The following is a 238045-nucleotide window of genomic DNA, read 5'->3' on the forward strand; positions in this document are numbered from 1 at the left end:
CGGCAGGCAAATTTGCAACCTGCGTTTGCAACCTGCAGCGCCACGTCTGCGCATGTGCATGATGCGATTTAGTGCTTCTGCGCATGCGTGAGCGCCGAAACCTGGAAGTAACCCATTCCGGTACTTCAGGGTTTGGCGCGTCCATAACCTGAAAACATGCAATCCACAGTAATTGCAACCCGAGGTATGGCAAATATTTAAAAGTCAACTTAGCCCTGGTTTATCACCTCTCACGACAAAATATTACACTGCTGAAGTGGAAAGAAAGAGCTTTTAGGAAATATTAAACCTTGAGAGGACCATGGTTGAATCAAATGCTTTTAAAAAAAATATTATTATTAGATCACACAGAACTTCCTTTTTTCAATTCCTACAGATTAAAAACACAACCAATAGTGCACCATTTGCTGAGAGACCGTGCGGATTTTGAACTAATAATACCTACTGAACAATTGAAGGTCATAATTAGGTGCTTGTCCAAATACTTATTACCACCCAAACTATAATAAATAAATACCAGCTAAAATGGGGATGAGACCCCGAGAGAAATATAATTTGACACTTGGAAATGGACCTGCAAAAATATCCTCAAATTTATATTATGCATAAAGCTTTTATAAGTTACTATGTGGGGTAACGAACATGAGTTTGACCAAACTGTGGGAGGCAGTGGAAGACAGGAGTGCCTGGCGTCCTCTGGTCCATGGGGTCACGAAGAGTCGGGCACGACTAAACGACTAAACAACAACAATGTGGGGTAATATCTGACACCAGCAAAACTGCATGCAATGTATACAGCCATTACAGATTTTCCAGTTCTGTACAGAGACACAAAACACACACACACACACACACACACACACACACACACTCTTCATATATATATATATGAAATAAAGAATGTCAGGTCACAGTAGCAATATGAATAATCTATCAATCCTTATTGAAACATATATACAATGGTGCCTTGGGTTAAGTAAGAACTTAATTCGTTCCGGAGGTCCGTTCTTAACCTGAAACTGTTCTTAACCTGAGGTGCGCTTTTGCTAATGGGGCCTCCTGCCGCTGCCTTGCCACCAGCGCATGATTTCCGTTCTCATCCTGAGGTAAAGTTCTCAACCCAAAATACTACTTCCGGGTTAGCGGAGTTTGTAACCTGAAGTGTTTGTAACCCGAGGTGTTTGTAACCCGAGGTACCACTGTATTTATATAAGCAATCCATATGTCCAAATAGAAATCGAGATGAGTTTACTGATTATAACAAACCAATAGTTTGAATTTGATCTTAATAGAAATAAAAAATTATAATCACATATGCAGTTCTAATGTTGCCTTGAATGTTTCCCCCCCTGGGTTTTCTAATATGAACACTTTGTTGTCAGCATATAATTTTCTTTCTTTCTCAGAGTCAATAATTTAAATGGTTTTTTTTTTAATATCCCTGAATTTATTTCCACATGTTTTCAAAGGATATATTGCCCAAACTTTCATTCGAATGGCTTCCTACACTCTGTTACTGATTAAGTGTATAAAAATATCTCTAGGTAACTTTTTTCTTTTAAAAAAAGTCAAAATTAATTCTAAAAGCCGCTTCTATCACAATAACACATTCATGAACAACTTCCAAATAATCTTTCAAAATTTCCTTTTGTGGGTTGCCATGTCCTCTTTTTTTCAGGACACATCCTCTTTTTCATGTGGATATGTATCCTACTAGATCTTACCATTTAACTTCTTCCTGAATATTCCTTAAAATTATATTTTCTGAATTACATTTTTCTGTCATCCTTATGTTAATGCTGCTTACAGCTTTTAGCTGTAACTTTTGTTGCTCTTTCTGTTTTAATTCCTCAATAGCCTCACAATACTTTTGAACTTTATTTAAATAAATTTTTTAGAGTTTGCTAATTGTTTAATATTCTCACTCAAGCCTTCAGTTTTCCCAATCCACCCTCACTAATTACTACCCTTCTATTCCTCAACTGCTTTTTATTGCAGCTAAATTCTGTTGCTTTGGTTATGCATAGTGATTCCACATAAGCATGGATTTGCTATGTGGTAACTTGTGAAAGGACCTTTTCCACCAAGGCGCCCTGACTGTGCAATTGTCACCCTCTTGAGATTTGGTTAATACCAGCACTGTGAGTTTGGGGCTTCAAATTCTTTAAAACTGAAAGGAGCCAAAGCTGTTGCACAGCTCTGCTGTAGAAATTTGTTATTTGTCTTTGTGACATATGTTATCTTTGTATAATATATTGCATAAAACAATTGTTGGTCTGTGTTATGGTGGCCTCGGGTGATTATCCTACATGCATACCGTGTTTCTCATATTATAAGACATGTCTTATATTTATTTTTTCCTCAAAAAAACACACTATGGCTTATTTTCAAGGGATGTCTTATTTTTTTCCTCCTCCTCCTGCCGCGACCGGCATTGCTGCTGCGCCTATCACTATGTCTTATTTTTGGGGTATGGCTTATATTCCTTGAATGCTTAAAAATCCTGCTATGGCTTATTTTATGGGTATGTCTTAAAATATGAGAAACAGGGTATAAACCACTGTTTGTATACATATGGAAAGCCCTGATTCTGTAGCTTTGTTTACATCAACCAATCACATAGGAAATCCCATCTCTGATTACATGTTCATATAAGGAGGACACGATGCCTCTCTGACAAAATTCTGAGCTGAACGTTCCGGCAAAGCATTCACATCTGTTAATGGATGTTTGTGTTTGCCCAGAATGTTCTCTTCCCTGCAAAAGGAAAGGGGGAGGGGGGAGCTACGAAGGAGCTGCCACATCAAGAGTGCTCTGAGTGTTAAAGCCTTGTGCACAGATGAGGTTAGGTTCTACACATCCCAATCTAAGGATATCCATAAGCCATGATGAATCAGTGGCCAACGCAGTCCACTTGTGCAGGTAGAGGCTGCCCAAACAAAGATTGTGTAGGTAGCCAGTTTCCAAGAAAATGGCTCTTCTCCACACTCTGCTTCGTTCTGCAGTTCGTTGCATGCCGCATGACTGCCTTCTTTTCTCCAAGAGCCAGCGGCAAAGTGGAATACACATGCTGAGCACATGGATATCAGGGGAGTCGTTTCCTTGGCAACAGAAACCATGTGACAGGAACACATGGAGACCAAGAAAGTTGTCGCTTAGCAACAATAATCAGATAAAAGATCTCTGAAGTTCTCTGCTCACTCACTTGTTTCTGTTTCTGTTGCTGCTTTAAAAAAAACACATTTCAATAGGAAACCCCTATTATCCTCTGTAAGAGAGAGGGATATATTCAGCCATCTAACCCAATAGCACACTAGCATATTGCCGCCTGTAGAAATGGAGCAAAATTGAAATAGCAAGGTTCTCCAGGAATCACGTAATGCTTAACACAGTGGAGTCCAGAAGGAGATCCTTGTTGTGGGTTTTGCAACAGTCACATAGTTCCTACAGCAGAATATTATAGCAAAGTTTAAATAATATTTGGTTGAATTAATATTTTGAATACTGTATTTTGCAGTACTGTATTCAAAGATGCTCCTATGTCTACAGTATATAGTGACTCCAGAGGCAAAGAGACCCAACTTAGCTATGCTTATTAATCCCAGTGGGTCCTCTCTGAGTAAAACGTAGTAGCTGAATACCACCCGATGTCAGGAATGGCATACTTGATAGACTTTATAGGAATATATAGGATGACAGAGTCAAATAGGATAATCCAAATAACTGTGCCTCCATTCTAAAATATATTTTGGATTAATAAATATGGAAGATGTTTTAATGTTTCACTGGATCTATATTTCCATATTGGAGCCATCATGAAGAAGAAGAAGAAGAAGAAGAAGAAGAAGAAGAAGAAGAAGAAGAAGAAGAAGAAGAAGAAGAAGAAGAAGAAGAAGATTTAGGCTGCTGCATACATATTTAAATCACCCTTCCCTCCTCTGAAGAATCCTGGGAGTTGTAGTTCACCTCTGAGCTACACTTCCCAGAACCCTTAACAAACTACAGCTTCCAATGCATGTACCAAAACACAGCAATTCTTTTTAAATTTGCACTTCTCTGAATTTTGTAATGCAGTTCTCCAGCGAAATAATGTGTGCAAAAAAATGCTTTTACTGCCATAACATGTGCACAAAAATGCATATATTAGAAAAATAAACAGTAAATTGCAAGAACTCAGGCCAGAAGAAAAATGGATTTCAAATATATCTTCACAAGGTTTTATTTGTGTGATGAAGAGTTCAAATAGGAATCAATCCCAGTATAGTAGGCAAATAAAAATAAATTCCAGTAAAAATCAGGACAAGGCCCTGTTTCAACAATTCTTCGTCAGCAAAGATTCACAGGTCAGAGTGTACCAAGTCTGTTTGCCTGGGAAAGACCCTGATGTTGGGAAAGATGGAGGGCACAAGGAGAAGGGGATGACAGAGGACGAGATGGTTGGACAATGTTCTCGAAGCTACTAACATGAGTCTGACCAAACTGTGTGAGGCAGTGGAATACAGGAGTGCCTGGCCCATGGGGTCATGGGGTCATGAGTCGGATACGACTAAACAACAAAGTTGTGGGGAAGAAAGTGAGAGGGGAGTCATTCAGGTCTCTGTGCCAGCTTCAACGAGAGTGTTTTAGCCTCTGTGACCACTAATATCACATCATATTACCTCAGGACCAACCACTGAGGCAGCACAGGCTCTGAACTAACTTCCACCCATCCCTGCTCCATCCAATTTTCCCCCTTGCACAGCTAGTGGTCAACAGATAGTGGATACCTGCTAGTGAAGCAGTAGTGCTAAGCCAGCAGAGCTTCCCTGCAACAGCGTAACTTTGTCCTTGCCCGTGTACAGGGTCATCGGAGAGATCCTGACTTAGCCTCCTGGATGTAATTGGAGATAGAATTACTCTGTAAGAACTTTTTGGATTAGCTTTTGGATTAGCTGTTCTTGATATATCTTAATTGTTCAGAAACAGTGGGAAGGAGAATACAAATTCCAGCTCTGAGGTCAAAAGAGGGAAGCGCTGAGGTCAGTGTAAGTACCTGCCCTTTTGGTGGCAGAGGTGTAGTGGGAAAACAGGAATGCTCTGGAGCCACAAGATCCATGTTTTCCCAGCACTTCCCTCTTTTGTCGCTCCCACTGTTGGAGCCCTGACATCAGCAAGGCAAGGACCGCAGAGGTTTATGCAGCAGTGTGGAACATCTTCGTGGTGTTGACTCTTCCCTTTCCAAGGGCAGACCTCTCTATCTATCTATCTATCTATCTATCTATCTATCTATCTATCTATCTATCTATCATCTATCTCTATCTCTCTCTATCTCCCTCCCTCCCTCCCTCCCTCCCTCTTTCTGTCCCCAGAGCGGGATTACTCCAGCATCCTATGGCCTTTAAGATGCCCTCCCATGGAACACAGGATTACAACCTAAGGCCCTTTCTTCCACAATGAATATATTTTGGTGCTTCTGCACACTTTGGAGTTCCTCCAGTCCTCTTGATCCTTCCTCCGTGTTGTGTATGTGGGGGGGGGAGGGTGTCTCACAGCCTGAACCCGGATGGGAGGGGTACAAATATATTATTATTATTATTATTATTATTATTATTATTATTATTATTATTATCAGAAATAGAAATAGAACATCAGAAACAGAGTGCCTGGGTTCAGAGGCAGCACCCCTCTGAATAGCTAATGCTTGGATTGCATTGCACAGGATTGTCATCACCTTCCTGGGGGCATCTATCTGGAAACAAAATGCTAGTCAAGATGCTCCTTGGTCTGATGCAGCATGGTTTTAAATATTACACTTTCTGGAATTAATATATCCAGCAGTCGGGGAATTATACCTTTTTTTAAAAAAAATATTGGCAGGGCTGTTCATATTTTTTTTTTGTACATTGCAATGAGTCTTAAGATTGCAATGTAAAACAACATATTGTACTTCAGTCACCTGTAGCATACAAAAGAAAGAAAGAAAGAAAGAAAGAAAGAAAGAAAGAAAGAAAGAAAGAAAGAAAGAAAGAAAGGTGTTTGCAGCCATGTGTCCACTACAGGAACCACTAAAGGACTAAGTCACTGAAGTCATGAATCACCCTTGGCTAATAATGGTTAAAAACCAAGATCATGGCCACTGTCCCATCAAAAAAAACAAGATCATGGCCACTGGTCCCATCACCTCCTGGGAAACAGAAGGGGAAGAAATGGAGGCAGTGAGAGATTTTACTTTCTTGGGCTCCTTGATCACTGCAGATGGTGACAGCAGTCACGAAATTAAAAGACGCCTGCTTCTTAGTAGAAAAGCAATGACAAACCTAGACAGAAACTTAAAAAGCAGAGACATCACCTTGCCGACAAAGGTCCGTATAGTTAAAGCTACGGTTTTCCCAGTAGTGATGTATGGAAGTGAGAGCTAGACCATAAAGAAGGCGGATCGCCGAAGAATTGATGCTTTTGAATTATGGTGCTGGAGGAGACTCTTGAGAGTCCCATGGACTGCTAGAAGATCAAACCTATCCATTCTTAAGGAAATCAGCCCTGAGTGCTCCCTGGAAGGACAGATCGTGAAGCTGAGGCTCCAATACTTTGGCCACCTCATGAGAAGAGAAGACTCCCTGGAAAAGACCCTGATGTTGGGAAATATGGAGGGCACTAGGAGAAGGGGACAACAGAGGACGAGATGGTTGGACAGTGTTCTCGAAGCTACGAACATGAGTCTGACCAAACTGCGGGAGGCAGTGCAAGACAGGAGTGCCTGGCGTGCTATGGTCCATGGGGTCACGAAGAGTCGGACATGACTAAACGACTAAACAACAACAACAACAACAACAACAATGGTTAAATATGAGTAATGAACTACTTATACCAGGGGTAGTCAATGTGATGTCCTCCTGACCTAGGGACATGTGTAGCGTTGTGGTCTAAACCACTGAGCCTCTTGGGCTTGCCAATCAGAAGGTCGGTGGTTCAAATCCATGTGATGGTGGTGAGCTTCCATTGCTCTGTCCCAGCTCCTGCCAGCCTAGGAGTTCGAAAGCACGCCAGTGCAAGTAGATAAATAGGTACCGCTGCGGTGGGAAGTAAACAGTGTCTCCGCGCACTCTGGCACTTGTCATGGTGTCCTGTTGCACCAGAAGTGGTTTAGTCATGCTGGCCACATGACCCAGAGAGCTGTCTGTGGACAAAAAGCCAGTTCCCTCGGCCTGAAAAGTGAGATGACCGCCGCAACCCCATAGTTGCCTTTGACTGGACTTACCATAAACGTCCAGAGGTCCTTTACCTTTACCTTTTACCTCCTGACGTTATTGCATTACAACTCTCATCAGTCCCAGCCAGCATGACCAATTGTCCGGAATGACAACAAAATCTGGAGCGTGCCAAGCTGACTACCCCTCACCTCTACAGTATAACTTAAGCTCAGTTTCAAATGGACAGTTATTGACAGTAATAATTTAGAAATTATGTCAGGTCCCATATGAAACCTCTATTTGGACAACTGTGAAGTTGAACTGGGAGCCATCCCCCTTTAACATGTTGCTGATCCACAAACGTTAGGCCAACAAGCAGTTGTAAATTTTTATGGTTTTAACCAAAAGTAACACAATGGCTACCTTTTTCCATTGGTAGAACCACTGCAGAGAAAAACCTGTTAACTTTCATGACCGAGGATTATTTCCCTAACATTACGAAACTATGGCATTCATTTTCTCTCTTTAAAGTGTTCACTACATATGTGGTCCTGATTCATTATTATTACCTAATAAAATATTATGTGACTTGCTTTCATGTTTTTCCCCCCAATTACACATTGAAATTGTTACCACTATGACCTTGCAGCTGCTGGATTTTCTAAAATTAGCCGTAATGATGCATTTCTCTGCGATAATTAATTATCTAAACTGAGGAAATTGAGTAGTAGAACTGGTGCACATGCTGCTAATTATCCTTTATTATGTCATTTTTCTATGCAAATAAAGAAATATTATGATAGCTTTAAATATGGTTTTTATTAGCTAATGTTCTTGTTAATGTAGCAAAGAGTCTTTCCTCAATTTAATAGCAAAACATTGGCTGCAGCAATCTTATTTATGCATTAATAAATGATGATTAATCCAAATTAAGTTTGTTTTGTACAACTGAAAATATATAACCAAGATTGGGCACTTTCCTAACATGAAAGATGAAGATAATTAATACATGGGCCATGACAAAGATGGATTTCTCTCTTTGCTCTGCTTCCCCCCCCCCCCCCCGGCTCTGCCTGTGAAGAACCATGGAAAGGGTAAGTGACTCTGTGTCAGGACTGAAGGACCTTTTGTCCTGCAGATGTTAAACTCCCACTCCCATTATCAGTCCCCCTTGTCCATGCTGACTGGAGCTGATGAGAGGTCCAGCAACATCTGGAGGGCCAAAGGTTCCCCAGGCCTGCGCAGTGTGGATGGTATGCAATGCTGGCCTTTCTGCTGATGGAAGGCAGTGTCTGGCAGTGAACTGGCAGGAGAAGGGGAGGAGGAAGAAGGCAAGCTGGGGATGCAGAAGGAGAGGAGGAGGAGGAAGAGGAAGAGGAGGAGGAGGAGGAGGAGGAGGAGGAGTTTGGATTTGATATCCCGCTTTATCACTACCCTAAGGAGTCTCAAAGTGGCTAACAATCTCATTTCCCTTCCTGTCCCACAACAAACACTCTGTGAGGTGAGTGAGGCTGAGAGACTTCAGAGAAGTGTGACTAGCTCAAGGTCACCCAGCAGCTGCATGTGGAGGAGCGGGGATGCGAACCCAGTTCACCAGATTATGAGTCTACCGCTCTTAACCACTACACCACACTCATGGTATACTCACGGGGCGATGGAGATGATTGTGAGGGGATGGAGGTCAGTGGACAGGAACCAGAGCAGCAGGACCCCTCACCAGAACCAGAAGGTCTCAACGCTGTGGAATGCCCTCCCTTCCTGTGCAGCACCAGCACTGAATGTTTTTAGATGTCCCGAGTAGGGATGGAAGATGGTCCAGGACCTCCATACACACTGCCCAGGCTTGCAGCCTGGAGAGGTCACTTCGGTGCTGTTAATGCAGCGATCTGACTTCACCCCCGGAGGCGCACTCCATTGTCTCTTGAGCCAGATGGATGCCAATAGTTTGTCTTCTGCCAAAAACTTTGTTGCTCATTTTGCTGTCCACTAGGACAAAATTTGTTAACTTACATAATTTATTTAATTAATTACATAAGTTATGTCAGCATCATGTTATTCCACCCCACTCAGTTCAGTGCAAAGGAAATGTCATAGAAATGGAGGCAAAAAAAAACACATAATCACTAGTGGACTGAAAGTATCACTAGTGGACTGAAAGTAACAGTGAATACTGATCATACTTGCTAGATTTTTCCCCCCATACAGGATGTGGGACAAATAAGCAAATATTGTATCAACAATTTCTGTTCCTGTTTGTTTCTGTCAGTATTCTCTGGCACCTCTAATTCCAAGTAAGGATCTGTCTTTTTAGAAAGATCTCTGGCTTAGGCTTGGCTTTGGTTATTTACCTTTTTACCTTTGCTGCTGCACTAAGCTTATGATTTCCCCCACATTTAAAAGGCCTGCTTTTGTTATACAGGTGTTTTCTTTATTTTGCTGTTTTGTGCCTTTGCCAGGGTCCTGGGGCTTTGTTGCTACCCAAGAAAGCCAGGCACTGGTGTCAGCCTGGTATTGCCTAATGCGGACAATCAATAAGTAGGCTGCATGCTATTTTCTGCATGGAGGTGCTTCTCATACAGGAATTTTGTAATCTTTAAGATGCACTTCCCCCAACCCCTGCACATACAGTGTTGTTTGGCTGAGAGCTGGAACTGTTCCAAGATGGCTAGTTTCTCACTGCTGCATTCCCACTGTATGTGTGGTCCTGCTTTCCCTGTGGGAGATGTTGCTAGGCTGAATTAATGCTTTGCAAAGCTCACCGAGCTGTAGCTTTCAAAAGAGATGTGATTATTAGTTGTCTCTTTCAAAGAACTGTGGCTTGCAGGCAGGCAGGCGGGTGTGTGTGAAGAGGAGAAAACCCAAATCCTTGCAGAAAAACCTTTCCTTGCAGATGCAGCAACTGATGGCAGGTTCACCCAGTCTTCTCCCCTCTTGCAATGCATGAAAACTCAACCTTGGGTAAACAGTATTGGTGAAGCGACTCTTCTTCTCTCAAAAGGTCCAACTGCTTGGCTCTTAGAGCTCTTCAGTGTGAGCTGCTGCTTGGGCAACTGCCAACCTCGGAGAAACCCACAGCCTCTTCCCCTGACTCTCACAGATTCAGAGTCAGACTCCGACAGCAAACAGGATAGCATCAAGGCATGCAACAGACATAGACACAATGAAAGCAATGCCATAGAGACTATTTTACCCGTTTCTACATGTAGGCATATTTCCTGAACAAATGGGAAGGTGAATGACTCAGCAAGTCACATACAGTACTCAACCTCACTGCTGTTGCTATGGTAACCCAGTGCACCTGGCAGCCTTATCTCAGAACATTCAAGGGTGTGTGGTGCTCCTCAAGACATGAGCCCAAGCACTATGTAATCTAACTCATTCTTCACAACCCACCAACAACTGGTAAAGGTAAAGGTACCCCTGACCATTAGGTCCAGTCGTGACTGACTCTGGGGTTGCGGCGCTCGGCCGAGGGAGCCGGCGTACAGCTTCCAGGTCATGTGGCCAGCATGACTAAGCCGCTTCTGGCGAACCAGAGCAGCACACAGAAATGCTGTTTACCTTCCCGCTGTAGCGGTACCTATGGTATTTATCTACTTGCACTTTGATGTGCTTTTGAACTGCTAGGTTGGCAGAAGCAGGGACCGAGCAACGGGAGCTCACCCCGCCACGGGGATTAGAACCGCCGACCTTCCTGATCAGCAAGCCCTAGGCTCTGTGGTTTAACCCACACCGCCACCCGCGTCCCTTCCAACAATGGGTACAATTCAATAAAAGCTTTAACTTTGCCTTCAATATAGTTTCTTTGGTAGTAGGATCCCTGTAAATCCCTTCCTTCTACTTCATTTCAGCCAGCCCCAGGATGAGGCTTGGACTAAGAGGGTGGTACAAAGATGCTTCTGCTACCAGGGCAGAGGGGCTCTGACACATGCCATTCTCTGCCTTCTTGTCTCCACTGAGCAGGCCTCTGAGGCTGAGCTCACAAGTGGAATAGTCACTGCTGCTGTGGTGAAGGAGGCTATCATCTGGTGGAAGGAAATGAGCAAAGAGTCAGTCAGTCCCAGTGTGCTAATAGTCAGCAGGGCTGATGGGCATCCTTGTGGAGCTTTGCCTAAGTTCCCACAGTGGAGGTCTCATTCCCCCATCGCGGTTCTTCTCTGCTGGTTCAGTGACTTCTCTACCATTTCCAAGGGCTACTCAGTAAAATGATATCAGGGATAGCGTTGCACCTTCATTATGGCATAAGCTTTTGTAGGCAGGATCCTGCTTTCTCTGATGGATAGCTGTAACGAAGTATGCTCTGGTATGAGGCTGAGGAATTCTATAGATGTGTAGTGTAATTTGTTCAGCAAGGCTAAGTGTGTCAGTTGCTGTAATATTGCTTACGCATGTGAAGAATTCATCTTTTCAGCCCTCAAAGCGCTCTGCCAACACAAATCCACTTCATTTGAATGGACCTTCTGTCGGCAGAACATCCTGCGGATTGTTGGCTTACAATGTGTCCCATTAACAATGAGGCTAACTTGCTTGATATTAGCTATTTAGTTTGCCATGAAGAATAATATTATCCATGTCTGCAATTCATATTTAATAGCTGGACTAAAATTGCTCTTGCTCAGTAATTCAATTTCTTATAATTAAGTAGTAGTTCAATTACTCAGTATAAATAATAGTAATCCAGCTACTCAGGGCTCATTCATATTAACATAGTTCTCCCTGATGGGGAAAATTGCATTGGGAAACCCCCGCTTCAATATTAAGCATTTTTTGTGGGGTACATTTTTTTATTATTGAAATAAGGGATACATAGTTTTAATAATACCACAAGAAAAGTGAACCTGTGCTAAAAATTTGACAGACTCTGTTTTGCAGGCCAAACTAGGTGATCTGTGACATGTGCAATTGCATCTCATGTTTGCTTTTATGTTTGTTTTAAAGCAACCGGGGTGATCAGAATCCAGACTGTGGCATGTGAGGAAAGGATTTAATTCTTTTTGTCCATACTATCGCCTCAACCTTCCTCCACCACCCACATATTATATTCTCCTTTGGAGGAAAGCTATTGACTGCTGCTAATTCATTTCTAAAACTGAACTGTACTAGGAAGCCTTAAAGGGTTTATATGATGCCTCGCAAGCACCTGCTGGAATTGAGAAAGACCCTGCAATGATCAGGTCTGTTTTGACCGTGATTATTCAAGAAAGAGATTTTGGGCACCTGGTGGATTGCTCAATGAAAATGTCAACTCAGTGCTCAGGAGCAATGAAAGGGGTTTATTTTATGTAGGGGATTATTAGGAAAGTGATTGGAACATAAAATGGCTGTTATCTTAATGCCGTTCTATAATCTGTGGCGTAGCTACGTTTGGAATACTGAGTGGAAGTTCCTGTCGCACCATCTCAAAAAGGTGCTGGAAAAGGAGCAAGCAAAATGATCAGGGGAGATAGAGCACAGAGCATTGGTGGGGGTGGTGGGGAGAGACACACCTGTACCATTAACCATGTTTCTGATGCGTTTTCAGAAGATCATTCTCTTTAGCAAGTGTCTTCATGAAACACTCTATTTATTCAGTGTCTCACGGCCACCTTCTCTTACAGCTCACCTAAACAGTCTTCCAAGAAGCACCAGTGGAAATCCCTTGAGATAGATTGGCTGCTTCTTTTTAAAATGTGCATTGGGAACATAACCAGTGGTGCAGCTGTCTTTGTGTGTTTGTTTGGCCCTTTCCATGGCAGCATTTGACCCTCTTTTGTCTACAGCACAGCACTTTCCCTCCAAGGAAAGAAATTTTCTGAGGCTGTTGAGTTTTTTAGATTAGAAAATAGACTAGCAAGGAAAAAGCTCATAATACTGTATTCAGAATGGTTAAGAAAGCAGACTGAAGGGGAAAAAACCCACCAAGAATGTAAGGATAGCAGAACTTAGGCATCTAAGGAAGAAGCATGGCTTTGACATAGGCGGTGATGTATTGGGAAGCTCAGCACAGTTTCGCTCTAAACACTGTGGCTGGAGGGCACTCTTTTATAACCCTGTTAATGTTTTTAATCAATGAGTTAATTAGCCAAAGAAATTCTATCCTGGCTATAATATTGTAAAAAAGAGAGGAAAATATCAATTTAAATACTGCTTAAAGAGAGTGTTAGGCTGCAATCTTAAACCCCACTTAGATGGGAGTAAGCTCCACTGAATTCAATAAGACTTGCTTCTGAATAGACATGGTTAGGATTTCAACATTATATGCTATAACATGGGTAGGCAAACTAAGGTTTGTGGGCCGGATCCGGCCCAGTCGCCTTCTTAATCCGGCCCGCGGACGGTCCGGGAATCAGTGTGTTTTTACTTGAGTAGAATGTGTGCTTTTATTTAAAATGCATCTCTGGTTTATTTGTGGGGCATATGAATTCGTTCTTCTTCTTCTTTCAAAATGTTGTCCTGCCCCCTACAAGGTATGAGGGACAGTGGACCAGCCCCCTGCTGAAAAAGTTTGCTGACCCCTGTGCTATAATATATAGCCCATCCACTCCTATTTTAGCAATGCGTCCCCCCCCCCAAATCAAAACACTTTCAATATACACTTCCAGCACCAAACAACTTAAATATTTATTCAAATTGGCACACCTGCCTTTAGAAGAAATTGCTGTGGATTCTGTCGTATTATGGAATTTTGCCCTCTCTTCCTTCTTTTTTGCTTTCTCTCCTTTTTTGTTTTTGTTTTTGTTTTGGGTGGCAGGGGTTGTGTGGAATCAAATTTGATAGCTATGCTTACAAATAAATCTGGGAGCAGGCATGGTCCTCCCCAGGGCATCAAGCATCGTTTCCTCTGAGCTGCCTCTAAGCACCGAGATGATACATCTCAAAAACGATGTTCTCCTCCTCCTCCTCCTCCTCCTTCCTTGGGGAAGTTGTTGGATGGAGGAGATTAGGCAATGGACAGAGCAGCACTAAGGTGTTATGCAGGCAAGCTGCATGCATAAAATACTTACTTGGCAAGAAGAGAGATTCTTGGCTTTATCAGGCAGGCCTTGTGTAGAAACAAGAAAGGAACACAGCACATGCAGGGAGGCAGATATGCTGAGATAGCTGGACCTCCAGTGAATCGGCTTGTCTACAATAGTGACGCCTGCTTCTATAAATAGCATTTAAAAAGCAGAGCAACAAAATGCTCTCTCTCTCTCTCTCTCTCTCTCTCTCTCTCTCTCTCTCTCTGGAGTGCAGATATCAGAAAAAGAATTCCCACTCGCCTTGACTAAATATGCTACAGTTACCAGGGACTGATTTTGGGAAGTCTTTCCCCACAATATATACGCACTCTCACATTTACACACTCCCCTCCATTTTAGGGTTGGGAGTAGTAATGGCAAAGGAAGGCCAGCACTCAGAAGTGTGCTATTATTTCTACTATTCTGTTCCAAACACACTATACAAAAGGAACATTGGTTATTTCCGTGCTGGGGAACCTTAAGGCGGGACGTGGACCTCTCTTTCTGGCTCTTGGGGTCCCACCTGGGCCATACCTTTCTCCGGCCATGCCTCCTATCCCTAGGGCACACCCCTCAACAGCTCAGGTCTGTTGTGCCCTTGAGTGATTTTGCCTAGATGGAACGTGCCCTTGAAGAGTGAAAATGAGGGGGGAAATGATGAAAGGGCAGTGCCTCTTGCTTGCCTGCATGGAGAGGGAGGTGGGGTAGGTAAAAACCTATTGACTTTTGCATGGCTACAGTATAGCATCCTGTACAAAGGGTATAGATACACCTGTTGTTCCAACCACTTTTGCCTGTGTCCCTACCTGCCAATGGCATGCAGCCTCTGCAAGGTTGCCCATGAAGATATGCAGCCTTTGGGTTGAATATGCTCCCTTCCACCGCACCGTTTGTCATATGTTAACAGCTTTATGGGGGTACTACATATGAAGTATCAGAAACAACCAAACATTTGGGGATAAGCTACAATGGAAAAAACTGACAACCTATCCAAGGTTGAAAGAAAGATGCCAGACATCAGATTTATTAATAAATATATAGATAGAAATAATGCATAATGTTGTGAGTTGGGAAGGCTTAGGTGGGTTGTTAAGGTAACAAGGGAAGCGGCTCTTTGCCAGAGAGCAAATGGGGCCGGGCCCGTCTCCCTCAGCTGGTAGTTGAGGGGGGGTGGAAGGCCAGAGGAATGTATGTGTTACCTAGAAGCAGGCAGAAGCCAGACAGAGAGGCTGTAGCAATGGGAGAAGACCTCCCAGGGTGTTAATGTTATGAGCTCCTCCATCGTAGGCTCAGGGTGTATATGTGTGTAAATGCTCTAGTTATCTCCCGCTTGGACTACTGCAATGCACTCTATGTGGGGCTACCTTTGAAGGTGACCCGGAAACTACAACTAATCCAGAATGCGGCAGCTAGACTGGTGACTGGAAGCGGCTGCCAAGACCATATAACACCGGTCCTGAAAGACCTACATTGGCTCCCAGTACGTTTCCAAGCACAATTCAAAGTGTTGGTGCTGACCTTTAAAGCCCTAAACGGCTCAGCCCAGTATACCTGAAGGAGTGACTCCGTCCCCATCATCCAGCCAAGAGCCTTCTGGCGGTTCTCTCACTGCGAGCAGCAAAGCTACAGGGAACCAGGCAGAGGGCTTTCTCAGTAGTGGCAACCGCCCTGTGGAACGCCCTCCCATCAGATGTCAAAGAGATAAATAACTACCTGACATTTAGACGACATCTGAAGGCAGCCCTGTTCAGGGAAGTTTTTAATGTGTGACATTTTAATGTATTTGAAATCTTTGTTGGAAGCTGCCCAGAGTGACTGGGGAAACCCAGCCAGATGGGTGGGGTACAAATAACAAATTGTTGTTGTTGTTGTTGTTGTTGTTGTTGTTGTTGTTTTGTCTGTATATCCTAAAAACACCACAGTTTCTGCTGACCCTCATTTCGAGGAAAACAAGCCCTGGGCAAGCTCCTGGAACCCCTGGAACCCCTTGCACCGCACAGAGATTGGGGTAGTGTGCAACAATACAATTACGTACCAAGAATGCTTTATTTTCAATTATGCATTATTGCTTAAATTTAATATGAGGAAATTCAGTGGAGATTAGATGCAGTCTTTGTACACTATAAATCTGAATATTATTCAATGACCTGTGACTCCAAGGATGTTGGAGAATTCCAATGAAAACAGGAATGGGAGTGGAAATTGCCAGTGTTTGTTTATTTGTTCCTTGTCTAGAACAGAAATCAATCCTGAGAATATGGTTGGTATTTGCTGCAGTTGTTCCTTTTAGTCTGCAAATGCTATGCAATTGGTTATTTCACACACACACACTACAAATTTGCGTTGCCTTACTGAAATGACACTGAAGTGTCGGCGACACCAGTACCAAAATATAAAGCTTCATTGCAATATTGAGTATTGGCATTATGCAGTATTGAGCATTGCCAGTGGACAGCACCAAACTTTGTGATTTATTTTTTTTAAAAAAAGAAGTGTACATTTTAGAAAATTAAGGGTAACCTGAAAAGAGAGCCAAACCCTCTATGGACAATGCTTCAGTAGCTTCCATCACCCTATTCTTCCTTAAGAAAAGAAGCACACGGTAGTATTTAATACTTCTCAACTGACAGCGGGTCAAACCACTAAGGACTGCCGCTAAAGAACATTGTTTTTAAGATGATTGGAACTGGTTTGAGCGAAACTAGGGGAAGGGTGGACCTTACTGCTGCCTTCTCTTCTCTCTCTTCCTTGTTTCTGCAGTTTATTGCTAGATGTCATTTTGGTTTGGCTTTTTTTAAAAAAATTTATTTTTATTAAAGGTTTTCTCAGTTTACAAAGACATGGGCAGTGTCTCTCATAGCATTTTTACAGATCAGTTTCCATTGTTGAGACATTGGGGAGGAAAAGGGGGAGAGCGGTAGATAAGGGGAGGGGGTGGGGGTAGTGTGACAATGTTTCTAGTTTACTTAAAGTGTGTTGGGGGGTTGTCAGCATCGGTTGTGCAGGTTCTTTGTTGTGCATTTGTTCTCCTTTGATGGTGAGAGTTGTTGGGGTTGGCCTAGGATATAGTTTTCTTTTGTGGTTGGCTGTGGTGGTCTGTTTTATGTGAGTAGGGTGGGCGGGTCAGGTTAGCCATATTGATTTGTATGCTGTTGGTGGATTTCTGTCGTTGTCTTGTTGCGCTGTGTATGTGATAAAGGGGAACCATACTGGGGTGAAGCCGTCTTCTTCTATTTGACCCCGTGTCAATTTCAACTTATTGGTTAATTTTTCTAATAGGGCTATTTCCCATACCGTCTGGTACCATTGGTCCATGTTTACTTCTGCCAGGTCTTTCCAGTGTCTGGTTATGGTGTTTCTGGTAGCTGAGAGTAAGTGGGTTATGAGTTCTTTGTGATGTAGGTGGGCATTATTGTCCTGGAAGATGTATTTTGGTTTGGCTTTGAAACATTTTATTATGTTATATGAACATGTGAAGCTGCCTTATACTAAAGCTTTGTACACACCAGGGTATACTATGCATATGTGTGCCACAGAGATCCAGTTTTCCCATGTGCGCTTTTGTGCCCTTCCATCCACTAGAGGGCAGACTTTGGCAATATGGCACCTGGACAAAATTCGACACGCCCCCTCTCCCCAAAATCTTACTTTCACAATAATTCATTTTAGTACAGTTGCTTTTTTATGTATCTTCTCAGTAGGTACGTGTGTGTGTGTGTGTGTGTGTGTGTGTTTAACTCTTCTTGTTGTTGTTTTGTGTTAACAGCCCTCACAAATGAGTAGTGCTTTATGGGGTCATTTTATAACAACTGTTGTTAATTTTTTTAGATAATAAAATATGGGGTTGGCTTAGGGGCACATCTTCTCAGTAGGTACCTGTGTTTGTTTGTTTGTTTGTGTGTGTGTGTGTGTGTGTGTGTGTGTGTGTGTGTGTTTAACTCTTCTTGTTGTTGCTTTGTGTTAACAGCCCTCACAAATGAGTAGTGTTTTATGGGGTCATTTTATAACAACTGTTGTTAATTTTTTTTAGATAATAAAATATGGGGTTGGCTTAGGGGTGCATCTCATGTTGTTTGCCCCAGGCTCCAGGATACCTAATTCCGTTCCTGCTTGTTTATTCCTCATATTTTCTTATTTCCTTTTGTGTGCAATCTCAAAGGTCATGAAGTGGGTGGAGAAAGGCAGTTGTTCCACTCCACCCAAAGCCCTGCGACTGGCCCTCAGATGCTTCCCTCCCAAGGACCATAGGAGAGTACCGGTAGGTCTAATTATCCCTCTGTCTTTTTCTTTTGGTCTGAACCAAAGCCTTGACCTAATGTAATAACTCAGGTCCCACATGTTCATCTTTCAGCCTAATTTGCATGTGTACCATTCACTCATATTCATATACATAAATCATTTTTAAGAAATGAATATTTTCAAGTATCCAGAAATATCCCTTGGCATAGGCTTTAATTGCCCCCTTATCTTTGTTTTCTCTGGAAACAATACAAAAACATGAAAAATCTCTAACTTGAATATGGAAATTAAACAATTCCCCACAGGCTGGGGAAGCTCCTAAATAGTTTTTTCCTTTAAACCCAAAATATTCAGCAACCAATTTATAATCCAGATGGCTAGCAAGGAAGCTTTTGCTTCAGCACCTGCTGCTCCAAAGCAGGTTTGTTGTTTATCCAATCAGACCCATCACCAGGTTGATACAGTATCTGGGCAGCCAATTAGATGCAAATGACCAAACAGCAGGCCTTCTTGCTCCAGCACCTGCTTCTCTTGTTTAGGTGCAGGCATCTTCAATCAATTGCATTGCCAGGTGCATATTCCAGCAGCAGTGAGGTCATGTCTTTATCACAAGCAACACCTTGTGACTGGCATAAATGTCCCAGATCTTCCCAGGTAATCAACCTTGAGGTTGAACCAGACTATCACTGCCATCACCAGAACCCTTCCTTATGACCAGGTGTTATGGGAAATTGGAATAGTCTCAACAATCTACTAGCTTCCTACAAGCCTAGGCATAGGCATGCACTTCCTTAAAGGCAAGTGCTTTTCTCTATCAGTAATCTAGTCTTACCAAACCCACAAGAGCCTGTCCCCAGAGCAGCATTTAGGCAACTCCCTCTCAAAGATGCAGGCATAGCAATCAAGTTCTCCCTTTTTTTAAGGGAAATTCCCTTATGAGAAAAGGGAAAACTTTACAGCTATGGATGCAGGTGCAGCAAACTCCAAGGGGCCATTGGCTCAAATTTTGGGTCTTCAACAGAAGCCTATTTATTAAGAGAAACAGAGTGTCATTGAACCAAAATAGAAATGATCTTAGCACTGGGTCCAACTTTAGATTCAATATGGAATCCAGCGTATATTAACCTACTGGGGTTCTTTTTGGAAATTAGGCCATCAGTCTTACTCTGTTTTCATCAGATCTTCTTGGCAGTAGATGGGACCAAAGAGGAGAGCGATGATACAAGACCACACTAGAGAACAGAAAGGCCATGATGCTTAGATGAAGTTCACCGGTAGCAAGAAGGCCTTTTGTGCTCTTTCCTGCCCAGATGGATCCAGTTGCCATCCTGGGTGGGTAGAGTGTCCAGGTCTCAAAGGTTCTTCAGTAAGAAGGCTGCCATTTACCTTTCCACCGGACAGAAGCACACAGATTCCAGGAACCTCTGACAGGCCTTACATTTCAAACAGTGTCATATTCTCCGGTTATATGATTCCCACCCCCCTCATGTGACTTTGGGATCGAGGAAGGGGTAATAAATGAAATATACAAACTCTTACTCATTCAGTGTTCTCTCCTTTGCTCTCTACCCCTTTCCTTTTTTTGCTCAAAATTCTTTGTTCGCTGTCCCTGCATAGTTTTCAACTGGGTCTTCATCTCACCCCACAAGTAAGAAAATGAATTATGCCGCTGTCTCACACAAGGAAGTTTCCTTTCTTCATAAGCAAGTCAGCCCAGGTAGAAGGTGAACAAGTTTGTAATTTAGATTTCGGCAACAAACAGGTGCTAATTGATACCCTCGTGACTTTGGTTTTGTCCTTTTTAGCAGTAATTGCTTAATGAATTCTTGGTGTGTAAAGGTGCCTGCCGTTTTCTAACAAAGGAACATCTGGGCTCTGAGATCAGCAGAGAATAAAAAGGGGAGTTTAAGTTTTCTTGCCCCTCCCCCTCTTTTCCACCAAATTCCTCCCTGGCAGGGAAGATTGGGCTGTATCACGCAGCTGCTATTGCCTACTCAAGGCAAACATTGAAGTGTACATATGGCTTTGTGCTTCGAAGATGGCTACAGAAGCTAGAATCTCCTATCTAACAAGTGCTAACGTTAGTTACCAGCCTGGTTGCTGTTAATGTTAAAAAGTTTAAATTAAATTATGGTCCAGCAATAATTTCTAGAGGCAGGCAGACAATACAGATTATACTAGAAATGACCTGAAGGCGTACAATGAGTCTTACTCAAATGGTGATATTGCTAAAATTGGCTATCCCTAAAAATTTGAAATGCTCAATACTGATTTTGTTAATAGCAGCAAAGGTTGTACAGGCACGTAGGTGGAGAAATCTTCAAGTACTATTTATAGGAGAGTGGATGTTGAAGCCTTTGGAGTTGGCTGAACTAGACAATTGACAGATGATATACAGAAGAAATTGCAGTTTTCCGAATGTTAAGCTTACAGAGAAATATGGACATGCTTTGTCAATTACTGAAGGTGTGTCTCCACCCGCATCGTTCAGCCCGGACACTGAGGTCCAGTGCCGAAGGCCTTCTGGTGGTTTCCTCACTGCAAGAAGTGAAGCTACAGGGAACCAGGCAGAGGGTCTTCTCGGTAGTGGCGCCCGCCCTGTGGAACGCCCTCCCATCAGATGTCAAGGAACTATCTGACTTTTATAAGACATCTGAAGGCAGTCCTGTTTAGGGAAGTTTTTAATGTTTGATGTTTTATCGTGTTTTTAATATTCTGTTGGGAGCCACCCAGAGTGTCTGGGGAAACCCAGCCAGATGGGCAGGGTATAAATATGTTGTTGTTGTTGTTGTTGTTGTTGTTAGAGTGTAAATTGTGGGACTGTAAGCAAGGCTTGAAAGGAACTTTTTTTGTAAATAATAGTTTGTTTCACATTTTGCAATTCCTTAATGGAAATGTAATTTAAAAATTACAATTCTCTTCTGAAGAAAGGGTGTTAGTAGCCCCCCTCCCCCAATCATAACACAAAAATATACAAGTATGAAGCACCAGGCTGCTTTACAGATGCATTTCCTACCCAATACAAGTTTTTTAAAGACAATCCTATCACATGTGGCAGAAACAGATATGACTAACCAGGAAAGCGATCTTGGGGTCATGGCGGATAGTTCAATGGAAACATCAAACCAATGCATAGCTGCTGTGAAAAAGATTAATCCCATGCTAGGGAGTATTAGGAAAGAGATTGAAAATGTGTTGTGAGGCCTTGTACATAATCTGCGGTAAGGTCACATTTCTACTATTCTGGTTACTTCATATCAGAGAGGATTTTGTAGAGTTGGGAAAATGCTCAAGGTTATGGGGCACCTTCCATAACAAGGAAAGTTATACTGTGTGGGAATTTCTAGCTTAGGAAAAATTAAGGGTGTGGGGGACGCATGCTGGAGATTTATACAATTACACACAGTGTAGGCTGGTCCATTCAGGCATTTGCCTGCCTTCCTGCTTTCAGCCAAGCCCAGAGGATGGCATTGCTTATCGATTTCTTCCTCCTTAATCTCAGTGTTTCCCTTGCAGGATGGAGGATGGGAGCAAAACTAGAATTGGTTGCCTCTACTTGTCACTGGCTCTGGCTCCACTTACTGCTTTGACTCTCTGCTTTCCACCTTGCCTGTCGTAATGGGCAGCAGCCACTGCTGATTTTGCATGGTGTAGTAGAGAAAGAGGACAGAGAAAATTCTTAAACTAAGAGTTGGGGTCCATGGAATTAAGCTGACTGGTCTTACTTTGCCTTATTAAGCTTCCGAGTCTTACTGTGTTGCTAAAGGAATCTTCCTGTGATTTGGCCCATTTAGTTTGTTCCCATTTAGTACATTTTCAGTACAATCCTATGCATATTTGCTCAGAATCAAATCCCACTGTATTCAGTTAATTATACTCCCAATAAAGGATCTCAGCCTTAGCCCGAGTCCTAACCAGGAACAGACCTACCATTAGGCAGAGTAAGCAGACCCAGGCCTGGTGCTCCTATCCTTGGAGCATGGTACCAATTTGCCCACCATGCATAAATCTCTTGTGCTTATGCTTCTTGCTGCAGCCAGAATGTCAGTGGCTTCCCACTGGAAATCTGACTCACCTCCTTCCCAAGAGGAGTGGCTAGTGAAAGTGTGGGACATTGCATTATCAGAACACCTGACACAAACAGAGTCCTTAATGGTTCATCAAAAATAATTCACTTTTATTTGACTTGGTATAAGTTTTTCTCCTATGTTAGCTCGCCTGCATAGCCCAGTAAACCCCCTGCTCTACAAATAAATATTATTTCTTACACTCACCATTCTTACTGCATTTTGTATGTGCTTATGTCAATAACTGTTCTGTATGAAAAATGAGAATACTTTTTAAAATAATAAAAATAAGCAGAGTAAGCTGCTGCCTTTGTGGCAGATGGGGTGGTTATATTAGCTCCTTGTCCATTCCCCTCTCTTAGAGGACCAATCTATGTGAGCTAGGTGAGCTACTGTGCATTTAAGCTTTCAGGTGCATTGAAGGAAATGGCACCATCACCAGTGCTGAAGATGTAAAATTAGAGTGCTAGTCTGGTAAACTATATGGAGGGAGCCCATCTGACCTCAGGCAGAAACAGGTACAGTGGTAAGTACCTCGGGTTACAAACGCTTCAGGTTACAGACTCCGCTAACCCAGAAATAACCCAGAAATACCTCGGGTTAAGAACTTTGCTTTAGGATGAGAACAGAAACCGTGCAGCGGCAGCAGGAGGCCCCATTAGTTAAAGTGGTACCTCAGGTTAAGAACAGGTTCAGGTTAAGAACAGACTTCCGGAACGAATTAAGTTCTTAACCAGAGGTACCCCTGTATTCGGCTGTCTCTGGTCCCAGCTAGCAACCTCCATGGGAAGTGAATTCTGTCATGAATTTCTGGCAGCCAGGATTTGACAGAGAAGTTTTTTGAATGGGCGGTGCCTGACCTTTATTTGCCAGTGGTGGCAACCTGAACTCCCTCTTTGGCTGACTTAGAGGATATTTAAATGGTTGCCACAACAAAGTTTAGAAATTCTTTCTTATGGGTGAAGCAAGATGGCATATCCATATCCAGCTTCCTCGAAAGCCACAGCAGTTCCTGAATGCATGGTATGCAGCCATGAGGGACACAAATAAGGCCATAAAATCAGGCAGAGATGCATATTTGTGAGGAGAGCTTTAGACATCTGTACTGACTTTAGAGATGTGTACGTTGAATACTAATTTGATCCCTCCAGTCCCCAAAGCTCTTTCCCAAACGATCACTGCATTTCTTATTTCCCTGTAGCCCAAGGCTAAATGATGAATACAGTATTAACTGGTGGTCTAGGATTGGGGTGGGGAGGCTGTTGTCAACCCACAATATAATAAATCAGTTTTCAAATCCTCCGGAATAGATGAAAGGTAGTGCTGTTATTCTAAAGCTGAAATCAAATAGGGCTGTGTTCTCTGCTTTGACACATTTATTTGCTTGCTTGTTTGTAAGATGCCATCTTGTGGCACATGCTTTTTAGTTGTATTCTAAATTGATGTTTAAATCTCCAAGGTGACTAAAGTCTGAGTATAGACAGTGATGTTGCAAACCTTATTTGAGGCTCCAAAATATGTGTGGTCAGCTTGCTGGCTTCATTGCCACAAGCAGGGCCATCTTAAGCATGTCCAGAGCTGTAGTGCAAAGATCCCTCCGGTGCGCCCCCCCCCCCGTTTCCAGAGTTGTTGACCATTTTTAGGAAAGGTTCCCCAGAGTTGTCAACATTTTTTAAGGGAGGGAACACCAACAGCGCCGGAGGAAGCCTATTGGGACGGGACGGCGCTGCCAGCGATGCACCAGGCTTTGTGGGGCTAGAGGAGAGGAAGAGGGCAGTGGCTGGAGGGCGGCTCCTCTGGCGGGGAAGAGGCAGAGGCTGGATGCAGCACCTCCCAGCTCAGCTGACCGCTTCGTGGCACGGTGGCCACGGCAGGCAGAGGCTCTGGGTGCGGTGCTGCTTCGGCGTGGCATGGCGGAGGCAGGCGAGGGTGGCAAGTGGGCCGGGGCAGCTGGCCCCGTGGAGATCTGCGGTGCCTGATGCCTGGCTCGAAGACAAAAACGGCTAGCAGGAGGGGCGCCGTTGGGCGAGCGAGCACACTGAGCAAGCGGGCCTGCGCCGAGTGAGTGAGGGCACGTGCGCTGCTCCCTCCAAATGTTGGCTTGGTTTTTCCCCCTTTTAGCCTTCTGGCATGCCACAGAATTCAGCGCTTGCAGGCTAAAAGGAAGAAAACCAGGCTGACGCTCGCGTACACACCCTCGCTCACTCAGCGCGCTCGTTCGGTGTTCCCCGGACTCTGGCCTGGTGCCCTCCAGAACTTGGCGCCCCAGCGCCCTGCACCACTAGCGTCTATGGGTAAGACAGCCCTTCCACACGTGGAAGAGATCTACAGCATTCCATTGTGGAAAGACTTAAGAGGAGCCCCATGGGCCTGTTTATAGTAGTCAGTTTTCAGTCTCGCTTTCTTCCTCAGTGCTGTGCTTTTGCCTGCTCCTCGGCTTTGTAGGTCAAAGATAAAACTAACCCAAGGCAGTGGATGGATTGGGTGATATGGACGACCTGCACTATATTGCACTGGTCTTTAGAGCAGGACTGTCTCATATGTTGGACTTAGTTCACAGCACACTTGTCAAAGGAAACCGACTGCCACTGGTCCATACTTAGCTGCTTCTGCAGAAAGAAAGTGTTCCAGGACTTAGAAATCATTAGAAATTTTGAAATGTTTGCCTGAACTATAGTTGCCTTACCAGGTGTCTAAAACATCAAGTCTCAAGTGTTAAAAGAACCAATATTCACCTCAAAGGAAGTGAAACTAGCAGTTTATTCATGAGAACTGAAAGATCAATAAAACTATGTTAATATTTTTATCCTTTATAACTGTCAGCAGAAGTTTGTCTACCAAGAGGCTTGTCAAAATAATTATTATCATCATTTAATGTTTGTTAAAGCATCTAAAATATACCCAAAGCTTAAATTAAAACGTCCTACACACAGGCCCCCCCAGTCTACATAATTCAGAAGGAATGGATAATCAATATTCTCTTCAGAATTTAACATTCTGCTGAAAAATAATACGGCTGTCCTGTTATGTATTTCTGGCTGTGTGAACAAATATACTGTACATTCCAAATGTAAAGTGAGACATTATGGGTTTCCCCAGAATTGAATATGGGGAGAAAAAGCTGCCTTTTCATTTTAGAAAATGTCAGCTTTTAAACAGAACAGCCTTTTAAAACAAATATTATGCCTATTCAATGCTCTTTAGAATGTAATATCTTTACCTTACACAGGGTGATGCTTCCAAGGAAGCACACAAGTTCTGCCTGTCCAAGGAGGTTTGGGGTTCGTGTTTCTTGGACAGCAGACTCTACAATGTTTCATGGAAATTTTATTTTGCAACTGATGGGATTTTTGAAAAAAACAGCTGAGTGTGTGTGCTGTTCATTGGGGGAGGGGGCATTTTACACATTGCCAAAAAAGACAAAAGGCATTGCCTCCACCCAAAAAAGACTAAAGAGGACACAGATGTCTGTCTGTCTGTCTGTCTGTCTGTCTGTCTTCTATCATCTCTCTCTCTCTCTCTCTCTCTCTCTCTCTCTCTCTCTCTCTCTCTCTCTCTCTCTCTCTCTCTCATGTGAATGAAGATTTAGACATAATTGGTATAATTTAAATTGAGATATGTTTCCCCATAGTGAGAAAAATTGTGACCAAGTGAATGGCCCGCTGTCATGGTGCTGTTAATGCACATCTCCAGCGCCGCTGCTCTTCCTTTATAGGAGCTTTATTTTCAAACTGGACAGACCAAATAACCTTTCAAATGGAGGACTCCTTCAGAGGACTGCAATTTGTCCTAACTGTTGAAAGGGGCTGCTTGGTTGGCATTGACCTGTGACAAGTTTTTTTCAGTGGTGGTTGCCTGGCTTTGGAATATTCTCCTTACTGAGGTGTACCTGTCTTCATCATTATGAACTTTCAGGAGGAATTTGAAAACATTCCTCTTTACCCAGGCCTTTGGTGGCTGAAAAACCCTGTTCCTGGCAACCACAAGATAATTGGAAAGAAGTATGTTTTTATTGTGATTTAGAATGTTTTAATCAGTTTTGGAATGTTGTTGCTTTGGTGTTTTTTTTTTGTTTTGCTTTTAAATGGTTTATGTGTTTGCTGCCCTGGACTCCTTGAGGAATAAGGGAGGGATAGAAATTCAACAAATAATAAAGCTGTGGGGGCGGAATCACCACAAATATATCCAAGCTCTTGAGTACACCTTAATTACTCTTCTGATCCTGGCTACAAATTTACCTGAGTTTTGTTGCATCATGTTTTAAACATTTTATTTATTGATTTTGGCCATTTATATACCACTTAATTATAATGATTGCTAAGCTGTGTACAGCAAGCAAGAATATTTTTTGGTTCTCTGCCATAAAATAAGGAATACTTCAAATTGTAACAAATTTTAAAAGGCATAATTTACTGGACTCATACATGGGGACCATGCATATTTATTTCAGTGGCACTTATAGAGGCAGAAAATGCAGTGAGTAGCAAAGTGAGAGCAGCAAAGTTCACCAAAGTTAAGGAAAAGGTTGCTCCTGTCCTGCACTAGAGTCTTCCAATATTGGTGATGCATTTGCTTTTCCAGCTGGAAGGGGAATTAAAATGGAGGTGTCACACAACATGTAATATAGCACAATATGATCTAACAAATTATCATATAGTGAGGTAGCACTATGTAGCTATAGGAAAATGGAAAGAAAAAGAGGAGCCAATAATTAAAGCCCCTTGACAGAAACGTAAAAAGACTGTTCAAAGGCCGAATAGCAGGCTATTTACTAAGCTCACTGTTGCATTTAGCAGGAAGCACTAAAAGGGACAGAACTGGCAAGTTGTTGTTGTTGGTTAGTCTTTTAGTCGTGTCTGACTCTTCGTGACCCCATGGACCAGAGGACGACCCCATGGACCAGAGGACACCAGGCACTCCTGTCTTCCACTGCCTCCCACCGTTTGGTCAGACTCATGTTGGTGGCTTCAAGAACACTGTCCAACCATCTTGTCCTCTGTTGTCCCCTTCTCCTAGTGCCCTCAATCTTTCCCAGCATCAGAGTCTTTTCCAGGAAATCTTCTCTTCTCATGAGGTGGCCAAAGTATTGGAGCCTCAGCTTTAGGATCTGACTTTCCAGTGAGCACATATGGCTGATTTCCTTCAGAATGGATAGGTTTGATCTTCTTGCAGTCCATGGGACTCTCAAGAATATCCTCCAGCATCATAATTCAAAGGCATCAATTCTTCAACGATCAGCCTTTTTTATGGTCAAGCTCTCACTTCCATACATCACTACTGGGAAAACCGTAGCTTTAACTATATGGAACTTTGGCAGCAATATGATGTCTCTGCTTTTTAAGATGCCGTCTTGGTTCGTCATTGCTTTTCTCCCAAGAAGCAGGCGTCTTTTAATTTCATGACTGCTGTCACCATCTGCAGTGATCATGGAACCTAAGAAAGTAAACTGGCAAATAGGTAACTTTAATTAAAGGCACAGAAGCCCTGAAAAGCCGCAATAGCATGTTGCATGTCCTTACTGGACAGGCTTGTGCTGAAATTGCATTAAAAACTTTCCATGTGAGTGCAACACAAAAACCATTGCAATGCAACTATTTGTTATCAACCATGTCATCTGGATTCTCTGTAAAATCTAGTGAAGAAAGGATGCAATGCAGAGAAAATTTGAATTGGAAACTCAACCTAGAAAAGGAAGGGACAGCATAAGGATTTTTTTTTTGCTCTTGTAGGTTTATTTTTTGGTCATCTTCTCAATTCTATGATCAACATAGCAAATTATTTGCTCAACATAGCAAAGAATTAACCAAAGGGGAAAAAAGAACTTTGGAAAAATAGAGACATAACAAAAGTGTCTCAAAATAAACAACATGCCAAAGTCTATCACAAATGGGATTTATTCATTTTTCAAAGTAAAGAGATACAAATAATCTGTACTTTGGTTTGGTTTATATGCTGCCCCATCTTGTTGTGCTGATGCATAATTGAGAGTGGTGTCATTAGAACATCTACAACATTTGCCATGTCCATGACTGCTGATGAGCGATGTTTTCCATGGTGACTATGTCCCATATTCAAAGTACACATAGAATAAATGTTTGTTTAGTTTTCCCACATACTAGCTATGACTCATTTTCCTGCAGTTATCATGAATTATCTATTCCTTGTGTTTCACACATTACTTACAAGTTGCAAGTTTATATACAGGTATTAACTATATTAAAAAGCATAGATGCAATTAGACAGCTCTGTAACTTCCTGGATCTCTTTTGGATTTTGAAGTGTCGGGTCTTATGATAATTGTGCAAAAGAGATCATTACAGTGGATACAGATTTTTTTCGTCTCTTCACAAGCAGCTGCAGCTGTTCAGAAATTCCCTGTTTTGTTCAACTTCACAACTACCGTAATAACAGCAGGAAAAGTGGGAGGCTAACCTGTGGGTCTCTAGATGTGGTTGTACTATGACTCTAATCATTCCTGACTATTGGCCATGCTAGCTAGAGCTGATAAGATTTGGAGTTTAAAAAGTTTAGACTGCCATCTTGATTCAAAATGTCATCTAGTTGTATCTAAACATAGACAAAAACTTTATTCTTGATATTGAGAATCACTATGCAAAATTTGGTTAGGTTATCTTTAGAGGTGTCCAAACACATTGATGTACCAAGATTTATGGTAGATTCTGGAAAATACTGAGGCTCAGACTTTGACAATCTCTAGACACTTTACTTGGTTTATGGGGGCAGCTGTCAAATATGGCTTTATATTTCATTCCCTTGGGATGGAACACAGAGCTCAAGCATCATTTTGGTGGGCCCCAGTACAAACTTGTAATGCAGGCCCCTGTCCTATCCTACACTTACAATCTCATGAGTAATGAAAGAAATATTTTTATTTTCATCTGAAAACCACATTTCCATTGTTTCTGAAATTACTACATGGCCCACTCTTGGACTTTTCTACCTACCATCCACCTGAAAAAAACCTAATCATTCACTATTTTTGTTTCATATAATATTTGGCTTGAAGAAGAATTCTATAAAGATTTCTATTTTGTAACTTTGTTGTTGTTGTTCCTTATAAAAGTATTATCCTGTTGATGTTATCTTTATTTTATAAAAAATATTTGTGTACTGTTACTTATTTATTTTTTTAAAAAAATCAAAGCTGTTTACAACCATTATAGGACCACAATAAAAATACATTAAAAATTAAAACAGATCGCCAACTATTACAGAAATATTTGCAGCAAACATTCAAAGGCTAATACAGAATTCACCTCCTAATTTGCTAGTTGAAGAACACCCTACTCAACTAGATCAATGACATGAAAGGCTTGGTTTCAGGTTGAAGTCCCATGAGCTTTGCCAGCTTGGGGGACAACCAGCAATGTTCCCAACAGATGATCTCAGTGACTGAGCTGGAATATAAGGGTCCAGGTAGTCCCTGGACCTGTTATTCAGGGCTTTGTAAATTAATACAAGAACCTTCAACCTAGCTCAGTAGTAGATGGGCAGCCAGTGCAGATTTTTTTTTTTTTTACAATCGTGTCACATGTTAGTGGCAATGTGCTTCCATCAGCAGTCTGTTGCATTTTGCTTTTAGACTAATGTAAGAACATTACTGCACACATTTGATAAATAAACCAGTTAACTCAAATCTTTTACTGTATTTTTCCGGTCTTATTCATTGTAAAAGCATGTATAATTTCCCCAAATTCTCTTCCAAGTTGACACTCAACAGACAAAATAGCTAGGTGGCTTAACTGTTCTTGCCCATAGTATAAAGGGATGCAGTTTTTGTCAAATGCTAGTTTACTGAAACATTATTCAGATTCTGCCAGAGTCAATGGCAGTGTGCAAAAAATCCACAGGGCTACGGACACTTCGTTAAAAAAATCAGTAGCAGTTGTATTTTTTGTAAATCTCATATAATAAAGATACTGGGAAGGGGTAGAGGGTGGATCTCAAGCTTTTCCAAAAGTAGGCATATCTATATCTATAGCTGTATCTCAGATGCAGCATTTCATAAGGAAAATTCTCCCAAAGATCTGAACAATACTTGTGAAGCAGACATTTAGACATTTCTTCTAGTTACTCAGACGCTAGTGTCACAGATGTCAGAAGGGAACAGAATGTAAAACAAATGTTACTGGTTTTTTTTTGATCTACAGTTTCACCTCATTTCCCATTTATCAGCACACGGACAGCAGCAGTTGGATTTCATCCACTGGAATTTTTTAGTACTTAAATGAAAGATCTAGCATGGTGCCTTTTGTAAAGCTGACTTCCAAAATTATGTCGTCTTCTTTATATGACCATGATATTATTTCTTCCAGTGATCTTCCAATAATGGAACCAGTTACCATTTTTGATGGGATCTCTAAAACCAGAAAGAGTAAACGATATAGGCCAGGTAAACAATACTGTAGCTTGGAAGCACAGGGTTTCTTTAACGTGCAAACAATATATGAAACGCTCCTTACCGTGTTTCTCCAAAAATAAGACACCATCTTATATTTATTTTTCCTAAAAAAAAAAAACACACTATGGCTTATTTTCAGGAGGTGTCTTATTTTTTTCCTCCTCCTCCTCCTCCTACCGCAGCCGGCATTGCTGCTGCACCTATCACTATGTCTTATTTTCGGGGTATGGCTTATATTCCTTGAATGCTTAAAAATCCTGCTATGGCTTATTTTATGGGTATGTCTTAAAATATGAGAAACAGGGTATTTGATCCCAGGTATGATTGTGCATTGCAACTGATAAAAGATGCAAGGTGCCATATGTTAAAAAAATAAATAAGTAAAATTCATATTATAAAATGAATGTGTAGGAGATAGTGAAGGAAGGAATTAGATGTTTGGTATGAGAACAGTTGCAGGAGAAAGTATTTTGTTACTCAGTTCATCATTTATTTCGGAAATTTGAGTACAATGTCTAGAGAAATAAGGAAGATGACATGCTTGGTAAATCTGTCCAGAACAAGAGCTGTGAGAAAGTAAAGGAAATAAGTGTGATAATATGAAGAGAGATTTAGAAGAACTATAACAGGCAAATGGAAGTACAGAACAGAATGTGTTTAGAAATAAGTAGTGCAGTGTACCTTCTTGATGACAACAGTTGTAAACGGAGGGAAAAGGAATCTATTGCAATATACCAATTCCTCAGCTTACCTCATAGAAGTAACTGAGAAAATGGAAGAATGAAGATGTAAACTAATGGAAGAATGAAGATGTAACACGGAACTATAACTTTTTTGTCAAATGTCTGCAAACTTTAGTATTTTGAGATTTCCTTACTACAATTTCTATCAGTGTGTTGTTGTTTAGTCGTTTAGTTGTGTCTGACTCTTCGTGACCCCATGGACCAGAGCACACCAGGCTCTCCTGTCTTCCACTGCCTCCCGCAGCTTGGTCAAATCTATCAGTGTAGCAGACGTATTTATTTCCCATGTGGGTAACAGCATGCTGCAGTGACTTTTGAAAAGTTGCAGCTTTGTTTGGTACTTTGGTCTATCCTTAATTTGATTGAGGACTGATTTATATGACCAAATGGACATATCCAGAATGTTGGTTGAACGGATCTGTGCAGAAGGACCAGCTTGACTAGCTAAGTGGGCAACTCCCTAGTTAGCATGGGTATGAATGCTAGGATCTTCTACTCCCAGCTGGTAGTGGTACTCCAGTTGGTGGACTTACACAGTTGTTGCATTTTTAAAAAAATATAATTTGTATTTAATTTTGCAGCAAGAAATCAACTTCTCACCTACAATGCCATTTTTTTGTGTGTGTATCCAGTAAACATATGCATACGGGGAAGGGCTCTAGCTTAGTGGTAGGGCTTCTGCCTTGCATACAGCTCCCTGGTTCAATCCCCAGTATCTTCAGTAAAAAAACCCGTCCGAAACCCTGAGGAGCCACTTCATCAGAGTAGAATATACTGATCTAGATGGACCAATGTTCTGACTCGGTGTAAGGCAGTTTCCTATACTGTATTGAACCTTTCACTGTCTTTATTGTTGTTGTTTAGTCATGTCCGACTCTTCGTGACCCCATGGACCAGAGCACGCCAGGCACTCCTGTCTTGTACTGCCTCCCGCAGTTTGGTCAAACTCATGTTCGTAGCTTTGAGAACACCCCTGTGACGGGGTGAGCTCCCGTTTTTCGGTCCCAGCTCCTGCCAACCTAGCAGTTCGAAAGCACGTCAAAGTGCAAGTAGATAAATAGGTACTGCTACAGCAGGAAGGTAAACGGCATTTCCGTGTGCTGCTCTGGTTCGCCAGAAGCGGCTTTGTCATGCTGGCCACATGACCTGGAAGCTGTACGCCGGTTCACTCGGCCAATAATGCAAGATGAGCGCTGCAACCCCAGAGTCGGTCACGACTGGACCTAATGGTCAGGGGTCCCTTTACCTTTACCTATATAGGCTATATGTTTGGTATATCTCTATCAGAACTGCAGCAAACCATTCCTTGTACAGCTGGGTCATCAAAAATAGGCAGTAGCACCTGAAGCAAGTATCAGAAATTGAACCAGAAACTTAGTTCATGCAAAACCTGGGCCCTAGCACCTATTTTAGCATATGGCGAAGCACTTGGTGTGATTGCTTTGTGCCATGCCCCCCATCTGCTAAGTCCATCCACTTTTGCTATGCCACAACAAAGCTGCACTGAGCTGTCCCTGTGGTAAATGTGGGTGAATTTGGGCACTAGGCACATTGTGAAGTAATTCCATGACTGAATAGGCATACAGATGTTTGGCAAGGATCTACCCTGCTCATGCTGTATCAGCTTGTTCATATTTTCCAAAGAGTGACACCCTACTCACCAGCCTACATATGGGGGAAAGAAAATACCATAACTGGCAGAAGGCAAGAGGTCTTATTTCAATGTTTCTTTTCCAGGAATTAGTATCTTCCATAGGTGCACTATTCAACCAGCGTATCAACTGCCCACATTAGCCTGGAACCAATAAAATAACATTAAAACCAGTTAGCAAAAGAAAGGTCTTCAGAATGTGTTTGACTAACTCCCACTGCAGGCATTACTCAACAGATTTTTTTTTGAGGGGGAGGAGAGGAAAGCTACGCTAAGGAATAGCTCGTCTAGATTGGCGCTACCCCACATCTCTTAGAACAAGGAAAGTTGGCATCCTCCCCCTCCCCCAGTACTATGCCCATTTCTCCTTCCCACACGCGAAAAAAAAGACCTGCATCGTCCTGCTCGGAGGTTGCACATTCCACCTCCATACACTGTGCTTTAAATGCAGGAAATCGCACATCCGGGACATGAAAAGCGAGCAAAGACGTGGAATGCAAAGGGGGAGAGGTTCTCCCCCGCTTCTTCTCCTCCCTCCCTTCTTCTCCTCCGCTTTTAATGCTGGCTGAAGTAAGTAAAAAACCCCTTGATTGGAGGATTCGGGAGTGGGGGGCGAAATCCTTCTCTTCTCTGCTAGCCTTTGGAAAGTTGCAGCTACAGTTGCGTTGGGCAACAGAGCTGGAGAGCTGGAAGGGGGCGGGAGGCAGGGCAGAGAAGGACCGGGGCTGCAGATCCGGGAGGCAAAAGGAATTGCGGGGAGGGTGCGGGGGGGGGGGAATGCTCGGTCCCTGCCATAGCCAATCCCGGCAGCGATCACATCAATGCAAATAGGAGCACAATGGAGCTAGCAATAAGCGCGCTGCAGCCAAGCTTGGAGCGGGCTGCGCTTGGCTGACGGGCCGCCTCTCCAATGGCAGGCGCCGGGGGGCTGCGGGTGGCCAGTGGCTGTAGCGCGGGGGCGTGCCGGGGCCAGGCTAGGCTGTCCTTGCAGGGTGTCTGGGCTAAACTTCACCAAATAATAGCTGTTTGTATTTTGGCTGCTGCAGGAGCCATTTTAGGTAAGTTGGGCTCTGAACTTTTTATTGCCGCGCCGTGCGCGAGTGAGGGGTGCGCGGGGTGCGCAAGGCAGCCCGGGGCCAGCCTATGAATGAACTCTGCGCTCGCCGGGCAGGGCAGGAGGCAGGGGCCAAGGAGCCGGCGGCTGGTCAGGCGGCCCGGGCTCGGCCGGCGGGAGGGAGGGGGGGGTCTTGCCAAGCGCTTAGTTTCTCCTCTCAGACACTGTCATGGCGTTGGCGAGGCTCTGTCCTTGGGAAGCAGAGCTGGGCGCCGGGGGAGGGGGTGCTGCGTGTGATGGTGCCCTTGCGCAGAGTTGCAAGGAGGGAGCGGAGGCGGGGGAGGATGCCCATGTGGAGCCGAGCAGGGATGCCCCGCAGGTTCCCCTTGCAGCGCAAGCCTTCCCCCTTAAAGCGCAAGGCTCGGGAAGGAGAGCAAGCGGGGGATGGGGGATGGAGGGAAGATGATCTGCAGCTCCTCCCTCTCCCCCTATGTGCTGTGGGCTATGGCTGTGGCTGCCGCCGCTGACCCTCTCACCCCCAGAAGTTCTCTGCGCCTGCCCACTGTTTTGCATGGGTGGCGGTCGCGAGGATGCGCCGTCCAACCCCAGCTGCGACTCCCCTTGGGTCTAGTCCCACGCACTGCAGTTTGCTTTCGCTCTCTCTCCCCCCGCCAGCCCTCCCTCCGAGGCGCTCACGCACAGAAACGCGCAAACACACACACACACGCACAGTCCAGCCCACCTGCCTCTTTTGCAGATCCATCCACAATACGGCCATGAGTCATGTGCATTCCTGCAACCATGACCAAGTTTGGTGCAATTCCGGGGCTAGGGAGAGATTAGCATCGAAGGAGAGTTGGAAACTCAATCCATCTCTCTCTGCTACTCCTTTCATTGTTTTGCGTCCGTGTTGCCTCCTTCTGAATTATGCCGCCGGGAGGTAGTGATGTTTTGTAGAGGGTTTTTAAATATTAGCAGATTAAGAAGCAAATTGGGAGGCCCTGAATTCCCAGGGTGAAAGAGCAACTCCCCATCTTGTTTGATTTTGTGACCGCCACAGCGCTTTTGAGCTATGAGACGTTTTCGGTAAGCATTCCAGAGTTTACAAAAATGGTACACAGCAAGCCTGCATGGCTGTGTGTTTGTGTGTGTGTGTCTTGGAGGAGGAGACTTGGAACCTGCAAACTGTGTGTACTGTCCCTGTGGACTAGTGACTTAAAAAGTACATGTAGTACAGGGTGATGCATACTGAAATGGGACTTATCATTGAGAGAAGTGTTTTCCAATAACCTGCGATTCCACATGGAGTATGAAGTTTACATACTAAAGAATGGTTATAGACCTGGTCTACCAGTACTTGGTAAGAAACACTGCAGATAAGAAGCATCTCTGCTGTGGTATACTGGCGTTCTTTACAAGCTGTGATTTTGATGACGTTTTTGTACTTCCCCCCACTATTGTAGCAAAATGTCAATTCATTGCCAGTCTCCTAACACTGCAACCAGCAAAACAACTCATTAATTTCAAATCTGGAATATCATCACCCACGGCTTCTTGACCTAGGGCAAGCAAGGGCATCTTCTAACCCTGAAGTGGATTAGAAAACACAAATGAAATCTGCTAATGAAAGCAATTAATGAGCAAGGCTTTCTGTGCTGTAAAAGCGGCAACTATCGTTGCTGCCAGCTGATCCATTCCTTCTCTTTTGCTGTGTGCAGAGCAGACACAGATCTTTTGTGACTTTGCAGTGGTAGTCGCAATAGAAGAGGCATGGCAAGTCACATTAGACTCACTTCTCATTCACTCTGTTGTCGCTGTCTCCCTGTGAACTTGTAGTCTCATTACGCAGCCTTAATCCTCATCATTTTGATCACTTCTTTGGGGAATTCTTTATGTCTTGTACCAGCGACGTTTTACTGGTAATCGGAATGGATTTCTTCGTATTGATCAATAAGCTTCTCGGTCTAAATGCTATAAGAAGTCAAAGGGAAACCCACACACTCTCAAACAGAATGTTAAAAAAAGGGGGGGGGGAAATAGATCATACATTGTTGCTGGCTGGTGATACCATTTTTTATAATATACCAAGTGTTTTCTCTGTATTGACTTGACTTTATGATAATTGGTCAAAACTTTTAATAAAGTTAGGAACGTCTGAGACTGGTGAGGCATTTGATATTTGTGATGCTACTCTTGACAGCAGAGTTAGATGATCTGAGAGCCAGTCTAGTGTCAATGTGATTGATGGACTGGATCAGTCACAGCCTCTCAGCTTTGGCTACATCACACCATGGTTGTAAAGATGAAATGTGGGGAATGTATGTTGTTCTGAGCTCCCTGGAGGAAATATGAAATAAATGTGTAATAAATGAAAACCGTAAGTAAGTAAGTATTTGCTAGCCTGCATAGATTCTTCAAATTTATTATTTTGATCCCTAGACTTAGGCATATTTCTCACTGTGGTTGTGAACCCATGTCTTGACAAAGCTAGAACTGGGAGACCCTTTGACACCAGCTTTTCTATGTGGAGATAGGGTTTTTGTTGTTGTTGTTGGTAGTGTTCGAAATTGGCCAGTTGCCTGGCGCATTTTGCACCTGGCTTTTGACCACCTGCGACCAAGTGAAGATCCCTGGGTTGCAGGATGGCACCTGACACCTCCACCATCTGGAGGTGCATGCCTGGGGATCTTGTTGGCCGTGGTATGAACCATTTAGTGATGAGCAGCCCCTCACCCATCTAAAGTGGTATAGCTCAGACACAGATTTACCACATCTAGTGAGAACTAGATTTTAGCTGAGCCAAAAACATGTTCTTAGGATGAAGAATCATGGCCTGCTTCTCCATTGTATCCTTGTTACTGCAATGCTTTGGTAGCATTGCAGGGATGTTATCCTGATGCTGCAAGGGAAATGTGCAGGATGGTTGTGTCAGTGATACAGTGCTTCTTGACTTAACTTGAAAAAGAGGTCCCTCTTTTTTTTAAAAAAAGTAGTGTGTACTTGTCGACTGCTGTTAGTCTGGAACACCATATTTTAGTAAAATCATTGTCCTGTTATTGTTTTCTTTGAAATAAGTCCCACCTCGTTCAGTTGAGTTTACTCATAGTATGTAAGTGATGCATAGAATTGCAGCTGTCATTTACTGCAAGGTGTTGCCTGTGTCTTTTAATAATACATGTATTATCCTGCTGTCATTTTGTAGAAAGTTCCAAGGTGGAACAGTGGTACTGCTAAGTTGTTTTGAGCAGTCCTAATGAGAAATTTCAGTAATATTGTTCAAAGCTGCACCCTAGTATTGGGAGAGGCTGAGATGCCGTGTCTCTTGGGACCAAACAGGAATTGAACAACCTGTTCCTTGTATTCCCTGGTGAGAGATTGTCTCTGCTTTCCCTGGTGGGACCTTTGATGAAATCACTGAATCTCTTTGGGATGTTTCCTCTCTGATGTCTTGAAAGCACGGGGCTCTGAGACCTTGCTACAAAACTTAATTTATTTGTATTTGTCCATCATCCCACTTGCTGAATATTTTCCTTGGAAAGTAAAATTACTTTCATACTCATCCTTCATTAGCAAAGATACATGAATTTTAGTTTTTATTTTGTAAATTTGTTTTTTGTGCATTCCAGTTTAATTAATACACAACCGGTATCATTAAAAATGTGCATCTCTTCATTTTCTTTAGCATTTGCAAAACTTGGTGGTAGAAAGGAGAGCCAAATGCATGAAGAGAAATCATTAATAAAATGATAGAGGAGATTAGAGGCAATAGACTTTCATTCAAAGAGGCAGATCTGGAAATAGGTTTGAGCTTTTGTAGGTACAGTAATGGGAGATTTTGTCAGGATAGGTTGAAATCTCTTGTTGAAAGCTGCATAAGGTGTGCATCTACAATTGCCTTTTTCTTTTGTGTTTGTGTGTGTGTGTGTGTGTGTGTGTGTAAGTTAGCATTCCTCAGGTTGTTGTTGTTGTTGTTGTTTAGTCATTTAGTCGTGTCCGACTCTTCGTGACCCCATGGACCATAGCACGCCAGGCACTCCTGTCTTGCACTGCCTCCCGCAGTTTGGTCAAACTCATGTTCGTAGCTTCGAGAACACTGTCCAACCATCTTGTCCTCTGTCGTCCCCTTCTCCTAGTGCCCTCAATCTTTCCCAACATCAGGGTCTTTTCGAAGGATTCTTCTCTTCTCATGAGGTGGCCAAAGTATTGGAGCCTCAGCTTCATGATAATCTGGCTGTGCAGACTGCTGATTGGCTCACCATTGTGACAATCATGTCAATTGCAGAGTTACTCCCCTACCTAATCCCTTTAAGAGTAGTTCTAAGGGTGTTTTTTTAAAGGATTTTTTTCTTTAAAAATAAGGCGCCAAATAAACGTTTCATCAAATAAACATACTGTACGCTTGGGAGAAAGAAATTATCAAGCAAAAAAACTTATCTGAAGGAGAAGCAGCAGCAAAAATGTTGCTGGATTTGGAGCCAGGTACTACAGCAAAAAAAATAAAGATGCACTGGTTTCTGGGTATGCTAGTCACACCAATAAATATCGAGTGGTAATTCTTTTCCTGGGCAGTATTACTTGAAGCTACAAGTAGTAAGATAACATGTTTTAATTCTTCCCCACTAAGCAAAAAATAAATAAATCTTTTGTCTGGACAATGGATTGCTCAGTTGGTCATAGTACAGTGGTACCTCGAGTTACAGACGCTTCAGGTTACAGACTCCGCTAACCCAGAAATAGTACCTCGGGTTAAGAACTTTGCTTCATGATGAGAACAGAAATCGTGCTCTAGCTGCGTGGCGGCAGCAGGAGGCCCCATTAGCTAAAGTGGTACCTCAGGTTAAGAACAGTTTCAGGTTAAGAACGCACCTCCAAAACGAATTAAGTTCTTAACCTGAGGTACCACTGTATAGTGCAGATAATGCCAAGATTGCAGGTTCAATCCCCATATGGGACAGCTGCATATTCCTACATTGCAGGGGGTTGGAGTTCATGATCCTAGGGGTCCCTTCCAACTCCACGATTCTATGATTTTGGAGAGCTCCTGGTGGCTAGGATAGGATGCGGTGATGAGCTGGATGGTTTGGTAGCTTCTTAGGGAACAATTCAAACATATTCACTTTCCTCCCTGCCACCAATATCACACAGGAAATGTTTTACCACCTGGTTCTGCAAGGTCTCCCTTTAGAATTCAGGCCAATGGTGTAGCATGGGGGTGAGGGCACAGGAGCGGTTGCCCCGGGCTCAAAATTTCAACACCCAATGCTGCCTCAACACAGCTGCGTGCTTCCCCGTCACTGGGCTTTGTTGAAAACAGCTTCTTCTGTCAACCAGGAAGGGACCTTTCCAGACTGCGGCTGCGATTTCCTGGGTGACGCAGATACCTTTAGAGCGGCAGTTGAATGCGCATGCATACGGTACTATGTTTCTTTGATGTTTTTTATATTTTGTTGGGAGCTGCCCAGAGTGGCTGGGGCAGATGGGTGTTATATAAATAATAACCTTTGTTGTAGTAGATGTATTACCTATTGAATAATAACCTTTGTTGTAGTAGATGTATTACCTATTGGAAGGGTTTTTTTGCTTGTACAGAACTGCACGGGAAGAATTTATTCCCAGTGGACCAATCAAAGGCTTGGAACAGAAGTATTGTGGGTTCATAGAATCATAGAATCATAGAGTTGGAAGAGATCACAAGGGCCATCCAGTCCAACCCCCTGCCAAGCAGGGTTCATTGGCTAGGTCAGCTGAAAAGGGACTCTTCTGTACTGTACTCAGTCTTTGGGTTCTACTCAGTTGTACTCAGAGTAGACCTGTTAAAATTAAAGGACCTGAATTAGTCATGCCCATTAATTTCATCACATCTGCTCTGACTATGACTAATAACTGGCTACTATCTTCTGGAATTCTCTTCTTAGAAATATCTATCAGACCACTTCTTTGCTTTCATTCTGCTGCTAGGCCTGGGACAATGTTGCTATAAAAAAGATTTTTCCTGGCTATCTTGATGCAATTTGTTTTTGTCTTTTCAGTTTCATTTGTACCGGTATTTCAATTGTTATGGATTGCTTCTATTTACATTTTTGCTGTATGTGAAATTTGCTGCTTTGTGAACTTATTTTAGTGGAACAGAGAACAATAAATTTATTAAAATAATGATATGATATAGACAGGTGCCAGTTTGTGATGTGATCTGCCCATCCTGTGAACAGTTACTAGGGCCCTATTAAACATAGTTGAATTTTGAGCAAAGATGCATAGTGTTGTTGTTGTTTAGTCGTTTAGTCGTGCCCAACTCTTTGTGACCCTATGGACCATAGCACTCCTGTCTACCACTGCCTCCAGCAGTTTGGTCAAACTGATGTTTGTAGCTTCGAGATGCATAGTATTATACTATAAATCTCAGCTCTGGTGCACGTATGAATTGCTGATGTCTAAAAAGAATAAAAATGTGTTTCAGAAAATCAAAACTGAGAGGGTGAGATTGATTTAGTGTTTCTCTTGTTTACATTCAAACATCCTGAAATGTGTGCTATTTCTTCTTCAACTATTTGTATCAAAGCGAAAGAAAATCACCAATAGTTGCTTTCTGAGAGCCACTTCAAAGGTGTTAGTCTTCCTTCACATATCATAGTACTAACATGATGATGATGATGATGATAATAATAATAATAATAATAATGACACTTTAAAGTGTTCAGACACTTCATATACATTCATTCTCTACTGGCTATTGACTGAAACACACACACACACACTCAATCATGTATGTGAGTGCTAAGTATATGGGGAAAAGGAGGAAAACCATACGTTGGGTGCGTGTGATGTTTGCAGACGCAATTTGGTGTACATGCCCTAAGAGGCACCATTCAGTTGTGGCTTTCCAGCGCATCTATGCACAGCAAGAACAGATGAATATGTACGGCTTGCAAGTTCCCCCCTATTCGTTTATTTTCATAATTTACATCCCAGCCATCTGTCAAAAGTACTTTATGTGCCATACACAAAAATGATACAGCAGTAAACATTAAACTAAAATAATCAAGCCGGATATTATAGAAGTGTGTGGTTCAAGAAAATACTTCCATGTAAGATGAAAGTCGCATTTTTAAAAGGTGCAGAAGAATGTGACTGACTGCTTTTAGGGCTTTGTGGTAAATATTAACCAGTGTGGCTTCATAAATTGAGCAAACATTTTTACAATGTGTTTTTGTTTCCCCATCATGCAATGTGCAACTAAGCTTTGCATGGTTTAGTGGGGTGCAGCTGTATGGTGGTACCTCGGGTTACAAACACTTCAGTTTGCATACTCCGCTAACCTGGAAGTAGTACCTCGGGTTGAGAACTTTGCCCCAGGATGAGAACAGAAATCACGTGGAGGCAGCAGGAGGCCTCATTAGCTGTGGTACCTCAGGTTACGAATGGTTTCAGGTTAAGAACGGACCTTCAGAACGAATTAAGTTCTTAACCAGAGGTACCACTGTACTCTATTTCATCATGCTGTGGATCAGAATACAGAAAGTACTGTGACAATGGTCATTGAATGTTTGTGTTGGAAACAGTTTCCTCTCTCATCTGTATTCTGCAAATTTTCTTTCACTCTCTCCTATTATTAGGCATTCTTGCTGCACGTAGCTGATGATGATGACTAGCTCTTTCCCAGATTGCACTGTACTGACTGAAGAGCCCAAGTCGAATGCTGGCTGGAATAATAGACTTGAATCTGATTTCATATTTTTCCTTGACCACTAAGTTGGTGGCCTTGGGCCAGTCCCAGACTTCCTCTCAGGGCTGATATTAGGAAAGAATGAGATAACGCCATGTACCCTGAGCTGTTAGGAGGAGGGATGGAATACAAATGTGATAAATGAAGTCTGACTCTGGTGTAAGCCATTTATTAAAAGGCTGCCTTTATGCTTCCTCTGTTTGCTCTAGGCCGTACTAGTTCTCTAGCTGATTTTTCTACTACGTTAGCAATTGCACTATCATGTGGATACTCACAGGAAAAATAGCTACTGCTCAGCTCCTCCTTTTCGTACCTCCTCTTTCCGTACCTAGACTCATGGTTTGTCTCACTCCATGCATAACCAAAAAGGTGAACCTTTTACATGCTACGTTGCTTTACTTTTATAACAAAGACCTGAGTTTCCTGCTTCAGTACAGTGGTACCTCAGGTTACAGACGCTTCAGGTTACAGACTCCGCTAACCCAGAAATAGTACCTCGGGTTAAGAACTTTGCTTTAGGATGAGAACAGAAATTGTGCGGCGGCAGCGGGAGGCCCCGTTAGTTAAAGTGGTACCTCAGGTTAAGAACAGTTTCAGGTTAAGAACGGACCTCCGGAACGAATTAAGTTCTTAACCTGAGGTACCACTGTATTGTTAGTTTTTTATAATTTTGATTTGTCAAAAGGCAGGCCAGTAATATTTCTGACAGTGTTTTCCCTTTATGTCTTCAGAGGCATTGTAAAGATTTACAGGTGGATTATGCAAAGCAATTCCCCCCCCCTTTGGCCAGTTCTCATTTTATGAGGAAGGTTGCTTGAAAATGTGAACTTCTTTTTAAGAACAGCTGCAGAAACCATAAGCTTGAGGCACCTGTGCCTTGTACGACCTCTGAGACACAAACTACCGTGTTTCCCCCTTTTTAAGACGTAGTCATTAAGTAAGCCAGGGCAGCAATTTTAAGCATTTGAGAAATGTAAGACATACCCCGAAAATAAGACATGCCTTCCAGCTTGGGGCCTGGAACCGGCTGCTGCAGCACGGAGCACCCAGGCACCGGCGAAGCAAGGAAGCAGAGCGGGGAGGTGCAGATCAGCTGTAGCACGGGAATCAACTGTTCCTGGCTCAGCTGTAGCGCGCGCCTAGGAGGAACTTCAGCGCTGAGGAGGGAAAATGGCGTTTAAAAACGCTGTTTGAAGTGATTTCAGCCTGCCGCCCCCCACCCGGAACCGGCTGCTGCAGCGCAGAGCACTCAGCAGCGCGGATGGAGCGCCCAGCAGCTCCGGGCGGCGGGGCGGCAGGCCTCCTTGGCAGGGCTAGGAAGAGACGAGGCCGCTGGCTTGGGTGCTCCTGACCCCAGCCGCTTCGGTTTTCGCGGATTCAGCACTACTGGTACGGTAGCAACGCCGGCGGCAGCAGGAGGAGGAAGCAGCCTGTCAGGTCGGCGCCCAGCAGCGCTGCACAGAGCGCCCCGAGCCTCCGGGAGCGTTGCTGCTAGAGCGTTGCTCCTGGAGGCTCAGGGCGCCCCGCGAGCCCCTGAGGCGGCTGCCGGCTCCCGCTCTGCCCCACAGAGTCCCAAGTCAATGGGCCCTGACTAGAAGCAACAGGAGCGCTGGCTCCCTGCTTCGGCCAAAAGGCTTGGTCTCGCCACCGCCTCCTTCTCTGGCCATGCCGCAAGCTTCCCTTTTCGTAAACGTGCAACCAGGTGAAACCCGAGAGCAGCGCTGAGGCAGTTTCAATAAGTGGAGTGGGCGGGCCACGGCGGGGGGTGGGGGGCAAAACTTTTGCTTGAAAGGCGGCTCCAGGCATCCGAGAGGCAGGCCTTGGTTTGGAGAACGAATCCGGGGCTGCGCAAGAGCAATCGGCCGACAGATCCACTAACGGTTCGCTCTTGTGTCCCTCCCCACTTGCCGTCCCATTTTGGGTTGCCAAGGCAACTAACAACAAACACCATGCTTTTCTCTTGGTTCTCTCAGGCGAGTTGAGAAAAAGGGGCGAGAAGTGGGGTTTTGTTTTGTTATCGCTCCCGCCGCTTCCTCTCCCGCTCCTCACAGTCAAATAGGCTTCTGGGCTTCGCTGCCGCCGCCAAGTACACAAGCAGCTTGCCCCCTTTGCCATTTTAAAAACGTGTTTCCTTTCAGTTACCCTTGCGCCTTGCTTTGTTGCTTATGGTTGAAAATGCCACGTGGCTCGGGGCTGCTGGGCAGGCCGCCTCCTCCTCCTCCCGGAGGTGCCCAACAGCGCCGCGCAGAGCGCCCCGAGCCTCCGGGAGCCAGCAGCAGCAATGCAGCAGGAGGAGGCAGGTGCCCAGAACCATGCGGTACTTATGGTAATAAACATTTTTAGACACCCCCCGAAAATAAGCCATAGGCTTATTTTCTTGAGTAAAATTAATATAAGACGGTGTCTTAAAATGTGGGAAACACGGTACGTGTGATGGCAGTATTTGCTGAAACTTGGGTCTGCCTCTGTTGTGTGGAGTGGGGAGCTCTGCTTTTTATTTAAAGCAAATGGGGCATACTGGTGAGGGGAATAAACCCCTATCATGTTACATGAAGATATGTAATTATTAAGTATCTATCTGACAGTTTACACTCAGAGGTCTGCAACTATTTTTTGAGAAAAAAGTGAGGTCATCATTTGATGACACCCCCCCACACACCTCCAGACTGGCCTGCCATAGAATCCCCTTTCTGTTTACTCCTTTTAGCCTTAGTAGGATTTCTATACAACTAACTATGTCAGTCCTAGATGTCCCTAAATGCCAGTGGGTTTAAATCTGCAAAGAGAAAAAGCATTATAACACAAATGAAAGTCAATTAACCCTTGGTATTCTCATTTTCTTATCATTCTCCCACCTGTGCCTTGTATATTTTAAGCAAGAGCTTTGGGAGTTCTGATACATTTTCTCTTTTGTGTGTTGTTAATACTGCTATTCTTTCATTGTTTTTAGACCATTTTTGTATCTTTTAATGTATATTGTAAATTGCCCTTTTAGTGCTGTAAACTGCCCTGTGATCTTTGGATGAAGGACAGTTTAACAACAACAACAACAACAGTAACACTACTCAAAGCCAAGCTCTAGTACTAGAAGGCATCTTACCTGTGAAACAGGTTGTAAATGTTGGAGGGGAGAGACTTTGTGTGGGTAATGGTGGCAGCTACTTAGTTTGAAACTTAGGGTATAGGCTTTATTTTTAAATCCTCTAAATAAGAGTTGCTTTATGTGCGTGCCTATGTGTGATAAGAGAATATAGGGCTTGTGTTTCTAAGGAAAGTGAATTTGTTTTGTTGTATATTCGGGGGAATTGGGTAAAAATAAAGAATTCTCTGAGGTTTTCTTCAATGGCCTGGCCTGTTTCTATTTACACTGGCCACATAGTTCCTGGTACCCAGCAAGGACTCAACCAGAGCAAGGCCAAGACACAGTGGTGCTTGGGGCAGAAAATCCAAATGCTAATGATCATGTATGCTTTCCTCTGGGATGCAGGTGGCCCTGTGGGTTAAACCACAGAGCTTAGGGCTTGCTGGTCAGAAGGTCGGCGGTTCGAATCCCCGAGACAGGGTGAGCTCCTGTTGCTCCTGCCAACCTTACAGTTTGAAAGCACGTCCAAGTACAAGTAGATAAATAGGTATCGCTCCGGCGGGAAGGTAAACGGCGTTTCCGTGTGCTTCTCTGATTCACCAGAAGCGGCTTAGTCATGGTGGCCACATGACCCGGAAGCTGTACGCCTGCTCCCTCGGCCAGTAAAGCGAGATGAGCGCCGCAACCCCAGAGTCAGGGGTCCATTTACCCTTTACTTTTATGCTTTCCTCTACTGTCAGAGGCAGTCTGCTTCTGAGTTCTAGCACCTGGAAACTGCAGGAGAGGAGTTGTGCTCAGTTCCTCCTTGTGAGCTTCCCTCAGGCATCTGTTTGGCCACTATGAGAACAGGATGCTGGACTACATGGTCCACTAGCCTTTCCAGCAGGCTCTTCTTATCTTCTTACCACAGGATACAATCCGTCAGAACGGCTTCTCTGCAGCTACTTCCTGTGTAATGATCAGGAGTTGTGCAACAGCTCAGTAACGCTCCTGTGCCATTCCTATTTATTTCATTGGAGCTTGCACATGAGAAAATTCCTGGTGGGTTGCGGCCATGGCAATGAGATCTGTCTCCCTCTCTTTTATCTGAGGCGCCTGTCTCATTTTTCCTCTTGATAAAGGCTATCTCTATCCTGCACTGGTGCATCGGGAAGGGGACATAGTTCTCTTAATGCTAGATCTTAAGAGCCCCTGGGCAATTGCAGATGGATGATATAAGATGGTTAGTACTGTACTATGGTAGGTCTAATGTTTCTAGTAGTTAATGCAAAGGTGGGAGATTGCACTGTCAGTCTTTGTGCGGCCACAGCAACAGGGATGTATATAGTTGGGCTGTGCATTTGTTGTTTTGACCTTTAGCGCACCTTCTTACAGTTTTTATGGAAAATAGTTCAATTAATTTAAATCATAGGAGAAAATGTATTTGTAGGCAGACGACTTTAAATCCGCTGATTTTTCAACTCAAGTAGCAATTACAGCAGGGGTCCCCAAACTTACCCGGCTTCGGCTCGGTTCCTCCGGCGTTGATTGCGCAGCCGGCCGGAGGGCGGGGAAATGCGCTCCCATACGTGCGTGCACTTGCTTTTTCCAGCACGGCACTGGAAATGGCTTCTGCGCATGTGCAGACGTCATTTTTGGCGCACTTCCGGGGTGGCGCGGCACCAGAAATAGCTTGTGCACGTGCATATGGGAGCGTGTTCCACTGCCCTCCGGCCTGCGCATGCGCACAAGCTATTTCTGGTGCCGCACTGCCCCGGAGATGGGCAACCGCACCGCGGCACGCCAGTAAGAGCGGGCGGCGGCAGAGGTCGTTGGGGGCTGCACAATTGGCTCGCGTGGGCCGCATCCGGCCCCTGGGCCGTAGTTTGGGGACCCCTGAATTACAGCCACATGGAGCAGTTTGAGGGGAGATAAGAGCCTGTGAAAGGGAAGGGAGGGCAACGGGCCAGTCTGAACACCACAAGTCTATATGCATGTCTTCTAAGGAATAAGCAGGCACCCCCCCCCCCTCCAATTGAACAGTTCTATTTTGTGCTTTTGGTCTGTAACGGTAATGTTATAGTAACAGTGCCTGTGTGGGTGTGGTATTTGAGGCAGAGATTTTCAAAGAACTGAAACACTCCTTTTACGGGCTATAAGCCTCATTTGGGAAACGTATGGCTGACTTGCAGATTCTGTGCTACATATCTCTGGAATCCTGTGAAGGCCAGCTCCTCTTTGGGAAACAAGGTGTTTCTAGTCCTCATTGTGATGGAGAAAGCTTGGAATTGTGGTTGCTGTGTTGTAAAGGCAAAATGACCTGGAAACATCTTTGTGTGCAGATTTTAAAAAATGTGGCTACAATAGCAGCAGTGCCTTGCTCGAGGAGTGTGCTCCCTGTGGAAGTTCAGTCGGTGCCAACATTGTACAGTATAGATTTAGGAGCCAGCTGAAAGCTTGCTTTTTTGCACAAGGTTTTGTATGATCAGTGTGTTTCAGAGTTCTATTTTGAATTAACAAATTAATACAACATTATTATATAGAAAATAACAAACAGAAGGTTATTTAGATATTATGTTTTTGTGCAGTTGCACCATTAGGGTCTTCAATGCATTCTCTTGGACCATTATGCTCTGCTTATTCAACTTGTTTTCACAGGCAAAAAGACTGTTAACAACATTGGAGAACCTATGATCTAATGCAGGGATGTTGAGGATGCCCTCAACAGATTGCCTAAGGGAATGTAGCCCTTGGCTGAAAAGAGGCTCCCTACTCTTAATGGCCCTGTGGGTGAGCCTAGGGCTTGCCGGTCAGAAGGTCGACGGTTCAAATCCCTGCGGCAGGGTGAGCTCCTGTTGAGTTCGGCATTTCTCCTGCATGCGAAGACAATCAAGTGCTGACCCACCACTGTCCACCTGCTTCAATGGGTGCTTGGGGCTCAGAGGACTGTGATATCTAAGCCTCTCAGAACATAAAGGGCACAGTCCAGGAGAATGATCTCCTGTGCTTTCCTCTTTGAAGTGAATGGGAGATATGCAAGAGCAACAGAGCTCGCATAGGAGACCTTCTTGTTGAATTATGCCCATGATTTTGCAGTGCACCTGAAAGGTGAATAAAATATTGAATAATTCTTTTAAAAGACATGAATGGTAGTTTTAAATGAAGAAAAATGATAGTGCTTTTAAAAAATCTACTTGAAATTAACGTTATTTCAACCCGTGTTAAACCTTAAGCTTAGTGCAATTTATTATGTCACTTGAATAAAGTTTAGAAATATGCTGACTCAATGAGGCCTCATCAAACTTTAATGACTTTTTATATGCAGGCTGTTTCCCCTCCTTCTTATACGATGCTCAGGCGGTAGTAAGGAACATCTTTAATGAGATTTCAAGGTGAATCTTTATAAATATAGATCAGGTTGTCATATATTGAAGGATTGTGGTTTTAAAGCAAACACTTAATAACGTGCTTGATTTTTCACACTTCCGTGAGTTGTGCTAAATTCAGTAGAATGCCTTGCAAGGTGTAAAGTGTGCGTTTACAGCAGAATGGGTCCTGCATCCTCAGACTTGGAAAATACACATGCCTGATCCTACATGCATGACCTTGAACTTGGAGGAGTGTCGTATTTCATGCTGCCTCATAGGTTTTGTCAGATGGTGCTTGAGGTTTGGAGGCAGCCTTGATTTTGAGGGCCTTTAGCGGGTGGCCCTGTAGGTTAAACCACTGTGCCGCTTGGGCTTGCCGATCGAAAGGTCAGAGATTCGAATCCCCATGACAGGATGAGCTCCCATTGTTCGGTCCCAGCTCCTGCCAACCTGGTTCAAAAGCATGCAGTGCAAGTAGATAAATAGGTACCACTTCGGCGGGAAGGTAAACAGCGTTTCCGTGCGCTGCTCTGGTTTCGCCAGAAGCGGCTTAGTCATGCTGGCCACATGACCTGGAAAAACTGTCTGCGGAAGCAGACGAATGCCGGCTCCCTTGGCCTGTAAAGCGAGATGAGCGTCGCAACCCCAGAGTTGTTCGTGACTGTCAGGGGTCCCTTTACCTTTACCTTTAGGTAAAAATAGCCTTCCTACTTTGCAGCGTAGGAGTACATTGCTGATTTATTTTTATTTTTCATTTGCTAAATAACTTGATTGTTACTCTTTTTTAAAAAGATGGTGTTGGTGGTGATGAAGTATGTATAACTCACGAATAGGATTAAGGGATACTTTTGCCTGAGGGATTGTACACTTGGAATTTCAACACTCAACAGTTGCTTGAGGTCGAGAAATTGATAACAGCTGGTTTTGGAGGAAATCAGGGCTGCTGCTGGCAAAGGAATTGGGCGTGATAACATATTGACCACCTAGTAGTGCAGCAAGAGCATAAGAAAAGCCCAATCAGACCAAAGGCTTCTCCAGTCCACTCACAGCTAGATTTATTTATTTATTATTCGTACCATTTATTGACCATTGTCCCATAAAATACCTGTACCTTGAAGCAATAGATGCTTATGGGAAACTCAAAAGCGGGACTTGAGGCAGCAGCCCTACCCCACTCATGTTCTGCCAGCACATAGCCAACGATGGCCCTGTAAGCCACAATAATGAAATGGAACCTCCAAATTTAGAGGCAATCTTATATGATTCCAATAACTATAGTTGGGCAATACCATTACTGTATTAGAACTAACCCAAATGTCACAAAATAGCAAGCAAGCTCTCAAATTCCTCACAATTCTTCCTCAGGCTTTCTGTCCCTATGGATTCCTCTCAGCCCCTTTTAAGGGCATCTAGCTAATCACTCCTAGCTTTTTCAGACCTGCTACTAGTTACTATGGTCCCCAAATACTACCGTAGTTTCTTTAGTTTTAGGTTGAATTTGTTGCAACAATAGGGGTTGATGATTCTCTGTAGAGCTTCCTTGGAGTGCACTGTTAAAACCAAGAGTAATGTCTGCATGCTGAATTATTATACACAGTACACTGTTTGCAGGCTACAGCACCTTATGCAGAGGGCTGGTCAGTAAACTCAGTTCTCAACTGCATTAACTGAGTTCTGGTAGCGGCGGTAGTGCTGTAGTCCATTCCTCTCTTTATTCATGTGTGTCCTCATGGAGCTGAATATTCAGTCTGGCCTTTTTTTTTCTCTTGAGTTTGCCATCCCAATGCTAAATGCCAGTGGGACTTGTCTGCCTGTCTGCAACAAGTTTAGTGAATTTCCAAAGCTATGGATTACGGATTCATCAGTCTCAGACACATTTAAAGTTACAGTGGTGCCTCGCTTAACGAATGCCCTGCTTAACGAAATTTCCGCTTAACGAAAGGTTTTTTCTAGCGGAGCTTGCCTCGCTAGACGAATGCGCTTTATGAAAAATTTGTCTAGCGAATCGCGGTTTCCCATAGGAATGCATTGAAATTCAATTAATGCGTTCCTATGGGCAAAAAAAAAAAATTCAAAAAAATTCAATGCATTCCTATGGGATTCGCTAGACGAATTTTTCGTTATAAGAAAAGACCTGTGGAACGAATTAAATTCGTCTAGCGAGGCACCACTGTACTTTACAGAATGTGGTTGGCCTGTTTGGACTGCTTCCCATAAAACAGCCTCCTCTTTATCCCATAGTTTTGTATAAATTAGTTTTAGTATAAATTATTTGTTGATGGAACTAACTTTTAAGTAAGAGGAAATAAAACTCCTCTGCCCCTCCAGGAAAAAAAAATATCTTGGCGATCAGTGCAGAAACAGTACATTGGTTGCTGTTCAAAGAAATACGTTGATTACTTAAAAGCATTAGAAGTGTAATAAACATATATTCTGTTAGGTCCCTTCTTGAATTAAAGTATACATTATTGAGCTTTAAATGGCTGTGCTCAAACAAGAAGTCTGCTCTAAGTCAGTCTTTGCCAGTCTGGTGCCCTCCAGCTGTTTTGGACTTCAACTCCTCTCGGCTTCAGCCAGCACGCCCAAGTTGTCATCCCAAACAGCTGGAGGCTACTAGGTTAGTGAACGCTGCCAGAAACCCTGGTTACCATGAATGAGCAGCTAGTGCAGTCGGCTGAATTGTTCACACTGTGTTCCTTCGCTACTGCCTGGGGGTTTGCACAGAAAATGTCATTGTGAACAAACCAAAGCTATAGCCTTAGCTATAAAAGGAAAACTGTCTTCACATTATTGTGCAGGTGTAGAAGGCATCACTATGTTTAACAGCGAAACTCAGGAACTGAACGTGTGTAATTTTAAATAGAGTGCATACCGACTTAAGGATCAGCAGGAAATTGGATTTTATGGCTATGTTTTATACATACAATGTTCAGAGTTACTATAAACCAACATATATCCATTATGATAGGGCACCAGGTGCTATGATTGTAACCAAAATATTAAACTATTCTATTTGTGAATCGGTATACAACTCAATATATTGCATATTATATCCTTTACTTTTGCATACTTAAAAATGTACTACGCATTTTTTTAAAAAAAGAAAAGCTTTTTAATGATTTAAGCAAGAACCTATACTTCAGTGGCATACAAGAATAAAGAAAAGCAATGCAATTAAATAAAAACGAAAATTGAAATACACACACAAATGCAAATGTGGGTCATTTCATTCACAGTTCCTATTGTGTGGACAGGGGTAGTTGTGTGTGTGTGTGTGTGTGTGTGTGTGTGTGTGTGTGTATAAAGATACTGTCCTTGAGGTCTTATGATAGTCCCACTTAAAGCTGAAAAGTTACAAAGTTACTAAGAATTCCAAATAGCAGCATGTTGTTGTTGTTTAGTCGTTTAGTCGTGTCCGACTCTTCGTGACCCCATGGACCATAGCACGCCAGGCACTTCCGCAGTTTGGTCAAACTCATGTTCGTAGCTTCGAGAACACTGTCCATCCATCTTGTCCTCTGTTGTCCCCTTCTCCTAGTGCCCTCAATCTTTCCTAACATCAGGGTCTTTTCCAAGGATTCTTCTCTTCTCATGAGGTGGCCAAAGTATTGGAGCCTCAGCTTCACGATCTGTCCTTCCAGGGAGCACTCAGGGCTGATTTCCTTAAGAATGGATAGGTTTGATCTTCTAGCAGTCCATGCGACTCTCAAGAGTCTCCTCCAGCACCATAGTAGACACGTCAACATTTTTACCATCATTAATGTATAAAATATTTCTTGCCACATTGTTGAAAGTTAATTTGTTTTTGTTTGTCCTCTACTGTGCCTTAATTTTTGAGTTAATTTATCTGCAGCAGCATGGGCCACATTTGACTGTACCATAAATGCTTATTTAGTCTCTCTAAATATTTCAATTTTCTTGCAATAACCATCCTGGCAGCTGACAATAAATATAGAATCAATTCTTTATCCAAATCGTCTTCATTTGGCCCATCACATATCCCCAGTAATGCTGGCAAAGTGTCTGGTTACAATTCTTGTTTTGTTATTAAAATAATTTCTAAGAACACCATTGCCCAAAAAGCTGCCACTGGGGGACACACCATAAGTGAAAGTATAAACCTTTACCCCCCCCCCTTTTTATGGCCAGCAGCATTTTGGAGACAGATTGGTTCACAATTCTGAACCTTCGGTGCAGTTTTCAGGACCAGAACAAAACAAAAATGTTCATGTGAGATTCTTGTTCTCATGTAGTCTGCCATGTATGCACTTGAGGCTTAAGAAAACCCCCACAGGGAAGATAAACATGTTTCATGGCTCTATAGACATTGGCTCTGAGCATGAGATGCTTGTACACGTTACATGCAAATCTCTCTTTCTGTCTCAGAGGGGTAGTGAGTGTCTGAATTATTCTGATCAGCCAGGTCTTAGTAAAGATGTAAAGATACCAGTTTTTAGGGAGATTATTTATGGAATACAGTAATTGGACTTGCCATTAAGAGCACTTAAATTTGTGGTCTATGGGAAATTTTCTGGTGCTTTATTTTTCCATAGAAAAATGTCTTTTTCATAAGTTTATTAGTAGCAACCAATAGATGCCAATGGCAAATATAATAAAAGGCAAGTTTGGCAGCTTCCAAAATTATAATTACCGGTAATGTTTTTCTAAGGTGATTATCCCTAGCAAGTAGGTAAGTCAGAACATCATCCACAGTTTTGGGGGGTACTAACACTTATTAACATTTCAGCAGTTTTTAGTGCTCCCCCCCAATGCAAACAATGCAATGAAAATACAGCGTACATGCTGTTGTCTTTGAATTTTTGCATTCCAAAAGACTTTATTCTTAACAGAGCATTGGAACCGCATTAAATGCACTGTTAATTTCCTCCCTTAAATATCTCAGGCCAAATTGTATTGTATTGGGACAAAAAATTGGGGCATTTTTAAAGCATGGTTTACTAAACACATGTAATAAACATGGTAAATTTGATCACTCTCTAGGGCATCAGAAATTTTCAGTGCAAATTAGCCAGATTTGTACGGGAGGGGGGGAATGTCTTGGATTTTATTTTACAGCTCAAAATTTTCTAGAAAACCCACATTGCTATCCATGGACCACTGCACAAGCGCTTCATTCAGGTGATCCACAGAAAGGTTGTAGAGCAGTGAGCATATTGGCACTTTTATAGAATCAAATAATTGTAGAGATGGAAGGGACCACAAGGGTAATCTAGTTTAACCCCTGCAATACAGGATTTTGCCCTACACAAATACTTTCCCCTCCCGATAACAGAGATCTCCTGCACATAGTTTTGCTCACAAAACAGGCATATCCATTGCATCCAAAGTGAAAAACTGTATTAAAATATGAATCACGTGTGTTCTTCGATTTGTGGAACAAAAAAAAGTTTATTAAGTGGCCTGGGGAATTGGTGGTTTTAGAGGAAAGAAGTTATCTGGTAGCTGCAAACTCACTTGTGCTTCTCATTGAAATGAAGGACTATTGTCCATATGGCAAATAGCCCGAGAAGCAATCCTCCTGTTTTGACCCTTGAAGAAAACTTAGATAATTTTCATAACAAAAATTGTTCTGCTAAATTTACAGAGAATTGAATGAGTGAGAAATTTTGAATGGTCTATATTTTCTGAATGAGGACAGAATGTGTGGCGGAGGTGGTGAAATTTTTTAAAAATATGGCAGAACCAATTAATCATTTATGTCAAGTGATTAAATTCAATACTCTGTAAAAAATACTTTTAAAACTGAATAACAAAAGTTGTGGCCATTGGTTTGCAAGTTCCTTTAAAAAGAGTTTCCTCTGTTACTTTGATCTACTTGTTTCATGAGCTCCTGCTGGTTTAGATATTGTACTTGGTATGGCATTGAAATGCTATTTTACAACCTTGATGGATTGATTATGCTTGCTTTGAAATCAGTAACTGTAAGTGTACCCTACTGATCACTTTAGATCTTTGGCGGCCTTTAATACTGTTGATGGTGGAGGACCTGCTGTGCTTTTACAAGAGAATTCTGGAATGGTGGTGGTTGATATTTTCAGGGGTGCTTCTGAGGATGGTGCTACAGCTTCTTGAAGGGGCCTCTCCTTCTTGTTCAAGATACATGTAAGAACTCTGGGTGAAAGGGAGTGGAAATCAGTTATGCCTTGCATAAGCTCTGCTCTAGCTTCCTTTACCATCTGAACTGGCCCTGTGGTTTCAGTGCTTGCTTTAAGATCCCTTTATGGAAAAGCTCCTAGTTTCAGGTAAGCTGATGAGGTAAAACTAAAGGAATGGATTTGTGATCTGAAGCAAGGGAGGAGGATTGGTGCATCTATGAAGATGAAGTTTAGCCCGCTTTTGTCAGCTTTGTGGCCTTGGCATGGTCTTTCAAATCCATTGCTGGGATTTTTTTTTGTAGCAGTTGCCATTCCACTCTTCATGTTGTGTATTGTTGCTTTCTCCTGTTCTGGCAACTTCTAACAGCATCTGTGCAACTTAGCTGACTGAGGTGTATGCATACATACTGTGTACATGCAGAAAATGAGTCAGCCTGCCTTCTCTCTTCTGATAAGAGTTACAAGCTTGGTGGATCAGGGGAATGCTGTGGAGATAGTGTATCTTGATTTCAGTAAGGCTGTAGACCAGGCACCCCCAAACTTTGGCCCTCCAGATGTTTTGGAATACAATTGCCATCATCCCTGACCACTAGTCCTGTTAGCTAGGAATCATGGGAGTTGTAGGCCAAAACATCTGGAGGGCTGCAGTTTGGGGGTGCCTGCTGTAGACAAAGGCCCCCATGATATTCTTGCGGAGAAGCTGGTAAAATGTGGACTGGACAAGTAACTGTTAGGTAGATTTGTAGCTGGTTGACTGACTGACCAACCAACCAACCCCAAAGAGCATTTACTAATGACTCTTGATTATCCTGGAAAAAAGTGATAGGTGATGTGCTGCAGGTTTCTGTCCTGGGCCTGTTGTTGTTCGACATGTTTATAAATGACTTGGATGAAGGAATTGAGGGGATGCTCATCACATTTGCAGATTTCTTTATTGATGGAGTCTTTGAAGCAAGCACTATCCTTGAACTTAGAGAAGGTTATGATAAATATACAGGGTGGAATTCAACAGTGTTCTCTTCCATCCATGATTCTGGTGGTTGTCCTGCAAGGTTCTGGTGGTTGTCCTGACCCTGCTCCCATGCCAGTTTTGGGGGTGCTAGGAAGAGGGGGGAAGCCTCGTGTTACAAGCAGAGCTCATTGTGCAGGGCTTCTGCTGGCATGGCTGATTAGGTGAATCTTGCCCATTGATATATTCTTATTCATTATTTATTATATTAATGAACTGCTTCCCATGAAGCACCCCAAAGCATTGTACAATGCAGCAAAAAAAAAAATGTACACAGAACAATAGCCCTGTTTAAATATCCCCATTTCAAAAACTTCCTCTTTCTTAATTCCGATCTTCCAATAAGCAGGGATCAGGAACCTGTGGCTCTTCTGATGTTGTTGGATTCCAGCTCTTATCAGCCTCAGTCAGCATGGTCAGTGGTCAGGGATGATGGGGGTTGAAACCCAACAAACATTTGGAGGGCCACAGCATCCCCATGCAAACCTGCTTTCTTTTACATACTTCAGTAGTTTAATCAAAATAGACGTGCATCACGTGTACAGCTAGCTTCTTTTGGTGCAGTATTTGGGTTACCTTGTTGCTGAATTTCAGTGTGATTTGTTTTAAAGGGCAGTGTACACACAGACATAGAGCCCAAGCCCACTTTCCCTTGGGCCAGCACATTTTTGCATGCATGTCGGCTGTGAGCCTGGTGCTTTGATTGCCTTGCTGCCCTTGCGACTGAGCTGCTGTTTTGTTTTCTGCTTGGCACAAATCCCTGCATCCTTCTGTGTGCCCCAACAATGGAAGGAAGGTGGGGCATTGGGGAAGGGAGTGCAGAGAAAGCGGGGCCTGTTGGCTTCCTAGGAGGCCTGGGCCACATCCTGCTAGGCTTTGCGGCTCTGATTCCCAAGGCAGCGAAGTGAGAACACAACAGAGCTGCTTTCTTACTCTGCCACGCTGGAGTTTCAGCTTGGTTTCCCACAGCAAATGCACACACACACACCCACTCTGTACAAGAGCCCAGCAGCTGCAGTGTAGACGTAAACAGAACTTGCTGCAGAATGCTGTGGAGAGGAGGTTTGCTTCCTCCATATCTGAAGTCGCTGAATTATCTCTCTGCTGCAAAACGCACCTGTCCCTCTCTCCTTTCAAGCATCTTTCAAGCAAATTCCGGGGAAGGGGAGGAGACATTCCTCTGTGGAATTGCCTGGCATGGCTGGCTGCATCTTTCACAGAGAAGCCCTTCCCCCACTCCCCTTCAGACCACAGGAATGTTGTTGTTTGAGTTCCCACTGGATTGCACCACAGATACCTTGCTTTCAAGTGGCAGCCGTTTTTGCTGGCCAAGACATGTCCGGCTGAGCTGCCCTAGCTGTGAACAAAAGCTGTGAGCTTTCCTCGCAGACCTGAGATGCTGTATGCATCTCTGCTTACTTCATGGAATTGGAGAAGGGCAACAAGACAGGTGGCGATGCTGCAAGTGATGTACATCAATTAACAGCCTTGCTGCCAGCCAAAATCTCTGATATGGCAGCTACACCTGCAGGTTCCTGTTAAAAGCCCTAACCTGTCCAGGTTGCTGTTTTGCATATAGACCGAGCTTCGGCAAGTTTTCCAGTATTGTGGGTTGTATTGGAAATACATTGCAAGTCATAAATGGCATGTGTAAATGTACTATTCACTTCCTTATTTTAAGTATATTTACCCCATTTTTCTTGCAAGCAAACACATTTAAATTTTTTAAAAAAACAATGCCTTCCTTTCCCTAAACATCTGAGGCTGCTAAGAAAGTCACTGCAAAGCACCAACAAAATGCCAAATTACAAAACTGAAATAAGTGTGAGAGAAAACATGACCCATCATAACAGCAACATCATAAGACCAACCCCCTGCCCCCAATAAACTGTCATCCCAAAATGGCCACAATATAACAGAAGATAAAAAATAAATCAATGAGAAAGGCACTGGGGGAAAAACATACACAAAAACCAGCCATGGCCAAAATTTAAAGCCAAAATGCCACCTTTCCCATGACAAAAAAATAAGTTAACGGCGAGCTGGTAGTTGTTCATCAGTATTCCAGAGTGTAGAAGCCACAACAGAAAACACTCATGTGCCCAGTCACTGCATTATACTTGACAGGGGGAATGTGGAGCAGAAGTATCCAATATGGAGTGGAAAGCTTGAGGAAGAAACATAAGGGTTTAGATCAGGCATCCCCAAACTTTGGCCCTCCAGATGTTTTGGACTACAATTCCCATCATCCCTGACGACTGGTCCTGCTAGCTAGGGATCATGGGAGTTGTAGGCCAAAACATCTGGAGGGCCTCAGTTTGGGGATGGCTGGTTTAGATGGCTTTTAAGGTACCTAGGTCTCAGGTTGTTTGGGGTTGTAAAGATTTGGATCAGCACATTGAATCTAGCTCAGAAACTAGAAGGTAGCCAACACAGATCAGATAGAACATTTAACTCTGGTACTATTTGCCTCATCCCAGACAATAGTCTAGTGACAGAGTTTTAGTTTCACATAATTAATGTCGTTTTGGATATTGATGTAGTGAACATGGAGCCGCAGTCGTTGGTCTTAGTTTGTACTGCAAAACTTACTCTGAAATTGCTGCTTCAAAAGCAGAATTTAAAATAAGATAGTTGTCATATATCTGTTATTCTGCTATCAGGATGTTAGAATGTAAAAGTGGAGCAGCTTATTGGCAGAGCATCTTATATAATCCTTGGTATCCATTGAATTGTGACACTGGAAGCATTAGAGTCAGTGCATAAGTGTGCTGAATTGCTTGCAAGATTACTTTCATTGTCCTGTGTGTGTGTGTGTGTGTGTGTGTGTGTGTGTGTGTGTTATTGCAGGGGGTTGGGCTAGATGACAGTTCTGATAGTTGATAGTATTAGCAATCACATATTGCTTTTCTGCAATAACATGGTATGTATCCCCAAACTGTCCATAATCTGCATTGGGACAATATCTGTATTGGGATAAACCATAATGGCAGCGCAGATTCTGGAGGGCTAGTACAATGTGGTTCCATTGACTCATATCTGTCAGGATTGATGCTGCCACGTTCTAAGACTTAGCTAAAACCTCTGACCAGTCCCAGCTTGATGACTGTTACTGATGGAGACTCTGCTGTGTCTGTAAAATTGCCATCTCTCTGTGTGATATTTTTCATTGGGAAGCCTGCTTAGTTCAGGCTTGATTTTGACTCAATAAAAACAATTCGTTTGGGTGGTTTGTACATTTGGAAGTATAGCTTTCACTAAAAGGTGCTGGGAAGGAGTCAGGTGTATGGAGTCAGGGGCATAGCTTTAATATTCAGTTAATTGGCGGTGTGTTTGAAAGGACACCTTGGTTCTTTGAGGGAAATTAGTATGCTTTGTGGCAATTGAGGAGGGATGCTTCTAGCTGCTGATTGGATGGCAGAACATCTGTGTGCCCATGAATTGGCATTAAAACAGTTGCCATAAAGCAAAGACAACGCTTTTATGGACACAACTAACTCTGCAGCCTGTAAAAAATAGGCTTTAAAATGCTTGTGAATGTTCCTTCAGTGACCTGAAGATTTAATCGGAATTGGGCAGGATTTTGAATGAGATGTCCAAGGCCCAGGTTGTGCAGCTGTTCAGTTTTATTCCAGTCATTGTAACTATTTTACACATTAACCTTTGCTTCTCTAAACAAGGTATCATTTAGGAGTTTTTGAGTCTGCTAAGTTTTGGAGATGTGATAAATGTTAACACATGTGTAACACTGGGAAAAGGCCATAGCTCAGTGGTAAAGCACATCTTTTCCATGCAGGTTCAATTCCTGGCATTACCTGGTGTTAGTTCTTTTAAAAAGATTTCAGGTCTCAGGGCTGGGAGCTGAGATCCTAAGAATCTGCTGCTATGAAAGAAGATGGTGCTAGGCCAAATGAACCAGTACTTTATACTCTGTATAAAGTAGTATGCATGCTCTTCTGTAGTATTGTTTGCAAGTGTATGTGCATGGTCTAATTGCAGGTGTGTGTATAATTGCAGGTGTGTGTATGTGAGAGTGTGTGTACATGTATGTGTGTGTGACAGAGAGATAATGTGGGAGCAGTTGCATGTTTTTACAATGGATTAAATCAGGGGTTCCCAAACTAAGGCCCGGGGGCCGGATGCGGCCCAATCGCCTTCTAAATCCGACCCACGGACGGCCAGGGAATCAGCATGTTTTTACATGAGTAGAATGTGTCCTTTTATTTAAAATGCATCTCTGGGTTTTTTGTGGGGCCTGCCTGGTGATTTTACATGAGTAGAATGTGTCCTTTTATTTAAAATGCATCTCTGGGTTATTTGTGGGGCATAGGAATTCATTCATATTTTTTTTCAAAATATAGTCTGGCCCCCCCACAAGGTCTGAGGGACAGTGGACCAGCCCCCTGCTGAAAAAGTTTGCTGACCCCTGGATTAAATTGTATTTCAAAATCTAAACATTAAAAATATCTATTCATAAACAACACACACACACACACCACTCACACATGAAAACAAAGTTCACCACAGCCAATCACAAACAAACAACCACACCCCTAGGCCAACCCCAACCTCTCTTGCCACCAAAGGAATGCAAGCGAATAGTAAAGAGAACCCGCACAAGCAACACTGACAAACCCCCACACATACATTAAGTAGAATAGAAACATTGCCACCCGACCCCACCCCTGCTCACCAAGCCCCCCTCCACCTCTTTCCCCCTTTTCTTCCTAATGTAACACTAATGTCTCAACAAATGAAACTGATCTGTAGAAAATGTAACTTGAGAAAAAAAGACATTGCACATAGTTCATCTTCAGGTTTTCTCTGGCTGTTGGGTGAACTAAAAACAAAACAAAACAATATGTTCAGTAGCTGGTCCATTTTTTAATGCCGAATGTGTCTCAGTATAGGTGTGTTGATGGGAAACACAGCAGGCACAGATTAGATTGTATGGAAACTCAAGGGGTTTCCATACAGCGCCAACCCAGGGCACATTGAGCCAAAGGACGCGGGTGGCGCTGTGGTCTAAACCACTGAGCCTTTTGGACTTGCTAATCAGAAGGTCGGTGGTTTGAATCCCTGTGACGGGGTGAGCTCCCGTTGCTCTGTCCCAGCTCCTGCCAACCTAGCAGTTCGAAAGCACACCACTGCAGGTGGGAAGTAAACGGCGTTTTCGTGCGCTCTGGCACTCACCAAGAATTTTCTCACCAAGAATTTAGGTAAGTATTGACAAGAAATCATTGCCGTTCTTAGTTTCAGATAGCTGCTAGACTGGTGTGATGGCAATTAGCTGCCCATGTGCACCTTGTCTTGAACTTCCTGGAGAGATGGGAGAAAATAGTGGTTGTTCTGAGTCTCTTCCCTTAGTAGCCTGATCTGTTGTCTAGGTCATGCCTTTGGGATGATGAGTTCATATTTCCCTCACCTTGTTGTATGTACTAGGAATCCTATGGGGATCCTCTTTGTTGCTCTGTTATTGTTGGCATCCGTCTGTCTCGGGAGACAATGGAGGAGTTGCACTTTTGCAGGTGAAGTCACAACTGTTGGAATATTTCAGTGCCTGCTGTATGGGATAGACATGCTTTGTTGCAGCTGGGGCACATGAAGGCATCCGGTTGTGCTTCTACGCTCCTTCCTGCTCTGTATAACAGAAATAATACATGTACATTTGGATACTACAAGGGGTTTGAGTGGCATTAACAAAATACTTCTGAGTGAAGGCTTTCTGACAGATTTCTGAATACAAATTCATGGAAGCTAAGGTTATAAATGGATACTGATGGTTATGTGCTACCTACTTCCAGGTTCAGAGACAACATCCTTCTGAATATCAGCTGTTGGGATACAACAACAGTCTTGGTCTCAATTCCTGTTTATCAGCTTCCAAAAGATTTCTAGTTGGCTGCTGTATGAAAGAGGATGGTGAACAAAATAGGTATTTTATGCATGCATGCATATATACAGACAGACAGACAAACAAACAAACAAACAAACAAACATACTTTTATTTGCATGCCACCTTTCCATAGTTCAAAACATGATCAAAGTGGCTTACAACATGAAAAAATACATAACCTCAACGCAATGAAAGTAGTCTTAAACAACAAATTAAACATTAAAAAATGCAAAACCAAACTGAACAATTTGCTGACTCTTCTTATGTGTCTGGGCTTATAAGGTGTGTACTGGTATGATTTTTAGCCAGCCACAAGAACCCCAGAAATACTTCCTCCTCTTCCTCCCTCCTTTGGCTGGCCCCTTGCACCTCTGCCTTCAGCCTTATGAAGTTCAACAGGGTGCGCATTTTGCAGATGATCCCTCTGCCGTAGGAATCCTCTGATACAGAGTTCCAGATTCCAGCTTGACATCTGGTGGCAATCTGACTGCCTTGTGGGGTTTTTTATAATTACCTTTGCTACCAGATGCACTTTTTTTATTTGCAGTATTTCTGCACTAAACTTTTCTTGAGGTCAGTGCCAATATGTGTAAATTGAAGAGGTAAAATTTCTCGAAAATTATTTCCAATAGAAAACGTCGATTTCTTAGAGAAATTGGTTTTGTTTTGCAGTTGGTGTAGTTTGCTATAGTTCTAATAAATTAATGTCTTAAATAGTGTTTGTGACTTGACAGGGTGGAACTGTGGTGCTCCTTGGTCACAAAAAAGCAAACTATGGAAGAACCTGTTACCATGGTATTTCTAGTGTTGATCCGAGTGATGCTCTCTTCTTTATGGGTTCTCTGTTTAGCTGGGCTTGCACCAAGCTGTACGGTTATTTTCTGTTGTTGTCCCATATGTATGTTTTGAAAACACTATAATTCACATTTATTTGACAATAATTGGCCATGTATTTTTGATACATCAGTCAGATGCCCAAGTCGTATGTTTCTTGTACAGCATGATGCACTGGCATAGAAGCCATATATTCACTGGGTGCAAAATGAGTCTGACTGGATTTGGTGGGTGGTGTGGAAGGTGGTGGGAACATTTAATGCCTATATTTTACCAGCTCCACTGGGAGTTGGTAGATTTCGGGGCCCAGTTTAAAGTGCTAGTATTGATCTTTAAAGCTGTGAAATGTTTGTGGCCAGTTAATTTGACATACTATCTTCAGCAATAGGAACCCACCCATGCAGTTACAAAGCTTTAACGTCCCGCTTTGTAAAATTTAGATTGGCGGGCATAAAAGGCACAGCTCTTTCAAATGCAGCCTCTCCTCCATGAAATTCCTTCCCAACACATCTGTGTGTATGACCCATCAGTACAGGATTTTAAAGGGATCTTAAATACCCACTTATTGCAAGCTGCTTTTTCATAAAGATTTTATGAGCTGCTGAAATTGTTTGAAATTGTTCTAGCTGATTTATAACGGCACATTGCTGGCCTAAATATTGTTTTAAAGTACTGTGTCAAACAGGTGCTTTTAATGAAAGGTATGATTGTATGATTATTTTATGTAAGCTGCTTTTTCAGGGCTTTGCTAAAAACATTTAAGTAAAATAAATTTAAAAAACCAGCCAACCGTGCTTTGGAAGTATGCTTTCTGTTCCTCTGCCTGGAATCTGCTTGCTCTCTGCACTCTGTTGTCCTTTCTTGCTTTTGTATGTTGCCTACCTTTTGTATGGGAGCTGTTGTCTTTCAGGTGTTGCTTCACCCTGTAGAGACCATGTCATTTCCTGTTTCTCTTTCCATCTGCACTTTTGCATCATGAAATGCTAAGGGACAGAGAACTGGCATGAATCTACTTGTGCCCATTAACTGCTATCCTCTTCCCCTGGTATTTGCACTATTGCTGTCAAGAATGTGTGTGTCAGATGTTGTATGGCCTCCCACAAATCCACTCTGGAGAGCCCCCAGAACAGTGTGGGGGTGGAAGATTGTAACTGACAAGCTGAAATTCTTACACTGATGGAACAATTGTATTAATGCGACATTGAGTTCCACCCAATTACTTTTTCTCACATGCTTCTTCTCCTGGTGAATATTTGCATGGAACCCTTGTCTGTAAATGGTCTCCTTACGTCTGTAATAGCCCTACCCCTAAGTGATGGGGAAGGGGACCCAGGTGGCACTGTGGGTTAAACCACAGAGTCTAGGGCTTGCTGATCAGAAGGTCGGCGGTTCGAATCCCTGCAACGGGGTGAGCGCCCGTTGCTCGGTCCCAGCTCCTGCCCACCTAGCAGATTGAAAGCACATCAAAGTGCAAGTAGATAAATAGGGAAGGTAAACGCCGTTTCCGTGCGCTGCTCTGGTTCACCAGAAGCAGGTTTGTCATGCTGGCCACATGACCTGGAAGCTGTCTGCGGACAAACGCCAGCTCCCTTGGCCTATAGAGCGAGATGAGCGCCGCAACCCCAGAGTCAGACACGACTGGACCTGATGGTCAGGGGCCCCTTTACCTTTTAAGTGATGGGGAAGAATAAATAAATTTGGGCCAGCCAGATGACATCACCACCACCACTTTTATATCCCATCCTTACCCAAGGAAGTTCAAGGCAGCACACATGGTTCCCCCATCGCCATTTTATCTTCATAGCAAATGACTGGCCCAAGGTCATTGAGTGAGATTAATGGCTGAATGAGGATTTGAACGTGAGTCTCTCAGAGCCTAGTCCAGCACTCTTAACCACTAAACCATGGGTGGGATTCACCTAATCACTCCTTTCAGCAGAAGCCCTGTGCAATGATTTCTGCTTGTACAACAGGGCTTTCCTTCTCTCTTCCTCTTTCACCTCCCAAGGGTGGGTGGGAGTCAAGAGAGCCCCCAGAACAGCATGCAGTGAGAGGAGAGGAGACCATTCCATTTGGAAGGCTCCAATGCCTGTACTGATGGAATGATTGGAAGTGTGCGATATTGAATTCCACCTTATGAGCCTTACCATTAGAACAAGTTCCACATGTCTCATCATCTGGTGACTGCCCAAACCACGTGATATTGAGAAAACAAGCAGGGAAATAGTTTTTTTGAATCTGCTCTTGGGAGCTAAGGGCTGTGCCTAGATTCAGCAAGTAGCAAGTATCTTGTGGAAAGTTTTTAAACCAGCCTTCTCTACCCACACTCTCCCACTCTGCAGTAACAACATTGGTTTTTTTGTAGCTGGGAAGAACAGTTTTATTCACAAGAGTAGCTTGCCCCAAGCTAGAAATAACTGTTTGCCTTTTAGAAGAACTATATGCACTCCCTGCTCCCTGTTGCAGACATGCCACTCTCTACCATGGGACTCAGCAGAGTGTGTTGAATAGTTATGGATCCTTCACCTGAATGTGCTATCTGTTAGTATCCTCTCTTGCTTCCTGTGAGCTTGCCTTTTCTTTTTACCCAGGATAACCTTCCTTGCAAATTTGAGCTTCGTCTACCAGGTTACCCAGTTTGTACACTGAGGACTACAGTGGTACCTCTGGTTATGAACTTAATTCATTCCGGAGGTCCGTTCTTAACCTGAAACTGTTCTTAACCTGAAGCACCACTTTAGCTAATGGGGCCTCCTGCTGCTGCTGTGCCGCCGGAGCACGATTTTTGTTCTCATCCTGAAGCAAAGTTCTTAACCTGAGGTACTATTTCTGGGTTAGCGGAGTTTGTAACCTGAAGCGTTTGTAACCTGAGGTACCACTGTATAGCAGACACATACTAGGAGGGATCACCGCTAAGTTCCAAATTTTATTAACAAATTTGGGTGATCATATAGTGGATCCAGTTGGAGCCCATTCAGAGGTGTGGGTGGCCATAGCTTAATCTGGACCTGGAGGGTTTGAGTGGGTATCTTGGTCATGAAGCAAGGCAATACAGCTTTGTTGACGAGAGAAAGGCAGAAGGCCAGCAGTCCAGGGGTTTTATGCTATCAGGTGGCAGATACTACATGTACTTCCTTCTTTCTGTATCTGAAGAAGGCTCCCTGGCTTTAGCACACACAGCTCATAGTAGCTTTTCAGGCTGGGTCCAGCCAAGGCCTTCAGGCTTCTGCTTCAAGCCCCAGAGTCCCTGAGGTTATATTGCACCTTAAAGGTCTAGCTTTACTTTTAGAAATCTGCGGTGGACAAATTAACAGATTGTTGTTGTGATATGAATACATAATGGCATACAGACAAGCTGCTAGTACCAAGATTAGTACTGTAGTACTGCTAGCACGATTATGATTTCAACTGCAATGCAGAAGTTGTTTGTGCATCTTTTTGCTTGTTTGTTTTTGCAAATCTGGCCTCGTGGGTCTGAATGAGTCACTTTTCATAGCTGAAAAGTACGTGATGGGTAAGAGATCTTTGTCAACTTCTGATTGAAATCTGCTGCCAACGGTCCAGCAAAACTTGGCCGTGGCTATACAGTGGAGCATTTGTGGTCCTTGCATTTCTTACTCTGTCAGCTGTGTAGCTTGAGGCTACCATGGATAGTATCTGTTCTAAAGTAGATTGAAGTGGATTTTGTGGATTCGGTAACAGCTTTTCTCCTGTATGTGTTATGTGTCTCTGAAAATTCCCAGGAGAACCCAGACGGAAAGGATGCATAATTGGAACTTGATTTTGTTTCAGCCTCGTTGGAGGAATGTGTCACACTTGGGAAAATGAAAATAAATCAAAGAGAGCAGGGTAATAGGCAGATGCTTCAATCCCAGCAACGGTACTAGCAGAGAGTCGGCTACTTAGAACAGCCTCAGTGATGATTCACTTGCCCAGTCTGACAGTCTCACCTGTTAGGAAATGTTTCTTTCTGGCTGTGTTGAATGTAGCTTGATGCTCCTGCTTCTGCTTCTGCTTACGGGGTGATTTTGCATCTTGGTAAGGAATATCAATAGTATTCTGAGTTAACATAAAAACCATCATGGAATGAAGCATAAAACTCTGTCCATTTCTAATAACTGGCAATGAAGTTCAAATTAAACAATCGAAAAACTTACGTGGTGCACCAGCAAAAACATCCTTATCTTCATGAGAAAACCACAGCTCCATTAGAAAATTAGGCCGTCTCATTTGAGATTAAACAGAGATTTTAATCTCTGGATATTTAATGCAGAAGTGGGGATGTTGGCATATTTGCTTGTCAAAGTGTACAGGTGGATCTTAAATTGGGATGCTGGGAAGTTTTGCATGCAGGAATAGTGTAGTAAAGGGCCAAAATCTGGCAGCTCTTTTAGGGATAGAGGATAGGCACGTGCTTAGTGGTGATGGGAAAATTCATGTCCCTCATGAGATGGCCTGCCAAAGTACCACTGTGAAAGTACACAATTGGTTATTGGAGGTCAGAAAAGAAGGTTTGGGGCACAGAGAAAAACCTGCTTCGTAGGAATGTAGCCTTTATCCCCATCGAAGCAACAACATGGAGGCACAAATGAATAGGTTGTAAAGCAGGATGAGTTAGGAAGAAACATGCAGAAAAAAATAGTACTGATGATAGATGAAGAATAATAAGAAAGGAGATATACAACTGGGACTTAAGCTCCTGGACAGTAAGAAGATATTGTGGCAAGTAAAGCTGCATAACAAATGAAGCATTGCTCAAGTGGTGTGTCGTGATTTTTGCAAATATATTCATTTTTCTCCAGCACTGTGCCCAGTTTTGCTAGTTTACAGCAGAAGGCAGCTGTGCACAGTACTGATGGGCAGGAACCTGAGAAATCTTACATGTTTGTGCGTTTTTAGTTAAGGTGATGAATTAACTTTACATTGCATAAATGTACAAATAATGCTTTTAAAATGACTAAAGCGTGGTTTGGATGCAGCTACTCTATTCTGCAAGAGTGGAGTTACCTACTGATATGGTCTGCCCTCTGAGACTTATGGACTCTGATGGCTTCCTGAATGCTGGGAGGGATTTTCTAGCAGCAGCTAACATGGCTAAACCTCAAGTCTCACTTGCGGAATGGTGAAATGTGCAGAGCCGTTGACACGATTGCTCCAGAGTACAATTTGCTATCTCTATGGAGTATGTAGGTCAACATGGTACTCTAGTGACCAGCATGTGACGAAACAAGAGGGTCAGCAGCTAGAGCTCAGGTGGCATACATCTTAGTACAGACGAGGTTGCACCCATTGGGACTACCATGTGGTGGTGAAGAAAGCTTGCTTCTCTGCCACCATCACATCCATCTGGCAGATGAATGAGGTTTTGTCATCCAGGCAAGAGAACATTGCTCTGACATCTTTGGAGACCTGCTGTAACAAATTTACAAGGCACTTTACAGACAAAAATGTTCAGATTTGGACAGTGGTGGTGCCCAGTGCACTGTCCATTTCATTTGTACTGGATCATTTTCAATTATTGTGGCCTGAGGATGTGACCAGCTGCTTGAAGGACTGTATCTGGCCACCTGCCCCCTTGACCCTTCCCCCTTTTGGCTTCTTAGAACTTAACATGCTAATGCTCTGCAGAGGTTTCCAGTTCACTTCCTGGCCTAAGTCAGTGTGCAGATCTTGTCGTTTAAAGCCTAAAAAGCTTGAGACAATATTACCTGATGGATCTCTTCCTCCTGTACTAAATTGAATATTGAGAGGATCTGCTGCAAGTGCCCCCACCAAGAGAAGTTATGTGGTTAGCTACCAAGTGAAGGGCCTTCTTTGTAATGGCACTTGGTTATAGAATGCCACCCCCAGAGGCAATTGCCTGGCACCTTCCTTGTGGTCTTTTCAGTGCCAGGTGAATATATTTGCAATCCCCTGATTTTTAGATCTGGTATATGTTTTTAGTGATGCTGTGTGTTCTATCGCTGGAATTTTTATTCTGTGGTTATTTTATTTTATTATAACACTGGGTAATATTTTATGTTAGACATACTTAGACTAAGGCCCATTGAAATTAATGCACGTAAGTGGATTTACTCTAATCAATATTGGATATCACTCACCATTGTAGCAAATTTTAGGCTCTTGAGCCCAGAAATGCTGGACGACCCAGCAAATCAACTTTGCTGGGTTGTCCAGCATTTCTGGGCTGGTGCCATCCTGTGGAGACTGGGTAGCTTTGCAACCTTGTGCAAGCTTGAGTGAGAAAAAGAAAAAAGATGGAGAGGTTGCCTAATGCTTCCAGGAAGCCGAGACAATCCTCTCCTTGCTCCAGACATGCCTTCCTGGGTTCCCTGACCCCACCTTTCTCTGGCTTTGCTGAGGCATTATTTCCATAACTGATTCTCCCCTTCCCACTCCACCCAATTAAGATGGCAGTAATGAGGCCCATATTATGCATGCATGGTGGAAATTTGACCTGCAGAAAATTCCCAGCATGCTGTGCTCAACTAGCCTGCTACTTGTTCTCTGGCTTCTTCCTGCTGCTGTGTTGCTTGCCGTGTTCTTTGTCACATGGCTTTCGCCTCCTAGCTGGGGAGCTACTGTGCGGCTGTAACCACTTTGGAGTAGGAAAGCAAAAGAGACACAAAAGAGATCTTCGTTGCTTATGGGAGCAGCATCAGCCCAGTTTCTCCGCCTGAGCAAAAAAATGCTGAGCGTCGTTCAGAAGGGCATTGATATTGTTATTCCAGAAGCTGTAATGATCTCAAAATTGAGATTTAATTTTTATTATAAAGAGATGTGTGTTGGATTTATTTATCCACAATACTGTAGAAGAAATTAACAAATCTGGTGGCCATAGCCTTTTTGGTCTGTTCATCGCTCTGCCCTAGCAATCAACCAGCAACTCTAGCTTTATGGCAGCCAGTTTATTTCATTTACCATAGTTACTGAATACATTTACTGTGGTACCTCGGGTTACAAACATCTTGGGTTACAGACTCTGCTAACCCGGAAGTAGTACCTCGGGTTACAAACTTTACCTCAGGATGAGAACAGAAATCGTAGGCTGGCGGCGTGGAGGCAGCAGGAGGCCTCATTAGCTAAAGTGGTGTCTCAGCTTAAGAACGGACCTCAAGAACGAATTAAGTTCGTAACCAGAGGTACACTCTGTGTGTGTGTGTGTGTGTGTGTGTGTGTGTGTGAATAATAATAGTAATAATAATAATAATAATAATAATAATAAATTTTTATTGATTTTCTTTTCTCATAACAATTATTCAATATCATCATTTAACATCCATTTTCTACCCCCCCCCCGTTGACTTCCCCCAACTTCCATTTCTGGTTTGTTACATCAATTGTTACATTCTGCTGTTTATACATAATGTTCTCTTATCACTAATTATATTTCTTGTTCTCTGTAAATAAAGTTGTAAATGTTTATTTAAATCCATCCAAGGAGTCCATGTTTATTTGTTTTTGTTTCTGCAAGTAACCATTATTTTCTAAAGTCACTATTGTCCTTTTCACGCAATTTGTCCGTATACCACTGTATAGCTCACCTTTCCTCCAAGGAGCTCAGTATATACTTCTCTTCCCCATTTTATTCTCATGTTATCCCTGTCAAGCTAAGAGGCAGTGGCTCTGCCCGGGGCCACACAGTGAACTTCATTGATGAGTGAGGATTTGAACCTTGATCTCCCAGTTCTTAGTCCAGCACTCTAACCACTGCACCACACTGGGTCGCAGTGTGACCCAAGCAACGCCCAACAGTTATCAGTGTACAGTCATACCTCATGTTGCGTCCGCTGCAGGTTGCGTTTTTCCAGGTTACGAAGCATTCTGTGCGCTTCATGCATGCACAGAAGCGCCACTTGGGTTGCAGACTTTTTGGGGTGCGAACAGCACCTTGGAACGGATCGGGTCCACAACCCGAGTACGTACTTATATTAATTGTTCTTTTTAAAACATACGAACAGGAAGAGGTGCGGAAAGGAGGAAAAAGAGGGAAAGAGAAAAGATACAGTTTGGGGTGTAATCAGTGTTCTTTTTCTGGAAAAAAAGTTGGGGGAACTCACCACGAAGTTAGTTTATCACGGTACCAGTCACAGTGGCATTCCACACACCCTCACACACACAGCAGTGGCTAAATGTAAGATGTGATTAATAAACTCAAGCAGACAGTGATTTGAATTACAGATGGCTCAACTTTATTGACTATAGATATAGGTGGGTTTTTGGTTCAGGCAGTGGGCATATATTCATCCCTGGCCCCTGGACAAAAAAAAAGTTATTATTTAATTTAAAAATGCTATAAAAAAACCCTGGATTTAATAGTGATCATAAATGCCTTGGGTCATAGCAATTTTTTGTATTCAGAGTTTGGAACTATTATTGTTGTTGGGCCTGGGCACAAGCAAAAGAGAGAGACAAGCAGTGTAAGCATAGAGTTCTGTGTATACTGCCAAATGTTTCTAAATATGTATTTGCGAGTTGCTATCTGTCGAAACAGGATCTTCAGTCAATTGAACGATTGAGGATGGAGACTCTTATGAAGAGCCCTGTTCTTTTGCCAGCACTGTGAACTGCACCACCCATTTCAGTACTTGGGAAACTGAAGTGAGCTTGGATTTGGTTTTCACCCATCCAGGGCATAAAGTTCAGAAGGCAAAGTAAATCCCTGTTTTGGAGAGATCAACTCCAGGGCTGAAACCAGAGTGGGTGGGCATGACATTTAGAATTTATTGCTCTGCAACACAAATTGAAGCAGGGGTAGAGGTATTTGAGGGTTGCTTGCAGTATCTAGCGGGACACAGGTGGCACTGTGGGTTAAACCACAGAGCCTAGGGCTTGCTGATCAGAAGTTTGGCGGTTCGAATCCCTGCGACAGGGTGAGCTCCCGTTGCTCGGTCCCAGCTCCTGCCAACCTAGCAGTTCGAAAGCATGTCAAACTGCAAGTAGATAAATACGGACCGCTACAGCGGGAAGGTAAACGGCGTTTCCGTGCGCTGCTCTGGTTCACCAGAAGTGGCTTTGTCATGCTGGCCACATGACCTGGAAGCTGTACGCTGGCTCCCTCGGCCAATAATGTGAGATGAGCGCACAACCCCAGAGTCGGTCACGACTGGACCTAATGGTCGGGGTCCCTTTACCTTTACCTTTACCTGCAGTATCTAGCACATGGCCTCTTTTGCATCTCAAAGAGGCTGGATTTCCAGTTGACTGTACTTGTTTATAGTCACCAAACCAACCCTGTTAGTGATAACCCCCTGCACCCCTTGAAATGAGCTCTGGGAAGGTTGGGAGAACCCCCAAAACAGCATGGAGAGGGAGAGTAGAGGGGAATCACTCTGTCTGGCAAGCAGCAACGCTCATACGGTACAAATGGAACATTTGTAACTACACGATATTAAATTCCACCCACAGCATACACATAATTGAACTTGGCATATGGCTGATTGTCATGTTTCTCGCCAGTCTTATTTCAACACTAACTACTACACCACTCTGTCACATGTATTGTTTTGATATTTAATGGATACCATTTATTTCCTAATTGTGCTGCTGGGCTGACTGTGTCTCTTTTGGTTATGTCCCATTCCCTTCCAGGATTCTGAAATGAGAATGGCCTGGCTCTGACCCCAGAATGTGCACATTCTTCTTTTCTCTGCTTTCCAACTAAACAAGATCCTTCATCCCTCTCCTCCTCAAAGAAGGCAATGTATTGCTTTTGGAGAAGGTAAATGCATGTTTCTCAATCTGCATAGGTATGGGAGAGCAGGAAGTGGTCTCAAACTGTTGCAGGATTTTTATCAAGCAGGTGTTTTCCAAGTGGGAAAGGATATCTTTTAATTGGTAGAGTAATTTCTTTTGTTTCTATAAAGCCCCAGTATTAATAATAATAAAAAAATAAATTATTTGTACCCCACCTATCTGATTACTTTGCATCTCAAGGCAATTCCACACATTGCATAACATCTAATAGTGTTTATACTCAGCAGGTCACTAACCAACTCTCTCCCTCTCTATTTAGTGTATCTGTCCCCCCCCCCGCCCCATTAAATTTTTAAATGTAGAATTAAATAAATCTTAGACATATCATTAAGGTGCATAATGTATGAGGTTCCCAAAGGATCTGAATGGCTAAGGTTTGGGGGACCTCCTCGTAACACTCTGAAAAATCCCTGTTTGACATCACAGGGATGGACAGACCCTTGATTAGCCTTCAAGGGGTGCGGAGCTACCATCTTCCTTGACCATAGACAATGCTGAGCGGGGCTGATGGGAGTCCAACCACATCTGGAGGATGCCAGATTCCCCATCCCCGCTGTAGAATTATAGGTGTAAGGAGGAGGTTTCAAGTAAAGACCCCTTCTTTACTTGAAACTTTATCGTCTGTTTAACTTGTTGCTGTTTTTTTCTTCCTGTTTTGTGGGATGAAGGTTTTGTTGGGATAGTATGTAATAAATTTTAATTTTTAAAAATTATTGTCATGTAGATATTTGTGTAAAGGCATGGTCCTCACAATAAACAGATATGATGATGAGGAAGTTTCAAATCGTTATCTATATCTATCATCTATCTATCTATAGTATGGCTCCCAGTCATGTAAATTGATGCCTCAGGATTATCTGTTTAGACTCCAAAAGGCTCTTCCTTCTTGAGTAATACAGAGTATTTCTGAGCAAGACTTATATCTGAGTGTCACAGCTCTTCAGAGGGGGTGTTGTATTAAAAAGACTTTACAAGCAGATCTTGAGTGCTTTCAACATTATTGTGACCTTTTTGTCTTGCGATTTTACAGAAGTAATATACTCCCCAAATTTGATGATAATGAAAATACAGAAGAAAGAAAAACAGGTAACCCTTTCCTTTGTCAATCTCTCTCTTTCTTTCTCTCTCCCCCCCCCACCCCCGTGTGTGTGTGTGTGTGTGTGTGTGTGTGTGTGTGTGTGTGCGCGCGCGCTCAAGGGAGGGAGAGGGAGAAGCATTCCCTAGAGTCATTTATCCAACTGGATTTGAGGAAGTTGAGTCCTTTTTGCCATATGGTGAAAGGAACCTCCTTAACAACCTTAGTTCCTGTGGGCAGCAGAATCCCCAAACCTCTTAATGTGAATAGCTTGCTTAAATCTAATCCCACTATCGTGCAGTTTAAATCCTAGGAAGTGTTATCATAAGATAAACAATTTTTAAAATATACATGCAAGCCCATAGAGAGTTACAGTTTGTTGTTAAATTCCTTACTGTGGTGTAGTGGCTAAGAGAATGAGTTATGAATCAGAAAGTCCCTAGTTCAAATCTTGCCTCTGCCAGGAATCCATTAGGTGACCTTAGACAAGCAATTCCTTCTCGGCCTCAGTCCTCCTTTCTGCAAAATGAGAATAATAATACTGCCTTACCTTACAGCAGGGGTGGGGACCCTTTGGTTTGCCAAATGTTGCTAAACTACAACTCCCACCTTCCCTGGGCACTGCCCATGCTTGCTGGGACTGATGGGAGTTGTAGTTCAGCAATATCTGGGAGGCCCAAGCTTCCCCACACCTGCCTTGCAGTGTTTTTGTAAGGATTATAACAAGATAATGACAGCTGTGGGCAAGATTCTTGCATTGCAGGGGGCTGGACTAAATGACCCTTGACAGTCTCTTCCAATCCTACAACTCTAAATTCACTTTGAAGACTTACAAGCACTATTCAAGTGCTAAGTGTTGTTTTTGTTATGGATAGTAACTTACACTTTGTTTCTATCAGAAAAAATGGCACATACATTAAAATGTAGGTAGTATGTGGATTTATTTAAATTTGATCAATCTTTTGAAAGCCAAAAAATTGACTAAGAATTCTTCACGTTACTGAAAGGCCTAAAGTATGTCCATTCCTTCCTCTGTGTGTCTGGATCTGCTGCTTTTGCTATGCTGGTGCCATTTAGCAACTATATGCCTGAGAGTGATGAAGCAGCCATCATTGTATTTCCTGTGTGTGCACACAGGCAAACCTAACTGTGGCCTATGTGATAAAAGGAAGAAGCCTGTTTTATGGAAGCTTCACCTCCTTGGGTGAAATAATGTTTTGGAAGCATGGAACAAACCAATCTGCTCCGTGCTGTTTTGCATCCTGCCCTGTTTTTAATGGGGATTTTTTAAAGTGAGCTGCTTAGAAAGGAATAAATCTTCCCTTCTAAGCCTGTTCTGAAACAAAGTCTTAAAGTGATGTTGGCCAACAACTCTGTCCCTTTCTGATATTTCAGATGTAAGAAACAAAGGAACAAAAAGAAACGAAATTCTCACCTGCCGATCCTACTGCTAAGGTTTCTTCCATCATTCTAGTTAACACTGTATCCCAGTTCTTGTATCCAGAGCAGCACACACTTTGCCACTTCCTAGTTGGTCATGTTGCTTTTCTTTGTTCTTTAAGAAACAGCTGTTTTGCTGGTAGCCTTTTTCCACTTCTCCCAACCATGCCCTTTTTCACGCATTGTGCAAATTGATGCAACTTGCTTCTTCTTTTAATGGATGATAAAATGCCATTTTCTCAATCTCATAGCATTCGCTTTCTGTATCCAGCACATTATTATTATTATTATTATTATTATTATTAATGCTGTTGCTACTATTTAATTTATTACCTGCCCTTCACCCTAAGGTCCCAGGGTGGGTTGCAACATTACAACACAACATTAACAACAGCTTAAAACAACTTACAGTTGCAGAAATAAAATATGCACCTCAGACGGTCTAAAGCCAGGTTGACAGGTTTAGTTTGTATATCGTTATTTTGCACAGTTTGTTCTGTATCCAGAATTTAAAAATGCAGGGTTTTTTTTTGCAGAAACTGAGGGACACAGATACAGGAAATAGTGACCAGCAGGGGTACCCATAATTCAGTGGCAGAGCACATGTCCTGCATGTGTGATGTCCCAGGTGCTTCCACTTAAAAATAATTTGGGCAGGAATTATGGGGAAAACTACTTACAGAAAGGGACCAGGTAGACAGATACCTTGCTAGACATACAATTGGTCTGATTCACTGTAAAGCCGCAGTACAATCCCATCATTAGAAACCGTGCCAGCATGTAAGTCTGGTTGTTGCAACTGAATTCTAAAGGACTGCTCTTGCACCCTGTTCACACAAACAAACATTTTTTTCTTGTTCCAGTGATGTAACTGGAATGATGTAACGATGTAATGGGGTTAGGGAGGAACCCCTCTGTAGTTGGCAATGTATATTGCCCCACTTGCTTCAAAACGTGGTAAGCCAGGATGGCTGCATTTGCCCTGCCACCCCAATTCATTCTGCTAAATAGGACCCTTGATATCTGCTAAATAGGACCCTACAGTCCTGCCTTGATAGCACCACGAGAAAAACCTGAATGGTACGCTTTGACCTTGAAACTATGAAACTAGAGCTGATGAAGAATAAACCGAAACAGGGCCTTGTCCTGGATTTCTAAAAACTGGATTGCTACTGGAATTTGTTAACTTAAAACTTTCTAAAAATTATTCCTTTACCTGGCCAGAGCTCTTGGAATCTTTTCATTTGATTTTCTCAACTCTCCAAGGATTCCAATTTATTTGATAGCACCACTGCCTAGTTCTCTTTAGCCTTGGAGAGTCTGCATTGCTGCCTTGGGTGTTTTTCTCCTTGCATGCTTTGGAGCCGGGATGCCAAGATTTATGCTTTCCCTTGCAAGTCTATTTTTATTGTATCCACGTAACGTAAGAGACCATCGGAGCCTCGGCATTTACATCACCTCCTTCCTCTTACTATTAATTTCTAGTGAGGCTGTTAGGGGTAGGTATTGTTGGTGGACTGTGGGATGTAGCTCCTCCTTTGTGATCTGCAAGAGCCGATGATCCCTGGAAGGGGAAAGGACAGGCAGTCAGTAAGGCTGCTGCTATCTTACAGGGAGAGAAACAGCCACTGGTTGTTTTTTTCACATATGCAACAGCCAAAACTGACCTCTAATGCTGTGTGTTTCCCATACAGGAAGTCTAGGTGGGAGGCTGGCTGAAAGAAATGCTCAGTTGGATGTTCTGGATTTGACATGAGAAATATTTTAAGTGATTTTCAAGGGCTTGTGCTGCAGATGAAGTAATATTAGACAGAGGAATCATTGTGTTTTCCCCAACACTCCGCCTTCATAATATCAGCATCTTGTCGAAGCTTTTTCTTTCCCCCCATTTTTCCTTCCTCCAGTGTGAGCAAAGGGGGCATTCTTGTTCCACTGGTTTTTCTTCACTTGTTGACTAACTTGAGAGCTTTGGGCTTGAAGGAGGGCAGGGGAGAAAGGAGAGCATTCAGGGCAGCAAAACTGGTTATTCTTCTGGGACTGAAAAAACCCTCCAATTTAACTTGGAAGTATTAAAATAATAATACTGTAATAATGAGGCTTGTCCCCTAGATTTGGGGCTAGTGTGGATTTTAGAAGTGGAGGAGGCCGGCATAATGTTCAGGGATCAGAAGTGGAATGCTTTATTACGCTCTGGTCCGCTTTTGCATGTGTAGTTTTTCTGAATAAAACAGCAAATACTGGTAGCTACTTCGGGGCCAGATTACACATTACACATTAGTAGTGTGTTTGAATAGCAAACTTAGGTCTAGGTACACCTTGTTCTTAACAATAAACAGCTGCAGGGTGGTAGGGGTCTCCTAATCTGGATTGGGAGGATGGAGGAGTGTGTGGAAAGGGGTGTTTAGGTGTGTGTGTGTGTGTGCGTGCGTAAAGGGAAGTTTAACCCTTGGTTAACCTTTAGTGCCCCTGTGCTGTTTGGCTTCAAAAAATCCGTCTTGCAGCTTCTTTTTGTCCCTGATGGTACAACTTTGAACCCTCAAAGTTGTACCATCAGGGACGTATTACATAGTGACGTATTACAAAAAACAAAAACCCAACAACCCAGCATAAAACATGAAAACCAACAAGACATAGGGTGGAATTCATTCCCCCTCTCCTCCCTCCACTCATTTTTATAGGGGAATCTCCTGGACACCGCCCCCCCCCCAACTGAGCCAATTCTGGGGGTGCAGGGTGAGAAGAGGAGGAAAATCTCCATTGAGCAAGTGGAAGTCATTGTGCCATGCTTCCACTGATGGAGTTTCTTAGGTGAATGAACCTGCCTAAGAATCAACAGGTGGGGTTGTTGTAGAGTGGCCTATGAATGACTTGGTCTATTGGTGTTCATCTAATGGCTTGTTCACACATGTGTTTTCACTTCTCTTGGTGCTGGCAGAGTTTAGGTTAGTAGTGACTGCTGAGAGGGCCTTTTCAGTGGAAGTGCCTTCCCATGCTGGTTTGCAGACCACCAAAATGTTATTTGGGTCAGTAAGTTTTTATTTTTCAGGGATTTTATCTGTGTCCTTGCTACATATTAAAAACTAATATTCTTAAGATTTTAAATGTTGTTGGGCTGTCCTTGCTACCATTGTGGTTTATCTCCATGTTTTGATTGTTTAAATGAGACACTTTTGTAAGTCATTTTTTAAACTTAGAATACCAAGATATAACTATTATGATAACATGCCTTATGTAAGCATTTTGACTTCCACAACAGAATTTCCTCTCTTCTCTCCCTATGTGCCACTCAGATCTTCTTGGAGGCTTGGCAAAAACCACAGAACAGAGTTTGGGAGCAAGTGGGGTAGGGAGGGGAAGTTCTGTTGCGGAACTCCTAATGTTGGATACAACCCTAAGGGGCAAAAATATTATTTGTATTTCAATAGATTTATTTTTATATTGTTTAAATTTTACTATAGTTTATTTATTTATTTACTTTTAACTTGTATGTTTTTAGCTTTCTGTATTTTACCTGTGTTGTTTTAATTTGTGTAAGCTGCTGGTTTGAGTTCCAGTCTGGGAAAGAGGTGAGATATAAAGAAGGTGGCACATACTACAGTGGTACCTCGGGTTAAGAACTTAACTCGTTCTGGAGGTCCGTTCTTAACCTGAAACTGTTCGTAACCTGAGGTGCCACTTTAGCTAATGGGGCCTCCCGCTGCTGCCGCGTCGCAGCCACACGATTTCTGTTCTCATCCTGAAGCAAAGTTCTTAACCCGAGGTACTATTTCTGGGTTAGCGGAATTTTTAAACCTGAAGCGTCTGTAACCTGAGGTACCACTGTATAGCAGACACATACTAGGAGGGATCACCACTAAGTTCCAATAATAAATTAAATTCTAGCAAGAACTGAATTAAAAGCTTGTTTCAAGAGAACTAATACTGGAATACAACTAGGGAGAAAGATACCTGCTTAAAGCAGGTGAAGTTCCACATATGGGGTACACCGCTGAGAAAAAAATCCTCTTGTGCAATCCACATTTCGGCTTGTGCAATAGACTTGAGCTCTCTGGTTTGGCTAAAAACCCACCTGACTGTTTTCTTGTATTGTGGTACCTCGGGTTACAGACGCTTCAGGTTACAGACTCTGCTAACCCAGAACTTTGCTTCAGGATGAGAACAGAAATCGTGCAGCAGCGGGAGGCCCCATTAGCTAAAGTGGTACCTCAGGTTAAGAACAGTTTCAGGTTAAGAATGGATCTCCGGAATGAATTAAGTTCTTAACCCGAGGTACCACTGTATATACAGAAAGGATTAATGATACTCACAGTGTCTGATACAGTTGAGAAGCGCCTATTGATGAGTGAAGAGCATGAGCACTTAAACTGCTGCCAATGTTAAGTGTTGTTGTGAGAAGTAGCATTGTTATGAGAGATAGGATCACTCTGGAAATGGGTGAAAAATGAATTCTGAAAAATGAACTGATCAAATGTTTCTTCCTGAAATGGCAAGATGTTGCCATGAAGGGTTAAGCTTTGCTTTGCCTCACCTCTTTAGTTCTGTAGCTCTGGTGATACAGAATACAAAGCTGGTGAGCAGAGGAATCTCAGCAAGGTCAGGGCTGACTGGCCTGGAATGTTTACATTTGCAGCCTGTACCTAACAGGACTTTTAGGGAAATTTATAACATGCAGGGATATGTGAAATTAGATATCACACCTATAATTCCCCTGAAATGTCCCAGAGTTACCAGGGGGCCTGCCCTGCATGATGGCAGTGGATTGAGGCTGGTAACTAGCCAGTTCTGTGGGTTTTCTTTTCTTGTATCTGTTTCATAAGGCTGTTCCTACAGTTAGGTCTGAGAGCTGACTAATGCCTAAAGAGGAAGTGTGTCGGAAGGCAAGGAACAGGCAAGAGGTTTGGGAGAATGTGGCCTGGAACATCTAGGTGAGGAAGACTTGGGTTGCTAACCACATGAGACTGGCATGACCAGGAAGGAGATTATATATTTCTCTCTTCACTCCCCCCTCTTGCATTCCTAACCCTGTGTTTCCCACCACCATCAATACCTCCCTGCCCCTTCTCTTTTCACCATCACTATAACCTTCTAATCTGTTCATTCTGTCTCTTCTGCCTTTCTCTATCTATCTCGGACCCTTCGATCATCAAGAACTTGCCTCTTTAAATTCATGATCTCCTCTTTCATCCCTGGCCTTACTAACTTCACAACTCTTTTGGTACTCCGTGCCCAAGATAGTTGGATATCTTCCTTATTCCCAACTTATTTAAGATCCACCTGCTTTTTAAAAAACAAAAACATTTTGTTTTCCTTTCCTTAACTGCATTACCTTCTCCTTTCCTTTTCCATCTTTCCCCTTTTGGTTTTATGTTTAAATTAGATTGCAAGCTTCCAGGCATGTCCTTGTCCTTGGTTTGCCTTTTGCAGTGTTTTGCATTTCAGGTTCAAAATAGTATACACCTGTGCATTGTATAGGGTATTTTATACTTTTAGAATGGGGACATCTTTTTTTCTGATTCAGGCCAGAATCTAAAGTTCGGGTATGTTCACAGATAAGGGAAAAACATACCTCAGTATTAAGGGTTTTACTTTCTCTCTTTGTTCTAGTATTTCCCAGTGCTGGAGAGGCAGTTTGCTTTTTAAGCCAAAGCAGCTTTTTTTCCTTTGAAACCTGTTCAGTGAAAAAATAAAGGCCTGGCCGCTTTTCCCTCTCCTGTATGAGGGACACATGCAGCTTGAAAAATGAATGGCAGACTAAGCACCCTTTACTTCTTTGGGGTGTGAGCTGGGTGGGACACACCATTTCTATTATTTCAAGTTCTTGTTCCGGTTTGATCTTTGTGTTAGAGAAGGCCACATGTGAAGCAGTTTAGTACAGTGTTTCATGGTGATAGATTGGTGCTGTAAGGTTGCAGATGTGGAGCTGAAGAGCTCATCAAGGGTGGTGGGTTAATTAAATTTAGTGGCCTCTATTGAAGTATTTTTTTCAGAGCTTGCCTAAAGAACACTGGTCTCTGCAAATGCACACAGGCAAGCAGCTAAAAAAAGTAGGTCATACTTTTGAGGCCTACTAACCTTGACAGTTTGCCTTTAAAGTGCATCTCTCTCTCACTGTGTTCACAGCAGCTCCTGATTGGAAGCAGGTAGGTTTTTTTCTCTTCCTCCTCCATCCTGCTCTGGGTGAACTTGAATTCCCATTGGCTTTCACTGAGATTCAAAGTGCCAGATCCAGGACAAGTTTTGGGAAGTTGTGCAACATGAGCACACTCAGAGACACAGATTTTTTTGCTGATGTTTCTATTCTCTGCTATCTTTTATTATTAGAGGTACAATTTCTATTTGCAAATCTGCAAACCAGCATTAGATGCTGAGCCATTGCTTTAACAGAGCCAAATAAATGAAGGAGGATTGTAAGACCTGTCCTATCTTCCAGAGGTATGGTAGTTCCTATGTATATCTGACTACAGGTATATGCTGTTAAAATTGTATGCTTAGCCATCCTGCCTCTTCAGGTGATAAAGATAGATTTTAAAAATCATATAAAACTAGCTAAGAAATAATCTTCAAACCTAAGAGAACAAGCAAATATGTCAGAAAAGAGCAACAGAGTTTTGTTAGGAATTATACAAATGCATATTAATAGTTAACTTCTTTATTAAGTTGTGTAGACATAGAAGCAGACTGACTTATAATACCGATTTAAGGAAAAGGTGACTGCTTCATCCCATTTCTTTCAGTGTTAATTTTAAAGCTGTATTTTTAACTACCGTAGGTTGATTTTTCAATTATGAAAGAGCAGTACATTTCATTAACGACTCATTTCAAACAGCTATTTTGAAAACTACATTTAAGATCATTAACTGCTCAGACTATTTTGTACTTCAAGGTTCTTCCAATCTAGTTGTACAGGTGTAACGAATCTAATTCAGTTCTGAGGTTGCTGCAGGACTCAGATAAGGTTTGTTGGGGCTGCAGTTGTTCATAGATTTTTTTCTTTTTCCATTGTTTTACATATTACACACTATAAACATCAGTGGAGGAGAGGGCACAACTGTTGCAAGTAAATGCACTATATAAAGCTCAATTCTATTCACAATTTTCTAATTTAGATTGCAGCATGTTTATGATTTGTTTTTCCAGATTCCCTGTATAAAAGGACACCAATGTTCTTTTACATACTTGCAATCAGTTATTGCAGATGGCCACATCAGTTGCAGATGTGTTTAAATGCCATTGGTTTAGTCTTTTCCAAACTATTTTTAAAATCACATCAGTATCCTGCTCTTCTTCCAAGTAGCTCAAGGCAATGTACATGGGATTATCTCATTTTATTGCTGCAATAACTCTGTGTGGTAGCCTAGACTGAGAGAGGAATCACTTGCCCAGGGCCAATCTGTGGGGTTTCGTGATGGAAAGGAGATTCTAGCAATATCCGAATCGGCAATGCAGATGAAACGCTGCTCTGGCTCTACAAGTTAAGGCTGTTTTTCTCAAACTTAGATCTCCAGCTGTTGTTGGACTACATCTATCATCATCCGTAGCTTGCTGAGTCAGACCACTGGTGCCTCTCACTTTGTATTGTCTACACACTGACTGGCAGAAGCTCTCCAGGGATTTCAAGCAGCGATCTCTCCTAGTCCTACCTGGAGATGCCAGGGATTGAAACGGGGGGTAAGAAGAAGAAGAGTTTGGATTTGATATCCCACTTTATCACTACCCTAAGGAGTCTCAACCAACAATCTCTATGGCCCTTACCCATTATCTGAGGAGAGTCTTCTCTGTATATACTCTGGTTTCTCTTCAGATCGTATAAATCTTTCGCCTGGCAGTGAAATTATATACCTTTCAGTGCTGGGTTAAAATCATCATCATCTTTTACTTATACCACACCCATCTGGCCGGGCCTCCCCAGCCACTCTGGGCAGCTTCCAACAGAATATTAAAAACACGCTAAAACATCAAACATTAAAAACTTCCCTAAACAGGGCTGCCTTCAGATGTCTTCTAAAAGTCAGGTGTTTATTTCCTTGACATCTGATGGGAGGGCATTCTAATGGCCGGGCACCACCACGTGAGAAGGCCATCTGCCTGGTTCCCTGTAACTGCGCTGTGAGGGAACCACCAGAAGACCCTCAGCGCTGGACCTCGGTGTACAGGCTGAACCATGGGGGTGGAGACGCTCCTTCAGGTATACTGGGCCGAGGCCATTTAAATAAAACATTATTTGCAGAAGCATTTTAAAATACTGACTTTTTTGAAAAGCCACCTCATCTTTCAGCAAGAGTTCATACCACGTGAGTAGGAAGCTACATTTTGGCATATCTGTGCATGGCCATTTTGGGTGTTACATTGTATGGTGGATCCTTCTGTTTGTGTGACGTTGGGTAGATCCCTTTGTTTTGTTTGGAATCGTTATTGTTGACTTTTACCAGTTTAAGTATAGCAAGATGCTGAGGAATCCTGTTTCCTAAGTTGTTTGTTTGTTTTATTACATGGCTGAGGACGACTCTGCTACCGGTAATCCATGCCAGGAGTCAGGAGAGCCATATCTTTCTCCCTGAAATTGGCAGCTCTGCCTCACTGCAGTGAAATGCTCTTTTAGTTTTTGGGTGTACAGTACTGTTATGTCTTTGCTGTGGAATAATGCAGCAGCTGAAAAGTGTTACACTGAATTTGAAAATACACAGGAATTTTATAGGAAAACTCAATTTAAAACAGGAGTTGGCTTGAATGTAGCTTCATTGCCGCTGGATTTTCCCCATGCAGCCATGTGATAAGCTGGGTTGTAGCACTGCATTGCACAGTGAAGTGATTTTTAGAACATCTTTACTGTTCTAGATATCTGATGGGTCGGAGATGTTCAGCCAGGTTTGTACAACCAGGTTCACGTGTGGCTGCATGTGCTTCTTTGCAAAGTTTGCAAGTAGTGGCCACTCTGTGGTAAATGGTTATCTGTTGGTACTTGTTTAGTTGTTGATGGCGATAGCAAAGCTTTATCTTCATGTTATACTCCTCTTGCTCCTGCAGCCATAGCCTTGAGACACATTTTCCCTCATGTTGGTACCTGCCAAGGCAAGTTTAGTGAAGTTGTACTAGGTCAGGCATAGGAAACCTATGTACCTCCAGGTGTTATTGGACTACAGCTATCCCTTTGGCTGATGGGAGTTGGCAAGATCTGGAGGACCACTGTGCTCGATTGAAAGTGAGTATGAGGCAAGGTTAGGGCTAGCAGGATAGTGGGAAAGGGTTTATTTTGCTTGGGAAGTGCTGTGTTGTAATGAAATGTTGGCTAGGTTGTGGTTAAATTAAGACAGAGATGCCACTTGGTGCATTTGTTTGCAAGGGGCTATTTGGCTACCTGCTCTTTCGCCTTATTTTTATGAGAACTTGCACACCCAACTAAACAATTTCACTACTGCAAGCATTTTTAGCTGAGCAGTAAGAGCTTCCCCACCCTCCACCCTAAATTTGCTCTGGTGGGTTGAAGGAACCTCTGGAACAGATTTAGAGGTGGTGCAGGGAGAAGAGGAAATGCAAGAAATCCTAGTGGAACTGGATTTCCATTATTTCTGTCTAGCTTGTTGCCATATGAAATGCTTCTGACAATCAAAGCAGTACACATACCTCTTCTTCTTCTCTACAATTTTCTCTATACAAATTAATCACTTAACGTGTACTGCCGTATCTCAAGAGTGGTTCACAATTACTTCCCTGTCTACTAAAGGAACATAAGCGAACAGCAGAGAACCTACACAAGCGACGCTGACATTAAACCCCACATATATTAAGCAAAATAGAAACATCGTCACCCAACCCCACCCCCTCTACCTCTTTTTCCCTTTTCTTCCCAATGTCTCAACAAATGAAACTGACTTGTAAAAATGTTATGAGAGACATTGCACATATCTTTGTAAACCAAGAAAACCTTTAATTTTAAAAAACACACACAATTAGTTCCCTGTCCTGATATAATGGCCTTGACCGGTATGTCCTCAGGACAGCCATTGCTGTTGTGGGAGGGATATTACTACTACAATACAGTGGACCTCGGGTTACAAACACCTCGGGTTACGATCTTTGCCCCAGGATGAGAACGGAAATTGTGCGGTGGTGGTGCGGTATCAGCAGGAGGCCCCATTAGTGAAAGCGTGCCTCAGGTTATGAACGGTTTTGGGTTAAGAACTTGCCTCTGGAATGAATTAAGTTTGTAACCTGAGGTACCACTGTACTCCTACTAATAATAACAACAATAATTTTCAGTGGTTTTGAAAGGCTGGGAGTTCTAAAATAACTGGGGGAACAGCTGTGTCAGGACCTTTGTCACCCTTTCCTCTGTCTTCATAGTCATACTCACATCTTTGTAAAGGATCTTGGCTATTTGTGATGTAGTGATTAGAGGCCAGCGATGGTAGCTAGAATTTCCCAGAGAACCAAAATTTTATCTCAGAGACAGTGCCTGCTACATCTCTTTTATACAAAGCAGAGATGGTATGTTGCTGTGGCAGCTCAGTCATTTACACCCTCTGGCTAGAATAGCAGGCCAACAGCAGGTGTGAATTGTCAGGTCAACAGCAGCTTCAAATATCTGGACGGCTGTGTCATGAAAGATGGAGGAAGCTTATTTTCTCCTCCTCCAGAGGGTAGGACCTGAACCAATGGATACAAATTGCAAGAAAGGAGATTACGACAAAACATTAGGAAGAACATTCTCATGGTAAGAGCTGTTTGACAGTGGAATGAACTACCTCAGAAGGTGATGGTCCCTCCTTCATTGGAGAGTTTTTAAACAGGTTGGATGGCCATCTGTCAGGGATGCTTTAGCTGTGATTGCTGTATCACAGGAGGTTGGACTAGATGCCCCTTGGGCTCCCTTCAAACTCTGCATTAATTCCTCCAACTCAGTAATGTGTGCAGAGAATAGCTTCACATATTACCCTTTCCAGCATTTACTTTGATTTCTGAGTTGGGCAACATATGTATCCTTTAATAATCAAGTGTCTCTTCTTTTGCCGGGCATATGAGGCAGCCAGCCATGCATACATTTTTTAGGGAATGCACTATTTGTAGCACAGAGAAAAATCCTAGTAATGTGGTAGGTTGCCTAAGACCTGGATGGAAACTCTGGCATCAGCGTGGATTAATTGAGTGAAACTTTCTGCTGTCTTTGTCAAAGCTAACTTTTATTCAAAATCATGTGAGGACAGGTCACTTGTCTTTACCTTGTTAAATACAGCGTCCAGGGTTGACTCTCAAGCTCTCAGCAGCAGTACACACTCCTGTGTCCATGTGTGGTGACATTTCTTTCTGTGTTCTCTTTGCAGCTGCCAAATTTTAATGTGCTAAGTCATTCCCCAATGTCTGATGCCTCCATCACCTTTGAATGCAAGCCACAGTCCCCTTTTGCTGACAGTACAGATCAGGAAGATTTGCATGACCTGGTGACAATCTCTGACTTGGCCAGCGTGAGCCTGGCCCAGAAGGACCAGCAGGATGTGGTGCCTGTTGAGGTGCCTGATGAGATTGTGCAGAACATGGTGACATCCCTTAATGGGATGCAGGACGACAGGGGTGGGGGCACCGGGGTGAAGAAGAAACGGAAGAAAAAAGAGCTGGGGCAGCAGGAACCAGGGGGTGAAAGAGAAGCCAAACCAAAGAGAAAGAGAGAGCCTAAGGAACCAAAAGAACCCAAAAAACCCAAGGAGCCTAAGAAGGCCAAGGAGCCCAAGCAGGAGGGGGTGAAGAAACCCAGGAAGCCTCGGGAGCCCAAGGTCCCAAAGGAGCCTAAAGAGAAGAAGAGCAACTCGGAGTCTCCCCCCAAAGCCAGACCCAAGAAGACCAGGTGGGTATTTGCTCAGTTCATGTGACCCTTTGTTTGTTTTTCCCCGCAGCCATTTTTCTCTCTGCTTTGCTTTGGCCTGAATGTTGTGGGTGGTTTTTAGGAACAGGCTATTGCGTCTACACTTCTCTATACCACAAAGCATAGCGCATCCCAGAGGACTACACCCTTGAGCTAAAACCTGTAGTGAGCAAGTTCATCGTGTTGCATATGTCAAATGCAGTCAATAGACTCACTTTTTTGCAGCCCCTGGGTTTTTTCTCCAGAATTGAGTCCCACCGCTTATAGGAAAATGGCTCAGACGTTGATAGGAAACAAATTGCTTAATGCTGTTGTGGAATAAAGGCAGCTTGGTGATTTTGGCAAAATGGGATGGAGAGACTACCGGTATTTGGTTTATTGATGTTTCTGTGCTAGAGGGACTGGATATTTAAAAGTATGTTTTCACTTTGGGTTTTCATAAAATTAGTAGCTTGCAATAGCATTATTAATCATATTTATAGTAATTTATTCAGAACAATGTGTCTGCCTTCTCAGTATGTTTGTTAAAACTGCAAGAGTTCCCATTTTTGTGCCAGTGTGGAAGCATAATTTGTTTTCGTTGAACACAGTTAAAATGATTGTTCCTACTTAGATTTATCTAAGGCTCCTGTCAAATGTAGCCACAGTGGTATGGGAGTGCTATGGTGTGATCCCATAGCTGGTCAGGTGGAGAAAAACCATGTGATTCGCCTTGCCCATATTGTAGTGTCTGCATTTGTCTTGGAATTGTTTTCAGATATTTTAATTGTTTTGTTATCTGTATTCATCACCCTGGAGTCCTTTGGGAGGCAGGAAAGGATATACATGTAGTTAAAAGTGATAATTCACACATAGCCTAAACCTAAATGGGCTCACACTACAGGTACTTGGAAATGGCCCCTGTGCCTCTCTGACCACATGAAAAGGGACCTAAATCTCAGGTTCTGACTGCCTCCTGCAGTAATACTTGCTGTTTGAGGTTGGGCAGTTTCCCCCTTCTTTTTTTCCTTTGATGCCACATACTCTCCCCCTTCTCTCTCCCCCCGGATGTCACGTACAGTGGTACCTCGGTTTATAAACACAATTGGTTCCGGAAGTCTGTTCATAAACTGAAGCGTTCATAAACTGAAGCAAACTTTCCCATTGAAAGTAATGGAAAGTGGATTAATCCGTTCCAGACGGGTCCGCGGAGTACTCAACCTGAAGCGTACTTAACCCAAAGCATGGGTGTAATTGGTTCCGGAAGTCTGTTCATAAACTGAAGCGTTCATAAACTGAAGCGAACTTTCCCATTGAAAGTAATGGAAAGTGAATTAATCCGTTCCAGATGGGTCCGCGGCGTTCGTAAACCGAAAATTCGTAAACCGAGGTGTTCATAAACCGAGGTTCCACTGTACTTTGGTTTGAGAAGAAAAGTAAGTAAATGGTTGCAATAAATAGGAGGTGGCTTAATTGAAATCTGTCTTTGGTCAGAGTCTTCTATAGAAAAGAACCCCAAGTATAAATGAGGCAAGAATTTTGACCTCTTGGTAGCTTTATTCATCCTTGTTGGGGGGGGAGTGGAACTAAATGTGGGAATAGGGGAGGGGAGGGGGAATCACAAGGCCTAGTTCATCAGTGACAGAGTCAGAAATAGAACCCACTTCCCTCCTTAAGCTAACAGGTGACATGAGTTTCCTAGAATACAGCTCGTTTTCCTCAAAATGACATGTGATTGTTTTTCTATGTCTGTTGTAGTGCTGGACCATAATAAACAAGGGTGCATGTCTTTGGGTTCTTTGTGTTGCTGCCTGAGCTAATTTCTTTAATTATGAGCTGGTCAGGAGAGAAGGGCTGATCTCCCTTGAGAGTGTCCTTAATTGAAGATAGGCATAGGTAATGTCTCCTGCCTTTGTTGCTCTCTCTCCCTTTGATTTGGCTAAAGGCTATCACAGAGTCACTTGCTTTAAGAATCCAGGGGTGAAGTCTCCACTCCCCAGCAATCCATGCTTTCCTGAGGTCTTGTGCATCACGTAGGTAAACAAAGGACAAGCACCAGGCTAATCTGAAAGCAGACTAATTATCCCAGCATGTGCTTATTTTTGCATTCACTCGAAACCTGTGAAAGTGTTCAATGTTCATTTGCCACCTGGACTGAAGATTTGACTTGCTGTTCTTTAGTGGACAGGAGCATGACACATTAGATAGAGAATTCTGTGTGGATTTCATCATGCTTAAAAAGAAAAACCAATTTATGTGAAATCATGCTGGTTATCACACCTTAGTGTGGAATTGGGATGGTGCAGTTTTATGGCTGAAGCTAAGCCACCCTGACCCTATATAAGCCTTCTGGCTAAGAGACCACAAGAACTATCATGTACCCCACCCTGAACAGCTGGACTGAGAAGTGGGCAGTCAGATCAGCAGCACCAGAGACAGAGATAAATATCCGGACACCAGCAAATGACTATTCCTTAGCTAGAACCTATTGAACTTGGATACCGTGAGCTAGAGACCCCTGATTTAAGACCTCCAGTCAACAACCTCTGTACCTGCACCCTCCCAAAGGACCTGTCCTCATCCTCACCAGAGACACTATGTGTGTCCATGTCACTCATTCTGGAGGAAATTAAGGTGTGCTAGGCTTGAAGGCAATGGACTCGAAAACATCGCTTTAGGAAGGGGCAGAGCCTGGGAGGGGTGACCTGGTCCTGGAGGAATGAAAGGCTTCAATTTGCAGACTCTCTTGGAACTCTCCAAGGTGCTGCATCTTTGGGCCTACCTTGCGCCTATTTGTCACGTGGAATTCTTGTTAAGGACCTCAAAAGTGTAGGGAAAAAACAAATTACTATTATCAGGTTCCATAAGATTGACTTTAGCGATCAATTTTAAAGGGGTTTTAAAATGAGAGAAATGCCCACCCAGGTGGGGTAACAATGGGAGAGGAGTACAAAAAGGAGAAGCATTTTATTTAGAATGTTAAATTCATCAGAGGGTGGGTTTCTTGTCAATGACACTTGTGATTGCCATATATTATGTCGCTCTTCATAATTTGTGGACTTGAGCCATGGCTAGGAGCAACTTGCTTGTGACAAAAGGGTCATTCTTGCTACTTAGATTCTCAATAAGGATTCAAGTCGTCATTGGTCCTGTCACAGCACATTTTAAAAAGAAGATAGCAGGGAAGCATTCCTTCTGAAGTGACAGTATAAAACATGCATGCAAATGGAGCAATTGCTGCAAATTCTCTAAGCGGCTGGTAATCGTGTCATAATCTCCTCTAAATTATTTCTAATCACAGTTAGCCCCAGCATTCATGAATGGAACTGTTGTTAATTGTGACTGCAAAATCAATGTCTGGGGACTTGCTACGGAAGCAGAAGCTACAGCATCAGTGCATTTCCAGAGCTTCTGGTTCATTCACAGGCATGTGGTGGCGTCGCAAGTGCCTGAAAAAGCTGTTGGCGAGAATTTTTTTGTGCACAACCTCCAGCTAACAGCTATTTCCCATGAAACAGGGGTAGGAAGGTTCAGTGGAAACATGATTTTAAAATAGACAAAGATAAACCATTTCTTATTAAAGGAGTGGCAAAAGCAAAAATAAACAAGATGAAAACAGCCCTGACTAAGGAATAATACACTTGAAATGTGATTTCTGTGGTCTCTGTGGATGTCTTATTCCTGTCCATCACCACCCGCTTGACCTGGTAAATCGGTACAACTCTCTTGATTTGTATATGCTGGTACCAGATATATGAAACTGATCTGGTATTAGCCCGGTGCCTCTGAGTGCTTTTCTGAGACCAATGCACTGGAAGTAAGTATCATTGATAGGGAAAGGACATTAAACCCTGAACATGAAACTCAGCTGTGTTTTGGGTTATGTTTTTAAAAAGTTGTGTTTGAAGTTTGTCAACTTTTAATTTGAGAAACATCATAGGGAATTTGGCTTGAACTGTGCCTGATTGTGCATTGTCTGGTTTGCAGCTGGTGGAGGCATAAATTGATGGGGCCAGTTATGGGGGCTACCCCCCCAACTTACAACAGTCTCACTGGCTACCAGTCCATTCCTGGGCACAATTCATCGTATTAGCTGTTACCTACAAAGCCTTACACATCTTGGAACTAGGCTGTCTGAAAGGTTACGTTTTTCTATATGATGCTGTCCAGGTTTTAAGATTCTTGAGGAGAGGTCCTTCTGTCAGTCCTGCTAACATATGGACCACATTTGGTGGAACTTAAGATATTTTAGTGTTGTTTTTGTTGTATTGGGTATTGACATAATGTGGATTTTGGATACATGGAATGGATGATTTACTGAACGACTTATTCTAGCTGCCCACTTTTCTTTTTTTAACACAGACACTTTTGAGGCTGCCTTTTCATAAAACAAGACAGAAAAAAATGCTGTGCGGTGAAATGTCTCTGTATTTGGTTACTATAATATTTTTCTCCTTTTCGTGTTGAAAAGATTTTGCAAACATCTTTTGCTTACTTGTTCCTGGAAAGGTAGAAAGTGTAACCTGATTCTGCCAGCAAGACTAGTCAGTTTGTAATTCAATTAATATAGCTCTTGTTCAACCCTGACTCTTTGTCTCAAGAACACCCAACTGCCATGTAACATCATCAGCCTCTCCTAGCCATACTTCCCCACTCCCATTTGTTTTTTAAATTGTTTTGAACTTGGAAGCCCAGAGAAGGGTTCTGTTTAATTTGACACTCAACTGGTGTGCATGTAATGCTAAACCAAACCATGGCTTGATGCAGATGTGCTTTTTGGGAAGACCATAACTGCCATGGGAAGAGAGCCATCCAAAGACATGGTTTTGTGTGTGACCCTTTTGATCCTGACTGAAAATGACCAGATACTCTCAAAGGAATAGTGGCACAAAGGGAGACACATTTTAGGGTGGCATTTTGGCCAGAAACACAAATTTTTACACCAAGCTGATGTCCTGCAAAATGTACCTGCAGTTTCATATTCCTACTCATTTATATCTGCAGCACGGAGCAAGGACCAACTCCTGTTGAGAAGAAGAAAAAAGGGAAAAGGAAAAATGACACTTCAGTTGACAGCCTTGAGCTGGATCAAAGCCTCCTTTCACTGTCTGGGCAGAGCCCTGAGGAGTCTGCTGAATCAGCTGACAGCCAGGTATGCTTGGGCTTCTCACCTTTATGGGCATGGGAGGTTCTGTCTTGAGTAAGAATGACTGCTATCATTGGGATTCTGTGTGTGACTCTTCAGGTATATGGCCAGTTGCTGTTCCAGTAATGTTCCTCCTTTTTAGTTGGAGAGCTAAATTTTTATCATACATTCCTTACAATGTGAGTCCCAAAGGATACAGCTTGATAGCAGTTTGTGCACAAAACCAGAAGTGTGGGAAGTTGCCAAACTGTGTATGTCCAAAATGCAAAGGCCTTCTTGTTTTTTAATACTACGTGACCCTTTCTCCTCATGGATAGCATGGTCTGTACTGATCTTGTGCCTGCTACTGCTTGTGCTGGAGAGAGGTGGGAATCTATATAGTATAGAATTGATTATGCAGTATAGTGAAATATAGGGGTGTGTGCTGTGTGCGTATCTCCTCCTTTAAAAATAACAAGATCCCACCGTCTAGCCATGCATCCGAGATACAACTGGTATGAAGAGAATGCTCTCCTATCAACTTTTCCCTCTACTTTTGCGATTGCTGACCTTACCTGAGGCAAAGGTACCCTGGACAGCTCCATGCTCAGGCTGAATACTTCATATGAGTAGAGCTCAGATGTTGCTTCAGCAGCTACCACCCTCAGACTGAGCCTTAAATAGGAGCTGCAGCTCTTTCACTGTAGCTAGCACTGCTTTTGCTGAGAGGAACACTGTGATCAATTTGCTTCTTAACAGACCCAATAAGATTATGGGTCAAGAAAAGCTGGAGACACAAAGAGGAGATAAAGGATGCTGAAGGGGGTGTTCTGTTAAATCAGTGATTTGTGAATTCAACAGGGAGTTTGCTCAGAGAGTATTTGCAGCATGAAGGGAGTGATGGTTTATTCAAGGGCAGTTCCAGGGAAGACACAGAACAGCAAAAGTGATTCTGTGGAGTGAGCTGAATTGTGCTTAGAGATTCCCAGAGAGGGCATTTGCCTCCCTTTCCTTTCCTTGACTATGGAGTTAGTGAAGATTTCCAGGAGCATATGGTGTTGAAATCAGAAGGATACTTGCTGTTGGAAGGAAACAACTGAGGTGAGGTGAGAGGCATTAGGTTTTAGATGTATTTGACTAAGTGCAGATTCTCAGCCACCAGAGTACTAGTCATTGTGGCTTGCTTTGTGCTAGTTTTCCTTCATGGGATTTATGGGGCCTTTCAGCATGCATAGGACTGTGACAGAGCAGATTCCCCTGTCTTGTGGGGTACAGCACCCAGGACCAGATGTTAAAGAGTTGGCTCCAGATTTATCCTTTGTGTAGGATGCTTGAAATGGCCATGGCAAATAGCAATGGCAGAAAAGCTGTCCCTTAAATTGAATGGAAAACATAATGGACCTCTGTGCAGTTTTTTTGCAGCTTTATTAGCTATACCACATAACATCAAATAGAATTGGATGCATCACTCCCCTAAGACTTTGGATGAGAGATTGAATGGGAGGACCCTTGTTATTTGCATTGGTGAATGTTAGCAAGAAAGAAGCAGAGATTTTACAATTGCTGTGTACTTGAACATGTATCACAGACTGAGATACATGAATAGTTCTATGGAATAGAAAGGTGTGACATCTTTGAAAAAAAAATCACAAAATAGTGTACTGGTGGAGGGCTGGTTTTTGCTATATTACATTTGTCCTCCTCTTACATGTAGTAAATAAATAATAAATAAATAAAAAGTAAATATAAAACTGTGTGGTTAGAGGGGGCATTTGACGGTGTCCTTCAAACGACTGCTTAGTTCATCCTGCCAGTGCCCTAGTTTTGCAAGGGCTGGGAGAGTACCAGCCAAGCTCTTGAGTCCAGTTCCTGTTCTCTGTATTAGCTGGGCAAGTGCCAGATCTGAGTCAGGAAATTAGGTGTGCATCTCTCCTCTCTTATTGGAGCTTCTTTTTGATATGCAGAAGCGCCGCTCTGGCCGCCAGGTGAAGCGCAGGAAGTACAACGAAGACCTGGATTTCAAGGTGGTGGATGATGATGGTGAAACAATTGCTGTTCTGGGAGCTGGTCGGGCTTCTGCTCTCTCTGCATCTACCTTGGCCTGGCAGGCAGAGGTAAGGCTGGGGCTGTTGAGGAAACAAGGTTTGCTTCTTTGCATCCAAATATCATTTTCTTATATGGAGGAGAAATGTAATAGGAACATGACATATGGATGTTTGGGTTAATATTGGCAAAAGTTTGAGAGCAGAGATACATATACGCTGGTGCTATGGCCGTATCATTGAGGGTCCAAGAACATGCTATGTACAAGTAACCAAAACATGTAAACTAACTTCACTTCTTAAAGTCCCAGTTTGTTTCCAGTGGTGGTCTGAATAGGGCCTCACACATTACTTTTTAATACATACGAAACAAAACAAAAACAGTAACATGGATTCGATACGCAGTTATTTGCAAGCATGTATGTTGTACAGGCATATTCACTGGTAACTCCACATTTTATTTATTATTACATATCTATCACACCTTTCCTTCAAGGAGCTCTAGGTGGCATGCATGGTATCCTCTGTCATTTTATCCATGCAAAAACACTGTGAGATAGGTTAGGCTGAGACACCGTGACTAGCTCAAGATCACCCAGTGAGTTTCATGGCTGAGCAGGGATTTGAATGTGGGTATACCTAGTCCTAGTGCCATAGCAAAGCACACCACAAAGCACCTAAGCCAAGAGCAGCGCACCACCTGAGGCAAAGCAGGAATGTGCTGTACTGCCACACCGCAGCCTCCTTTAGCTGGGTGGTGTGGTGGTTCCTGCTTCTGCCTGAGGCAGCTTCCTCACCCCACTGACCTCATGGGCGGCCCGGCCCTACATGAGCAGAATTACTATATAACATCCTTCATTAACCCTGGTGCCCTCCACATGTTTTGGACGACATCAGGCTGATGAGAGTTGTAGTACTGGAGGGTGCCAGGTTGATGAAGCCTGACCTACACATTTGCCTGTCTTTAAATTCCAGAAGAGGCCTAGAGTTGGGATTTGAGAGCTTGAGGATTTCCCCCTTTTTAACCTGTGCAATTCTGGGGCATCAGATGCCGCTATTGTATCAGAATAACTAACCTTACTGTCTCGGGATCCACAGGAGCCTCCCGAGGATGATGCTAACATCATTGAGAGGATCCTTGCCTCCAGGATGGTGCAGAAGGAGGTGAGTGGCTCTCTTACCATGAGATCCTAACCGGTCTCTTTCTAGGCTGCACAAAGTATGTTGGGTGAAAGGTCTCCAGTGGCCATGGCAACCCATGTAGGGTTGCTGTAGGAGTTTGACATCATGCTGACTAAGCTTTTTGGGCTGGGGCTATGTTGCCTCTGAACAGGTATAACACGGTTTGGGCCCTAAACAAATGTTCTGTACTGTTAGTAGTAGAAGCGGTTGGTGCAGTTGAGTGAGGAGATTGCATGTAAGGGAGAAAAGTGTCCTTCTGAATCAGGCATTCACTCTTCATAGAGTAAATACAGTCGTACCTTGGGAAGTCGAACGGAATCCATTCCGGAAGGCCGTTCAACTTCCAAAGCACGGATTCGGATTGGCTGCAGGAAGCTCCTGCAGCCAATTGGAAGCCCTGTCGGACATTCAGGTTCCAAAGAAGGTTGGCAACCCAGAACACTCACTTGCGGCATTTGGGAGCCAAAATGTCAAAGTACCAAGGCATTCAGGATCCAAGGTACGACTGTATATGATGTGAAGTTGAGGAGGAGAAACTGTGCATTGGATGCAGTACATGCACATAGTCTGCAGTACATGCACATAGTCTGCATATCATGGAATGGGAAGGTGGGCCCATGTGGTTGAGTATATAACATTTAGAGAAAGGAGCTGGAATTACCATAATGATTCTTCCTGCAAGATTTGCAGGGATTTTTTTATTAAAAAAAGAATTTTCAAAATAGTTAGGCTTTCAACCTATAATGTTTTGATAAAGCAATTGTATGGTATTGTCCTTGACCTTTTACTGTGCCTGAGAAACTGAGTCCAAGGTCACAGGAAAATCTAACTCTCAGCTCAGACATAGGGAGGGGCAGAAAGCAAGCCCACAGCAGCTCAGAATTGGAGGTAGGGAAGGCAGAGACTCGCTGCGCCTCTGCACCCAACGAGTGCTTAGAGCTTGGTGCAGAGAGAAGCCCACTTATTCTGCCTCCTATCTTCAGTCCCAAGCTGAAGGGAGGAGGTGGAGATGTGGCTGCTTACTTAAGGTTTGGGTTCATCTTGCTCGCTAGAGTCTGGGCGATTTTTAAAATCTGGGACTCCAATATTAATATGGGCTGACATATTATTTACCATGTCACAAGTGCGTTACAGCATTTGCTGTAGAATAAAGCATGTGCTTTAAAGACAGACTTCAGTCTGCTTGGCGATAGGGCTTTTCTTACAAAGTTGTCAGGAGTGGCTGTTCTGTGCATTTTCTGGGGTTAGAAGTGGTCAGCTCTTGTCCATTGACAGTGTTGTGTGGCCTGTGCTATCTGCTCCTGAAGCATATGGGGGAAATTTAGTATCGGACTTAGGTCCTGTACGCTGCATTGTCCTTCCTTGCTGCCTTGGTTTATTGAAAGTCTCAAGAGTTCCATTACTGATTGGGGATGGAAACAGAATTTTCTGCCTTTCCTTGCTCCACCTCTGTGCTTCTTGCCAACTGGGCTCCAGCATTCGCCCTCCCATGTATCATGCAGGAAGGTGCTTGAGTCTGTTACACTCTGTTCTGCTAGATTAGAGCAGAACAGTTCAGGTGAGATCACGCTGACTGTACAGTGTGGTCCTAGTAACTCTTCCATGTAAATGAAGCTTACTGAGCACTTGCTGTTGTTCCAGACCTACCCAGGAGGAGCAACTTACGAGCAGGAAGAGTTCTACGTAAAGTACCGCAATTTGTATGTATGGCATGTGATTTTTCTTCTTTCCAGCTTGTTTACACATTGATAATTCATTTGTTCCTTCCACTCACTCTAACCTCACTGCTGTATCTTTAGGGAACAAGTGCTAATTCCTTGCACCCTTTTGCTTTGTCTTCAGTTTCGCTGCTTCAGTGGTCTGCTGTCTTGTAGTCTTCCTTTTCCTCTCCCCCATTCACTTGGGTAGAAGGTCTGCTTCTTGCAGCCTACTTCCTTATTTGTAGTTTGACCTGAACTTCCCTTTTATTCCCCACTCCAAGTGAGTTATCTTTATTAGAAAGTGAGATTGACCATTGCTTACACGCGCTGCTCATCTGCCATGCAGTTCTGTTTCCCCCTCCTCCCATTAAGTTTCTGGTTATGGACAGTATTCAACTAATGCATCCTGACAGCACAAGGGATTTCCACTCGCATGATGGGGCTTCCTCTCCTCTCCTCCCCCTGCGTTCTTCCCATATGTGCTCCAGAAGGTTGGTGGGAACCTCTAGAACAGATCTAAGGGTTGTTTAGGGGAGGAGAGGGAGATAAAGTTACGTTGCGCAGGCACTGATGAGACGTTTTATGAAGCGCTGCATTGCATACAACCCTGTGGCTTTTATGGCTCTTTTTTATGATGTCCTAGAATTGTGTTCCCTTGGGTTTTTTGGGGGGGGCGGGGCGTAGGGGGTCAAGCTCTGTTTCTTCATGCCCTTTATGGTGTTTTCTTCTCATTTGCAGTTCTTACTTACACTGCAAATGGGCCACAATGGAGGAGCTGGAGAAAGACCCACGCATCTCCCAGAAGATCAAGCGTTTTCGCAATAAGCAGGCCCAGATGAAGCACATTTTCACTGAGGTGAGCCTGGCAAGCTACTCTGACACTCCCTCCTCGAAATATGTGATGTGTCGTGTGTCAGGGCTTCATCACCCAGGGGTGCTTGTTCTCAGCATCACCAAGGTGTGTGCATGCATGGAGGCCCCCCATTGTCATTGCTGTGACCCAGCTGCCTCAGAGGAGGTTCCAGGAATGACCAGAGTTTCACCAGGTCTCTTCTTCCACTTACTTGCATATGCACATGGGCTTGAGCTCCGTAGCTAGATTGGTCTCACTTAGAATGAAATTTAATATGAATTTATCACTCTTGCCAGGCTTGCTACCTGCAGCTTTTTCCATGCATCCCTGGTGGGTATAAATCAGAGCAATATGAAATTGAAATTGCTTTCTAACTCCGGCTGCAAATCCTTGGAGTTTTGAGCCCTTTGTCTGTACAGGTTCTTGGCACGAGTGTGAAATGTTTCTGGTGGAAGGTGCCACATCATTCCCTTTTGTCTGCGATGAGCAGCTGCTCCTCTGCTTGATGCACTGGGGTCCTCACCTCCTGTCTCCTAGTGTGAGAGCCAATTCCCACACTGCTTTCCATATTCTTTTGTGCCAGAACCATTGAGGTTTTTAAAGAGACACTGCTGTGATAAGCAATCACATTTCTGCATTTCTTCCCTGAATTAGCACCTCTGTTACAGAGAGAAAGGGGAAGGAAGCTCTGGCAAGAATAAATAGCTGCTAGTTTCCACCTGCTCATTATTTATAAGCTGTCAGTTAATCCATAGCCTGTCTATTGGCTCAGATAGTTGAAATTGCGAAGTTGCTGCATTTTGAATGGGGCAGAGCTCTGTATGATGACATTTTGCCCCATAACAGTTCCATGAGAACCAAGGTAGCCAGAATCTTTTTTGGGGGAATATGATCTTGGATGTTCCTCTCTTTATGTCAGATAGCATACTGTCCCCTTGCTAGATTTAACAGGATGCCACACCTTTGCATGCTTGTGTTTAGGCATGCATTGTGGAATTTTCACCTCAAGTAGGAAGAGGAAAAGGATGGCTTGACGATTCATTGCGGCCCTTAGTGGCTTTCCATTACATCTATGTAAGACCCTTCTATTACATCTATGTAAGACAGCAGTCACGAAATTAAAAGATGCCTGCTTCTTGGGAGAAAAGCAATGACAAACCTAGACAGCATCTTAAAAAGCAGAGACATCACCTTGCCGACAAAGGTCCGTATACTTAAAGCTATGGTTTTCCCAGTAGTGATGTATGGAAGTGAGAGCTGGACCATAAAGAAGGCTGATCGCCGAAGAATTGATGCTTTTGAATTATGGTGCTGGAGGAGACTCTTGAGAGTCCCATGGACTGCAAGAAGATCAAACCTATCCATTCTTAAGGAAATCAGCCCTGAGTGCTCCCTGGAAGGACAGATCGTAAAGCTGAGGCTCCAATACTTTGGCCACCTCATGAGAAGAGAAGAATCCTTGGAAAAGACCCTGATGTTGGGAAAGATTGAGGGCACTAGGAGAAGGGGACGACAGAGGACGAGATGGTTGGACAGTGTTCTCGAAGCTACGAACATGAGTTTGACCAAACTGCGGGAGGCAGTGCAAGACAGGAGTGCCTGGCGTGCTATGGTCCATGGGGTCACGAAGAGTCGGACACGACTAAACGACTAAACAACAACAACAAGACCCTTCCAGTTAAGACCTGGTCGAACACTCAAAAACCTTATGGACTTAAAGGAAACCTAATTCAGTTTATTGCTGCTGCTCTCCCTTCCCTGATAATCCTGCACGGGCTTCTGCAGACAAAAAAGAAAAGAAAAAAAACCACCTTGAGGAAGGGTGGTGATGCAGTCGTTGGCAGCAGAGAGCTTCCTTTCAGACAAGAGAGGCTCTTAGCTGGTAAATGATGTGTGGGGTGTCATTTTCTGTTTGGGGCTTCCAACTTTCTTCCGCAAGGTAAAATCTTCTTTGGCTTAGGGAGGAACTAAGGCCCTGAACCTATTTCAAGTTTGACCCAAAGGGGGCTGGACCCTGCGCAGAATGGGCCAGCATACTCCGAGTATGGGGGGTTTGCATTTCAAGCTCTCTCTGCCACATACCATCCGCATCTCTCAAATGAATCTCAGCATAGCCTGAGAACACCCCTCTTAAACTTATGCACCTTCGCTGTTTTAGAAATGTGAAAGCCTGAGCAAAAAAGGGTTTTTTAGTAGGGGGATTTGGTTTCCATTTTTCTTTTTAATCCCCTCTTCCCCAGTATGAACATCAAAAGAGGCTTGGGCAGAATCCCCCTTTTATGTCACTCAGGTGTGAACTTCCATTTGCCTGTATCTTGGCTTATGCATTGGAGTCATCAGATGAGGGATGTAAGGGAGAGGTAAGCAGCCTCTGCTGCTTCTATTAGAAATGCTGGAGGAGTTTGGTGAATACTCATTTGGTTGTGCCTTGACTTGTGTAGGAATGAGTCATTAGGCAGAACCAGTGTCCATTTCTCCATCCAAAATATAGCTCCTGTATTTAAAAATAAATAAAGTTGCTGACCGGACAACTAATGCTTTTTTTACTGGCTTATAAAAGAGGCAGTGCCTGTAGCAACCTGTGTGGCTTTCTTATACCACAATAATCCAACAGATCCTGGCTTAATGGCTTCAGAAGCTATTGTTTTCATGCTTGCTTTGTTCAGTCAAGTTTTAGCCTGTCTTGATGTATGTCCTGTTGTTTTATCTCCTTTTCTGCCAGCCTGATGAAGATATGTTCAACCCAGACTATGTGGAAGTTGATAGAATTTTGGAGGTGGCTCACACGAAGGACTCTGACACTGGGGAGGTAGATGTTGTTCTAGCATGGCTGCTCCTTGCAGTTGACAGCTCCTTATTAATCCCTTTTGTTTTCATGACGGACCATAGAGTGTGTGCAGTGTGAGCGCCAGAGTAGTGTGGCACTGATAAGAATGCCATAAGAATACTTAATGCTGGGCATATCTGTTGCATGCAAATGTCCCAGCTTCAACCCACTCACCTCTTCCCTTTTCTTTGAATTAGCTGTTGAGGGGGGGGGAATGGATTAATTTAAGTCATATCGTTTAACGCAAATCCAATTTATTCATCACTGTGGAGGGCATAACTAATTGCTTTTAAATATTCTGAGTATGCATGCTTCTTCAAGATGAGAACTAACTAGCCAAATGGTCCATCACTGGGCCAAGCTTTTCTGCTCACCCCTGAGTTAAGATATATGTGCAGTATTATTATTATTATTATTATTATTATTATTATTATTATTATTATTGAAAAACAGCCCCTCCTCTGCCTTAGGAATGTTTTTATGATAGCTGGCTGTACAGTTGCATCTGTCAGCATTGCATCCCTGCACTCACTTCCCATCGGTCTTGATGCAAACCTTCCTCATTCTCGGTTTCCTTCTCTGTAGGGATTTGTGCAACAGATTTTTATGTGCTTCTGTTTGCTTAAGGCTCTTGCTTTCTTGGTATGTGTACAGAACAGGGTTCCCAAAGGAGTTCTGTCACTTGCGCTTTGTCATTTGTTTTCTGCATCTCCTTGGTTTTTCATGGACTGCAGGAGGTGACTCACTACCTGGTGAAATGGTGCTCATTGCCTTATGAGGAAAGCACCTGGGAGCTGGAGGAAGATGTCGACCCTGGAAAGATCAAAGAGTTTCTCTCTCTGCAAATCCAACCAGAAATCAAATCTTTGGTAAGAGTTAAGAGAGAAACTTCAGTTTAATATGGAGGGAAATGATATGTGCGAATGAATTTTAGTGTTAGGTTCTTCTCTGTCCTGGCACTCTCTCTTAAGCTGTTGTTCCTACCCTTATCTTCTCTTGATATCTTTGCTGAGGCCGTTCAACTCACAGCAGTAACCTTCCTCTCTTTCCAGCCCTTCCTCCCCCACTTTCATCCAGATGTCTCGCAGAGCATCTGCTAGTTTAGCCTTGGCTATTCATGTAGTGTTATTATCTGCTGCTTATCATCATTTTGTGGTTGTTTGATAGTGGCTCTTCATATCTTTTGTGCTGTGAGCTCCAGCTGGATGGTGCAGAGATGCTTTGTAGGTGTCATGTTCGGTACATAAGTTTGTAACTAATGGCTTACTGACATGAGCAGAGCTGACCCCCATAAAAAAAATAGGTAGTACGGTAGCTTCCCTGAAAACCAGGAGGACTGTAGTAGGCAAATCCAGTTGGGCTTATAAGATGGAAGGGGTAAGTGACTGATAGTCACGTTGTCTGTATATTACCTCCAGTTTCAGTGGCTTTGTGCTGAGTCCCAGTTGCTGGGAAAAGGGAATAGGAGAGTGCTGTTTTGCTTAATTGCTTATGTGATTCCTTGCTTGCCCTTCACCATATGTTCCCAAGGACAGGTTACAACAATAGAATATGCAGTTTTAAAAAGTAGATAAGCCGTTACAATGATAAAACAAGTAAAATTATGAAACTGTATTGGAAAGGACCTGGGTCCCACAAAACAAAACAAGACACCTTCCAAAGGTGAAACATTTTTTTTTGTTTCACATCTGGCTTATTGGGCTTCCTATAGGTTTCTACTTTTCCACTATATGGGAACAGAATGCTTTTGCTCATTTTATTTTTAATTGTGTCGTTTTATTGCTTTGTTGTTTCCTGGGTTTGTTTTGGCGAAAGGACGTGAAATAAATTTAATAAAAAATAATTATTGTTGGCTAAGTAGTCCAACCTGGTGTGAGGCAGTCTTCTATGTTTCTGATAAATTCCTAGTGTGTTCCACTCATCTTCAATAGGAGGATTTTTTCACCAGTTTGTCTGGCTGCAGTCTTGTACACATTTACCTTCGAGTAAATACCACTGGACTTACTTCTGAGCAGCTGTGCATAGGATTGTGCTGAAAGATTCATATTCTGTCTCCTTTCTGTGAAGACCTGGATGGAGTAGGAGCTGTGCCTTAATGTGCTGCTGATGTTGAGCAGAGCTGTGGCTACTTCAGTGGCGTTTTAAAGAAAGTCCAACCCTTTGAATGTCCCTTGCTGTGTAGCATGGCTCATGGATCTATATCTCTTTTCAGCTTTTTCCCACCCCTTGAAATAGCTGGTGTAGGAACAATTTCATGTAATACAGGGGTGGCCAACTCCCAAGAGACTGTGATCTACTCACCATAGCTGTCAAGCTCTCCCCTTTTTTAAGGGAAATTCCCTTATGCTGAATAGGCTTCCTCGTGAGAAAAGGGAAAACTTGACAGCTATGCTACTCAGAGAGTTAAAAACTGGCAGTAATCTACCCCCCCCTTTTAGGGGTTCAGGTCAAAGTTGTTGAGCTTTTGTGAGGCAGGTGGAAATCCCCGTTTATTGGGGGGTGAAGAGCTAAAATTTTGAGCCTTTTGGGGCAGAGCCAAAGTTGTTGAGCTTCTTTGGGGGGAGCCAGTGATCTACCAGAGATCTACCGTACCACAGATGTCCAGTGATCTACCGGTAGATCACGATCTACCTGTTGGACGTGCCTGATGTAATAAATAAAAATAATGTTGCTTTCCTCAAAGGAATCCCAAACTCTGGATGGGGTCATGTGTGGGATGTGTTTGTGCCAGAGGGCTAAAAATGAAATGCTTCCCTAGAATGACTTATGTGGATGGGGTTTTGGTATTGTTCCATTGTGTTATAGATCCTAATGAGTATCATATTTTAGGTCAGTAAGGAGTTTTGCCCCAAGCCCTTTTTGCTTGCTTTAAAAAACAAACAAACAAACAAACAAACAAACAAACTTTTGCCTGTAGGATGTGGCTTCAGTCACCCAGAGCTACTTGTTCTGTAGGGGTTCTGTTCATTCCTGTTCTGTGGCACACTGTGATCTGAATGATGTAAGTGCCCTAGTTTGTTCTTTGTGCCCTGAACCACTATGGGAGAACTTGTGAGCACATTGCATGTTTTTACTTTATCAGGCCCCCGGGGTATTATGGCCTAATACAGTATTCTGGCCATCATAAAGTTGGCATGGAACACATGTGCTTCTATCATTTAGGTTCACTCCTTCTGCTGCCAGTAGAGGTAGGTGGATTGAATTTGATGGTGGGGTTTTCCCTTTCAGCCTTTGGAATCTGTAAATGCACGGCACTTTTGCTATAGCCAGTACCACCCAGTACCATACCATAAACACAAAATGTAGCTTGCTATAGAACGTGAGAACTAGTTAGAAGTGCTAATCAATTATGAAAATATCTTTCCCAAGATAAGATTAGCCTTTGCCTAATCACTGTACTCCTTTCTGATTTCCTCCTCCAGGAGCGCCCTGCCTCTGAGTCCTGGCAAAAGTTAGTGAAAACTCGGGACTATAAGAACAACAACCAGTTGCGGGAGTACCAGCTGGAGGGAATGAATTGGCTGCTCTTTAACTGGTACAACAGGTGAGTTGCAGATGGCACAGGGGCATCTTTGGTAAATGTCATCAGTAACAATGAAGTAACAAGAGGAGTTGTTTGAAGGGGTACTGTTAGCATATTTCAGAGGATACAAGCATTCAGCTGGGTTTTGGGTGTTTTTTTGTTGATTTGGTGTATAGTTTAATTGGCTTGACTTCTTAATCACTTGCAGGGTAGCTGGAGCAAATGTGCCTATAACTTATGCTAGGAATGTGGAGGCAGGAGAACCGTGTAACTGTTGGAAACATGCAGCATACTGCATGCACATGTTGCTGTTGCTGCAAATGTCTGAGGCTATTTACCATCAGTACTAGTTAATTTGGCACTCATTTCCGTGGGATATAGACATTAACTCTTAGGAAGCAAGTAGATGGGGGGAAAGTGCATCAGAAGGTTCAAACAACTTGTCTAGGTAACACACTGTGTCATTGTTAAAGCCAGGAATTGTCTGCAGGAGGCCTTGCTCAGTTGTGTGCTTCCCAGGGGTTGTAATGCCTGCTTGTGGTGTTTCCCATAGGAAGAACTGCATTCTGGCTGATGAAATGGGTTTGGGGAAGACAATCCAGTCCATTACATTCCTCTCTGAGATATACCTGATGGGCCTTCGGGGGCCGTTCCTCATCATTGCCCCACTCTCCACAATCACAAACTGGGAGAGAGAGTTCCGCACGTGGACAGAGATGAATGCCATTGTGTACCACGGCAGCCAGATAAGCCGCCAGATGATCCAGCAGTATGAGATGGTGTACCGGGATCCACAGGTTTGTGATGCTCTCTGGTCCCCAGGCACCTGGGTGTGTTTTTTTAACTTCTGTTGGGAATGTGGCCTGCAGGGTTCCCAGCAATGCTCTGGAGCAGGGTGGAGAGGCTTCACTACTTTGAGGAGTCTAAAACCAAGGGGTTACATGAAAAAAAAAGAGTCCTGCAAAGGTCCATCTCATCCATTGTCCTCATGGTGGCCAACCAGAAACCTATGGGAAGCTTGGAAGCAGGACCCCAGTACAATTTGCAACAACTGGTATTCAGAGACAGCCTACCTCTGACAGTGGAAACAGAACATAGCCATCATGACCAGTCCACTTGTAATTTAGAGTAGTTGAGGGTAGTGTGAGTAGTGCGGCTGATTTGGTGGTGGCACATGTTTGGGAGGTTCTGAAAGTGAGGTTCAGGCTGCACCTCCCCCCACTATCAGAATGAAAGCAGAGAAACCTGGAAACCTTGGGGGAGAAACCTAACTGGGAAGGGCTGCTTGTCCTTCAGGTGCATTTATAAGTGCCCCTTCTCTACTTATGGGTATGCTCAGCAAACAGTGGAGTTATGCTACCATAGGTATGGGCAACTGTTGAGTAAGTAGAAGATTACTGGTAATGGCTGGTTAGCAGTACTGTGATGTAGTTCCATGGCCTCTGTTTTAAGTGGAGTTTGCAAGTCCCCTTCTGTTGAGCTTGACTGGCACTTTTCAGGCACCAGGTGCCTCAGTCAAGAACCCGAGGGACTCCTGCTATCTGAGCAGTCTTAGCTGCTAGCAAACTCTCACATCTTGTTTTGGTATCTCCAGGGTAATCCTCTTTCAGGGCTCTTCAAATTTCATGTAGTCATCACCACCTTTGAGATGATCCTGGCTGACTGCCCAGAGCTGAAGAAAATCCAGTGGCGCTGTGTGATAATCGATGAGGCCCATCGGCTCAAGAACAGGAACTGCAAATTACTGGAAGGACTGAAACTCATGTCTCTGGTGAGGCTTTCCAAATTGAATTTCTTCTGCGCACTGTGGGAATCTAAGCCTGGTACAATGATACTGAATGGTGTGCAAGTGTACACCTATTTCTATTGCTGTACTGCGGCCAGGATCCTACTCCGCAGTTGCACAACACATGTCCTGAGGTTTGCCCAAGATAAATTGTGTCGCTACATGGCTCTCAAAGCCACCAAAGGGAACTTCTAGCAGCCTTCTAGCTATGTGCTGCATGTCTCTCATGCACACCAGAGGCATACCATAGCATAGCTCTTCCAGTTATACCCTTAGGAGAGTCACTGTGCCTGGATGAAACCATCAGTCAAAACTCATGGACTCTTAGCACTTTGTACAGCGCGCAGCTTGGGAAGTTGAGTGCTTTCCTGTAGGAAGATGGCTTGGAGCCATCTGGCTTGCAATAGAATGTTTGCTTCTCCCTCGGGTGGCAATGGTTTGGGCAGGGCAGGTGCTGGCTGTAAACATGTGAGAATGGTCTATGAGAAGCTGGCTTCTCTGAGAGCTGAAAGTAGACCCTTTGACTGGCAGTGACCTGTCATCAGCTGTCTCTGTTCCAGAAACAAAAGCACTGCAGGGCCACAATGCAGGAGTTAGCACCCTGTCCATCCTGTTGCCTCAGCAAGTGTCCTGTCCTGATCTCTCCCTGCATGGCAAATAGGAACACAAAGTGCTCCTGACTGGGACACCCTTGCAGAACTCAGTGGAGGAGCTCTTCAGCCTGCTGAACTTCTTGGAACCACAGCAGTTCCCATCTGAGACAGCTTTCCTGGAAGAGTTTGGGGACCTCAAGACAGAGGAACAGGTAAATAGGAAAGGTTGCAGGATTGACTCTCAGCTGGTGTGCTGAGCACGTGTGTTCTAATGATTTTTTTCCTATGTTTTTAGCTGCTCTTACCTGTAAACCGCCTTGAGTCCCTGACAGGAAGAAAGCAGAGTATAAATAAATAAATAAATAATAGTAATAATAGGTACCTCGGGGTACAGATGCTTCAGGTTACAGACTCTCCTAAGCCAGAAATAGTACCTCGGGTTAAGAACTTTGCTTCAGGATGAAAACAGAAATCGCGTGGCGGCAGTGGGAGGCCCCATTAGCTAAAGTGGTACCTCGGGTTAAGAACAGTTTCAGGACCTCCAGAAAGAATTAAGTTTTCTCCCAACTAGGCATATTTGTTGCATATGCTACTTTTCCTGCTTGAGGCTCACAAAAGAGCAGTAAGCGGGCTTTGCCCTGACATATTGGAATTTGCATGTCTGAGTTCTTGGCAGTTGCTTACTTAATCAGTATGCTAGGTCTGGCATATGGACAGCCTTTGTATGGGACATTCCAGAATTGCTGTCTGAGCTGAGATCCCATGCAGTGTTAATGGATTATATTTCTTCTTGATCCTGGCAGGTAAAAAAGCTCCAGTCCCTCCTGAAACCCATGATGCTGAGACGGCTGAAAGATGATGTGGAAAAGAACCTAGCACCCAAACAGGAGACCATCATTGAGGTAGAACTGACCAACATCCAGAAAAAATACTACCGGGCTATCCTGGAGAAGAATTTCAGCTTCCTGTCCAAGGGTGCTAACCAGCACAACATGCCTAACCTCATCAACACCATGATGGAGCTGCGCAAGTGCTGCAACCACCCCTACCTCATCAATGGTAAGGGGTGGGGCTGGAATCTGGGTACTCCAGCACACTTGGCCTGTGGTGCCGCTGCAGTTTCCTCATCCATAGTGAAGTGGCAAGAGTTACCATAGCAACTTCCTTTTAGCAGATGAATGGGGTGTTTCCGTAGGGGTGATGGTGCCATGAATGGTTCCAACAGGGGGGAACAGGAGGAGTTCTTGTTAACAACATCTGGAGGACTAGAGGTTCCCCACCCTTGGCCTAGAGGTATAAGGACTGCCTCCTGCACCCCCATCACAGTTCCTTTACCAAAGTCTCCATGGTAAATAATGAGCAGCACCAAAACAAAGTGATAATGTGCTAGGGTTGCTTTGGGAGTTGATTATGAACCTTGAACCGCTGGTGGATTTCCCCCCCCCCTTTCTCTCTGGGCCAGGGGCAGAGGAGAAGATCCTGGAGGATTTCCGTAAAACCCACAGTCCAGATGCTCTTGACTTCCAGCTACAGGCGATGATCCAGGCAGCAGGCAAGCTGGTGTTGATTGATAAGCTGCTGCCGAAGCTGATTGCAGGCGGGCACAAGGTGCTGATCTTCTCCCAGATGGTGCGCTGCCTTGATATCCTGGAGGATTATCTCATCCAGAGGCGGTCAGTACAGCCCAAGAGCTCGCACCACAGAGCATCACCTGGATCAGTGATATCCTTCCAGAGCATGCTAAGCTGTTAGGCTTACTGTCATCTTCCAATGCATTCATATATACCATTTTCTTCTCCCCCTCTGCCTAGATTCTCTCCTTCATCCCCTTATTGTTTTTCTCTTTCCCCATAGATTCTCTTATTTTACCCTTGGAGGCAGGAAGGGAACAGCTGTGTTGTGAAAGCACAAACCCTCCATGCCTTGCAGCTGTCATAACTCACTTTCCCTGGATCCATTCTTCTCTGTGCATTTAAGTCACAATCTGCCTTGACCCACTACCATGCGGGATAGCAGTCCCTACTGAGAATTCAGTACCCATAGAGGGAAGGAACGATAGCTCAGTGCGTAGAACACATGCCTTGCATGGAGATAGTCCCAGGTTCAATTCCTGTCATCCCCTGTTAAAAATAGGATCGATTGGTCACTGCTAATCACAATAGACAGTAGGGGGGCTAAATAGACAAATAGTTTCATCTGGTATAAGGCAGCTTCTTCTGTTCCTAATTAAGAAGCAGTCCAGTAATTTAAAGTTCGCTCTCATGCGGTAAAGTCTTAAAGGTTTGACACATTTATTATAGCATAAGATTTTGTGGAATAGAGTCCCATTTTTATGACGTGGGCTCCAGTCTATGAAAGCTTGTGCAGTAACATATTAGTTAGTGCTTAAGTTGCCATAAGGCTGCAACAGAGTAATGTGGCAGCCTCTCTGGAAATCATAGCAGTTCACTGTGATCTGTATCTATGTAGTTGCTTTCTCACTGTGAGACTAGATGGCTCCAGCAGCCCTCCTGCAGTTTATCAGTTCTGTAGTGCACACCTTCTTCTCTGAGTGAACCAGCCGCCACTGGCTTAAAAGTGCCTCCTTGGTGGAGACCTGCTCTCTAAGCAGCACATTTGCAGCTACCATCTCGAATCTTATTCCAGCTGCTTTCTGTAATGTGAAAAAGGTTGCTGGAAGTAGCACAAGAAGTAGCACATCACAGTTGGGAAAATCCTGGGCTTTAAGTTGCCTAGTGCTTAGAGGTTGAATCTGGGACCTAGGAGAACTGAGTAGGTTTTTTTGGAACATGTAGTACTAATGCCTATTTGAAATATATTTCCAGCTCTTTGCACAGTAATCTAGTTGCTTTACTACTTCTTGACTATTGGTGTCAGAGAGCATCTTACGTAGAAAGCCCCGGGGGGTGGGGGGTGGGCTTTGGGTGAAACTGGAATTATTACAGGGGACCAACTTGGTTATAGGAGGGGGGGTCTTGGAGAACCAGGTGTATTTGCTTAAAACAGAGTAACTCCTAGATCCTATGCATGTCTATTTTTAAAAAGCAGATACAGATGGTGGTGGTGATGAAGATGAAGATGATATTTTAGCACTTTAGAGCATGGCTGCAAATCATTCCATACACATTGCCTCAACAATCCTTGCAACAAACCTGTAACATAGGCCAGCAGTATTCTCTTCATATTGTAGAGATTGGGGTAAGGTTAAGAGATATTGGCATGATTGAAGTCTCCCAAAGAATTCATAGCAAGATTGAGATTTGAAATGGGGATGGCCGCTTCATGGCCATTGCTCTTTTCCACAACACCAGAGTAAGGAAACTGGGTTTGCTTAGCTTTAACAACACAACTCTGTTGCTAATTTGGCCACAGTTGGAGGCAGAAAGTCCTGGTTCTGTGGTGCTGCTGTTCCTTTTTGCACTATTCCCAAAGTGACCTATTATGCCTCTCTGTTTACACAGATACACCTATGAGCGCATTGATGGGCGGGTGCGTGGGAATTTACGGCAGGCTGCCATTGACCGCTTCTGCAAGCCGGATTCAGACCGCTTTGTGTTCTTGCTCTGTACACGGGCAGGAGGGCTGGGCATCAACCTTACTGCTGCTGACACCTGCATCATCTTTGACTCGGACTGGAATCCACAAAATGATCTGCAGGTACCGCCAACATCTCTGGACCACATGGCCCAAAGGTCTGGCTAAAAGTTTGTTGCTGTCTGTGGGAACAGAGGCTATGTAGAGTGACCATGAAAAATGTGGAACTCACTGCTCAGAAGGCAAAAGGGTCCTTGAAGGGGCATGAACCTGATGCTCTTATCTCTTCCGCATCAATAGGGTATCTCTTCCAGCTTCAGGTGTACATGCATTTTTAGTTTTCAGTGAGTTTTGTACTTGTAAAAGTTTTCCCAACAATAAAAGTAAAATCAAATATTCCTGGGTTTGGAAATGCTCTGGTTGTTTGTGAGTCTTATGGATTGTAAGTCACGGTGGTGTCTATTATGGTCTTTTATACTGGGAAGCCTTGCCATGGCTGTTCTTCCTCCAGCTGATGGGTTCAGATGCAATTATGAGAGGGTTAAAAGAGGTGGTGGGGGGAGGATTTTGATGATGATGTGGATGGAGAAAGCTCCTCCACTGCCTCCAGTTCTACCAGCTCTGTCTCTAGTGATGCCTTCCTTGTCTCTCTCCTGTAGGCTCAGGCTCGCTGCCATCGGATAGGCCAAAGCAAGGCAGTGAAGGTCTATCGCCTCATCACTAGGAACTCTTATGAGCGGGAGATGTTTGACAAGGCCAGCTTGAAGCTAGGCTTGGACAAAGCGGTGCTGCAGGACATAAATCGCAAGGGGAGCAACAATGGGGTAAGGAGGCCTTTTGGAACCATGACCTTTGGGTCTGTGCTAATTTTCATTCCTTTCTGTAGACTTCATAGAATCATAGAGTTGGAAGGGACCCTGAGGATCATCTAGTCCAGTCCCCTGCAATGCAGGAATCTTTTGCCCAACGTGGGGCTTGAACCCATGATCCTGAGATTAGGGGGTCTGATGCTCTACTAACTGAGCTATCCCAGAACCTACTTTTTGAGGTTGCCAGAGTTTGTTTTTTTTTCCTGTTCGCTGTCCAAGGTGGGGTTCTCTTTTCTTTCTGTTTGTCTCTTTGGAAGGTGCAGCAGCTCTCAAAGATGGAGGTCGAAGATTTATTACGAAAAGGCGCTTATGGGGCTTTGATGGATGAAGAAGACGAAGGCTCCAAGTTCTGTGAGGAAGATATTGACCAAATCCTGCAACGCAGAACCCAGACCATCACTATCCAGACTGAAGGGAAAGGCTCCACATTTTCCAAGGTGGTGTATATTGTTTATTTGGGGGCAAAAACCAGTTGAGCCTGCAATAGTCCTCTTAGATTTTCAGTAGCACGCAGACATATGAGAGCATGCCTTTGGGAATAATGGGATTGTGCTCTGCTCCATTATTTTCTGCAAGCCCCTCTGATTCTCACAGGCATTTATTTTTTTGTAAAGGTTGAGCTTCTTTTCTGGTTTCATTGCATTCTTGGTTAAGGACTCTCAAACTATTAGAATGCTACCTTCTTCCTGTGACACTACAGATGTCTGCTAAAGAAATGCAGAGAAATACAGTTACGATTCAGAATTACAATTGGACAGTGGGTATGTGTAGCAAAGAAGAGGAGAAGGTGTTCAAACCTCCACTGTTGGAGGCAGTATATCACTGAAAACCGGTTGATGGGAATCACAGTTGGGCAGAGTGCTGTTGCATTGAGTCCTGCTTGCAGACTTCCCACGGGCATCCAGTTGGCCTCTGTGAGAACAGGAAGCTGAACTAGATGGGCCATTGGCCTAACTCAGCAGGCTTTTCTTATGTTCTTATGTGTTTGACGGAGCTGAATCAGTAGACTGAATAGTCGTATAAATAGTTTCTATCTAGCATTTGCCTTGTAACTCTGGTGTTGGCTCCAGGACACTGGAGCAACTGCCTCCCTCAGTTATTCCACCTTTTTAGCACAGCAGGTCCATGGGGGGTCTTGTCAGTGAACCCCCTGGTGGGGTGTGGGATGCCAAATGATACTGACATTGACACAGACCCTGTGTGACTCCAGCCATGCTCCTTGCCTTCTCTATATTAGAGAGATGTTTGTCCAAGGCACGGGTGTCAAACACAAGGCCCGGGGGCCAAATCCGGCCCGCCAGACCTCGTCATGTGGCCCGCCGAGCGCCCCAGCCAGCGGGACCCAGCAGTGGGACCTTGCTGCTTAAGCGCCGCGCCAACAAAGCGCCGACAAACAGCTGGGGCCGGGGAAATGCTTTTTGACCCTGGGTCCCTTCGCGCTCTTTTCTGGCGCTGAATCAAGGCGGCGACCCCCCCCCTTCCCTTTCTTCCTTCCTCTCTCTCGTTCTTATTCTTTCTTTCCCTCTCCTTCCTTCCTTCTTTATCTCTGTCTTCTCTCCCTCTTTCTTTTTCTTTCCTTCTTTATTCCTTCTTTCCTACTCTTCTTTCTCTCACCTCTTTCCTTCCTCTCTCCCTCCTGCTCCCTCTTTTCTTCCTTCCTTCCTTCCTTCCTTCCTTCCTTCCTTCCTTCCTTCCTTCCTTCCTTCCGTCCTTCCCAACTTTCTTCCTCTCCCTCATTCTTATTCTTTCTTTCCCTCTACTTCCTTCCTTCTTTCTCCCTTTCCGTCTTCTCTCCCTCTTTCTTTTTCTTTCCTTCTTTATTCTCTTCCTTATTTCCTACTCTTCTTTCTCTCCCCTCTTTCCTTCCTTCCTTCCTCTCTCCCTCCCACTCCCTCCTTCCTTCCTTCCTTCCTTCCTTCCTTCCTTCCTTCCTTCCCACTCCCTCCCTCTCCCTCTCCCTCTCCCTCTCCCTCTCCCTCTCCCTCTCCTCAGAAACATAGGATGCTGCTTTATACTTCTGGCCCTTAAACCCTGGAACCAGGAGAGCAGCTCCAGTGAGTCAACCTCAGCCAGTCCCTTTGGTGAAGGGTGGTGGCTCACTGGCAGAACATCTGTCCTGCATGCTGAAGGACCCCAGCACCTCCAGGTACTAGTAGCTCTGCAAAGGTCCTGCATGAAACCCTAGCGAGCCTCCACCACCCAGTGCAGTTACCAAAAATCATTTTTCAATAAATTGTACAATAATTGTACATTTGAATTTCTACTTGCCATTATTCTGACTATGTTTCTGCTTTCAGAGCTAGTTATTACTTACATTATTACAAAGAAACAGTAATAATTGAATGCAGTGACAATAATTTATGATAATAAAGAGTGGACACATAGTCCTACAGATACAACCGGCCCTTTGAGGGTGACCAAACTGCTGATGCGGCCCCCGATGAATTTGAGTTTGACACCCCTGGTCCAAGGGGTCAACTTCTTAAGAGAATCAAGTTGTAGTCTGTGCTGCATAGCAGACAATTGGCACCAAGAGAGTTTTGGGGGTGAGACACTGAGTTTGTTTCTCACCTCTGCCTATATGCTATCAACTATATGTTTGGCTGACAAGCTGGGTTTCTTGGAACCAACCTGCTAAATGCAATGCCTGGTATGTATAAATATCCAGGAAAAAACACCCATTTTGAAATCCTAATCACGTATTGTTTATCCCAGGGCCTAACATCCCCAGCATGTTGGAGAAAGCCAATTGCTGGGCATACTCTAATTTAACTACCAAATTATCTGTCTGCACCCCGGTGTGGTTTCTTTCTGTGTGGTTCTGCATAAAGGATTCATGGCTCTCCTTTGTTCTGCTGCTTTGTGAGGTATACTCTGTTAATTTTCATTTCACTCCCAGGCCAGTTTTGTTGCTTCCGGAAACAGAACTGACATTTCATTAGATGATCCCAACTTCTGGCAGAAATGGGCAAAAATAGCAGAGCTGGATACAGATGCAAAAAATGAGAAGGTAATTATTATGTTACTATTTTGGAACCAGAAATAAAATGCATGCACAAACATATATACCTACATAACTGTTTGCAGCAAGCTCTATTAAATTGTGCTTTGGGCCACTGTTGGTGTATTACGGAGGACAGGAGCTTGATGCAGATCATCTGAACATCTCTTCTGCAGGAACTTGAGTCATGCCATCCCTTTCCTGAATCTGATTCTTAGAATCCTTTCTAATACTGTACTATAAATTCATGCCGAGGTCCTTGGTCTGAGGGTTGTCCTGTGTGAGCAGTATCTTTGACCCACTCAGGTATGGCACAGTAGCACAACCTGGCCCTGGGTCAGGATATCAGATTCTAATAGCTTTATTCAGCTGATAGCTTTGACTAGCAAGTGCATATGACACAACTTGCAGATTTAAGTTATGTCTGGGTTATGTGTTGAGATAGCTATTGTAAGTTAAAACCTGTTCCTTTTGCACACTATCTAGCAATGCCTGGTATGTCGTAAGTATCAAACAAAATAGTACTTATTTATTTTAATTGTATCTAATTCATACATGGAACTGATAAGGTCTTTAGTGGCTTAACTTTAGCAATGCTGCAACATCAAGTGCTCCCCAGTCATTCACTGGGCCCAACTTTGGTTTTTCTTAACAACCTAACCTTTACTTATAGTTTATTTCAAATTAAACTTTATTCTTCTTCATCTCAGGGTTAAGAATTCTGTTTTAAGTGTATAGATTTGCATCTGCCAGCCTTCCTTCTTTTCTGCCACTTCCTTCAGTTTAGCCTGGTATTTAATCCAAAGCAAGTCCTGTTTTACTTCCAAGCAAACTTGCTTAGAATTGTGGCCTATAGTAATGCACTGACGTGTGGTGTGAAAAACATTTGCTTACTACCTATGTATGTCTACAATGCATATGTTTGCATGATTGTGCACATGTGCTGGCACAAACGCACACACACAAACAAACAAACAAACATACTTGCATAAAATTGTCTAGTGTAAGATAGAACACTGTCACTTAAAAATCCAGAGGAGAAAAGAGAACTTTTTAAATCAAGTAAACGTTACTTCTTCAAGATACATCACAAAACAAAACAAAACACAGTGATTGAAGTTAGTATTAACATTCTGAATGAAGCTGGGTACAGTTTTAAACAGCCTTTCAATTTTAAACCAGTCTCTAAATTGAGCACCAGATGCCATTTACCCTCAGCTCCCACACTTAGCAATTTAGATACTCTGTGCTGTGAAATCAAATCAACTGACATTGTAAGAATGTAAAATTCAAGCATATAATTAAAGTCTTTTTCTTTAAAACCTGATCTACTATTTTCTATCATTTCTTTTTCTTTTGCTGAGTTCCTTAACATTGCTGTTTTAAGGTGAAAAATCTGCACACGCCAATATAAACAGCAGGCATTGGAGTGAAACCTCATTACAAATAAATATTTTATAGCTCTTTAAGTTTTATTACCTTTACAACCATCATTCACCATTTTGTTTGAAAAGAGTGCTGTTTTCAGGTTTCATATAAAGTTCTGATGAATTAACCATTAACAAATTAATCCCTGTATTTTCAAAATACTGGAGGTGGATGTTCACCCCTTTTGTCTTTAAGCTCATGTTGACAGCTGTGGCTTTTGCATAGGAGCATAGAATGAAAGGAACCCATCACTTTGTACTGGGCCAGGGAGAGATGAAGACAATGGTTCAGGCTTTGGATTTTGACAGTCCAATAGCTTTGCATTGTCCTTCTCTCATACTGATGTGAGTTGTAGCAACTAAAAGTATTCCTGTTCTTGCTGTCTGTACTCTGCCAAAGGCAAGACCGTCCCCAAAAGGATACCATATCTCCCATTTTTTCCTTCCATGCTTGCCTATCAGATAGTTGCTGCTGTTAAAGCGAAAGGAACTCCTCCCTTTCCCCCACCTTTGAAAGGTATTAGGTGGCTCCAGCCATCACAGTCAGTCTTCCTAGTTGGAGGCACTGAAAACAAGAGTGTGGTTGCTGCGTTTTTTGTGGGGAGGAAGAAACACTGAAGTGTTCAGCTTCCTGGAAGAAAAACAGCATATGCGGCTGCCACCTCCTGAGCCCAGTCGGTGTACCTGCTTGCTCAGTGAAACAACTGGTTCAGTTATGGTCCAGCTATCTCTGATGCCTGCCTTATTTATTAATTTAAATTATATACCGCTCTTCATCTGAGGATCACAGGTCAGTTTACAATATAAAACCACAAAAATGCATAAACAGTAACAAACAAAAGCAATACCCCACCCCTGCAGTTTAAAAGGCCATATATTGTTTGAATAGCTGAAGGCCAGGGAGAAGCTGAATATTTTTGCCTGGTGCCTAAAGCTATGTAACGAAGGCACCAGGCGAGTCTCCCCATGGAGAGCATTTCACAAACGGAGCTACCACAGAAAAAGGCCTATTCTCGTGTTGCCACCCTCTGGACCTCTTACAGAGGAGGCACATGAAGAAGCGTCTCAGATGATGATTGCAGGGTCCGGGTTGGTTCACATGGGGGAGAGGCTTTAAAATGTAGCCTAAGGATAATGCCTTCTAATACTCCAGCTAGGGCAAAAGAAGCCACAGCAGAGGAAATACTGCTATGCAACAGACCACTGAGATATTTTCTTCTTGTTTTCCTGCCATAACACACGTGCAATAATGAACATGGGCGGAGAGAATAAAAGAGTCACTCTGAAAAATAGGAAAGTGGGGACAGGTGCACAGTCTCAGTTTTGTCTGGCCAACTCTTGAGAATAGATTTGCCAACTCATGGCCATTCCAGCTGTGATTTTTTTTAAAAAAGATGTATATCAGTGCTTACTTCTGGAAAAATCTGTAGATGTTACAGTTTCAGAAAGAAATGGTTAACTATCCCAGGCAGCTTTGGGTTCAGATTCAAGTAGTTATATCTGTTCTTCTTTTTCCTTCCCTTCACAGGAGAGCCTGGTGATTGATAGGCCCCGTGTCCGTAAACAGACCAAACACTACAATTCCTTTGAGGAGGATGAACTTATGGAGTTCTCTGAACTGGACAGTGACTCCGATGAGCGACCCACACGCTCGCGACGCCTCAATGAAAGAACACGTCGCTACCTACGGGCAGAATGTTTCCGTGTGGAGAAGAACCTGCTCATATTTGGGTGTGTCTTTTTGTTAAGCTTTTCCTGGGAGCCCAGCCCCATATTATCCTGGCCCTAGAAGGTGGGTTCCATGGTCTGAACAATCTGTGAAGTGTTCAGTGCAGAATAAGTCTCCAGTCTTTCCCAAATTTTATCAGCCATGGCATTTTCTGTGATACCTAGAGGGAAATCTGTGGGAGGAATAAATATTTCTGGGTCCAAAACCAATCATCAGGATCCCTCCTTTAGCAATACCCCGCTCATTTTCCTCTATAATTTCCCTTTCTATGAGTCTCTCTTCCTTTTCTTGAGCTTGGCCAGGCTTCATTGATAAAGTGCAGTGTGTGAAGATGCTGGAAAAGCGCCAAGTGTCCTTATTAGTATGTAAGATGCATCTTGTGTTTTTCAAGCTGGGGGCGCTGGAAAGACATATTGACCCATGGCCGGTTTAAATGGCATCTCAATGAGAAAGACATGGAAATGATCTGCCGAGCACTCCTAGTCTACTGTGTCAGACATTATAAGGGAGATGAGAAGATTAAGAGTTTTATCTGGGATTTGATCACTCCCACAAAGGATGGACAGAACCAGGCCCTACAGAACCATTCAGGTACAATAGGCTCATTTTGTTGTTGTTTTATCACCTACTTTAAGCTTTAGCTTTACCTCAATACAATGAAAGTAGGAGCTAAATAAAAACTTCTGACACGGGATCCTTTTCTAGCTTACACCAAAGCTAATAAAGCACTTGCTAATACTGTAAAGTGTAAAAGTTTCAAGTCCTTCATTTAGTGAATGAACCTTAATTTGTAATCTACAACAAAGGTACTTCTCAGATCAGAGCTGCATTAGTTGCATAGAGACATGGTGTGAAAAGATTTAAGACTGAACACAGAGCAGTTATCTATTGTGATTCTCCTGTGATTCCCTGCTGGGAACTGGCACATGCAGACAAAGCAGCAGTACTTGACCCCCTGCTCATCAGCTAACGAGCAGGGAGTTCAGTCCTGCACAGAACCGTGTAGAGAGCAGGACTGAACTCTCCAATCATCAGCTAATAATTGGACAGTTCAGTTCTGTTGGGTGCTACTTCTCCTGTGTATTTCCTGTGGGGCCATGATGGAAGCAGACCCCTATCCCTACTCCCCTGTGGCCCAACTTCAGCAGGTGGGCAGAACCACCCACTTTTCAGTCACCTGGTGTCATTGTGATGTCAGATTATGTGAGAGGTGGAGGGCCCTGTTCATCTGTCACAGTTTGTATGAGGAGATAAAAGATCTGGCCATAGATCTGCTGTTGAGCCTGCAGTGAAGCTCATGATTCTTCCCCCTGCCTATTGCAGGCTTATCAGCCCCAGTGCCAAGAGGAAGGAAAGGCAAGAAAACCAAGAACCAGATGCTGCTCCCTGAGATCAAGAATGCTGACTGGCTCACCACCTGCAATCCAGAGATTGTCTTACATGATGACAGCTACAAAAAACATCTGAAACAACATTGCAACAAGTGAGCAAATGGGGGGGGGTGCTGACTGGGGGCTCCAGAATGCATTATCCATTGTGGGGACTTGTTTGATCTATCAGCTGCTGTGCATGTACACCATGGAGGTGCCTCAAACCTTTTTTTTGAAGAAGTCTTCTCCTGTTTTTACACCTCTGGAACCTGGAGTCAATCCCCCCCCCCAACTTGGTGAGAACTGTCTGGAGAAATTGAAGTTGAAGTTTGGAAAACTGTGTGGAGAGGAAGCTGGGATTTCCTGCTGTGGATCCATGAAGATTAAGGATAGTTCCCCAGCTCAAGTTTTCCAGACTGTAAAATGGAAGAGTGTACAAATGGGAAAACTTCCCAGGGACATGTGCTTGCACCGCTCCTGTCCCCCCCCCCCCAGGTCTGGAGCAGGAAGCAAGCACCCACTCATTCCAATGATTTGATATGTTTAGCTTCTCTGTTTTGGTGCAAGTCATTGAGAGAAATGCATGCTCTCTGCTTGTTCAGAACATAATTGAATAAAGCCTAGTGGATTTTTGCAAAATAATAATAATAATGATTTTCTGGAAGAGGCTATGCAACTGGCAAATTTTGCTCACTTCTCTACAGTGCACAGTGGACACATGATTGGGACTGTGCTCCCCTGTGTCCCAAATGCAACCCAGCTGGCACTAGGTAGTCAGTAAGGGGATACCAAGCAAGTGTGCTTCTTCTTAACTGCCCGGTTTTAGAAAACCTGGAATTTCTGCATTATATTTCAATACGTTTCATTGGCTGCAGCATATCATCTGCCCCCTCACATACCACCTTATCTCATGTACGTTCTTTTTGTGTGCACGTATGTTGGGTAGTAACTCAAGTTATGGCACAGTAAGAGTAAAGAGTGAAGTGTAACGTAAGTCACAGGTGCTTATTCACCAGCCTGTATGCCTAGTGGCTTCTCTTCTAGCACTGGGATCTGGTCCCTGCAAGGCCAGCTTTTTTTTAAAAAAAGGCAGCAGTGACAGTTTTCACTGCCAGCAAATGCACTGGCATATCCTGGAGACCTGCAGATTGGCTTGGTAGGTTTGGACGGCATGTTGGAAATTCAAGATTTTGCCCTCTGAATCACTTGCTGCTCTTCCTTTCGGTAGGGTGCTGCTGCGTGTACGGATGCTCTACTACTTGAAAGCTGAAGTGTTGGGGGAGGCAGCCGACAAAGCCTTTGAAGGAACTCCTGCCAAGTATGTTACATTCGCCTTCTGGAATTTTGCTTTACAGTCCCCCAGTGTTGGAAACATACACAGCATGTGCTTGAGTTGCTGCATTCGAGTTGGGGTGTGGGTGTGCGCGCGCAGGTGTTTTTGCACTCTGCAGGAAATTGTAGAACCCTGCAAATGCATATTTTTACCTACTGCAGATTATATTTGAAAGAAATCTGTGGAGTCTTTGCAGGGTATTTGTGGTTCTGAAAATACAGGCAGATGAGAGCGGCAATAAGCTCAGCTGAATTAAAAGGAGATCCATGCATGGCAAAACTCTGACAGGAGGCCCAAAACCTATCCTGGAGAAAACAACAAAATTAAATATTTTAATGAACCGGTTGATCCTGACTGGTGCAGCTGTCCAGGATTTCACCCAGGTCTTTCCTAGCCTTACCTGGAAATACCAGGAACTGAACCTGGAACATTTTACAGCACTTCTCAAGTCCACTCTCCCAACATTTTATAGAGATGTTGGAACTTGCTGAAACATATGTGGTCTTAGTGAAGGACAAAACAGTTTGGAGAGATCCTTTATGGACCACTTGTTTTGATGGTGGCCCTGCTGCTGTGGAATTTCCTTCCCCATGAGTTCTATCACACCCCTTCCATGCTAGTCATAGGCCTAAAGACCATTTCATTCCCTAATTTGTATAAATGAGAGGAATGCCTGTGCAGAATGTTCTTGGGATATAATCTTTGCCTGTCCTTCACAGAGATCTGGATTTCCTCCTGCCAGACATTGACTACATAGAAATCCCTGTGGATTGGTGGAATGCTGAGGCAGATAAATCCCTCCTTATTGGAGTTTTCAAACATGGTATTACTTTTTGTATGGCCTGGAGTATTAATAGGTTGTATGTGTGCCTGTCTGGGAGAGGGGAAATAGATGGAATCTGAAAGGTTTTCTAATATATTTTTAAAATACAACTTTATTTCACAGGTTTTTTTAAAAAAATATTTCTCTCTGCATATGGAAAATAGGCAGGGATATGTGTACTCTGTCCTTAAAGAAAGATCTAAATTCTGCTCTAAGACTATCTGAATCCTGTGATCATGCTGTAATTCTATGATACTTACTTGGGAGTGGGCCCCATTGAGCTCAGTGTGACTTAATTCCTAGCAAGCATGCATAGGGTTGCTCTGTAAATCCTGCACAGGATTTTATAATGGGATTGAAATGCCTGTGTATTGTGAGTTTAGGTTACGTATTGGGTGTTTAGGCTGTATAAAAGGGGGGGGGGAGAATAGTTCCAACCGACTCATATTAAACTATATATTTTGTAGGTTTTAATGGTTAGACTAAAAAAAAAAGAAATAATTGTGGACTGTAATGTGATATTTTAGCAATAATAAACATAAACCTCTTTCGTATTTATTTCTTTGACTTGCATACCTCTGTTTACCATAGTAAGGGGCAATAAATTATCCAGGGCACTGAATCCTTGAAATCCTGATGGGGCCCTTCTCTGGCGAACTGTCTACATACCCTTGCCTGTATTACGTAACATAACTAATTCAGCAACAACATTGCATCATATAGAATGGGCAGACAACCTATCTTACCTCCTACTGTTTCTTGCTGATTACGTGGACCTTAATGGAGATGTAGTAGTAGAGTGTTAAGGCTGGAAGCCCTCAGCTGAATATCACTGAACAAAAAACCTCTGGCTTTTGTCAGGTTACGAAAGGTACAATGCTATGCGAGCCGACCCAGCCCTATGCTTCCTTGAGAAGGTAGGCATGCCAGATGAGATGCTGCTGTCTGCAGAGCAGAGTGTCATCGATGGAGTGCAGGATGCTCCAGAAAGGTAAGCTTATGCTGGGCTGGCAGGTATTGATCTGTCATAGGAGCTGAATTGCTTAAGTGAACACTATCCAGACTACATGCTGATATTGCTGTGGGAGCTGTACACAAAGGTTGTTGGTGACGTTAGCCATTTGTAGTGATGCTGTGGATTGGCAGATGAGGATGCTTGGTCTATATGAATTACATCAAAAGGTTATGCCTTGGAGCAGTTCTCTCCGAAAGCTAAGTGTGTACCATTCATGCATACAGTCTTGAGAAAGCTTATCCATAGTGGGTGGTGCTTTTGGTGATCCCCAAGTGTTAACTCAGCAGAAGGTGGGGATGGAATGATGGTTGGACTGCCCATGACTCTGCTGTCACAACAGTCTTGGTTATGAGGCAGATGCATACCTATAGCACAGGTAATAATAGCCAGCACTGCTTGCCTCCACTTCAGTGGAATTAATGTTTGAAGAATTCTGTCAGAATGACCTTGCCTTACAAATACAGACTAACCCCCTCTTGGGTTGCTTTGTTTAGAGGGAACGTGGATAAAGAAGAAACAAGTGCAGAGAAGCTGGACGGGCTGCAGAAACAGGAGGTAGGTGTGATTTTCTAGGCAGAGATCTGCTTACTCTGCTTCCATTATCTGTTCTGATGGTATTCTGAGACTGCAGAAAACACAACACACACAAATAATACCCTTGACAGTTTCACATCCCTTAAAGTTGGGGCGGGGGGTGTTGGATCATATTGACAATATGAAGTGTTCTTCTGGTGGTTTCATAGCGCCTTTATGGATGTGTAACATACGCTGCTGTGGAGGCAATGTAAATTATTATTTTTTTACTCCATAATTCAATGTTGGCTTTGTGTATTCGGCTTTTGGCCCAGAAGCAAGTGTCTCTAAAGTAAACTCCGTTGATGTGGGCTTGTTTTCATTTCATAGGAGACTTCAGATGGTTGTGGTGAAGTAACTGAGAAGAAGGAGGACACCATGGCAGGTGAGGCTGCGCATCTAGATGTTTTAGGGAGTGTAGGGGTATTAATTTTATTGGTTAGAATAGCAACTTATGCTAACTTCCAGAGCAAATAAAAACTGTATTTCAAGAACCTATCTTGCAAAAGATCCTTCATTATGCATTTGAAAAACTCCAATAATACTTTTTTATTCCAGGTGCTTTGCAACTTAACAAGCCTTCCAAATGATAGCTACTATTTTCTTTTCTTTTTTTATTGAATTATGTTGCATACACAAACAATTAGAACAAAACTTACAGTCGTCAAACAGATTAAGTAAATAAAAAATAAAAAATTAATAAGGAAAAGTAAAATTATAATACAGAGGAAGAAAAAGAAAGGAGAAGTATGAAAGAGGAGAAAAAAGAATGTGTGTGTGTATATATATAAAAAACTAGGATAGCAGTAAATCCTTCATTGTTAGACTAATATTTTACAAACAGATTCTTAAATTAAAACACAGAGAACTAAATGCAAAGCTACATACAAAACAACAAATAAAGATTTCCGCCAATACCACAACAGTTCATTGTTCTTAGTAAAGATACTTTCTTGTATTTCAATTGGTTCCTCATCTTGGTATCAGGAGACTATTGCTTTTGCAGTGTTATTCTAGGCACAACCAGATAGCTACTATTTTCTGTTGGTTTTATTTTGAATGTTGTTACTCTGTTTTCTCTAAACACTTCAAAGGTATCTTAGAGCAAGTAAAAGTACATCTATATGTGTGTTTTTAAAAATTATATTAAACAATACCCTATGAAACATACCGGTAGAATAAAGCTACATAAAACTAAGGCACTAAAGTTGCTGAAAGATAGTCAGCAAAATAAGGTGATCTTTGAATCCCAGTGACTCAGAACCCCTGCGTATCCCAACCATGGTATTGAAGACTGATAGGCAGGTTATGTCCGTGTATATGTAGGTGGGGGTGAAGTACTTAATGATTCAGTAGGGATGTTTGAAGGACTCTGCAGTGTTTGTGTTAAATACTAATGACCTTGCTGATGTTTGAAGCCCAGGATGGCTCCGACCCAGACAAATCCAGCTGGCCTGTGTCATCCGCCCTCACAGCCAGACTGCGGCGTCTCGTCACTGTCTATCAGCGTTGCAACCGTAAAGAGCTCCCTACTAGGCCTGAGATCATTGGGCCTTGTAACCATGGTTATTGGCTGCAAGAGGAGATGTTTAGGAGAGCCAACGAGATGGACCCTATCAACAAGGAAATGCAGAAAAGGTAATATAAAACACTGGGCTGTGAACAGGCTTGATCTTATTTGAGCACTGGAAGGACTCTTTTAACATAAATGGGCAAAAACTGCTAATAATCCCCAAACATTGTAGATAGCTCAGGCTCATAGCCTGCATGCTTTAATTTCAAGCTTGCAGATGCTCCTCCCATTACTGGAATCCCATATGCTTTGATTCCAGATTGTGGCATAACGTAAGATACCAAAGATCACCCCAATAGGCAGGGAATGCTCTTGTTACACCAGGAGCCAGTAAATACAGTATTTATTTGCTATGGCAAGTCCGGCAGGTGTGAAGAGCAGGCAGTCTCTTGCCCAACTTTGAAGCTGCAGGAGTGAGGCAGATTTTTGAAGCAGTTCTACAGTGACACCTGCCACCTCTCCAGCTCCAAAACTGGGAACTGTTTGGCTGCTACATTATCATTTGTTCAATTTGTATCCCAAACATCCTCTCAGACTAGAAAAATAGATTGACCAGAACTATTAAATAATTGCGAAAAACTGAAAATTGGGAATTTTTTTAAAGCAAGTTTCATGAATGGGTGGATTTGTGTTCCCCATGCATTGCAGATGGACCAGAAGAGATCAAGCAGATTTCTATCGCACTGTCTCTTCATTTGGGGTAATGTACGATCCAGAGAAGAAGGTTTTTGACTGGACCCAGTTCCGATCCATTTCACGTTTGGAGAAGAAAACTGATGAGAGCCTCGAGAAATATTTCTATAGCTTTGTTGCAATGTGCAGGAACGTCTGCCGCTTGCCCCACTGGAAAGAAGATGGTGAGTGGGAACTATTTGGGGCTTCTAAACTTGTAATTTAGATGATGGTGGAGGACATTACACTGCTTCTTTCCTTTTCAGGTTTTTTTTAAAATTGCTTTAAACCCCCTGCTAAAAGTCTTGAGCAACAGACTTGTAGTATTTTGACCCTAGTCTATAGACATTCTATCACTCTACCCTTGATGGTTTTCTCTACCTTCCCTCCCTCTTCTATACTCGTAGGCCCAGCTGATCCTAGTATCTATGTGGAACCAATCACTGAGGAGCGTGCCGCAAGGACCCTATACCGAATCGAACTGCTACGGAAGGTCCGTGAGCAAGTGCTGAGGTGTCCGCAGCTGCACGAGCGGCTCAAGCTTTGCCGCCCAAGCCTGTACCTTCCCGTGTGGTGGGAGTGTGGTAAGCATGACCGGGATCTGCTCATCGGTACGGCTAAACATGGGCTGAACCGCACGGACTATTATATCATGAATGACCCCCAGTTGTCATTCCTGGATGCCTACAGAAACTATGCTCAGCACAAAAGGACAGGGGTCCTTGGAACAGAAAACTTGTGTTGCCACCACCAAGCAAATTCTAAGCTGTATTGCTCCCCTTCATACAATCAGGTGGAAAGAAAACATGAATCTCCGGAGACCGAAACGGAGCGCTGTCTCAAGCTAGTGGGCTCAGGCAATAGTCTCTCGCGGACAGACAACATCTCTCAGGATAGCAGCTGTGAAAATTTCATGTCGAAAGTCCGGGGTATGATTTCCATTAACTATGATGAGAGCTCTTTGCCTGACTCTCTGATGTGCATGATGTATGATGAGAAGGCGTGCAACAGCGAACATAGCTCCCTTGCCCGAGACAGTCCCAGCTGCACAGATGTCAGTAGCAATACTACCAAAATAGCAGAGGGCAAAATAGATGGGGATGAAGATCTATCTAGCTGTGATGCTGAGACCACAAGAGAGCCCTCCTACCTAGATCACTTGCAATTTGGCAGTGACCAAACGGAGGGTCCGAATGCAGCCCAGGAGCCCTCATCTAAGGAAACTAAGCCCTCCCAGAGCTTTATTGTGGAACCCTGTAATGCCCTTGAGCATATAGAGAGTCCGTACGCTAACCCAGGATCAGTACCGTTTGAAAGAGATGGCATGGAAGGGGTCCTGAGCATAGGAGTGTTTGGCCCCAGTCTCCATAACTTTGATATCAAAGACCATCCCGAGAAGAGATTCATGGGCTTGTTGCATGAAAAGGGCTTGGAAGAGAAATCGGTGCAAAGTCAGAGCCACAGTGAAGAAGAGGAGGAGGAAGAGGAGGAGGAAGAGGAAGATCATTTAGAGGCAGCTGCTGACACTGTGGAAGATTTGAGAGGTTGCTTAAAGACCCCAGATGGTGGTGAAGACAAACCCATTGTGCAAGAGGAGCAAAGGCATAGTTCATGTCTTCTCACTACTCTGGATGCAATCATGAAGGAAAGGAATAAGGAGCTGGTTGAGTCGATCTCGAGTGAGCAGGCAGCATCCAAATGTGATAGTGAGCACGGGGCTGGCGAGGACGATCAAGCTGAATTTGAGAGCCTCGAGGAGCACACCCCAGTCTTGCAAGAGATCCAGACCTGCCACCATCACCACTACCACCATTCTGCACAAAGCCAGGCGTCAGCAATTCAGATGGAGCTCCTTAAGTCACATCCTGTTTGTATGGAGGCAGACCCCTGGGGAGATGACACAGAGGAGAAAAGGGGCAGTCCTGTTCCACAGCCTCTCTGTGGGAATGAAATGAAGAAGGAAGAGGAAGAGTGTGAGAATCAAGACCTAGAGAAGAGGGATGAAAGCAGCCAAAATCAAGGTAGAGTAATGTGGGGGTTATCTTTCTGCTAGTGTACATTCCTGCATATCTTAGTAATTTTCATTTTGAGGATTGTAACTTCACACTAAGTATAATATAAAAATACAGTATTAGCATGACATCAACTGGTGACATAAATCTTTATATCTTCACAAGTGCCAGAAAACTGACTGTGGCTGCGGATTAACAAATTTCAACTCCATAGGATCTTGCTTCATGCATGTTGGCTCGGTTGGTTAGTTAAATAGTTAGTGAAAATGAGTTTTTATGTATACTATTTGAAAGTTAGCATCAAGCTAGGCCACTGAATCATAGTAGCTAAATTAGCTGAATTATTTAACTGCTTCTGTTTTCTTCTGGTATTTTGTAGCAGCACTGAATTCTCTTTTTGCAAGCTTCCAGAGACACTTAGTGTTATGTTACATATCAAACTTCTGCCCATAATTAGCAATCTTCTTCAGAATCACACATGCCATTCTGTCATTTAAATTTACCGACACTATTCTTCAAATATATGGAAGCTGCTACAGGGTGTCATACCGTAGATGTCCAGAGAACCATACAGCTTTGTTGTGTTCTTTGTTGAAGATCATCGATGCCTCAGAATGCCTTTGAAAGAAAGAGCGATTTGATGCTTTAACAAATGCTTACATGTTGTTTTCCTCTCCATCTAGATTGTTTTGAGAAGTTTTCTGAAGATGAAAGTAAGAGTTCCACATTTGTTGTTCCTGGAGAGATTGATGAACTGCAAGATGTCCGGGCACCTACCATTGCTCAGCTTCTGCAGGAGAAGACACTCTACTCTTTCTCAGAGTGGCCTAAGGTGGCTTGGTAGCTTAAGTATGCATGATTAAGGGCTTTAGGTCAATGTTCCGCAGGGACTGAGATCCACCTACCATGTTGTTTTCACACAGGTGCACCCTGGCTTGTGTCTGAACCCTTTTGAAAACATATTGAGAGAAGTAGAATAGATTATCCGGCAACATTTTGGAAGCAGCATTGAAGTATTTCTCCAAGTTGAATATTTCTCTGTTATACTTCCTGCATTATAGTATATATTTTGTCCGATATGGGTGCTAATATCAATAGCTGTCCAGTGTCTTCAATAAGCAATGTGAAAAACACCATTGTGTTTGTGATTCCAGTGGGCTATAGCCTTTTCCTTGTAAAAAAAGGCCAAGCACTTCCCTTCTGAAAAATGTCCTAGCAGTTTTGAAGTATTGAGGTTTTCTTTGAAGAAAAAAATATGTTTTTATCTCTTTTTAGTTATTGGTCTCATGTTCTGAGTGTGAGGCCTAACAGGACTTCTGCCTAAATGACAAGAGCCTCTGGCAGGCCTGTTATTTATTGGTTCCCTCCTGTACCCTTTATCTTATTTTGAAAGGGGCATCCTGGTGCTCTGCATTTGACTTCCTCCTGCAATCTAGGGTTTAGAACCCCGGTGTAGTTATTATCACTCATTGTAGAAATATTGCTGAGGCAAGTTAATAACTATCAGAATGCTACTGATGTTAAAACTGCTCCCAGTGTGTTTGTGTATATATATCCCAACAGGACATTATTGGCATCAACCTTACATTAGTAGCTTTAAATTATGATGTAGAAAAAGGAACAAATTGATGTGTGATGGAAGGGTAGACTGTAGAGGTTTATTTTCCAGCTTGTGTTGCTTATTGGTAAACGTCCAGCCATACTTTCAAATGCGATTTTTTAAAAATGCAACAGAAATAGAGAGTGTATCTGCATAATGGCTCCAGTCATTTTCTTGGCTGAAAGCTGTCAATTTAAAACTTTGTATGGTATGTACCATGGAATGAACCCTTTCTACAGGAGTGACCAAGTGTCGTGTGTCTTACATGCACAGGCCTGCTGCCTTGCTTCTGATATGCAGGATGGTTAATTTACAGGCTGGTCAAGCTATCAGCCTCTGTATCACCTGGAAAAGGAACACCTGAAGCTAGTTGCCTAGTTGTAGTTCTTGGAAGGATTAGAACTTACAGCACATGCAACCTAGTGAAGCATATCTGCTTCTTTGACAGGATCGAGTGATCATTAACCGCATAGACAACATCTGTCATGCCATCTTAAAGGGCAAGTGGCCTTCTTCCAGCCAGCCATTTGAAATACAAACTGTGATGCCGACTCCTGCATTATCCAACAGTACTGGCAATAGAAACAGCTACACTGAACCAGAGGCCTCCGAACCCAGCTTCAGCAATGGAGTGATAGCTGCACAGGTCCAGAAGGTGAGCTTGGGTAGACATCTTTGCCTGCTGCAAATCATTACTTGTATAATGTTTCAAACTCCTGTCCATAAGTAAATAAACTTATGCTCAATACTGCATCACCTTACTGTTCCTAAAATTACTGACATTATCATTCTGGCATCCTTAAAAAAAGTTGATAGTTACATTCAGGTATTTCTTTTAGAAAAGGGTGCTGATGAATTTAAAGGTTGCTTGAGAATATTAGAAAATTATGTATGCAGTCTCTATTAGGACAGATTATTGTAACTGCCTTTCTATCCACTCCTGGTTTTAAACACAGGACGGTTTCCTGGCGCCCACTTTCGTCAAGGATGAACACAAGCACAGGCAACCATATGAATTTGAGATGGAGAGAGATGCCAAGCAGAGGAGCCTTGAACAGCTAGTGGCTTCCCACCCCCACCCTTCCATTGTGTTGAACGGCTGGCGGGATGCAGCAGTGGACCTCTCAAGAGTGCCTGATGGGTCACCAGCAAGCAGCTCTCCTTTCTCCCTGAGCACAAATATACCTAAGCTAGGGACAGTGAATGCTCTGCAGGGCTCCCTTGGCATGGACTTGTCTGGTATCCTTCAGGCAGGGTTAATTCATCCTGTCACAGGACAGATCGTCAATGGGAGTCTACGGAGAGATGATGCTGCCATGAAGAGGAGACGGGGCAGGAGAAAAAATGTGGAAGGGATAGATCTCATATTTTTGAAGGAGAGAACCCTCCAGACAGGGCTGTCAGTAAGTAATAATCCCCATCCTCTTTTATTCCTCTGCACTTCAATGATTGCTTAGTGCCAAGTGCAAATGTTTTGTTTTATTCTTATTAAATAATGGTGTCAAGGCACTGGGGGTGGGGGTCTGGCCCCTGTGCAAACACACCCCTCCCCATGGAAATAGCTCACCATTCTTGCAGCCTGGGTTTAGCTAGGGTAGTTGCCATGGCTGGATCAGATATTGTGTTAATTTTGACATTTTGAAAATTCAGTATTATTTCTGCATCTCAGTAGTGTCTTTCTTTCTCACTCTTCCCATTCTATTATTCAGGAAGATCAAACCCAGACTGTACCAAGTAATCCTAACCCTGATGGGCCAGCCATTACTACCTCAAGTCCGCAGACGGTTCCAGGCACTAATGTCCAGGCAGAGAAGATTGTTCCAAATAAGAGTCTTCTGGACTGGCTGAGACAGCAGTCTGACTACACGCTTGAAATCCCTGGCTTTGGCACAGTAAGTACAAGTCTCATATTCCAGTCCTGTGCACATTTACTTGGAAGGGAGCGTCACTTATATTTTCACTAATATTCCTTTCAGAACTTTTCAGAAAAGCCTAAACAAAGGAGACAGCGCTGTAAGGACCCTAGCAAATTGGACATAAATTCTCTCACAGGGGAGGAACGCGTGCCTGTGGTCCATAAGGGTACTGGGAGGAGGGTAAGCAGAAGCCTTTACTATTCTTGTATTTTACGTGATTTGGCACAATGTCAGTTCTAAATGCATTCAAATCCTGCAAACCTGAGTTCCGTCTTCACTGGCTTATTTTGTTTTGAAGAAGAAAATGCAGTTTCTCTTAAGTCTGCTTTTCCTTGCCTCTCTTCCTACATATGAAGTGCATATGTGCCAAGAGCAACATAGGAATTACTTAAGTGTGAATGTCCCCACTTCCACATAGATCTGCTTATAGGGGGGAGGGGGGAATTAGCCTCCTCCTTTCACACCAGATTGCTACATTCGTCGCAGACAAATTGACTGGTAAGGAAGGATTGCTGCCTGCTGTAGGGCATAGCCGGTTGGAGCTGTACTTGCTTCCTTCCAGCAAATTGACTTAAACAGATGGAAGGTGCAGCTTGCTGTATCACATGGTAAACTGCAGCTTTTTCTCATGGGTACGCTCTGCTGGCTGGAAGGAAGCAATGTTCCTTGTAGTGTTTTTCCAGGCAATATGAGAAACATTGTGGGGGAGTATTTCTTTCGTAAAGGAAAACCTAAGGAGGGACACAGGGATCAGGAGTGTGGACTATACCAGCTCTTATGAAATATCATGGAGAAAACATTTGGGTGACCTCCAATGTCCAGTATGCTAATTTTATATCTCAGTCACAAGAAAATATTTCCTCACATTCACAAAAGTTCCCACTGCATCTACATAGGGGTGGACTGCATGTTATGTTTGTACAGTCGTACCTTGGTTGCCAAACGCCTTGGAACTTGTACGTTTTGGCTCCCTAACGATTGGAAACTGGAAGTGAGTGTTCTGGTTTTCGAACGATTTTCGGAAGCCGAACGTCCAGTGCAGCTTCCAATTGGCTGCAGGACACTCCTGCAGCCAATATGAAGCCACACCTTGGTGTTCAAACAGTTCCAGGAGTTGAATGGACTCCTGGAACTCATTCTGTTTGAGAACCAAGGTACGACTGTATTTGATTTACATCTCTAGGTTCCAGCAGATGCTTGTAAGGGCAATCCTTTTAGGACATTGTCACAAACTGTAAACTGTACAACATCCTCAGATTTCAGTCAGTTACTACATACCATTTTCCTTCTGGAAGCAACAAAAAAGTGGGTAACTCAGCTTTGATTTCTCTAGATGTTTCATCATATATTACTTATGCAATGTTGCTTAGTCTTTTCCGCAAAATAAGTAATCATTTTACTGTGTTTTATAGTTAGGGGGAGCCATGGCACCAGCACTGAAGGAACTGCCAAGGTGGCTTGATGCAAACATGGAGTATGCTGTTGCAGCAGACTGGTCTGACATAGTTAAGCTTTCAGTAAGTTAAAAGGTTTTCAGAGAAATATCTATCTTGTAACTCCCCTCCACCCCTTCCATATCTCTTTTCTAATTAGTTTTCTGAATAGGTAGCACAGCTGTTTGTTTTTCAGTACAATTGAAAGATAGTTAAGTGTGAGAGCATGCTGTGTACATACACCTCAGCTTACCTGTAGATGCAGAGCTGGCTTTTGAATTAAATATGCGAACAAAGTATCTTTCAAAATGTATTCTGATCCCTTGTTCTTCACTGATTTCTCTGAATTTCAGGGAAGATAACAAATCACATAATTCATGCATTTCACACTTTCCAAATCATTCAGATTTGCATCCTTTGTGTGCTCACAATTTGGTTTGAGCAGTGGCCAAAAGTACTGTACTTTCCTGTGAACTTCATCTGAGGATGGCTGGAACTGTTTCTTTGAGAAGGCCCTTCTAAAAGTACTGAAACACTTAAAAAAAATAAAATAAAAAGAGTAAGCAACTACAGTGGTACCTCGGTTTAAGTACACAATTGGTTCCAGAAGTCTGTACTTAGCCTGAAGCGTACTTAACCTGAAGCGAACTTTCCCATTGAAAGTAATGGAAAGTGGATTAATCCATTCCAGACGGGTCTGCGGAGTACTTAAACTGAAAGTACTCAAACTGAGGCGTACTTAAACCGAGGTATGACTGTATTAGCTAGCAATAATTAATTATAATTACAGCCCAGTCTTATGCATGTTTACTTGGATAGCTTGTGTTCAGTCAGGCTTACACCTTAGAAAATGTCCATATTATCACAGCCTTAAGACTGATCCTGTATCCTCTTGCCAAGGAGTAAGCCCTATTAAACTTAATAGGACTTATTTTTGGGGTAGACATGTATAGGATTGTGGTGGTGATTATTTTACCAGCAAAGCACAGAGACTTTGTTTTCGCACAAATTACAGTTTTGTTTGTCACAGAGAGAAGCACTTGGGGATTTATATTCCACTAGAGAACACATCTGAAGGCACGTGTGATTGAGCCCCTAAGGGTGTTAACATTTGGAATTCTTTTTTCTTCTTCTCCAACTCAGGGTTTTTTACCTGAAAGCAAGTTTAATCGTATTCTGACTGAGCCTGTACTCCGAGATGCTGGGCCTCGACGGAGAGGAAGGAGGCCAAGGAGTGAACTTTTTAAAGCTCCTGGCATAGTAGCAGATGCTTCTTCTGGAATGGGACCATTATTCATGAACGGACTCATTGCTGGAATGGATTTAGTAGGACTTCAGAATATGAGAAACATGCAAGGCATTCCTTTAACTGGGCTGGTTGGGTTTCCTGCTGGATTTGCAGCAATACCTGCTGGCGAGGATGTCAAAAGTGCTCTGAGTATGTTGCCGATGATGCTTCCAAGCATGGCTGCTGTACCACAAATGTTTGGTGTTGGAGGACTTCTTAATACATCAATGACAACTGCCTGTACTTCAGCTGCTCCAACTTCATTAGCAAGCACAACTAAAAGTGGTACGTCACATGCAGAAAATGATGCTGAAGACAAACAAAGTGGCCAAGGTGCAAAAACAGAAACTCTGTCTGAAGACAAATCTGGTCCTAGTTCATTTTCTGATCAGTCAGAACCCGCAATAACTACCAGTAGTCCTGTAGCTTTTAACCCGTTTCTTATTCCAGGAATGTCATCTGGACTGATCTATCCCTCAATGTTTCTTTCTCCTGGTATTGGTATGGCATTGCCAGGCTTTCAGCAAACCAGACACTCAGAGGCAACAAACCTAGAAAGTCAGAAACGGAAGAGGAAGAAAACTAAAGGGGAACTTGCAACTGCAGAACCAGAAACTCTCTCACTGTCCGACAAGGAACATGCAAACAGTCAAAACTGTACAGAACAAACACCATCTGTGTCAGAAGAGAATGAACAGGATGTACCAGCGGAGGAGGAGGAAGAAGAGGAATTCAAAGATATTAAAGATATCAATTAGAACTTTTGTTTTGTTCTGAAAAAATAATATTGTGGCTTGTAAGTTTCTCATCCCATAAATATTTGTTACAGCCCTCTGTTCCCACTTCACCTTCATAAAAAAAACCTGTGTTTCTATAAGTAATATTATCTACCTAATTCCTGGTAAGATAACTATGGTGACATGTTAATAGTTGCAGGGTCTTGCCATAGAGATAAGCAGTGTTCTATAATTGGTACGGGAGGCAGAAATTTCTTGTTCAGATGTCCAGCTGTTCATCCCTCCCTTCTCCAAAACAGTAGTAAATAAGTACTTGGTGATTGCCAAAACTGCTTGCTTGTTTGAGAGGGGAAATAATCTCAATAAGACAATGCTTCTCTAATGATGGAAACACAAACACAGGAAAAGGTAGATGTTTTTACAAAGACACTGAATTTAAAAAATCTTGTATTTTGGGGTAAAAAGCACAGTTATAGTAAGTGCTAATGTGTATTTTTTGATTTAAAGTATTTCCCTATTTTATCATGGTTACTAGATTAGTAGTATAGACAGAAGTATATAACTAATGATTGAAAATGCATATATTCATTTCTTTTTCTTTTTTAAAAAAAAGGCATTAATGGTAGATAATTTCCTCCTGTTCACACTACAAAGTTTTGGAAACAAACTGCTGTAAGTGAAAAGATTACCTGAACTTTTATATTTCTAAAACCAAATCTTGCTTTATGTTTAAGGTGGATTTCAGTTGTCCTTTTTTTGATTTTAGGCCATTTCCAGCTCCTGCTGAGAAGCTGACGCACATCTTGCATTATTATTTTTTTAATGCAGAGGCTGGAGCTTAATAACTTCCAGTTTTTTTTATTTTTCTATTAGCCGTTTCTCACAAAGGCCCTTAACAATAATTCCCCCTTCCCCAATGAAGAATAAACAACTGGTTTTAATCTTCTTATGAGGGAACAGGATTGGCTTTTATCAATTCTTCTACCCTAAAAAATGTTATTTTTTGAAATCAGAATTTTTAAAGCTGTGAGATGGGCTTTTGTTAAGGACTGTTGACAGTTTCAAAGCTTGAGTTTAGCCTCTGTTTCTAGTATTAGACTGTGAAGAAAACGTTTTTGCTCCCCCTTTCCATTCCTCTTGATCCCGTTCACTGTTCAATGGTATTTCCCAATATCTCTGCACATACATTTTGTGTAAGTGTCTCAAATGAAACCCCTTAAAAACATAAGTAGGCTTCCAAAGCTCAGTGTGTTGAAACGCCCTCCACAGGTAATCTTTACATAGCCCTCTTTATTTCCACTCCTATATCACTTTTCTTTCACTTGGGCTTGTTCTAATTTATAGCTCATGGTTCGAGACTTGAAAAAATACACACTTTGTGGTGCGATGCTTAAATGGCAGACCATTAGAGGGGCTTCGGAGTGTATGCTCGTATTCAGATTCACATTTGGTTTGTCACAATTTACTGTATTTTTTACTTATTTTTTTCTGTTACAGTTTTGCTAATTTATCAGATGGTCCAAATGTTTTGACATAACTATTTCAGTTTGCATTATTTATTTATGATGCTTTTTTCATTGTCTTTTATACATTTGGGATTATAAAGTATGTACATGTTACAATTAGCATCTCAAGAAGTCTGTTACCCATGAACTAAAATTAAGTCTGTATGTTGCAGTGAATTTATTCTGAGTTTTCTGGGTTGGAATCAATTTCAACAATTTATGATTATGCTATTGCAAGAGATTGAATGAAATAGGCCCTATTTAAATAGCACCCTGTAGCACAGATACTGTATCACTCTTGACAGATTTCTTAGAAATGCTGCTATCTGTTTAACTAACATTTTGTTCAGTTTTGCCTCCAGTGGAAGCAGAGAGGTTTTTTCAGCTGTTAAATCCAAAATCAATATAATTTATTTATGTAAAAAAAAAAATCACTTGATATATTTTTGAACCTTTTACGTACTAACTTTTTATTTAGTAGAAAACATGTACTTGCCCTAAATCCTTAAAATACAAATGCTATAAAACTTCATATATCTTGAAAGCCTTACTGTGAATGGATGCAGGTCTCTCTATCTGGAGTCTATTTGTAATATATAAAAAGATTATTTGCCAGAGCTACACTCGTAAGGAACAGGGTTGAGACTAAATTTTTATTTAGTTTGTCAGCATGTGCTATATACCTTGTTCTTTCTTATTTAATGTGTGTGTGTCTGAGTGTGTAGGTTTCTCTTTGACTTTTAATGTGTGACTCTTTTGCAGTGATGGAGCTACTCTGGCTTATTTACAATGAAAGGCATCAATGGCTACTCCCCCCCCCCAATAACCATCTTAAGAGAACAAATGCAGATTTCCCACTTATTTCATGAACACTCACATAAACATAGATGCTTCATCAAATGTGCTATTAAAATAAACTGTCTGTGCTTGTAAAAAATGATAAATAGATTTAAAAGTCAGATTTTTAATTTTTTAATTTAGTGCCTATATCATGCGTTTTTAAAAATATTGGCAGAGCCTTGCGAAAGTTGTATATACTTTTTTCTAGGAAATCTATTTCTGATTGTTTTGCTTGACTTGGAACTAAACATGACTTGCCTTTTTCTCAGCATGAGCACTGTTTTGGCCTGTAGATTATCTTTCTTTCATATTACTTCCCATACGACCCAAGAAGCCCCACTGTATAAACTATGCATTACTTTTATGACTGGGTAGATTTGATTTAATTGCACAATACAATACTTACATACTTTTCAGCAAACTAAACCACAATACTATTTTAAGCCATCCTTCTATCAGTGCTTTGAAATATTCTTTAACATTAACATTCCATATTGTTTTGGTACCCAGCTGGATGGAGGTTTCCAAGCTACACAACTAGAGATATTTCCAGCTCAAGGACCAGAAGACGCTAAGAGAGTTTCCTCATTTAAAATAATCCAGTAATACGGTACATGTACATCCCACGGTGAATTTGCACAGCACATCTAATTAGCAAAAATAAAGTATGCATTGGTGGTTTCACCTGTTTAGATCCTGAGAATTTCAATTCAAAAACAGTCATGGTGAAGGGTGTCAGTAACTGTTTCCAATGTAACACTTCTAAAACTCTCTAAGACACTATCGTGCTCTTAGGAATATTTTATAGTGATGTCTTTATTTCTTAAATCTACCAGTATTCCTTAAGAAACAGAAACAATGTATTTCAGAGTGAAACAAACTGTAGGAGGTTTGGATTATTGCATCATGCAACAGATTGGCCAAGATATAAGGACCTCAAATGCTGAGCCTTTGGATATAGGACAGCCACAATATAAAAACAATTAAATGTTTTGTTATGCAGTGTTTGACTTGAGCAGAAATCTCATTTTCATCCCATAAATGTTTATATGTTGTTTGTTATCCAGAATCTCTTATAATAATATAATTCACCAACCAGCCTCAATGTTGTATGGGTATGGATTGTGTCTTGATAGATTCCCCTTCTGTTTGGGAGGCCAGAGAATGCTGTTATTTGTGCAGCAGGCAGGCCTGAAATGGCTTACCAAACTACAGAAGCTGAAGCCCATTATTTTATGCCTTGAACTAGATTTAGTGTCAACTAAGAAACCACCTGATTACTGAATGATTTACTTGAATGGAGAACTATAAAGGAGGTCTGACTACCTTCTGAACATCTTTTCCTGCCATCACAACAGAATGATAATTTATCAGAGATATGTCAACATTTACTTCCCATCTCAGTTCAACAATTACCAGTACCTCCTTTTTCAAATGTGTTAAAAGCACTGCTATTCCTGATAAGTTTTTAAATCCTGAAACCACCCCACTTGTCGCTTTCCCCCAATACAGCCCTAGTTCATAGCATCCAAGATATAGAATTTTCTGGTCAACCGATGAGCCAAATGTCCCATCTCTCAAGTATATTTAAAGGCGATAACAGAAGAAAAAATAGTTTCCTTCCAAACTGCAGAAAGAAAGTATGTTGAGGAGCCCCCAGGCCAATCAGCTAATGACTCATTTCAGAAGACTGATAACTGGGTTCTAAGTGTGCTGTCTCAATGGGTTGTTTTTAAAGCTGTTGATTAAAGTATTTTTGATCATTTTTTTAAAAAATGATTAAGTGGTTGGTAAAATTAAATCTACATGTAATCAAGTGTACATTTTTGAGATATTGAAGGACAACCTATGGTCAAAGAAACCAAAGCTACCAATTGTTGGAAAGAGAGGCTATTAATTTTTTGTTGTTCCTTTTCATTTTATTTAATTTTTCATATTTCCTCACCAAAATTAGAATACTTCAGCAATGTGTACCTTTAATTGTCAGAGCCTACTGGATTAAAATTTGTCTCCATTAGTTAGAATCAACCCACAACAACTGAGCAATTTACTCATTTGTTGATTAATCAAATTAAGTTGATACATGTTCACAGCGCTAGTAATTTTATCTACCTGACTAGGGTAACACTACAACCTTTTGCCCCCCAAACCTAAAATGGTGGTACTCTGAGTGGCTTCAGTTGGCATAGTCCATTGAACTTGCATGGTTCCAGATCATGCAATAACTTAACATGGCTCACAAATTGGTTGCACACTATTTTCCAAGAATTTCTTCTGGGTAGTTTGAGGGAGTGATTTTGAACACTAATCATACATGCAATCTGCCTACCTTGGTGACACTGGCTCCATAGCACTGCCCCAGTCTGAGAAGTATCTTGGACTGAGATAGTGGGTGGTCTCCTTTGTCTTGAGCCAATGGCTTACTTTTCAGTGTAGGTTCTCCCTAATCTAGATGAGAACTGGAAAAAATGCAAGCATAAATTGAAACCAACAACCTGGTGTGTGTGCATGCGCCTTGTTTGTCTTATTTCTTACCTCAGGTTTGTAAATTAAAATGCTTGATTTGTTTAATCAGCCAGAGTTTTTCCTCTCTCATTTGTAAACAGTCTTTGAGAACAAGGACCAAACATTGCTTATAAAGCATTTTTATAGCCATGATAGTGCCATTTAAAAAGAAAGAAAGAAAAGTCCAAAAAGTTAGGGCAGAGTTAGGGAAGTAGTATACTGTACTGTATACAGGAACAATTCTACTATAGCAAAGTATACTTAGCCAGCCTTATAAAAAAGAACAAAACCCTAGAGGGGTGGGATGACCATCTTGGGTAATAAATAGCAGCCCTTCCTTGTCTCTGTTTATTACTTTTTATGACGTGAAAGGTGTGGCTCGAGCTCGCCTCGGCCAGAACTGACCTCCCCCAACATCGAAAATTCCTTCCAGAGACCAACTAAGTTTGTCATTGGTATGAGCTTTCGTGTGCATGCACACTTCTTCATATACAACTTCTTCATGCACACGAAAGCTCATACCAATGACAAACTTAGTTGGTCTCTAAGGTGCTACTGGAACTCCCCCAACATCGAAAATTCCTTCCAGAGACCAACTAAGTTTGTCATTGGTATGAGCTTTCGTGTGCATGCACACTTCTTCAGATACAACTTCTTCATGCACACGAAAGCTCATACCAATGACAAACTTAGTTGGTCTCTAAGGTGCTACTGGAACTCCCCCAACATCGAAAATTCCTTCCAGAGACCAACTAAGTTTGTCATTGGTATGAGCTTTCGTGTGCATGCACACTTCTTCAGATACAACTTCTTCATGCACACGAAAGCTCATACCAATGACAAACTTAGTTGGTCTCTAAGGTGCTACTGGAACACCCCCAACCTGGAAGCTTAAGATTTCAGATATATAAGAATTCCCTGTTGCTATGAGAAAATAACTGCGGTTTTTGTTTGTTTTTTATTTATTTTGAACCTCGGCTGGAAAAGTGACAACTACTTCTACTGAGGAGTGTTTGTTTACCCTGCTGTCCTTTGGACAGATAATCTGGAGAACCGACAGGAAGGCTAGTAAAACGTGGAGCTGAGCAGATCACCCTGCCTTTTCCCTCCTCTTGACTCCCATGCAAAGGCTGTCTGGTGCGCGTTAGTTCGTGTGCGTGTGTATGTGGGATATCCATTTTTAAAAAATTTTTTTTGGGGGGAACCAATTATCAGAAAGGCTTGGGGACACCTGAGTGCATTTTATTCCTCCTCCCCGCACACGCACGACCACCGAAAGAAGAGTTTGCGAATCTACCGATTGCGAAAACGCCGCTAGATATTTAAAGAGGCTTCACGGGCGGGGGAGGAGCCCGAGCTGAGTGTTGCTCGCTGAGTGGCTGAGGCCGTTTTGGCGCGCTCGGCGCAAAGGGTTGTGGGAGGGTTCGGAGGCCTGTTTTTACACGGGGGTCTCGCGGGAGCGGGGGAAGCATCATGCCGGGGGAAGACGACGACCCCGCCGAGATCCAGTGTCCCATCCGGGCCGCCATAGGCCACCTCTGCCAGGAGCTCAACTTGGACGCTAGCAGCGCCGCCGAGGCTCTTCGGGATTTCACGGCCCTGCGAGGCACCTACAGCCTGGAGGTGGGAAGCAGCCTGTCCTGCGGAGGGAGGGAGGGTGGGTCGGTAGGTGAATAGGTTGCAAGCAGACGCCTCCCCCTGACCTGCCCTTCAGTGGCCTCAGCGCGGCAGGCAGCCGGGTGGGCGGGGGGCGACGGGCTGCGTGAGGGTTTTAATTCGCCTCAAGGGACGAAGCGGCTGGGCCCCACCTGGGCTGTGGGCCACTATGAAGTGCTTTTAGGGAGCTTTCAGTAGCTTCAGGCAGGGCTCCAGACTCTGTGGGTCCTCTGGCAGGCTGCCCTCCGACCCACCCCCGCTACTGCTTGCTCTCTCCCGACCCACCGGCGTCGACCCCTCTCTTGCATCTGCCGGCTTCACTTCTCGATTCACTCCTGACCGAGCCGTTTGAGACTGTTTGCTTACTCTGGGTAACGGAGGGGCAGCCGCCAGCCTCCTCCACGCGAACTTGCCTGACAGCCTTTTAAATGGGGGCCTCCCACAAGAGCCAGAAATTAACTCGAGGTCTTCAGTAAATAAGTACCAGTGAGAAACCAAGGTTTCAAAAATCTCATTTCTTCACTACTTACATCCATTTGTGTTGTCCCCGTCACCAAAATGGATTCATTACTATGCAGCTCAGCTTTCACTTAAAAGTGCATTATTAACGATTCTTAAGCTGTATTTTAATAGTCATAGCCTTCTAAGGAGCTTTGTAGGTTCTGATCAGTTGTGCCCCCATAGTCGTGAATGCCCTGGACACTTTTGCCTCCCATACCTTGTGGGCAAGGACTCGGGTTGTTTCCTTTTAATATGGACATTGAGAACGCCACCTGCTCTTGGGCCCCGAGTTGCTACCAGGCAACCTGTTTGTTAAGCATTTGTGCTGATTGCTTTGCACAAAGCTTGCAGAGAGGGGGTGTGATGTTGACTGTTTACTGAGCATTCATGTTTATTTATTTGCTGAGAGATTTCTTGAGAATTTCCCGTCCCCCAAGTTGATTCCAGCACTTAACCACTCAGTCAAGATTAGGTACAGGATTGAAAGGTTATAGCTTTGGAGTTCAATGTTAAGCTCAAATATTTAATATTGTACATGTAAGAGATTAAAGACTGAGTCAGGTTTCTAGGATTTTTGTAGTTTTTTGCAAGTTGAAAGCAAAGTGTTGTCTCCCTGCGATAGACATTTGACAATGGCAGAAGATAGCTAACCTGGCTGGCCCGAAAACTCTTCGTTAGATAAAAAGTTGTGCCATATTTCTTCTCCTTCAGTGACACATTTCCATGTTTTCATTTCTAATGCTAAAAATTGAAGCAGAAACTGAAAATAACTCCTCAGCATACGTTCTATGATGGATAATGCTGTTGCACAGTAACTTTCCAGATATTTGACTTGCATCCAAGACAGTGACTCTAAAATTTGGTGTCTTTTTAAGGGAACATTTCATTTGCTCTGTGTTTTGCAGAGAATTCTGCATGTGTTCAGAATCTAGTTAGAAAACACTTACAATTGTCCAGTCATGTGGGATGTTGGTGAATTTCAGTGGACCTCAGAACACAGCATATCTCAAGAAAAGATTGGTGGCAGTGGACAAGCTATCTTTCATAGAAGCTTTTCATATAACTTTCTCTGTGAACAATCCCAGAGTTCCCTGGAACACCGTTTGAAAATGATTGAACATGGGCTTGTCAAAGCTTGCTTGAGAGTTCATGCAAATTCAGAATAGCTATCGCTCATAGGATTTGACGTTATTTATTCTATTATATCTTCTAATAAGTACATCAAACAGAGTTGGTACCAAGTTATTCTTTAAGAGAAATTTAGTACAGTGGTACCTCTACTTACGAATAACTCTACTTACGAATGTTTCTACTTATGAATGGAGCTCCGTCCGCCATCTTGGATGCGGTTTAGATAGGATTTTTTCTACTTAGGGTTGCTTCGACTTACGAATTTTTCTCCCAATGCATTCCTATGGGATTCGACTTTCAATTTTTTTCGACTTACAAATGTGTGTTCGGAACGCATTAAATTCGTAAGTAGAGGTACCACTGTAGTTTAGTTTAAAAGAATCAAAAACATTTTTGTTACCTCCCCTGAATACTCAAGAAAATAATCGTTTCTAAAGCTGCATCTTTTTGTATTCTTTATTTCAGAGTATAAGCTGAGGATTGTTCTCTTAAAGGCCATTGTTTATTTATCTTGGCAGGGGGAAACAGTACATTGGTTGGCTTGTGCTCTCTATGTTGCTTGCCGTAAGAGTATTATCCCCACTGTAGGAAGTGGCCTGAGGGAAGGAAACTGTGTCTCACTCACCAGGATACTACGCTCAGCAAAACTAAGGTATTACTTCTTTTGAAAATAAATGGGTGAGTGCCCATACTGCTTCTAGCTTTTTTCAGTCTGAAGACATTATTTGGTGTGCTTATGATTTTATGCTTCATAAGTTCATAATTTACTATTTTTTAAAAAATTGGTTTGTGCATATAGAGGTAACCTCAGACATGAAATACTTTAAACTGGAAATTTATTTTCAAATTGCACAGTTGCCTACTTTGAGGTTTCAGAAGATTCTTGCAGATTGAATGTAGTTAGGCTAACTCTTTTAGCGTTAAAAACCAAATAGCATAGCATATGTCAAAGGATAATTCTAACACTAGTTCAAACATGCATGTGTACTTGATGATTGCAGTGCTAATGTAGTTTCTTCATATACCTTCACGACATCTCAGACCTGGACTTTGCAGTTAAGTCAGCTCATACATTCAACTGTAAACATTTTGTAATCAAGTGATTTTCTTGCATGTGCAAATGGGTCTTCAACAACACAAGAACTGTAAATTACATACCTTGTATACTGATATGAACTATAGTAAAGACTACAATCTGATGTCATTCTTTTTTAAGTTTAATTCAGTTTTTTAGTAAAATGAAAAAGTGGATGGACATGTCAAATATGCCTCAGGAGTTTCGGGAGCGAGTGGAGAGACTGGAGAGAAACTTTGAAGTGTCGGCAGTGATTTTCAAGAAGTTTAAGCCAATATTCCTGGTCATATTTAAAAATCCTGATGAAGAACAACCAAAGCTACAAAGAAGCAGGAAACACAGGTACTACTGAAATACTGGGGTATTTTGGATTATATATTGTGTAAAATAATAATACTTTAAAAATATATAATGATGAAGCTAATTGTAATCCAGCCGTTGCCAGTTTGGTACCCTTTTGACTCTAACTTCCATAATCTGCAGCCAGGACCAGGTTGGTGCAGGCTGATGTAATCTTACACAATTCCTGTGGTGCCCAACTTGAGATAGGCACAAGAAGCATTCTGCAAAATAGTGTAGTTTAGACTACAAAAGAACTAGGTAGTCAGTGGGATGGTGATAATGGTGGAAGGGTTCTTGAACATGGCAAATGGAAGTATGGCTAATGGAGGAATCCATTGTACTACTCAAGTTTAAAATTGCTACTGCAGTTTATGGTAGTTGCTAATTAGATTCAAGTTAATGCTCTAGCTGCATATCTTCATAGAACAGTTTTCTAGAACTTAACCTTGACTTTTATTTCTGTAGGCGGGTGCCCTGCAATGTTAAAGACCTATTCAACTTTTGTTGGACATTATTTGTTTACACAAAAGGTAAGTCACGCTTTAACTTGATTCCCTATATTCATTTGAAGGGTTATACGGTCTTAATTGTGTTTATGTGGTTTGTTCCAAAGGGAATTTCAATATGATTGGAGGTGATTTAGTGAACTCATACCATTTGCTTCTGTGCTGTTTGGATCTGGTTTTTGCAAATGCACTTCTGTGTCCACATAAGAGAGATCTATTGAATTCATCTTTTAAAGGTATGATTATTTTCCCCAATGCATTTTTTTTGTACAAGTCTTGAAATTAGTTTCTAATTCATGACAGACACTTACTTTTCCCCTTTTGGTTAAGGTTTGCCAGAAGACTTCCATACAGCTGATGTCAGGACTTCTGAAGGGCCTCCGTGCATTATTGCCACACTATGTGAATTACATGATGGTCTTTTGGTAGAAGCCAAGACCATAAAGGAACACTACTTTAAACCATATATCTCGAAGCTCTGTGATAGAGAGGTATATGCTCAAAAATCATTGCTAATTATTGAGTAGGTTATAATGGACTGATGATTCACTGTTTTTTTGGTAATTTTTTGTTTATTTTTAATCAAAACTTCAAGTCTGCTTTAAACACATATTTATCTTTGTCTGATATAAATAGGGAAAACATTTCTGGATAGTCTGATTCTGACTAAATAATGCTTAAGTGTCAGAGCCACTTTAACTGATGCTACACAGCTGTGCTGTCAGAGGCTGGCTTGCTTGTTCTTGTTTTATTTATTATTTGAACTGCTTTTCTGCTTTTTTGTTTTTTCATTTAGATTTTAAAAGGAGACTGTCTTTTGGATTGTAGTAACTTTGCAGACAACAAGTAAGTCTCGCATTCAAAAATTACCCGAATGCTTTTATTTCAGTGTGTGAATCTGGTGATAGAACATTTTGGAAATGGCTCTTCTATCATCTGATTGTATTACTAATGATGAATTGCAAGCTATGGCAATAAATGCACACTGGATTTTAAAATACGGTGCATTCCTATTCTGGAGTATTTCTACACAAGATCCTGAAGGATGTTATCTTGTTTTCCTGCACAATCCAGGCATGTGGATTTAGGAAGCTGCTTCATGTTGCAGACTCCAGCTCTAGTAAATTAACTTGGTTTGGGGGCAAACCTTTGGTTTACTTTGAACAAGCAGAACACTAATGCACACGGCTCAGTCCCTCCTCCTTCACTTTGCCTACTTGCAGCTGGGAGAAACAAATCATGAGACTTGGACTAGTGTTACGTGAGAACCAGCATTTGTGGTATGTTTCTCTCCAAACAAACCATTAGTGGAAGCCAAGAACAAACACTAAGCCAAATGTGGTTTGTTTCTCCTAGTTTCAGGCAGGCTGGAGCAAAGTGGGAGAATAGAGCTCATTTACTAGAGTCATGGTAAGCTATGGTTTGTTGCTTACTATGACATGCAAGCATAAGAAGCTGCCATTGGTATTTTCAGCTTATTGTTGTCTACACTGACTAGCAGCTGCTCTCCAGGGTTTCAGATAGGAATCTGTTCCAGCCCTACCTGGAGATGTCAGGGATTAAATTTAGGACCTTCTGCCTGCAGAGCAGGTGCTAGATCAATGTGCTATGGCCCTTCCCTTGACCATTGAGTCAGGAGTTGAACTTCATTAGTGGATTTCTTGTTTAAAGCAAAAACTTGTTTTATAGGCGTTGCTATTTAAAATTATATAGGGAAGTGGTGAACAATTTCCAGTGTCCAAGCACATTTGTTTGGGTCCTGCTGGTACTACAAGATTTGAATCAAGTAGAAAGAACTTGATCATATAGTGTGGCAGTGCCTAAACAGACACCTTCACTATACAGTTGTACCTTGGCTCCCAAATGCCTTGGGAGTCTAATGTTCCGGGTCCCAAACGATTGAAAACTGGAAGTGAGTGTTCCAGTTTTCGAACGTTCTTTCGGAAGCCGAACATCCGACGGAGCTTTCATAGTTTCCAATTGGCTGCAGGAGCTTCCTGCAGCCAATCAGAAGCCACGCTTTAGTTTTCGAATGTTTCGGAAGCCGAACGGACTTCCGGAATGGATTCTGTTCGAATTCCGAGGTACGACTGTACTCTTTTCAGCACCTGCTAAAAACATTATTGTTTAGAGAAACCTACCCAGATGCTTAGAAAATTTAGTACTTTAATTTTTGTATGCTTTAAAGTACTGCTGTACTTTTTTCTTGATTTTACTGTTTTACTTTTGGTAAACCGCTCTGAGTGGGTTTTTTAAAAAATCAAGTGGTACATACATTTTACGAAAATAAATAACAATGTAAAACATTTTAAAAGGCTTTTTCAGACCCCCTAATTGCTAGTGCTTCCTTTTTCCATTCTATCCCAACAGTGGGTTTCAAAAAAAAAAATTCAACTTGTACTAGTAGAAACTAATAAACCATAGGTAGTAGAGTAGGGGAGCACTGAGAGCATGTGTGTATAGCAATGGGTAAAATATATCAGTTTAGTTTCTTTTAACATTAATTCATAATACAGTAGTGCATATTGTCTTCCAGCAAAGCATTGAATAAAGAATATGAAGAATATGTTCTGACAGAAGGAGACTTTGATGAGAGAGTTTTCTTGGGAGAAGATGCAGAAGAAGAAATTGGAACTCCTCGGAAGTTTTCTACTGATATGCCATCTGGCAAGGTGATGACAAGAGCTCATGTAGAGTGTTACCTTCAACAGCATTTTGAGAAGGTAATGTTAGTTGTATTACAGAAGTGTGCTTGCTTTCATAGTCTCCAGCAAGAAAAGTAGATGAGGTATTTTAAGTCAACGTGTCTTGAACTCTGTACAGTACATAGAAAGCAATAGTAAGTTATTTACATACATTTTTAATGCCTTTTCATGGGACACTGTCCTCACAATACAGTTTACAAGATTATAATAAAACACATAAAATAATTACAATTTCAAAATTTTAACCATAGATTACACAAATTGGAACCACCTGAAAAAAACAACTCCCTGGCACAACTCAATCAAAAGCAAACTGGAATAAAAATATCTTCATAGTTGTTGCTTGTTCTTTAATGAGCAGTGATGAGGACATTCATATGTCCCTAGAGATAGAGTTCCAAACATGTGGAGTTCCAGACACTGAGAGAGTGCTTTTCTTAGTATCCATGTGCCTACCAGCTCTCATCTATAGGCCAAAAAGCAGGGCCTCTGTAACTTATTTGTCCACATACTATTGAGAAATAAATACCAACACTTTTCAGAAGGACAGGGGAATTAATTGGTTTTCCTGACTGCACTGCTTGCAGAAAGTAAACAGGTGTTACAAAATAGAGAGAAATGGTTTCATCTTTACAAACTTTTTAAAAAATTAAGACGTGATTAATGCAAGATCTAAATAACTTTTGGGCAGATTGGGGGAGAACAATGCAGTGGTTTTGTTCATACAGTACAGTAAGCCAAACAAGAGCGTACCACTGGTGGGGAACTGAATCTGACCAGTGGACCTGATCCTCTGTTCCACCACTCTGAGCAAGCCATTTTGATAGGAGAGTGGGGCCAGCCTACCTATCAGTGGATCCAACCCATAGTCTAAAAAAAGAATGGTCAGTAGTTTCTGGGATTGCTATTTTGGGTATGTTTTTGTTGTGTCATGTTCTGCAGCTGTGATCTAAAGTTTTGATAGTATTTGTGAAGTTAACCATGGGCCAAAACAATTGAAAGATGTTTCTCTTTGACTTGGTAGAAAAGATCCTTCACACCCTCAACTCCATTGACTGGCAGGAGATACCTTAGAGAGAAGGAACAAGTAATTACTCCTGTTGCTTCCGCAACACAGAATGTAAGCCGGTTACAAAGCATTGTAGCAGGGCTAAAAAATGCACCTAGTGAACAGCTTATAGCTATTTTTGAGTAAGTGGATACTCCTTTTCTTTCTCTCAGATCTGTAGGTCTTCCCCCATTCTGGTTTTTATCAAATCTAATCATAATCTGGGGACTGGATCCAAAGAAACATAGTGTCTTTCCTGGATTACAACTCCAATATTATCATGCAAAACACTTATTGAAATTTAAGGAACTGTCTAAAAAACTGCTAGCAATATGGCATGGGGATTGCTATTTAAGAAAAGGGGAGAATTAAACTATAGAAGCTCTTTGAATCATGACTGGGAAATATAATGACTTGCAGTTAGTAATTCATTAAGTTGCTTCCTTCTGTTTGGTTCCTTGAAGTTGTGTGAACTGATTTGAAATACAGTAAGTGTATAAGTAATGAAGTTAAAAATTAAAACTGATCATACTCTCGCCTTATCCAACAATCTTCCAGCTAGCCATGGCAGCAATAGGTGTTCATTCTATAGGAACTGAACTTTATGGCTTCCCAGCCTTGGTTATTCAGGGGTGGGGGTTAGTTAGGCTCAGTCCTCTTACAGCAAGAAAAAGTTAGATGGAAATGGAATTCCAGAACTACAGAGCTCCTTTGTTTTGGGAAGTGGTTTACTACATTTAGGGCATTCTTTTTCCACTTATTTTGTGCTAAGGCAATGATCATTTGGGAAGTTAGTTATACTTCAAAATGTTCAGTCACTCCTTGTTTAGAATAGACAATTATTAAGTTGTTGGGAATGGCTGAAGTAAGGCAATGTTGCACATCCAAATGGGGAATGGAATAAATTTTAAGCTAAATAAATAAACAACATCAAATCTATAAGTCTAATCCTTCACTTTCTGTAGTCTAAGCCTTTCATAACAGTTTGGTTCACACATAATGCTAAGATATTTGTTTGAACACATGAGCCCAGGAGATTAACCATAGTTTGTTTCTGACAGCAAACCACATAGTAGCTTGTAGTTGGCTTACAAGCCATTGCTTGTTTTAAGTATGATTTGATGTTATATGTGAAGCCAATAGCTTTGTTTAATCATGGTTTATTTGGGCACCCCACCCCTGACATTCATCATGTTACAAGAGCAGATGGAAATCTAATCTGGGCAACAAACCAAACTTTGACGAAACAAGTCATGACTTTTTTGCATGCCTGTTATACAACTCATGCTATGTTGAGCAAACCATTGTTCAAATGTAAAATCATGTGCAAATGCAGCCAATGTATTCTAGTTTAAAATGCAGTAAAGTGAAGGTATTAATTACAAAAGAATGTGGCAAGTGGAAGCCTTTCTATCTAAAGATAATTACATAACATTTCATATATTATGTTAATTTATTGGTTTTATACTATAGGTCTTGTATACAAAATCCTGTGGAAACAATCATGAACAGAGTGAAAGAGATAGGGGAAGTTTTTTGTCAGAGCTATACACGATCAACTGATGATCAGCCAGGATCTCACATAGGTAGGAATGGAAGTAACAATTACATATAAAATTTCATATGTTTCAAAGCCAAAGGTAACAAAAACACAACTTTCAGTTCTTTGTGTAAATGGCATGTTTGGAATACTTCATGTAGCTGTTTTAATATACTGTACTGATTTCCATCTTTAGGGGAGGAGTGCTGTTCCTTAGGTGGCTATAAAGACTACCCATACAAAACAGTTATCGGCAGTCTTATGGGAACCCAAAGGTTTGCAGAAATATAGAAAACTCTTCAAATGCCCCCTCTCCCCACATTCCAGAGAGGCCTGAAATGACCAAGGAACGTTGGCTGGTTGCCTGGCTGTCAGTTAGGCGAGGGAATGGAAAACTAGGAGGACAGGAAATAGAATAGAGTGGCTGCGATTCTGAACAGGGAGCACTCCACACTGCAACATTTTGTTTCAGATCCTACTTGTAGCTAGCATGAATTGTCTGTTGCAGGCTTCCTCAAACTCAGCTCTCCAGATGTTTTGAGACTAGAATTCCCATCATCCCTGACCACTGGTCCTGCTAGCTAGGGATCATGGGAGTTGTAGGCCAAAAACATCTGGAGGGCCGAGTTTGAGGAAGCCTGGTCTGTTGCATTTACTGTCCCATCCCATGCATGCTCACTATAAAATAAGCCCCCTACTGCATTACTCTGACTCACAGGATGGCACCCTGAGCCATTTGATGTTTTCTTCATCAATATGAAGTCACAAACTTTTGGGTCTTACTATAGAAGTATAATATAATTAAACTGTAAAAATGTAAACACTTTCTGTTTAAATTGCAGATTTTGCTGTTAACCGGTTAAAATTGGCAGAAATCCTCTATTATAAAATCTTGGAAACCATAATGGTACAAGAAATGCGGAGGCTACATGGCAAAGACATGTCTGTAAGTAAACCAACTGGGGGTGGGGTGCAGTATGGAAAGCCTATTTTGGTGAACAAAATCCAAGGATCAGAATTTTCAGGCTTTTTCTCTCATTCTGAAGATTGCATGAGGGGTTCAGTTTGCATTCAGAAGTTCCTAGGTACAGTTCCCAGAATTTCCAGGTAAAAGTTGTTAGGACAGAACTCTGCTTGGGACTTTGGAGAGCTCTCTAGTTAGAGTAGGCAATAATTACCTAGCTGGACCAATGTAAGAGCAAGGGTATTGGACTAGATGGGCTTTTCACCTGATCCAGCAGGGCTCTTATGTTCTTAATGAACTGGTTCTGTATAAGGTCACTTGAATGTGCTCAACCTTCCCTTGTACTACTTCCCTTGTAATTAGTTCACTTATGTGCTGTTCAGATGATAGTACCTTCCAAACTGGGGCAGCCATCTCTCCTCAGTCCTTCCCCAGAGACAAAACTGGTCTCACCTATGTTAGCTTTTTAGGGTGAAGATACTCTGTTAAACTATTTATTAGAAGCTTCATTTTATATCAGTATTAGTTTATTAAATACTGAATAATTCAGTGCTGTGTTTGGAACTTCAAAAACCCGTTTCCCTATCACCTACAGAATCTGCTATTAAAAATATAACCAGTGGTAATTCTGAAGAAATGTGTTGTTACCACCAGTAAAACTGGAAATGAATGCTTGCCTGTTATACTTCACCTAGGTTTTTACTATATGAAACATCTTTTTTGAAGTAGAATAATTGACAGAACTTCTAAAAAGAGAGAAATCAGAAGCAGATCAGGAGCATTAGGCATAGAGCTGTGCTAATGTCCGCTGTGAACTCTCTAGTGTTGGAGCACCTTCCATATAACTAAATCTCAACTCTTCCTGACAAAACAGCTTGAATATCTCAAGTTTGATTGGCAGGGTTTAAAAAGCATGCTGAATTACAATTTGCTATATGACTGAGAGGTTAAACATTCTGCTTTTTCCTTATAGGCCCTTTTAGAGCAAGATATTTTCCACCGTTCCTTGCTGGCATGTTGTTTGGAGATAGTGCTGTTTGCATATAGTTCACCACGAACTTTCCCCTGGATCATTGAGATTCTTAACCTCAGGCCATTCTATTTTTATAAGGTAAAGCACAAGCAAAGCACTGACTTCGTGTATTGTATATTAAGTTGTCAAAGGGCTGTTTCACAGACTATGCATGCTTGATAGGAACAGTAGGGGTCAGTCACAGTGCCTTGGCAGTGCAAGATTGTTGCATGCATACTTAACAGATTTGGACATACACTTGAAGCCTCTTGATGCACACATAAAAATGTAATGTGTTAATCAGGGCCGGCTCTAGGGGTAGTCTGGGTGGCGCAGGGCGCCAGGGTGCCGGCCCGGTAGGGGGGCGCCGCGTGGCAACCGTGCTGCGCGCTGCACCCGCCCACCAGCCGCGGCAAGAAGCGGGGCGGGGGTGCCAGAGCGATCTCCGCACCAGGGCGCCCGACGTGCTTGAGACGGCCCTGGTGTTAATGGCCCAGGCATTTAGTATTGGTCAAAGTTAGGCCTAACTTCTGTCTTATGAAACAAATATAGAACTTGTACGTTAGTGATGAAATTGTTTAGCTTCCATACTACTTTTTAAGGTGGAGATGCCATCCAACGAAGAGTTGAAGGAAGGAGTTAGGAAGATTAGTAAAAGAAGGCATAACTGAATTAAAGTTGGTTTGCAATTTGGCAAATCCTTCTTTCTGACTTCTTACAGAAATGACACCTAGACAATAATGCCAATCAGTTACTATCTTTTGATAGGTAAAAATTTTGTACACTGATGAGTGTTTGTGTTCTTTGTAAAGTAATTTTCTTGGCTACTATGTAATGTACTGTGTGGGGCTACCTTTGACGGTGACTCAGAAACTACAACTAATCCAGAATGGGACTGCTAGATTGGTGACTGGGAGCAGCTGCTGAGACCATATAACACTGGTCTGAAAAGATCTACATTGGCTCCCAGCATGTTTCCGAGCACAATTCAAAGTATTGGCTCTGACCTTCAAATGGTTCTGACCCGAAAGAGCCTCATCTTTGTATACCTGAAGGAACATCTTTACCTTTATCATTCAGACAAGACACTGAGGTCCAGTTCTGAGGGCCTTCTGGTGTTTCCTTCACTATAGAGAAGTGAAGGTACAGGGAACCGGGCAGAGGGCCTTCTCGGTAGTGACTCGCGCCCTGTAGAATGCCTTTCTGTCAGATGTCAAAGAAATAAACAATTTCACGACTTTCTGAAGGCATCCTTGTATCAGGAAGTTTTTAATGTCTGAGGTCTCACTGTTAATAATAAAATGATCATATCCAAAATGTTTGGGGTTGTATTATTATTATTTATTAAATTTGTATACCACCCTATACCCGTAGATCTCACGGCAGTTTATATATGAAATTCCAAAATTAAAAACTGCTGGAGTAAAAGAGTCTGAAAGCAATTCAGTTTTTATATAATTTTTTGGTGTGCCTGAGAAAAATTTGAAGACTTTGGAGATGAGGTTGGAGAAAAATGCTGAAAGAACACAGGAGAGCCTCCAAAACGCCAGATGAAACGAGCTGTGGGGAAAATGCTTTGGATATGCAATTCTTAATGTGAGACAATGAAGATGGTTAGTGAAGTAGATTTTTACAGTGTGTCTGTGACCAAAATACTATTTTCATTCAAGGTGATTGAAATATTGATTCGATCGGAAGAAGGACTCTCTAGAGATATGGTAAAACATCTCAACAGCATTGAGGAACAGATTCTTGAAAGCCTAGCCTGGACAAAAGATTCTGCTCTGTGGGATGCCCTCCAAGCATCAGAAAACAAGGTCCCTACCTGTGAAGAAGTATGTTGACAGGCAAATAATTAAAGTTGAACACATGGGAGGAATTTAAGTCATATTTCTCACCCCTTAAATCAAGGAGGGAAATTTCTGGTGAACTACTCAGTTCCCCATTAAAGAAATATTTGTATAATAGACAGCAAAACAGTATTAATCCTACCTCTTCAAAATTGTCACATTTTCTTTCCCAGGTAATATTTCCATGTAATTTTGAAACAGGGAATGGAGGAAGAGGACTCGGACATCTTCCCATGATGCCAGTATCTCCTATAGTGCATCCTCGAGTAAAAGAGGTTCGGACAAATCTTGGGGAAAGTCTTAGACGGGGTAAGCTCATCATCTCCCTCCCCTTTTCCTCAATATCTTATTACTGTTTTCTGTCTGTGAAATGACTTGTATTTAAAAGCATCTCATTGTCCAGGTTGTCAATTAGAATTGGTCATCTGGGTTTTAGTTAAAAGCTAGAAGGAAAGCATTCAATGTTTTACTTTCTGAAAACCTTTCCTTCAAAATTTTGAAAGTTATATAACTGCCACTATACATATATCTGGGTAGTACTGTCAGCCATAAAAGCCTCTAAAGGTTGCATTCATTGTTGGTAAACTCTTAAAGGCGCATGCCAATGATAGGCTGCACCAGAGTGACCAGGCACATAGAGAGGCAGGCAGACATACCTCCACCCAACTAATCTGCAACCATCAGCAAAGGGATAAGTGGGATTTCCCCCACAGTGCTGCACATGGGGAGGAAGATGGTACCAGCTCTTTGTGTTCTTTGTAAAGCTGCCTCTCCTGCTTTTTGTGCACTATGATTGCTAGCAGGTCAGAATGCTCCAGAAACTGGAAGGAACTCCAGCCTGCTTGCAATAGTAACATGCAAGTGGGAGAAGAGGGGCTGCTCAGGGCTGATGGGTCATTTTAAGCAGTTAAGCAGACCTAACCAAGCTTACAGACTATAGGCTTACAAACACTGGCCTAGATAAGAAAGTGGAAAGTGTTGCCCTTCTTAAGAAGGAAAACAAGTTTTACATAAGTGACTCATTGAGAAGGGTTGCTTCTGCTTGAGGACAAGAACACACTTTATTTCTAAATTGTTTACTTCTAAACAAGTTGTTTCCCAAAGAAAAGATCCTTCAAGGAGTGTTAAGAATCAGCAGCCTAAATGAATGTTAGTCTCTCGCTCACACACTGTAATCTCCTGTAGATTGCTGAGCTTCATTATTTTCCTTACTGATGTATGGCTTGTGACAAATGAAAAATTCCATTCAGTGGTAAATGTGACCTTGTTATTTAGACTCTGAGAAAGAATTTTTGTGGAAATAGGAACTTAAATCGATAGAGATTATTTAGAAATTATGAAAATGTAGTATTGGTGCATGACTATTCTGCGTCTCAAAATTTAATTACTGAAATGAAGTTAACCTCTCTGTGATCAGGTTCATTTTGTTGTGACACATTGTCCCCTCTTTCATTTTAGATATGCAACCATTGTCTCCCATTTCTGTTCATGATCGCTATAGTTCTCCTGTGGCAGGAAGTGCTAAGAGGAGACTTTTTGGAGATGAAAGCCCTAAAGAAAAACCTGCAGAAAAAAATCTGACTGAAGGGACTAGGTTGAAAATTGCCCCGGTGTCAAGCTTTGTTGATGAAAATGTGCCTGTTTCAACTGAGCAGACGGTTCTTGCAATGACAACAGCTACAGTAACAGGACAAAAAATTACATTGCATGGTAAGTTGAATATATATAATTGCAATTTATAATTTAGCTTATAATGCTGGTAATCTTGGAGAAGAGTAATAAATGTGAAACTTTCGTCTATAAACACTTTTGGTTCACTGAATGCCTTTTAACTATTGTGGAAAATTCTCTTTGGTGTGTTTGTTTATAAAGGCATTATATGGTATAGCTATATTGATGAGTAAATAACATGCATATCAATACACATATAACAAGTTTCTATATAATTTTTCTGTTTGCAATTAACCATTGCACGTGTGTTGTAAATACATAAATTGTAACTTGTGGATATACCCTAGGTATTGCAAATAATACTGGAGGGATACCTTTGATACCGATTTCGGTCAACTTGTCTGAAGAATCTAAAGTGGACAGCCTTGGACAAGCCCCACTCACTGCTCAAGCTTTAATCAGTGTCTCTCCAAGTCATCCTCATATGACTCATGCACAAGAGGCATATCAGCCAGCTGGAAGCAGGCCAAAGAAAACTGGATCTCTTGCACTATTTTTCAGAAAGGTAGAAAGTGTTTCTAGAAGATATTTTTTGCTAAAGTTTCTAACGCCACCTCCCCCTGCCACAAAATAATGCTTCGTAGTAATAGCCCTAACAAAATATTCTACATTAAAGCCAGCAGGATTTACTTCACAACATTGTACAAAATAGATTTACTCCAAGTCACTGTTACAGGAGCGTCCTACACACGAGTAGGATCTTGGTAAAGACACATGCCCAACTGGCATGTTCTCTCCCTCCTGGTCGATCGTTCGGGAGCTTCAAAAGCTGTCTCCAGCCCAAACATCACAGCGACTGATGCTTTGGAGACATCAGCACACTTAGGGATCTGCAGAGTCTTCGCACTTTCCGTAATAGACCTCAGCAATTCAGCATTTTGGCTAATCTACGTTTATTTACATATAATACACTTGGAGCACTGCAACATGGCTCCCCCCCCTCTCTCTCTAGCATCAGACAGCAAAGAGAAAGAACAAGGGACAATAGTCCCACTTCAGGGAACACAGTAACACAAACATCCTGTCTCCGTCACTTCCCACTCCATGGAATGACAACATACACCATCATGTGATAGACAACAATCCCATGACTGCAGACACTGGGAATGATTCTTCAACAGTCACAGTATGCTGGCTTGGATCTAAAGTTCCACTTGTGTGAATGGAAGCACTGGCCGGGGGGGGGGGGGCGGAACCCACAGAAGCTGGAGAGCATCTGTTTTGGATTAAATTGCCCCTATGGGATAAGGATGAAATGTTTTTAAATATCCAAATGGAGATGGGATATAACTAAGCAATGAGCCTACAGTAGAGCATGAAAATCAATTAAAATGGGTGTAAGGGGAAATACATATACCAAACACATTGGGAAAGAGACACCTTCTATTTATATGCTAGCGTTAGAAGCCTTTGAGCCAAGATGGGGAGTAGCTTTAAAGGAGAACATTTATGGTGGGCCATAGCATTTTGCATGTGTGCATACCACTGTTTCAAACATCTCCTAAAATATAAAGTCTGTATTAAAGAACAAAATTACCTTAAATAAAAATAGTGTACACTTCCATTTCCTCACATTCCTATTCCTTGTTTGTCCCTCAAATTCCTAACATTCCAAAAAATCTGTTAAATTTACTTAGTGTTACACGGTAATTCATCTTAGGTGTATCATCTGGCAAGTGTGCGGTTGCGTGATCTGTGCATAAAACTGGATGTTTCCAATGATTTGCGCAGGAAGATATGGACATGTTTCGAATTCACATTGGTTCATTGTACAGATCTAATGAAAGATAGGCACTTGGATCAGCTCCTAATTTGTGCTTTGTTCATCATGGCAAAGGTAAGGCGTTCTGTTCAGAATGCAGTACTGTTTTTATGTTATATTCTGGCATGAATTTCATATCACCATTCCAGCTGCCTGTTTAGTGATATATGATAAGTTGTTCAAATACAAACCTAACGATTCTGTGTTTTTTTCCATCCCAAATCCTTGGTATTAGTAATTTCCCTTTGTGTCAATCAAATACTGTAACAACAATTTGCTGCCTGCTCGCTATCACAGCATGGATTAGTTGTTGCATGCAAAACCTGGATGCTTTGATACTGAGCCTTCAAAACTGTGTTATATAGCAGTTTGATAAGATTTCCTTGTGTTCCCCAGAGGTGCTATATGTAGCTGGTCGCTTTTCAGAATCTTTCCTGTACCACAAGTCCTCTAGAGTCTCTTGAAGCAAATGCCAACTTATATTTAAGAACAACACATAGTCGTTTCACGTTTATCTAATTTGAGCTCTTCAAACTGCCAAGTGAATTAGGAAGGTAGGAATTTATACCTTTACCTTGTGAGTTAGAAACAGAAATGCACTTAGTAGCTGTAGGAAACCCCTTTCTCCATTTACCCATAGTTGTAGTTATGGAGCTGGAGAGTGGGAAGTATTTGCTGGGCATTCCCTTTCCAAAGCAGTTGCTGAGCAAAGGGAAGAGCAAGGAATTTATTTAAATACCAGTGCTCAGTTAGGTGTGAGCTCCAACAATATTTGCTGTCACGATCTTTACAAATGATGTGAGTGGGAGTATGCAACAAAAGACATTAATTCAAACTATGTGCCATTTTACAATGATAATAAAATATGACTCCTGTTACTTTGAGGTCCCGTAGAATTACTTCCCACCATGTAATTTATTTATCATTAATATTTATTAAATTTATACCGCTCTCCTCCATAGATCTCAGGGCAGCTCACAACATAAGCATTTATGAACACTTTGGTCCCTACTGCCACACACTTAGCCATATGGCATGCAACTAAAAAAAACCCTCAAATGCACAGCATCCCACCAGTTTTGTGTTTCTTCATAAAGATTGTTGCTGGCGGATACCTCATTTAGGCTATATGCAGTCATCATGTATTCATATGCACTAGCACTGGCTCATTTTCATCTCAAAGGCCCAGCTCCTTATGCTCCATTGGGAATTTCCTCCTAAAGATTTATTGAGTTGTCAAGCAACACAAAGAGCTGCAGGAGAAGTCATTGGAAGCTCACTTGTGCATGTAGAAGCGCTCTCCCAGCCCTTCAAATCCATGCATGTCTACAGGAATGTTTTTATTGTGTAATGAGTTTGGCCATGTTTTGTTCAGGTATCCAAAGATGAAAGAACGTTTCAGGACATAATGAAATGCTATAGAAACCAGCCACAAGCAAATAGCCATGTAAGTATGTTCTCAAAAAAAAACATTTTTTAAGGCTTTCAGTAAAGTATTACATTTGTTACTTAAATATTACCTGCACTTTTGAGAAATTGTAAACCTTTTCTTTCAATTTACCAGCAATTCCAAAACCTGCATTTTTCCATGTGCTATAGGTCTACAGAAGTGTTTTATTGAAAAATGCGTCCACAGAGGCAGCGTCAGATATAAAAGTTGAAGAGATGTCAGAAGAAGGTAAGTAAATCTACTATTTTTAAACTTTAATTGAATGGTTTAAGGGGAAATGAAATTCCTGAATACATACATTCATAAGGGGGGGGGGTTGTATTCATCTAGGTTTTACTCAGAGTAGACCTATTGAAATTTATGGCATTTGGGTATTCAGTTGACTAAAACTGAGTTGAATACCACCCTGATGCCCAAGTTCTATAAATCTGCTGAAAAGATATGGCTCTAAAGTTGGTGGTAGAATCAGATACTTGGACTTTTAGTCCAAGTTCTTTTATGACAGAGATTCTTCAGACCAAACTACCCCTAGAAGGAGGTAGAAAAATGACAAATGTGTGTAGCTGGGAAAGCCACCCAGAGTGGCTGGGGATAAATATTATTATTATTATTATTATTATTATTATTATTATTATTATTATTATTGCTATTATTATTATTATTATTATTATTATTATTATTATTATTATGTGACCAAGGAAAGAGTAGGAATAACCAGTGTGACACACATAAGTAAACATCCATAGGACGGTCCTGTAAGGTTGGAATTTAAGGATCTCTTTAGGCACATGCAGGTGTATCCATTCATACAATCCCTGGATATTTGTTTTCCCCCAAAAAAATTGCAGTTGGATTAAAACTTCTGTACTACTACCAACATTGAGTTGGTGTAATAATCTTAGAACATGAAAATATAGGAAGAAAATTATACGAAAGAAGTGGGGAAGAGTTAAAACTATACTATATTGCATTAACACAGGCCTGGGAGCAGAGATGTGTTTTTACAAGATTCCTAAATGTCATGAATGTGGATGACCCCAGTGCATAGAAAGGCCTTCATGAGAGCAGGTGTACCAGCACTTTGAATTGTGTTTGGAAATGTTCTAGAGAGCAATAAGTTTCTTTCAGTGAGTGCTGTTGAAATATATGTTCCCATTAACTTGTCCCAGTCAGCAAATAGCATCATAAAGAATGCATTACAGTAGTAGTAGTAGTAGTAGTAGTAGTAGTAGTAGTAGTAATTTTTTTTATTTATACATACCCCAGCCACTCTGGGCTGCTTCCAACAAAATATTAAAATACAGTAATCCATCAAACATTAAAAGCTTCCCCAAACAATCCTAGATGCTACTCAAGCATGGGTTGGGCTATTTCTGTCCAGGAGGCCATAGCTGGCATATCACCCTAAACTGATGAAAGTCACTCCTTGTCACAGAGGCTCCTCGGTCTCCAGTTACAAGATGAAAGAAAGCAAGATGAGCATCTGTGTTGGGTAATTTGGCCAGAATTCATTACATGGTGAACTGATTTTATTGCTGGTTTGAAATTATATACATTGGCTCAATCCCCATTTACTACAACCACTTAAGACTGGGGATGCTGTACCTAAGTTACTTACTTCCAAGTAAACAAGCAAAGGCTTGTGCTGTTGGACCACTTATAGCAGATTGGGTGAATGGTGAAGAGAGAAGTTATCTATCTGCCTGTATCTCTACCATTTCAAATCTTTCCTAATAATAATAATAATAATAATAATAATAGCCTATGTTATTTTTCTTACACCTTCATTTCAGTAGACTTACCCAGGAAGATGAACTGTTCACCTATGAGAACAAAAACAGAAATTCCCAAAGACTTGGAAAAGGAGGAGAGAGGGGATCTTCCAACATTTTATGACACCATCTATTTAGGAAGAGTGCAGGTCTTTGCACTGAAATTGGAACCTACGTCAGATAAACACCACCCAGAGGTAATACATAAGGGAATTTGGGGGGGGGGAACTATGTGGACTCCTATTAAATCTGTTTGTATTAATCAATTATGAAACTTACTGTGTGTAACTAATAAGGAGTAGTACCATGGTCATTAGCTTTCTACATAAGCATAATTTGAATGGTTGCAAATTTACATTCAAAATGTCTTGAGAAATTGTTGGGTTCTCTGAAAGATCCTTCAATACAGTCATACCTCATGTTGCGTCTGCTTCAAGTTAATGTCTTTTCAAGTTGCGTCCCATGGCAACCTGGAAGTACCGGAACGGATTACTTCCGGGTTTGCCACTCACGCATACGCAGAAGCGCTAAATTGTGTATGCAAACGTGGCGCTTCTGGATGCAAATGCTTCGATGTGCCTCTGGGACGGATTACATCTGCAACTCGATGTTCCACTGTATGTAAATGACCTAACAGCCCTAAATTTCAGTAATACTGTGATGATAAATAACCTAGGTTTTAAGTAATGCATACTTAACAAATGTGGTATGTTAAATAAAATTATTATTAGATGTGTATTCTAAAGAGAGATTCAAAGAGGTGCATGTTATATTGTTCTCCTCTTAACTGCTATACAACAAGTTCCTATAAGTCTTAGGTACCAGAGAATTCTTTTCAAAGCCTAAGATCAAATTAATGGTAGCTATTTGATGAATTGGTATGGAAGCAGCCTCAGGAATCTCTTTGGTGGCTGAAAAAGATCCTTCAAAATTAAGAGTATAACATACCTGGTCTAGAAAATGGTAATATAAACTTTGTTACAATTGTCATTTTTGAGCTTGTGTTCTTCAGTTAAATCTTACATTTGCAAAATTAGAGAATGGCCTGTCTGTATTTAACTCTGCAATTTTTCTTTCCAAGGTTGAAGCACCTTCCCTTTCCCCATTTCCAAGCATTAAACATCAACCTGTATCTCCTCGGCGGATATCCCAGCAACATTCTGTTTATGTTTCACCACATAAGAATGGTGCTTGCTTGACACCTAAAACTGCTGCCCTCTTATATAAATTTAATGGGAGCCCTTCTAAGGTAAGATGCTGTTTAAGTGTTTAAAACCTTCTCCATACCTTTTTGAAGTGCCCTAATACTATATGTGATTGTAATAATTTAATCAAAGATTGAATATTATACAGCACTTCTGAACATTTTTTTAAAGCTGCGGGCAATATCTAGTTGAGTTGGTGCATGAGTAGAACTGACAAGATTCTGCAGTGCAGATTAGAGTAAGGGGAAGTTTCTGCAATGTTGGATTTCCCCCTAATATACTTTAATAAAGACACATATTAAGCTCTTTTTGTTTTTATCTTTAATTATTACCAGCTTTGATTGTAATTCTTTAATTTTCAGAGTTTGAAGGAAATCAACAATATGATAAAACAAGGAGGACAGAGGCCTAAGAAGAGAGCAATCTCAATTGACAGTGACACAGAATCACCAGCAAAGAGACTGTGCCAGGAGAATGATGATGTTTTACTTAAACGCCTTCAGGATGTTGTCAGTGAAAGAGCAAATCATTAGGTCTGCAAGAATACTATGTGGGCCAAAGCTTGTTAAGATCTGTCTCATGTAGCTCAAAACACTGTCCTCTCTCAACTTTTAATTTTTGCTTATGTTACATGGGTGGTGGACTAGTCAAAACATTGAAGTAGTTTTATGGTACTTCATTTTTTAAAATGGAACTTTTAGATCCTTTGTCCTACAGCTTATAGGTGCAGCTATTTGATTTTTAAGTTTTATTCTGAAATTAGGAACCAGTTCCTACTATGAGAAGGACCAAAGTTTTCAGATTGCAGCCACCACATGTTAGAGATGTAATAACCAGTCAGTTGTTCCTTAGTGTGATTATTCTCTTGGTTTGAAGTTCACTTGGAGAAATAGCTTGGTTTTTATTGGTTGAAAGAACATTATTACCTTCTTCACATTATTTTAATGTGACGTAAGTTGGACAATGTAGTGGTTCTCTAAACTCCCTGTCCCTAGCAACCAGTCCTTCCATGTAAGACCAGGGCTGGGGGAAAAGGACAGGAGTATAGTTAACCTTCAAAACACAAAACAAAAGGTAGGATTCTGCCACCACTTCCTTAGACCCCAAGTAACCTTAGAGCAAGAGTTAAGGAAGACCACTCCAGCCTTTACCAGGTTCCCTTGGCCCTGTGTACTTTAAAGTACCGCAGACAGAATTTCAACAGGTAGTGTTAGTAGATGTCTGAATGGCTAGGCACTGATTCAGCTTCACCGGCAAAAGCACCACCAAAGGACAAAAGTATCCTTTTCAATATTTATTAAAAGGAAAGGCAGTTTAGTAAAATAATGCAATTCTTTAAAAAACAGGTTACACAGTTCTTGAGAGGTTACAAGCAGAAAATAAGAATGAACTGGTTGCATACTCACGCTAAACCCTTATATCAGAGAAGCAAGTTTCATTAATCCACTGAAAGCTAGATCCTCCTTAGAGAATCACCAATAGCAGGGGGTCAAACATATATATTGTATGATTGTCAAACTGACACAACGAATCCTGTTTGTACTCAAGCCTTGATCCTCCCCAAATTCTCAGACAAGTACTTTAAATCACAAAGTACCTGTTTAACCTCCTGAGCATGAATTTGCAGCCCCAATACACATCTTAAATTACAGTTCACCCTTTTATGCTGTAAATCAGATAAGCATCTCTCTGCTTGGAGAGTCATAGAGCAATTAGCTGACCCAGAGGTGTGAAAAGGAATTTGCTTTTTAACGACCCCTTTCCCCAGAAGACTGCAGTTTCTCCCATCCCACATTTCTCCTGTGCTTTGAACCAAAGTTAGACACACAAAAATTTCCCAATATCAATACATCCTCTAATCACTACAGACAATGCTTACTTTTAGTCATTCATCTAGTAAAACCAGGTATTTTTCACTTCCTAGTTGAGAGTGAAGAGATGTCACCTTTTTATCTGATGCTTGGATAGTGTTTTGATTTGAATCATGAGCATAATGTTAAAGGGCTGTACTCTTAGCTGCAGGTAGGATGGCTAACTTTCTGCAGAATGAAGTGAAATGGGGTTTGGGATTGTTTTTGTTGCTGGTACAACAGCAAAGGTGAAAGCAGCCTACAATCTTCTATTGTAGGCCATAGTGGGAAAATACTATCTTCTGTTATCTTACTATCTCATTTTATTTTTGTTTCTTAAAGAGGCCATGAGTTATGCTTTTAGACAGAAGCACTCTTTGTAACTTCCAGAGCTTACATTGCTTTCTCTGTCGTGCTGGTACCTCTGCCTACATACTGTAAGCCAACTATGAAAAGCATGTCATTCATACTCTACAGTTGATTTCTTAGTTCCTCAGGTAACATGCCTGCTTACACTTTGATGAGCCTGGCTATACATTGCAGCTGCTTACAAGCAACCATCTCTGAGTGTCAGGCATCCCAAATATATCTCCCCCGCAACTGCCCCCCCCCCCAAACAAGAAAGGCTGCAGTGGCTTGAAGCACCAACTGGACGTATGCTTTTCTCTGCTCTCAGGTAGAAGAAATTGTCCTCACCAAGTCAAAGGAGTAAGAAATGCACCATGTTAGTGTGAAGTCATAGTGATTGCAAATTGAGTATTAGCAACATGGAAAGATAATATTTTTTTAAAAAACAACCCTCAACCAGCAACAAGAAAAGACATGCATTCTTTATTTGGACAATACGTTTTTCCAATTCCTGTGATTTGCTGGGGCTCTTTTTGCTTAAGTGTTACTACATTCCTATTAATAAATACTGCCCCCCCCCAAAGTATAATTTCGCTTGTGTAGTATCTACACAAAAGTTAGCCTTAATTGGGTGTTTTTGTACATTATATGTAACTATTGTAGGATTTAGTCTTCATTTTCTATTACTGGCATTGGGTACCGAATTAATTTTTAACTCTTTATGCTTAGGGGTCTCTAAAGAAGATATTTGATTAGGAGTACCTTATGAAGGTATGGTTCTCTGGTTGGTATGCGCAGGGGGAAGCACTGGTTGGTTGGGCAAACTTTCAAATCTTCAGCCCTGTTGGACTCACGTCAATAGGTCAGAAAGTGTGTGTGCAGCCTTCCTCCTGCCTCCCACATGAAATATATTCTATCTCATTGGTCTTAAATGGAGGGAAAACAAGTAGACCCAGTCCCAGGACTGGCATATTTTCCCCTTTATCTGAGGGCATGTCAAGGGATTAGAAATCCCTTGGAATCCCACAGAAACGTGCTTGGAATTAACCCCCCCCCCAAGCTGCTGTTGGGACATGGGGAACAGCAACTAAGATTTCCATGGCTGCACTGCAGAGGCCTTTATGGTTGGATTTTCCCCTCTGCCCACCTTAAGTCAAAATTTGAATGCACTGAAGTCTACCAGTCTAATAGGTAGTAAGGCAAAACAGAAGAGCCATGGTTTCATGCTTCACGACAGAAAATGTCAGTGTATTTGTGTTTTAATAATTGGATAGGGAATGAAATTCCCCAAGTGCCACAGGATCTAAATGTTGAGCTTTTTATAAAGTTAGTATCTCTGTGGCAATGACGGCTTTGAAGGTGTGTTACTTGTTACATTTTTACTGTGTAGCATAAAAATGCAATGAGCTTAGTAGACTGTCGGCTGTGTGTACTGTTATTTTAGTGCATTCCCCCCACATCAGTTGATCTTAATTTCTCAAATGCTCTTTCTCAAAGTATCTGCCCTCCAAACATATCTATATTTTCTTATCTCAACGGCTGATGCCGAATTTATTAATAATGATTTAATAGGTTGTATTATATTTTGTAACTTTGCAACTTTGTCTACAAGAGGTTATTGATCCTGCAATATTTGACTTGATAGAATTATATATTTCCATAATACTTTGGGAAAATCCTTGTAAATATGATCCTTAATTAAAACACTTGTTTCTGATTGCTTTCAGATTGGTTGGTTTCTCTTGCTCCAGATTGCAGGGCCCGAGATTTCCAAAGTAAAAACCCCAAAGGTGATCGTCAATTTCCTGTTTGGTGGTCCATTTCCCCACACTTTCCACACCGAGTCTCCTCTGTATTGCACCCTCCTGTGGTGCTCAGATGAATTGGTCATAGTTACAGTCTTCACAGAGTCAAGGGTGAAGCAAATCTCTGTTGAAGAGATTCAATCAAGGGGCACAGGAGTTCATGATAAGTGCTTGCAGAATTTCTGTTTCTATCTATTGAGGGTGCAGAGTGCAGAGAGAGGGTGCAATTAAAGAGGGTGGTGCTCATGACACACTCAAAATTCCACTTGCCTCCACAGGACCAAAATGTGTGTTGATACCTAACTAAGACAAGGGAGTGGTGGAGATGCTCATTGTATCTGCAAATGACTCAATGCAAATTGGGCAGAGTAGCAAATGCCTTAGAAAACAGAAGCAATATTCAGGATTATCTTGAAAGAATCATTTAGGTCTGAAGAATCAGATGAAATATAGGATGAGTACTTCATGGCTCAACAGCTGTATATATGAAAAATATATAGGGATCTTAGTAGACCACATGTTAAACATGATTCAGCAATGCAGTATTTTTCAGGGTTGTGAAATGCATGGGAACCTTCTTGGGATTGAGCTTGTGTGTGTGTGTGTCCCTGCACCACCCTTTTTTGTTTACTTCACAAGATTTTGAAATTTCAGTATTCTGCAATATGAAATCTTTTGCACAAGATACAGTATGAGGTAACCTAGACATTTTGCATAGAGCTTCCTGGATCACCATCTGAATAACATTACTGAAAACAACATTGCACAGAGATATGCTTCTAGCGGCAGGACATCTCTCCTCCCCCCTGCATAAAATCAGCCCTCCTGGATCACACTAAAGGCTCACCTGGTCCAGCATCCTGTTCTCATAATGGCCACCAAATGGCTATGGCATACCCAAAGCCAGGACCTGAGAGGAACAGCACTCTGCCCACTTATGATTCCCAGCAACTGATATGGAGGCATGCTGCCTCCAACAGTGGAGGTAGAATGTAGCCATCATGGCTAGGAGCCAATGATAGTCTTACCTGCTATGAATTGGTTTAATCTTTTAAAGCCATCAAAGTTGGTAGTCATCACTCTCTTGTGAGAGTGAATTTCATAATCTTAACTGTACTATACTGTGGAAAGCCAAATGGTGAAACCCATACATCCTGGAAGGCCTGTAAACCCCATCTTGGTAGTCAAAATAACCGCAAGAGTAACTGGTATTATAATAAATTAATAATAATAATAATAATAATAATAATAATAATAATAATAATAATAATAATAATATTTATACCCTGCCCATCTGGCTGGGTTTCTGGGCGGCTTCCAACAGAAAAATAAAACAATCTATTAAACATTAAAACCTCCCTAAACAGGGCTGCCTTCAGGTGTCTTCTAAAAATCTGGTAGCTGTTTTTCTCTTTGACATCTGATGGGAGGGCGTTCCACAGGGCGGGCGCCACTACCAAGAAGGCCCTCTGCCTGGTTCCCTGCAACTTGGCTTCTCGCAATGAGGAAACCACCAGAAGGTCCTCAGAGCTGGACCTCAGTGTCCAGGAAGAACGATGGGGGTGGAGACGCTCCTTCAGGTATACTGGACCGAGGCCATTTAGGGCTTTAAAGGTCGGCACCAACACTTTGAATTGTGCTCGGCGGCCACATGCTGCAAGAGTGATCTCACATGTTTATCTGTTTGCTTTGAGAACTTGGCTACTGGCCTAGGGAGTTGAGAGCTGGGAGCTTTCCATGCAACCCGGATGCCTACCACCTATCCCCTCATTAGCTAATTACTGAGGACCCCCTATGGAAAGAAACTTAGAAGAGGATATTTTAAAGGTCTAACAACCTTTTCCCATGCTTTATTTTGCTGCATATTTTGCTATATTAAATCTCTGCTGGGGATCTCTCACCAAGGCAGTATTTGCCCCAAACCTGGATTTAGGCACCTAGGGAATTCTCCTTTTACTCTTTTAAACCAATTGCAAACATTAAAACAACATATTTCCCACTCTTATTTGCCTTTTTTGTAAACTGTTCTCTAATTCTCCAGAGCAGATTTTGAGGGCGTGGCTTGGCTTCTGTAAAGTACTCTGGCCTAGCCACAAAATACAATGCAAAGTCTGACAAAACACTTCCTAGAAACTGAAAGCATTCGCTTTCTGCTTAGGAGAAACGAAACTCAAAGTAGTAGCAAAGGAAAGAGGAAATGAATGCAAGACTTTTATGAGGATTATAAATTTTGTTCAAATTCACAGAGTGCTTAGAAAAGTGCTCAAAAACCGAAGCAGTTACTTCCGGGTTTTTGGCGTTTGAAAACCGAAACGTTCAGACTTCTGAAATGTTCAGAAATCGAGGTACCGTACCACTGTACAGTATAAAGAATATATGCATATTTGCTTGGGAGCAAACAAGCCATCTCCTTGATACGATGTCTGTCCCAGGTCTGGCAAAGGTTGTTGACAGGCTGTAAGCCTATACAGTTTTTGATAAAGCACCAGAACTGGTCACTTGTGTTTTTGGCCACCTTCTTTGGTATCCCTGCACCCAACAACTTCCCAGAGCCCTCCTCTGGGCCTGTGGTTTGGAACAATTCATGAATATATTTATTTATTTGAAATAAATAATACGCACAGCCTTTCAGGGTAAAACTCCACTCGCCCCCAAGGAAGAATTTAGCTTTATGTACTGTTACGGTACATGCCACCCCAATCTCCACAAGCCATACAAGATTCCAGGGGTTGCAGGCGTGCTTCACCCCAGGCTGATGTTTCCTCTTGGACAATGAGGCACAGCAGTGACTGTGGTGTCTTTATGAACCTGAACTTGGATAAAGGAAAATCCCAGCATCGAAATGTAGGACCTAAGTCCCACCCGGGTATTCGGAGCAATGGAACCAACACAAAGAGGCAACATGCCAGGCAGGATACAACAAGATTTATTTGCTCAGCATATGCTTAACCAAATGGTGCAGTGCAATCAGCTCGCAACCTGCACACAGAATTGTGGATTTACAATACTTTTATACAGTCAAAAACAGGCCAACACCTTATTTCCTTAACTACAAAAACACATGTATTCCAAATGCAATACACCCTTCTCCCTTATCTGGTCCTGTGAACCCAGCTTGTACTCCCCTCCTCCTTTACTGGGCGTGTAGAGAAAGGCAGGCATTTGATAACAGTTTGCAAGCTACACGCCCATGGGGCCCCCTGCCTGTGTCTCACTTCATGCCCCTCTATACAATGTGCTGTGTATTTGAATCCAACTATTTTCATATCAATTATGTGTGTCTTAAATAAAAGTACTGGCCCTTCAACACCCCAAGAGGGTCCTTTGCTTTTCTCATAGGAGCAGCAGGTTTGGGCTTGCAAGAGAAATAAGCCATGTCTTGTGTCTTTTTGTTACTGCTTGCCCCAACTATCCAACATGGTGTTCTGCCCCCTGCCCTGCTGCCAATCACTGCTAACCCTATCCGGAAATCCTAAAACCCTTTGGTTTCTGCCCACAGCTAGATGAGGGGGTGCACCCCTCCTTGTCTGGTACATCTTCACTAGGGTGGGTCATAAAAAACTTTTTTTGGAAAATGTTTCCTCCCTTGATCTTATATCAGGCGTATGGTATAAACATAGTCAAATTTCAAATTTGGGACAAATTGGTTAATATTTAGACCCTGCTCCTACAGATTGAAATTTTGCCTCACTACGAGTGATGAAAACATAGGAATTTGACTCATTTGTTCTCAGTATGTTAAATTGTGAACTATAAGAGGGTACTTTATACAACAAAACACAATTCAGAGAAAAGAAAAAGAAAAAAAGAAACAAGAGGTAATAGAACAAATTAGAAAAAATGAAAAGGACCTTTATAATAAACCAGATAGCGTAGAGTTAAAGAGAAACATCAAATTACTCCAATCCCAATATTCAATGTTATTAAGTGAGGAAATGGAGTGGAAACTAAAACTAATGAAACAAAGATATTTTGAAGGAGCCAATAAGCCTGGAAAGATCTTGGCATGACAACTGAAAAAAAAAGAGAATGAAAGAATAATAAATAAATTAAAAAATAATGGGGAAATTATAAATGACCCTAAAGAAATTGAAAAATGCTTTGGTGAATTCTATAATGAATTATATAAGGAAGAGAAAGAAACTTTAGAAGAGATAAGACATTATCTAGAGCAAAATGGGCTCCCAAAACTAAAAAAAGAACAGAGAGAAATACTAAACGCCCCAATTACTACACGGGAAATTCAAATGGCTATAAAAAATACAAAAGTAGGAAAATCTCCAGGCCCAGATGGTTTGTCATCACTTTATTATAAAAAATTAGAGGAGGTATTGATAGAGCCTTTGAAAAATGTAATGAATAATATACAACAAAAAGGGAAAATGCCAAACTCTTGGAAAGAAAGCTACATTACAATTATACCTAAACAAGGGAAAGATATTTTAGATATTTCTAATTATAGACCTATAGCTCTTCTAAATAATGACTACAAGCTGTATACGAGTATACTGGCAGAGAGGACCAAAAAGGTCCTCAATGAATTAATACACAGGGACCAATCAGGCTTCTTACCAGGGAGACATATCTATAATAACACAAGAAATATAATCAATATATTGGAATATTTAGATTTGCGGATAGAGAAACCGGCTGCCTTAATGGCGGTCGATGCCGAAAAGGCCTTCGACAGGGTCTCCTGGAAATTTATGAAAGAATTAATGCACCATATGGAATTTGGAGAACAGTACAATAACAATATCAAAGCAATATATACAAAACAAACAGCAAAAATCATAATAAACGGAAGGGTGTCTCAAAAATGCGAAATTAACAAAGGAGTAAGACAGGGGTGTCCACTATCCCCACTAATTTTTATATTAGCCCTGGAAGTATTATGTCAAAAAATAAGAAATGAAGAAGAGATTAAAGGGATAATTTTAGGGAAAAATAAATATAAGATTAAATCATTCGCAGATGACATTATAATTACTACAGAACAGCCTAAAGAAAGCTTGAATAAAGTATTAGAAGTAATGAAAGAGTATGGGAAAGTCTCGGGATTTAAATTAAATTTAGGAAAAACAAAGCTATTAGTTAAAAATTTATCAAAGGAAGAACAATTGAATATAGAAAAAGCAACAAATTTAAAGATATATTCGAAAATAAAATATCTGGGGATCTGGATCACTCCAAAAAACTTAAACCTATTTGAAGATAATTATCGGAAAACTTGGGGGGGAAATAAAAAAGGATTTAGAACTGTGGAATAGACTTCACCTCTCCTTTCTGGGGCGCATATCTGCAATTAAATTAAATGTGTTACCAAAATTACTCTTCTTATTTCAAACAATTCCAATCATACGAAAATTAGAATTTTTAGATAATTGGCAAAAAGAATTATCAAGATTTATATGGTCCGGGAAAAGACCCAGACTAAAGCATAAAGTATTAATCGATACTAAGGAAAGGGGGGGGTTCGGGCTCCCGGATCTAAAAATTTATTTTGAGGCGGTGTGCTTCGTATGGTTAAAGGAATGGTTCATTCTGAAAAATACAGAACTTTTAGATTTGGAGGGGCATGACACCCGATTCGGGTGGCATGCCTACCTAAATTATGAGAAATGCAAGTCCCACACAGGATTTAATAATCATATAATAAGATATCCTTTACTAAAAACATGGGGGAAATATAAAAAATATTTAGAACCAAAAACCCCAAAATGGATATCCCCAACGGAAGCAACAGCGGTCAAGAAAAGAAACATGAACGGATGCTGGACAACATATAACAACATATTAAAAGAAAAGGATGAGCAAATAACAATTAAAAAATATGAAGAAGTTAAAAAATATTTCACAACATGGTTGGAGTACCATCAAATTTATAATTTATTCATAAAGGATAAGAAATTAGGATTCGAGAAAAAACCATCAAAATTAGAAGTCAACTTAATAAATAATAATAACAAAATTATATCAAAAATGTACAAATTATTACTGGATTACCACGTAATGGAGGAGGCTGTAAAAAGCAATATGATAAAGTGGGCGCAAGATATTGGGCGACCCATTATGTTGGCAGACTGGGAACAACTATGGAGGGTTAACATGAATTTTACAGCGAGTTATACTATTAAAGAAAACATGCTCAAAGTCCAGCATCGGTGGTACTTGACCCCTTATAGACTATCAAAAATATATAAAAATGCATCAAGCACCTGTTGGAGGTGTGGGGCAAACAAGGGTGACCTTTTTCACATGTGGTGGGCCTGCCAAAAGATCAAAACATTTTGGAACCAAATCTATGAGGAAATTAAGAAAATGCTAGGAACAACCTTTGTTAAGAAGCCGGAAGCGTTTATTTTAAGTATAATTGGAAACAAAATTCCAACGGCAATGAAAGAACTATTTTTATATGCAACCGCAGCCGCTAGGTTATTGATAGCAAAAAGCTGGAAGGAGACTGAAGCCCCCACTTTGACGGATTGGCAGAGTAAATTACAAGAATTGGCAGAAATGGCCCTATTAACAAACAACCTGAAAGGCAAATCGCAAAAAAACTTCTCAGAAAATTGGATAAAATATAAATTATACGTTCAAAACTATACTAAAGGTGCACTGAATTTGGTAATAATTGATTAAACAGAAAGAAGGGGGAAAGAAAAATTGAATTTATATATATGGTTTTTGATGCATGAAGAAAAATGAACGTATTAGACATGTATAATAGAGAAATATACTGGGTGTAGTACGTTCGCATAAGTTTAAGAATACATTAGAAAATGGCAGGAAGGAGTTAACATTTATAGTTTCGATGATTCTTATTGATTTTTCTCTCTCTCTTCTTGTTCTGAAATTGTTGTATATATATATAACATACATATTGTACGATATGGAAAGAGGGTAACAGAGGGGAGGGAGGGATGATGGTAAGGGAAGGTTTAGAAAGAAAGAGGGGAGGGGGGAGGGGGGAAGGGGTATTTTTTTATTCGCATAGATATGCATAGATATAGGCAATGGTCATGATTTATAAGATTGGATGTTTTTGTCTTACACTGTTGCCGTCTATGCCTCTGTTCTATGTTATGTTTTAAATTGATTAATAAACTTGCTTTTTTAAATTTAAAAAAAAAAAAGAGAAATAAGCCATGTCTTGTGTCTTTTTGTTACTGCTTGCCCCAACTATCCAACATGGTGTTCTGCCCCCTGCCCTGCTGCCAATCACTGCTAACCCTATCCGGAAATCCTAAAACCCTTTGGTTTCTGCCCACAGCTAGATGAGGGGGTGCACCCCTCCTTGTCTGGTACATCTTCACTAGGGTGGGTCATAAAAAACTTTTTTTGGAAAATGTTTCCTCCCTTGATCTTATATCAGGCGTATGGTATAAACATAGTCAAATTTCAAATTTGGGACAAATTGGTTAATATTTAGACCCTGCTCCTACAGATTGAAATTTTGCCTCACTACGAGTGATGAAAACATAGGAATTTGACTCATTTGTTCTCAGTATGTTAAATTGTGAACTAATAAACATAAATTTTAGGTTTTATGTAGAGCAATAATAGTTGCATACTATTATTTTCTGCAATATTTATTTATTTATTTAAGATAAAACATGTTGATAATTTACATGAAAAACCAATGGTTTTGAACAAATTATATGGAACAATTAAGCAAACGGTGTACTAAACAAATAAACATTAAACAATAAAACACCACTCATATTATGTGTTGCATCAAAACATCACATTATACTTAATTACTTTGGTATAGATTGTACTAAATGCTTACATTTTTTGTAATTAATAAAATTTAACAGAGGAACATATTTCAATTGTTTCATTGCCTGATGGAAATTACATTGGTGGTCATGTTACACCGGTTGATAGCAAGGTGAAATCTATTGCAAATTCTCTTATCTCATTTCTCAGAGAAAAAGACCTAGTGTGAGTCAACTTGCAGCAGTTGCTTGTGATGGGACAAACACAAACATAGGTGCCCTGGGAGGAATTAACCATCTTATTGAAATAGACATTGGCCAGCCATTGCAATGGAATATCTGCCTCCTTCCTGCCAATGAACTGCCTCTACAACATCTCATCATTGAACTAGATGAAAAAAATTCCTTCAGTAGCACCTTAAAGACCAACTAAGTTTATATTTTGGTATGAGCTTTCGTGTGCATGCACACTTCTTCAGATACACTAGAAACAGAAGTGTCAGACCCTATATATATACAGAGGGTGGTGGGGGTGGGTGGGAATGGGAGATGGGCTGATGGGAGTGGTAAACCTGTAGATGGGTGTTAATGGCTGCTGATGGCTGCAATTAGTCCTGGGCTGAGGTGCTAAAGAAAGCTTGATCATGCATAATGAGATAAGAATCCGATATCTCTATTCATCCCAGGTGCTTCCATGGTTTTAAGCTTGGTAATGATTTCCAATTCAGCAACTTCCCTTTCCAGTCTGTTCCTGAAATTTCTCTGTAATAAAACAGCTGCTTTGAGATCTTGTATAGAATGTCCTGGGAGATTGAAGTGTTCTCCTACTGGTTTTTCAGTCTTATGGTTCCTGATGTCAGATTTATGTCCATTTATCCTTTGGCGTAGGGTTTGGCCTGTTTGTCCAATATAGAGAGCTGAAGGGCACCGTTGGCATTTGATGGCATACACAATGTTAGAAGATGAGCAATTAAATAGTCCTGAGATGGTATGTTGGATGTTGTTGGGGCCAGTAATGGTGTTGTCCGGGTGTATGTGGCAGCAAAGTTGGCATCTGGGTTTATTGCAGGCTCTGGTACCAGTGTCCATGTTAAGTCTAACATTGTGTATGCCATCAAAGCAGATGAGCAATTGTTAGAAGATGAGCAATTGTTAGAAGATGAGCAATGTTAACAGAACACCACTAGTCATCACATACAGCTCCCAAGTTAAAACAGTACAACGCATCATCAGAGATCTACAGCCTCTCCTGGACAATGACAGCTCCCTTTCTCAAGCTCTGGGAGGAAGACCTTTCATTGCCTACAGACAGCCACCCAATCTTAAACAACTCCTCACCCACAATAATACAACCACCAGACTTAACATGGACATTGGTACCAGAGCCTGCAATAAACCCAGATGCCAACTTTGCTGCCACATACACCCGGACAACATCATTACTGGCCCCAACAACATCCAACATACCATCTCAGGACTATTTAATTGCTCATCTTCTAACATTGTGTATGCCATCAAATGCCAACGGTGCCCTTCAGCTCTCTATATTGGACAAACAGGCCAAACCCTACGCCAAAGGATAAATGGACATAAATCTGACATCAGGAACCATAAGACTGAAAAACCAGTAGGAGAACACTTCAATCTCCCAGGACATTCTATACAAGATCTCAAAGCAGCTGTTTTATTACAGAGAAATTTCAGGAACAGACTGGAAAGGGAAGTTGCTGAATTGGAAATCATTACCAAGCTTAAAACCATGGAAGCACCTGGGATGAATAGAGATATCGGATTCTTATCTCATTATGCATGATCAAGCTTTCTTTAGCACCTCAGCCCAGGACTAATTGCAGCCATCAGCAGCCATTAACACCCATCTACAGGTTTACCACTCCCATCAGCCCATCTCCCATTCCCACCCACCCCCACCACCCTCTGTATATATATAGGGTCTGACACTTCTGTTTCTAGTGTATCTGAAGAAGTGTGCATGCACACGAAAGCTCATACCAAAATATAAACTTAGTTGGTCTTTAAGGTGCTACTGAAGGAATTTTTTTATTTTGCTTCGACTCAGACCAACACGGCTACCTACCTGTAACTTGAACTAGATGGACGCACATCTGGGGTTAACACCTTTTCAGGGCATATTGGGAAATTACTGCCCAGTGTCACCGATTTGCCAATTGTTGAATATAAATGCTTTGCACGATCAGATTCAATCCCAGAAATGCCATAAGTAGTTTGGAAAAATCTATCTACTGACAAAAAGTATTTGTGGCAAGTTATATCTGCACTCATCTCTGGAGAATTCAGCAGTGACTTACAGCTGCTCAGAATTGGCCCATGCAGCTATAGCAGGTGGCTCACTAGTGTCTGTCGTATCTGCCGGCTGTATGGAACAAATGATAAAATGGTGGAAAACTGACACATATGAGCCACCAATAATCAGGAACATGACAAACAATGAACTGTTAAATATTGTGACCACTCCATTAACAATTCCAAAATTCAAGTGCCATTCGCAAATGGTTGAACGTGCAGTGAAGGAGGTTACTAGAGCATCTAGGATAGTTATTGGAGAGAAAAGACGTGATGCTACCATCAAAACAACAATGTACAATCACTCTAAATTCCCAAAACAAAAAAACAAATAAGGACAATGCACCAAAATAGACATTTAGTGTAAGGCATAAAAGCATATTTTTAGCATAATATAATATGGTGTACATGTACAATGTATAATACAGTATTGCATAAGGCATAATTTTATTAATTACACAAAATGTAAGCATTTAGTACAATTTATACCTAAGTAACTAAGTATAATGTGATGTTTTGATGCAACACATAATATGAGTGGTGTTTTATTGTTTAATGTTTACTTGTTTAGTACACCGTTTGCTTAATTGTTCCATATAATTTGTTCAAAACCATTGGTTTTTCATGTAAATTATCAACATGTTTTATCTTAAATAAATAAATATTGCAGAAAATAATAGTATGCAACTATTATTGCTCTACATAAAACCTAAAATTTATGTTTATTAGTTCACAATTTAACATACTGAGAACAAATGAGTCAAATTCCTATGTTTTCATCACTCGTAGTGAGGCAAAATTTCAATCTGTAGGAGCAGGGTCTAAATATTAACCAATTTGTCCCAAATTTGAAATTTGACTATGTTTATACCATACGCCTGATATAAGATCAAGGGAGGAAACATTTTCCAAAAAGGTTTTTTATGACCCACCCTAATCTTCACTCTTAATGGCTTCCTTAATGGGTCAATGTCTGGCCATCATCAGCTATTGTTCTTCCAATGGCCCCCATCCAGCTAGGTCTGCTGGATTAGCTCTGTTCCTAAACCAAATCCAGCGTTTGTTTGTGTTTGGCACAGTTTAATCAAACCTTGATTCTTTCTAATTTTTACTAATTTCAGGATTTATGGGTGACTTGCACTCACAGACTCAGGCCCCCAAAACTTATAGAAGTACATTTCATTCCGAATTATTTACATTACAAACTACTTGAAGTGCCTCTTGTCAAGGCTCCTGAATATATATTACTTTTACCCATCCATCTGTATGGTCATACCAGTCAATCCACCAGAGTTGTTCCCAACCTTTAAACCCCACCCTGACCTTGGATGCATTGCCTCAGTCTGTTTTGTAGTTACAGTACATGGGAAATGTTTTCGAATTTCAGCAGCACTTTTTTCAGGCATGGTTCTGGTTTTTTTGGAGCCCATGAAATCTAAGAAAGGCAGTAATCAAGTATGGTAAGTCATGGGGCTAGGTGGAGGGAATTTATCCGTCAACTTTGACGACTAAACATTGAATGAAAGTTTAATTCTTCAAGTAATTCTGGTATTCTCTTTCCCAGGCTAGTACTTTGAGTTTCGTTTCTCCTGGACAATTATTTTCCCCCTACATTTCAGTTTCCTGAAAATCTGGGCAAAATTGTCTGGTGTACATGTCCATACATACCCAAGAATTTAGGTGTACCCACTCTTTCCCAGGCTAGTACTTTGCGTTTCGTTTCTCCTGGACAAATATTTTTTTCTACATTTCAGTTTCCTGAAAATCTGGGCAAAATTGTCTGGTGTACATGTCCATACATACCCAAGAATTTAGGTGTCTTTATCACTGTTCTTTCCCTTCTTTAAACAACTGACAGAAAACTGCTTTTGAACCCTGGCCATCTGGCTATTGTCATCTACTATGAGAATAGGATGCTGGACTAGAGCCATCCAGCAGTGCACTTTTTATGTTATTAAAAAGCCGGTTTAACTTGTTCCATTAGACAGATTTGTAAAAATGTTTCCAAAGTTGAAGAGCTCCAAATGTATTTTCGCATTAGTGGAAATTGGTATTTTTAAATATACCGTATAGGATTCAAAAGGAAACATTGGGTGTTCTGAAGCTGAACAAGAGTGCAGTGCCAGTAATATTTATGACCCAGTTGTGAACTATTGTAGGGTATAATGAGGAGAAAGAGAAGTACCGGTAGTAGTTTAGGATTGTCATCATTCCTTTCTCCATCCATCCATTCCACCCTTGTTTATCTCCCCTTATCTCTCTCCATAGCAGCTACTTTTCTCTGGTCCTTCCTCCTCTCAACTTCTGGGGAAATGAGCCATCTGAAAAAAGTGATAAGAGATGGAGAAAAAGCTCAGTGGCCTTCCCTTCCCTGTGCCTTCGGTATTGCAGCTTCCTCTGACTGCCTGCTGTCACCTCTCCTCAGGCCTGAAACCCCCCTGCCTAGTTTTTGGGGGTGGGGGAAGGAAAGAGGGGGGAAATGCTGCTGGGAGGGAGTTCCAAAATGTCGCCTAACATTTAGAACATTATGCATTACATACGACAGAACATTGTTGTTGTTTAGTCATTTAGTTGTGTCCGACTCTTCGTGACCTCATGGACCAGAGCACGCCAGGCACTCCTGTCTTCCACTGCCTCCCGCAGTTTGGTCAGACTCATGTTGGTAGCTTCGAGTACACTGTCCAACCATCTTGTCCTCTGTCGTCCCCTTCTCCTTGTGCCCTCCATCCTTCCCAGCATCAGGGTATTTTCCAGGGATTCTTCTCTTCTCATGAGATGGCCAAAGTATTGGAGCCTTAGCTTCAGGATCTGTCCTTCCAGTGAGCACTCATCCCTTCAGAATGGATAGGTTTGATCTTCTTGCAGTCCATGGGACTCTCAAGAGTCTCCTCAAGCACCATAATTCAAAAGCATCAATTCTTCGGCGATCAACCTTTATGGTCCAGCTCTATGGTCCAGAACATTAGCAATGCTTTTATTAGAACATACTTGCCTTGTAATGCATTAAGTTAAAATCGCTTCTTAGAAAGGAAGGCAACATTTTTAACACTAAATAAGAAACATTTCCCTGGAAGAGTTTAGTTACGGGCAGGGCCTGTAAGCTACTGAAGGAAATGGGGCCCTTTATATGTCCAGCTGTCGTTTGTTAAAAACAAATTGTTAAGAGTTTTTTGTGTTGAATATACGCTATATGGTAATTTTATGGACCAAATAGGTATCTAAAGCCATTTGCACATAACAAAATATGTCTTTTATCGAAGTAATTGTTGAACTGAAATACAATTATTTTATATTTTGGAAATGTACATCCAGTTTTTGTTTCCTTTAAATTTTGGGGGGCCCCCCAAGAGAGTGGGGCCCTAAGCTATAGCTTGTTTAGCTTATACATAAATCCGGCACTGGTTACGCATGGTGTGGACTGCGCAAATGGCAGCTCAACTTAGCCAGGGATAGAGAACAAGATGCCCTTCAATGGTCTGCAGCTCTCGTCGCTTCTGGCCACTGGCCATGCTGGATGGGGACCAACCACAGCTTTCCCATCCCTGAGCTTTAAACCTCCTGCTTTGCCCCCTCACGCCTTTCCCTAAAACTCCAACTCTGCTGAGGGGTCTGGCTTATCAGCCTCACGTCCAACCCGCCCCTTGAACTCCCTCCAAAAAACAACAACACAGAACCACCCAGCGTTGACACAGAAGCAGCAAGCCACGCAGGCGGCCTTGACTGGAGGGCTGCCGTCACGTGACTCCCGGCCCTGGCGGGAGGCGTCTAGCAGCTATATGTTAAGGCAAGGACGGGTGGTTGCTCAGTCTCTCGTCTCTCCCGAGCAGGCTGCCGCGCGGTGTCCCTGCCTCGAAGCCGAGGACGATGTCGAGCGGTAACGGGGAAGGAAGTTTCAAGCGGCCCCGGTCCGCCAGCCCGGGCGACGGCTTCCACACGCCGGAGAAGCGCGTCTCCGTCTGCGCCGCCTCGGATCCCCGCGGGATTCACCCGCGGGACTGGGACATCGAGCAGGTGTGCGGTTTCCTGCGAAGCGAGGGCTTCAAAGACCCGGAGCTGCTGCGCTGCTTCCGAGGTAAGGGGGGGGGCGGGACGAGCGGGGCCGGAGAGCCACTTCGCCTGCGCAGCCTCGTTGCGCCGGGAATTTCAACCTCGGCGGACCTTAAAGGGGGCGCCCGGCTGAGGCGACGTTGCTGCTGCTGCCGTTTCCTCCCTTGAGCGGTTCCCGCTTCCTGACCCCGTGAGGAGAGGAGGTTATGAAGTGGATTGCAGAGCAGCGCATAACGGGCTCCGGCGCCTGAGGGCGGGGTTGGCTAGTCGTGGCTGCTGGTTCTAGAAAACCTCTAGGAATATAGGAATGATCTCTGAACTTTCCTCGCAGGTCGAGAAGAGTGTGTGTGTCTGTGTCTGCCCTAGGGGGATTTGCTCTCCCGGTGCCCCAGAGATTCGTGTTGGCGTAAGTTCCCAGAGGGGAACGGCTATTCGTTCTGAGGAGTGAGACTCAGGATGGCTTGTTCTGAAGTCTATGGCCATAGGGCTACATTATTATTTTTATTTATTTATTTATTTATTTATTTATTTATTTATTTATTTGCCTCCCTATATACAGGGGTCTCGGGGCGGTTCACAGAATAAAATCAAGATTTAAAACCACAAAATACGTAATAAAAACAAAAACGACAACCCAATAACCCCCCAACACACACACACACCCCACATTTTAAAAGGGCTGTGTCTTAAGAGTCATTTGCAGCACAGTCTACTCAGGAGTAAGGTCTATTGAGCTCAGTGGGATTCACTCCCAGATAAGTGCTTTAGGGTTGCTGCCTTAAATCCTTTTAACTTGGGTTGTATTTATTTTATATGCCGCCCTTCCGCTCAAAGGAGGAGCACTTCTTTCTCAAACAAGCCTTTTAGTTAAACCCCTTGCAAGCCACTCCAGTCTCACTCACATAACTCTACTCTGGCCTTTTGTCTTTCCAACAAGGAGGTAGGCCCACCTGTTTGCCCTCTGGCACAGAGCTACTGCTCTGCTTTGTTCCCTTAATGACCCATCTTTAACTGCCCATTGGCAGTACAGGATCATTTGTGCATTAACCAGCATTGATATGTTCTGTCTCTACTTGTAATGTTCTCAAAGAATAAGGAAATAACACCAGAGGCACATATTCTAGTGGGGAAAACATATATGCATCAAGTATGTATCAGAGAATCGCCAAAGCATGTGCCATCAGGATGCAACATCATAAAGCTAGAAGTCAGGTCATTCGTTTATTCAGATCTAAAAATCCCCCACATTACTTTTCATGCATGCACTTTTGGGTTGGGGCAATTTGGCTAAAATGTTTTTAACAGTTCTAACTTTGGTTCCTCTGTTTTCTTTTTGTCAGGTTGATGTTGGTGAAATGTTTAGTTGGGGTTGGTAGTTATTTTAATTTGGGTATAATTAAACTGTTAATTGTTATGTTATTAGGTTAATTAGGTTAGTTACCTTATGCCCAGTGCAAAATATTTCAGGTTGCACCAAAGCATACTTGCAGAAAAGAAATACTGGTGACTTCTTCATGTGAAAGTATGAATGAATACTGGCTTATTCCTGCATTGCAGGCAGTTGGACTAGATGACCCTCAGAGTTCCTTCCAACTGTACAATTCTATGATTTGATGATGGTGGTGATTTATTATATTATATCCTGCACCAAATGAGTACTAATTGGAACTCATGGGTCTCCTGTGAAGCAGAAGTCAGAAATAAAGAAGAGTGTTATAGTTCTTAAATAAAAAACTAAAATAAATTTAGATTATATTAGTTACAGATCAAAGCAGCCACTTTAGCTACTGTTACCTAGTAGTGGTTGCAGAACTCCCCCCACCATTTGTCTAAGGAGGGAAGCATGTCCTCCAACAAGTAATACCAAATATGGCTTCTATTGATTATATGATTCTGTAACATATTAGATATAACTGTAGGGTCATCTAGTCCAACTCCCTGCAATGCAGGAATCTTAACTAAAGCATCCATGACAGATGGCCATCCAACCTCTGCTTAAAAACCTCCCATGAAGGGAGTTGTAGTAATACCACTCTCTGCTATTTTTAACCAGTCCCTCTCTAGACAGCACAGGAACTAGGAAAAACAGATGAGAGTAATATAGTTTTCCAAAAAAACACAAGTCAGAAGGTAGATCCGCCACCACTTCCTTGTTCACCGGGCAGCCTTAGAGCAGGGTTCAAGGAAGAAACACACACACACACACTTTTACCAGGTTACACGGCCCTACCTGATGCAGGCAGAAATTCGACAGGTAGGGTCAGTAGGCATCTGAAAGGTTAGGCACTGGTTCAGGTTCTCAGGCAAAAGGCATAAACAAGAAACAAGATTCTTTTCAGAATTTATTAAAACAACTAACTTAAAATCATACTTACAAAAATCTTTGCAAACGAAAATGCGAAAAGCCATAACAAAAGAGCAAAGGCAAAACAAAAGAGCAAAGTTACCGGTAGGAGCAAGGCCAAAGCTAAGAGCAATTAACATCTGAATCTCCCAAACCTTTATCCCTGGGAGCCACTCGAGAGACAGGTTAGGGACCAATCAACTAGTAGGTTTAATTATGAATTTACCAATAGCAGGGTGATGGCATATATCTCATGATTGTCAGAGACTAGCACAGCTGAAACTCTGTTTATACTCAGGGTCCTTGAGGCCGGAACACTCCTTAAATTCCCATGCCTCTTTTTGACACATACCACGTCTGTGAATTATGAATGGCTTGATAACCTCCTGGGTTCCTTTTAAAGTCCAATCCACATCCTATCTCACAGCTGTAACAGTTCTCACTTTGCCATGTAAATCAGATAACCATCTCATCCTGCTTTGGAAGTTAGGAGGCAATTTAGCTCACACAGAGAGGTGCAAAAGAATTCATCTTAAAGGAGCCAGATGCCCCTTTCTCAGAGTGCTAAGCTTCCACTTGTCCCACAATGCCACATTTCTACCGGAACCAATGTTTGGACATACGGAGGTTCTCAGTCTGATGCACAGTGGGCTGCAGCTGGATAGGGAAAACAGGAAAATTCAATGGTGCTACATTCTAAGCTGTCTTTCCACTCATGTAAGACATCTCTGGTCCAAGAATTCAGAATAACATATTTTCTTAGTGTTCCTTATTTTTCTAGTGATTTTCATTTGTCATCTGCCCAGATAATTTAAAATTATCAAGAATTTCAGAAACATAAATGTTAAGAGTAACGAAATAAGCTAACTGTTGTCTCCTTAATTCCTCAGAAAAAAATATTGCTGGTTCATCTTTCCTTTACCTCACTGAATCAGAACTTGAAGAAATGAGAATTAGGTAAGGGAAACTTAAATCTATTGATGTTTGAATTTGGCTGCAATCCTATATGTACTTCCCTGAGAGTAAGTCCCATTGAATTAGTGGGACATGCTTCTGAATAGCCACACATAGGATTGGACTGCTTGTGTTTCTAAGTCCTAAATGAATCATTGCTGTATTTAGTGCCTACCTTGAGCTTTGTACATTTGCTAAAGAAATATAGATTAGTGACCCTGATCTTTTATCAGCAGAGGAGGAGTGAAACTGCCTCGATTTCAACAGTGGTTCACATTAAACTGCAGTTCTGTTGTAACAAAGATTTAATGTGACATGCAAACCAAGCCAGTATATAAAGCATTTTCATGAAATCAGGAATCAGAAACAGGACTTGAACTTGCCATATTGTGTTACATAATTATTGCAACATTAGTCATCATAACAATGGAGGTTACTTTTCTTCTCTGCAATCTCACAGCTGGCAGATTTAGCACTAAAATATATTGCTGTTTAAAAAGTGAGATAAGTACAGTGGTATCTCTAGTTAAGAACTTAATTCGTTCCACAGGTCCATTCTTAACCTAAAACTATGCTTAACCTGAACCACCACTTTAGCTAATAAGGCCTCCTGCTGCCGCTGCGCCACATGAGCATGATTTCTGTTCTCATCCTGAAGCAAAGTTCTTAACCTGAGGTACTATTTCTGGGTTAGTGGAGTTTGTAACCTGAGGCATTTGTAACCTGAAGTACCACTGTACCCGAGGTACTACTGTAATTATTTTTGAATGTTGGATAGAAAAGGGAACTTGACAGATGTCACGGAAACTGTATTAAAAGAATACCTTTAATATTACCATAACACCTCTATTCATACACAATTTATGAAAAAACACCTTTTGACACAGAGGGCTTCTAGAATATTATGCAGTTTTTGGTAATCAAACATATTTGTTGTTTATGATGCAGAAATGCACCCCTTCCAGACAAATTCATGGCACTGCATAACATGCTAAGGCAAACCTTGGTTTAGTGAGATGGCACAGGCTTCCAGAGAGCTTCTTATGGCCACTTTTCTCCTTCAAAGTTATTTTTGCTGCCATGCTGTAGTAAGTCAAAATTTTGCTTAGCATGTAATCCAGACCAGGGCTCATGGTTAACCTCTCTGCTCCCTAACTACCCTGTTTCCCCTATTTTAAGACGTAGTCATAAAATAAGCTATAGCAGGATTTTTAAGCATTCAAGGAATATAAGCCATACCCCAAAAATAAGACATAGTGATAGGCGCAGCAGCAGTGCTGGCCGCGGCAGGAGGAGGAGGAAAAATAAGACACCCCCTGAAAATAAGACATAGTGTTTGTTTGTTTTGAGGGAAAATAAATATAATACGGTGTCTTATTTTCGGAGAAACACTGATTGCTGGTAGTTAGTTAGGTGAGAGGTTAACCATGAGCCCTGGATTGGATTACATGCTAAGCCAAATCTTTGCTTAGGTCATTGTGGTACAACAGCAAAAAGGACTGGGAAGGAGTAAAGCAACTGTGAGGTCCTTGGCAGGAGCCTGCATGTTTGCACAGTCTCATTAAGCAAGGTTTGCCTTTGCATGTTGTTTAAATGAGCTTTCCTAGACAAAACCATCATCAAATTAATGAAGCAAATATAAGTTGGTGGCTGTGTGCAGAAACAGATGCACAAATGATGGAGCATGAAAATGGTGCATAGTCTTCTTCTTTTGTACCACATTAACAAATATTGGGTACAGCTTATAGCTTGGAGAAAGTATGTTTTAAAACCACTACAGTTTGACATCTGAAATTGGAAATTGACATCATGGAATTGGTAGAGTTTAAGAGTATTAGGTTCCAGATCTTTTGAAGATCTTTTACTGAAAACTTTAAAAAATGCTTGCACTGAACAGTAGCAATTAACTTAATGTTAGCATCCACTACATTATTTAATAAAATATGGAACAGTCAACTTAACTTATACTTGATAACTTTCAGGCCTGGAGTGAGACAGAACCTTCTGAATTGTCTGAGCAAACTGGGACAAAGACATGTTGACATAATGAAGGTGAGAGAAGTATTTGCATTAATCTGAAAGCAATGTTAGTCTATTTTTGAAGGTGGTATTGAACCATCTGTTTTTCTTGAGCCATGATGGCAGCTGAAAGACCATGAAAATTGCTAGAATAAAGGTAGCTTAAAATAGAAGTTTGTAATAAAAACTCAGTACATATCAAATTTAAAACTCTAAATCTGAAATATTTGTCTTCCTTGCTTTTCTTCCTCCAAACTGGTCAGGCAAGAGTAGTAATAAGGTAACACTAAAAGGTGTGGCAGCAAGAAAATGATAGCTAATAGAGGATTAAAAAGACAGGTGAATGAACGCTTTGTGAACCATTCTTTAAAGATGGCCTTAGCTGCAGCATCTTACATTGTACAAAAAGTATACATGAGTTCAAATGTTTTTCAAATAAGAAATAAGTATCGGATAGATATTACAGAAAGGGTGCTGGAGATAATCCTGGAGGATGCTTTGTAAGCAAATTAGGGTATTTCTTATTTTGTGGTCACCAGTGAAAACCAAAATTAATTTTACTAGAATATTAGAGTGCTATCCAGCTACTGAGACAAGTATCTGATAATATTAGTAATATAAGTTTAATGATTCCTTGAATAATGCCAAGCTCAGCTGCCAAACAATATTTGCTGGTGATCATTCTTGCTTCAGGTTTAGATCAGGCTGCAACTTAAGTCTGATCCATTTATCCAATAATAATATCTATAACTTCCATGTTGTATTTGAACAAAATATGCTACAATTAAAATATGTGACAAACAGCATGAATTAGAGCGGGGATGTCCAACAGGTCGATCCCTGCTGGCCCCCTTCCGGCCCCGCCCCCTCGCCCTGCCCCACTCTCCATTGTTTGAGGGGGGTAGACAGTGTTTACAAACGGAGGCTATTTCCCCCCCCCCCAGCAATCCTTCATTGAATTAATGTTTCTCCTTGACCCCCCAAAAACGTAAATCGTTGTGCCCCCCTCCCTAAAACAACTTTGACCTAAACCCCAATAAAATGGGGCTTTCCCCCTACTCATCTACTCATTCTGTGATTAGATCGCAGTCTCTTGGAAGTTGGGTGCCCCTGAATTACAGTGGTACCTCGGTTTATGAACACAATTGGTTCCGGAAGTCTTTCATAAACTGAAGCGAACTTTCCCATTGAAAGTAATGGAAAGTGAATTAATCTGTTCCAGACGGTCCTCGGAGTACTTAAACTGAAGCGTTCATAAACTGAAGCAAACTTTCCCATTGAAAATAATGGAAAGTGGATTAATCCGTTCCAGACGGGTCCGCGGAGTACTCAACCTGAAGCGTACTTAACCCAAAGCATTGGTGTAATTAGTTCGGGAAGTCTGTTCATAAACTGAAGCGTTCATAAACTGAAGCGAACTTTCCCACTGAAAGTAATGGAAAGTGAATTAATCCGTTCCAGATGGGTCTGCGGCGTTCGTAAACCAAAAATTCTTAAACCAAGGTATTCATAAACCAAGGTTCCACTGTAGAGTAAAATTTAGTGTGTTTTTGTTGCATTTAATTAGAATGCAACAAAACAGTATGAATTTTACTTCACTGCATATTTGAAGGCAATATCTTATTGTTAGAGTTCAGGATAATAAATAGCAGTATGGCATTGTCAATCAATTGATTTGAGGGGGGGGACATGTTTTGCTTGATCAGAAATTGTTTTTGTTTTTTGGTTATAGCTTAGCTCAAAGAACAAATGTATGATTTTTTTCTGAAATAAATTATCTGAATCTGGACAAACTTCTCATCACATTTCATGTTCTCAACATCCTTTTTTTTTAAAATGGATGTGCTACTTGTCAGTCAGTTAAGGAATTAAAACCTTTTGTTTTATGGCAGTCATATTGGTGGCATCTGTCTGTCTCAAGAGACAGTGGATTGTGCCTCCAGGGGTGAAGTCAAATGGCTGTGTTAGCAGCAACAAAGTGACCTCTCCAGGATGCAACCATTGACAGTGTATATGGAGGTCCTTGGATGCCCAGATGACAAGATCCCACTCTTAGCCTCATTAATGTGGTCCAAAGGAAAGCAGAGCAATACATTTGGCACCAGCTTGGCTGCAGGAGTTGTCAGAAGGAGACTTAGAAGGCACCATCCAACTGTCTTAGGGGCTCCACTCTGGATTTGAGTAGGGTTTACTCCTTAGTCTTTTCTTCTCCCAGAGATATACCTCAAGGCAGTGGAGGATTGGGATCGGTTTTCCTTCTCCTACATAGACTACCTTCCCAGGTTGATGAGGTCCATCTGCCCCTCACTTCCTTCTACAGCATGTGCAGAATCCATCTTCTAGGCTGTTGGACCTATTGGTCTTGTCCACTAAATCTGCTGGAACTCATCTTGGCATACAGGGGCAGCCATATATGCTTTTCGTTATCTAGTGATTGTCCTAACTTTTGAGCACAGCAAAAGCAAGTGAAAGCTAAAGCGTTTTCTTCTTCTGCTTTTCATATATCATCTGCAATAGCTTTACATTTTGTTTTACATCTTCCAGGTATTTAATGACCCGATTCATGGTCACATTGAAATGCATCCTCTTCTTGTTCGGATCATTGACACACCTCAATTTCAGCGTCTAAGATACATCAAACAATTGGGTGGCACTTACTATGTTTTCCCAGGAGCATCGCACAACCGTTTTGAGCATTCCCTTGGGTAAGGCACAAGTTCTTTTTGCAGATCTCTTGTTTTTCTTGAACTGGTATAAACCACCACTCAGGTTACTGCAGACTGGCTGTGCCTCTGAACATAAGTAACTGCAGTTTCATTGAATTCTATAGTAACCTATCGTAAAACAAAAGCACTGCTACTTGTAACAGGGAGTCCTTGGAGCACCCCACAATCGCCTAACTTTGACTCTCTTAGGTTCAGGTCAGGGTCACAAGCAAGAGAGTTCAAAGCAGGACATAGAAGCAAAATAGCAGCCAATAAGCCTGATGTTTATAGTTGCAATAAACTACTACAACCAGAAGCCCCGATCAGCAGGTTACATCAGTATTTCAAAGGTTCTCATAATACATCTTGGAATGCATCACAAAGATAGATACCGTATTTTTCGGGCCATAACACGCACTTTCCCCCTCCTAAAACAGAAGGGGGAAAGTCGCTGCATGTTATGGAGCGAAGGCACGGTTGGCAGCGGATCCCTCGAGCGGAGGGATACGTCTGCCAACAGAGCCATAGCTCTCAGCCATAGGGGAGCAAGGAGCAACCCGAAATCGGGCTTTCTCCGCTCCCTCCGTGGGCCCTGCCAGCGGCAGAAGGTTGGGGGGGATGACAAGCAGCCTGAAATCGGGCTTTCTCCTCTCTCTTCAGGGCCCCCCGCCAGCTGCAGAAGGTGCGGGGGCGAGAAGCAGCCCGAAATCGCAGCAGCCCGAAATCGCGGCAAACAAGAGGGAAGGGGTACCAGGTCGCTCAGCTGCTTTAACAAGAGAGAGAGAGATCTCTCTCTCTTCCGGGCCCCCCGCCAGCTGCAGAAGGTGCGGGGGCGAGAAGCAGCCTGAAATCGCGGCAAACAAGAGGGAAGGGGTACCAGGTCCCTCAGCTGCTTTAAAGAGAGAGAGAGAGATCTCAAAAGATCGCGCTGATTGGGGCATTGGGGAAGCGCAGCTCAGCTGTGTGTGTGTGTGTGTGAGAGAGAGAGATCTCAAAACATTGTGATTGAGATGATTATCTGTCTGACACTTTTGGGGCAGAATATCACCAGTCGTGACTGCTTGGGAAGGCCCTGCAGACTCAGGGATTATGGTGGGCTCTCTCACCCTTCCCCTTATACTGTACCTTACTTCCCTGGATCCTAAAAGCCATTGGAACTGAGAATATTGATACAAGAAGTGATTTCTTACGAATTTCTAAAGTTTTCCCATTAAGCTAGTACATAGATACATTTATCAGTGAATTGCTACATTTGGTATTGACACTTTCCCTGTTTTCCTTTGTTGGAGACCTGTTGTTCAGCCGTGAGTCACAGGCTCCTGAGCTGAGCTTCCCTTGCAGATGCAATACCTTTGCCGATATGTTGCTGTTCTCTCTTGACACTAGGGGATTTGGTTTGACAGGTGAAAGGCAGGGAAATGTGTGTGAGTGAATGGTTTGGTAATGTGCAGCGGAGACTCTTTGTCTCTGCCTCATTGTGTGTGTGGTGGGGAGGTCTCTCACCCCCCCTTCCAATTTCCCGGTAACATACTTAACTTCCATTAAAGGAGATTAACATCTAACTTATCTTTAAAAGTTAGCAGTGCCCTTCATCTCATATGCTGGTGTGTTCAATATTTGGTTTCATGGGGATGTAGGCTCACCAAACCCAAACTCAACTAAGTAAGCAGATTTTCTGACACTGAGTTTTCCCACTAAAACTCATGGATGAAAAGAAATGCTATTTGCTTTGACAGTAGGGCTGTGTTCTTTCTTTCTTTCTTTCTTTCCTTCCTTCTTTCTTTCTTTCTTTCCTAAGATTGCACTTTGTTGGTGGAGAGGCCTGCTGATGTGGAATGCTTCCTTCCTGTCCTAAGTGACTGTAACCTTAAAAAAAACATTTTAAGGCAGTATTGTATGAAATTTGCAGGCATAGTAAGAGAGGAAGTTTAGTTGCATTTCCTCCCCTAGTTTATTTTAAGCAATTTCAGCCGAAGTGATGTTTTCCCCCCAGTCTTAGCACTAAGCATCACAGCAGTGAAATCAGAGATAGACCACAGCCTTTTAAGAGTACAAAGCAAAGGCTGCCTTTTAACTTCTACAGATCCTTCTCTGCAGAGTAAAAAAGCAGCATTTATGGTCATTCTACCCTAGTGCTGGGAATGCAGATTTTGTATGTGTGCACATTTATATATGCATGTTTGTGTGTGAGTGTATGCTTGAGTTTTGGACTGCATGTGTGAGAGAATGAAAATGTGTGCTATGTCCTGTATGTCAAGTGAATGTGGGTGTTTGTGGGTAGTATGTGTGCATAAATTGGTCAAAGCTATTACGGTACTAGCATGTGGACCTTGGAGATGTGGCTGACCAGCAATGTGGTCTTTGGACTAACCTTGCTCTATAGGTTTGCAGTTCATGAGCTGAGTAAGTTTAGTGGTATTTCACAATATATAATGTGGGACAAGTTTTTATTTTATTTATAACCCTAAGATTCAAGAACTGGAGAACTGAACCTTTTGCCTTCTTGCAACAGGGTCGGCTATCTAGCAGGCCGTTTGATCCGGGCACTGCAGAAGCGACAACCAGAGTTGGACATCAATCAAAGGGATATTTTGTGCGTCCAGATCGCTGGTCTTTGTCATGATTTGGGTAAGTCATTTCCCAAATATCTTAATGAAGCGGTTGATGCACGCTAGGTAAATAAAAGTACTATTCCATTCTAAAATATTTAGATAGGAACTGGGTTTGGGGCAGGTGATTTTAACTGTGAAGTATTGGTTTTAAATTTTAAATTTCTAAACCAAGGGCAAGATTAATCTAACCAGCCCTGTCAGTGGAAGCCCTGCTCAAGGTCTTCCTCTTGTGCAACAGACCTGTCCCCCCCCCCCCGGTATCTCCCCACCCCACAAAAAAGGTATTGGCTCTGGGGGAATTTGGAGAACCTCCAGAACAGTGCATGAGGGAGGAGACATCATTTTGTCTGGCTAGCTGTGTGTGCACCTGTCCATACACACAAACATTTGCCACACATATGAACTGCATAATTCTTACTTTCAGGTCATGGACCATTTTCACACATGTATGATGCAAGATTCATCCCTCGTGTTTGTTCAGGAACTTCATGGAAGGTGGGTATTCAACCAGTTATTACTACTTTCTTTTTTAAAGGGAATGCTGCCTTGCCTATGTTAACCACATTTAACAATTACATGTATGGTGTTATTGTCAAAGTACCCAGACATTTCCTGAAATTTTTGTGTTTTTTTAAAGTTACCATATTGGTGAAATATAGTCACTAACATTCCTACTGTTTATTTACCACTCTCTTCTGCCTTATTCAGACCCCACTTGGAGCACTGTGTCCAGTTCTGGGGGTTGAGGGATTTGGGTATGTTTAGCCTGGAGAAGAGGAGACTGAGAAATAGTATGATAGCCATCTTCAATTAACTGAATGGCTGTCACATGGGACATGGAGCAAGCTTGATTTCTGTTGCTTTAGTGAGTAGGACCTGAACCGTTTGATTCAAAATACAAAAATTCTTTCCAGTAGCACCTTAGACACCAACTAAGTTTGTCATTGATATGAGCTTTCGTGTGTATGCACCTGGAGAAGTGTGCATGCACATGAAAGCTCATACCAATGACAAATTTAGTTGGTCTCTAAGGTGCTACTGGAAGGAATTTTTTTATTTGGTTTCGACTATGGCAGACCAACACGGCTACCATTTGATTCAAATTACAAGAAAGAAGATTCTGACTAAACATGGAATGGATTCACTCAGAAAGTGGTGAAGTTCATTGGGTTGGATGACCATATGTCAGGGATTGTTTACCTGCTTTGCAAGGGGTTGGACTAGATGACCCTTGGGCTCCCTTCAACCTTACAATTCTATGAATTTTCTCAGTCCTTTCTTCTCACAGAGATTATGTTCCATTAATCTTTCTAGGGTCTTCTTTCAGTGGTTTCACTGCTTCATTTGCTGTTCTAAGTACCTTTCTATTTTCAGCCATCTTGGGTTATTGAACATCCCATTGCTTATCAGGAATTACGGTAGTGATTTCAGCAGCTGAACTGGAGAAAGAATGTGAAACTAGGAAACAACTCTTCTCCTACCCCTGCTGGTATTTGTTTGCTATTGCAGCAGTGGGAGATCCAGAATTATGCTTCAATGAGGGAACCTGGTTTAAAGAAACTCTGGCTAGTTTAACAAGCTAGTTAAATTTGCTTTTTGTGGCACTTTAAATATTTTGTTTTAAACCAGGATCCCTGGATAAACTCTGACATTAAGCTGGGATTTTGTAGAAGTGAAACTGAACTCCGTTCAAACCACCCTCCTGTGAGCGGAGTAGGAGCACATACACACAATGCTTGGCTTCAGGCTCATCCACCTGACATTAAACTATGGCGTAGCATTACATGCAAATTGTCTTAATGTTTTTGCATTCAGTTATGATGACATGTTCTGGCAGTATATGCTTTGATAATAATAATTAAAACTTCCTTTTTTGTAGCATGAAGATGCTTCTGTTAAGATGTTTGAACATTTGATTGCTTCCAATGATCTAAACCCAGTCCTGGAGTATTATGGTCTCAAGCTGGATGAAGATATAGACTTTATCAAAGAGCAGATAGCAGGACCCATTAAGACTGAAAGTAACAGTAGTTCAGTAAGTCTTGTTCTCCATCATACTTCTGCTTTGTATATACTGTGCAATTTAATGGAATCTGCTTAATAGCATTATCTTTTCTGAAGGAAAATTGACACGTGTTGCATGTGGTAGGTTCATTACTTTTTGTGGACCATTGGTTGTTAAGCTTTTTATAGCTCTTGAAGGGGGCCATAGTTCAGCAGCAAAGCATATGCTTTGTGTACGGAAGGTTCCACTCTGTTCTAGCATTTCCAGTTAAAAAATGCAAGGCAGCAGAGCTAGTTAATGTTTCTGCATGAGGCTTTGGAGAATCGCTATGAGTTAGGGTAGATCTGCGCTAGATCAAAGAATGATCTGAGCTGCTTCATACTTCATGCAATTCTATGCATGTCTATGCAGATATAAGTATTGCTGAGTAAGCTTGCAAAAGATAGGTGCATCTAATGATTCCCTTCCTTTTGGATGAAGGGAATATTTGCAAGTGACACAATAATAGGTCACCCTGCAATTTATCCTGGAGAGCAGCAGAAGGTGCTTCATTTCCTTATCCTGATATTTGCAGAAAAGTGAATCTTTATTCAATAAATATTTTTCTGTGAACAACTTTTAAAGAGTTGTACATTCACAAAGTGATGTACAAGTATAAAAATGGCAGCCACCAAAACAATGCAAAATATGTTTAAAACAACGAAACTTTATAATCATCTTTAAAAGCCACCACAATAGCAAGCACACTAATAAATCAAATACTGTAGTAATACTGCTTTTTGGAACCCTAGTTCAAATTAACTGTTAAAAGTGACTGAGGGAAAAATGGGTTTCCAGTGTTGGCTTCAAACTATAAAGCTGGAGCCTGCCTAATACCACATGGAATTGAATTTCCTAAATGTGCTGTTGTGGCCACCAATGTCCTGTTCCTTGTGCTTGCCAGTCTGATTCAAACCAGTTGTCCAGGAAAGAGTCATACTACTTAGACCCAAATCAGACAATTGACCAATAAGATTACAGTTCAGGAGAACCAATAGGGCTGTGCGCTAGGCAAGGTTGTTTCCATCACAAAACTAGGCTGTGACTACTAGCGCCACCACTTTTTATCCCTTATTATTAAAATATTGGCAGTTATCAGTTAATCTGTTCCACCATGTGTAAAGAGTTCTTAGAACCCTACTTCCATGCCAGTTTGGTGCTCAGAGTAGATTGCTTTATTGTAATGTATTGTTTACTTTTGGGTATTTCCACCCCTTTCTCCAGTGGCCTTACCGTGGGCGACCTGAAGAAAAAGGCTTTCTTTATGAGATAGTGGCCAACAAAACAAGTGGCATCGATGTTGATAAATGGGATTATTTTGCCAGGTATGGGCCTTGCTCATTTTAAAGCATTTGGAATATTTCTGTTCTAGATAAACAATACTGGGAATATTTTACCTATAGACAAACCAATTAATGGAAGATCTTAATGGTTCAACTTAAATGGGATATCTATCTATCCTTTGTTCTGGTTACAGGTAGGTAGCCATGTTGGTCTGAGTCGAAGTAAAATAAAAAAATTCCTTCAGTAGCACCTTAAAGACCAACTAAGTTTTTATTTTGGTATGAGCTTTCGTGTGCATGCACACTTCTTCAGATACCTATTTTGGTATGAGCTTTCGTGTGCATGCACACTTCTGCATGCACACGAAAGCTCATACAGTGGTGCCTCGCTAGACGAATGCCCTGTAAGACGAATTTTCCGCTATACGAATAGGTTTTGCAATCGGAGGTTGCCTCGCAAGACGATGAGTTTTTTTATGGCCACTGCTTCATCTTGCGAAGTGTGGCCATAAAAACCTCCGATTGCAAAACCTAGCGAAAGGGGCATTTGTCTAGCAAAGGGGAACGAGCTGCAGCACAGGAAGAAGGCAAAGGAAGATCAGCTGAGAAGCGCTGACAGCTGTCACCGCCTCTCAGCTGATCTTCCTTTGCCTTGTTCCGGCGCTGCAGTTCGTTCCCCTTTGTGTTCCGCTGGTCTCTGCCGGTGAGGGGCAACCAGCAGAGACCAGCGGAACACAAAGGGCTGTAGCGCGGGAAGAAGGGGGGGAGAAGTGGAGGAACTGATCTGTTCCCCCACTACTACTCCCACCACCACGCCATGGACACCAGGGAACATCGGACGGGGCTTCGGAGAAACGCTGCGCCTCTCTGAAGCCCCGTCCGATGTCGGCTTTGTGCCAGGCGGCAGTGGGAGAAGCGGAGGAGCCGCTTCTCCGCGCCGCCTGGCACACAGCTGCTTCCCTTGGCAGCCGCTGTCTGGCTTCAGGCAGCGGCTGCTGAGGCAAGCCGGCTTTGTGCCGGGCAACGGCGGGAGAAGCGGCTCCTCTGCTTCTCCCGCAGCAGCCTGGCACACAGCTGCTTCCCTCGGCAGCTGCCGTCTGAAGCCAGGCGGCGGCTGTCGAGGGAAGCTAAACCGGCTTTGTGCCAGGCGGCGGGAGAAGCAGAGGAGCCCCTTCTCCTGCCGCCGCCCGGCACAAAGCCGGCGGGGTAGGGGGGGGGAAGTGAAGGATCTTTCTTCCATTTTCCCCCATCCCGCCTGTCGCCCAGAGGGGATCGTAGGGGCCTTGAGAAGCTCTTACGATCCCTTTTGTGTGACAGGCGGGATGGGGGGAAATGGAAGAAAGATCCTTCACTTCCCCCCCCATCCCGCCTGTCACACAGAGGGGATCGTAGGGGCCTTGAGAAGCTCTTACGATCCCCTCTGTGTGACAGGCGGGATGGGGGGGAAGTGAAGGATCTTTCTTCCATTTCCCCCCATCCCGCCTGTCGCCCAGAGGGGATCGTAGGGGCCTTGAGAAGCTCTTACGATCCCCTCTGTGTGACAGGCGGGATGGGGGGAAATGGAAGAAAGATCCTTCACTTCCCCCCCCCCATCCCGCCTGTCGCCCAGAGGGGATCGTAGAGGCCTTGAGAAGCTCCTACGATCCCCTCTGTGTGACAGGCGGGATGGGGGGAAGTGGAAGAAAGATCCTCCACTTCCCCCCCCCCCCATCCCGCCTGTCACACAGAGGGGATCGTAGGACTCGGAGGATCTTTCCCGTCACCTGGAGCAGAAGCGCACCGGTGCGGGGACGTTTTCGCCGGCTGCCGAAAGTCCCACTTTCCCCTCACCCAGCCCGACACAACGCAGATCAGAGGAGGCTTCTCCTCCGATCCGCGCTGTGTCTGGTGGGGGGGGGGGAGCTGTCTGTGGCAGGCGGAGAGGAAGGAAGGAAGAGAAAGGGCTGCTTTCTCTTCCTTACAGAGCCCGCATCTGACGGGTGTTCCGAAGCCCTGTCAAATGCCGGCTCTGTCGGGGGAGGCAGTGGCACACACCTCTCTTGGCTCGGGGGAGGCAGGCAGGCAAGAGAACAAGCGCCTGCCTGCCTTCCCCAAGCCAAGAGAGTAAGTACCGCTGCCGCCGCCAGGCCCCAGGAGCCCATAGGAACGCATTAATTGACTTTTAATGCGTTCCTATGGGAAACGGTGCCTCGCTACACGAAATTTTCGTAGGACGAATTGAGTCCTGGAACGAATTAATTTCGTCTAGCGAGGCACCACTGTACCAAAATAAAAACTTAGTTGGTCTTTAAGGTGCAACTGAAGGAATTTTTTTATTATCTATCCTTAAAAACTCTTTATCTTTAAATACTATATAGTATCATACTATATAAACCATATGCTTGTTGGCTAACCCTGTATTTTGTTATGTTGAAAACTAATAAAAAATACTTGAAATAATATATCTAAGTGAGAGAGCCCTGTATACAGTATGAGCAGGATATAGACTATGAATGAGGAACCTGTGGCACTCCAGATGTTGTACTCAAATTCCCATTAACCTCAGCCGGGATGGCCAATAGTTGGGGATGGTTCAGCAACATCTGGAGGGCCCAGGTCCCCCACCTCTCATTTAGAGAGATACCTAGCCCAGGTATTTCTCCGTGTACATGTACTCCATGTACTTTATATGATTTTATTCTATGGTCTTGTGTTGTTGTAAGCCGCTGTGATATATTTTTATGATGCAGGGCATATGAATACTTTTTATAAATACCGTATATACCTGAGTATAAGCCGACCCGAATATAAGCCAAGGCACCTAATTTTACCTCAAAAAACTGGGAAAACATGTTGACTCGATAAGCCGAGGGTGGGAAATGAAGCAGCTACTTGTAAATTTCAAAAATAAAATTAGAATGCACCTACCGATTGCAGCCTACAATACTGGACTCCAGCAACCATTTCCTTTTTGTATTTTTGTATAGGTATACAGACTACAACTGTTTCTGGATGGGGATAGCTCAGGCATCCCCAAACTTCGGCCCTCCAGATGTTTTGGACTACAATTCCCATCTTTTCCGACCACTGGTCCTGTTAGCAAGGGATCATGGGAGTTGTAGGCCAAAACATCTGGAGGGCTGCAGTTTGTGGATGCCTGGGATAGCTTTTTCCGAGGAGGCAATTGCAACATAGCAACCACTCTCTGGAATACTCTGCTTTGGGTAATACATGAAGTGGAGATGGTAATGGCCCTTGAACAACATTTCAATACATATTGCCTAAGTTTTCCTGGACTCTGTCTGACTCATGGTTTTTAATTTGTAAACTTGCTCAGTTTTATTTGTGAAATACAGCTGTGTTCTGTTTTTATCACATGTTTGTATTTTTGTTGTTTTTATAGAAACCACTTGGAGATTTTCAATATCTTAAGCAGTTTAAATAACATTTAGCAATATTTTTCAAACTAAACAGTGTCCCATTTCATACATCACATTAAACCAGGCATCCCCGAACTGCGGCCCTCCAGATGTTTTGGCCTACAACTCCCATGATCCCTAGCTAAGAGGACCAGTGGTCGGAAAAGATGGGAATTGTAGTCCAAAACATCTGGAGGGCCGAAGTTTGGGGATCCCATGGTCAGGGATGGTGGGAATTGTAGTCCAAAACATCTGGAGGGCCTGAATTAAACCAAACCATGGCTGAGTGTGGGGGTTCCGAGGGAGGAGATGGCAGCTACTTCGCTCTTCTCTAGTTCTGCTGCTATGCTGAGCTAGGCCATGGCTTGGCTTAGTGTGTCATGCAGGCATGTGTTTTAGCTTTCTCCAGTGAGCTGTGACTTTGTTCTCTGGTTTAAGGCTCTTGGTTTTTCCAGGAGAGTTCTGAGCCAAACTATGGCTTAGTGCAGCAGAACAGCCAGGGAGGAGCAAAGCAGCCGCAGGTTCATGCTAAACCATAATTCGTCTGAAGATAATTGAAATTTCTATTATGGAAGCGTGTCTGGAGATTATATATCTATATTTTGGGAATGTGAAAAAAATAGAATCCTTTGGCAACTGATTTTTAAATTATTGTTACATTGATCAAATTGTTGGATATAGAGTTTCAAAGAATCCCCTGAGAGTCATTTTACATTATTTAAAGGTGAGGTCCCCAGTGGAGGCATTTTCCTGATCCCTCCCCCTAATTTTAATAGGTCCCCCCCATTTTCCTTGGGCCGTGAACCCCCCCCCCATGTGTAATTGAATGACCTTACCTCCTGCCTGTTTCTGGAATATATTTAGGGATTGTCACCATCTTGGAATCCAGAACAACTTTGATTACGTACGCTTCATTAAATTTGCTCGTGTCTGTGAATTTGAGAAAAAGAAGCATATTTGTACCCGTGACAAGGTAAGCTTTCTTGAGGAAAGTAGAGGATGCCAACTAAAATAGTGTTGGCAGCTTGAAAAACTCTCCATCAATTTTTTCATTCTATTTCGTTCTTCTATCCCCCTCCCCTTTTCAGAGAGGGACACACTGTCTCATTTTGCTGTCACCCAGTGTTGAGAGGCAAATTAACCTGAAAGCTAATGTTTACACAAAGCCACCCAGTGAGCTTTATGTCTGTGGGTCTTATTAGTCCAGATGGAGATAAACTTGCAGTCTGCTAGGTAAAGGTAAAGGGACCCCTGACCGTTAGGTCCACTTGTGGACGACACTGGGGTTGTGGCACTCATCTCGCTTTACTAGCCATGGGAGCCGGCGGCCAGAATTGGCAGATTAAGGCTGCAGTTGTATTCACTCACACCAGGCTACCGGGCTCATTAAATTTGGTGCAATTTACTTCTAAGGTTACGCACATAGGGTTGCACTTCTGAAGGCGCTTGATACCAGATAGTAAATGCTTTTTCTTAAAAAAAAAAGTATTTTCAGGCTATCTTCTATTTCTGTAAAATTGCCCTTGAATTTCTGCTACCCAATCTCAGGCATTAATATAAGCATTTATGGGAGAGACTGTCTCGTGTATTCCTGACCATTAAGGGAAAGGAGCAAAAATTTGCTGCCAGCAAGTTTTAGTTATTTATAATATATACCACTATTCATAAAGAATATCACAGTGGTTTACAACAGTCATACATAAAACAAAAACAAAACATTTTATGAAGGAGGTGGTTAGTACCTGTCCTGAAAGTTTCATAAGTCTTGGAACTGTGGTTTTAATATAAAAGATGAATAAAATACTGTTTTTATCTTGGACTTTAGGAGGTTGGAAATTTGTATGACATGTTCCACACACGGAATTGTCTGCACCGAAGAGCCTACCAACATAAAATTAGCAACATCATTGAAACTATGTAAGTAAGTGCATGTTGATAGGCGCTAGACAGGGCAGTAACCAAAGAAATCCTAGTCAGTCTTACATTAGTTGATTGATTACATTTGTATGAGCTTGCATATGAATTCATTTTAATAATATATGACTGAAGGAGGAATGCTTCTTCTACAATGGTGCTTACCAGCTACAAATATTTTTAAAAGAAGTGTTGCCTGATTTATTTAGGGGTATGCTTTAATTCAAGCAATTTGAATTTAATTAATTTTTAAAAATTAATTCAAAGTGGATTTTGTTGACTAGAAAAACAGTTCTGTGGTTTGATTTTTACCACCTTTGGTGTTTTTGTATTACTCTTTTTTAGACGTCTTAATTTGGAAAATTATTTCCAAAGCCATTGTGAAATCCTTGATTTGGAGTTAATATTGAAGTTATGGATTCTTCCTCATTTGTGTTGCATGTTTCATATCAGGATTACAGATGCCTTTTTGAAAGCTAACCCATTTATCCGCATAAAGGGCTCTGGAGGGAAAATGTACAATATCGCTACAGCACGAGAAGACATGGAAGCCTACACTAAGCTAACAGGTATGGGCTTATTGGACTGACATCTAAATTCTAATTGCATCAATTTAGGAAGTATTTCTGTCAGGGTACCATTTTCTTATGGCTCTTAAATGAAACATTGTACATTGCATTATGTAAATAAGTTATATATTCTGCTGTATGCATATGAAGGAAGTGAGGTGTTTCTATCATTAGGTTTGAAGAAGTAATTATAAGAAACAGATTTGTTCCCCTTCTTAACATCTCTCCAGAAAACTTGGATTCTGTATTGCAAACTTACAGCATTTCTCTCCCTATTTATAAATTGCACATCCTGTGTGTAGAAGATGAGTATAAAGGATTGCTAAAGGAGGTCCCTACAGATAGTACAGGCCTCTGATGCATGCCAAAAAACCTCTATGTATGTTTATAAGATTACAGTCGTGCCCCCATGTCTCTCCCCAAAATGGGTAGGGATCAAGGACTGAGCTTGTGCACAAGAGAAAGCAAGCACATAGAAGTGAGCTCTCACTTTCCGGAGTTGGGACTTATGCTGAAGGGAAGCATGTGGCAGAACTATCAAGGGGGAGGCCTATGGCCACACATTTTCCAAACTTCCCCTTCTCCCAGTTTTAAAATTATTTAAAGGGTGATTCATGAAAGAGAAAAATAATTTTTTCCCCTCTCTTTCCCTGCCTCTCTTTTTACCCCTCCGTAAGCCATAAAGGAGCTTATCAGCTTCGTTTAATTTGAATAGGTTGATATATAACCACTTATGCAAAATCTCTTTTTGATCGTATTGCTCCTGTAAAAATCTTGGTAGGATGAGTGTGTATTGGATGGTGTTGATTCAGAACTGAAACCAAAATGTCTTGTTCAGTACTCCTGTTGTATTGGGCTAGAGCGTCCAGGGCTTAGCCAGGAGCAGTGAGAATCTTGGAGCCAATGTGACTGAGTAGAAGTGAAAGATTTGTTACACAAATTGGCAGAGGAGGAGGAGGAGGAAGGCAGGACAAAAGGGAAAGCATGGAGGAAGGGAAAGGAAGCTATGAGGGATGTATAGATTTCTGGTTACTAGCGCTGAGCCCAGGTTTTTGGTGGTTCTTGGACAAGATGCCCTCCATGTACCCCTCTCCCTCAGTGGGTATGCCCCTTCACTGCCATTGATGGCAGTGCTCCTCTGCCTCATCATTGTTAGCTGCCTACCGTACTTGCTGGCCAGAGGAACCCAATGAGCAAGCAGGCCATGGCAGTTACTAGGTACTACTCTTTCTCCCCACCATTGTAGTAGTAGTAGTAGTAGTAATAATAATAATTATTATTATTATTACTATTAATATTTTATTTATATCCCGCCCATCTGGCTGGGTTTCCCCTGCCACTCTGGGCGGCTCCCAACAGAGGACTAAAAACAGAATAAAACGCCAAACATTAAAAACTTCCCTAAACAGGGCTGCCTTCTGATGCCTTCTAAAAGTCATATAGTTGTTTATTTCCTTGACATCTGATGGGAGGGCATTCCACAGGGTGGGCACCACTACTGAGAAGGCCCTCTGCCTGGTTCCCTGTAACCTCACTTCTTGCAAGGAGGGAACCTCCTCCACTTTGGAGCAAGAAACAGATGGACAAGCAGGAGATTATTGTCAGGGAAGCAGGCGGTGTCCTTGAGAGGTGCCCAGTTTTGCCAACCCTTACACTGGACCTGCCAGTTTTCACAGAGCCTTAAGAAATGCTTGTTTGAAAGTCAAGCCTTTTGTCCTTGACCCCTTCTCACCATCCTAATCCCAGTTGTGTGGGAATGGAAGTGTTAGTCAGGAGCTTCTAGTTGTGTTCTTTTTTACTGCTGCTTTTTTACAATGCTGTGCTGCATTGTATAGGAAGGTTTTCAGCTCAAAAAACAGACTCTTCTTGTTATGACTATGTTAGGGCTGCTTTCCTTTCTCTGTGCTCTTTTGGTTTATGAGTGGATGTTTTGATGTGTTTTTTTCAATGTTATTTCCTGATTTGGTTTCATTTTATGCACATTTTACCATAAGCTACTTTGAGGTTCTTGAGCTTTGATTTGTTTGAGGATATAATTATTTTTTCAAAAATGTTACCTTCAGGTGCCTTTCGTTTACTGCCAAAGCAGTTAAAGAAGAGGCCTACAGAACTATATCTTAACCCTGTTAGATATAGCAGAATCTTGGTTTTTTTCCATCTGACTGTTGAATTGAATATGGTCTTGTGAGTTTCGTTTTGCAGATATGTAAAAGATAATTTCCAGCTGACTATAATTATAGTAGCCTTAAAAACATTTCTTAAATTCTGACACATAATACATGTTTCAATTATGCAAAAGAAAAGCTGGCTTTAATGACTTGATTTGTTTAATACTGGCAGATGAGATTTTCTTAAGGATTCTTCATTCTGATGAGCCAGAGCTGAAAGAAGCACGGGAAATTTTATGTAAAATAGAGCGGCGTGACCTGTATAAGTACCTGGGACAGACTCAGCCCCCAGAGGGCACAGAAATTTCGAAGGTGGGCACAGTTTCTCAAGTTACATTGGTTAGTTCACTCTGCTAACTTGTTAAGTGTGATCATAGAGTAATGTACTGGTTGGTTTTTTCAGTACCAATTTGCTTACCTCTGGCTTCTATCTCTTTACATAAAAAATTTAAAAATTGTCCAGTAGCACCTTTGAGACCAACTAAGTTTGTTCTGGGTATAAACTTTTGTGTGCATGCACACTTCTTCAGATACACTGAAACAGAAGTCATCAGGCCCTTATCACCAGTGGGAGGGTGGGGTGGGGTTTTTCTCAGAAGGGTAGTAGGAGATGGGTGATTGACTCAATGGGTATGGTAAACCTGTTGACTGTTAACCTGCAATTAGTCCTATAGGAAAAATCAAGGGATAGTATGCAGATGACCAAATATAGTTTTAACATATGTAATGAGACAATCCAATATCTCAGGGGTGGCCAACTCCCAAGAGACTGCAGAGTTAAAAACTGGCAGTGATCTACCCCCTTTTTGGGGGTTCAGGTCAAAGTTGTTGAGCTTTTTTTAGGAAGGAAAGCCCTCTTCTTTAGGGTTAATTGCCTTTCTGGGCAATAAAATGAGTGGTAACCACCACTCTTCCTTTCATCTCCAGGCCACCTTTGTCTCAAAATGCACAGGCTAGCAACTTTTTATCTTCCTCCATATATCCTCAACATTCCCTCCGAAGAGTAGACATAGGATTGTATTTGCAGACTGGAAACAGGCATGCTCTTTTAACTTCGGAAACACACTGCACAACAGAGCAATCAATATAAAGGCCACAGACAGGCGCCTTCTTCAGTAAAGCTCATATAGGTGTGTTGGGGTGCCAGAAGTGGTCTTCATGGATGCTAGGTTGGTAACACCTGGATTAAGAATTAAGTACAAGAGCTTCAATAGTTACTAGGTTTTTACAATAGTTTGCATCAACTTGTTGGATAACAACGACAATAGTAATAAATTCTTACCTGTGCTCCGTTCATCTGACTGGGTTCCCCAGCTACTTTGGCTTTCAACATAATAAGCATGGCAAAACACTGAACATTTCTCAACAATAATAAAATGTTATAACCTTCTTTCCTTTCTCTCTAATGGATAACTAATTTTGCCTTAGTCTGACTGAAGAGAAGCTGTGACAGCATTAAAAGTTGTCACTACTGATTGTCATAGTATGGTGATATCAAATACCGGTACCTTATTTGTCACATTGTACAGTGCATGAGAGAGAAAATTATTTTGAAAATTAATCATAGAATCAGAGTTGGAAGAGACCACCAGGGCCATCCAGTCCAACCCCCTGCCAAGCAGGAAACACCATCAAAGCATTCTTGACATATGGCTGTCAAGCCTCTGCTTAAAGACCACCAAAGAAGGAGACTCCACCACACTCCTTGGTAGCAAATTCCACTGCCGAACAGCTCTTACTGTCAGGAAGTTCTTCCTAATGTTTAGGTGGAATCTTCTTTCTTGAAGTTTGAATCCATTGCTCCGTGTCCGCTTCTCTGGAGCAGCAGAAAGGGTCTGGTTCATCAGTTTCTGAGTGTGATTCAAATCCAGTGATTCAAATACACAAAAAAGTAAAAGGTTTTATACCTTGCAGGAACGGTGTAGTAAGATGGCCGAAGAAATTGCCAAGTCCAAGCCCATTACATTACATAAAAAGGCTGGATTAAAGCCTGAAGACTTCATTGTTGATGTAAGAATAATCTCTTTAAATGTTCATTTTAAATGTTTTTGATTTCTTAACATATGTGCCTACAATGCACTTTAGTACATTTTTATTTTTGACTTGCCTCTGTGAAGGTTATCAACATGGATTATGGAATGAAAAAGAAGAACCCTGTCAATAACGTTCCTTTCTATTGCAAGTCTGACCTCAATAAGGCGTTCAGAATTTCTAAAGAACAAGTAAGTAAGGTTGGGGGGGGGAGTTTCTGCCTGTTTTATTACGATAGCTTTTTAAAGAATATCTGAATACATGTGAAAATGACTACAAAATTGCGTGGCAATAGGAGCAGCAGAGTTCTAATATCACCTGCTATGCAAGTGCTCACTGAATGCAAGTGGTTTTAAGGTAAAATTCCCCTGTGCAAACAGGGTGGTGCTGAGAAATTTGTTGAAGCTTTTTCTGACAAGGTGATAAAATTAAGTGTATGTGACTTCTTTTTCCTTCTGTCTTAAGGTTTCAAAGCTTCTACCGGAAAAATTTCAAGAGCAGCAAATCAGGGTTTATTGTAAGGCAGCAGCTGAAGAAACTATCAGTGATGCTAGAAAATATTTTGTTCAGTGGTGTATAGACAACAATTTCACTAAACCACAGGTAAGAAAGGTTTAACATTTAGAAGGTGCATCTCAATGTAGAATTGTAGAGTTGTAAGGGACCATGAGTATCATCTAGTCCAATGCAGTAATATGCAGCTATTCCATATGGGGATTGATCCTTCAACTTTGGCGTTCTCAGCACCACACTCTAACCAACTGAGATCTACCTCATTTGCAGTATTCCTTTTGTTTATCACCTGTTCATTCTTCCATAGTCTCCTTTATCACCAACCCATTATTACTTTTGAACACAAGGGACTTGAGAATTCTAAAAATCTCAGAAATCTTGTTGGAGGACAATCTAGCCTTTATGGTTTACATTCTAAAACAACTGTAATACTACCACTAACTAGAAGTTTTGTATCTGTTATGTTTATTAATTTCCTTGCAAATGATGAATACATAAAATTTGTTGAGAGGGGACTACCACAAATAAATAGGGTACAGCATGAGCCACCATTACCCTTTGCTGACAGTGGGAAAGAAGGGCAGCGCAAGAATGTTTTTCTTGTAATATCATGGGTTAAAAGGCTCCAATGAGTGTCTTGCTCCACTTGCCAAGAAGATGACAGAATGTATTGACAGTTAACTTCCAGTGCACAACTGAACTTCTTTTCTTCATTTTGATTCTTTGATAGGATGGTGATATTGTTGCCCCTGAACTTACACCAATGAAACCAGACTGGAATGTAGTCAAAGATGATGAAAAGCATGATTCAATGAAAAACAGTTCTCCAAAGCCCAGAAAGTCACTTTTTAAAGACTAGGAAAACTTTAATTTCTGTTGATTGATTCCGGTTTGTACAACAAAGTTGTGTTACAAAAACATGGAAATGTGGAAAGAAAAGCAGTAGTGGAAAAATGTCAGTCTTAGCTCAGACAAGTTAAAATTCCATTTGTTGTAGATTTCACATGGACATTTTGATGACTGGCAATGTCCTTATTTTGTTAATTTAAATGTGTGCAGGTAAAGAAAGGTCTACTTTCAAAAGCAGGTTGCATCCAATGTTAGTCCTACTCAGAATAGAACAAAATTAATGGGCATGGCTAGTATAGCTCCATTAATTTCAGTGTGTTTTCTCTGAATACAACTTAGTTGGATAAAGCTCAAAAACCGCCTTTCTATTTCAAAACTTATTTCATTTTCTTAAGATAAGCACAATAGTATAATTTCTCTTCTATGATAAATGTTATATACGAAACCTATTGTGGGAAAAGGGGACAAGCCTATGCCATTTGCCTTCTTCTGTTTATGATAAAAGTGGTTATCCTACTGTTTTTTTAGCTACCATTCCCTCAAATCATGATACGTAGTCAGAATATGTTCATTTAGAGCTAAACATGCCTTGGCACAATCAAGGATATACTATTTTATAAAGTTACTTTTTTTAACTTCAATGCTTACCTTTTTAATAATCCAACAAAATACTCACAGTAGCAAAACAACCAACTATTGAATATATTCTAGCCATTGAGCACTAGATAGAAAAGAAATGAGCTGGTTTCTATAGAGAGGCAAACAGCTGTTAAGAATCAGAAGCAAATTTAAGACTAGGGAGTTTTGCTTGTTATATTTCAAACCGACTTGAATGTATTTTTAATCTCTCATATTTTCACAGATATGTTGTCTTTGTATGGAAAAGTATATATTGTTCCTTAATATATATATTTTTGGAAACACAGTTCTATGATGTGGCATATTATGCTGACAGAAAATGGGTTTGTGTGTGAGAAGTGTGCTGTTGAATGTGAGAACAGAGAGTTTCTGAAACTTCACTTAACAAAGCTAAGGCTCAGAAGAAATGTATACACCATTTAAGAACTATGGATTGGGACAGAGAGATGTCCTTCTGCAAAGAGAATGGCTCCTCATCGCAGAAGCGACTACAGCAAAGGTACCTACTGTAGGAAGCTGGAAAGCCACTTTCACCATCAACACCCTGGTGTTTCTTTCTGTACTGAGCAGATTTACAGGGCTAATGCAGGGGGGAGTTGAAACCCGCTCTCTTCACCAGCAGGATAGTTCTGCTCAAAGGAATGTTGGATCCATGCCACTGTTTAAAACAGGCATCCCCAAACTTCGGCCCTCCAGATGTTTTGGACTACAATTCCCATCATCCCTGACCACTGATCCTGTTAGCTAGGGATCATGGGAGTTGTAGGCCAAAACATCAGGAGGGCCGCAGTTTGGGGATGCCTGTTTTAAACAGTGGCATGGGTCCAACATTCCTTAGGTTTTCTGTTAAATTTACTCCCAGCACACTGCACCTGAAACTATAATTATTTCACCAGAACACACTTTCACACATCACTCTCACATGAATAGAGAGCTGTTCAAAAATATTCCACATTTCTAGTGCTGCAGTTAGAGTACGGATGGCTAACCTGTGGCTTTCCAGATATTGGTGAACTGCAACTGCTATAATCCCTGTTTGCCATTGACGCTGATGTGAATTGGGAGTCCCAAATACATCTAGACTAGATTATGCAGTAAGAGACCTCAAACTCAGTGGGTCAATTGTTTGAGCTCTGTAAGATTGGATTAAAAGGGAGCTGCTTACATCCTGAGCCTTTGTTTTGACATAAAAACGGGTTAAGGTAACATACATAGAGCTATTTTCTCCAAAGCTATATTCAATTGTCAGACTGGTTAGGATTATAATTAAATATTTTGTGTGCCTGTATATTAATCTTTTTTCATATGCATATCAGCTGAGTAATAAAAACCCCTAAAGGTCAATATCGAATATGTTCAGAACTTGACTGGAATTTTCAATGTATTACAAAGAGCCAATTTCAGTAAAGTAAAATTCAAACTGTAGCAAATCTGGAACTCTGTAGTTACAATACCAATGGGCAATTTATTCCAGTTCATTTATTGGGACCGGCAGTAGGCACAGTTGGTTTCCTTTGCTTGCTAAGTGATGTCCTAGGAATCTGTCCCTCACAGCCCTGCTTCCTGTATTTCAGATTTTGTGCTATATTTTGAATTTTTTTCTGCCAAATAATGCACTTGGAAGGGTTGTGACTTTTTGATGTTAGGAGAGGGGAGTGAGCTTTGAAAACAATTGGATAGCTTCTGCTGAACAGCCAGGAAATTCAGTCCAAGGCTTCACAGTGATTAAGAGTACATCTGCACCAGAACTTTTAAGCTGCTTTAAAACAAGTTTGTTGTGACTTTTACAGAACTACAGTTTCCAGTGTTCTTCAGTGAAAGAGTACTTGCAGCTTTGTAAGATGTATCTAGTTTTCTTAGGATCACAGCTTTCAGGATTTCTTGGCGGAGAGCTAGGAGAGGTACATGTTCAGAATGTCTTTTAAACACATAAGCCTAACATAAGGCCTCCTCTACTCTACCCCTGTCCCTACATGCCTAATGCTTATTTCACACCACATTTCTCTCACACCCCTGACATTCCCATCTGTAAAAAGTTTGTTTATGCTACTAGACCTCAGTATAGCACTTTAGCACAAAACAATTTGGACAGATTGTAGTCCTTGACTAGAAAAAGTCACATGACCTCTAAAGTGTACAATGCGGAAATCTAATGAGGAAATCTAAGGATTGGTTTGTTTGCTTTATAATTATACATTTTAACACTATCAAAAAATCGTACCATTCATATATTGACTAAAAATCATTAGGCAGATATTTCAAATGCAATGTTAAAAGAATTGCTGCATCATGCTGTATATCTAACCAGAGGATGACATGTCTAGATGACATTACAGATTATTCAAAGTGTGTTACTGATGCCGAATTGGAACAATTTAAATATCCTGTCCCTGTGAAATGGATAAGTGACATCACTTTAGGGAGGCAGCCATATTTGCTCCGCGCTTCCCCCCACAGCAGGGGATAAGACATTCAACCCTGGAAAGGGGAAAGCACAGTCTCCAGAACCAAGAGGAGAAGCTCTTAAATGATAAAAGTGAGCTGATTTATACATGCATGAACATTGCATTAAAATATTCCTAGATGAAATGTGTACAGATTGCATAGAAAAGCAGTATGCCCAAACCTATTAAGCATGCATGTGTGAACACATCTGGAATAAAGTAGTAGTGTGTGGATTTGCACCAGTGTTTTTAACTGATTTAGTTTTTAAAGGTTTTGCGTGCTTCCATATTGGAATAATATATCAGTTGGCCTCTTTTTTAAAAAAGTTAAGAAAAAATGAATCTATTTACAAAATGAGATCAGGGATGTCACATAACGTGACCAATAGGTGACTAAGAGATACATGTTGATATACAAAATATGTTAGCTAGGACGTGAAGTTGATGCCATTTTCCCAAAACAAAATATTGTGTATAAAGTGCTATGAAAACACTGCTTCCCCACCTACCCCGAAACAGGGAAAGACTTAAATCCCCCATGGCCACAATCACTTAGCTAAATTGTGGGTAAGGAGGGAAAAGTAGACTGGTTACTGCTCAACAAACCATTGTATATGAAATACACTATTAGGAAGGGAAAATCTCATTAGGGGAAACTTCTTTTAACCCTGCAAAGTGCCCATTCAGGAGTTGAATGTCATTGGTAGAATGCTACTCAGGAGGCCAGGACTAGCCTTCTGGAAAGCTTTCTATTGCCAAATTAGTGGGTGGTTTGAGGAAAATGTACTAACTCCAGAGGATGATGATGTGGGCTGTACCTGGGTGTTCAGTTTCAGTACCTGTGTGGTACTTTGCTGAGCATCAAAAAGATGGGCCTTCTCACAACCACATGATAAAGGTGCACTTGAAAGCACCTCCAGAGTTCTTACATTCTAATGCTTATACAAAGTAATTCTATCACTAGCAAGAGCTGTGAGAATCGAGGAGGAGGGCAAGGAGCCATTTGGCAAGTACAGGTTAAGGCTGTGAGGTGTCTCTTGGGGCAGCCTTCCCTGGCAAGCAGCCGCCAATATTCATATAGCTTGCCAGTTCTGAAGATGACTGTTAGCAAGAGCTTCACTTGCCCTGAAGTACAATAATACAAAAGGCGAGCTTAACTGAAAACCCTTAGCTCATCTTCCTACAAGCAAGATGGCGGGGAGCAAAATTGCTAATGTTGGGTGAGAGAGCGATGAGGAAATTGCTATGTTAATACAGCATCTTTTCCATCCCAATCTACGGAGACACAGGGAGTCTACAGCAAGTTTATGTTCATTGAAGGGGATTTGCAGTGTCGGTGCAGAAGGGGACTTGTCCCCCTCACCACACTTTGGGTTAGGAAAGTGCCCAAACTTCCAGGTCTCTGATGAGGAATTCCTCTTTGGGAGATAACGTCTCATTGTTGAATGTCTCGCAGGGGTGACTTCCTCCATGGTTCAGGTCTCCATCTAGCCACAATCCAAATTTGCCACTGCAAATAAGGGGAAAGGCAAAGCATGGGATGAACTTTCCACAGAATGAGGAACACAAGAAGCTTCTGAAATACAATGTGGTTTGGCTCATTTGATTCAACAGCTCTGTAGGTATCTCACGTGCGCCTGCATTCTGCTGCCTGGGCTGATTGAAGAAGGGGGTGGTCAATGGTTCTACCTTGTAGTGGGAGCCAGATTAGAGGGTTCGTTGCTTCCTTTCTACTCAAATTCTTACCCCTGCTCTGAAAGGGTTTACAATGAGCTCACCATTTTGCCACAATTTCTATTTATACATTTAGATGCTTTGGAACTATATACAGCCAAACTGGTTTTCCACTGCAATGATTAACCATCTTTCCCCAACATGTATACAAAATAGTCCACAGTAACTTGGAAGATGAGAGGTCCTGATGCAGGGCAAGATGATAATGTGTACTAAAGCTAGACAGCTATGACCACTCAAAGGACACACAAAAATACCATTGGGCTTTTTGTAGCCAATATCTCAAATCATAATGACTGAAGTAGTACAGGAGAGAGGAATCTTCAGTTTGATGTCATGAAATCTAGAAATAAGTGAGGGGTGGATAGTGGTAAATTTAAAGGAGATAAAAGTAAAAATAGTTTTTATCATGGCTCATATTCTGAGGAATAACTTGTTCTAGATGAACTGTGATGGCATTTTTTTTACTTTTATCACTGATTCAGTAGTGGAGGGACCCTGGCTCCAAAAAGAGCTGCTGATGACAAGACCATCCTCAAAACTTAATAATCTAATTGGGACTGCATAGCAGTACCCCTTCCCTTCACAACGAATCCATTTTTCCATACTACCATCTTTCACAGTCACATACCTGCCTCCACCAATTGCTAAGGAGTCTGCATCTCCTTTCATGAAGAAGGTGTTTTTACCTGTCCACTTAAATACCTGGAGAGTAAGGAGGGAAAAACACTGTTGAGAGAAGCATCTTGGGAATAAAAGACACAGCTGTACAACTAGAGAAAACAATCATTTTGTTTTCTAATGCTTACTTGAAACCTTTATACAGTATTCTGGTTCTGTTGGCGACTTTTTGAACGTTGTGTCAGCACCCCACCCCTTAAACTCTTGCAGACTTCTTGTGAAGTGAGAAGCCAGAGTTGCAAGGTAATATACAAGCTCCCTATCAGGGCAATTGTCTGCATATTGACTCTGGTGTAAGTCTCAACGAGTTCAGTAGAATTCAGTAGAGTTCAGTCGCTTGCCACTTCCTACCATGTGTTTTAATTGTGGCTTCTTCCACGCTCACCCTTGATTCTGGAACAGTCATCTTTTCATACACTATATATATATATATATATATATATATATATATATATATATATATATATATATATGAGAATCCACACAGTATTGTCAAATGGTTGCTTGCAGTCCAGCATCTTTTGTGTTGACCTTCCATGCTTTATTATAACTGAAGTTGTGTGGGGGGGGGGGTGTGGGTGTGTGGGTGTGTGGGTGACAATTGAAGCAGCACCCTGACTGTTAATGTCCCATTTCAGATCTCGGGTAACTTTAAAAAAGCATTTCCCCTTTGCAAGTAAAACCATTTATAGTAAGAATAGGGTTGGTCCTATAAATGTCTATCTCGGGTATCAAAGGCCAGGATAAAAGGGATGGGGGAATTTACTAGACCAGGCATGTCCAACTCCCAAGAGACTGATCTACTCCCAGTATTAAAAAACTGCCAGTGATTTTATTCAGAGTTGTTGAGCTTTTTGGGGGGAGGATTGCACAGAGTTTTTTTAGCTTTCCCACATAACATTTTGTACACTATAAGGATCCCGTGATCTACCAGGATCAGCCAGGAATTTATCGGTAGATACTGGTTGGACATCCCTGTACTAGACCAATTGCCAAATGGTGCATACTGGAAACTTTGTAGGTATACCACTTTAAGCCTGTGGCAAGTCAATTGCAGGCAACATTTGTATAATTGGTAATAACTCCAGATACTGTTAACACACACCGATAACCTTCATACTTGGGGGATGGTATCCCTTCAATCACCTTAAGTTGTGGGGTGAAGGAAAAGAGAAATGTTTCTCCATTGCCATAGAAGCAGCTGCTGACATGGATGGCTGTAGAAGAAAAGGCTCCAAATATCTGAAAAGGATGCAAGAGAAATGTGTTGTAACTTGCAAGTAGCAGGAAGGCCATTTAGAGTAGGCAGTGAACTGAACCCAACTGGTTAGCCCCCCTCTGCTAGATTTGATAAGTCTGGCCTGTTTCAAAGCTAGTTATGCTTACCTGGCCTTCAGTGTCTCTGATAATCAACAACACTGGAGAGGCTAAGTCACTCATGCTTCGGTACATAGTCTTCAGGCTAAATCCATCCCTTGCTGTACAGTAGATGAGGTTCCATGGGTGTCCAGTCACTCGTAGAGGGAGGTGTGGTGCAAGCTAAAAGGTATCACATACACAAGGTCACTTCTTGCCTCCATCTACCCCGAGGCCTTTCATATGTTATTGGACTGCATGTCTCATCATCCCTACCCATTGGCCACACTGGCTGGGGTGAATGGGAGTCCATCAACCTCTGGACACCCACAAAGTTCCCATCCTTGCCTTAAACCTATCCAACATAGGAATGTATCTTAAGTTATTCCAGTAGATCTGTGAGGAACCTTCGGCCCTCCAGATGTTGCTGTACTACAACTCCCATCAGACCCACCAAGAAGGGCCAATGGTCAAGGGTAATGGGAGTTGTAGTTTAGCAGCATCTGGAGAGCTAAAGGTTTGCCACGCCTGCATTAACTCATCAGTATATCTTCTGCTTAGTAGTTCAGGTCACAGATCATACACCTAAGTCAGTGGTTTCCAACTGGTGGTCTGCGAACCCCAGGGGGTCCATGTAACCCACCAAGCAGGACCATGGCACATACCCATCAACTGTCCAGGACATCCCATTTTGGGGGCCCGTGCTCTCGCATGGGTCGTGTAACTCACACAGGAGTGCTGCCCAGAAGATGCACATCCCAGTTTTAAGCAGGGACATGTTGGAGCATATGGTGGCACCAATCACATTAAAAACATTTTCAAAAGTAGGGGTTTTTGCTTGGCTTTTGAAAAACAGGGAGCCCACAGTCCTTAACTAATTGGGAGTAAGTTAACTGCCCTAAGTTATTGGCCCCATCTACAATCTTTGCATTCACAAAAGTTAATATTAAGCCTGTGAAAATAACTTGTTTTGAGACTGTCCTGGAGAATTTCACTTCTTTGCACTTGTTCCTTGTAAATGGGGCCAAGGATCTCGTGGCCCTTGTAGAGACATGGCTTCAGCAGACCCTCTTGCTTCCTTCCTGCCAAAAGCTTGATTTCCCAGTTAACAGAGGTGAGCAACACTCCATAATGTGTGCCTTAGCTAAGGACAATGTGTGGAACTGATGTATAAGGGCAAAGGGCTCACCCAGGGGAGTCACTGTGATAACAGCACTCATTAAAGAAAATTGCTGAGTCACAGTATGAAGGGTGCTCACCTTCTGGATTTCTTCTAAGTGCAGGATGTTGCTTTGCCCATTTAGCACAGGCTCGTGAAATTCTGTGCTTGTCCAGACTGGGTTCTCTGGTTCAGTAGACTCCTCAGGTTCTGAAGACAGGGCTTCTTCCAGCAGGTTGGGCTGATAAAAGGACACACACTGTTAAATGGGAAATGAAAAAGGCAAAAACCAAGTTGCAGAAACTTCCCCAGTATGTAGTCTGTTGTGTCACTAGAACGATACTCCTCAGAGAGAACTATAAAGGCAAAAAGATAAAGCAAAGTGAATTGCAGAAGGCAATCAGTCTACCCTTCCCTCTGGTCTCACGGGACTGCTAAAAGCTTAGTCTTATAATTAATAGCACAGCAGTATGTAGGCCACAATAAAGCAATGTTTTAATCTCAAGAACATCAGTTTAATGAACCAGCCCGAGCCCACTCCTCCCCTTCATCCTTTGTTCCAGCGGGTGTCTTCAGAGGGTGAGACTAGAAAAAGGGTAGATCACGGGTGTCAAACACAAGGCCCGGGGGCCAAATCCGGCCCGCCAGACCTCATCATGTGGCCCGCCGAGCGCCCCAGCCAGTGGGACCCAGCAGTGGGACCTTGCTGCTGAAGCGCCGCGCCAACAAAGCGCCAACAAACAGCTGGGGCCGGGGAAATGCTTTTTGCCCCTGGGTCCCTTCGCGCTCTTTTCTGGCGCTGAATCAAGGCGGCGACCCCCCCTTCCCTTTCTTTCTTCCTCTCTCTCGTTCTTATTCTTTCTTTCCCTCTCCTTCCTTCCTTCTTTATCTCTGTCTTCTCTCCCTCTTTCTTTTTCTTTCCTTCTTTATTCCTTCTTTTCTACTCTTCTTTCTCTCACCTCTTTCCTTCCTCTCTCCCTCCTGCTCCCTCTTTTCTTTCTTTCTTTCTTTCTTTCTTTCTTTCTTTCTTTCTTTCTTTCTTTCTTTCTTTCTTTCTTTCTTTCTTTCTTTCTTTTTCTTCCTTCCTTCCTTCCTTCCTTCCTTCCTTCCTTCCTTCCTTCCTTCCTTCCGTCCTTCCCAACTTTCTTCCTCTCCCTCATTCTTATTCTTTCTTTCCCTCTACTTCCTTCCTTCTTTCTCCCTTTCCGTCTTCTCTCCCTCTTTCTTCCCCCCCTTCTTTATTCCCTTCCTTATTTCCTACTCTTCTTTCTCTCCCCTCTTTCCTTCCTTCCTTCCTCTCTCCCTCCCACTCCCTCCCTCCTTCCTTCCTTCCTTCCTTCCTTCCTTCCTTCCTTCCTTCCTTCCTTCCTTCCTTCCTTCCTCCCCTCCCCCTCCTCAGAAACATAGGATGCTGCTTTATACTTCTGGCCCTTAAACCCTGGAACCAGGAGAGCAGCTTCAGTGAGTCAACCTCAGCCAGTCCCTTTGGTGAAGGGTGGTGGCTCACTGGCAGAACATCTGTCCTGCATGCAGAAGGACCCCAGCATCTCCAGGTACTAGTAGCTCTGCAAAGGTCCTGCATGAAACCCTAGCGAGCCTCCACCACCCAGTGCAGTTACCAAAAATCATTTTTCAATAAATTGTACAATAATTGTACATTTGAATATCTACTTGCCATTATTCTGACTATGTTTCTGCTTTCAGAGCTAGTTATTACTTACATTATTACAAAAAACAGTAATAATTGAATGCAGTGACAATAATTTATGAGAATAAAGAGTGGACACATAGTCCTACAGATACAACCGGCCCTTTGAGGGTGACCAAACTGCTGATGCGGCCCCCGATGAATTTGAGTTTGACACCCCTGGGGTAGATTGATTGCCTTTTGTGATTCATTTAAAGCCTTAGCTGTCCAGATGTTGTTGGACTCCAGCTCCTTTCAGACAGCATGGCCAGAGATAATGAGAATTGCAGTCCAACAACATCTGGAGGGCTACAAGTTCTCCATTCTTGAGTCAAAGCTCTATTAGTACATCTCTAGGGCAGGTCAGAAAGCAACTCAGAAATGTCTTAGAGCTACCCTGCAATTGTCAACTATGTAAATGTGCAGCCTTGACTCTGTTAATGAAACTACACCATAGTAAAATGACTGTTTGCTCTTTGCTGTGCAATTTCCTCCCCCCTCCGCCATTCAATATTGCAATTGCAAGAGGAGATACTAGATTCAGTACACATTTGAAGCTGAATCTATGAAATTTGTACTTTCCAAAACAATATGCAACCTGAAACAAAATCATCTGTTGGAATTTTGCAATGCAGTACGCCAACCGAACAATGTTTACAAAAATGCATATATTAAGGGAAAGCGTGCAAAAACACATGAAGATAATAAGGAAAGTTGCTTACAGAAATATGTACATTAGTAAAAACTGCATTTAATAAATTGATTGTTAGCAGAAATTCACACTAAAATGCTGCTGAATTTCTGTGAGGATTAAAAACACGCACCCTCAAACTGCTGAAAAATTCAGAGAAATGAATTTAAGATCGGAAAATAGAATTAAAACGGAAAGATCTTTCTATCCCTATTCAGGAGGGGTGAGCCTTATTCCCAGCTTTAGTACCAAGTGGTCTGCCTGAGGGCTGCTGCACATTATCCTACATAGACAATATTAATGTCCAGGAAATAAATTCTGTGTGTAGATCATAAAAGTACATTGATCCTGCATGACATCTGTGTACTCAACTACTGTCCTAGGAACACATGTAGAGAGGCCTCAAAATCCTATTAGCATGTGTATATGCTGTCGTATCTCATCTGCACAGAAGCAAAAACTCTCTGCTTTTAAAATCATTCTGAAGATTATCGGGTAAGTCATCCCTATTTGCTTCTATTGCCCTCACTCCGACTGAAGATGAGGGTGTAGGAAGATGATGGTGGGATATGCTTGTAGATACCCTTTCTGGGCCAAATAACAACAACACCACACCCATCTCGGTATGAAAAAGCAATGCATTGGGCAAGAACCACAAAGCCCTGCTCTTTGTCCTCAGCTTCACTTTTATCATTATAACTTTCCCTTGTGCTTCCTCAATTACACCTACTTTCCCTTATCTGCAGCACCAACCTGGTTGCGGAAATATACCACCCACTTCTGTATAAATCCTACATTCTTGCTACCTTCCTTTCTTTTGGGCTTGCCACCCCATCTGAATATATATTTGCTTAAGTCACTTCAAGGATATGGATATTAAAAACTGTCTACCACATAGCCCGAGGAGCTGAGCTTAAAAACAAAACTTGAGGTTGAAGGCAAAATCAAGGTGATGGCAACCTCCACCAAACATGATGCTTTTTTCATCAAATTAACCTCCTAATCAATTAAATCCCCTTTGCACAAACAGTATGGAATAATTCTGCCTGGGATTGCCTGGTAGCACTATCTTGACCACATAAACAATGGCACTCTCAGCCCAAACATCTGAAATAGGAGAATGATTCTCTGCACCAAAAGAAAGGGGGGGGGAAGGAATTTAAATTCCTCAGTAACACATTGTCTACTAAAACAAACAAATTTCTGTGCTGCCTGGTTTTGAGGTTGACTAACCAGTGTTTCCATTTTCCATTAGGATATACGTATAGCTTTTTGGACCTAGGAACCCAGTAGCACTAAACTCTTAACAGGCTCCTATGATGCCAGATGGTTTCAGAAGGACACAAATGCGGGGAGGGGGACATAGTACAGTGAGGACGGCTTGCAGTTTCACTTCCTAGAGCTCTAGACCTGGAAGGGATCTTGGCTTGGAGGTCATCTCTTCTAACCTCTTGTTCAACCTGTCCTGCTTCCCTACAATATGACCATCCAGCCTCCATGGTAGGAGACAGTCTGCTCAACTGTTAGCTCTTACCACTAGGAAGCTTCTGCTAACGTTTAGTTGAAATGAACTTTATGCCGTGCAGTTTGCACCCATTCGTTCTTGCCCTGCCCCTTGGGGCAGCTCCCTCTGCCCTTCCCTATCCCAACCCAAGAAGCAAAGACTGCAGTACATACCAGACGAGTGTAGCGACAGCGTGGAGTTTTCATGTTTTCTGTGATCATTCAAAGCAGGACCACTGCAGCTGTGCCGTTTCCTGGCAGCGAGTCGGGGAGGGGAGAGCAGGTGTCTGCCAATTGCCTGTGGAGAACACACCCTCATAAACAGCATGTACTTTATTCTCTCTCAGTAAGCAGGTTCTTCTATTGCTATACAGCTATTGTCACCTGAGATCTCACTATGAAACCCTGTGGCACACAGCCTTTTCCAGTTACCTAGTGTTCTGTAGCACTGGCAAGGGAACTTCTGGCCCTCCAGATAATTGCTCTTATTAATTTATTAATTTATGTCTCAGCATTCATATAAATTTTAAGGCAATTTATAATTATACAATAGAAACAACTAAAATAGGTTTGAAAACAATACCAAAAAAAAAAATTCTGAAGATTGGTTTTTAAAATTGTTGTTTAGTCGTTTAGTCGTGTCCGACTCTTCGTGACCCCATGGACCAGAGCATGCCAGGCACTCCTGGCGTATTGCATCTTTTATATGTAAAATAATACATATAAAAGATGCAATACCAGAGACCTAATCTTTTTCATCCCATCCTGTTGGAAAAACCTGTCAAAACAAAATTGTTTCCAGAAACTACAAATGGTGGGTGCCTGTCATCTAATTCTCAACAGGGATGGTGTTCCACAAAATAGGGGCATCCACATTGAGAATGCTGCTCTGAGAAGCTGTTCCAAGCAGAAACTCTCCTGCAGAACAACCACAATTATATGCCTGGCTCTGAGGTGTATAGGACTTTGTATATTAGTAAGAAATCATTGGACTTAACCCAATAGCAGATTGGCAGATATTGGAGTAAACTCTCATCATTCCTGACCACTGCTCATGCTGGCTGGATCTGAAGGGAGCTGCAACCCAAAAACACCTGGAGAACTCAGATTGTCCACCCCTGTTCTATGGCTTCACAGATAAAAGTCCTAGAATTGTGGAAGAGAGAAATTGGCTCTTCATAAACTATAGCTCTGAGGAGAACTCGAGTTGGTTAATGGCAGGTGTATGTTGAGTGTATCCCATCTCTTTAAGAAATGTAATATAAACTGCCTTCTTTGGGTGTGGTTCCTTCCATAGTTCAGTGAGAACTGGTCAGAACCTTAGTAATGTATGTAGCAAGTCCTAGCTGCTATGCTGAATTATTGACCTGTTGCCCGCAAATAAATAGCTATTGACGTTTTCCTGATTTCCTGACATTTTCCTATGCTCTTCTGTAACCTCCATCCAGGCAAACAAGAAGTATTATCAGAGGAAGGCAGGACACATTTGAGTTAAGCAAAACCATTCAAGGAAAGTGATGTGTTGGGGTAGCAGGAAAACAAATCAGGAGGGGGCAGTCCGTTCAAACACAACTGTCCTTTATTGGTACATAACAAGTATGGGAAATGAAATTACACACTGGAGCTCTGCAGAATGCAAATTATGGGGCTCAAGAGGTCCAAAAGCATTACACTGAATCAGTGTAGTGGCCTGGGGAGAGTCCCAAAGGTCTGGAGGACTGTGTTTGGCCTCTTGGCATGAAGTTCCCCATCCTTTTTCTATAGTTTACAAGGATACTGAATCTTCTTCACGCTTGTTTTTCATTAGCCACTGTGGTTCTTTGTGAAGAAGTTGAGCAAGGATGCTGTTCAGGAGCATCTGTGAATACGGGAAGACAGGAGAAGTCTTGGATTGGTCTTGGACCCTTCAACTTATGACAGAGTTGCTCTCTAAAGAAAAAAAGGTGTCCCACACAAGCATTTAACCCATGAATATCTGGCAAGGTGCCATGGGTGTCACTATGGCAGGATTTATGAGCAGATGTCTAGGGCTCCCACTCAGCAGAATGAACAGGAAGGTTCTCAAACTCAGCAGGGGCAGTTTATCACATTGAAAGGAAGTGCAGGAAACCACATCACCATCTAAAGGCTGGGGTGGCAGTAAGAGTCTAAAATTACCTAACTGCCCCACTGCAGGCTACACTCGAGAATGGTCCTGCTCCCCCAACATCAGGAGAAGCGGCTTGACAACTCCTGGAAGATTAGCTACTGTAGAAGTGACATGCAAAAGAAACCATGGTAACATGCAAATTAACAGGCTTTATGAGTCATGGGAATCAGTGCCTTGTGGGATCAAAGGATGGGAGAGAGTGTAGGCCACATCCCCTAAAATTCACTTATCTACACACTTTAGAATGATAAAGTGTGCTAAAATTTTACATAGGAGATCATAATAAGAACATCAAATGAGCCCTGCTAGACTGATCAGATCAGCCTCCTCCTTCCAAGAGCAGCTAGCCAATTGCCTCCAGTTCCAGGCATCCCCAAACTTTGGCACTCCAGATGTTTTGGACTACAATTCCCATCTTCCCTGACCACTGGTCCTGTTAGCTAGGGATCATGGGAGTTGTAGGCCAAAACATCTGGAGGGCCGCAGCTTGGGGATACCCAAAGACCATAAGCAGAGCTTGAAGGCAGTAGACTTCCCTCACTATGCCAAACCACGCATCATTCTTATAAAATGATAGGCTCTCCTCATGTTGTCTTTCCCCCTGAATTAAGAAGCCCCATATGTTTTGGCTATTTGTGGCAAGGCAAGTCCTTCAGCCGCTAGATCATGCTGGTTTCCCTTTTTCTGTAACTTTCGCAGCTCTATGCTATCCTTGAGATGGAGTGATCCGAGAACTCTACTGATGCTCCACCAATGAGCTGCTGCCCTTCTCCTGCATGTTGCCCTTCCTGGGGTAGTGTGGCTATTTCCCTCATGGGAAATCTTTTGATACCAGCTTTAGTTGTTTTTATTCATTCAGGCTTTGGGGAGATAACAAAGTTGAGGCATTAGTACTACTACCACAGATACTATTAATATTTTTTCTCCCTGGCCTTCTCCGGGTTTTCATTTATTTTATTTAACAAAATGTATATACTGCTTGAATGTAAAAACACAACCCCAACTCTATGCAGTTTACCAACAATATAAAAAACATTAAAAATGAGCAACAGCAAAAAATTTTAAAAGGCATTTATTTCAAAGATTAGAAACAGCACTATCTAAAATTAAACACACGTAACTTCTACATTCATAATGCTGTGGTTATGGCTTTAGGTTTTCGTGGATTTTATGGATTTGGCTGTTGCAAATGACCCAGAGTTCTTGATAGCTGAAGGGCAGAATAAAAATAAAATGAGCAAAACAAACAAACAAACTTACCTGCTAGCCATAGGCGACCAAGAATTCCGTGCAGGTGAGTGAGTGAAGTGGTGTAAGAAAGGACTGCTACAGTAGCCTGCCTCTGAAACAGCTTGGTTCCCAGACTTGTAATGTAGAAACAGGAAGTACCTTTTTTCACAACCAGCATGAAAATATTGTGGGTTGGGGTGGTTGCTTTGTCCCGCGTCCACCAGGTCACTTGGTAGAATGCTTTTTTCTTTCCTTGTTTCGACTAGCCTGCTAAGAGACTATGGTCTTCATTTCCATGTTGCCTGTTCTACAACCACTAAAGAAACTCGGGCTACTAGCCTCTTACAGCATTTATTATTATTGTTTTGCAAGCTAGTAACTTTTGTGGGTTTATCTGCACGACTGATTTTTTGCCAACCTGAGATGCTCCAAGCTGATGTAGGAGCATGTTTCTTCTTTTCAGAGGATAGCCACTGTTCCCAGCACACCTTCCTTCCTCCTGTAGAAACTTTTCTTCCAAATATCAGATTTTCCTTTCCACCTCACCTATACCCCCCACCCCAGAGAAGGCACAGCCTACACAGTTCCATCTTATTGTAAGAAAGTTGGTAAAACTCAAATGCACTCAGCTGAAATGACTTATTTACAAGATATTCACATTTACCTGAAGAGGGCTCTGTGGGGAGACGTCTAACAAAGCACAGCTGGGTAGGTCCCATATAAAGCAGCTGTTCTGTTGTTTCCTTGCTTAAAGCAGAGGTGTTGAGGAATCTCAACCTACAAATCTCAGGGAAACATCACTAACAATACAGCTCTGCAAATACAGCTCTGAATAGTCACAAAGTTCATATGACTGTGAACACATACCTAGTTCTATCCAGTCCACCTTCCTTGTCAACTCTCTCAATCTGTGCCAGCAGACCGGTTGCTCACCTGCCACTCACCGGGTACAAGTTCAGCACATCCATCTTGAGCCAATGGGTCCCATTATTTTGGGATCAACAGTCAGGTTGCTGCAAGTGTTGCTATTTGTAACAATGATGTTGCAATGCATGTGTTGCCTGTAAACTTTCTGACGCTACTTTTCCTCCCCCGAACCCACCCCTTGTGGCTGAAGTAAGTTATCACTCACCTGTAGATGATAACAGAGATGTTCATTGAGTAAATCAGGCAGCAAATTGTTAAGCTTGTTGATGTGATGGAGTTAATGCGCACGGGCAGTCTCATTCAAGACCAGGAATATACACAAAAAAACAACAAACCACTCATTTCTAAGAAATAAATAAACCAGGCAAATAGGTCTGTGCCGCACACACACTCTTCCTCTCATTGTTTAAGTTCCCAGGCAGAGATGGTGCCTATATGCCTTTAAATGCTTTGAAGCATTAGGCAGAGCTATGGCAGCTGTGCTTCCTGCCCTGTCCACTTTTGCATTCGGTAGCTAGCGGGAATCTTATTTTCTCCATGGAGACAAGTGGAGTGGATGGTAGGAAAAAGTGATGGAAATACAGGGTGCAGGGTGCCTAGGATAGCCAGAGAACACCTTTAACAGATGAGCAGAAGATGCAGTTTCTACAGGTGTAGCTTGTGCAAACTATATCTCCCTTGCAAACTACACAACCGTTAAAGGTGCAGGATAACATTAGACAAGCCTACTGGACCAGGTCAGGCCCAACTATTCCAGCATCTTGTTCTCACAGCGGCCAACCAGATGCCTTGTGGGAAACCAGCAAGCCAAGCTTGTGCTCTCCCCCTCCTGTGGTTTATAGCAACTGGCATTCAGAAGCACTATAGGCTCCAGCCACAGTTGCAGAGCATATCCGTCCTGGATAGTAGCCATCTGATAGGCCTAACTTCAATGAATTTGTGTCTTTCAAAGACATCTAAGTTGGGGGCCATCACTGCCTCCTGTGGGAGCAAGTTCCATAGCATAACTATGTGCTGTTTGAAGAAATACTTCCTGTGATCTGTCCTGAATCTTCCAACACCTGCTTTGAAGTGTGTTGCTTCTGTGGTCCTCGATTGCATCTGTTCACCCAAAGAGTCACTATAGTTTTGCTGCGTATCCTAAAATGCATTCTTTGATGCTGCTGGAAGGTAAGGATTCAAGGACATAGCTATTAGTTACAGCATCTTAGCAAAATAAAAAATTCCTTCCAATGGCACCTTAGAGACCAGCTAAGTTTGTTATTGGTATGAGCTTTCGTGTGCATGCATGTTTCAGTGTATCTGAAGAAGTGTGCATGCACACGAAAACTCATACCAATGACAAACTTAGCTGGTCTCTAAGGTGCTAATTTTTTTATTTTGTTTCGACTACGGCAGACCAACACGGCTACCTACCTGTAACTAGAACATCTTAGCAGTGACTTCCAATTTGATAGAAACAGAACAGGTTCATAATGCATTTTAATTTACAGAATATTGTGCACATCTAGACATCACAGCAACACATAGAACAACTAATTCATAGAAACTAATATAAGAAGCAAAAATATACACAAACAAAGGATTTTCCATATGGGGTGTGTCTGACAGATACGAAGGATAACATGAGTTTTTACTTGCTTTTTTTGACGTGTGTTTGTTGTGTGTGCTTTTACAATTTATTATTCTATTTTGGTTTTAAACATGTTGTAATTTTTTGTCAGCCTGTGGAAAGATATGAGCTAAGAATGTATATATACTTAGGATCTACCTGTTGTGCAGATGAAGATAAGGATGATAAAGCATGTGACAGATTGTAGTTATGACTATGGTCATTTACCATCCCATTTTATAATACACAGTAAGAAATGCATGTGTACCTTTCTGGGGAACTGTCCATGGCCCCTTTCTATTGCTTCAAACCTATAAGGTGTTGTGAACGCACAAGGCACATAATGGGTGGTTAGATAGAAAAGCTGAGAAAGGTCTTTGTCCAGGACTTTGGAGAACAACAGGTTCCCCACCATTGCTTTACTGGGTCTGACTCTTGGCTTGTTTTCTGGTTCTGCCTCCCAACATTGATCCTTGACTTGACAGACTGGTTCCTGCTTGATGGCTGTTTACAGCTGAGCGATGATCCATTACTTTTGCCCTTATTCAACCTCCTGCTGCTAGTGTCCAAGAAAATGCAGTAACTAGGCTGCAGGGTGTCTGGGCTGTACACAGTTGCCAGGAGGGTCCCTGTGATGTTTCTATTTCAGGGCACAGTGTCTGGGATTCTCTGGGATCCAGCCGCAGCCTCTGTTCCTGCTGACTCACTTCCAGGTGCAGGTGTGCAGAGAGCTCACCTGGGAGATTCTCAGTCTACAGAGACAGCAGTTGTTGGCCTGAACAAAACAAAATTTGTATGCCTTGGGTAGGGGAGTGCTTCAAGGTCACTTTCAAAATATTCAGTCATTCGGCTTGGATACAAACTCACATATATGCTTATGCTAATGGCAACAAATAACGTGCACCAAGGTAACCCAAATTCAAAGCCAATAATTTGCATTTGTTTCTTTATCGTATTTGATTAAGGATGCCTACACACCATATGTTTAAAGCGATTGCTTGATTGATCCTGGGGTGGGTTACAGCAGTAAAAACATATTTAAATGCTTTAACTTTAATCTTTTTAAAGCACACGGCTTTCCTCCAAAGAATCTTGGGAACTGTAGTTTGTGAAGGGTGCTGGGAATTGTAGCTCTGTGAAGGGTAGCCTACAGTTCTCAGGATAGCAGGGGGAGGCATGTGCTTCACATTTATGAGGAGAGATTCAATATAACACTAAGGATTCAATATAACATTTTGGCTGGCCAGATGTAATGATCCCTCCTCCCCCACTGAGTGCTGTTCTGGGGATTCTTCCAACCCTCAGCAGAGCCAATTTCAGGAGAGAAGATGGAGAGGAGCCATTGTTCAAGTAGAAGGGCAGAGCTTCCACTTAGTTGAATCTTGTTCACTATATGTGCACAGCCTGTGTACTTTCATGGTGTGTGCACAGCTAACAGGGGCAGGCACACATGTGGCTACAACCTTCCCCATGTGCTAGGACAGTGTTCTTCTACCTTGGGTCTCCAGATGTTGTTGGACTACAACTCCCATCATTCCCAGCTCAAGCAAACATAGCTACATAGGTAGCTGCCTTACACTGAGTCAGACCATTTGTCCATCTGATTCAGTATTGTCTACACTGACTGGCAGTGACTCTTCAGGATTTCAAACAGGGCTCTCTCCCAGCCCTGCCTGGAGATGCCAGGGATTGAATCTGGGTCCTTCTGCATGCAAAGTGAATGCTCTACCACTGAGCTAAAGGCCTACAGCTGGGCAATTCTTTATTAGGATCAGCCCCGAAGTCACAAAAATGTGCTTAGCTCTCCAGAACTCTTCATCAGGTAAGATGTTACACAAAGCAACGGATGGTGCGATGAGGAAAAAGGAGTAGAAAAAATAAGCCAATTGTTGTAGCCGCAAGGCCAATTTGGAGAAAGCAGACACTGGTTGGCAGCCTGGTATCTCTAGAACCTAAGAAGGGCTTGCGATCTCTTTCTTGGAACCGAGTCCACAAGAGAATTTAGAACACTTTTAAATTAAATGGGTATTTAGAAGCTGCAATGTAGGTCCTTGTAATTTATTATGTATTGTTTTAGTCTGCTTTGTCCATCAATTTAATTCAAATTGCTTTTGTTCTTTCATTCACTCTTGATTATTATTGTTCTTTAATTCATACTGCGCTGCTTTGTTTATTACACTGCCCTGCCGTGATGGATTTTCTTTTATGTAATCATTGAAGTTCATGCTATCATTTCTGTAGTTACCACTGTGAATCAATAAAACATTTTGGCTGCAGTTCTCTATCCAGGAGTAAGCCTCTTTGAACTCAATGGGTCTTACTTCTGAGTGGACATGTGCTGTCAATTAATTTCAGATACCTCCTTGAGTCTGTGTGGACCTCATCACTTGTTAAATTTTACCCACTAGTGTAAATTGGTACTGAAATTCAATTATTGGTGACCACAGTGGCAACAGCAAGCCATCTAAATTATATGTGCTGTGTGTTTTATGAACTGCTGTGTTTGTATAATCTAACCTTTCTGGATAGCTGGTGCAGTGTGAGATAAAATAATGCAGTGAGTTTTGTGAATTAAAATGCATATAATTCTTAGCAACACTCCATAAAAATCATCAACACATAAGTGTATTCCATATTTTAATCAATATTAATTTTGTTAACAGCATCACATAAATGTATTCTGCATGCAAATTAAATACACAGGGTGATATCCACGGTTAGACATACTCAGAGTAGACCTGTTGAAATTCATGGACTTGGAATAACGCAAGTAATTGGAGTAAAGTATAGCTAAGTGGTGCGTGCGAGTTTGGAAGTTATTTTTAGTTAAGGATAGAGCGAAAAGATTATAAAGGCAATACTTTTTGTGTGTATGAAATGTAGTCAATTTTCTGAAATGTGATTTTAAGATTATGGAAGAATGTTTGTTTTTTGCTGTTTTGATTTTAAACGTTTCAATAAAGTATTTTTAATATTTAAAAAAAAAAGAAATTCATGGACTTGGAAGGTTACTTAAGCCAATCAGTTTCTAGGGGTTTGTTGTGCTCTTGAGTAGGACTTAGCTGGATATTATCCATAGGGAAAATTGTTTATTTATTTATTTGATTGATTGATTTATATACTGCCCTTCATCAAAAGATCTCAGGGCAGTTCACAAGATAAAATCCACAGTGTGTGTTTGTACACACATGCATATGGATAGACACACTTGCCAGGATTCACGCTATTAAGAATCAAAGGCAAATTTTAATAACATCTTGCACAAGGTTTTAGGGGCAACATCTTGTCAGTTTCGTACAGTATGGTATGGCAAAGCTGGATGCGCAGTAACTCTACAATTAGCAAGCTGCCACAGCTAATCCAGATTTCCTGATGAGCGCCTATATGATAAACATGTTTGCATTCACACGTCTGTTGCGCCAGCACTCTGCATTTGGGTTGCACACGTACAGTTTAAAAAATAGCATATGAAGTAGTGACCTTCAGACAACAGTAAACCTAGGCCTGATTTATCCCAAAGATTGGCTTTTGCTACACAATCTGACCTGACATTGCAGCAGAATGAGATGGTAGAATCCTGAGGTGGTAGAGTAGGCTATACCTCAGCGTGAGAGCCAGTGTGGTGTAGTGGTTAGAGTCCTGGACTCTGACTTGGGAGACCAGGGTTCAAATCTCCACTCAACCTTGAAGCCCAGTGGGTGACTTTGGGTCAGTCACTATCTCTCTGCCTAACTTACCTCACAGGGTTGTTGTAGAGGTCTGTACACCACTGCAAACTCCTTTGAGAAAATGTGGAATCTAAATGTGGTAGTAGTAGTAGTAGTAGTAATATTACCCACACCCCCTACAATCAACTTATTCTCTATCATCTTGAAACTTTACTGCCCAGCACTTTACCATCCTACCGTATTTGAATCTTATTTATCTAAATGTGTAGGGCAAGTCTTTATTTCAACCAGTCACTAGATGGCAGCATAAGAAACAATTTAGTTGCTTTCTGTGACTGTTAGGAAGTTTCCAGCACCTTAAAGACCAGCACACTTATTATGTCATAATTTTTCATGGACTAGAGTCCATGAAAGGTTATGCCCGGATAAGTATTAGGGTGTAAGGGGCCACAAGACTCTTCATTTTTTATAGGAATTTTGTACAGCTTGCCCCTGAGTATGTGGCTAGACAATGCTACCATTCAGTGGATTTGTAACTGGCTTACTGACCGAACCCAAAGGGTGCTCATCAATGGCTCCTCCTCATCCTGGAGAGTAGTGACTAGTGGGGTGCCACTGGGTTCTGTCTTGGGCCCAGTCTTGTTCAACATCTTTATCAATGACTTGGATGATGGGCTTGAGGGCATCCTGAGCAAGTTTGCAGATGACACCAAATTGGGAGGGGTGGCTAACACCCCAGAGGACAGGATCACACTTCAGAATGACCTTAACAGATTAGACAACTGGGCCAAAGCAAACAAGATGAATTTTAACAAGGAGAAATGTAAAGTACTACACTTGGGCAAAAAAAAATGAAAGGCACAAATACAGGATGGGAGACACCTGGCTTGAGAGCAGTACGTGTGAAAAGGATCTAGGAGTCTTGGTAGACCACAAACTTGACATGAGTCAGCAGTGTGATGCAGCAGCTAAAAAAGCCAATGCAATTCTGGGCTGCATCAATCGGAGTATAGCATCTAGATCAAGGGAAGTAATAGTACCACTGTATTCTGCTCTGGTCAGACCTCACCTGGAGTACTGTGTCCAGTTCTGGGCACCACAGTTCAAGAAGGATACTGATAAGCTGGAACGTGTCCAGAAGAGGGCAACCAAAATGGTCAAAGGCCTGGAAACAATGCCTTATGAGGAACGGCTTAGGGAGCTGGGTATGTTTAGCCTGGAGAAGAGAAGGTTAAGGGGTGATATGATAGCCATGTTCAAATATATAAAAGGATGTCATATAGAGGAGGGAGAAAGGTTGTTTTCTGCTGCTCCAGAGAAGCGGACACGGAGCAACGGATTCAAACTGCAAGAAAGAAAATTCCACCTAAACATTAGGAAGAACTTCCTGACAGTAAGAGCTGTTCGGCAGTGGAATTTGCTGCCAAGGAGTGTGGTGGAGTCTTCTTCTTTGGAGGTCTTTAAGCAGAGGCTTGACAGCCATCTGTCAGGAATGCTTTGATGGTGTTTCCTGCTTGGCAGGGGGTTGGACTGGATGGCCCTTGTGGTCTCTTCCAACTCTATGATTCTATGATTCTATGAGTACTTGCTTTGCTTAAAGCCAATGTTTATATTGGCTGTGTCGCTCATTTGCATTACAAATGTCTTTCTTTGGCTTTCTCTTCACATAAAGAGCATGGAAGAGACTCAGTGGCTCACAGTTGAAAATCCTCTGAATCTAGGCTTAACCTTAAAGATAAGTTTTTATCTTTAAGGTGCTACTGAAGGAATTTATTTTGTTTAGGCTTAACCTTGATAGTCACATTCTAGCCTGTAATTGATATCATTGAATGTACATACTGCTGATTTTTTGAAGTTCAGGAACTCATCATGACTACTGTCCCCATGGCCAAGGCTGATTTCAAAGGATGAGTGTGTTCCAGTTAGCACATAGTTTTGAAAAGTGCAGATTATGTAGTTCTGCCTTTAAATGTGATCTGAATCAAATGTCTCCCCCAGCCCTAGCCAGAAGGAAATAGCGAGATGTGCCAGGCTGATTTTCACTTTATTTGTGTTGTCATTTGGATAGAAGCAGTGTAACGATCTGGTGGTCCTTGGTTCTCTGGCTGGTGGCAGAGGCTGATGGGCTTTCCCCCTTGCTTCTGCAGTTCCATGGAAACTGGCGGTTGGAGCTGATTTTTTTTCTGGCAGAGGGGAAGCAAACTCCCTGCAACTGTTTCTTCTCTGGCCAATAGTAAAGCAATTATTTTTTCATCAAGCTATGTAGTGAACCATTTATTCCAATGTTCTGCATTATGGGTTTGACTCGGGGGGGGGGGAGTTAAGTTGAAGTCCCACCTGGTTTCAATAGAAGAGAGTTAAAAACATGCTCTCTTTCTGTCTCTTTCTGTCTCTCTACCTCCTTCTCTTCTAATTAATTCAGTACAACTTCAAAGTGTTTTAACTGGGGCTGGACTGTGCTCAGGTGTGTTGCATGGTCAAGTTGTGGAGTGTAGGTACTGCACAACCTTAGTTATGAATGGTAGTGCTTGGCATTTTCATTTGGATTTTTTTTTGGGGGGGGGTCCTGGAAAAGCATACAGTGCTGTACAGTTGATACATACTTTCTTAATGAACAGCTCATAAATTAATATAATGGCACATCGTGTATATTCATATATTAAGTTGTCCAGAAGATCAGGGACTAAGAACCTTACTTAGGGGCAGTGCTTTTTTTCTGGGGGGACGCAAGGGTATGCATACCCCTAAATATGTTGTGAATTTAAGTTTGGCCTCACTGAGGGGCAGTATTTCAATATGAGTAGGAAAATGAGAGTATCCCAAAACATTTCTTTAGGGGGGAAAAAGCACTGGTATGGGGATATGCCCAAGGTTGCCAAATGAAGAGCCACACAGGGTTTAGAGCCATTTCCTAGCTCTGTTGTAACTCCAAATAATCGCCTTGCAAAATTGGAGTGAGCCGAGAAGTGTCTCAGCGGGAGAGCTTATTTATGCAGCTTTGTCCCAAGAAAGGTCATTTTGCTGCTATTGCAGAATCTTTGGAAAATTGGGATTCCTGCAGAGAGAGCACTCACATGCTCCTACCCCACAGTGATGCACTATTAAAGTACAGCACTACTATAGGATGTGCAATGGGTGTCGTGGCACCCTGCTACTGTGCTGGGAGGAGAAGAGAACCAGAGCAGCATTTAGGAAATACGGCTTATTTCAGGGAAGTAGTCCGTTGTTCTTAAACAACTCCAGTTAAAACAGGGACCAATTTAAAAATGGCTCTTTCTCTAACAGTAAAATGATGGAAACATGAGATTTACAGCCAAAGAACTGGAAACAATATAAATTAGGCATTGGTCCAGGAATACTTGTATGGGGCCTCCATGATAGATAACCATGTTAACCAGCACCAGCTGCTACACTAGAACAGGCAGGGAGGATGGTGGCAGTCTAAGCAGTGATTGTCTTGACAAAGGTGAAGCAGAGGTGGGGGCACATTAAATCAGGGTTCTGCATAAAAAATAGAGAGAATAAGATTAGATTTAATAAGTTAGAGCTGTTGCAGCTCAGGGGGGGAAATGGTCAATGTTTTGTGTGCATGACGTGGGGTGTGAAGACTGAACCATCATCAATCATTTGCTCTGGTGGTGCGGGGGCGGGGCTAGTCATCTGCATGGTGAGCGTCCTTAGCTGCTTGCTGCCCACGCAGCAAGCATTTTGTTTTTTTTTGGGGGGGGGCTGCTAGCTGCCCGTGGCAGCATCATCCCTAGTGGTCCGCGGCCCGCGCAGCGAGTGTCTGGGGGTGCCGCCCGCGTGGTGAGCATCTGGAGGCGCTGCCTGCACAGCGAGCGGTGGGTGGGTGGGTGGTGCTGCAGTCGCCCACCCTCACGGCTGACACCCAGTGCACACCGCACTCCCCGCACCCACCTTCCTCTGCCAGTGCCCAACACTTCTCCTAAGTCCTGTAGCTTGCATCATACTGTCCTTTCCCTTCTTATCACACTGTTATAAGGAAAAAATGCTTCCTTCCCCTTATGGGGTATACCAGAGCCTGTGTAGAATCCTTAAGTGGGTTCCCTATTGGTAGGAGAAAGTAACAGAGGCCAACCAGAGCATATTGAGTAGCAAAGTGGCTAGTAAGCCTGATCTTTATTAAAGGAACTATTGCAACAGGGTCCCCACTCACCACCAACAGGAGGGAGGAGAACCCTGGACAATGGTGTGCAAGCCCTTATATAGACTTTGTAAATTGCCCACCCTGTAGCCCAAGACCCTCCCCCCCAAAAAACCAATCATACATTCATCACAGAAGGAAGCGGTCTACAGCAGAAATTCTGTCTGCCAGGATACCTGATAATGGTCACTGATTGTATTACCTGGGCAGTCTGGTCATTCTTTTGTGATGGTTAATACTGTACTTTAGTTCCTGAGTCCAGGTCACAGTCTCACCCGATTCGTACACAAATATGCCCTTAAGACAGGATTTGCAAGCAAAAAGACAATAAGAAGGCTTTCCCCATTTGCCTCCCTTACTGCAGTGGAATATTTTAGGTCATTGGGAGACTCAAAATGGCTTCAGGATTGCTCTCCCATACTATTTCAGACACATGGTTCATATATTTAGATATGTGTGCATTTATGAATATTCATTCTATATTTGGGACCTTAAAGTTCTTATACTGTAACAACACAATGAGAAATCAAGGGCCTCATCCCCAAGTTATGGAGAAATTTCATACGTTTTAAAAAATATATGTAGGAAAAACATATCATTGATTAAATATTGTTCAGCATAGGGTCTCCGTAATCTTTAATTATGCTTTGGATACAGACATGCAATCATAGACAGATATGAACAGGAAAAGAAACAGGATGTCACAGCCCTTCTGGGCCTGTCCAGCCATTTAAAGAGTGTGCTAGTTCCACTTTACTTTTGGGGAAGCAGAAGGTTTCCTAGCAAAACACTGATTAGCATCTCTGGCCTGGCTTGTCCGAGCAAGTAGCCGGGCTCCAGGCCAGGGGAAGAATGTGTGTGCTGCCCTGTGTAATTTACTGGGAGTGTCCAGCCTTTTCAGCCCGCTTGTTATTTGGAGTGTTAGAAGCACAAATGTCCTTAGGGGGAATATTGAAACGAGGGAGACCCTTTGATTGCTATTGCTATGCATGAGCATTAATTCAGCTTCCATTGTTGGAATTGTGACCCAATACAAACTTTAACCCCAGAAACTGAATAGTAGCATATGTTGCACCCCCAAGCTCTCTGTTATCTTGCTATCCTGTTGCACGTTGCACACACTTGCTCAAGGCTGCAATTTTATGCACACTGACTTGGGGACAAAACCTTCATTGAAATCAGTGGAACTCACTTCTGCGTAAGGAGTCATAGGATTGCACTTTGTAAGTGCACTGGTGTAATTTTCAGTGCAAGAAAGTGGGGAGAGTGACATAACCAGTAAACTATTGTGAGATTTTGTAATTCTAGTTTTCTAAAGCTGAAACATGTTTCTGCCTCTATCTATGAACTAATCCAGGAGTTGCCAACTTGGTGCCTACGGGTGCCAGTGTGCCTGTCAATACCTCCTACGGCACCCAAAAAAAGTTCTCAGTAAATAATATACCCTGACAAATCCACAATATACAATACAGTTTGCTCTTCTGGCTCAGTGGCCTCTTCCACGCTGAATACATCCCCTTAAATGTACCTATACTTCATTGTATGTTAGGTTTGGACATCTGCCTCCCTTCTGCACAGAGGAGTACTGTACAGTCATACCTCGGTTTAAGTACGCCTCGGTTTGAGTATTTTCAGTTTAAGTACTCCGCAGACCTGTCTGGAACGGATTAATCCACTTTCCATTACTTTCAATGGGAAAGTTCGCTTCAGGTTAAGTCCGCTTCAGGTTAAGCACAGACTTCCGGAACCAATTACACTCATACCTCGGGTTAAGTACACTTCAGGTTGAGTACTCCACGGACCTGTCTGGAACAGATTAATCCACTTTCCACTACTTTCAGTGGGAAAGTTCGCTTCAGGTTAAGTACGCTTCAGTTTAAGTACTCCACGGACTGTCTGGAATGGATTAATCCACTTTCCATTACTTTCAATGGGAAAGTTCGCTTCAGGTTAAGTACGTTTCGGGTTAAGTACAGACTTCCGGAACCAATTGTGTTTGTAAACCGAGGTACCACTGTAAATAGGTTTTTTCTCTGAGCAAGTGTGGTGGTGACTGATGGGGGTCATGACTTCACCATTTTCTGTTTCTGTTTCCTTTTCTGCTCTTTAAGATGTAGCAGCCATTTTGTGCTGCGCTGTGCCACGCCACAGCCACATAGTTGCCATTTTGTGTTATGCCACAAACCCTCACAGAAGCCATTTTGTCACTGGTGCCCATGACACTTTCTCAAAATTCCAAATGTCCCCACTGGTTGGCATCTGCTTAACTAATGTAAGCAAGATACCGTAGGTGTTGCTATCTTGCATATAAATAGAGGGAGAAGTTGATTTGTGTTTGAAAACGGATATGCCAAGCCTTAGGCTTCCTGAGGAGACTTGTATTCTGCCCTGAAGTCCTCTTTCCTTAAAATATATGATAGTATCATTCAAAACAAGAGTAAAATTTAATAAAAGAACAGCTACTGTATATTGCTAGGGAAGCCTGTGGTGAAAATGTCTTTATTTTGAATGTTCAAGTTCATTCACCACACCCAAAGGCCCCTAAAGCAGCACAGAGTCTAAAAACCAAAACCAAAAATGTATAGTTTTCTCATAGTCTAAAGAGCAGGCAAAAGGGTAACTGATTGCAGTTTGGACTATGGAGACCCACTTTCTTCCTCTATGCCATGCTCCATGCCAATCTGGCTCAGCCCCTTCCCCCTTTATTTACTTAGTAAAATCAACCACCCCAGAGCTAACAAAGTAATCATCATGTCTATTGTGGCCTACAATTGATTTCATTGGCTTAAAAACACTTGATTCAAGAGGTGATTAGCAATACAAGAGTGTGGTTTCCTTGCATACACAAGGGGTAGCATTGTTGGGCATCTGCCAAGGCCCACACACACCTGCAGGAGACTCTCTGCCAACCTCCGGAATCTCCTGACCCTGTAGTTGCTCCTCCTTGTTGTTTCTGCCTGTTCACCTTTCTGAAAATGCAAGCAATGACAAAAATGGGGAAATTTAACATGTTCCTTCACTTGCCCTGCACTCCCCATCTGGATGATTGTACAGACTAGACCCACAGAGCGCAAATGAGGCCCCATATGTTTAAAATAAATACGACTTTAAACAATCATGGCTTTCGTCCAAGAATCACAGAATTGCAAGTACTGTAACGCCAAGAGTCATTTAGTCCAACCCCTGCAATACAGGAACCCTAACTAAATCCTGGGAATTCTAGTTTGTAAAGGGTCTGTGAGGATGAATAGTGGGTCTTGTAACAACTCTTAACAAACTATAGTTCCCAGGAATCTTTGGATGAAACCCTGGCTGCTTAAAATGGTATGATACTGTTTTAAGTGTATACCGCAGATAGAGTCTAAAGCAGAAGTTGACACTGCTTAGAGAGGACAGCAAGGTGGGGGCGGTCTGCCTCATGCTTCTGGAGAACAGAAAGACAAGTCATGTTAGAGACAAAGACAGGGAGACACTGGGGTGTTCATACATTCACATTCAAATGTACAATCTGTTTAGCTACGGTATGTACACAAGTAGTTGAGTTGTACACTCATTGAACATAATGATGGTGTTTCCTGCTTGGCAGGGGGTTGGACTAGATGGCCCTTATGGTCTCTTCCAGCTCTATGATTCTATAATGCATGAGTGTGCAGTCTGCGTATCTTTGTACATAACAGTTAAGTCATACTAATCAACAGGTGTACACTCTTTCACACAAAACAGTTCCACAGGTTTAGATATATAGCTGTGTTAAGTATAATGTGTGATAATTTTGAGTGGATTGCTGAATAGGAGCCCAAAGGAAAGTAGAAACATGGTAGAGCTATTCTGGGGGTTTTAGCACTCAGGAAAATAGAGAATGTACATAAACCAGCTGATGTCTCTTTAAGAAGGATGCTGCTCCCCTCCTCTCTCAGCTGCTGAAACTATTTGCGGGGGGGGGGGGCTTGGGAAGGAAATATTTGACTTACCTAGCAAGTCTGCTGCCTGGGAATGGGCTAAACAACCTGATGACCTCAAGTCGACTGGTCACTTAAAATAATATACCAAAAAGGAGGAAGTTGTCTTGCTTACAAACATTTCATTACCAGCTCTCTGCCCTGGCACAGTACCAAAAAGGGTTTCCTGCCCTGTTCTTCCACTAGTCCAGGTATGGCCAAACTTGGCCTTCCAGCTGTTTTGGGACTACAACTCCCATCATAGCTAACAGGACCAGTGGTCAGGGATGATGGGAATTGTAGTCCCAAAACTGCTGGAGGGCCAAGTTTGGCCATTCCTGCACTAGTTCCTTTGACCATCCTACATGAGGCAAAACTGGAGGATTACATGCTATGGGAATGCTGGGCAGACTTCAAGCTAGTTAGAGCTACTTAATTTTTATTTTTATTTATGAGAACCCTGGGATCTATGCACCGGAAGCAAAAAGAAACGGCATATTGTTCACATTAAAAGGGTGCAGCCCCTTCCTTTCACACAGAAGTCAACTTGGTTTCCCTCAGGCTTTCTTCATTTCAGCTGCCTGATAAAAGCTGATGATATCGCTAAATAACTGGCAATCTATCTAATACAATCCCCTTCCCTCTTGCCAAGATCTATTTGCTGCTCTACTGTACTTCTCCCAGAGGGTTAATAGGGGTAGATCCTGATCTACCTTCCGCCCACTGTCGCAGAATGAGAGCAGGGCAAAGAGGTCAGTGCAGAAAGTGCAATGACTTTGTCTTATCTTGGATCCTTGAAGCATTTAGGCATTGGTCTTTATAGCCACAGCAGGCACTGCAACTGTCCAACAGCTTGACTTTACTCCCAAAAGGCACACTCTTCCATAATCTCCTGACAGATGCCAACAAATATTAGGTAGAGCAGAATCTCTGCATGATTGTCAGGCCCTGGATTAGCCTCCTGGTGAGCCAGGGACCAATCAGAACTGGCTAGGACACCAGCCAATCAGGGAGAACAGGTGATTTTAAAAAGTAGAACTTTGCAGTTAAACTGTCAGATGGGGATCAGTTAGGCCTTGGAAATGCATCTAGTTAGGGACATGAGGAGAAAGGGACCTTTCCTGACAGGAATTAGGGTTAGTTAGCCAGGGCAACCCAGTTAAATTCACTTAGGGAAAAGTAAAAATACTAGAAACGGCTGGAAAAGTGTTGCTGGTGTAGTAATACTAATAGCCATGCTAGGTGGAAATAATCTATCCTGAGGCTAAAATTAAAATGTAAAGTCTGTTTGCCTGAAACTAAGTATTGTGCCTCTCATTTGTAACCATCAAGCTTAAACCCCTCATTGAGCGTAATTAAATAAAAAGTCTTTGTCCCAGAAGTGCCTCCTTATTTATCCTTGGAATCTCTGGGTGAGAGGATAAGTGGACACATGGCATCATTCACATACGTAAAACACCTGACTGCAGAATAATAAAGAAAAGCTACCACAAACGGTTGAAGCAGACCTCTCTACAGTAGTGTTGTTAATAGGGAAAGCTGAATAAGCAATTCAGTCACACTACCCAGCTCCCATCTTTAAGTGAGAGAGTCTGTCACAGGCTTGCTTTGTTCGTTTGCTTAAGGACTTGCTTGAACATGAATCCATAACTAGGGATTGGGTAAACATTTGATTCATTTCTCATTTGAAGGTGTACCTACCTAATTCACACTTTCTTGAAAAATAGACAAACTGAAACAAGGCCGTCCTTTGAAACTGGCACATCTTTGAATTATGCAGTGCAGTTCTCTGGTCAAGTAATGTGCACAAATGTGCATATATTTATTATGGTAAAAATGTGTATAAAATACATTTATTATTGAAAATGACATGCACAATCAATTGGGAAAATTGCCTAGTAAAAACATGCGTCTTAAGCCAAATTGCATACAAATGTGTGGCTATTATGAGAAATTTGCACTAAAATGCTGATGAATTTTCATGAGTACTTTTTTTAAAAAAAGGGATTTGATGTGGAGAACTGAATTTAAGATTGGAAAAATGAGAAATGGAGAGAAACAGAAAACAGACAGATTCACCCATCGCCATTCATAACTTGATATTTGAATTGTAATAAAAACACCTTGCCCAAACGTTGCATTTATGAACACTAAGGCTGCAAACCTGTGTATGTTAACTCAGACATAATCTTCTCTGGATTTATTTCCAAGTGAATATTCATCGAATTGGGTTGTGCACCAGAGTTTTAGCTTTTTTTTTAGTGTATTGTTTAGTGGTTCATGTTCTTATACACTTAATTTTATATCTCCCCTGTCCAAAACCCTGGAAAGTCACTGTCAGTGAGTGTAAACTAGCCTTCACCATCTTGGTGCCTCCAAATGTTTTGGACTACAACTCCCATAAGTCCCAGCCAGCACATGTAGCAAAGGGGGAGGTAGCAACAAGTCAGTTGACCCCTGTTTATGTGTGGACCTGTGTGAGAAGCAAGTTTGGTCAACTAGATCATTCTCTGGATCTATGACAAAAGGCATTTAAAACAAATTTGGAAATGAATGACAACATTACAGTTCCTTACCTAACCTTATCTTTGCTGCCTTTTGTACAGGCATGATGATAACATCTCTAATTACATGTTCTTATTCCCCATAGGACTGGAGGCATAAAAATCCCAAAATGGGGCTAAAAATCCCAAAATAGGCTAAAAATGGGGCATTCTAAGCCTTGTTATATTTGTTTGCATCCAGCTAGTGGGAAAGGCAGTGTAAAATCAGAGGGTCTTCTGAGAATTTGGGAAGAGGGGGAGAGGCGTACAATCAGTGGCAGAGCACCTGCTTTGAAAGCACAAGGACTCTTTTCTTCTACCTTGGGAAGCAGCATGCCTCTCTGAATACCAGTTGCAGTGGAGGGAGCACTGTTGCATTCAGGTGCTTCTCGCAGGCACCCTTAGGCATCTGGTTGGACCCTGTGAAAACAGGATGCTGATCTAGGTGAGCCTTTGGTATGAATCCAACAGGACTTTTCTTATATCATAAAGGTAAAGGGTAAAGGGACCCCTGACCGTTAGGTCCAGTCGCGGATGACTCTGGGGTTGCGGCGCTCATCTCGCTTTATTGGCCGAGGGAGCCAGCGTACGGCTTCCAGGTCATGTGGCCAGCATGACTAAGCCGCTTCTGGCGAACCAGAGCAGCACACGGGAAATGCCGTTTATCTTCCCGCCAGAGCAGTACCTATTTATCTACTTGCACTTTGACGTGCTTTCGAACTGCTAGGTGGGCAGGAGCAGGGACTGAGCAACGGCAGCTCACCCCGTTGCAGGGATTTGAACTGCCGACCTTCTGATTGGCAAGCCCTAGGCTCAGTGGTTTAGACACAGCACCACCCGTGTCCCTCTTACATCATATTCTTATGTTAATTCTCATCCAGATCTGAACAGATCTACTAGACCAGGTTCGATTTAGTAAGATTTCTGCATCAGGTACTTTCAGGTTATGCCCTAGGACTATATCAAGCAAGATGCCTTGCATCTTATGTGCTATCTGTTTCAGACATAGTAGTGGAACTGGAACAGGCTGATAATAAATAAGTGAGGAAACTATGTGGGCTGTACTATAGAGGTCACCTCTAAAGCTTACCATTCCAAAGAACAAGATTGGCTCCAAAATAGCCTGCCATTCACCAGCATTCACGGAGAATGCGTAGCCTTGTTGCTAGGCGCAGATGTTGCCATGATGGAGTGAAGTGCGTGCAGAATCAGTAGTAGTAACACATGCAGTCTTGTTGCTAGGCATAAATGTTGCTAGGGTAAGAGAAAGGGAAGCATATTGTAACTGTAGTAACCTAGTATTCATAGACGCAGAGTGACCCAAATGTTCTAAAACATTTTTAAAATGTAGGTTACGCCTGTCTGATGAAGCATGTTCCGTCTACATCGCTACCTATCCCATCAAGCGTTATTGTCAGCATCGCAAAATTAGACTCTTATGTAGACAAAGATTTCTCCTTCAGAAATCCATGGCTCACTGACTTCTTTTCTTTTTAAAAAAAGATGCACTGCTATCTAGGTCACAGCAGGTTTGAAAGACTGAAGGTATATGTTCTTTTTCCCCAGTTAGAAAAAAGCATTTATTAAGTAAGATAAAAAAAAGTTTAAAATGTCAAATATTTACAGGGACAAACATAATGTTAAAAATTTGCACCCATCAAAAGGCAGAGCCCATTTTGAACAAGGTGCTTTCAGTTCAGAATAACTCATTGTCTGATTCCTCAAGGTACTGGAGAACTTTCCTGACCCGACCCAACCTTTCAGGTGCGACAGTTGGAAAAGGCGAGTCCTTACCCGAGCTTATTTCAATGGAAAATGACTGGTATCTGAAGAAGTGTGCATGCACACAAAAGCTCATACCAATGACAAACTTAGTTGGTCTATAAGGCGCTACTGGAAGGAATTTTTTTATTTTGTTTAGACTACGTCAGACCAACACGGCTACCTACCTGCAACTAGACCTATAAGAAATATTCTAGCTCAGAGAACTTTCCAAACCCTGTGGATTCTCAAAAGTTTATTGAGGGGACATCTGAGTATTCTGACAAAATCAGTTGTGATTTTTTTGACAGCTATGTAAGTGGGATACTGACAGGCACAGGAGCCCAAAAGGAGAGAAAAGTTGGCAATTCAAATAGGAGGGAATCAACACAGGTTTCCTTTCCCTTGTCGCCAGCTGGTCCTCCCTCAACTTCCCCTGCACCATTGAGGCTCTTCACTCCCTCCAGCCTACCACAAATATATGTCTTTCTCCTCAGCCACCATGTCCTTTTGTGACATCCCAGGCAGCCCGCAGCCAATGGCAACAGCTGGAGAAGCATCAGCACAACCTCCCCTGGCCTGACCATTGT

The 238045-nt window shown here is 42.2% G+C and overlaps 4 protein-coding genes and 1 long non-coding RNA gene across 33 annotated transcripts; 3 read left to right on the forward strand and 2 right to left on the reverse strand.

Moving 5' to 3' along the window:
• Positions 1-28331: 28331 nt before the first annotated feature.
• On the reverse strand, positions 28332-33798 carry LOC148685118 (uncharacterized). Its single transcript, XR_015951136.1, has 3 exons — positions 33663-33798; positions 33282-33415; positions 28332-30835 (listed from the first exon to the last, which is right to left on the reverse strand). It is a non-coding gene; the product is annotated as an uncharacterized LOC148685118 (long non-coding RNA).
• Positions 33569-135021, forward strand: CHD6 (chromodomain helicase DNA binding protein 6). Of its 14 annotated transcripts, XM_088674498.1 has the most exons (41): positions 34253-34329; positions 61407-61537; positions 71924-72053; positions 73119-73174; positions 74559-74618; positions 85922-86439; positions 91441-91588; positions 93526-93675; positions 94702-94767; positions 96427-96485; positions 97224-97341; positions 100061-100147; positions 100900-101034; positions 103588-103709; positions 104242-104485; positions 105283-105459; positions 106136-106279; positions 106871-107126; positions 107530-107740; positions 109529-109724; positions 110261-110423; positions 110723-110907; positions 113370-113480; positions 116427-116629; positions 117019-117218; positions 117951-118110; positions 119226-119315; positions 120050-120153; positions 121015-121144; positions 121663-121723; positions 122072-122126; positions 123160-123379; positions 123963-124171; positions 124394-126007; positions 126682-126830; positions 128047-128253; positions 128555-129001; positions 129308-129490; positions 129575-129694; positions 130927-131031; positions 132091-135021. In XM_088674498.1, the coding sequence occupies exons 6-41, from the start codon at positions 85955-85957 to the stop codon at positions 132991-132993; spliced, it is 8217 nt and encodes a 2738-aa protein (XP_088530624.1). In that variant the 5' UTR covers positions 34253-34329; positions 61407-61537; positions 71924-72053; positions 73119-73174; positions 74559-74618; positions 85922-85954; the 3' UTR covers positions 132994-135021. The 14 variants fall into 14 exon arrangements, with proteins under 14 accessions (XP_060133218.2, XP_088530621.1, XP_088530622.1 ...); XM_060277234.2 differs by lacking the exon at positions 74559-74618; XM_088674500.1 differs by lacking the exon at positions 61407-61537 and having other exon boundaries at positions 110261-110425; positions 110728-110907.
• Positions 135022-138809: 3788 nt separating this feature from the next.
• RBL1 (RB transcriptional corepressor like 1) lies at positions 138810-163996 on the forward strand. 3 transcript variants are annotated; one of them, XM_035123307.3, is made up of 22 exons: positions 138810-139445; positions 141629-141762; positions 142327-142527; positions 142993-143057; positions 143141-143269; positions 143364-143524; positions 143830-143879; positions 145570-145756; positions 146763-146929; positions 148260-148372; positions 149169-149272; positions 150264-150401; positions 151973-152137; positions 152326-152461; positions 153611-153862; positions 154171-154388; positions 155544-155720; positions 157021-157092; positions 157245-157323; positions 158889-159064; positions 159949-160116; positions 160435-163996. In XM_035123307.3, the coding sequence occupies exons 1-22, from the start codon at positions 139296-139298 to the stop codon at positions 160603-160605; spliced, it is 3213 nt and encodes a 1070-aa protein (XP_034979198.3). In that variant the 5' UTR covers positions 138810-139295; the 3' UTR covers positions 160606-163996. The 3 variants fall into 3 exon arrangements, with proteins under 3 accessions (XP_034979198.3, XP_034979199.3, XP_088530627.1); XM_035123308.3 differs by having other exon boundaries at positions 158892-159064; XM_088674501.1 differs by having other exon boundaries at positions 145570-145705; positions 160435-160747.
• Positions 163997-177782: 13786 nt separating this feature from the next.
• Positions 177783-205558, forward strand: SAMHD1 (SAM and HD domain containing deoxynucleoside triphosphate triphosphohydrolase 1). Its single transcript, XM_035122888.3, has 16 exons — positions 177783-178190; positions 181400-181466; positions 183446-183515; positions 186027-186187; positions 188700-188815; positions 189224-189294; positions 190679-190834; positions 192068-192168; positions 196389-196497; positions 197350-197441; positions 197892-198007; positions 200348-200487; positions 202090-202185; positions 202293-202397; positions 202672-202809; positions 203450-205558. Exons 1-16 carry the CDS (start codon positions 177983-177985, stop codon positions 203576-203578), a joined length of 1875 nt encoding a protein of 624 aa, XP_034978779.1. The 5' UTR covers positions 177783-177982; the 3' UTR covers positions 203579-205558.
• Positions 203561-219807, reverse strand: TLDC2 (TBC/LysM-associated domain containing 2). Of its 14 annotated transcripts, none has more exons than XM_088674505.1 (9): positions 219506-219690; positions 217134-217320; positions 216461-216608; positions 215637-215760; positions 211682-211840; positions 210453-210605; positions 210213-210308; positions 209017-209090; positions 203561-208161 (listed from the first exon to the last, which is right to left on the reverse strand). In XM_088674505.1, exons 4-9 carry the CDS (start codon positions 215682-215684, stop codon positions 208026-208028), a joined length of 666 nt encoding a protein of 221 aa, XP_088530631.1. In that variant the 5' UTR covers positions 215685-215760; positions 216461-216608; positions 217134-217320; positions 219506-219690; the 3' UTR covers positions 203561-208025. The 14 variants fall into 14 exon arrangements, with proteins under 14 accessions (XP_088530631.1, XP_088530637.1, XP_088530628.1 ...); XM_088674511.1 differs by having other exon boundaries at positions 211682-211822; positions 219506-219687; XM_088674502.1 differs by lacking the exon at positions 216461-216608.
• Between the last annotated feature and the right edge of the window lie 18238 nt (positions 219808-238045).

Source organism: Zootoca vivipara, chromosome 7 (genome assembly GCF_965207765.1).
Source record: "Zootoca vivipara chromosome 7, rZooViv2.hap1.1, whole genome shotgun sequence".
Classification (NCBI taxonomy): Eukaryota; Metazoa; Chordata; class Lepidosauria; order Squamata; family Lacertidae; genus Zootoca; species Zootoca vivipara.

What these genes read in the sequence shown, in the direction of transcription:
- SAMHD1 (XM_035122888.3), top strand. Translation starts at nt 177,983, where the DNA reads ATGTCGAGCGGTAACGGGGAAGGAAGTTTCAAGCGGCCCCGGTCCGCC. An exon ending in GCTGCTGCGCTGCTTCCGAG is followed by an intron (nt 178,191 to 181,399) that starts GTAAGGGGGGGG and finishes TTAATTCCTCAG; the next exon opens with AAAAAAATATTGCTGGTTCA. An exon ending in CGTTTTGAGCATTCCCTTGG is followed by an intron (nt 186,188 to 188,699) that starts GTAAGGCACAAG and finishes TTCTTGCAACAG; the next exon opens with GGTCGGCTATCTAGCAGGCC.
- TLDC2 (XM_088674508.1), bottom strand. Translation starts at nt 215,684, where the DNA reads ATGATCACAGAAAACATGAAAACTCCACGCTGTCGCTACACTCGTCTG. An exon ending in GCTGTCGCTACACTCGTCTG is followed by an intron (nt 211,841 to 215,636) that starts GTATGTACTGCA and finishes CCCATTTAACAG; the next exon opens with TGTGTGTCCTTTTATCAGCC. An exon ending in TTAGCAATTGGTGGAGGCAG is followed by an intron (nt 208,162 to 209,016) that starts GTATGTGACTGT and finishes CCTTATTTGCAG; the next exon opens with TGGCAAATTTGGATTGTGGC.
- CHD6 (XM_088674494.1), top strand. Translation starts at nt 34,182, where the DNA reads ATGGCAGGCGCCGGGGGGCTGCGGGTGGCCAGTGGCTGTAGCGCGGGG. An exon ending in AAGGCTCCACATTTTCCAAG is followed by an intron (nt 110,908 to 113,369) that starts GTGGTGTATATT and finishes TTTCACTCCCAG; the next exon opens with GCCAGTTTTGTTGCTTCCGG. An exon ending in GTGCAGGATGCTCCAGAAAG is followed by an intron (nt 121,145 to 121,662) that starts GTAAGCTTATGC and finishes TGCTTTGTTTAG; the next exon opens with AGGGAACGTGGATAAAGAAG.
- RBL1 (XM_035123307.3), top strand. Translation starts at nt 139,296, where the DNA reads ATGCCGGGGGAAGACGACGACCCCGCCGAGATCCAGTGTCCCATCCGG. An exon ending in ATTATTTGTTTACACAAAAG is followed by an intron (nt 143,058 to 143,140) that starts GTAAGTCACGCT and finishes TTTGTTCCAAAG; the next exon opens with GGAATTTCAATATGATTGGA. An exon ending in TTCAACAGCATTTTGAGAAG is followed by an intron (nt 145,757 to 146,762) that starts GTAATGTTAGTT and finishes TTGACTTGGTAG; the next exon opens with AAAAGATCCTTCACACCCTC.